The 288358-nt window shown below is 40.0% G+C and overlaps 17 protein-coding genes across 28 annotated transcripts; 5 read left to right on the forward strand and 12 right to left on the reverse strand.

Moving 5' to 3' along the window:
* Nucleotides 1–2805: 2805 nt before the first annotated feature.
* Nucleotides 2806–31148, reverse strand: LOC115795130 (forkhead box protein O3-like). Its single transcript, XM_030750933.1, is given in 7 exon segments — nt 2806–6444; nt 30269–30288; nt 30291–30378; nt 30381–30431; nt 30433–30513; nt 30515–30637; nt 30640–31148. Coding segments are annotated over 7 exon segments (2202 nt in total). The 5' UTR covers nt 30760–31148; the 3' UTR covers nt 2806–4725.
* A 6109-nt stretch (nt 31149–37257) lies between these two features.
* Nucleotides 37258–41268, reverse strand: med18 (mediator of RNA polymerase II transcription, subunit 18 homolog (yeast)). Its single transcript, XM_030750184.1, has 3 exons — nt 40917–41268; nt 40603–40705; nt 37258–38084 (listed from the first exon to the last, which is right to left on the reverse strand). Exons 2-3 carry the CDS (start codon nt 40673–40675, stop codon nt 37528–37530), a joined length of 630 nt encoding a protein of 209 aa, XP_030606044.1. The 5' UTR covers nt 40676–40705; nt 40917–41268; the 3' UTR covers nt 37258–37527.
* Nucleotides 41269–43769: 2501 nt separating this feature from the next.
* On the reverse strand, nt 43770–45465 carry LOC115794209 (uncharacterized). The gene is made up of 6 exons (XM_030749586.1): nt 45380–45465; nt 44821–45159; nt 44406–44681; nt 44145–44330; nt 43944–44054; nt 43770–43828 (listed from the first exon to the last, which is right to left on the reverse strand). Exons 1-6 carry the CDS (start codon nt 45444–45446, stop codon nt 43770–43772), a joined length of 1038 nt encoding a protein of 345 aa, XP_030605446.1. The 5' UTR covers nt 45447–45465.
* Nucleotides 45466–46790: 1325 nt separating this feature from the next.
* cyp4t8 (cytochrome P450, family 4, subfamily T, polypeptide 8) lies at nt 46791–53854 on the forward strand. The gene is made up of 12 exons (XM_030749730.1): nt 46791–47123; nt 47427–47571; nt 47681–47725; nt 47827–47954; nt 48083–48207; nt 48316–48470; nt 48593–48699; nt 50892–51082; nt 51223–51356; nt 52232–52296; nt 52637–52719; nt 52822–53854. Exons 1-12 carry the CDS (start codon nt 46932–46934, stop codon nt 52997–52999), a joined length of 1548 nt encoding a protein of 515 aa, XP_030605590.1. The 5' UTR covers nt 46791–46931; the 3' UTR covers nt 53000–53854.
* Nucleotides 53855–56517: 2663 nt separating this feature from the next.
* Nucleotides 56518–63630, reverse strand: ppp1r8b (protein phosphatase 1, regulatory subunit 8b). Of its 2 annotated transcripts, XM_030750675.1 has the most exons (8): nt 63535–63630; nt 62991–63051; nt 62534–62687; nt 60440–60657; nt 59195–59339; nt 58848–58912; nt 58193–58588; nt 56518–57513 (listed from the first exon to the last, which is right to left on the reverse strand). In XM_030750675.1, exons 1-7 carry the CDS (start codon nt 63585–63587, stop codon nt 58235–58237), a joined length of 1050 nt encoding a protein of 349 aa, XP_030606535.1. In that variant the 5' UTR covers nt 63588–63630; the 3' UTR covers nt 56518–57513; nt 58193–58234. The 2 variants fall into 2 exon arrangements, with proteins under 2 accessions (XP_030606535.1, XP_030606534.1); XM_030750674.1 differs by lacking the exon at nt 56518–57513 and having other exon boundaries at nt 57984–58588.
* A 295-nt stretch (nt 63631–63925) lies between these two features.
* Nucleotides 63926–72751, forward strand: themis2 (thymocyte selection associated family member 2). The gene is made up of 7 exons (XM_030750363.1): nt 63926–64018; nt 64921–65034; nt 65400–65540; nt 65630–66055; nt 66509–67725; nt 68006–68123; nt 71635–72751. Exons 1-7 carry the CDS (start codon nt 63991–63993, stop codon nt 71742–71744), a joined length of 2154 nt encoding a protein of 717 aa, XP_030606223.1. The 5' UTR covers nt 63926–63990; the 3' UTR covers nt 71745–72751.
* A 779-nt stretch (nt 72752–73530) lies between these two features.
* On the reverse strand, nt 73531–78976 carry rpa2 (replication protein A2). The gene is made up of 9 exons (XM_030749958.1): nt 78817–78976; nt 78519–78613; nt 78193–78294; nt 77800–77913; nt 77305–77379; nt 76178–76294; nt 75274–75411; nt 74763–74857; nt 73531–73668 (listed from the first exon to the last, which is right to left on the reverse strand). The coding sequence occupies exons 1-9, from the start codon at nt 78827–78829 to the stop codon at nt 73581–73583; spliced, it is 837 nt and encodes a 278-aa protein (XP_030605818.1). The 5' UTR covers nt 78830–78976; the 3' UTR covers nt 73531–73580.
* smpdl3b (sphingomyelin phosphodiesterase acid like 3B) lies at nt 78483–84429 on the forward strand. 3 transcript variants are annotated; one of them, XM_030749956.1, is made up of 9 exons: nt 78483–78639; nt 80097–80165; nt 80245–80458; nt 80608–80705; nt 81478–81621; nt 81731–81900; nt 82120–82300; nt 82472–82605; nt 82960–84429. In XM_030749956.1, the coding sequence occupies exons 2-9, from the start codon at nt 80105–80107 to the stop codon at nt 83320–83322; spliced, it is 1365 nt and encodes a 454-aa protein (XP_030605816.1). In that variant the 5' UTR covers nt 78483–78639; nt 80097–80104; the 3' UTR covers nt 83323–84429. The 3 variants fall into 3 exon arrangements, with proteins under 3 accessions (XP_030605816.1, XP_030605815.1, XP_030605814.1); XM_030749955.1 differs by lacking the exon at nt 78483–78639 and adding an exon at nt 79489–79570; XM_030749954.1 differs by lacking the exon at nt 78483–78639 and having other exon boundaries at nt 80078–80165.
* Nucleotides 84300–88889, reverse strand: mecr (mitochondrial trans-2-enoyl-CoA reductase). The gene is made up of 10 exons (XM_030749957.1): nt 88579–88889; nt 87207–87304; nt 86991–87122; nt 86546–86689; nt 86150–86252; nt 85919–86021; nt 85753–85826; nt 85576–85636; nt 84684–84756; nt 84300–84598 (listed from the first exon to the last, which is right to left on the reverse strand). The coding sequence occupies exons 1-10, from the start codon at nt 88761–88763 to the stop codon at nt 84435–84437; spliced, it is 1137 nt and encodes a 378-aa protein (XP_030605817.1). The 5' UTR covers nt 88764–88889; the 3' UTR covers nt 84300–84434.
* Nucleotides 88890–92743: 3854 nt separating this feature from the next.
* lin28aa (lin-28 homolog Aa) lies at nt 92744–102522 on the reverse strand. Of its 2 annotated transcripts, none has more exons than XM_030750600.1 (4): nt 102349–102522; nt 101271–101443; nt 97203–97387; nt 92744–93472 (listed from the first exon to the last, which is right to left on the reverse strand). In XM_030750600.1, the coding sequence occupies exons 1-4, from the start codon at nt 102356–102358 to the stop codon at nt 93253–93255; spliced, it is 588 nt and encodes a 195-aa protein (XP_030606460.1). In that variant the 5' UTR covers nt 102359–102522; the 3' UTR covers nt 92744–93252. The 2 variants fall into 2 exon arrangements, with proteins under 2 accessions (XP_030606460.1, XP_030606459.1); XM_030750599.1 differs by lacking the exon at nt 102349–102522 and adding an exon at nt 101940–102063.
* A 3197-nt stretch (nt 102523–105719) lies between these two features.
* Nucleotides 105720–117512, forward strand: LOC115795108 (glycoprotein endo-alpha-1,2-mannosidase-like protein). The gene is made up of 4 exons (XM_030750907.1): nt 105720–106230; nt 107565–107674; nt 114855–114931; nt 116637–117512. The coding sequence occupies exons 1-4, from the start codon at nt 105720–105722 to the stop codon at nt 117271–117273; spliced, it is 1335 nt and encodes a 444-aa protein (XP_030606767.1). The 3' UTR covers nt 117274–117512.
* Nucleotides 117513–118467: 955 nt separating this feature from the next.
* On the reverse strand, nt 118468–125116 carry yrdc (yrdC N(6)-threonylcarbamoyltransferase domain containing). Its single transcript, XM_030750908.1, has 6 exons — nt 124873–125116; nt 122281–122476; nt 121461–121575; nt 121258–121377; nt 120023–120153; nt 118468–119216 (listed from the first exon to the last, which is right to left on the reverse strand). Exons 1-6 carry the CDS (start codon nt 125036–125038, stop codon nt 119147–119149), a joined length of 798 nt encoding a protein of 265 aa, XP_030606768.1. The 5' UTR covers nt 125039–125116; the 3' UTR covers nt 118468–119146.
* Nucleotides 125117–127227: 2111 nt separating this feature from the next.
* Nucleotides 127228–145942, reverse strand: mtf1 (metal-regulatory transcription factor 1). The gene is made up of 11 exons (XM_030750144.1): nt 145850–145942; nt 144054–144581; nt 138738–138976; nt 135560–135691; nt 135237–135310; nt 133881–134002; nt 133278–133355; nt 132961–133063; nt 132231–132874; nt 131528–131597; nt 127228–130696 (listed from the first exon to the last, which is right to left on the reverse strand). Exons 2-11 carry the CDS (start codon nt 144516–144518, stop codon nt 130221–130223), a joined length of 2403 nt encoding a protein of 800 aa, XP_030606004.1. The 5' UTR covers nt 144519–144581; nt 145850–145942; the 3' UTR covers nt 127228–130220.
* Nucleotides 145943–146143: 201 nt separating this feature from the next.
* inpp5b (inositol polyphosphate-5-phosphatase B) lies at nt 146144–168524 on the reverse strand. Of its 2 annotated transcripts, XM_030750357.1 has the most exons (23): nt 168240–168524; nt 165015–165094; nt 164594–164691; nt 164435–164464; nt 164208–164318; nt 163051–163194; nt 159165–159255; nt 158496–158666; nt 155757–155858; nt 155359–155473; nt 154376–154492; nt 152995–153182; nt 152655–152766; nt 152468–152577; nt 150632–150767; nt 150407–150517; nt 150006–150171; nt 149499–149734; nt 149244–149351; nt 148846–148930; nt 147131–147258; nt 146931–147042; nt 146144–146566 (listed from the first exon to the last, which is right to left on the reverse strand). In XM_030750357.1, the coding sequence occupies exons 1-23, from the start codon at nt 168294–168296 to the stop codon at nt 146457–146459; spliced, it is 2718 nt and encodes a 905-aa protein (XP_030606217.1). In that variant the 5' UTR covers nt 168297–168524; the 3' UTR covers nt 146144–146456. The 2 variants fall into 2 exon arrangements, with proteins under 2 accessions (XP_030606217.1, XP_030606218.1); XM_030750358.1 differs by lacking the exons at nt 163051–163194; nt 164208–164318; nt 164435–164464; ... (1 more) ...; nt 165015–165094; nt 168240–168524 and adding an exon at nt 161716–161848.
* Nucleotides 168525–170787: 2263 nt separating this feature from the next.
* LOC115794211 (putative GPI-anchored protein pfl2) lies at nt 170788–177028 on the reverse strand. The gene is made up of 9 exons (XM_030749587.1): nt 176970–177028; nt 175530–175599; nt 173776–174173; nt 173584–173679; nt 173133–173292; nt 172873–172946; nt 172572–172670; nt 171475–171529; nt 170788–170792 (listed from the first exon to the last, which is right to left on the reverse strand). The coding sequence occupies exons 1-9, from the start codon at nt 176985–176987 to the stop codon at nt 170788–170790; spliced, it is 975 nt and encodes a 324-aa protein (XP_030605447.1). The 5' UTR covers nt 176988–177028.
* Nucleotides 177029–182242: 5214 nt separating this feature from the next.
* On the forward strand, nt 182243–186269 carry LOC115794474 (CAP-Gly domain-containing linker protein 2). 6 transcript variants are annotated; one of them, XR_004021177.1, is made up of 8 exons: nt 182243–182411; nt 182634–182803; nt 182894–182978; nt 183160–183342; nt 183412–183502; nt 183626–183764; nt 184364–184603; nt 186057–186269. XR_004021177.1 is itself a non-coding variant. In XM_030750004.1 (7 exons), exons 4-7 carry the CDS (start codon nt 183430–183432, stop codon nt 186112–186114), a joined length of 510 nt encoding a protein of 169 aa, XP_030605864.1. In that variant the 5' UTR covers nt 182244–182803; nt 182894–182978; nt 183160–183342; nt 183412–183429; the 3' UTR covers nt 186115–186269. The 6 variants fall into 6 exon arrangements, 2 of the variants coding, with proteins under 2 accessions (XP_030605864.1, XP_030605865.1); XR_004021175.1 differs by having other exon boundaries at nt 182244–182586; nt 182703–182803; XR_004021176.1 differs by having other exon boundaries at nt 182244–182411; nt 182703–182803.
* A 4427-nt stretch (nt 186270–190696) lies between these two features.
* Nucleotides 190697–200038, reverse strand: zc3h12aa (zinc finger CCCH-type containing 12Aa). Of its 2 annotated transcripts, none has more exons than XM_030750344.1 (6): nt 199907–200038; nt 198430–198877; nt 197774–197913; nt 192522–192756; nt 192241–192347; nt 190697–192131 (listed from the first exon to the last, which is right to left on the reverse strand). In XM_030750344.1, the coding sequence occupies exons 2-6, from the start codon at nt 198801–198803 to the stop codon at nt 191089–191091; spliced, it is 1899 nt and encodes a 632-aa protein (XP_030606204.1). In that variant the 5' UTR covers nt 198804–198877; nt 199907–200038; the 3' UTR covers nt 190697–191088. The 2 variants fall into 2 exon arrangements, with proteins under 2 accessions (XP_030606204.1, XP_030606205.1); XM_030750345.1 differs by having other exon boundaries at nt 199931–199975.
* Nucleotides 200039–288358: the final 88320 nt, after the last annotated feature.

A 288358-nucleotide genomic window follows, 5' to 3' on the forward strand; every position in this document is an offset into this window, starting at 1 on the left:
TCTTGATCCTGAGGCATCTTATAGCCTAGTTATTAGTGTCCAACAGCCCTTGTTGGTTCTGCTCTTGGTTCCTGCCTTTCTGTAGACCAATACAGACAAAAATGATGCATTTATTTAAATAAAGGACCGTGTCTCAATCCTTGATTCTTTGAATAGTGGCTGTCTGTAAAATGTCCTTACAGTGGTGCTTAAACTTAAGGGCAAGTAAAAGCTTTTAGAAGGATCTTAGAAATACAGAGCACAAAGACTGCTTTTAGACATAGTTTAGCAGCAGATTGAAGCAAAGTGCTTCCTTTTATTTCCTTTAAATCTCACTGTTCAGCTGAATGCAAGCTGGTATGCTTTTAGACAGTTTAACATTTTAATTGCACATCAATTAGTTATGTATCAGTGGAGCTTAGTTACATTTTGAAACATAATGAGTATAAATCAGGTAATTGACCTTTTTTTTTTCCCAAACAAATTTGAACTGTTTGGAAAAGTTAAATCCCAGCAAAAGCTGAAGATGGTTACGAAATATATGGGGTTGGGGCGGCTAATAATAGGTCTGATTCTGGAGGCATTGCATACAACTTTACACTACTGGAAAATTAATCATTTCAATGACCAACTGAATTTCAGAGATATTGCAGGGTTTTTTTTTTTTCTTTCACTTTGCAGCTCAGCCAGAAAGTGAGAAGTGCTGAATCCTCATAAGCACTCAAGGACATCTCTACCCTGGAGCTTTGCCTGGGTGGGTCTGTCTGTTAGCAGTTAGTAGCGTCCCCAGCCAGCCTTTAGCTCCAAGGGCGGTCTCTACAATGATATCACTACACCAAGTAAGGAAGGACCTGCTCCCAGATGCCTGAGTGGATGAATAATGACACTGTAACACAGTTTCTCTCTCCCCCTCTCTGATAATGAGGAACAGAAGAGCAGAACCTCCCCGAGGCTCCGCACCTGGACTGGACTGCCTTCCTGTCTGCCCCAGCCGCCATCTCTCTCAGGAGATATGCGGAGAATAGAGAGACACTGGCCTTCTGCCAGGTTCTCAGTCTTAGTTACACTCAATCACACTCAGTTTAGGCTAATTGTGAAAGTATTAAACATCTTATAAGGAGACCGAACTGTGTTTGAGCACGTTGGCCTACTGTTTTAATAACCAAATTGTTTAACTTCGGGAAGGGGGGGGGGGGGGGGGGGGGGCAGCTTGCACATTTTGCTTTTTATATAAGCTACTTGACTTCCTTCACCCCCACACCTATATTTTTCTCATTCTCTCTACTTCTCACATTTTTCCCTACAGAGAGGCTTTGGCAAGTGGAGTCAATTAAAACTGTACATCTAAGTGAGAATTGTCTAAGTGTGTATGTGCCTGTGTGTATGGTTTCATAACTGTGCTGTGCACGTCTTTGTATAAAAGTGTGAATCTGTGGTATTTTCAAATTTGTGTGTGAATGTGCATGTCTGTGTGTGTGTCTGTGTAAAAGAGTATGTGTAGAGGCAGGGGCTCCCCTGGGGCCTGGCAGTATGGCGCTGTAGCGCTGCACACTCCTCCTGTGAAAACGCCTCCAATGGGACCAGGACAGCTGTGGCCAACCTATACTGCTTTGTGGGCCATAACAAGCATTATGACACACAAACACACACACACACACACACACACACACACACACACACACCTATTACTCCAATCCTGGCAACTCTGTCTGGCTGCCTGGGTGCCTCCTTGTTTTGTCTGTCAGGAACTATCTGTCTCTCTCTCTCTCTCTCTCTCTCTCTCTCTCTCACACACACACACACACACACATTCATCCATCTCTTGCTTTCTCATAAATTTTCTAGCACAAGTGATGCTTCCCTGCAATTGTGAGTTTACATTTTTCCCCATTTTTGATTCATGGAACCCACTCCTTTTGCTTCCCACACACAGTGACTTGGTGTCCTGGTCAAATGCTGCCAACAGGGGTTGTCACCTCTTTGTGAAGAGAGTTTTGTGTTAATAACAAAAGAGACTACAGGAAGAAAAAATACATTCATAAGCAGCTCACATTATTTGACTTAGTGTAGTGTAGATTAGTGTACACTAACCTTCAGCTAGAATATAAAAAGCAACTGACAAACAGAAGTTGCTCCGGAAAATCCCCCTTCAGACTCACTATATTGCAAGGAAAAGTTCACTTTGTTGTGGTTTTGTGAAAAAAAAAAAAGGAAAAAAAAATCTGCATGGTTTTATTTAAACAAACGTGACAACAGAGACATAGTTTTCTTTTAATTTCATTTATTTAACAGTCACCAGATGATGAGATACATTCTTTAAAAAAAAAAAAAAAAAAAGAAAAGAAAAAGACAACAAAACTGATATTATTTTGAGATTTTAAAAACTATTATACATTTTTTTAATATATAGATTTTGTACAAAATAAAAGTCAGTAAAAGGGTCAAAGGGAGTGACATCTTAAAAAACAGACAAAAAAGAGGAAGGGACAGGCGTTGACTCAAACAGTTACCACATTTAGGAGTGACAAAGACCAATCTCTTTCATAAATAAATAGAGGAAAATTAGACATCATATATAGCTATCTTTCCAATAGCAGGGCATTGATAAACGTCTGTAGCATAGGATATACCATAACCGCTTTGTGAGGCCCAGTTGCTTATAAAATTTCACACATTTTCCGCACAGAGATTAAATGGAACCAGTGCGCTAAAAGCCCTGAAATAAAGGTATTTACCTCAATAATGGGTCTGATAGTCTGTGCCATGCTTGACCTTTGGCTGTAACAATAACCCCACCCCCACCCCTACACTCCTCCTTTTCCTTTGTGTGCCGTACTTTGTACAGACCCAGTGTGGAGAGTCTCCTTGAGGGAATTAAAGAATAGGGGTGTCCTCTTTTCTTCTCTCTCTCAAGGCCAGTGAGAAACAAGCTGTAGACTCCCCCACTCACAAATGCAGAAACAACTGAGCAGAGCACATATGGGAGGGCTGCACACTGTTGAAGCTTTGGAAGGTCATACTGCGCTACCAAAATAATTTCACCAGTGGATTCCATCCTTACACTATGGATATTTCAGCACTGTCCTCATCAGTCCTTACAATTTCAACAGTACAACAACATCTACAAGACAACAGAATAAACACACAAAAGTGGATGTGGATGGCTGTGGGGCATTACAACCCTATCTGACAAAGAATCATGCCACTGAGATTGGCTGATTGTTTTCTCCTTAAATATCTCCATTTGCACCTGTTTGAGTATTTGAAGCTCAGGGTATAAGCACTGAAAACATGGGAACAAGGGAACCAAATGCAGACAATGGAGACAATTTACAATAGGAGTTACATGACCTGTTTTGAGAGACACACATCCAAAAGGAATGGAAACTAAGGCTGATGATTGATCCCACTGCAACAACAGGCTTTTGTTCTATCCTTGTATCCATCTTTTCTTTTTGTTTACCCATTTTGAGCAGGCATGTGGCCAGTAACATTGGCCCTTCTCAGAGCAGGACAGCAGGCAGAGTGACTTGGCGTTAATCACTATTTTGTCTCACTTTCTTGGCGCATTAAGCTGGAGAGGAAAGAGGTGGCCCGGGCAGCCGAGGTGAGAGATAGGAGGACAAGACGTTAGCCTCTCAATAATGACACATCGCTGCTGCATCACTTTGGAGATTAAAAGCAAGATGCTGAATTTCAATCAACCTACATTAATGGCTTGGTGTGAGGAATGTTACTTTGTCTGCACTCGCAGACAGAGACAGAGAAGGAGAGAGAGAGAGGAACTAGTACAAGAGGCCCAGGTGAGACAAGGTGATATGGCAATTTAATTCACCACATTGCAAGCTAGCCACTAATGATAGAATCCATTTAATGACATGGTGACAATGTTCTCGAACCAATGGCAAAGAAGCAGAAAAACAAAATGTTGCATCTGAGAGAAAAGTCAAAGCACAAGACATAAATGCATAAAGCTGTAAACAACAGGGCTGCTGATGTAAGATAATTAACTGGAGCTTATTAATAAGTGAATGTCATCTTTCAAATGATGAACTGGCTTCATCAGACTGGCTAGATCAGAGCTCTATTGAAGTCTAGTGTACAGTTACATTGTAGCTAGTCTCAAGGGATATTGCATTAATTCAAATATTAAATTAAGGTAAGAAACTGATAAGAAATGTGTAAATTTTAAGTAACCACTACATTTGAAAAATCAAGGCTCCAATCACAAACAACTTTGGAATTTTTCTGCCAAAAATAATTCTCCTAACCTTTAAAAAAATGGCAGTATATAAGCAAATTCAGTGCCTAAATCTGACACTTTATTAGCAGGGCTTGTTATTCCTCATTTGTTCTTGTCAAGTACTGCAGCCACCTTACAAAACATGCCAAGCTCTGCCTGAGCTGCTCTGTGAAGGCATTACACCGTGAGATGTGACCCACTTGCAATAAAGTGCATTCAGAGTTCAGTTCTCATGGTAGATGAGAAGCGATCTTGGGCAAGCACAGCTGAGAGATTGTCATCACAGTATAGCTGATTTGAGGAACAACTTAATGTTACATGAACTAGAGAGTGATCTAAAAGAAAAAGGGGAGGAGGGGTAACAGTGGAATTGTCAAGACAACAGAGAGACATGGGAGTGTGGGTCTTATAGTCTTTGTGTCAAATCAGGAATGTCACAGTTGTGCACAGTGCTTCATGAAGAGGGACGTTCTTTCTGAGGGTTAAATGTGTTGTCCTTGACTTCAGCCAGGCACCCAGCTCTGGTTGCTATGGGCTTGCTGTGGACCAGCCAATCCACTCATTCCCATCCCCATACCCATGGTCACACCCATTCCCATACCCATGCCGATGCCCACCCCTTGAGCTAAGGAGCAGTCAAAATTAAAGTCCATCTCCTCCCCAGAGTCCATAATGTCATGGAGGAGGATGGACTCCACATCACAGTCTAAGCTGCCATGGAACATGTCAATGTCCAGGTCAGCTGGTAGTCTCTCATGGGGGTGAGGCTGATGATAGACATGATAGTTGCTACCAGTGCTACCACTACCCATCCCATGGCCATGGTGGTATGGTCCATTACTCATGCCTTGGTGTTGTGGGTCTGGGTAATGGTTGTGACGTGGGTGGGGGGCCGTGGCAACGTGACAGGAGTCCTGGGGCATGCCTAGCATACCTGCTGGATTTGGAGGGAGGGTGGTAGAAGCAGGAAGGTGGGCATGTGACGGGGGACTGTACAGGTAAGGAGCTTTATGGTTGTAGGTCTGCAACTGATTGTTGCTGCCACGTGGGGTCAGGGACACAGCCCGGGGCGGTGTGTGGTTATGGCTCTGGCTGAGGCTGTGACCGTTGTGAGTGAGGCTATGAGGTGAGTTGTGGTTGGTTACATTGTTGTGATTATGACTGGGAGTATGGCTATGAGTTCTGTTATGGCTATGAGCTGAGCTGTGACTTTGTGGTCCATTGTGGCTGTGGCCATTGTGGAGGCCAGGGTGGTGGCTGTGATGATTGGATCCCACTCCATTAGTAGCTTGACTCATCAGAGAATGGCTTTCCCTCTCCTGTCCCAGCATCATGTCCTTGGGACAGTATTGCTGTCCAGCTGGACCCCCTGTTAGCAGACTCTGCAGGGCATTAGTGCTTGAGTATGCCCGCATGGTTCCGGAAAAACTGGCTGGTTTGTTCTCCTGAATGGTCTGCATGGGTGAGTGGTGACGCAGCATCCCCATGCCTGTTGTCCCATAGACACTTGACCCATAGGAGCTCTGTCCCTTCACTCCAGAGTTGTAGTGATAGACAGCGGTTTGGTGCTTATGTCTGCCAATAGCCTGATGCTGCTGGTGTTGCTGCTGCTGCTGTGAATGATGACGATGATAACCATCCTCCATCATCTGCTCATCCAGGCTGATGGCACCTGTCAGATTAGCCAGCTGAGGCAGCTGCTCAAGAGGAGGACAGTGATTCCCAGCACCCATGGATGGAGAGCGTGCACTAGTTGGTGAGGGGTAGAGGTGAGGGGAGGTGGAACAGGAGAGGCCACCCTCCTCTGGTTCCTCTGGTTCTCCCTCTGCGAGGATGGGTGACAGACGCCCACTCAGGGTAGAAGCTGATGAACTAGCCCTGGAGTGGAGGTCTGTCCAAGCGTCAAACTCTCCATCTGTTCCAGATGCACCTCCGGCTCCCGGGAGGCCTTTCCGTGAAGGGCTGCCATGATCTGGGGAGCTCTGGAGCCCCACCACAGCAGACCCAGCTCCAATCCCAGGACGGCCGACTCTCTTGCCTCTGATGCGGCCTTTGCTTTTTAGGTATTTCGTGCTGTTGTCCATAGAGACTGCTCGTCTCCGCGGGGCCTTGCCCATCTTCCCTCCATCTGGATTGAGCATCCACCAGGAACTCTTCCCTGTACCCTCATTCTGCACCCGGATAAAACGTGTGTGGAGGGACAGGTTGTGACGGATTGAGTTCTGCAGAGAGATGAAAAAGACAGAAGGTGAGAGAGAGACATCAAACTAAACTGCATGTAACTTCAATTACTATTTGTATTAAAAAAGGTGAACCATTTCAATGAGAGAAATCTGCATAAGATTTGGATAAAAAGTCCCAAACAATTTTGTTTTGTTTTGTTTTGTTTTGTTTTTAAGACTAACGCATCTAAGAATTTTTCTTTTTTTTTTTTATTAAGTATCAAAGTCAACACTGAAGAAAATTCTAATCACAAGCACAGCTGTCAGTATTGCATATAAACCAACCAGTCTATACAAGGTGAGTCAAAGGAAATTGTCCCAAATTATCAGGTCCCTTCCATTTCCAATATTAGACACACAAAACACACAGGAGTAGATACTCAAACCTCTGTGCAATCAGTGTCAACTAAAATCAGAAAATTTTGACCCCACTGAAAAGCACAAACATGCTCAAATAACAGCTACAGCTGGCATAAAGCAACACCCTGTCAGTCTTATCCCACCTGAAATGACCTGAGACTCAGACTTTAGACATTCTCCCTGTGTACGTCAATCCTCCCACTTTCATTTCCATCAATCCATCTGTCCTCCTCTACTCCTGCTTTTAGCTGGGCTGATGTAAACCACTGAGGTTAGCTGTACTGTATGTTTGAAGTTGGTGCCAGTCTGGCTTAGCGCCAGCTCTGTCTCTTTCGTTCACGTAGGTTGAAGGGGGGGTGTATCGCAAGATTGAGCCGGGAGGAAGGAGGGCTAATGGATGTATCCCACCCTCTGACAGACCTTCAGTGCCCATCTCCCTTTCCCTCACTTGTTCTCTCTTTATCACAATCCTCTATTTCTTTTTTGTCACTAAGTGCTTCATATTTCAACTTGTCTTGATTTTCCTTTTTCCTATTTTACACACTTCTTTGAACATAAGTCATTTTCCACTTCTGCTTTCAATCTCTATGCCTTCAATTATACAGTGTGCCACCAATTACTTTCCCATTATCGTTTACACTGGCATGGGTTAGGGTTAGCCAATGACTCAGTCATTCAAAGGATATTGTTTCATTTTTTTTAAAAATCGTTTACATCTCAAGGATTGGTGAATGATGAAGATTCATGAGGTGCAAAGGAATCATTAGCTACAATACTTTGTGGTGCACAAGTCATTTTGATGCTCAAGCAGGACAATATCAAATCAAAAGCACCTCCTTCAGTTTGGAACTATACACATACAATGGATTGCTTCAGACTGAGGGGTACTCACACCACCATCTTCATTATGTTGCAGATTATTTGTATTCATAGTGAATTGCACGGCAGGGAAACAAATCAAATTGCAATGGCGAACGCATAAATGGGGGATGAGATGAATTCAGGTGATCTGTGAATACCTCCTTGGGTTATCTTGCTGTGACACCTCCAGCACTAGGTAACCATGGCAACCGGGTAAACGTGCAATGACAGAACTATATCATATTGTGGTAAGAGTCAAGAGAGTCAGGGAGAGAAATGGAGGGAGAGTGGGGGATGGGGGAAAGGATGCAAGAAGAGGCGGCTGTTTGATGCTGCTGCTCCAACACTAAACAGCCTTTCATCTTGGCAGTGCAAGTCCGCAGGGGATGCCCGCTCCCTGCTTCTGACGGCTTCTCTACGTGCCGCGCCAACTCCCTGTCTCACCCTGGCTGGCTCATCCACCTATCATACTGCTCCAAATCATCCCCCATCAAGTCCGGTGCATGCCTGAATTAAAACATATGCAAGCTTTCATGCCTTTCCACCACGGCCGTTGGTAAATGAGGCATCTTTCATAAAGCTGAACCACTTCATGCCACAACTCTGTGTGACCTGTCTGATTCAAATCTCAATTTATCCCCGTATGAGGGAAGAGCAGCCCCATTGAACTTGGAGGGATTTGTCATCATCCCAAACCCTCTTTATCTGATGAATCCACCTGCTAGAGAGATTTGAGAGATTTCGGATGGTGGCCAGCAATGGCATCATCATCATTACTGGCTGCTGGCTTTCGATAGTTTTCCACCACATGTTTTTTGCTGTCGTCATCTTTGTGTGCATGTGCGTGTGCGCTAGAATTTACGATTACAAAGGTTGCAGGTGGTTTCATGGTGGGTGTGGTTCTGTCTGCCTCCGGTGCTCTGAGTCAGGGGCAATTTGACCAGCCTCTGGCCCTCACGCCCCTGAAACAGGCAGTCACTGCTAATCCCCCTCCATCCCCGAGTAATCCCAGACAATCCTGGGCTAATCCCAAGTTGATTCAGGGGCACTCCCAGCTGGGTGTCTCACACAGAGCCATGCCAGGTTACCACATACACAGCAGGCAGCCTGGATATGCTATGATCCCATAGTAATACAGCGTAAGAGGAGTTTGTAATGTGGGAAATAGGGACACTACAAAACCCCTTAAAGGGTGTAGTGGTAAACTATTCCTGATGTTTCTGTGCATATTCTTTAGTAGTTGATTTCTCAGGCAAATACTGACTATATTTTAAATTCCTCCAACAAATCAACTACCTGCACTTTGTGCTCTGTCCTTGAGGGTTGGCTTTGCCACATTCTTCAGCCCTATGGGTTAAAGAATAGAATAAAACTGAAAACTTTATTATGTATTAAATATTCATAAAATGGAAATTCTCTTTCAGCCCCCTGGCTTGCTGAGACAGACTGATGAAGCCCACAGAAACATACAATGACAGAGGAACACACATCACATGCCTGGGTCCAGAATGCTACTTCCTATTCAAATCATACCCCTTTAATACAATGAGGCTAGTGGAGAAAGCTCTAAATAATGAATGAACCAATGGTTTGTGTGGAGACATCCAGTCCCCGGTTCCATAATGCTGGAACGAACAAGATGGAGTCACAAGAACTGATGTGACTTCTTCTTTGTTTTGTTACCAAGAACATTCTTTTATTTATTTATTTTAGAACTGAAGAGGCCTCTTGGATGAGAGGTGAAACATTCCCTCCAAGCCCCAGCAAAAAAAAAAAAAATCAAATACTAGCATGACCTGGATGACTGAGACCCTGCACAGACATATCAAGGGCATCCACCGTCATTAAATACTGCTAAATCAGGCTGGGAGGAGTTAATTTGGCCACTAAGTAAAAGAGGTTACGGGTAATAGTTTATGGACCGATCAAAGCCAATTAAGGTGAACAAGGCTTTTGTGGCTGCTAGGAAACAATCAGTTTGGGTTTAACTCTCATTGAGGCCTAAAACTCCTGATAGCTGATTTAGATATTTAGACAAACGATACCCAGCAAACGGGATAGGACACTTTGTCCTCAGATTAAAAGCTTATGCTCTTTACAAGCAAATCTCACACGTTGACACTTTTTTGGGGGTGGAAGTTCAACTGGTTTTAAAATGGATACAAAAATGCACAAATCAAGTCTAGCAGAAATGTCCTTACGTGTTTAATAACCTCTTCGAGAGCCATTCATTTGGCTCTTGGAAATCTTACAATGCCAATCAGTCCCTCTGCAGTTCTCCCTCCCTTCTTCCCCATGCAAACTCAGTTTGATTCAGAGACTAGAGAGGCCTATTTAGTGCTCAAAATCAATGAAATTTAATGTCCGTCAGTGCACACATCAAGATCTGACTGACTACACAATTCACCTGCATTATGAGGCCAATATGGGGGCTCAATATTCCATGTCCCCATTGGTCGTATAACAATGTTAAATTACCACAAGCTTGTGAGTTAGCTGTCCCTTTCCACTTGCACAAATTGGCTTAATGCCCAACAGATCCCTCTGTTGCCACTCCCAAGATGTCAGTCAGGCATTAACATCAGGAGTAGCTCTAATATGGGGGTAGGGGGTGTTGTGTTGGTTGCAGTGATTCTTCTGGAATAACCTGCTTGAATGGCATCGGTTTAGCTGTGCTGGGGGATACAGCAGGAGGTGAAGGGTTCTGGGTATAAGGGGCGGGGATATAGCAGTAGCACAAGGGGCCCCTCTAAGCCACACAAATGGGTGCCCTCAAAATGCCCCCCACTTGTTCCATCCCCCTACATTAGGGCCACATCAGAATCCACTCAGGGTTTTTTTCCCCCGCTCACTCACAGAAGGGCGAGGAAACAGGTCAAATGGTTTATAAGACCCATCTTGTGGTGAATGTGCACTCATTCAAACAGAACTTAGTGAGAAACTAAGGACTGTGAATGAGGTCTGGGAACCGGCAAAAAGAAACCACTCACCCGATTCAAACAACCTCAAGAGTGAAGCAGTGTGGTGCGTTTGCCCAGCTAAGAACACAGCAGCTGTTCTTGTAGTGGCACCGGGTAAAACCGTTTGCCACACTCGACTGGTATTACCAAACCATTTCATGCAGAATGGAGCCATTATGTATTGTCAAAGGGTATCCCTCTATGGTGCACATTCATTTGATAAGCCTAAATCAAGGGGGAGTAACAGAAGCACTAACTGTGTTTATTGTAATGCTGTTTTTGCCTGTGCAGAAGGCAGGAGGGATCAGGGGGAGGGGAGGTTTCAACACAAGCAGTTTTGTTCAGCGCAGGAATGAGTTTTGTCAGCTAATCCTGTCTCCAGGCTATTGGTGGAAATTAGCGCCAGCTAAATATTCGCTTTCCGTGATTGATGTCACGGCTCGCGTTGTCCCTTTGAAGGGAAATAAAGAATTTAGAGCCATGTGGATTAATAGGGACAGGGTTGGGGGAATTTTATGTGTCTGAGGGGGACTTGAAGAGCGACTGAAGGGCCTAATGGCGGCACAGATATGGCACAATGAAGCTGTGACGATATGGTGTGTCAGAGGAAGGGAAAAAGACAAGTGAGACTATGACAGTGAGTACAAGAAAGAAAATTGGAAATTGTTTGTGCGCGCGTGTGTGAGAGAGAGAGTGTGTGAGAGAAAGAGAGAGATGTAGCTATTTGCCTGAGAAGCCCAGAGTCAGATGATTAAAATCCCTTTAGGAGGCTTCTTTAAGAGAGACAGATGGGCAGACAGGCCTGTTTTGGAATGCAATCAAATTGAAAAGATTAAAAAGGAGTCTCTTTTATTAGGAGGTGAGAAACAGTTACTTCTCTGCCACATGCCATCATCGCCTCCACAGCAGTGGTCACGACTGCATTGGCATGCAAGGCACATTGCAGCCCTTGTTGAAAAAGAAATAAACCTGGGATTAAGAACTGCTTCTCCCTCAGTGTATCACTGTGGGATCTCTTAAGATTGACAGTAATTGTAATTTCTTTTTGAACTACTATGCACCATAAGAAAAAGTCAGAAAATTCAGGTTTCATTTCTTATATGATCATTACAGGAAAGGCTAAAGGCTAGCTCATCAGCTCACCAATGGCCTTCCTTTCACAAACAGAACTTTAACTTAATCCAAGCACCAAATCTGAACAGGTACAATTCAAATGTGCATTCCCTTGGCTGCCATTGTACTTGAATAGACTGAGTTTGCACAGTAGAGTGATTCAAGCACTGTGAAAGGTGCTCTGTACCCGACCCCATTATTCCACAACACTGCAGGAGTGCCATTTATAAAAAGGCTTAAAATGGAAAGCAAGTGTGTTGTAGTGTGTCTGGTAGCCTCAGATCAGGAAGTGGCTGTGAAGAGGAATGTAATGGAGTTGGTAGGGGATTCCTGCCTGACTGTGCACTAATTGCAGCCAATGGCTGGCGACCCATCAGCCGTGCCCACCCTGGAGGGAAGGGTTGGCATTGGGGTGGCAGGGTGTGGGATAGAGAAGGGCTGCTGCAGCTTTGATGAGTAAAAATAGATGCTAACAGATTAGTAGAGCATCTGAGACCCGGCTAGGAGATCGGAAAATCCGCTCGCCTGATGCCAGGGGCAGCTGAGTGTTTCCGGTGGGCACAAAGGGGACACAATCTGGGCATCACGTCTAACTCCCACGCACGAAACGGGGGAGCCGTGTGGGCACACAAATGGGCACGTGCCACAGTATAGCATGGGTGTGGTTTTTTCCACTGGGACCTGCAAGGTAGGCAAAGCTCACACCCTCCCACAGAGGATTCACACAACAGGTGTTAGGGCTGGGCCACCTGTGGGGCCGGCCGCCTGCTCGCACTTCACACCTCGTCTAGGGAGCAAACTAACATTTTCCACTGGGCTTGCCATGCTTTTGTTAAAGACCAACACGTTTCTGGAGAGGCTTTTACAGCTCTTTTTTACAAGATCTGCAAGATATGCATGTGTTCAAGTGTGTGCAAGTCAATCTGCATTTATGCGAGTGCCTGTGTGTCCATATTTGTGTATCAGTCCATTTAATAGCCAACAGGCACAGTGTGGATTTGATTATATTGAAACCTCCCTCTGCTATATACAAAGAAACTGTCAGCCAACAATGGAATCAATGTGGGCCTAGGCACCCCCCCCACACACACACACACACACACACTCAGCCTCCACATAATCTCATTCATAACAATGAGAATCTCATTTCCTACATTCTAAAGGTCAGTGCACACCTCTGATCGCACTTTAATAAAAATCATTCTCAGCATTTAATTTAATTTCAGCAGAGCAGGAAACTCATAGGCAGCCATGCACATGGCATGCAAAATTAATCGGATCGTCCCTTTAATTGCTTCAATTTCACAGTATAAAGAAGAATGACCACAATCACAGAGGAGAAAAATAATGCACAAATACAGACCGCAGCCACACATCTGTAGAAGACACATACCCAGGCAGAAAAAAAGACAAGTGGAGTCATGTCAAGTGAAGTGCCAGGTTTGGTCACATTTCAATAAAGAAAATTCAAAAAAATTTTGGACCCACAGCAAGGACTGCCTCCATATCTTTTTGTCATCACACATTTTAACTCTCACCTAAATTGGCAATGTGTACTCAGTAGCCACACATTCATTTTCAAACACACACACACACACACCTACCTGTGCACACACTCACTCATTCTCTCACACACGTACACTGCACACACATGCCAACATGACACAAAGCCTGGCACACCGGGCACACTCATTACCGCAATGCCAAGCTACCAGTTGCTAAGGAGACCTGTGGGAGAGGGAGGGTTCCTTGTTGTTGCCATAGCAGCCGGCTTGCTCCCTGCCAACTCTCTCCCTCGGGGAGAAACAAGGCAAGAGGTGGGGGGTGAAGTGGGTAGAGGTAGGGGGCAGCGGTTTAATAGGGCTATGAGGTGCAGAGGAACTTCATTAGCCATCACTGTGCAGCGCACCAACCACTGCTTCCCATGAATGCCTACCCACATGCTGCACTTCAGCCTGCAGACTTCCACTTACTCACGCACAGCCCATAGACCCCCACTTATTCATACACCTATATGGCGAAGAAGATGAGAATTGCATGCTTAGAATGAAAAGCACAGTTTATCTGCACAGGGGAGGGGTTGAGAGGCCAGAGGTGGGTGAGACACAAAAGAAGTGTCTTGAATATGGGGGCCTGCTTGGAGGAGAAGAGTGGTAGGGATCTAAATCACAGAGGCTTAGATAGTTAAAGGCTGTATGGAGACAATTTTCTCTATAACTGTGTCTTCCCTGAACCAGCCTTGACCTTCACTGACACCCTTTATCCTTCACACTACAGAATAGAACTGTACAGCCAAACAAATAGTATCTAACTGTCCTATATATATATATATATATATATACACACACTATTGTATACTCTTTATATATAGCATATAATATAGTGTAGCGTATGTAATATGTAAATGCTTTTGTTCACAATAGAACTGTACAATTGCACAAAAATTAAGGTTGTTCTACAGCATTCCTCTGGCTGCAATGAGATTATATTTTTTACCTTATGCCGTGTTCAAGAAAAAAATAAACTAAACAAACAATGCTGCGGGGAAATGTTCTGTTCAGGCACCTCTGACTTTTGGTGATACCTAATTTTGTGGGCTGTATAACTTGTTTATGAATGACTGAGTGATGGCTGTAAATGCCTTCTCTTACATTGTCAAAAACACTTGCATGACTGACAATGACTGATAAAGCCTGTGACACAAATGAACTTTAAAAAAAATAATACTAACAGATTAGTAGAGCATCTGAAATTGAAAATGTCTGTAAATATAACTCAGTGTAGAATAAAATGTTATCTATAATCTCAATGTGGTAGCTCAGAAGTACCATTGGTACAGTATATGACCATTCACCACAGTTTCAGACTTGTCCACCTGACAAAAACAGTTCATTTTAAAGTGCAGATAATCTCACGCCGATTGAGATAGAAGGACAAAGGAGAGAAAATTGTTTTTTAAATTGATCCATAGTAGAAAAGTGTGAAGTAGAGAGTTGTTTTAAAATTGTTTAATTGAGAACGGCACTCAAGAATAGACTCAAAACTGCTAAAATTAGAAAATGGCCATTTAGTTTTTTTGTTTTTTTTAAAATTAAACAATTAAGATTTTACTGAAGTGCAGACTTTAAGCTTTAATTCAAGTGGTTTAACAAAAGTATTGCATTAGCTGTTTAGGAATTGCAGACATTTTGGGGGGGGGGGGGGGGGGGGGTGTCATTAATCCTCAGACTGTTGAGTGTTTGCAGTTTACGAGTCAGAGTAGTAGTAAAGAAAAGAATATCAAATGGAAAAAACAAAATATAACTGCTTTTTATCAGTTTATCAAAGGTGAACTGCTGGTGTTTAAAATCATTGCTTCAGAGTGGATCTGAAACGAAATACAAAATGAATCTGAGCCCATGTGAACAAAGCAGTAAAAACATGTAAAATCAAGGAGAGGAGAGCTCTTATCTAGGGTCAGGTTGATTTCTGTATTCAGGAGTTGTGCTTCGAGTATTGACATCCCAGTAACCCATGATGCACCTGGCTGTCTCAAATTCTCAAATTTTAAGTCCATGTGTACAGTATGAATGAGGGAGGCTATTGATTTGTTCTGAATGAACTCGGTTTGTGTATACAGTGAGGAATACCACCCATCTCAGCCTTTCCACACGACCACAGAAGCTTGGCCAATTTCAGTGTAAACCTATAAGGACGTAAAATGAAGGATGATGAGAAAAAGACACTCTTGTCCAACTGAGAGGAATGAGGAGATGGGGGGGGGGGGGGGGTAGGTAAAGAAGGGATTTGCCCCTCCTCCATCAAATCTCCCCCTCTCCCTCTGCTCTTTGAAACAAAAGAGACCAATTAAGTCAGTTTGAGTTAGGTCCATATGTGTGTGCTTGTGTGTGTATGCAACGAGTGTGTATGGAATGCAGGGAAACAGGGGAGCCAAAATACTGTAAGTTTTACAGAGACTGTGTGAGAGTGGGGTAGGGGAGGAGGCGGTGGATTAAGTTTTTTATTTTTTTATTTTATTTAATTTTTTTTGGTGTGGGGTGGGGGTTATATGGTGGAAGCTCACTCTCTCTCTTTTTCTAGCCTAAGAGGGCCAAACTTGCTCTCAGCTCCTCGACGGGAGACGCTGAAATATTAATCGCCACGCTCCAGCCGCAGACTAGTGAACACAATCGCTTCAAACTCCCACCCTAATGAGTGTGTTCATGAATGGCTAATGTGCACAGATGGGGGGCTGATGACTGGATAGATCGCAATGGGGAGGAGACGGAGGGAAATGAGGGAGGGAGGGAAAGTGAAATTTTGGCGGGGTGGGCGAGTGCGGGGGTGCAGATGCATGCCATGACCTTTTAAGAGCCTCCTGAAAATATAATTAACACTAGCCCTATGTTAGTGTTTCTTTCTTTTATTCCCTCTCCCACACACACACACACACACACACACACACACACACACACACACACACACACACACACACACACACACACTCTTGCTCACACAGACTATAATTCCTTATTCTCATCCTCTCACCTCCAAGTGTTATCCTTTTGTTTACCCCCTTGCCCTTAGCACATACGCTCCGTTGAGCTGATGCACGATAGTTTTCTGGGATTAAACTTCAAAATGATTCACACACTTTTAGGGAACATCTCAGCTTCCTTGTCATGTTATCACAGATGTCCGGAAATAAGCAGAAACATGAGTTGACATTAAAACTGCAGAAGCGGGTATGTTTTTCCTGGCCCCCTACATGGCTACATCACAGAAAAGAGATGGAACAAATCCACAGGTGTGGAGGAGCAAGGTGAAGAGTTCTTTCACCTTTAATACCTTTTATTTCCACAGAGAATTTAGAGTTACATCACACATGGTTGGCTTGTCTCTTAAATGAAGCTTAACCTGCTTGTAACAGGGGATGCATCGACTGAAACACTCTCTCAGGCGGAGGTTGTTGCATTTGAATGTTAATGCATTACATGCAGATTTTATGGCTATATCTGACCCATTGGTATTAAGCTGGGTACACTTACCTCAGTATCCCTCTATCCTTATCACTCACTACTCTTCTAATGATGTCAGAAACATCTTGATAAGATGTGGAAAAACAACAGAAATGTAAAATAAAGGATCTTCCCCGGACTCTCCATTTGGCCTCCAGATTAAGAGCACCCGTGTCAACGCATATACAGACACACACCCATGCATTAACATGCATACACTCAGAGCATACTGTATAATTAGAGGGATGAGATGCTGTGACCTAATTCCAAAAGCTCTCCATGACAGAGAAATGTAAGGTGCCTCTCACTGAGACGTATGGGAATGGAAAGAATTGGGCAGTGGGTAGTGACGGATAGACGGGGGGATTCCACACATGCATTTTCATTTAAAAATGAACAATACTGTCGTAGCAGACAATGAGGCAACTATTATTTCAACAAATTATTATGTTTATTTGTGAAAAATACATGTGTGTTTTACAGGTCCTTTACGGATATATGCCTCACTAGGATGTGCCCCTGTATTTGGGCCACAGATAAATATTATAATTTTAAAACTATCAGCAACACACATTCATGCTAACATGCACTCTAAGTGGCTGATTTCAAAAAGATATTGACGTTTTCACTTTGCCGTTAATAGAACGTGTTTATTTCTTTCTCACCAATTCTTTCAGTTCTGTCAAATTTGCAAAATAATGTGTATTGCGCACGCAGCTGGACACTTTGTTTCTGCAGGTACAGCAGCAACCAAAAAAATTCCGTGGCCTTTCTGTGCAAACCATTCTGCATATGTGGTGAAGTCACGATCCATTGTATGGATCATATTGGCTTCTCAAATGTATTTGCCATCAAGTTCACAGGCTAAATGTCATGTTGGTAGCATCATTAACTAGCTAGCTACCCTGTAATCACCTTGATGGCCCATGTCTATCCATCACATAAAAACACCTGAGGACAGATGCAGCTTGATGAAGGCATATTTATAACAAGTGCATGTCTATGAGCAACACTGGAAAAAAGGGGGGGTCCTGTTTGCGTGCAGAGACAGCGATGGTCACATACTCATTCAAATATGTACAAATACACATCTGCCAGCATCTTCCAATGGGCTGATACACAAATGGGAAGCAGTTCTACACCTCTATATGTTTTGTGTGTCTATGTCACGACACTCCTGGAAGGGGCTGCAGCGTTTCCGCCTGAGCGCGACTGTCAGTGGGCATCACTCAACCCTGCAGTGTGGCAGACGCGAGGATCATTAGTGGAGACGGAGGGAGCAAGAGAGGGAGCAGAATGGAGGAGAGCAAAGGAGAAAGGGGAGAGAGGGGCAGTGACTGTGTGAGTCGGCCAGTGCGTCTCTATATCCGTCTTGAGAGCATTACACACACAGCAGTGCACTTTCCCTCTCTGTCACGCAATAACCCTACCGCAAAGACCCCAGAATGGCCCCTCCTCTGTCATCCCCCCCCCCCCCCCCTCTGTCACTCTCCTTTCTTCCACCCATCTTACCCTCTTTCACCCTGCATCTCTGATTGACCCTCTCCATCCCTGCCCATCTCTCTTGGGCCATGCCCTCACTTAAGCATGGTGCGCTACAGCTTTTCATTTCCCAAGCTCCAGATTTATCCATCCTACTTTCCTTCTTCACTTACATCTTTCCCTCTCAGCCCATTGCTCCCGTTTTCACCCACTCTGCATCGCACAGACGATCTTTTCCTAGCACTAAGCATCATTGCTACTTGACCTACTCTTAACCACAGCAAGGTGAAACAACTGTTCTACACATGTGAGACATGAGCCCATTTTTACTTCTTTTTCCCTTTTGCTTTACTGCATCTCAGCATTTCATCTCTTGCAGGTGTTGGTGGCAACCTTTTGCCATTTCACCCAGCAGCTTATTCATTTGTACATTTAGCCATCAATCCATCCATTCATCTGACACTTTGTGTCAGTATGCTTCATGTCACAGTCATTTGTGTAACCCTCCCCACAACAGACTCTTCTATCATTTCCTTCACTCACGCTCTTTAGCCAGAACGATCCTTCTGATCTTCTTCTATCTCTCCAGGTGTGTGACCTGTGCTACAATGCCCTGTGCTGAATACTAGAATCAACATGCCTGACATTTAAACAAGCAGAACAACTTTTATACAGATTGCTGTGTTGGCACAAGCACTAATTCTCCCGTTAGTTTGCTTATTCAGTAGGTTTCCAGGTTCAGGGATCCATCTGTGTGCTTTACTGTTGTAGCATTTATCACACACAGATTAGGCCTATTCTGTAATACATTTGTCCCCAGTGAAACATTAGTGAGCCTGGCACAGGCGGTGAGTGCAGTTTAGCATTACAGCCAGGCTAATGACAAGAGTACAGCAGTGTCATGCTGTATCATAAGGTTTCTGTTTCACCTTCTTTTTCAAAAAAGGATTATTAATTCTACACTGGAAAATATATATTTTTTCAGGCCACCATTTGTTCATATAAAAAAAGTTAGAGTTTACATTACAGCTTCTATTACGCAAAGATTTGCTATAATTTTCAGTCACCTCTCTCTTAAACAAAATAAGAAGATCAAGTAAGACATTTAAAGGTCACCCTTTAGTCTTTGGGTGCAATTAATGGGCTTTTTTTTTCCTGATGATGCTTTCATTTAATAAACTAAACACTTCTAGACAATACAAAATTCCATAGGTAAAGCAATAGTTAAAATACCCACTAATCACATTTTGTTTTTTTAAAAATACAGGAACTTTAAAACTTCTAGCTTTATCTCTTTCTTTATTAAAAAAAATAAATCATTTGCATCAATTTATTTTCATCTTTATTTATTTATTTTTCTTTCAAGAGATTCAGAATTTTGGAGATATAAGAAAACACTGCCTCAAACGTGCATTCACACACATGAAACCCTGACCACAACACCATCCCCTCAGCTGCCTCTCTTGCATTTGCACCTCTTTGCCACTCATCTAGATCTCTCCCCAGCCAGTCTTTGGGCAAGGATCACTTGTAAGGATTTGAGAAAAGACTTCACTAAGCTGATTGCTAAAGGGAAGGGGGCAAATTACCATTGCACAACGGCGTAAAAACCTTCTTGGGTCATGATTTGCCTTATGTAATAGATTGTGTGTACGTGTGTGTGTGTACATGTGTGTGTGTGTGTGTGTGTGTTTGTTCCCGCAACACCACTCCTCCCACCCACCACCTCTACCCCACGCCATTTACCCATTTTGCACTAATTGAGGGATCTTTTTTCGGAAGCTGTTATTGCACGCATTTAATTATTTATTTTGACGGGAAGCAATCTGGTGGCTAGCGAAGAGATCGTGAATACGGTCTGTGTGTGCGTGTGTATGTGTGTGTGTGTGTGAGAGAGAAAGTGGGGAAGGGCAAAGAAGAGAAAGACTAGGTCTGTATAGGTTTTTTTGTTAAATGTATCAGGCCAGAGCTACTGTAAGTTAACTGTGATGTAAGGCTTTGCATGTAAGAAGAGTATATAAGAAATGTGCTGTTTGTGAACGAATGTGTGCATATGTGTGTGTTGCATCGCAGAGTGCATGGCTTTCTGAGTGCAATGGGACTGCACTAATGGACGCACACTTGAGCTGAAGTGTGCAGAGTGTAGCTGAAGTGCAGCCAAGTCTAGCTTCCAGTCCTGCTTGGAAGCCCTATAATCTACTCTCTACTATTCTAGCTCTCTTTTCTCTCCCTCTCCATTTTCCTCTCTTCTCACTCCTCGTCTTTCTATCGCTGTCTCTCAAACAATTTAATATTTTCATCCCTTCTTCATTGACTGAGCCAGCTTCCCCTGTCTCCCCACTGTCTCCCTATTAAATCTCTTTATCCTGGTTCTGAAACTGGAGAGACGCAGATCAGCAGCATCACTGACTGGCTTTGGACTTTACTTTTCTTCTCCGTCCCCTCCTCCCTGCCGTGCAGTGAGGAGAATGAAATAAGGGAAGACGACACGTAACCACCAGTAGTCTTGACCTTTATCAAGCTCCTGTGCCTGAGGCAGGGTGAATGAGACATTAAGAAATGACTGAGCATTATTAACCCTACTTACTTACACACACACACATTTGGCACACTGTCTGGTCTGAAAATGTCTCTGATGTCTCTATCGTTGACTGATACTTTTCTGACAGTTAAGGATAAGCTAAAGCCAATTGATCAAGCTGTGAATAACACTTACATATTCTCTGTCACGTCACTTTAGAAAGAAAAAAAAAAATGGCAAGACCAGCCCAGCCTGCCAGCTTAGATTGTTTAACTGTGATTGATCCCAGCACTTCTGAATGCCAAGTCCTGTGGAGAATTGATGTTTCATTATAAACCAACTGCACAAGTTCTTCAAATAATGCATCAGCCTCGCAGAGAACGCTAGACCTGTGAGGGCTAGACGCTAACCTTGACAGATGCAGTCTCAGCCAATCTGTATTTCTAATGAGAGATCATTCTGTCCTGTCTCTCTTTTTTTTTTTCTCTCCGCCTGTGTGCACGAGCATGCGACTGGCACATGTGCATGTGTGGCCATCCTTCTACTCCAGTCAATCAATGAGCAGAGACAATTCCCCGAGTGACATTTACGGAGAAGAAAGAGAGCCATTTATCACTTTAGTTTTGGGATAATAAAAGAATGACTGAATGAGCCAGTGTGTGTGTGTATGTGTGTGCGTGCGAGGGAGAGAACAGGCGAGAGAGAGAGAGAGAGCGCGCTAAAGATGAAAAGGGGATTTCAAAAGCACATGAAAGGAGCAGGAGAAATGAGCGAGGGAAGAGGGAAATGAGTGATAAAAAGGCTACTTTGTGGGGAGGACTGAGAGTGTGAAATAGAACAAGGGAGGAGAGAAGAGAAGGCCGTGAGTGACTGACAGTGAAAAGAGAGCATGAAAAAGCAGGGTGGGGCGGGGGGAAGCCTGGAGTAAGAAAGAAAAAAATGCAGAGACATAGGAAAGGAGATAGAAAAGGGCTCTTGGACAGAATTGAAAAAAAAAATGAAGCGAGGGGGGGGGGGGGGGGGGGGGGGGGTGAAAAAAAGGCCCCAAGAGAAAGACAGGAAGGTAGAGTAGAGAGTCTGGAGACAGAGCGAGGCAGACGTGCTGGTTCATTCAGGGATATGAGCGACTCGGAGTTCAGACCTCACATGGTCAGCATACTAACACTGGACCTTGTGTCCTGACCCAAATTCATGCCACTGACATACAAATCCAAATTGCCCCCCCCCCCTCCCCCCTCCTTTTTGACAACTTCATCAACACAAAAAGGCACAAAACTCCCTCCCCCTCATTCCCAGCTGGTCTCGTAGTCACCTCATAACCCGACAACCTCACTCCAATCCTGTAACCCTCCCCACACATATGCTGGCTCCCACACACATTGCTCACACATGGGTTGCTTTACACATACAAATGTACAGGCCCAAGGAGTCACATCTGATCCCCCCCCCCCCACCAAAAAAAGGGTAGTTCAACTTTTCAGCAAAGTGAACTGACATTACAGCTCAGCAGGATGCTGACCAGTCATCCCCCAGAATGACCTCCACAGCTCCATCTATCAGCTCTGTGGTTCAGCCACAGCATACCTAACAGCATTAGCATTAAAAAAAAAAAAAAGCACCTTTTTTGCACATACTGATGCTACTCCTCCTCTCCACTGCTGTACTTTTTTTTTCTATCCACCCGCTCATATCAGTCAACATTAACTACATTTCCCTTTGTGAGGTGGCTCCCTCCATCACTCGCCAATACCGCCAAGCTCAGGTAACTGATCGACGGCCCTTACGTGCGCCACTTTCCCTTCCACAATCCTTTGGCTCATGACAGGATTTGATGGACAGGCACAGAGAAGCGAGAGACCTGGCACATGGCTGCCAGGAAGGGTCTGAAGATTGAGCATTGTGAAATACTCCGTTTAACTCGACGTACATCATCTCTTTCTCGGGACAGACACGGCAATCTTCATGCACGTAAACATGCACATTCACACACATACACATGCACACAGCCATCAATCCCTGCATACAGGAAGAGATATCAGACGAAGGAAAAAATTGAATTAGGAAATATGGGCACAGTAGTGATTTGTGAGGAGCCCGTTTTGAAGCCAGGAGAGAATACAGCTTGGAGCACACTTCATCTCATAGCACCAGCAAAGAGGAAGAAGCATCTGTGTTGTTTATCTAAACCCCCCCATCTACGTACAATGGCTTGATTTGAAATATTCATATACATGTATGACAAGATCAGGCCCATATGTTGCACTCTCTGCAGGGCTTCACTGAATGGGCTGAATGGAAACCCATCAGTCGTGTAAATTATGAAGACAAGATACATTACATAAGCCTATAGATGGGCATGAAGTGGAGTATTATTGTAGCGTCATATCAATCATGGCAACACACGTTCTATGTGTGATCAGTATGATAATACACTAGGGCTATTTCAAGGATAAACCCACCATTATATAATTCACAAAGCCAATAACAAAAAAGAAAACATATTAGGCTTTGTGTAGTGTGCATCATAAGGTATGCTTTAGATGGATCCGTAACTATACCCCCAGTCATAATGAATCACACCATATAACCTACATGGGCTGCACCAGTGATGTTATTTGCTTATAAATTGATGTACTGTTATGGTAAATCAAAGAGTCATAAACTGTAGCCTAATGCAACATCTTGAAGTAGCCTCTTTTGTCTGACCAACAGCCCAAGTTTTATCTAATTTAGGATTATGATATGAACAAGATGAACTAATTGAGAAGCTGGAAAAATATTTTGTCTATTTTTTATTTTATTTTTGGCCTATAAATAACATGACTGTTAGGACTATTTTTCTGCTGAACTATGTATTTAACAACTAATGTTCAGCTCCACAATCTGCTACATAATCCATCGGATTAAGTCTCCATAAGAATTCTCAAATAGCGCATGGTCCGTATCTAATCATACATATATAAAGGCACATTTTTAAGTGCATATAAAAAATAGCATGTTCGTAGCATGTTATGCTATTAAGGTGTTCAATAATATGAAGCAGGCTAGCCGAGGGCCATCTTGCTGTGACATGGGTAAGTACTGGAGACGGAGCAGAACAGAATGGAGCAGAGCAGGCCATGTAGTGGTGAAGAAAAAGACAGAGAGAGTCAACCCAGCGTGACTACCGCCTGCCTGAGTGGAGCAGCCTGCCTGCAATTAAGGTGGAATCAGGGAGAAATCTGCGCTGCCTTGATAATGAGCCTCGTCTGAATTATTAACGAGAGCTGTTCCCCCGGGACCCGGGCTCCCACTGAGCCCATCAACCCCCACCCCCTCCGCAACACACCCACATGCACACACCGACACAAACATACGCTCATACGGGGAGAAGAGAGAGACACACTCTGAAACATCCACATCCGCACACCACAACAATGACACACTGTGCACGCTGACACACACAGAGCAACAAGAATGCCGCTCCACGCAGACACCAAAATCTTTAGCAGCATGAGGGCTCAAACATTTTTATTCACAAGCTGAAGTGATATCCAAGCCATTTAATACATTTGTAATACAAACATTTCTCTAGGACATAATAACTTCATCCTCTAGCCATCAGATCAGACGTGACACACTTTTCTCTGTATTAGAATGACTTACTTTGACATTACGATTAAATAAAAAAAATTTCACATATTAGAAAAATTAATGTGTGAATCCTATCCATTCAGACTATACTACTAAATCATGTACAACAACTATTTTCTAAACAACATCGGGGAGCACCAAATTGAGACATTTCATTTCAATCCCTGTTATTATACGATGAGTCACTTATTGTGTATTAGTCATTTTGGAAAGTGTTTACGGCCTTAAATGAAAAAATGCTTCATTTTAAGAAGTTTATTCTTGGAGTAATAATACTATTAATTCCACTGACAATGGTATGTGAGTCCTTTATCCTTGTTCAACAAACCCTCTAAACTAGCAGACTGTAAGCAGCGAATATATTTTATGAACAGGACCACAAGTCACAGGGCTGCTTGTGTCAGTATAATGTGGTAGGAAGGTTAACTGAGCAGGAACATAGTGGCTTTTAATCACTTTTATTGAAATGTGGGTATTGTAGGTATATGCTCAGGACTCCCCATGTGCCCAGCAGCATGACATAGCCTCTCCCCGTTCCCATCCCCAGTTTCAGTGCTGGTTCATAGAAATAGAGAGAGATAGGTCCTACACAAAGCACTGATGTAACACTCAGTGCCCCCCTCGCTCCCCATCAAATCTCCATGGCATCAACCTTACATGGCCTCAGAGAGAAACACACAACACATTCTGTCCGTGCAGCTGTGAACGGTTTGGCCAAAATATCCGGGGAGAGCTTACCAAACAGTGCCACGCCTTCCTTATGAGCCAATCACCACGAGTCTGACAGCTTTCAAAACAAATCAGACAGCAAAAGTACTACAGAAAGTAGCTTCCGCTCTCGGGTCAACCCCCCTCCCCTCAAAAAAAAAAAAAAAAAAAAAAAAAAAAAAAAAAAAAAAAGTCCACCCCACCCAAGAACAGAGTGTTCCACCATGGGTGGTTTGAGGAGGCACAAGTGTGTTGTGTGTTTCGTGCAAATGTGTGTGCCTGAGGGAATGGTGGAAACCATCACCCTAAATAGTGCAATGGGAAAAGAATGACAATTTCTTTATGCTTCAGTATGCATATGGGAAGAAAGGGAGCTGAGCATTTAATATTCTGAGAAATGTCACCAAAGAGGAAATGTATTTTTTTTTTTTTTTAAAAGGCATGGGTAATAGCCTTGGTATTAAAAAATGCTTCAACTGTTGAAGTTCAACTGAGAACGGCATCCAAATTAATTCAACCCTGTCGAATTGGGAACTTGACGGCCTGATCCTCCAAAAGACTCAGAAGCTGAGAGCTGTGCTGGGTAAAATCCAGCATTGTTATCCTTATTATCTCTGAGATAATGTGAGATATGAGATTTCCCTTAGATAAGAGAAGGCATGCTGCTTAAGGCAGTCTAGATCACTGGTAGGAGACTGCTAAAGCTCAAAATCCTGACGCCATAGCTCCCTTGAGAAAGACTCTACACCTCAACTGGCACTTGTACCTAAAACCACTAATAAATAAAGAATGCATATAATGTTTAATGAATAGATGGATAGACGGACTAAAAGAGAAAGGCAGGGAGATAAAAGAGGTGATAACATGGGTGTCTGGTAGATAGAGTGATAAGAGAAAGCAAAGTAATATCAAAGGCAAAATTATATTTTTTTTCATATTACCATCTCCTGATTGCTGTCTCCCATATTTGAATGCGTGCCCATGCTTTGGTAATTTGCATGTACATTAATCATTTTCAGTGAGAAATGAACTGCCACGGCTGCCTGAAGGCTGCAGGGGAAAATGCAGTGAGAATGGGCTTTTTGGCATCAGATACCAGGTTCAAGCTGAATATACTGCCTGAATGCAACCTGGCTCTGGGTGAAGGAGCCACGGGGAGATGTAAGGTGTTCATAATCCTACACCATAAATCTGTCCAGCATGCATCATATGCTCTCATTTTGCGAGTGTGTGTGCCTGAATGTCTGTCGCACTCTCAAATTACTCTGCTCCCCTGAGCCAAGACAGAGGATAAAATATGAATCAGCTGAATTCTAGGATAGTTTCCAGTCTTCCCAGACTCTGCCCGGCCATCATCAAGCAACACAACAGGCATAACAGGCGTATGCATGCAACTCTACACACACTGAAAGTTTCAAGTCTCTCCATATTGTGCTTCAAGTCTGTCAAACACATTCTCCGTTATACATTTAACATTCATATCCCTCATATTGCCAAGTGTCGCTCAGCAGCTGCTGGAGCGTTTGTATTGTGACAGGATTACGAGAGTCTGTCTCTCTTTTCACCTATAAATCAATTAGATGAAGTGATATAGTCATACCCTGTTATAAATACTACTGTCTGTGGAGACAGGGGTCATGTGCCTTTACAGAAGATAAGACTATACATATACCTAGAGACATTTTTCCTCGCTTTCCTCTTCATCTCCCCATATGCCATTTGTCTTTCTTTTTCACTGCTGCAGTCACTTCCCTGTCACACCCCTTGCTTTTTTTTCTTGAGAACCATCTTTCAGGCAAGCCGTCTTTGATTTGCCTGATTTTTTTTTTTTTCTTTTTTTTTTTTTTTCTGGAGCTCATGAACTTTTGCCCTTGTGGCCCTGCACAGACCTTTACCTAAATACACTTTATAAATAACAGTCTAATTGCTTTGGATTAAAGTGTTTAAGTGACTGCCTTGCACCCTTGCCAACCTGCTGCACAATCCCATGGTATCTGACCACTCCAAGTATGAGAAAATTTCTTGGCAGAGTGCACACACTAAGGGAAAAACTATATGTTTAAAGTGGGCAGAAAAAGAAAAGCATTCCACACAGATATTGTGGATTTATAGTTGCAATTACATACACAGATAAGTTGTACTTAACGTGCTTAATACGCCAAAAGCATTGTTGTATTATGGATTTTTGAATCCCATAACCACCCATGCTGGCTTACACAATAAAACAACACCCCAGGATAACAATGGCATCTTCTAACACCCTTGATGTTAATGAACTTGTGGGCGCCTAGAGGGGAATGCCCACACCAAGTGGTACCCCACCATTAGAGGCATTATGAAGTCAAGAGAGAGACTATATACCATTCACTGCAGTGACATGCTGTCAGACCAATCAGTGGGCCCAAGCACACACTCCAATAGAAGTAGACAGCCCCTCCCCCTGCACTAGCCCCCATAACACTACCAACCCTGACGCTTTGTTCCAATTGACATGTGCTTCTCCCACGCACAAATGCAGAATGCATCCGCATGCACTCACGGATGCCTGCACTCAAATGTAAGTAGCCTTGAATACATAAAGGACACACACACACACACACACAGAATGTGCTCCGTGTATATGTGTGTGTATCAGTCACTAGCATCAGTTCAGAATCCTGTAAATTTCTGGTTTGGATCAGCTTATGTATAGAAAACTAGAAAATGAAAGCCAGTGAAGTTGCCACTAAGCTACAATGAACTTAGCATAATAGGGTTCACGAGAACACTCAACTAAAGGAGCTGATTAGGAAGCCGTGACCTCAGAATACTGCAGCCTTCCTAGAAGTCAGAAGCCATTAGGTATTTATAGGAGCTTAATGGTACTGTCTAGGTGTACTGGCTGTCTGCTACCCAGCATCACATCCTTTCCAATAGCAGTCACGGCAGCACAGCCTGCGCTACAATATTTTTCTAGAACCGCTATGTTCAATAAACCGCTTCGAGAGGTTTCCTGGCCTTTAAGTTGGTCATCTCCCAACCATCAGCACTCCTTTCATAACGACAACCTCCACCTTCAAACTTCCCATTGAAACTACAACCTTATACTTAATTTCATTTGTTTGCATCACCATATTATTTCTTTTGTTATTTTTTCTTTTCTCTGCCACAATAGAAAAAAAAAAAAAAAGACAATTTTACATGAAAAGCTTTGCTCATACAATATTGTTGATTGAGATCAGAATGTCATGGATGCTCCCAACTCACAACTGCTGCTGTCAAATATAATTGCCTGATATGATTGTAAAATTATATGTATCAGAGCGCACCTGTTATGTGCACAAGAGAGGAGGCAGCCAGATTTGGGGTCGACGTGGCTTGATACGGACTTATTCATTATGAACTTGGCATCCTCCGATTTCATGTGTGACCTGTAAATATCGAGCCACATTCACAACAAACTTGGAAACACTTGTTTCAAGAAAAGATACCTGCAACAAAAATGTAGGTTGTGTTGTCTGTACAGGTATGCTGCTGGGCGGCGGTATTCCACCAGCTGTTTGCTTGGTTCTTTTAGGCCAAGTAAGCTGCACATATGACTTCTTAAGTGTATGTTTACATTACTACTCTGTCTCTGACCAAAACCAGGTCAGGCCTGTTACTGACATTATGGCTGCCTGCTGTAAACGATCTTACCTAATCCCCCATCATTACTGGAATGGGCCCCATGTCTGCCTGTGGCCTGAAATAGCACAGGACCTCAGACTGCCACTGTCAACACCCTTAATTTGCAGTTTCATAAATAGCAGACTAGGGCTTGGCGTGAATGAAGATAAAGAGGCCCTGTGGTTGCTGGTGTAAATGGATAGCTAATGAACAAGTCTACCTGAGGCCACACCTTAGTAATCTGTTCAGTTTCATGGGACAGGCTTAAAATGACAGTCAGGTGCTAAGACTAAATCCAAAAAAAAAAAAAAAAAAAAAAAGGGGGGGGGGGGGGCTCAGTTCTGGTGACAGACTATGTTGTGCAACAGCAGCTCAACAGGTTTTTGATGAAACGTTGATTCCTCAGAAAGATAAAACAAACACAGTTGAAGCCATGCCCATTACTTTGATGTTTTGATGGCATGTGATGATAAAAATGACACGCCTTATGGATGAGCGTAATGTGAAGTATTTAATGAGAGAAATCCAGCAACAGGCATTGTGTTGGAAGAGAACTGTGGTTAGTTAACATGAAGTTATCCCTAAATCCTGTCTAGTTGTCTTTCTTTAGTAAAAATATGTAACCTAGAGTCCAAAGAATGAGAAATAGTCTAGTAACTAAACACTACACCTACAAAGAGCCATTACACTATTCAGCCTCTACCATCTTTTCCTTTGTATTGACATGTAAAATCAACTAACATCTAGTCTCAAAGCTCAGCTCAGCAAAGTTACACCATCAGGACAAGCACTGCTGCCCTGCTGAAACCCTCTGCCCCTTCTCGCTGTCCTCAGCTGCCTATAATGAATAGAAACAAGATGAGGCTGGGAGCAGGGGCTGATAACATGGGCAGATGTTCCAGGAGGTTACTCTAGGCTCTCAGCCAGACAGGCAGCGGTATAGTGGACTGTGGTCAGTTGTAGACACCCCACTAAATATTTACATGGTGGTCAGTTGACCTGTGATCTTCTACAAGTGTCAACTCTGTTGATTCTTAGATATGTTTTCAACACAAAGGACCGGGGACTGCCTATTTGCATGAAATACACAGAACACTTTCCTCTGTTGTTCTGAAACATTTATTAGCAGCATGTTACTGAGATTCATCATGAACCTCTGTGGTCTGCCCCAGTGATGGGATTTTATGCGCTATTATGAAGAGTGGTACCCATCATGACCAGGTTCTCTGGAAGCTGGGTTCAGAAACACCCCCCCCCCCCCCCCCCCTTTTTTTTTTTTTTTTTTAATAAGACGTAAACAAGTGATTCCACTCCACTCTGTTACAATTTGCCTCAGTGATATATTAGAATGACTGACAGCAGTAATGAACTAAGACAAGATAAGGCATGGCACAATTCATGCGTAACAGACACGGAATCCCACGGCAACGTGTAAGTCAGGCGGGGTGAAAGAATCATAATAGCTTAGTGAACAGGAATAATAATCAATATTATAACTGATTATCACAACCCTGTCACGCTGGCCCCGGGTGCTTCATTCTTACCTTCCAGCCAGCTGAGCTGTACTGTCGCCCTTATCCTTGAAATAGGGCACATAACGGACCATCCAGTCGTATATCTGTGACAGTGTGAGTCTCTTTTCTGGGTGTGCCTCTCAATAGCGCGGGTAATGAGATCCGCGTAGGACTGGTTACCCCACGCGTTTCGCCCGCGAGGATTTGGCTTTGCGCAGGGGTCCGGTGACATCCAGAGCCGCGCCAGCCAAGCATGGGTGCGTCGCGCCTGTGGGTGGCAGGGGCGCCGGCTGGATGCTTCAGCTCTCCCGGCGTTCCGCCCACGAGCCCCGCTCTACAAGCCGGGATGTCTTCTGGTTCTACCTTGATGTTAGCCAGTGGAAGACCTACGTTCACCTCGTGTCCACCGGGAAATCCTGTGGACAAGGCAGCGGCCAGGTGCATGAGCGAGGGCGGCTTTGAGGCTCAAAATCCGAATCAACCTGATGAGCGTCTAATTCGTCGTCCTCCATCATCAACATTTACCTTCACTTGGAAAAGGAATAAAATCAACGTAGAGCAAGGGTGGGAAATACCTCCACGATTCACGTATCCCGCTGTCTTCAGTACCACTTCACGTAGGAATTTTGCCTTGAATACGGCTATTAAGCGCAGTCTGAATCAATAACAGGCAATTCAGCGGAGTAGAAGAATCATGATGAATGAGAGCAAAATCATAGCCTCGCGTGTAGAGATAAGAGAAGTAACAAAGTAATAATAATTTCTTGTCCATTTTACCTGGAGTAAATTTTCTAATGGTGAATAAACTATTCTTATTTAGCAGTCTACATCACCTTAAAAACACTCAAACCCGTGTCAGTCATGGGGGCTTTTCAATCCAGTTGCAGCAACAGATGATATTTCAGATAAGGGGGGGGGGGGGGGGGGGGGGGAAGCAGCCGTCGATAAATCCTCCAGAAGACAACAGGAAGAATCGGGAAAGCGGGGGGAAATCACCAGGGCTGTGTAGAGAGCATCCACTGAGGCGATAATGCGTGATTACCGTGAATTATTAAATCTTCCAGTCTGCACGATTTAAGCTGGCAGCGGCACAATTCAAGTCCCATTCAGCCTGAACAGCACCCAACTGTCTGCAATTATAATGAAGAGGCGTGCGCTTGTGACGAATCGATAAATTCCCTGTCTGAAAAATATAAAAGGGGAAAAAAAAAAAAATAGTCCGGCAATCAAATCTCGTATCCACTCGCCAGGATGATAAAATTGGCTTCTTAATCACACCTCCTCTTGCTCCCTTCCATCACCCTTTGCCTTTTCTCACTCACTCAGATCCCACACATGTTCTCATTTGCTTACAACTCGTTCCGTCGATGTGAACCGAGGATGACGCGCCGGCGCTGTATAGTAGAGATGCTGCCAATTGGAGTGCGCTCACGAAATCAATACTCTCCAAACATGATTACAGCGAAATCCCGAACTCTCTCGCTCTCTCTTTTCTCTGCTGCTCTCCCTCCTCTCTCCTCCAACTCAGTTAGGCTACTAAAGAAGGGGGGCAAAAAAAAAAAAAATCTTAATCAAAACTCTGCATAATGATCTCTGTGGCGGAGCGGTCACATGGCGCTTTGTGTGCCAGCCTCCATGTCCAGCCCCAGTAAAACAAGGACAATGTGTCACACACAGAGGGAAAAAAAATTCCTGCACAATTGCGACACGGGTTTTTGTCTTAAAAATGACTTTGAGCGTAACAAATTGCCGCGTGCACGGAGTGCAGCGTCCAAATGCCCTTCAGGGAGAACTTACGGTGCGCAGCTCCGCTGATTATTTGCGGGCAATACCTCAGTGAGTGTAATTTTCTATGCCGATTAGACAGATTTAGTTCAGATTAACCGAGATTAGTTAACCCTAGATTTTAATCCGGGAGGAGTGGGGGCGGCGAAATGGTGCTTCAGATGCCAGAATTTAAAATCATCTCTGCTCCATACTTCAAAGAAGTGAGGGGGAAACAAAAGAGCTGCATATTATTATCTCAAAACGCATTTGCCTCAAAGCCACTCTGCTCGGCGCACCGAGCCCTGGTCAGAACCGTGTGCACAATTCTTCAACTGTGCTCACCGAGGGGTAGTGGTGGTGGGATTATCCTTCATCCCACCACCTCCTTCTAAGATCTGACGGTTGGGCGGGGACAGAGGACACAGGTGCCTGAACCCGATTGGCCATTTATTTCCCTTAAGAACGTTAGGCTACCTGATCCCTTTACTTTATCAGTGTAGGAGAGATTTGCCGAACTTACGTGTTACAGTAACAGACTGCTTGACATATTTGGGCACATTCACACATGCGGTGATGATGGTTGCTCCAGGGAGAGTATTACTTATTCATGGACTTTAAAACTCAGTCCTACTTCTGCAGATTCTTACTTCCAGCAAAAATAAATAAATAAGCAAAATCTGATATTATTTACAAGTAAGCAACCACTCCATAGAAGCATTTAGCAGCTGCAACCTATGGGGGGGGGGGGGGGGGGGGGGGGGGGGGGGGGCTTCTTTTTGCTGTGAATGCATTGCCGTCAAATATTGAACAAAGGAACAATGCATTTTTCCTGCATTGCACATCTTCTGCAGACCCTGGGACCCAAATTTAGACAATAGTTTCGTTAGTCTTTATACTTTAGTCCAATTAAACCACCCATTTTCAGTGATCTATCCATGATAAAAACAGCCCGTGTGGAAAGGTGGCTCAAACTGTCTGAGGACTCCACCTTTTTCCTGCATTCAACTGTGCATGGACAGAAGCTGTACTTAAAAGTTGCACAAGGCCACACTGTGCACTCAGACATGAGTGATGTTGAGAAATATGCCTTAAAAAAAAATAGCACGCTTTTAAATGTGGGAGGATGTGTCACATTGTGTGTCACGGAATGACTTAATGTTCAGCATCAGCGCAATCACATGGTTAAAACCCAATGTTGTTAATAGTTTGTGTGTAATAAGCCTACAAACTCTATTCTGACTATAAATATAATTAATGGGTGATAGTTTATTGTATTTTTGATTATTGCATGCCAAGAATTACAATCAAACCAGAGCTGGAGACAGTGAAGCCTGTTATAGCCACTAGTCTCTAAGAAAAGGTTCTACTTGAGAGGCTTCCCCAATAGCACTTATGAATGCCACAATTTTGGTGACGCTCGAGATTACACAATGTGTCTTGATTAAAAATAAAGTGAAAGAACAGTGAGTGTGAATATCAAGAAGGAAAACAACCAGATCCAGAGACCCACAGCAGGAGTAAGTCTCATGAGAAAAAAGAGGAAAGAACGTAAAGACAAAGGCTCCGGCAGCACGAGTTTAAAAACTACAACTTGGTCCCTTCTAGGCTGACGGCTAAGTTGTCCCCATACCAGACATACCAGAGGCAGCAAGGCTGGCTGAATGGCTGATCCTAGAACTGCGTGTTCTGCACAGCAATAATCACCTCAGTCAGCCACAAGCAAGGCAGAGCACCACATGAACAACAAGTCAGAGCTTTGTGCCTGTTATATCGCATGCTTAAAAACTGATCTGGAATTTCTTTCAAATAAGGAACACTTTTCTTTTTTTTTTATTTCTTTGGCCCTTCCATTTTAGCCATCACTCACAACCTCATGATGTTGTGCAATTTATCCCTGTACCCTTTTCTGCCAAGCACAGTTAGAAGAAGAGGAATCCAGAGAAGCCACAAGAACACCCTTGGGAGATCTATGTCTGTCTGGGAAACCACCTCCTTTGGTTCTCCCTCCCCTCTCAGCAAATAATCCACACTCACTAACAAGCATATGGGTTCCCAATGACACAGGAAGGAGAGGGCTCAAATCCAAGTATTGGGAACATTTCTGAGTAGGCGAAGCTGGATTTCACCCCTTTTTGGCTTTGGCCCAAAGTAGGCTGACTTGAAGACTTCCTGCCCCGAGCCAGTGCCAGCTTTCTGTGGTATCTTGGCATCTTCACTGCCAACTATGAACAGAGGCAGCGAAGACAATTGGTGCCAAGAGTTTTAATTAAGACTGTGTTGTAAAGAGGAAAGTAAAGGCATGTGCAGGTAATGGCTTCCATCCCTGTTTCAGAGGTCTTAGCAGAATATGATTAACTAACACAGTTTTAGCTTTACCCAATTAATTATATTTAACAGTTAAAAAAACGGAGAACGACCAAATGGTCCAGAGAGGGAAATCAGCGTGCACCGCTCTCGTGCCCAAAACTGAAGTCAGCGTAATTGTGTTATAATAAACTGATGTCAAAGATGTTCCAAGTCTATGCTTGCACTAAATTAATGCACTCAAAATACAGGTATGAGACAAAATATAGGAGTACAACTAAACAGAATGAGTGAATTACCTTTTTCAGTGGGTGTCTACAGTATTATCATTTTTCAGATCAATTACCAACTAGAAAGTAAATTACATACCTTCATGATTTGGTCTGTTGGTCAGACAAAGAATTAGGCAATATGGCAACACATATTGTTCTTTGGAGAACTGCGATGAGAACAAATGCGGGGGTGGGGGAGGTATATGTTGTTGGTATTCTTTTCTGACATTTTACAGACTGGTTGATCCATTAAAAGAAAAACTGATATTCTTTGCGCTGGGAGTAGGTGATGAAAAAGAATATACCCTTCTGTGTCGTCAAATTGAAAAATTAATCGATGAACGTATTTCAGGCTGCAGGCATTATGAAATAGTATTAACAACCCAACAATGAAAGCCAATCAGATTAATAATCACTCAAGTACTGCAACCTTAACCGCATTACATTTTGAAAGGGTGTCGCTCTGGTCTCAGTTTCTTGAAATAAACCACAGACCAGATCATATTGCCTCCAGTAACGAGTTAAATCTCTTACTTGTGCGAGTCAGTAGCTGGCTACATCCACAATAGCCAAGTAGGCTTGATGCCAAGACACTGATTAGCCTAGCTATGCTTCTGTTCTCCAGGCAATGCAATGCTGAGTGGAGGTGCAGTGGGAGTCTCGCTCATCACCAAAGAGCACTGTGCTAAACACAAGTTTAAGTGGAAGAAAGCTAGTAGACTGTAGTGTATCCATGCTGGACATATAAAGCCTTGGGCAAGGAGGCATCTGCCTCTTTAATACATAATTCACTCAGAGCTGAAACATCATGCTTTAGTCCTAAGGGCCAGCAGTCTGCTTCTGGTTGTTGGAACATAAAACTGTCTCCATCAGATAATCCAGTCTCACTGACAGGCAACTCTGTGTACTAAGTAGCCACCTATAAATATTAGGTTCAATTTGACTTCAACTTCAAACCAAGAAGAATCCCTTGGAGGCATGTTAAAAATTGTTCAAAAGGTTTTTTTTTTTTTTGAATTGCACCAAGTGTATGTGGACGCAATGCAATCTCACCTTTCCACCTCAGCGAGTTCGTCCTCATCAGCTATGATATGCAGGTAGGTCAACATGTAGAGACTGCCATCTGCCCTGGAGCTCTCCCCCTTAGACATGCATGCGGTCACTTTACATCTCAATCTCTGCAAATGCATCTTCCTGTAGGGGTATTATTAGAAGCACTCATGCCTTATTACCAACATTATTATCATAACTGACAGGATGTGCATTAGTTACTTCAGTCTCCACAGTTAGATTGGGCCATAATGTTGACACACCAGTGTATGGGCCTTTCTGGATTTCAATATTAACAGTGAAGAACCTGAAGCAGCTGTAGTGCTTTCATGTGTAATAGTCCCAGCTCATGTTCCCATGAAAGAGGCACTAATGGGTTAACAGTAGAAATGAGAGGGGAAAGAGAGGGAAAATCAATGCTTTTGTTGAGGGGAAGAAAGGAAGGCTTTCACAGGTCTATGTATCATTAAGCAATTGAGAAAGCTAATTAGAGTGGGGGGGAAAGATGTGCAGATCTCACAGCTAATTATTTCCATGGCAACCACAGCTCCTGTAGATGATGTGAGGTAGCATCCAATTTGCTTCAATCAGGACATTTACAAGAAGAGAAAGAGAGACCCCTAGTGGGATGTCCATGAAAGTCAAACGATCAGCAGCGAAAAAGAAACTGACTCTAAAACATTCTATTACATTGAAAAATACTCAATAGATACATTGTTGTTTCAAATTATGGTTTGAAATGTTGATATATAATGATTATTATTACAGTTTGTTATCATTTCTAGAAGTACATCAAAAACAAGTGATAATGTAGCTTTTTTACTGTTCTATTATTTCACTACTTTCTAGGCATGGTATTAATTTTTGGCACAGCTATGAGATCCTAAATTCTGGGACCAAGATTTAGCAGAAATTAGTCATATGCAGTGATGTTTAACAGGATTAGCTCAAATGTTCTCCATCTCATAACAAACTGACCAAAAAACTAAGTGTTAAAGCAAGGCTGCCATGCATTTCATTTTACCAAAAAATAACAAAAAAAACAAAAAAACAAAAAAAAAAAAAAAAATATATATATATATATATATATATATATATATATATATATATATATATATATATATATATATATATATATATATATATATATACATACATATACTGTTTAAAAACTAATCAACTAAAAACAGGAGGTTTAATTTGTTCATGGTATTCAGAGAGGGTTGAGCTGATTTTTTTCCACCGCCCAAGCACCTGAAATTTTAAGTCCCAAGAAATGTTTCAAAGAAACTCTAACCGCATTTTGATGCTTGGTTGACTGAGTTTCCACTGTGGAAAACCCACAAACATTAGGCACATTCATTTGCTGACATAGCAAACGGTTCATGAGCAAGCTATATCTTATTCGTCTCGGTCTCTTTGCTCTTAGTCTCTCTGAAGAGTGGAATACACAGAGCAGAGCAGCTACAGAGGACAGGATGAATCTTTGGTTCCATTCACACATAATCTGGCAACTCGACAACTTCCCACGTGGTTTTTCCTTCCTGAAGGTGTGAGCATGTTTAATTTTGCTTTAGAACATAAATGTTGTGAAAGAATAAAAAACTAATAATTAGAGAGAAAACACACACACAACCATTTTATACCTCTGATTCACCACTTTGTTTAGCCCCTCTTTATTCATAAACTATTCCACTTGAAAACCACCTCTCACTCTCACACCAGCTATAGCTGAGACAACTGGCTAAAACAGTGCAAGTAGGCTGCTTGACAAATCAGATGTTCAAAGTTCCTGACCTTTCAAAACATCGTAACCCCTGAAAAGGGACTTTTTTTTTTTTTTTGAAGGTGAAATAATTCCCTCCCCAGGGAGAGTTCCTGCTGTGGAAAAACTGGCTAATGTCTCTGTTTGCTTGGGTCAATCTTTTCCAAGTGAACCAGGGGTTTGAGCTGTTCAGCAAAGCTGCGCATGTCCTCTGACACAGTGTCTTGGCCTGCAGGAGCCAACACACTCAGCTCCACCAGGTATGAAAGTGATAGATGCTCGGTGTTTTCTGTGTTCCCCGGTACAAGTATGCGTGACAGCTTACTAACCACAATTTTCATCGCACCTTTACGAAATATGTGTCCATTGCTCACAAACTCATGATCCATGCGGAAGCCCATCTCATTGAGGAACTCTGGAAGGCTGTGAGAGGCGGCCACATCAACACAGTTGCGTACCAATGTGTGGCGGCTCTTGTCTCCTACTTCAGGTTGGCCGAGGTAGCGTAGGTGCCATGGAGCAGTTGGGTGGGAGAGGGAGCGGCGGGCACGCAAAATGAAAGGGTTTCCTTGCTGGCCTTTGAGAAGGTAAACCAACTCGTGATCTGTAAAGGTCTCAGGTTCCATGTTGTCGCACAGACCTCGAAGGCGATGCAAGAGGCTGTCCAGAGCCTGGTCTAACACACTGCCTGATTAAACAAAGTGAACAGAAACAGATGCATAAAAATGGCACGAGATCCACACACTAGATTTACAAATGTAGTTTCTAAAAGAAAAAAAACAATAAATAAGAACTTAAAATTTAAATACTGTAACAATAAAAATAAGCAGGTCATTCCATCTAAAATCATCAAATTTTTAGAACATTTTTGATTTGCCTAAAATTTTTATGGTCCACAGTTTGGACATATATTGTGATTGCTGTGAAATTTTAGTTGAGATATTTATTAAAAATAAGAATAAAAAAATCCCTCCACCCAGTTTCAGGCCACTTTCAGTATCTTTTTAACTTCACTTGACTTATAAGACTCCTCCAGGACAGTAGGTCTCAAAATAGTAGGTAGAGTAGGTCTTGAAAATGAAATATATGCGTATATTTAATAAAATTCTCTCAATTACAATTAGAGTATCATCTGAAAACTCCAGAAATCAAAATTTTGTTCTATTAGACTGAAATTTTTGTTTTTGTAGTAAAACTTGTCATATTTGCTCAATCCAGCATTAAAGTGGGATGAAAAATAGATTTTCTTCAATTTTGTGACCAAGAAGTTCATGTTAAAAAGTATTCTATGTATTATTTTGCATGATTGTGAAACAACTATAACATTCAAAAATGGTCACTAGTCAGGGCGGCTTTGTGGTGAAGCTGGCGACCACATACCACATACAGTGCGGGCGGCGCGGGTTCACATCCCAGCCTGTCGCCAATTTGCCCGCGTGTCTTCCCCTGTATCTTTCCCCTATTTCCTGTCTCTCTTCACTGTCTACAAAAGCCGCTGTGGCCAAAAGTGCCAAAAAAAAAAAAAAAAAAAAAGGTCACTTTTGCGAAGTGACCTTTTTTTAAATTAGTGTGTGCTTTACAGGACTGCTTGAATACCACACACCCCACCCTACAGTTTAATTAGCCAACAGTGAAGCTTTTTTTTTTTTTAAGTATCTGTCCCAAATTACAGACCCTGATTCAATTTTATGGTAAGAGAACCCAGTGAAAACTATAGGCTTTCATCTTTAATAAACTTCCTGCAAAGAAATAAGGAAATTTTTGTTTGCTCGATTATTTCTTTGTTGCTTCTTGGCAATAAATCCTATTCTTCAACAACCATTTGTTACAAGTCAGCCAATGTGGTTGTGTTGGTCACTCTGGTACCAACAGAACACCTGAGTTGATCCCACAAGTGATCAGTGGGTTTGAGCTCAGGACTACAGGGAGGCCATTCCCTTCTCTCCACTCCCAAATTCTGGAGGTGGTCTCTGATAAACCCCGTGATGGACTCATCACTGAACGTAAAGTTCCTCCACATGTTCAGGTTCCAGTGCACGCGAGCCTGACGGTGAATGGCAGTCATGAAATGCTTCCTGGCAGCCGTGACACCAGAGATTGGATGTGTGCAGCCTTTTCCGTAATGTGTGGGTAAAGAGCCACTCGCCACATTATCCTGCAAACCTTGACTGCAAATCTGTAAAAGACTGTCTACAATTACTAAGTGCCAACAAGGAAAGGAAATTGTCTACTTGTGGCATTGTCTTCTTGGGACGCCCACTTCATAGCCTGTTTCTGCATCCCCCATAATATGAAACTTGGACTTGAATTTGGAAATGGTACTAGGGGTCACTCCAAATAAATAACGCTGCAGTTTGATTTTGCAGAACACCAGCTTGAAGACAAGTTTTTTCACAGGTGCAACAACAAATGAATTTGTCTTACGAATGTGGCACCATTTAAGCAGAAATAAACAGATTTTCCAACGGTGTAATATTTATTGCCAAGAAGCATCGTTACAACAAAGAAATAATCAACCAAACAAATTCCCTTACTTTTTCTGCCAAGTTTAGCTTTTGAAATATTCACGTTCAAACATTACCTCAAATTTCAAAGAGCAAAAATCATGCTGGAAGTTGGTCGATGGACTTTTTTTTTTTTTTTTTTTTTTAAACATCTTAATATGCATTTGATATGTGAAGCTAAAATTTCACAGCAATCATTATACATGTCCAAAATTTAACCCATAAAAAATTTTAGGCAAATCTGAGATGGTCGAGCATAAGGCCCATGGTGATTTGAGATGGACTTGCCCAGCTAACTTAGATTTAAACATCGTAAATATGCTAGCTTGTTATTTAGGATCAATTGCATGGCAATGATGGTCAAAATATATGCACTGAACATTGTTCTGTTTATATGATTTATATCATTTTCACACTGGCTCATGCCACTTTACTTATCCTGCTGAACCGCTGCACAATATTTTTGTACTATTTCGTGATTGTTCTTGTTTAGCTTAATCTTTTGAACATCTGTAGAGCAGCAAAACCAAAAAAAAAAAAAAAAAAGAACCTCCATCCTGCACCACTGTAGTACTGCATGTAAAAATCGCATATGAACTGTAGCTCTGAATAACTCAGCACTACAGTGTAACACCCAAAGCTTGTTAGTCATTCGCCTGCTCACATGCGTCACCCTGGGTGGATGCATGAGACTGAACTTACCTTGTAAGAGATACTCCATCATGTTGATTGTGCCCCCAGTGACAGGCATCACAGTAACAGGAGGAGCCTCCATCTTTCCTCAGGTACTTTGCGGTGTTTGAGCCTAAAGAAAGAAAATAGTCATCTCCCCCTCCATTACCTACAGACATTTTATTAATACGGGAAAGCAATGACGCGTATGGAGCAACGCCATAATTAACAAAATTTGTTTCACCTGTCGCCAAAGGCAGTAAGAGTTTGTAACTTTTACCACGTTGAGCGAGCGACGCTTGCTAATGTAGTTTTACTCACTCGAAATAAGTTTGCATTATTACCTGCGAATCCACGAAGAGTAGCGGCCGAGGAAAACCAGGTAAACCAGGCCTGTGTGATAATCGTCGACAACCCAAAAATCAACTAGGCCTCAACGGGTCCGCTCACTGAGCGTAATGCTAGTAGCTACCAGGTTTGCTAATAGCTAACCACAACGTTACTTAAGCTGCCATGCTAAGCGTTTCAACGCTGTAACAGAAACATTACAAATATCTAAATGTGTAAAAGGAAAAAGAAAAAAAAAAGAGGCAACCAGAACAAGAAATAAACGTCTTTTTTAGTCATCGGAGAAAGAGTGAACACAGTCAGCAACGCCAATGAATGGAGAGCATCTTCGTTTGGTGTATCAAAGTGGTTGACAGCCAACGTCGAGGCTCAGTACAGCCACCCACTGGTACTGCTAGTACACCAACTACAAGTCATCCATGTACAAATGTACGAAGACCAAAAAAAGGTATTGTCATGCACAGTAAGGCTGTACTCTAGTTTTATGACACAGGCTATAGAAGCGGATTATCAGTAGTTACACTAAAAAAATATATAATCGCTGAGTATTAAGTTAAGAAGTGTAATTGTGGTTTACACTGAATTTTACCAGTATCCCTTCACATAAAACAATGATAAGAATTCTAATAAAATAGAAATAAAGATCCAAGACATTTACACAAAAAAATGCAAGTAATGAATATGCAAACAATGAAATGAGACAAAAACAAAAAGACTTGGGCTTGAAGACCTGAGTTGTACTTGTGCTTTGCGAAAGTTTGCAAACATCTCTTTACAAATTAGTGCAATAGCAGATAATAATAATTATAGTAACAGTCAACAGTAGTAATGGAGCCAGAGAGGGGAAGGAGTCTGATGGCCTGTGGGTAAAACCTATTTGAGAGTTTTTTAGTTGCTTTCAGACTCTTGTAGCATCTATCGGTGAGATCCTCACTGATGTGTGTCCTGAGGAATCTAAAAGTTTCCACCCTCTCTAACTCTGTCTCACTGTATACTGGAGTGTGCTACTGTATCCTGTTCCTCAGATCAATAATCACCTCATTGGTCTTACCTACATTTAGAGAAAGATTATTTTTCCGACACCAGGCCACTAGTCCTGCCACTTCTCTTCTACACGCTGTCTCCTCCCTGCCAATGATGAGCCCAATGACTGTAGTGTCACCAGCAAACTTTATATTGCTGGTATTGGTCTGGGAGGCCGCACAGTCATATGTGAAAAGGGAGTACAGCAGTGGACTAAGGACTTACCCTTGAGAAATACCGGTGATCACAGTTCTGATGCTTGATGTCAGGTTTCTCTGACTGACTGGGGTCTATCTGACAGGAAGTTCAGCACCAGGGCTTAAAGCATGGGCGCACTACTGTTTTCATTTAATGTTCAGGGTGGGTTTTTTTTTTTTTTCATTTGTGTTTAGTTTTTAATTGTTAAATGTTTAATTTGGATTTTATTCGTTTCTGTGGTGGTGTTTTTATGATGTGGGTGGTATTTGTGGGATGGTAAAATTTAAGTAAAACATTACAGTAGAACAGAAAAATTTGACTGACATTTTCACCAGAGCCTCTTCTTTATAGTTCCATCTTTGACTAAATACCAAGACTAACAACATTGTTGTTTCTGTCTTAAGACTAGTTTTTTGTTTTCACTGTACTTTTATATTTATATATATATATATATATATATATTAGTTAAAACACTTTCTTAACAACGGAAAGGATGCATAATATTTTTATCAGTGACTATCATCAACAAAATGTTCTCACTGTGTCAGAAGTAACCGTCACTATAACCTTTTATGTGAAGGATATTATTGCTTTACTATCACTGATGCTCATTACTGATTGATATGCCCGCCACCATTATTGCCGTAGCTGGTTTTAACAGCTTTCTTTTTAACCTTTTGCTTAGTTAATCTTTTACTGTGGCAATATTTTTTATGCTGATTATGGAAAACCTGGAACTGCAAAGCAATACAGTTGTAAAATAAATTTAGTGTAAAGTATTTTGTCATATAGAAATAATTAATGTCAATAGAAATAATTAGTAAATTTGATTTAGCTGCAGAGCTTGAAAGCAGCATCGAATTGCTGTAGCATTTTGAGGTACAGATTTATTTCTTTCCATGCAGTAGTTTTATCTTTGCTCAATCTGTAAGATAACTAAAAATTGTACTTGCATGCAATTCATGTATGGCTGTGCTCACCTCTGTACTGAATAACAGAAAATATGGTTATATAACATCTGTATCACACTCAGAGCTTCTCATTAAAATGATCTCAGTCCATATACTTTGAAACATGTGCCCTGCCCTTTTTTCTGACAACGTGCCTGAGATCATGTAGAAAGAAATTAAAATAGCTACAAGTGCAATTAATGATTTGATTAGCAATAATTTCTTTGTTGGAAAAAAGACTCATGGTTTTAGACTTGAGACTAGACATGAGAACCACGTGGGTGATGTTGTACATTTAAGTAATCTGAGGAATCAGTTACTAAATCAAAGGCCAGCAAGGATGGAAAATGCAAATACTGACGATGGCATTTAATGACCTCATTCCAACAGTCAACTAGAAACTACTTTGGACTGTTTTTAAATGTGTTGAATAAATAAAAATGACTTCACTTAACCTGGATTTTTTTTCACTATACTTTTACTTCACAATAAACACAATCACTGGAGGCCATGTGATTAATTGTTCTTTTGGCAGGTGTCCTGATGACAACTGATGAGTAAACCACTGAAGCCTCCTCTTCTACCTGCAGTAAAAAGTAACAAATTTTATTACCCAGACAAAACACTGATTCATTTCTGTGTGAGAGTTTTACCAACACCTGACACTTACCCTGCTAGTCAAGCCACAGCGACAGATTTGAACAGGAAATGCTTTGGTGAGACAAGAGCAGAAGCATCTTCAAGATCACAAGGGGAACAACTTCAACCAAACCATTAAAAACAAAAAAACAAACAAAAAAACAACAATAAAATACACAGGAAGTGTAAGTAAGACACAGCTGCATAGCCTACCTGAACATAATCTTGAGCTGAAGTAAAAAATTAAAAGTGCCATTAAAATGACACATGATATTGATATAGCACAAATAAGTGCCACCCAGTCTTCAGAGTCTTTTTGTATACCTGTGAATCCAGAAACTGAGTTTTAATATTTCTTTGATTCAGGTGACAAATTTGCAGAGGTTCACAAACAGCATGTGGCAAAACACCCACCTGATGTTTTGTTAAATGCATCTGATGATACATGACTGGTAGTAACTGTACCGTATCCGTCAAACACTGAAAGTTTACTGCAGTTTAGGGACTTGTATGAATCTACATGTGCAGAGTTACTGTTTGGATTACTGGATTTCGTGTGACAGATCCCAGCACAGGAAACAGAATCCTTATTGCCATATGCTGTAAGGAGGAAAAAAAGTTAAATTAGGTGCTTTTCTGCTGAGGAAAGATGAAGTTTGTGTATTATTTTCTCACCTGTAACTACACACAAATTAATAGTTAGCTTCACAATGTGTTCATCACAGCTTCTAATCCAGCAGGTATATCTCCCAGCATCTTCTCTTCTGACATTTCCAATATGTATAGACTTGTTGAAAGTCACAATGTCTCTTTTTGCTCTGTGTCCTGATTTCGTGAGAGCGGCTGTTGCTTCAAAAGTCCATTTTATTTTACCATGTTCACCTGAACACGCGTACTCAAAACTATTCCCAGCAGTAATGTAAAGCGTCTCATTGATTTCTTTCCATAATTCTGAAAAGAGAGGTAAAAGGTTGTGAGAATTGTCTTTGGCGAATGTAAAAATGATTTCATGATAGAATTAATACAGTATGTTGAAATCACAGGTCGATTCTATCTTAGATGGAAAAAAGTATATGACAACAGTACAAACCTTTCTTCACAGTGATGACCGCGGACTGCTGGCACAATCCTTGACAAGTTTCACACCAGTACATGCCTTCGTCATCCTCAGTAAAATGACTGAAGACCAAGGAATGATTGGACCCAATGTTCCATTTAGTATGAGAGCTATGACGGTATTGTATTCCATTCTTATCTTGGAAGAATAACTGGTTTTGGTTACTACGTTCATCCTTCTTGTAAAACCATTTGAAAGAGTCTGAATTGCGGCTGTAATGCTGACACGGTATCACAGCTCGACATCCCACCAAGAAATAAAGATGTTTTGTGGCTGATAATTTATCACTTTGTTGATTTATAGGAACAGTCACTTGAAAAAAAATATAAAACATGAAAACAGTCAGTTCATTAATTGTATTTTGAGCACATTGTAATTAATTAAGGAATTTAAATGGTAAATGGACTAGTTCTTATATAACACTTTTCTACTCTGAGCACTCAAAGCACTTATACAAAATGTTTTTGTAATTTATAATATAAATAATTTAAACAATGAATTTAATTAAGTAATGTTTTTGTCAGATACTTACTGTTTCCTGAGAAAGCAGATAAGTTCCAAACAAGCAAAAAAATTAAAATGAAGCCTTTCTGCTTCATTTTAGAGAAACTCCTCTCCCTGCAGAAATAAAGACTGAACAGAGAGACCCTGGCTGTACCATTACTTCTTATAAAAAGAAAAAAGAAAAAAAAAAGAAGAATGAACCACAAACTCTCCCTGTCATCAAAACGTTTTAGACTGAGCTGAACAGCTTAGATCAGCTTGACACATCGGAAGTGGTCCAACAGGCAGTACAGAGGAAATTTAGCACCCACACTGTTTTTTCTGATGTGGCGTGGCACACATTTTACTTCTTGCTTTACCTTGGTGTTAACACACAGAATGTGCATCACTAACAAGTTTCTTTTTTAATATGTAGATGTAGAATATGTACTCACATTGTACTTTATGATGAGATCATGTTTGTGGGGGTTGAACGAAAGCTGCAAGTGAGTTTAGAGTTTACTGTAAGGTTTAACTCACTGAAGTTTGGACTTAATATGCAGATAAAAGAGACACTTGTAACCAACACATTATCCCTAAATGGCAACGGCTTACACATTTACACTTTAAGAACGAGATTAAATACTAATTAATAACATAAGCACTTAGCAGCCACACAAAACAGTCATGTCTGATTGCTTTCTAATCCACTGTGCAGCTTGACAATGAGGGTTGGGTAATGAAGGATTACATGTACTCTGGATTATCTATTCATATTACAAAAACCACATTAACATAATCTGCCCAGCCCATAATGAACAATGTAAAGTTAAACACATTGCAAATGATTTCCTTATTGTTTTTATCATAACCTCAACTTCAAAGAAATTGTTTCTACAATTATCACCACAATACCCTGCATACCACAGTATGCGGTATGTTATAATAATGTAACAAGTACATTCTAATTGTTTCACTGTCAGTTAATTCAGAGGTAGTCCGTTCAAATTAAATTACCTTTTAAATGAAATTCAAAGGATTGGGTTGTGTTAATGAGTCTAAAAAGAAATCCATGTATTTAGTAACTAGCCCTACTCTGAAGATAAGCCTCAAAATGCAGCCAGTCGCGCTGATAAAGAGATATTGAGTAGTCCTGCTCCCACAGAGCCCCCAGTATCATCCGGTCACCCCGAGACTACATAAACAAATATTTGACGAAATTTTTGACAAAAAATATTTTTTTCTGTGATAATTACTTGGCGTAAGCACAAATTCTCTCAGTTAACAAACAAATTGCTTCTGATATAATTTAAATATTTTTTAAATCTATTTTTAATCGGGATTTCATACTTTAAATTCCCAGTTTTTGGTATCTTTGTCATCCTATTTATCATTTGCCGCTTTGGTGACGTTGTGCACTCCTGTGTTTGAAACCCCCACATTTCCGTGACGACCTGAAGTAATCGTTTTATTGACCGTCCCCGCCCACCAAAAGACCGCTGAAAACTTCGCCTCACCTTCTCAGAAAGGTGAGCTTAAAGCACATCTTGTCGCGTTTGGAGCGCGTCTTCTGCAGGAAGGGGAACACTTGCACCTTCGGTATGAAGCTAACTGAAGCCTTCGCGGAGTTTGAGCTGGGTTGGCCTCGGATGCATTACGCTTTTGCCGTGCTCTGTATTTTTGTCCTTGTCTATAAATTCACACTTTTACTTGCGAAAAGAAGGGAAACACTTCGACACTTTGAAGTTTTTTCTGGACCGCCGGGACACTGGCTGTTTGGACATGTTCTCGAGGTAACTCAAAACACTTGCAGCAGCTGTAACATTACGTAACCGTCCACAGTACCCACATGATTCTGCAGAATACCATTATGTGTAGAGAATACTTGTAATGCCCGAGTAGCTCACATTTTAAGTAAATTAAAAAAAAAAAAAAAAAAAGTTGGATAAAAGATTATATTGCCTGATGTTGCTAATCAATATTTTGTTTTCACTGCAAATAGAGAGTGTCGAGAAACATCCTAGTTCACACGGGATGTCAAAGCCTACATGCTATAATGTGTTTTCAGGCTTTCAGTTGTCATCTTTGTCTTTCAGTTTAAACAAGATGGGACAGAAATGGACAAGATAGTGAGATGGGGAGAGGAGTACTCATATGTTTTCCCGTTGTGGTTCGGGCCCTTTGTCAGTATCATCAATATTCAGCATCCAGATTATTCAAAGACTATCCTGACATCATCAGGTGTGAGAAATGTTTTGCATCTTTACTGTGCTGATGCACGTTTATAACAATGTAGTAAAACAAAGTCAAAAATCCCAAATACTGTTTTTATTTGATGGTTTCCTAACAGAGCCAAAAGACGATTTTGGCTACAGGTTTATTGAGTCCTGGATCGGTAAGACTCGTCTTTCTCCCTATTACAGCATTTTTGTTTTGTTTTGTTTTGTTTTTATTGAAGAGTTGTTTGTTTAATTTCTTTCCTCACTCACACTTCAGGAAATGGCTTGTTGGTGTCAGAAGGTCAGAAGTGGTTCCGTCACAGAAGGCTCTTGACCCCAGGTTTCCATTACGATGTTTTGAAACCATACGTAAAATTGATGTCAGAGTCTGCCCAAACTATGCTGGTATGTTAAAGATAAACAATTAAAGTCATGATGTACTGGTCTACACATTTCAGTAAACAGCAGAGAAGTAAAGCAGGAGTACTTTCCATATCCTGCAGACAGCTCACATTTGTTCTCATTGTTGACAGGACAAGTGGGAAAGTTATGCAAGCACAAATGAGCCCTTTGAATTGTTTAACCACGTGAGCCTTATGACACTGGACAGCATTATGAAGTGTGCCTTCAGCTGCTACAGCAACTGTCAGACAGAGGGGTGAGTCTGCATGTCTTTTAATTATTTACAGTGTCAGTTTTATGTTGCGCCTTTTTTTGGTTTCAGTTATAAATCTACATGTAATGTTTGCCTCCGTTGTCATTTCAGTGGAACAAATGCATACATCAAAGCAGTGTATGAGCTCAGTTTTTTAATTAACTTTCGGCTCAGAGTGTTTCCATACCACAGCGACCTCCTTTTCCACCTTAGCCCACATGGTTTCAGATACAGGAAAGCACGCCAGGTGGCTCACAGTCATACAGGTAAGCTCTGCTTTGATTAGTCTGAACCACTGCTAAATGCCAATGAGACTTGATTCAGGCTTTTTGCAGTATAGTGTCAATTGAAATCTGCAAATACTTACATTTTATCTTCTTTTCTGAAGAGGAAGTTATAAGGAAGAGGAAAGAAGCACTAAAGGAAGAGAAGGAGCTTGGGCAAATACAGGCAAAGCGACATTTGGACTTTCTGGACATCCTTCTCTTTGCAAGAGTATGTTATGTATCATCAGTTTCAGCCGCTTGCTTTATTACACATTGTTTGATTTGGTTACTGTATAAAGAAGACACAAACCGAGGTTGTCCTACATAAAGGTCATGCACAAAATATAAACAATGTAAAACATAAGTCATGAATCAACTTGAGATTATATCAGATCTCTGAAGTACTGGGATATTGCTGAAATATTACATGCATGCAGTAATTCACTGTTACTAAAATAAGCAGAGATGACAGCTGTTTCCAGGTTGCATAGTAATGTCCACTGACACAAAAACAACACTCAGGCTTTTCAGCCACTTGAGCAACAATCTGAATACAAATTCTCACATCCTTTGTGCAGAGACTGATTAATGCTAGATGGTGTTTTGCATCAGAGTTTATGCTTCCCGTAAACTTCTCTAAACTAGAACTTTTAGGAACTGGCTTAAAGCTTTCTCAGCTGGGCATATTCATATTCTGGACCGAGATCTCAGATGTCATTCCTGGAATCTGCTGGAGCCATTATCCCAGTTTGGGGGTCACTGCACTGAGTGTTCCGATTACCACGGGGACCACTGTTACCTTCAACTTTGACATCCTCTCTAGCTCTTCTCTAAGTCCTTGGTATTTATTGAGCTTCTCGTGTTCCTTCTTTTTGATGTTGCCATCACTTGGTATTGCCACATCTATCACTACAGCTTTCTTTCTCTGCTTGCCCATCACTACTATGTCTGGTTGGTTAGTCATCACAACTTTAACTACACTTCTCCAGTCCAAAGGACATTCCTAATGGTGTGGATCAGTTAATCGATGTCTCGTCCTGGCATACAGCTTGATGTCATTCATGTAGAGGAGGTGGCTGATGTTTGCTCCATTCCAGAGTTGGTATCTGCAGCAATCTTGTTGACAATCTGGCTGAGGGGGTTCAGGCCTATGCAGAACAGCAATGGGGTCTCCTTGTCCTTGAGAATCTCCTTGGTAAATCCCATATTTGATGGTAACTTGTGCACCTGGGTTGAAGTTGGCCTCTAGTGTTGTTCTCCACATCCCCACTGAGTTCTTAATGAAGGCTCTTAGGGTTGATCTTGTACAGTTCTAGGCATTCCAGGATCCATGTGTGCAGCATTGAGTCATAGGCTTTATTGTAGTCAATCCAGGCAGTGCAGGTTGGTCAGTCTTGAGTGACTGTTCTATCTACCAGCAGCTGCTGTTTTGCTCCTTTGGTATCTCTGCCAATTTCTTTTCGGGCCCTGCTCATATTTTGAACCATGTGCCTGCTCATCCTAGTTACTATGGTGTCTGACAGGAGTTTCCATGTTGTGCTGAGGCAGGTTATTGGCCGGTAGTTGGCTGGGACCGGTTCCTTCTGGGGGTCCTTGGGGATCAGGACAGCTGGCTGACTTCCCTCCATGCTGCCTTGATCTTTACCTCTAGTCTTCTTTTCCATGGAGGGCACTGCTTCTTGTTGCTGTTCATCTTGTAGCCAAGCATGTCAAGGATCACTGTTGCCGTGGTAAACCTGAACTGGTTGTAACCACTTTCACTGGGATTATATATGTAGTAGCATTCCAACAGTTCCCAGTTCTCATCTCGTGTCCACTTGTTCCATATCCTTGTTCCAGTAGCCCACTTATCGTCAGTATGCCCTTGTTCCTGACGTGGACTTTGTTCATCTGGGTGACGTCCGAGCCGGTATAGCTTCAGTTATATCTCTCTCGCTCATATTCCAAGGTAGGCTTGGGTAGCATGGGGACCCTTACAGGATGCATGCCCTGGCAGGAAAAATTGAAATTCTCCAAAATCAATGAATAACTCATGCGTGGTCTTTGCTAATAAAACAAACAAACAAAAAAACCCATTTAGCACTATGTATGACATAAGAAATACAGTTGACTTTAATATTTTGGCTGCTTTGCCACCTCCGAGCCTTTTCAAATCACTATCTTTCAAATTGAATTCCCAACTTTTTAAAGGTATCTACACCAGGATGTATGTTATCCAGCTGAAGCTGAGTTGAAGTTGGGTGATGCAATAGTACCAATGACCCTGAAAAAACAAGAAATAACGAAAAAAAACTTTTGTTGTAAAGCCCAGTTAAAATGTAGTACATTGCAGTATTTATGTTTTGCTGCACAAATAAAAGGCTGTACTTTAACAAATTATATGTTTGACTTCTATATTTTGATTCTTTATTTCACCATCAGGATGAGAACCAGCAGGGTCTGTCAGATGAAGATGTACGGGCAGAAGTGGACACCTTCATGTTTGAGGGCCATGACACCACAGCCAGTGGCCTCTCTTTCATTCTCTACTGTCTGGCCTGCAACCCAGAACATCAGAAGATTTGCAGGAAGGAGATCATTGAGGCCCTGGATGGCAAGGAAACCATGGAGTGGTAGGCTTAATGACAACATTGCAATAGGGGAACAAGCTGGTGCCATTCTAAGCCACCAAAACTTTATTAGGAGACATATAAACAAGATAAGTTTATTGTTTGTTGACTTCACTAACACTGCATGTCTGTCTTATTTGAAGGGACGATCTCAGTAAAATTCCATACACTACAATGTGCATAAAAGAAGCCCTTCGTCTTTATCCCCCTGTACCAGGAATTGCCAGAAGAACCACCAAACCTGTAACCTTTTTTGATGGAAAAACTGTACCTGCAGGTCAGTAATATTAGTCTGTAGTTATAATAAAATGAGTAAACGAGAAATGTCTTTATTTAATATTGTTTTTGAAAATGTTTCATTTCACAGGGTAAACATGAAATATTAACTGGCTTTATTTTTCTTTACAGTAATTTCTATAAAGGACCATGTAAAGTAATGAACTGATTTAGTACTTAATTTATTATTATTATTCTAAAAGGTTACATAGTTACAACCATTTGATTGCATTATTACGTACAGTATCTTTTCTATCAGCTAGTATAAATCTCTTAAACTAAAATATATACACTATGTGAACAAAACGTACTGCGCCACTTGCACATTACACCTACAGGAGCTGTTTGGCCATGCAAACCTATGCCATGAAGTTCCAGGCACAGAGTTTTTGTGCTGATGTTAATGCCAGAGGAGTTTTGGAACTCTGCAGTTATCAGTTCAGCAGAGCGTGGGTGAATTTTGTGCACTATGCACCTCAGTACCCCACAAACCCACTCTGTAGCTTTACATGGTCTGCTACTTCATGGCTGAGCTGCTGTGGTTCCTAAACACCATGACTTTGCAGTAATTATTGTAGGGTCTTTACCTTACAATATAAAGCGCCTTGAGGCAAACTGATTTGTTGCCTTGCTCAAATTCAATGAGCTCTATAGAATGACCTATTTTTTTTACAAATTTTTGTAAAGGTAGACTTTATAGCTAGGTGCTCAATTTTATACACCTGTGCCAACTGCACTTAAAACACCTAGATTTGGATTTAGGGGCGTGGTGCAATACATTTGTACATTTAGTGTAGGTTTGTTTTGTACTGTAGTGTATGACTGCACACACCTTTCATAATAATAAACCATATGCACATTTCTTTCAATTTGTAGGTTCTTTAGTTGGAATAAGTGTGTATGGAATTCACAGGAATGCTTCTGTCTGGGAAAACCCAAATGTAAGTTCAGATAATTTTATTACAGGCCCAACATACTACATTGTATACATCATCAATAGGATTAATGATTAAATAAAATTATGAAGTTTGTCAGCACTCTGCTCATAAGGCTACATACAGTATGCTGAATAACTGAAAATACAATCATTAAATGGCACACTAGTACTATGTTTGCTTAGGTGGGCAGATCCCTGTTATCACCATGGACCTTAGTACGGATAAAAGCTGGTTTAATCACTTACCATATTATGTATGTCAGAGTGCACTTTTCTCTGGACAAACGAAAAGATGATGTAATTCACAGAACACTGATGTCTTTCTTTGTCTTGTATTATGCTAGGTCTTTGACCCTCTGCGTTTTCTACCAGAGAACATTTCCAAGAGATCCCCTCATGCTTTTGTGCCTTTCTCAGCTGGGCCAAGGTTTGTCTGCACGTCCTATTTTCAGCATTATTTTTTCTTAAATCATTGTTCAGTTCTTTAGAATATCCTCTTGTGTCTTTCTTTTATGTTGTCCTCCCTCAGAAACTGCATTGGTCAGAACTTTGCTATGAATGAGATGAAAGTGGTGACAGCCTTGGCGCTGAAGCGATACCAGCTCATAGAGGAGCCCACTATGAAACCAAAGATAATTCCTCGACTGGTTCTCCGCTCACTCACTGGCATACACATCAAGATCAAACCTGTAGACTCAGACAGCTAAAGTGCAGTAACTATAAGACCTTCTTAAAGCTGCATTATTTAGATTGTAAATAATTTATGTTGATTTGAAATATAATTTCTAACATTTAGCTATGCTTTTACAGTGATATAGAGTCTTATATAATAATGAACTACATTGTGTATTTTATATGTTTGGGAAGAAATTACTTGTTGAAAAAAAAAGAGACTATATTGCCAAAAGTATTCAATCATCTGTCTTCAACTGCATGTGAACCTGAGTAACATCCCATTTTTAATCCATAGGGTTTAATTTGATTTCATCCCAACTCTTCTGGGAAGGCTTTCCACAAGGTTTAGGAGTGTGTTTATGGGAATTTTTGACTATTCCTCCAGAAGCACATTTGTGAGGTCAGACACTGATATTGGATGAGAAGGCCTGGCTCACAGTTTCTGCTCTAATTCATGTTCTGTCAGGTTCAGGTCAGGACTCTGTGAAAGGCCAGTCAAATTCTACCACACCATGCTCACTCATCCATGTCTTTATGGACCTAGCTCTGTGCACTGGTGCGCAGTCATTTTGAAACAGGAAGGAGCCATCCCCAAACTGTTCCCACAAAGTTGGGAGCATGAAATTGTCCAAATAGGCTGAAGCATTAAGAGTTCCTTTCACTGGAATTAAGGGGCTGAGCCCAACTCCTGAAAAACAACCCCACACCATAACCCCCCCTCCTCCAAACTTTACACTTTGCACAATGCATTCAGCCAAGCACCATTATCCTGGCAACTGCCAAAACCCAGACTCATCCATCAGATTGCCAGACTGAAAAGGTCACTCTTAGAGAACACGTCTCCAGTGCTCTAGAATCCAGTGGCAGTGTGCTTTATACCACTGCATGCAGCACTTTGCATTGTGCTTGGTGATGTGAGGCTTGGACACAGCTGCTCAGAAAGTTGGTGACCTCTGCACACCATGCACCCCAGCATCCACTGACCCCCTCTTCATGGTTGAGTTGCTGTCATTTGTATTGGTGAGTGAATACTTTTGGCAATATAATGTAAGTTGTAGATAGCTTTTTTCAGTGAAAAGCTGAATGAGAAATTGATGCACTTTCTTTGTCAGAAATTAATAGAACTTGTTTTGTTTTGGGTCGTAAATACATTTTTGATAAATAGACATTGCCCTTCGTCATTGGCAGAATAAGGATGAAGATAACATTCTAGTAATTATAACTTCTGCCTTAAATATTTTTACTTTAAACAACTTTGACTATTTCTGTATGTCATTTTGAAATAAAAGAGAACTGCTGCTATGTTGAGAATAAAATGGCATTTGTTTTTCACCAAAACAACAACAGTGTTTCACTGTATTTGAGTAGTTACCCCTCAGTGTTTTAGGCATATGTCTGAGTCAAGAGCAAATCAAACAAAAAGATTTACTTGAACTGATATTTCCACATCTGTTGTTTATAGAAGAAGTCCCTTTGACCCATAATGACAGAGATTTATCTGTGCCACATGAACTCCTATCAACTCAGCATGAAAGCAATTTTGATATGCAATCAAAGCTTAACTCTAGAATATAATCTTGTTTTTCGGAGGCAGGCGATAGAGTGTATGCTAAAAATGTGGAAAATTATTATCCTCTGTACTTTGTGAGTCACTTTATCACTTGTTGCATTGCTTGTATTTAACCCTATTTTTTGTATTTAATTGTGCGTCTTAAGCTGCTCGATGACCTAATTCCTATTGGGATCAATAAAATGTCTCTCCCTATTTTCTAAAGCTCAACAGAAATACTCACATTTATAGTCTTTCATCAAATAGCTTATTGTAAATCTGAAATATAGAATTTTTGATATCAGGGCAAGTGTTATTAATCACAGTCGCACAATGGAGTGTCACATAAATTAAAGTGCCAAAACCTTTACCCCTGATTGATATGATGTTTGGAAATCAATACAAAGTTGTTCTGAGTGGTCACATTAATCCAGTGATGGATTATTTCTATCCTCATGGGGGTGGTCTCTCACTCAGAGTACGAGGGACCACTGAATAGTTTGATAACTATGAAAATGATCTTTAGTAAATGGTATGGCCTTTGCTGTCAGCACATCTCTACAACATTTAACACCAGCAAGTACAGCATATGACGCCCTCTACTTTAGACCTTCATTTTTAGTGGTTGTGCAGAATTGTGTCGCTGCATTTTTGCATCTAAAGAACATATGAGAGAATATCAGTCAATAATAGGGCCATGTTCACAGCCCCATGAGACGTCAACAACAAGACATGACCTCAACATACAACCTGGAAAAAGGACACAACAAACACAACACTGAGTTGCCCAGGTCTGTAAACAAGCATAGAGAAGGGACACAAACAAGGACAACATGAATACAGAGGAGAGCGGGAGATAAGAGAAGTTGAATCTCCTGCAAGACAAAGCTCGAGATCAAAACATCTGTAACTGACAGGTGGGGGTGGGGGTCCCAGGATGGCTGATGATCCAGAACAGAGAGGCCTGAGATGAAGAGGAGGAGAGGGAGCATCAAAGCAGTCTAACAAACTCAAAGGTTATTCCAAATTTAACACCATGTTTTTTTTTAGCTGCCAAGCATTAGTAAAGTGGTCTCTCTACTGTATATGCTGTCAAAAACACACTGATATCCAGCAGGTAGGATAAGACATTAACAGCTTTAGTAAGTGCAGTTTCACTGGAGTGACAGGCCTTGGAAGCAGACTGAATAAAAGTTCGAAACTGCTGTTCCATGTGAGGGCTGAAAATTACTAAAATAACGATTACAACCACATTTGAAGTGACTGGTCAATCAGTACAAAGCTGTTCTGAGTGGTCACATTAATCTCAAGAATACAATGTAATCACATGGTCAATAATCAGTAACCATATAGGTCCCAAACTTAAAAAGCAGAGACTGAACATTTGCTTCCCGCGATCTTTACAAAGCTAATACGTTTTGAAGGAAACACCAGTAAGATCACGTTTGAAGAGAGTCTCAGAATTGGATAACAAAATTGTGATGCAACATAATGTTAAACTGATTCTGTAGAAGTAGCTGGAGACAAAACAAATTTTATATAATCTTTTATGCCAAAAAAAGTGAGAAAATAAGCAATGGCTTCCCTTACGTTGTGTCAAAAAAGATATGATGAAGCCAGATAATTATGCCGTTGTAGCAATGAACAGAGCACACTTGTAAAAAGCCTGTTACACAGCACGTGTACATGCCTTTGCAAGCTGGAGCGTAGACCTGGTTCACAGTCTCATTTTAGGTAGGCAGAGATGCAGCTGCATCTGGGGGACAAGACAGCTACACTTAAGTGACAGCTTCAGTTTCAGTGCCTATCTCTGCAGTCAGACCAGGTACTTGAGCAATTTCACAAGTGCACACGCTTTAACAACACTCATTAAAACGCGTGCAGAAGTGTCACAAAAAATACGACGTAATCACATTCTGCAATGCAGCAGATTCATGCACAACTGGGTTAAAGTGTCAAGAAGAGCTGGAAAGGCTCATGAGTCAAAAGTACTTTTTTATTTACAGTCATATTACAAAATCCACACACCCACAAGGACAAAAAAAAAAGTCACCAGCACAGTTTGTAAAAATGAAATGTCCTATTTTTTTTTTTTTTTTTATATCTCAGATGTCCAACCTTTCACTGCTTTATAGATCCTATTAACTGACCACTTGAACTTCTTGTGAAAACACCTCAAATGCGCTGCACCTTCGGTTGTTACCTCATGCTGAACAGAAAAAAAAAACTACCAGCCCACTGGTATTACTTTTTGGCCAATACCAGACCAAGAACCACATGAAAAGAAAACACAACGATGTGTTGTGGTAGTCTTGTGACCAAAATGCATACTGCATTGGCCACAGCATCGAAGATGAGACTCTAGCTGGGAACCTTTGCTACAGATCACTAACCATCTCTCCTCCCAATTACTGCTATGTCTGCTCTGTCCACATTTATAAGAGAAAAATTAAAACCACTACACTATATAAGAAATACTACAATTTAATGGTGCGCCTAAATTTGGCCAGTCTTTATAAACCAGCTATGTCACAGCTGATTACGTTCGACATGGAGACCATAAAGCTGTTACTGTGCAGAAAGACACACCTGCTATTCCTCAGATTTGTTCAAGAAAACAGTAGCACACTGCATAAACTGCACTCTTATTTCTTATGAGAGATGTTAACATGCTACATCACATTTAAAATGGTCTAAATCCAACTTCTGCTTTTACTAACCTTTTATTTTTCCATTTAAGTTGGTATGTTATTGTGCTAGTGTATATTCGGCTATATTCTGTCAGTTCTTGGTAAAAGCTCACTTAAATGCTGAGTATAACAGAGCTGTAAGAGTACACCTGTGCTGGGAAAGTGGGCAACAAACCATTTAAAAACTAAATATACTGGAAAAACCTAGAGACCAAATAGGATCGGAACACTGTATGAACAGGGCAAATGGCTTATTAGCTGCATTTTTAGAATTTTTAGAAGCCTGAAGCACCACTTTCACATGATGCCTTGTACATATTTTGGTTATAGTTAGCACAATATGCCATAAACAGCGGTCTGCAAGTTTTTAGCCAAATATCATTGAAAATGCATACCTCTGTGCACAAGCCACCACCTAGTGGCTTGCAGGAAAAACAATGCAAGACACTTCAGATCATATGATGCTGGTCTACTACATGGAGTGAAAAGCTTGCAGTGAGTAATACACCTGTTCACATTTATATCAATAGGTTTTCAAGATAAAAATCAGCCCTGTGTTTTGACAGAAATTCAGTTCACATCTGGAATCTCTGACCCTACTGACTTCTCACAGTAAAATCTTATAGAAAAGTACTTTTTGCTTTTCCTTAATAGTATTTTCAACATTGTAAAGGAGTGAAAAAAAATATTGAAATTGTAGAAAAAACACAACCTTACATCAGTTCTTCAAAAACATAACTCGATGACCCATCACATCCATGTAACCTGTCACTCAGATAAGCCTCAAATGGCAAATTTATTTTAATTTTGTTTGCAACCAACAAGATTCTACTTATCAACTACCAGTTTAACAGATGCAGATGATATATTGTGATGGACCAAAGGGAACTTATGTGATGACTTTTGTGATGACAATGAGTACATAAGAAACAAGAAAAAAAAAAATAAAAATTCGCTCCACCTCTTCCAGGTCACAGTCCCTGATGTTTCTTCTGGTAACCTGAGAGTCAGCAGCTTTGAGGAACTGGTTAGATGAGTAGTGAAGGGGTGGGTTTCTTGCCCGGCCAAGTTTCTTTGGCGTACTTCTTTTTCCGTGGCTCGTTGTGGGTCTCTGGTAGGTAAGGGGCTGTTACAGGTGTGGGGTTGAGGGTGACAGGCGGCTGCGGAGCCTCTGGGGCCAGGTCCACCTCTGGTGCTGGGTTAGGGAATGGCAGAGGAAGTCCTCCCTGCATGGCAGCACCTCCTGGAGCTCCTGTTGGCTGGTTCTCATGACTGGTGGGAGGCAAGTCCCCATAGAGACCACCTGCCAAGCTGTAGCCATGCATGCGTTTTGAAGTGAGGTCATCAAGGCCCAGAGTGTTTTGGCCCTCTAATCTTCGTTTCTACAGCAGGGATGGCACAGCATCAGCTTCACAGTTCACAAACCTTAATGTTACATGTTTACCATCTTTGCAAGTCATACAGCCAAACCACTGCAAATGATCAAGTGTTACACTGGGAATACTGGGCCATATTCACCCAGTGAGCTACACAGGACAATTAAACATTTTTGCTAAAATTGTTCATTTATCATCACATTTCTATTTCTTAACCTCGCCTACCAGCTGAGATGTATTAACTGTATCTGACATCAAAACATACCTTGATGGGGATGACAGCAGTCTGCACCATATTTCTGAAGCGCCCGACCGAGGGGTCTATATCCTCTGTAAATATTTAAAGAATAGTTGGTACTCTTTACTGTGGAGGGCATTTCTTCTCATTAAAATTCAAAATCAAAACATTTGATCAGCAACATATCAGCATGACACAAACCACCTCACTGTAAAACTCTTCTGACTTAAATAAGGGCATGAATTAATAAGTTTACACTAAACAGTAGCTAAAGTAAAAACTAAAATCATCTATGTTCATTTCCTTCTCATCTGTAAATAAAATAACAACCCCCCAGTCCTCTGGGTAACTTCAGTGCCATCTTCACTATGTACCTGGATTAATAATGGCATCCTCTTCACTGAAGGTAACTCTGGAATTTTTCCGTTTCCTCTTGGGTCTCTGGATTTCCAGGTTGCCTTCCTCTATGGTCAGGAGGGAGATGCGCTTGTTGTGAGCAGTGTTGAACTCTGTCAGGTTCTGTAAGGTTATAGACATCACACCTAAGTAAAATGGCTGGATAAATACCAAGATATCCCAACTTAACATAGTATACCAAAATAAGCTTGGTAATAACAGGTAGTATCATAAACTCAAGGAGAAAACAAGTTTTCTCCAAAAAGCATTCATACTGTTTGCACAGACCAGCCAAAACCTGAACATACTGTGGACCTGAGAGGTGTTCACATCAGACAGAGTATTTTCTTCCTTTTCCATGCAGTTCATGTTTAAAAGATTGAGAAAATATAATATATAATATTACCGTATTTTCCGGAGTATAAGTCGCACTTTTTTTCATAGTTTGGCTGGGGGTGCGACCTATACTCCGGAGCGACGTATATGTGACATTTATAACACATGAACCAAAATACTCCAGCCACTTGACATCTCCGTGAACTGCAGCTTTAAGGCAGTCTTGCGTAACCTGTGGGCGCAGTGGATGATGGATGGAGAGCACAGCTTAACGACAACTGGGAGAATGCGCCACCCAACTTTCCTGGAAGTCATTGGATGGATCAAGAAAACATGGGCTTCAGTGACAACCAAACCATCCTGTTGGGATTCAGAAAGGCTGGAATAATTGGAACTGCAGCTGACGACGAGTCTGACTAACGCGACACAGAAGAGGAAGCGGCGCTTCGTCTACGGAGTGTACGGAGTTGTTTAGAAGTGACACCGAGGATGAAGAATTCAATGGATTGATGGTTTGGTTAATTTGTTAGTATGTTCTTTATGCTATGGTTATCGGAATAACTTAATGTTACGTTAACATACCGAACACGTGTTCGTTGTGCGTAATGTAGCTGAATGTGTTACGTTAGCATAACGTAGGCGTAACCGTGTTCGTCCTGTTCTTTAATCCATTATTATTTTAAATTGCCGTTCAAGATGGAATTTCTGCTCTGGGTCTCGGATTCTATCAACCCCCCCCCCCCCAAAAAAAAGTGCAACTTATAGTCCAGTGCGACCTATATATGTTTTTTTCTTCTTTATTATGCATTTTTTGGCTGGTGCGACCTATACTCCGGAGCGACGTATAGTCCGAAAAATACGGTATACAGAATATAAACGTATTGTACCTCCAGCTCTGTCTCTTCTTCTGGAAGCCCGAGCAGTCCTTTAAGCTCCTCATCATCTCCTGTCTTACTGTCTCCTGTGCCAGCACTGCCTTGGGTTTGGGGTTTTTCTCTGATGGTGTAGGTCCGTGTCGAGGCCCCAAAAGATATTGTAGAGTCTATGGGAACCTGCTGAGGCTTGTGGGCCTCAAGCCGGATGTGTCCGAGGAAAGTACCATGTGCTAAATGGTGACATCAAGTACAATGTTAGGACTGACATTAAACCTGATGTAATAATGAAAGAGCAACACTTCACGATGGTCCTGTGAACCAGTCAAACAATAAATTAAGACTTTGTTTGAAACAAATGTACTATGGTAATGTTTGGTACACTTATTGACTTGTCTAACCCATGAATACTAAATACCAATATAACAAGAAGCACTCCAAGAGCACAAACCTCTGCCAAGGCAGCTCACTCTCTGGGCAGCATTTACTTTTAAGGTTGTATTTTGTATTTATTCATTTTGTTTTCCTTAAGAAGTTTGCAGTGTAGTAAAAAGTGCAAAGTGCAAGTTTTCTTTTATTGCCCTGTTGACTGTACTCTCTTCTCCACATCTCTATACCTCCAACAGGTATGTGTCATCCGGATCAATCTCCTCTCCACTCTTCAGTCTCTTCATAGCTGTTCTCACTTCCTACTTACTAATCCTCTGCACTTCCTGATTCCCCATCTTTCCTCCATCCATCTTACTCTCTTGCTATCATTTTCTACATTCATCAACTCCTCATAGTCCTTCCATCCATCCTTAATCACCCTAACTTGGTGCACATCCTTTTCATCTTGATCTCTCTGCCTAGCCAGTTGATACCTTTTCTCCTTCCTTAGTGTCCAGTCTCACATAAAACCCACTAGAAGTCTTTTCCTTTGTCGGTCTGTCCACTTTCTTCATCTCGCTGAATATCCCACCTTTTCTTTACCAGCTTTTCCTTCAAATATTTTCCCATATTTCCTCATTCCACCACCAAGTCTCCCTGTCCTCTTTCCTTTGTCCAGAGGATACATCCAATACGTTCTTGGCACTTCCCTCAACATTTCAGCTGTACTTTCCCAGTCATCTCGTAACTCTTCCTTACCATACATGCGCCAACATTCTTCTTTCTTCAGCTTTCATCATTTAATCCTGGCCTCTGCCTTAACTCTCTTCTTCTTGATTTCTAGCATCATCTTACAGACCACTGCCTCATGCTGCTTAGCTATATTCTCCCATGACACAACCTTGCAATCTCCTCTCTCTTTCAGATTGCATTTTCTGCAAAGGATACAGTCCACCTACACTGTTATACATCACTCCATGTTCTTCCTCTTCCTGGAATATATGTTCACCACAGCTATTTCCATCCTTTTTGCAAAATCCACCACCATCTGTCTTCCACATTCCTCTCCTTAATGCTATACCTTACGCAACACCTCCTCTCTCTTCTGAAATTCAACTTGTGAGGCATACACACTGACAACATTCAACATCACCCCTTCGATTTCTTCGAACTCATGAAAACACAAGAAAACTAATTTTGAAAATTAACTTTGCACACAGAAAGAAGCAGCAGGTGTGAAGCAACTAAAAGAAAGAAAGCCTGAAAAAATGTAATGTTTTTTGTTTTGTTTTTTTAAATAATTTTTCCTATGAAATCAGAAATTACTTTTTTTGATCGATAACCTGGTTGAATATCAACTCTGAATGTCTCTGTTTCTGCAGTCCTCAGGTCATATGGACCAATAAATACATGCAGGTGAGGATAGAATATATGAGAGGAATACAAGCTAGGAGTTACGCATTCATTACAGAAAAGACACCTTAAAAATATGAAATAAGCTTTCCATTTACAAATGCTTTAAAATCATCAACTGTTATCAAAATAATTACAATATTAAAAACATTTTTTTTTTGCCTATTCAACAAATTATTTGCTCCTTTATAAGCAATACTGGCTACACATAATTTTGGCCAATAAATGTTTTCTTTGCAGCTCAGTTGTATTCCTTTTTAGCCCTTAACAGCATGTATGCCAAAGCTTTTCAGACAGAGTATACAAATGTGACTGATGAGATCTTACTGCTGTTGAGGTCTATGAGGAAGACCCTTTTGAGGTGTTTGTGATAGACTAGGGCAGCATGAACACGAGAACATGATTGATGGTCGATGGTGAAGTCACACCAGTCAGGGTTCCTCCCAAACAGGTAGAACTTCTTTTCATCTATGATCAGTTTCTACAAGGAGAGACAGACTCAGTGACTTAGTCGTTTAAAGCAACCCAGTGAAGAAGCCTGTATAATATTTCTGTGCCTCTGAGCCATAACTCCACAGCGTTGCTTCCCACTGAAAAGCTTAAAACTCAGGGCTGATGCTGCTGTCGCACCGCTGGAAGCCATGCAGCCAAAGCAGACTGTCAGGCTCGTATCTGGTGCATTCAACTAACCTACTACCCACATTATTAGCCAGTGCATGCATTTCTCAAGTATACAATACAATAAATATTTATTCTACTGTAACATCTCCAAACTTCCAGTTACCTCTATCAGTTTGTCTCCCTTCATCACGTCCAGATGGAGCCCCGGGGGCGGTTTGCCTGCCCTAAAAGAAAATAGTTTTAAATGTTTAAACTGTCTAAATTAATGTAATATGTGGACAACTAGCTATTAGTGTAAATAAATGGGTATACTAGATTTGCTCCTTTTGTCGCAGTTACGGATTTGTTCATAAAAACGAGCAACTCGACCTCTGCACTCATAGAAACGCGCTCAAGAGGGATACTCTTACGAAGACTCATTGAAATAGATCCTGCGTATATGTGTGTTTTTTTCCTCTTTTCATAAACAGAACTAAAACTGCACATAAATGATGCGCCTTATAAGAAAGAAAAAAAAAACAGCCAACGCCATTTGTAGATACATGCCAGCGTTAGCTTGCTTAGTGCTAACATTAGCTACTGTGATAACAGCTATTCTCCACTGTAGAAAGTGTCATTTGTAATTAAGTGAATGCTAATCTGTTCATTTGCATCTGATATCACATTACAAACTAACGGCTATAACTTTAGCACGTGCATTTACTCACCACGATGGACAATCAAATGGAGGGGGACTGTCTTTGCTTATTTTAGTCGCCATCTTGCCTCAGCTTCTCAAAGAAGAGCTGCATGCTGGGTAAACGCCACCTCGGATCACTGGGAAATGTAGTCCTGCAATACTAATAAACATTTTATCATTATTAGACGATATTTTCTCATTTATTCTGGCTTTCACTTAATAAAAAAAGAGGTAGTAAAATTAATATGTGCATTCTGTAAGTGTGTTAAAACCAAATGACGGGCGGAAAACTAAACAAAATTCAGCTAACAAAACTTTGAATTACTACAAGAACCAGTAGGGGTCCCTATACTCTACTGTCTTTGGTAACAAAGTGACGCCAAGAAATAAAATAAAATAAAATAAAATAAAAACATCTTTTGTTGCTGTAAGGAGCTGATGATTTGAAATAACTTGTGGGTCTCGGGAAGTATGAATCTGACGCATGGGGACTAATACGTGGTCTGAGCGAGGTCTGTGTCAAACACTGCTCTTTTTGTGGTTCTTGGAAACTGTGAGTTGACTCAAATGCTAAAAACCGCTCCCTGCCTTGCCATGTCACAGAGGTGGGAGGATATCTACCCTCTCCTTGCTGCAGAAGAAAGCTAAGGAGGGAGGGTGATGTCGCCTTCTGTTTTGGTATTTTGAGCAGAGAGTAAGTTTCCCATATGTGTCAAAAATGTGTCATAGGCTTTGAAAAGTACCAGGAGCAGGATGCGTTGAGAGAGAAAGACCGCGCACAGCTAAAATAGATATCACGAAGAGTCTGAACACACACACACACACACGTACACGTACACACGTAAATAAATAAATGAAATATTAGTGTCCTACCAACCATAATTTATTTATTTAGGTCTTGGGCAATCTGCCCGCACACTTGTTATGCAATATAAAACACTGATTTTGGCCAGAACACACAACAACACAACAATAAAAAGAAAAGCTTGACTATCAAACACGAAATAAGAAGTATTCCATGTTCACACTGCAAAATTGCAATTGCAATTTGCAGTTCACTGTCTCTCATTCACTCTGTCTCTCTCTCTCTCTCATATACACATTCTCACCCACAGACACGCAACATTTAAGAAACATAAAAAACTCTTATTTGATTTTAAAAAGGTCTTATTTGATTTTGTTGATAGCCAGCTTTATGTTGTAAATAAAAAAAAAACAGATGATTTTCATACTTTATCTACCATCTCCACAGTAACGACACTTGTTTTTTCTCAGTGTGTGAATGCATAAGTTGTGCAAAGAGATCCTGTAACTTCCTCATTCACTTTTGTGGTTTTTAACTGAGAAGCCACCCCCGTTTTGTGCTGTGCTTGTCATTTGCTGTCTGCCTTCATTTTTGATTGCACACACACAGAGGCAGCAGTGATGGCAGGTAGCACTGCTGTGCCACTTCAGGAATTCATTGCCTCATTGGACAATACCTGCCTACCACGAATTCTGCAAGTTTGCTCTGGAGTATATTTCCAAGGTGAGTTTTTTCTTCTTCTTCTTCTTAATTCTTTTATTCAGTGAGACAAAAAGTGTGTGAGTGTGAATGGCGACAAAGCTGATGAGATTTTAGATTACTGCATTGGATCTGCTTTGCTTTGCTGTGCTGTGTCTGTCTTTATCTCTTGCAAAATTTATATTTACAATATACATTCCTTCCTTTTTAAAATCCTAAACGGGAAGTTATTATAGTCAAAGCAAGACAGTGAGCATTTGTTGTATTGCTCATGGCTCACAACTGGAAACACAGTAGCGCGTGTGTGTTCGTGTGCTCATTATGAAATCTTTGCTGAATGTTGGTCATTTTTGTTCCTTCATGGGTCAGTTTCTTACTTTCTGTTCCAGGTTCTATATATGAAATTTCTGGGAGTGAAGTATGCTTTTCCACGGGGGATCTAGTAAAGGTCACGAACATTGAGCTACTATCAGTTTCCTGTGAAGATGTCGCAAACAGTGAAACATTTGAGTTGCCCATCTCGCACACAGGTTGGTATGATGTAAATTCTAGCGAGCATGGTTAAATTTGTTTTGTAGCACTAACACAGTGACTTTTTGTTGTTGTTGTTGTTTCTCAGGCTTGTTCAAGGTTGTTCCAGAGGAGATGCCATACAGTACAGTAGAGGAGATGGTAAGCCTGAGACCAGTAGGCCTTGACTCCTGCCTTCCCTTCACCTTCACCAGCCACTCCAAGATGACCTTTGGCAATTTAACTCTGGGGGCAGGGAGAGCTTTGACTGTGCTCTCTGTTGAGCGGCACGAGGGTCAAGAGGATCAAGTGCGCTGCCTTGTTCGAGGACAACAAGAAGCCTCAGCTGAAGTGTGCATCCCTATTTCTTCCCGAGGGACCTTCTTTGAGTGTGAGAGTGAGGAGCGCTTCACCCTGCGGGAGATCATGTCCTCGCCCTCCCTGCGTAGCCGAAGGTTTCGCTTCGTCAATGCTGCCAAGTGTGATCGGCCTCTTATCCTCAGTCCAGTATACCATGTCCAGGCGCTCATGAACTGTAAGAATAACAAACTTTTTAAATATTGTTCAAAAATAATGTTAATCAGATGTTAACATATTTGTGCTTAAGCGACACTGTGTATTGTGTTAATGCAATTTTGAGGAACTTCAACTTCAGCTGAAAATTCATGAATTTTTGATTTCACCACTACATTAATCAGCGAGCAGATTAAAATATTACAATCACATGACATATGTCATCTCATAGTATGTAGATTAGTTAAAGTTAATGCTATTTTGAAATGCATCAGCATAGCAATAAAATAAATTAATCTATACGATGTGATGTGACTATAACTGTAATACAGTTAACTGTGATGTAACAAAATTTATACATTTTGCTAACTTTCTTGCCAGTATGCATCACAGTGATAGTAAGCCATACTCTGCATTCTAGTTTCACTTCATTTAACGTTAATGCTTTCTAAATGTTTCTTTCATTTTTCTACAGTGAGGAAGAATGTGGTGAAGTTCCCATCCAGCTTAGAAGTGGATGTGGTCGATGTCACTGAGCTGTGTAAAGATGTGAACTTTATCGTTCCTCTTTCTCTGAGTGAAGTTCACGCTGAGCCGCATGAATCATTCCCTGGAGTGGTGGAGATCATAGAAGACCCAGAGACACGCTCCCTGTTCAAGTGCGCTTGGCTGCCGGAGCTCCGCAAAAATGGGCGCCTCATTTTCCACAAAAAAGGGACCTCACCCATGATTTTATTATCCACTGTGAAAAGCAGGAAGACACCACAGTACTTCCTGGTGTCTCAGCAATATGGCGGACGATTTCGGAGACGGCCACGAGAGTTTAATTCAGCATATGAGTTGTATGTTGCTTCAATCCATTCACCAGGTCTGAAGGTCAGCGTGACTAGGAACTGTGAGGAAGTTGAAGAGGAGGGCCTGCCTGCCCTCAGCGTGGGGGAACAGCTAGAGGTTGTGCGCTGTGACAGGATGGTGTTGCCCTGTGAAGGCCAAGTGGGGCAGAAGCAGTCCGTCGAGGCTCTTTTGTGTCATCGCCTTCAAGAGTCAGACGATGAGGATGACGATGACGATGATGAAACAGATGAGGTCCAACAGAAGGATGAAAAGGAGGAGATTTTTCTGCCTCTTTATATGGAGGGTCACTTTGTGGAAGTACTCGGTGATAACAAGAAGTACAAACTCAGTGACTTGGGGAAGGAGTTTAGCTTGCCTCTGGATGTTAAAGTGGTGGGCCGTGATACAGAACTTGAGAAAGATCCACTTTTTGGGTTTTCATGTCTCCGAATAGAGGCGGCTATGTTGGAGCCCACCATTCAGGCAAGTCTTGTAGACAGGCCAGACTGCTGTTTCGAGATCCCAACTCAGTGGCTCTCAATGTCTGTCTATTTTACCAAAGACTCCCTCCCATGGCCCAAAGATCAACCCCCCAAGTGCCAAGTGGAAAGAGTTACTGAAGTGGCAGACACATTCTTTTATGAGTTTCGCAAACTGGGTAACTCAGATGCGGATCCTCCACCTCGACCACCAAAGCGAAACATGTCATCCTCAGCACCTCCCAAAAAATCAAAAGCATCAAAGAAATCAAAGAAGGCAGACAAGTCCAAACATCAATTGGACAAAAGCATCCCAACCAAACAGTTCAGCGATTTGACTCTGAATAACAAAAAGAGACCCCCCGCTCCACCACCTCCTGTAAGTGTGACTTTTCGTGCATGCATCACATTCTCAAAAGCTATTATTATCGACTTTATAGTTCAGCTGTTGTTAAAGTTTTCTTATCATCTCAGGTTTATCTTGAAACCCCCCCCCCCCCCCCCAGACACAGACTGTCTCAAAACTCGTTCTCATAATGTGACATTCAGGAAATGAACAAAGCAAAAATAACACACTGATGCTTCCACTTTTTTTTTTTTTGCTGTGGTGAAGAAGTCATGCATGTAATAAAACAGAATTTTTTTTTTCCTTTGTGCAGACTAATGAAGAAGATGAACCCCCACCACTTGTACCCCGAAAGCACTCAGCAGCTGAACTAACCGCAGGCAAGGCACTGCCAAACACTTACGTACAAATGAGAGAGTCTACCAAAAAAGGTGAGGCTCTCTTAATTTAAGACAAACAGCCACTGTTTTGTTTCTTCTCAAACGTACTCAGGAATTAGCATTTGGTGCTTCTGCTGGGGATTTATTGCAGTCATGGACTAATACACATTTTCTATATTTATGGTACCGTAACAGTATTTGCACGACTGTCTCTAAATTTAAGACATTTAAAATTCATTTCAATTCAGTTTTATTACAGAGAAAACCCAACGGTCAAAATGACCCCCTATGAGAAAGCATTTGGTGACAGTGGGAAGGAAAAACTCCCTTTTAACAGGAAGAAACCTCCGGCAGAACCAGGCTCAGGGAGGGGCAGTCATCTGCTGAGACCGGTTGGAACATGCTGTGGAAGAGAGACAGAGATTAATAATAAGTAATGATTAAATGCAGCGTGAAGTAAAAACAGAGCAAAAAGAGGTGAATAAAAAGAAACAGTGGATTATGGGAACCCCCCAGCCTGGGCCTATAGCAGTGTACCTAAGGGGTGGTTCAGGGTCACCTGATCCAGCCCTAACTATAAGCTTCATCAGACAAAAACTGTGCACCATGACACCATGGTGAAAGGGTCGATATAAAGTCTCCAAAAACACTGAGAACATTAGCACATGTGTATGTTGCAGCCTCTGGCTTTCCTCAGTATCTCTTAGACAAATGTTGGAGAGACCCGTTATTAAACCACCACCTGGACCCAGCCTATGGTGAACACAGGTGACAAAAATCATTGATTCATCAATTCCACTAGAAGCACATAACAGTAACAATTTGTTCTGTCCTAACAACTTAAGAGATTAAAGAAGTGTGTGTCAAAATCAACTCCACTTAAATACACTATATGGACAAACGCATTGGGCCCCACCTCTTAATCTTTGGATTTGGGTGTTTTCAGTCCCATTGCTACAGCTGTGTAAAATCTAGCATCTAGCTGCACAGTCTGCTTTTGCAGTCATTAACAATAATTTGTGAAATCATTTTTGGTTCATTCTAAGGCCAGCATGGTGGTGTAGTGGTTAGCACTGTTGCGTCACAGTAAGACGGTCCTGGATGGATTGTCCTAAATAACTCATTGAATTTGAGTGTGATACTGTTATAGAATGACACTGTTGCAGCAAGTGTGTGTGTAAAATTTCTTCCTTCTTAGATATTTCCCGATCAACTCTAGCATACAGCTGCCGCTGGTCAGTGCGTTACAAGAAGTGTTACAGTAATAGATAGATAGATAGATAGATAGATAGATAGATAGATAGATAGATAGATAGATAGATAAATATAAAGCTAAAAATAAATATATACAAGGATATATAATACAAGAGTGTGTGTGTGTGTCTGTGTGAACGGGTGAATGTGTGTAAGAACAAGATAAAAATACAATAGAAAAGCAAGGGAGGGTACCTGTTAAATAGATATCTATTAACAAATAATGTGAATTGTATTGCACATGGGTTGCATTGCACAAGGTTTTGAGGTATTGACGGAGGAGAATATTGCAATAATTACTGAGGGGAAAGGCATTTGCACACAGAACTACAGACACCAGTCTGTTGGTTCTGCATTTCTGGGACCTGAACCGTTTGCCTGATGGCAGACAGTTGAACAGTACATGGCCGGGGTGAATGGAAATTTTCTTGGCCCGGCAAAGCTCGCAGGAGCTAGCGATGTCTTCCAGGGTGGGCAGAGGGCTGACAATTACTTGTTCTGCCATCCTGGTTACTCTCTCCCGAGCTTTCCTGTCTGCTGCTGAGCAGGCAGCAGACCACACCATAATGCCGCGTGTCAATACTAACTCAATGGTGGCCCCGTAAAAAGACAAAAGCAGATTCTCCTCTAGCTGACACCTCCACAGCACCCACAGAAATTGGAGCCTTTGCTGAGCTTTTTTGATGAGCATAGATGTGTTGGCTGTAGAGGTCAGGTCATCTGACCCATCTTCACAACCTGTGGGGAGTTGGTCAGAAAGTCCTTGATCCAGGAGTGGATTTGGGGGGAGAAGTTTAGGGTGCCCAGCTTCTCAGTTAGGATGTTGGGGATGATGATAGTCAATGAGCCTGACAAAAGTGCCTGGGAGCTCCAGGTGGGTTAGGACAGTGTGGAGTGGGGTGCTGATGGCATCTTCAGTGGACCGGTTTGGTCTGTAGGCAAACTGGTTCTTGTCATAGAACTCTGGTAAGCAGGCTTGAGGATGAGTCTTTTGAAGCACTTCTTGATGACAGACGTCAGTGCCACAGGTCTGTATTTGTTGAGGCTTGAGATGACAGTTCTTCATGGCATGGGCTGAGCACTTCCTGTAGGTTTAACATGCATGTGGCCCAGTACTTTTGTCATATTGTGTACATACACACATAACCAAATACTGAACATTAAGTGGATAGTAATGAAAAATTATCTATATAAATTGTAAGAAAAATACAAAATATCTTATTCTGTAAGTAATGTGCAATACAATTATATATATATATATAGAGAGAGAGAGACATTTACGTTTATTTAGAAGAATATGTGTATTCATAAACTAATTGCCCCTTGGATCATAAAAAAAAACAACAAAATAATTCCTTATTTGTTCCTTGAGGATACACTGTGTGCAAATAATATATCCTACAGGCCTCCCTTTGAAGAAGTTTCCTCTCTTTACCACACAATCTCTTCAGTGGCCCAATCTGCTTTTAACACCCATGAACCACAGACAGTAAACACCATGTCCAGCAGACTGAAAATGACTTGTCATCATTATTTCTAATAATTCTAATTCAAATTTTTCCTCAGATAATAAAAATCCACAATGGCACTTTAATAAGGTCCTGCATGACATTCTGCCCCTCAGCCTTTTGTGTCTCAGAATAAGTTCTTACCATCCATCCATTTTCTCCTGCATATCTGGGGGCAGCAACCTATATCTGCATATCCAGGGGAACACTGAGGCATTCCCAGATATATAAAATATATAATTTTCCCAGCGTGTCCTGGTCTTCCCCAGAACTCGTCTTGGTAGGACATGCCAGAACACCTCACCCAAGAGGTGCCCAGGAAGCATCCTAGTCAGATGCCTTAACCACCTCAACTGGCTGCTTTTGGTGTGGAGGAGCAGCAGCTCTGCTCTGAGCCCCTCCTGGATGGCTGCACTCCTCACCCTATCTTTAAGGGAGAGGCCAGCCACCCTTTGGAGGAAGCTCATTTCTGCCGCTTGTATCCGAAGTCTTGTTCTTTCTGTCACTACCCAAAGCTCTCTGACCTATGATCACAAGCTGTGGTCAAGTTCTTACTATAGAAGTGAAATGTGTTTAGTCATTTCAAATGGCTGCATCAGAAAGTGAAGTGAAAACCTGGAATGGGTGGTGTATGTAGTGTGTGGATGTTTAAAAACAGGCATAAAATCACATATTTTCATAGTTTTCTGAAAGAGAAGACATCCACAGTGTGTTGGATTATAAATTACAGTATAGATGATATAAGAATATTGTGAAATACAGTATTAATAATAATAAAAAAAAAACTGTCTTTCCTCCAGTGATCATGCCTAACTTTGAAGATGTGGACAGTGACCACGACTATGAAACTGTGGATGACAGTTTGGCTGTTATGATGAAGACAGCACAAGAGAACGTCATGCACTACTAAAAAAACATCTTCTACTGCAACAATGAAATATTCTGCTTGAGCAGTGAGAAATGAACTTTGTAGTGGCTAAGGTATTGCAATCTTGTGATTTATTTTTTTTAGCAACTATAAGGTTAGATGCATCTTAATATATAGCTTAATGTAATTTTAAATTATTCAACATATTCCTGAGAGTATACAAGTCACGTTTCTCTGACGACACATGAGCTATTTTGCAGGATATAAAACTATGGTTTTGGTTTTTATTTTTGGTTTGTTTTTTTTTACCCTCGGTGAGGGCAGTTCAGGGTACTTGACTGTGTTTCCTCACCTATTTCTCATGTAAAATTTCTTATTACCTCGTAACTTCACAGTGCTGTTTCAAACTTTGAACACATACTAACCTTTTAGTTCAAACACTTTAAAAAAAAAAGACGTGAAGAAATTGCTAGTTTAACCTTATGGTAATTGGGGCATATTGCTTTTAGCTTTGTATACAGTTCCATATTTATATTGTGAAGTACTAACTGTAGTAGTTAGTGTATATAATGAATTCTTGTACAAAGCAACAGCCTCTAGGATAATATACAGTCTAACATGACACCATAAATATCAGCCTTTAAATTTACGTTACATCAATAACTTGTCAAAAATGCATATTTATAAGTGTTACTGAGGTACCAATGAATTGCATTCTATTGTACAACTATAGTGTATACATCAAACTCCTACTGCATAAATGCAAACTCTAAACAAATGTTCACCCGTCATTGATGGCAGGCAATAGTCTAAACCACAGCATTGTAACGCTGCAGCACCAGTAGCAGAAGCCGTCCTTGTAACCACATCAAACTATTTATCTGAAAACAGAAATGTGCTTGCCATTTTTTTTTATTTCACAAAAATAACTCCAAGGAGGATTAGAAACATTTTGACTGAAAATGAAAGTGTTTTGCAACTTTAACCAATGGATGATCTGTTTTGTACCTTCTCCATGTCTTTTAAAGATTATTTCCTCTGCATGTACATGTCTGTTTGAATTTTGTATTAGACATCATCATAAACTTTTTTTTTTTGCATGAAACTGGACCCATCTGGCTTATTCCAACTGTGATCAAATGTATACAACTTTGCCTGTTATAATTTCTACAAAAAAACAAAACAAAAACGTGCAGGTCTACAAATTGTGCTCGATGTGAAACTTAAGATCCGTGTTGAAGTCAGCTTGTGGTTTTACAGCTACACATGTGCAGGCGCTCAGATTAGGCATCTGTTAAATATCTAAAAAGAAAACTCACTGAGGGATGGAAGAGAAACATTTTAATGAAAAAAAAAACTGTACAAAATAAGACATTAACTCCAGTATATAGAAAATCTTAATATCTGTTACTTCTTTTGAATAATGTCCTCATAAGAATTTGATAAAATGTGAAACAAGAGAAGAAGAAAAATATTTTGTGTAGAATCTTTTAATTTTGGCAAAACTTAGTTACATAACCAAAAAAAAAAGTTGATAACTCCAAATCTTTAAAAAAAAAATACAAACTGTTTCAGACAGAAAGACAGTAACTGCCGACGACGTCTGTGACACAAACACTTTTGGGGCAAAATGGCTGAAGCAACATTAGGAATACAGGATGTGTAAACCTTGGGTCTCAAATGAAAACCACGTGTTCTTCAACAAACATCAACCACAGCGCTGTTACGGACTCACAGGATTTCACACATTTCTGCGGCATCGTAGATTCAGAAAGGTCGTAACTTAGGTGAGAGCTTCCAGTAAGAAATGCCAAACTAATTTTTTTTCAGCTCAACTTCGAATGTGTAATCCCACCGATGCCACCGAGTTGTATTAGTCTAATCGTCACTGTCGGTTGACTTGTAGTGATCTTCGTCAATGGTGGAAAAGATATGACCTTCGTTGCTCAGGAACTCCACTGCTTGCCTGCCAAAGCAAAAATAAACAGTATTTTTAAAAGTGCTTTCAGGCAAACAAATGTTAAACTCAAATATTTAAAAAAAAATCCCATATTTTCTGTTTAAAAAATAGAAAGTTTTTTAATAAATAACAATTTGTATATCATGAAAAAAAGAACTTCATAATAAAACTGAGTACAAGGTGGACAAGTCATTTCTTGTACACTAAAATGAATACTTTTTTCAAAAAAAAACAACAAAAAAAAAACTAATAATTGTTAACTGCCCTCAGTTTTCAGGAAAAAAACCTCACTTTCTATTACCTTTGTCTCCATGTCTGCTAAAAACTTGCATCAAAACTAAAAGCTTGTGTGTGGTGGGAAAAACTGAGCCTTGAAGGACAAAGAAAATGTGATCTTGACTCATAATAAGATGAGGAAGAAGAATGGGGAACCTCTGAGACCTTGACATCACTATGCTTATACACAGCAAGCAATTTTAGAATACAGCAATTTATATTATAAAGCTGAGCTAAAGCATTTTGAGTGCAACATGTTTTTCACACAATGACACCAGCTTGTTAAAACACATCGAAGTTAACTTTCTACCAGAAACGAGCTAAAACAAACCTTTGACCTGGTAAAAACGCTTTAGCAGAGTTAACGTCTTTTCTTAGAATTCCAGGCTTCTGTTTTAACACTGTGGCACCTCCACAGAGTGCTCTTCAGACTAAGATCACTGTGCTGTCCATCAGATCAGAGGGTTTGAGAGTTTCATTTGATTCTGAGAGCTAGTCATTCTGTAGTCGGACTTCGTTACAAAATCTTAAGTTATTAGGAAAACCCACTGTTGCAATTTTGTGCATGGATCTCTTTCATTTTAATGATTGCTTTTTATTGAGGTGTGCAAGCCCTGCATAAAGGGACGTTGTTCAAGCTGATATAGCTTTGTATGTCTCTTGATTTCATGCTCAGTGTTTCAGCATTGGCAAAAGATTTTCGACAGTTCCAACAGTCACTGATTAATGCCAAAATTCAGTCAAAAAAAAAAAAAACGTATAATTAAAAGTCAGTTTGTGTTGATTTATCCCTCTTAAAAAGCTTAAAGCAGAATTTCTCTTACTTTATCACCATCATACTCATGCTGCCAAGTCTCTTCTTTAGTTCGTGAATGCTAATACCCTGCTGGTCTGGACAGCTCCTTATCAAACACAGCACCTTGGGAGAGAAAAGCAGACATATTAACCACACACACACACACACACACACACACACACACACACACACACACACACACACACACACACACACACACACACACACACACACACACACACACACACACACACACACACACAGAAAAGAAAGTCTATTGACTTCTCTTTTTTTTTTTTTTTAAACACTAAACCTTTTATACAGTTCACACGAAAGAGTCAAAGATAGGACGTACAGGACAGTAATCACTGTTTGGGGTTACTTAAATAAAAATATGTCGTCACTGTCTTTTTTTTTTTACATTCATTTGTAATAAACAATAAAGCTCCCATGAATCAAGGCTGCAGCGTACGGCTCTTTAAAGCTCATTGCTGGTAGTTAAGAACGGGGAAATTTTTGTACCACTTATTTAGGCTCACCTGATTCTGGTTTGCACTTAACCCATTATTGGTCATGTCGCTGGCGCCTGCATAGCCTCCTACGTTCCCTTCCATGCTTCCCATGGTGGGCCGTGACATGGGTTCGATCTTACCGCTCATTCCTCCTCCGGCGCCTGACTGAAACAGAAAGAAACCGCACATTTTCAACATTATATATATCCCAAATATCATACAACACATACTCAAAGATACATATATATAAAAATATGGCAACAAGGTGAATGTTCAGCCTATTTAGTTAATCATGGGGCAGTAAGGGTCTGGGTTTGACCTCAGGTTCTGGTAGCTTACCGAGTTATACAGGGACTGATGTATGTTAAATCCATGTATAAACAGGCCTGCTATCAAGGCCGACTATGTTCTTTATGGAAAAATACATCTGCAGTATAACAAAGTGGCACATATTGAATCTGAGTGCTGCGGAAGTCATAATGTTCTAGAAAACGTAATTTTAAGAATACCGTTGTTTACATTTACTGGTGCTGTGTTTTTATATTGACTGCAACTGTTTCTAACAAAACAATCACTGTAGAAACTGTTGCAAAATTCACAACTGTCAAAATCATGGTTTTAATAAATAAATAAAATAGTGAAGCTTTAGAAGCCAGGCTTGCTGTCTAGGCTTGGCTGTTATTACTTGCTCCGTTATATTAAAGCTCTGTTGAACGCATTCACTGAAATCATGTGTTTGGATCAGCATCAGTTCACCCTGACACTGCAATTAGAGTGCTGTCATTCAGCTCAATAGAAAATGAAAGATTCTTAGTATTCACCTAAACAACGCAATCTTAAACAGAAGTGGTATTCATGGTACCCATCTCAACTTCTCCATGTCACGTCTGACTGCCATTTAAGGCTGTGGTGTATGTGCAAACTTTCTCACCATATGTTGAGGTCTGCTGAGCGCCATGTGTGCGTGCACAACCTCCAGCATATGTGAAGTGATCTCATTCATGTCCTCCAGGGGCCTGACGCTGAACGCTACAAGAGACCTGTGATTCTGAGAAAACAGAAATACACACGTTGCTTTAGATGCACATGAATTCACAGAAGAATTAAAGCGAATCAAATGTTGGGGAAGATAAGCACGTCCTTCTCTTGGCAAAAATACACTTCAAATTTTTCAAGAGACAAAACAAATCTTTGTTGGTCAGTGTCCAAAAGTCTTCTTTAATAGAGTCTAAGTGTGTGTGTGTGTGTGTGTGTTTATATATATATATATAAAAAATAGGGTCACGGAGATCCTGAAGTCCTGAGGACATTCATAGTTCCAGTAAGAAGATGGAAAACGCTGGCGCCCCCAGATACTCAATCAGAACACCAATCTCAACTTTTGAAAAAAATCCCCTAAATGGTTTTCGTGTAATTTCCAGACGGCACGGAGACCTCCAGTTCACAGGACTACAAGTATCAAAAAAGTGTTTAAATGTGAATAACACTAAATATCAAATAGTCAAAAATGAATATGCATGAAATGATACATCTGCTTAAAATTTTTACACTGTCATGTAGCCTTTCAACAAATCATGATGCAAAGTTCCTATTTGAGTCTGGGTACTGTGCAAAGGTTTGCAGTGTTTCCCATTAATTAACTCTTTCCTATTAATTCACTGTCTCTCTTTGTGGAGGAGATGGGTATGTGCATGCAAACGTATTTTTATCTTAAGTTAATTTTCCAATAAATCTGACAAATAATTAAGCAATATCAGCTGTCGGTGAGTTTCATCCAGTGATTGGAACTCCAATTTTTTGATCCTTGTTCTGCTCTTCTGTTTCTGTGAGCTCGGCGGAGCAGCACATGAGCCATTACTCCACCTGCTGCAGCTTCAGCTTAGGGTGTCCTTCCAGAACAGAATAAGGACTACAACCACCAGCTGCAGTCACAGGTGTAGGAGGACGAGTCTGACTGTGAAAAGCGGCCAACTGACTTTGAGGAATGCCACAACAGCAACCCGGCACAAGACAGAAGGCCCGGGCCCAATATTTATCAGTGGCAGATTGTAAACTCACCTGAAAGGAGCGCAGATTACCAGATACTTTGACGTATGTTCCTGGGGGCAGGACAGTGCTGTCCACACTGGGGTCCTGTATAAATAAAATAAAAAAAATAAATAAATAAATAACACACACACACACACACACATAATTGCTGCTCTAAGTGTCAGTTTAATGATTTTTAATGTGTTTTCCTGTTTTTCTAAGATTCCTCTACCATGTTGGACTTGGTGAAAAGTTGGAACATGGGCAAAGGAAGAGAGCATTAAATTTTTGGTGTATATCCAGCTCACTTTCCTGAAAGTTTTGGAACAGGGGATTGGCCTGGACAGATAGCTGCCCTTTTCTACTGGACTTCTAGTTAGAAGAGAAATTTATTGCTGACCAGAAATGATAGTTTAGTAATTTTCCCTCCATGTAAAGGATTTTATTTACAGAAAATCACCTCATCTCTCAGGACAGACTTGAGTTTGCATGATTTAAATCTCCCCAACCTCCACCACAACTTACCTCTGTGTCCACCCACTGCTTCACATCCATTGGAGCAGCTGTCATGTCATCGACCTTGTACTGGATGTTGGTCATAGATTTATCTGTGCTTCTGATGACCCCCACAATTGTGACCTATGACACAGACCACAACTGTTATCAAACATTAGAATATGGAAATGTTAATGACTACATGGTTATTACAGCCAAGCTGCAAAATGCTGTGACATAAAAAATGTTTTCTAATTTAGTACCTAGGTTAAAATAGTGGGCTCATAACCCAACACAGCCACAAATTATGGAGACATTCTGCATATAGTCTTTATTGCAGAGCAGTTTAACTAATCTACTTCAGACCTGAAATAAGTAGCTGGTTAGTAAAATAACTAAACAACAAACAATGGTTTGGCTTACCTGGGCAATTTCCACATCTCCTACTCTGAATGACTCATCTGCCTGAGAGGCAGACATCAGCTGAGACACTGTGCAGGGGATTATTTGGTTGGCACGGGTTCTCTGGAAAGACATACAGCAAAACACAAACAGGTTGACGGCTGTGCATCAAAGGCCAGTCAATTTGTGCTTCCATCACTATACAGACTATAGAATTAAACTGAACTAAAATAACTGCAAATGAAGGTATGTTGTTGCTGATTTTCAGCACTATTTTACAGCTTTCTGTCTGTGTCATGTCTTTAGTGCATATTAGCGACTTTTTAAGTGGAGATGTAAGTGCAGACCCCTTTTTTCTCTCCCCCCTGGGATAAGGCTGGTGACGCAAATCCTCCTGGAGACTGAGTGTAACCCCCAGCCATACTGGACTCACTATAGCCTCCTGGAAAAGCATAAAGACACAAAACGGTATGTAGAAAAGATGTCATTGGAATCGTTTATTTAATATGATCCTTATTTAATCCACATTTACTCACATACAGCACACAATAACAAAGAGGTTTACTGACTTGAGCCAAAACCACGCAGCGTCACCGAGCCCACCTGGCTGCTTTATAAATACAGCAGTTTGGAAATGCAACTTACCCTGATTCCACATGCTGCCAGTGTGTGTTTAAGTTAATAAAACCAGGTGTAAAATGTTACTGAAACTATGAAGTAACGTCTGCAGCCGCAGGTACTTCTGTGGTCTTCTTCCTTGTTTAATCCGGCGCGCTAAACTCAACGTACAGCGCAGGCGCAGAGCGAAACTCCCGCGAAATCTGCAATGACGCAGGTCAATAATTCAGCCCTAGTTTTTGCTTGTCAGGCTGTCGTTCTCAATCTATTGCCAAGATTGACTAATTCACATAAACTATGGTCCTAAACGACTCTTTAATGTATATAATATGGGCTATTCTGGCTTAACGACGCAGTACACAGCCCGGGATTTACAACTGCCTGAAAGAGAAAGCCCGGGGAAAATTTTGAACTGCGTAAGAAGGTTACCTTTACGCGCTGTCGGAAATACTCAGCATTACACGAAGTTTAAAGTTAATGCGTGTATGATAATAATAACCATAATTTTCAGTGAGTAAATACGATTATTATCTCCTTTTAGAAACACTTTGCTAAAATTTCGCTTTTTGTAAGATTAAATAAATGAATATAATAAATAAATAATGCATTAAGAAAACTATTTATTTGCATCAACAATTTGAGAGGCAGATTCCCTGCAGTTAAAACTCAGACTATCGATTTTGGGAAATACGAGTATCACGTGAAGGCATCATGAACGCCAGTGAAATCAGTGTGACTGAAAACATTCACACGTGGATTTTTTTTTTTAAATAATATGCAGGTATATATACTGTTTGTGCTATGAATGTACGTACGTTTATTACATTCTTATACAGTGCATGCCCAAAGAAGGTAACTGTAAAAGCAGGCCTGCTAAATTTATCTTTAGTCCACATAAAAATAGTGTAGGCGTAGCCTGCATGCAGGAATTTAACTAGCTACCCGGATCAGAGTGTCTTTCTCAACTGTCTGTCGCTTTATTCTGTGAAACTGATCTTCTCTCGTTCTTTTGCGCATCACAGGCAACAATACATGCTAATACTACAGTAGTTGTGCTGCAGACGTCTCCATAAACTTCTCCTTTTAATTCAGAAAAATGCAACCTGGCTTTTGAACTTCTTTACCAAAAGTGAAGTATCACGTTTCCACAGGGAATCAAACAGTCCCATCTGAATTATTATGGCCAACCTTCAAGCCTTAGACGCGTCATGAACAGCTGTATCTTATCTTGACTTGCCTTTTATAGACTTACAGCTTACCTTTCAAATCACGCCTTGACTTTTGTCTGATGTTTCCTTCTCTCAAAGACTTCGACATGTCGGCAGTAAGGTTGCTTCTGTCTTGCTTGCTTTTTAAAGAGACCCTTGCGCTATCAGGTAAGCAGCGAATATATCACATATATATATATATCTTCAGCGCTTGCGGTGCGCCCCATCACACATCCTTCTTATACAGGGAACTTCTGGCATATCACGGATCTCCACTGGGACCCAACGTACAAACTGAGCAATAATCCTGAATTGGTGTGCGCATCCAGCGGCAAACGACCTGCAGCCAGTGCTGGTAAATTTGGAGAATATGTTTGTGACTCGCCATGGCACCTTATCAACTCCTCTGTGTATGCAATGAAGAGTATTCTACCAGACCCGGACTTCATCGTATGGACTGGGTGTGCTACTTTTTTATGACTATAGCTGGACAGTGTTAAGTCTTAAGATCATGGCTGGGGAAACAAATGCTTGTCTTCAGTCATCATGCTTACCAGCATGCTGGTTAACTACAATTAATCCTGAAACAGTTTACTGTTCTATTTCTCAGTGATGACACACCACATGTTCCCAATGAGGATCTGGGAGAAGAGGCAGTGCTCGACATTATCAGCAACCTCACTCACATCATAGATAAAGTGTTTCCAAGTAAGTGCAAAATTAGAAAACATCCGAGGTCAACATTACAATCGTGTTAATGATTTATTACTTCTTATTTGGAGGCTAAGCAGCAAGGCTAGGGGTTGTTGGTTTTCTTCTTCTTATATCATCATCATCAACAACTTTTTTTTCCTTTCTAATGGGAGTCTAAAGCAGCCCCTAGGACCGTCTGGTCAAAAGTTGTGAAATCTGGCACACTTCCTCAGGTTCATCATCATTTTCCAAGTTATGGTGCCACTACCCTGAGCACACAAACGCCACCACTGGGGCAACCTTGTGACCTGTGAGGTCGATTGTGGAAATCGAGGTACCGTGGGAATCCAGCCGAGTTGACTGAATTGATTGAGCCGAATTGAATTGAATTGACTTTTTCACAGTTTGCAAATTTTGCCCGATTTTCACGAAACTTGGTATATGTCATCTTCAGAGCAAGCCTCACAAAAGTTACCACATTTCATTGTGGTTTGCAGAAGTATTTGCCCGCAACAATTAATTATATTTCTGCAATGCTTTGGCCTATCCAGACCAAATTTGTCAGTAGGCTTTTGGACCCCTCCTTGAGGGTGCACAAAGAATTTTACACTATTACACCTTTGGGGGGGCGCTGTAACTTGCTGGCAGATCTTAACGCCTCTTCCTTGCTATTCTCAGAAATTGTTTCCTAGCAACTGTCACGTCTCACTTCTTGGCCCCCTCATTGCTGCTTAAAGTTATATTTAATAATGTTTTTTGTTTTTATGTACATTATTCCCTTGTTTAGACACGAAAGTGTACTCAGCTCTGGGCAACCATGATTACCACCCAAAGAGTCAGCTTCCCGCAACCCCAAACTCTATGTATGACCGAATAGCAGAAATGTGGCAGAACTGGTTGGATCCAAAGTCAAAAGAAACATTTAAAAAAGGTGAACAGAGCATCCTCTAGTAGTTACAGATATATGCACCATTATGTTCCAAAGAATGCATACATCAGCTTATGATTCAAAACACATTTTCTGCATTTCTCTTGCACAGGTGGATACTACACAGAAAAGCTCGTGAATAGGACTGGTTTCCGGATACTGGTCCTTAACACTAATCTCTATTATGACCAGAACAAGTTGACACAGAACATGGAAGACCCAGCGGACCAATATAGATGGTCAGATGAGGTTCTTACAGAGGCGGCCAACAACAAAGAGAAGGCAAAGCATCTTTGTTTTTTTGTCTGTGTTGAGCTAAATTTAAAAGCTGCAACATTCTCTAATTTGGATGGTGGAGGCTAGAGTTCAATAAAAGATGTAATTCAGGATGAATCCCTGTATAAGTAAATGACATTAACTTGGCACTGCCTGGAGAATCTGACACTGGTTTTTAATTAAATTTGACGATTTTGGTTAACTCTGTATTGGTTTCTCCGCCAGGTTTACATCATTGGCCATGTTCCTCCAGGTTTCTTTGAGAAGAAAAGAAGCAAGCAATGGTTTACACCAAAATTCAACAGGCAATACTTGGATTTAGTGGAGAAGCATCACTCTGTCATAAAAGGGCAGTTCTTTGGCCATCATCATACAGATAGCTTCCGCATGTTTTACAACCCAGAGGGTAGGCCGCGCTGCTGTAATATTAATCATTCCAAATTGTTTTGTATTAGTTGTACTTGTTTATCACTTAGCTGTGATGTTCCTCTCATATCAAGTTTTAATATTAACTTGTGATATGTATAAAGGGTTAATACTGTTGCAGTCAAAGGTGATATCTTGTGTGTTTCTACAGGTTTTCCTATTAGTACCATGTTCCTCAGCCCCGGTGTCACACCTTGGAAAACAACCCTTCCTGGAGTTGTGGATGGAGCCAACAACCCTGGGATTCGTGTCTTTGAATATGATACAGAAACACTGCTTGTCAAAGTAAGTCATAGATATTTTTTTTTAAATTAGGTGTTTATTTTAGGTGCTTCCGGTGGTGTAGCGATTAACACATTTGCTTGACAAGCAAAAGGTCACTGATTCATTTCTGGCCAGAGCCGCAAATCTCCTTTGGGGTTGTGTCAAGAACGGCATCTTCTGTAAAACTCTGCCAAATCAAACATATGACGATACCCACTGTGGTGACCCCCTGTGGCAAGGGAGCAGCTGGAAGTAGCTTTATTAGGAGCTAATGTAACTTATATAATAAAGCATTTGTATTGAGAATGTGAACCCTTTGGAAATATCTTATTGTTCTGATTTCTATTTATAAACCACATCCTCTCTCTCAATCAGGATGTGGTGACCTACTACCTGAACCTTACTCGCGCTAATGCAGCCACAGGACGCTGGGAGAAAGAGTATCGCCTCACAGAGACGTTCAGAGTACAGGATGCCTCTCCAGCCTCTATGCACCAGCTTCTGGAGCTCATAGCTAATAATCACTGCTACCTGCAGAAGTACTATGATTTCAACTCAGTCAGCTATGATCTGAGGGATTGTGACAGCGACTGCCGTGTTGACCATGTGTGCGCGGCACGAGAAGTAGACTTTGACAGGTATGAACGCTGCCTGGTTAAAGAAGGGGCAGTTTTCATTTATGGTGGCCTGCTTCCACTCCTCTCTGTGGCTCTAAGTCTGGTGGTGGCCAGCGAGTAATGATATTCACTATCAGTGATAATGCAGAAAAAATCCTTTCTAGACATCTTTAAATATATAAAATATTTTTGTTTTAGAATTCAGTATGAGTTTTTTTTCCCTTAAAACAATATATATGCCTCCTCCCACAGAATCTATAAATATTAAAAAAAAGAATTTTTTAATTATTATCTAATTCAGTGATGTGCATCATCCATCACTGAAAGACCCATTGCCAACTTTCCCTTCCTACTTTGCAACTGGCTACAACAGTTATGTAATGTTACAAATTCCACCTTATCTTTCTGGTGTCAAAATACGATCAAATTTATTATTAAAAATTATAATCGAAGAGATAAATCAAGTAGCAGCAAGTATTTGTTTTAAATGTCCAGCCATCCATCCATCATCTATCTTTGCTCATTCAATATTTAACACTAATGCATTTTCATACTTTCAGCTATATTATATCTATAAATGAAACAAGTCATTACACCAATATAATTATAATTAAACTGTGGAAAATGCAACCTTTGGCTTCAGTAATCTTTGTTGTGCCTCTTGACCTTGATTTATGGGTAATGGCTGAAAACTTAATTTCAAAACTAAACAGTATTCTTGTGCCTCAAAAGGCTAACTACCATAAACTAACTTTAGACTTAAGTTAAATGTTTTTTTCTTTCTGTAAACTCTACTGTAGTTTTTCATAAATCCAGAAATCAAATGTATAAATTGCATGGTTATTAACTGAAAGAATAGCCAAAGCTATTTTCTATATTTTCTATAAATATCAACATTACTTTTATCTATGCAACTTTAAAGCAAATCAATCAGTTCTAAAAAAATATTAACAGATGAAGTTGTATTATCTGTGTACTGTACTGTGATAACTCCTGGTGTCTCATATCTCTATATAATGACTTAATGAGCCTTTGATCACCGCCAGTAAACACTCAACAGTGTCACTGCAGAACATGAGGGACACTGGACTTTGAGCCTTATGTGAAGACACTTTTATTGAGTATGTAGATTTGGTTGTCACATCAGCAAGAATGTGACAGTTATACAGTTTCACCAAAATATACATGCAGTGGTCTTAAGTGTCTAGTGGTTAGTTGATAAGATGAGCCAGGTCACATGACCAGGACCTGTTTATTTGAAGTAAAAGGCTGCATAGCAGTATCCAGAGCAGCACGATACTCCTGCAGGCCCACCTCAGTGCAGGCGGGAGCCGTCAGGATTCCCTGCTTGATGAGGGAGCACAGTTCATCCAGCATGGCTCTAAATGCCCGTCCATCTATGAAAAACAATATCCCAGTAAATATGGAGATGTTTGTCTTTTTAGATTAATTACCAAATCAGGCGACTACATGCCAACTCACCCTGAGAGTGATCTCTCTTCCACTGCGTAACCCAAAATCCTCGAACCTTCACATCTTTGAAAATAAGAGCACTCTACAGAGGGCGGCAACAATAATAAAAAAAAAACAAAAAAAAAAAAAACTTGTGAAATGTAACTTTAACTCTTCCGCCCTTGGACACCTACTAGGGGGTGACCCTTGTTTCTCTTTTCTGAACTGAGTGGTTTCTTTCATATTTCAGACCAGAATAAAATGACTAGCTGTGCATTAGAGGTTAGTGAGGGTGATCTCTGCCTATACAACTTAATATGACTACCCTTGGAAAAAAAACAGGACCTATTCTAATAGTCATCAAACCAAATTTTTATTGATATATACCAGCAGTTCTCAAGCTTTTCCGTAATGCCCCACTTCACCAGTCGAAATCTTTTCACGCCCCACGTGAAGTGACATCCGGTGGCGAGGCAGCAGCACGATGGCTCTATGTACACAGCAGATGCTGAAGCTGGGGAGTTTTGCTAGTTTCTGTGCTAACATACCTGCTAACATTTCCTTGTTCTGCAGTGAGAACTAATCTGATGTTCGAAATTTGTTCCGCATGGCTTTTCCCCCAGGTTGTTTGCGCCCCACGTGTCACGACGCTGCGCCCCACCAGTGGGTCATGCTCCACAATTTGAGAAAAACTGATAAATACTGAGGTGTCAAACCTTGTCATTAAGTGTAAAGCAGAGGCCGTCAAATATCGTCTTTATGGGGGAAAAAGTTTAAGCAACAATTCAAGCTGCTTTCTTACTAAGGGGTAGTTGAAAAGTGTTAATAACACCCTCACAACTAAACTACATCTACTTCTTCTCTCTAGTGTATGTGAAACTGTTTATTAAAAATTAAAAGGCAAATGCAGGTTTCTTCTTACCACAGGAACAGTAACTGGCTGTTTGGACATTCCCCCATATGTCACCATTGACCCACCAACTCTGAAATAAATAAAGGAAATATGTAAAATACATATAGTTGTGTTTTGGTTTTTTTTGCCCTCTCTGCAGTGCAACTACTTTGTATCATACTGACAGAGATTATTAAGCATCCTCACTGTAGATGACGGAGAAGTTCTGTTGCACTCTTGCCTCCAACTCCATTTAATGCCAGTTTGGGCTTTGGACAAGTCTTTAAAACATATTCATAAACTGAATCAGTTCATTCACCAACAGGAAAAACCGCAAGATCATATCTCTATCGCTGTTTTTAGTCCCACAGACCTTAAAGAGTTCTTTAATCTCAGGCTTCCTCAGGGCCTCTTCTTTGATCACATGACTGGCTCCAATAGCCTTCAGCCTATAACTGAGCTGCGTGAACTCTGGTCTGAAAGCAAAGACACAGTAAAGAAGTTAATCACAGTCAGAAGGCTGAAAAATCCCCTTAGGGTTCAAGAAAATTCCCCTAGTGTCCCCTCCCTAAAAAAAAAAATATCCCCTCACAACTGAGTTCACCTGTCTCTTATAACATTGATAGTGTTTATTCCTCTTGCAGCAGCAATCTGTATGACAGCCTGTCCAACTCCACTGTTGGCAGCGTTCTGGATCACAGAATCGCCTAAAAGGATAGCAGACAGAGAGAAACTGTCACATGCTGACCACAACTATGCACACACGAGTGATGCACCCTCAAGTCTTATTTCAAATTGTTATTTTTCTGCACCTGATCAACAAAAAAAAAAAAATCTTGGTTGTGACATTATTAAAAATTGGCTCATCTGCTTGGCTGCAAAAAAGAAAAAGGAATTCAACCAGTACCTGCTTTGGGAATGTAGTATGTCTACACCTCTATAAGTAATCCAAGGATGAGAAATAAGCCTATAACTGTGGCCCTGTGCGTGGTTTTGTTACCTGGCTTGAGGTCTTCAAAGTCTGAGAGCATCCTGAAGGCAGTGCAGGGATTCACCCCAAGTGTGGCAGCAGACAGCAGGGGAATGTCATTTGGTACAGAGATAAGATCGTCCTCAGGTAACACTGCCCGTGTCCTCCATGTTCCTGCTCACATGAGAGAAATGGTCTGCAACCTGAGTGGTTCTGCGAAACATTTTAAAATGTCTTTCATTCATCAATTCACACACCATGCAAGGTGCTGTCCAGCCACTTCGGGCTCAGTGTGTTTACTAGGGAGATTTTGGCATGCAGAGGGGGCCAGCGATTGCAATTAGTGGACAACCCTGAGGAGGAAGTCCACCTCCTGAGCGATAGGCAACCCACTCCCAACCACAATGGCACAAAACTCTTAGGATTTCATAATGAGAACTGTGGAGTCACTTGTGTTATTTAAAGTGTAACCTACCTAGACCGGCATCTTTTGGAATCACCCAGTCTCCTGCTTTGAGGGACTTCACCTGGCTGCCCACCTCTACAACCTGGGCCACACCTTCATTGCCACCAACAGCCGGGAGATCTGGCACGATAGCATAAGTGCCTAAAGAAAAGCCATCAGATTATGAACCGATCATCATGTCACACTGCTGAATGACTGCAACCTGCTGTCTTACAAATCAAGTACCTTGAATCATGTTTATGTCAGATGGGTTGATTGGGGCAGCCAGCATTTTAACCAGGATATCCTTTGCACCTAAAGGAGGAAGACCTACATCCTCCAACCTGCCAAAAAAAATTTTGTTCAATAAATCACTATTCATATAGGCTTGCATGACATATTGTCTCAGACACAGTCCGTCCCTACAAGTGTCTACAGTTCATCAACTGTATCCTGTGGGAAAACGATCCAGTAGCATTATAACGAGGTGCCTAATGCTACTCCCTGTTCTGTTTTATATCACTGTGAGTTGATTACCACTGGGTTTTAAACACACTTGTGTTGTTTACTGATGTTTGTTTTCAAGTATAGAATAAGTTTTAAGATGGCTTGAATGGCATTTCTCAGGTTGAGCTACGTAGCACTTTTCTGGCCTTACCGACCCGTCAAAGAACTTCGGAGTACAAGTCGCATTTACCCATTCATTCACACAGCGTTTCATTCTATGCACCTGACTACCTCTCATCCACAGCCAATTTAAAATCATCAATTAACTTAACATAGCAGACTCTATAGCCAAGTATCCAATGGAAGAGTTGAACCTATGGGAGAGTAGGGGACCAGAGGAAGGCCCTTTGCTCTCTTTAGATTATAAACAGAATAAAACAGAAAGTCTTTATTGTCTTTGCAATTAGGATACAGTGAGACTGGGAGCACAATCCCAGCTCAGTGCATCAAGGTTAAAACTACCTACTTGCATTAATGAATAAAGACAGGTCAGATAAACACCATGAAGAAAGAAGCATTAAGCACACCACAAAGACCCACATACACACAATATAAAAAAAGTAGCTGGACCATAAACTTTACATATAAAATAAATACCTAAGAAGCTTGCATTTTTCTGCTACGTCAAAAATGAAATATGAGTTTGTTGATTAAAAAAAATTAATGAATACATTAGGTTTCACAGATATTCCAGAAAAGAAATCAAGAATGCATTGGCACCGAGCCATGTTTTGTAACTCAGACTAGAGTAATAAGGGGCTTTCCTCCTGTTCAAATGTAATTGCTTGTTTTCCTTCTTCTTTTTTTCTGACTGCTGCTCTTTTGCACTTCACACCGGTTAGTGGCGGTAACGGACTGACTGTTTGCTTCCCCCGCCACATATCTCCAAAAAGAAGAAGAGGAGGCGGCAGCTCACAAAGGTGAGATTTTACCATAATAGGCCATATATTTGTTTTACAAGAGAAAACTTTGAGCTTTGCAGCGGAACTGTGGAAGCAAGTCCAGAACGAGGCTGTCCACGTAGTAACCGTGGCAGTTTCACACTCACGGAAACGTAGAAACACACACACACGTGTTTTTTTTTTTTTTTTGTTTAGCCAGGTATTCTTACTGAACGACTCGAGAAGGGTCTCCGTGGTTTCTGTACATCAGTGCCTCGCATGCTTGTGCGGAGCGTCCGGCCGAATGACTGAAGTGTGAAACGTTAGCGTCTCTGTGCCTGAAACACTTTGAGAGAACAGCGGCGACGCTTCTTCTGCAAACTCTCTGACACACTGCACGGAGCGGCGGCCACATCGCTACTCGCGAGTAAGCTGGAAAGTATAACAAAATAAACCCGACTATTTAATAATATTTGTAATTTATGGCCAGTGTTGAGCTTGCACTCTTCATACTACCGCCATATTGGACTGTAGTCATCAGGCTGTGTCATTGAAAATGTAAACAGAGAGCTGCCCCCTGCTGGATCCGGGAAGACCGCCGCATGTTTACAGGAAGACCGAATGAAGGAACTTTTAAATGAGACAAATATGAGGAACTGGTTGCTTTTCTCAGTGTTTCACTTCAGGAAAATGCCAAAAATAGATATATGGAAATGATTACTCTTTTTTCCCTTGTATTGAGTAATACATCATGATACATGAGGGAAAAAATAACAACAGCGGTGCAATGTAACGCTCAAGTTTTGCATTGAGTGTTAAACATTGCATCTTCTAGTATGTGTTTTCCTCAGTAATTGTGGGTATCTGTGGCTTAGGTGGAACTGTAGGTTGCTGACAGATCCATCCATGACTCCTCGACCACATGCTGAAGCGTCCTTGGGCGAGATACTAAACCCAGAGTTCACCCATTGGAGCAAGTGTTAGAAAGCACTGTATGAATGTGTGCATGGGAGAATGACGCAGCAGAAAACACTTTGAGTGCTCAACTGAGAGACACTATTTAAATAAATGCAAGTGTCTTAAATGTATTGGAAAACTTTTTACACTGTGCTTCTGCTACTTTTGCCAAGTTTTGGTAAGTTAATAATTATAGTATTTTAGTCATAAAGGTCTTTTGGTTGGATTGTAAACGGTCTCTGTAGTAAAAAGACATAAAAAAAAAACTGAATATTGACATATTTATTAGGAAATGGAGCAGATCTTTACATATAATATAGAAAACATAATCACAGTAATACTTTGAAAATCCTACATGCTGTTCATCATTGACAAACTTCCCATTGAATTTGCCTGAGATCAAGATAAGTGTAGTTCTGTGGCAACAAACACTGATACATTCATCACTTTCTAAAAATAGCTGTAGCCAGTACCTGATAAAATACAGCACCACAAATTAAATGGCTGATGGTCACAAGTAAGATGTACCTTTAAATGCACAAGTTAACATTACTGTATTACAGGATGCATTGATGAGCTTCAAGAGTTGCCTTGAGCACACAGTCTCTCAAGTCCTTGAACTTTAAAGGCTATCATAACCCAACGCCAGACAATAAAAATCACAACAGCACACCACTGAGGGGTTGAAGAGGTTTGTCTGAAATAATCTTCCTTGGTGTCACTTTCAGTTACCCTTCCTAGTGGGTGTTGAAATTCCTGTAAGCAGTTTTAGTGTGAGTAGTTACAGTGTGACACTTTGATGACATACTGGCACTGCAGTTCTCGTAAACGGAAAAGTGTGCAGAAAAATCAAACTTTTAGCACAGCACCTTTTTTCAACCTTTTATAAAATTTGGCTCAAAACAATTATGCAACCATCAAACTTTGAACACCAACAGCAGAGTATGAAGCAATTTTCGAGTGTTAAGTCATCTGTAACGCACATTCTTTTTGTCGTAAGCACTGATAGTCTGAAACACCAAATATCGATGTGTTGAGATGAGACAACACCGGATTATACACTACTAACCCCAGTCCCTTTACAATATTCTACTATATACCCATCTACAACGATTATAGAGGAAAAAAAATACAACAATAGTGGAACATTTTCTCCATATAGCATGGCAAATTATGTGAAAGAGGAAAAAAATATATATAAAGAACATCATCTCACTGGGTGCATGGAAAGATAACAGTCAAAAAGCATCAATCATTTCACATCATTGTTTTTTTTATGATGAAAATCATAGCATTATCCTTATAAGTAAAAACTGAAACTGTTGCACTAAGATGTTCACTTTGGCTTTCTTGTCATACACCTCACATCATGCGAATGAGCATTTAATCCCTGCTTTTTCTTGAACTAACACCCCTCGACTCCTTCCAATCAATCTGAAGCATTCCCTGAGTTTTCAGATTGGTAATTCCTGAGATGAGCCTAAGAGTGGAGTTTTTTTTTTTTTTTTTTTTCTAATTAGCAACCAACTGTATGTAGTTTATGAAAATTCAACATACATATTAAAATATGAAACATATATTCAAAAATGATTAACCTGAATAGAACAAAAATTAATGCATCCTATGATTAGTGCAGAGTAATATTGCATTGGCATTAATAACAATGGGCTTCTCCTCTGGAAGGCTAGTTGTGCACCAAAGTAAAAAAAAAAAAAAAAATCATACAAGGCAAAGGAAATAATAAAGAAAAATAACCTCACAGTTCACATTGGTTCTTCTACTATGTACCTGTACAGTATGCACTGTATATTGTTCATTTCTGGTTGCAATATATTACTGTTACATTGTATTCAAATTAAATGACAATGACTTATCAGGCACACATGTACAAAGTAATATGAGTACCTTGATGTTTTAAATGTACTACCCAGATTTATTCTCAAGTCATATGCAGCTTTGAATTTGCCAATTTCCTGCTGTCTACTAGAATATTCAGTGCTGAGAGGCTTCAATCAGAGCGGAAGGAGAAGCTGCAGCACTCTTGGATGAAAATAAATAAGTATGATAGTTTTAAAAAGGCTTTAGAATAATTTTACATATATATTAATTGGGTGTAAAAGTCTCAGTCAGCTTCTCCTGTAAAACGGGAGTAAAATGCTGATTAGCTAGCTAGACCTACATGCTCCTCCGTGCAGGCTTGGTGTTCCTGAACTACTACCCTACTAAGGGTTATAGGGAGGTAATGTCTTAAGTAACTACCTAGAAGTGGATATAAACAAAAACACCAGGCTTCCCACTGGCAACATCATGTCCGATTCTGCCTCAGTTTTACACAAGTAAGAGGAGAGCTAGCCAGAACCTTTAGTACCTTAATCCAGATCAAGCATCTTATCAGAAGTGATGTACATGTAATGGGGTTAGTATCGCATTGGTTTGAATTCTTTCAAATCCAAGTTGAGGTAACTATAAAACAATTGCACAACAGCCATTACAGTGAGAATATACTCTAGATGGAAAGTTGATAATGCTTTGAACTCCCATAAAAACAGTTAAAATGAAGAGAAACTTTACATTATAGGCAAAATAGGCAGTATTTTGCTGCCCCCTCTGGGTCAGTATTTTTGATTGCGCTATGTAGGTGCTATATTACACAATGTAAGGCAACACATGACAGCTGGTGTTTTATGTGTGGCCAGAGGTTCAAAAGCAGTCAGACTCAAGCAGATATGGGAAGCAGATGACAGAGAGATCTGTTAACTTCACTTCTCTCTTTCTCTCTAACACCATACCAAGATAGTTTTCAGTTTCATATGCTGTTTCCACACTATGTGAGACGCCACCCTCAGCTACAAATGCCTTCCATACGAGACTAGTTGAAAGGCTGAGAGTCCCGCTTGGGTGTGGTCTGATGTACGCTTACCGAAAGCTGACTTCGCAAAGCATTGAGGTAAATCTGTACATCGATGTGCAAGTTGAGAAGCCGCTCTGCTAGAGTTCTGTAAAATCAAGATTTTCAGGGGAGTGTTAAGTTACTCTTTAAGAAAATATGGCAAGCTTGTGTAAAGACTGTAGTGCAAAGAGGATCTGATTTAACCCCAGTTCAAATCACAATCTCTGAAGCTGTACTCTGAGAATATTTGGTTTGCCATTGGCTTTTAGGATGATGGTTTTACTAGCAGACCAAACATGGACCAGTGAGGTAGACCATGTACTTCAATAGCCAGCAAAATGCTGGATAGAAAAAAAAATCATATAACAATAAAGAAGGGGGAAAAAAAAAAAAAACTGACCAAAAGCTGGACATCACCTCTGGTCTGACATTCATTTGGCCCCAGGAAAACTGGATGGTCAATTGCAATACTGGCAGATGCCAATACATCGCTGATATACCCTTAAACCCACCCCGTGTTATTTCACAAACCCTCCCCCTGTCCCCGTACAATATGCAAACCTCTAACATTCATTACAGATGTAGTAACTGTTACATCTACGCCGTGCCGGATAGTGAGGTGTAACAGTCCAGAAGGGGACAAAATGGTAAGGCAGCAAAAGTGTAGCTATACTAAACACGCAGTACTACTCAAAGAAGAAGAGGTATAATGCCCACAGTGGAGGCACATTATTACATAACAGAAATCTACATAAACTCCTGAAGCTCATCCGTTACATAGCATTGCTCACTACAGTCTCAAATCCCCAATACCAGTGATTCATACATTAAACAAGCGTCCTGAGTGCAATAGTACAGCAGTGTTCCTGAGCGTTACACCTAATAAAAAAAAAAACAAATAAAAATAAAAAAGACTTTAGCAACATTCTTCATGGGTATTTTTAACCTGAGGTAGTTCCAAAAGCAGCTTCAACAGGTGGAAGGGGATCGAGTCTCCCTCCTTCCCATCAAAGCAGTTTGATTGGCCTCTGTGCTTCCCCAGTGTCAGCTCCTGTGTTTAATCAGAGGTGTCGGTAGGTGGTGCCGGCTGGCTGTGCTCCTCCACATCTCCTTTGGAGGAGGACAGTTTTCCCTGAGAACCCGGCGAGGACTGTTGTGCTTTGATTGGGCAGCTGGCAACCATGTGATCAATGCTTTGGCAGAAGTGGCACTTCTTTGGCTGGGGTGGTAACTTACACTCTTTGGCGTGGTGATCCAGGCCTCCACAGTTGTAGCATCTAAAAGAATAGAAAGTCTCTTTGATTAAACGTGAACAGGACTCAAGAAAACAAGCTGAAAACACACTTCTGTTTCCGAACTGTGTCCGAGTCCACCTGCGCAGCAGGAGGATCCAAACAGATCAGGATCAGGGATTCAAACTGGATAAGGCCCAGATCCAGTTCAGGCTCCAGTCATTTCCCAGCTCATCCATTCCGGATCTGTTCATAATGGATTCATTTTCCCGACACGATCTGCATTCTTTATTTAAAATGACTCATCCTTCCAAAACTGTCCTGAAATATTTAAAACCTATAAAGCTGAGACATTCATTCTAATCTTTTTTCCTTTATTGGTAAAACTTTACATTCATCGCAGACTTGCAAAGCTGCTCTGAATGTTTCCAGCTAAATTTGAAACTATGACTGAACTCTGACCTTTAACAGTAACTCAGTGAAACATCTCTGCTGTGGCTGCTATGGCTGAGAGCCGTCATCTATCAATGAAGCTGATCTTAGATCAGGTTAGAAACAGCTACACTGGGAAACATTAAAGCAGTTTGTCTGTAAATCTCATTACTCATTTTTCTCCAGTAATGGCAGAAATAATGAAATTCTTCATTAAAAAATGAACAAAGTGAGGTTGCTATTCCATCAATGGATCCTATTTTTACTGTATAATTATTTAAACAATTAAATTGTCATAAATTGCAACAACCTGAGGGCAGCTCCACCCCTGGGGTCTGCTGCTGTCTCAGTAACTAACACACAGGTCTGTCAGTAAACTCAGTCTGAGCTGTTTCTCCACACTTTTAGCTTCACTTTCTGTCTCCTGCATTTTGTCCGTCAGGCTGCAGCTGAATAATTAGATTTTATAAATCAAATTTAAATCTAGGATTCAGCTTCATCTGATGACACTTCAAGTTGTGTAAATGATGACAGCAGACATTATAAAAGAAATTATATATTTTATAACAAACTTTTATTCTGTCTATGATGATGGTCCTCATCATGGACAGAATAAAAGTTTGTCATCACTGATGACAGAGGGGGTCAGGCTGATTAAAGTGACTCATGCTCCACACTGACACGTGCGATCCTCGACCCACTGGATTAAAATGGAGGCTCTGCTCTTTATTTACCCATTGCCATGGTGAATCCTGGTGTTGGCGCTCCCTTTCTTTCCTTACTCATGCACACGCTAACTCAGGGTGAACTTACTCAGAGTTGATTGAACTAACTCTGATGAGCTGTTCTGTAATGGGAAGCTCAGAGTTGCTGATCTCAGAGTTGGTCAACTCGGAGTATGCGTTTGTTGAACATGCTTCCTGGAATATGCCGCAGGTCTTCATGTCAAACGCTATGCCACCCAGGGTGGCTCAGTGGATGAGAAGGCAACCATGTGTGCTACATGCCTGATGTACAGGTGACCCAGGTTCACGTCTGACCTGTAGCCCTTTCTTGTATGTCTTCTTCTACATTTCTCTCACCACTTTCCTGTCTCTCTTCACTGTGGGACTAATAAAAAAAAAAAAAAAAAATATATATATATATATATATATATATATATATATATATATATATATATATATCAAAACACTATACCAACCTATGCTAAAATAAGTAACAACTAAGGGACATGTTGCAACTTAAAGCCTTAAGTTACCACTAGATGGCAACATTTCACCTTAAATTAATTTGCATTTGGCCATATTGTAAGTCTTTAGGAAAACATTAGAAGTGAACATTTCAAAAGGTTGACCAAAAATAGCATGACATCTTAGTAGCAACCCTTTTCGATAGTCAGAGTTTTTAGAAGACATAATTATTTAAATGCCAAGTCTGCTATTTTCCTGTGGTCCTAGTTACCAGGGGTCATCAACAGCTTGTTGGCTTCCAGTTGGACTTTTTTGTATCAAAGATACATCAGTGTAATCGACATTGAACTTTACAAATCAGCACGATGAGGGGCCAGTGTGACCCATATGGGTTTCCATCGGCCACCGTTGTTTGTAATCTATAGAACAGCCACGCGTACAGGGGCAGAAGACAGATGGGCGGTGGACGTGGGGCGATCAGTATTGCCTCTGCAGTCCCTCTGCCACCTTTGTAACAGCAGATAAGGTTGGATAAGGGCGGCTGCCGAAGGGTCAGTTGGGCTTTGTAGTTATGGCCATTGGGGTGGTGTCAAGGTCTATACCATCACATCACAGAAGCTCCGTACATCAGCATCCATCAGAAAGCAAGTGGAAGGAAGGGGAAGTGGTCCCTTTGTCTGAAAAAGCTGCAGTAATGACCTCTGAACTCTGACCCTCAACCCCTCCCCAATCCCATCCCAGCCCCCAGCTCCCTTGCTTTTACTCATACACTGTTGCCATGACAACAGTGACCCTTCACCCCCTTGGCAGGGCTCTTACATCTGTTATCAATTAAATGGACAGGGGCTTTCCCCCCCATATATATATATATATATGTGTGTGTGTGTGTGTGTGTGTGTGTGTGTGTGTGTGTGTGTGTGTGTGTATCACCTGAACCCAAAACTGTAAAAAAAAAAAAAAAAAGAGGTCTCAGTACTGGTTTTAAATCTGATCAGTTCATCACACATACACATGTACATCCATGAAACCCAATCCAGCGCTCCATAATGAAATACACTAAAGGGGGAATGATATCTTTGGATCAGTGCAGTCTAGGGAGAGGTATTGAATACAGCAGCCCTCCCAGGACTCTTTGAGGCAGTAATGATCTGTTTTCACACTCACTACTCTCTGGCTGTAATCACAACTGACAGAGGGGGTAAAGTTGATACACCTCTAACCCTGTGTTAAATGAATATTCAAAGACTAACCCAAGTATCAAGGCCCCCTTAGTTCTTTTTTCTTCTGCTGAGAGGGGCATTGTTGCCTTTGCCTTTTGATCTTCATGAGAATTTTTCTCCCCTTCTGACCACGACTTATGAATCTATTTCTTATTTTTCCCTGGTTATAACATTATTAATGATGACATATTAAATTCACCACTTTTGATATTTTTAGAAATGCATTTTTATTGCAACAATAAAAACATGCATTCGGCTGTTTCTATAACATCAAACTGACTGAATATTTACCAATCCCACTTACTCCTCAAAAAAGGGAGTTTAAAGTTATCCTTAGTAAGTTATCGGTTTTATCAAATGATGTGGTAGAGGAGGTTTTTGGAGGAGATGAAGGGTGGGTTGGTTTGAATTCACCAGGGGCCAGCAGATTTAAACAGTTATTGATCCAGGTCACACGTCAAGCCTGCTGATGTGACCCTTGCTAGAGCTAGAGGTGTGGGGGTTGGGGTCGAGGGAGAGGGAGAGGAAGCAAAATGGGGAGAAACTACATCATTGTGTATCTGCTCCAAATCGGGCACAACAATGACTGTGTGTAAAAAGTTGCATGAATCTTTTGGTGCTGTTAAATACATTTTTATTGTTGTTTTCATTTTATTATGTGAAATGTATCGGTGTATTAGTTTTACTGCTAATTTTAATTAGCCTTAAATGATTTCATATTGGGTAAGGGTTGTGTTTTTTTCTGCTAAATATCCTCTATTATTCATGCTGAGTTTGCGTGTAGTGTAGCAATGAAGGATTTAAAATATGTATTTCACTAATTTTACCTTTTGTCTGTTTCTGAGATGTTTCAAATGCTTGAAGTAGGAATTTAACGACATCTAAGCAAATATTGACATTTCTCTTGTTCTTTCCCGGTTCATCTCTGCATACCTGTCCCCCTTTGAACGCCGCTTTTGGATCTTCTTGCCTTTGGGCCTCCGCTCGCTGCCCACGCAGTGGATGCCGCCCGGTCCGGTCACTCGCTGCGACTCCAGACCTTTGGATGACTTTTTGAAGGTAAACTCAACTGCCTCACCCTCCTTCAGGCTGCGGAAGCCTTCCATGTGCAACTTACTCTGAAAGGGAACATAGGGAGATTTTTTTCACCACGAGTATTTCAGAAAGTCTCTGGTGATTCATGTGTGTGAAGCATTTACAACATTGGGAGAGTGCTGCTTGATGAATGATTCAGTTTCCTTCCCATCACATGTGGATATCTTGTATGATATATAGAGTGATAATTGGATGTTTTACAACTTCCCATATTATACCAAATCACCTCCACATTGAGCCTGTGGAGAGTTTGACCCTTGAGATCAACCCCCCCGCGCCCCCCCACTTATTCCTTGCTGTGTGATATCATCAGAGGCCAACAGCGCCTATCGGGTATTTAGAATTTTAAGGTGATTACTAGCCCTCACCTGATGATGAGCAAACAAGCACTATAAAGCTTGGTGTTTCCACTCTACTCAGCAGTTTGCGCACACTGATTTGCATCACCAAAGCATTGTTGTCTTAATGCTGCATTGTCTTTTGGGTGTTGTTTGAGTGGTAAACCTGGTGGGGATAACCTTCAACCCATCCCCCTTTTAAAAGAAATTCCACACTGCTGCCCCCACCCTGATCCCTCTTCCCACCCACATCACAAAGCTCTACTAACACACTGACCACCACCACACTAAACCCTAAACTGCAGGATGCAGAGGTTGGTGTTCAGCGTTGGGGGTGGGGAGAAGTTCCTCTGTGAGGTTGGGGGTCAGGGTGACATTCCATGAATAGTTGTTTGGCAGAAAGACGTGAAAGATGAAAGTTGAGGGAATGCATAAATGATTGATGGCTCTCTTTGATATCAGTGTTGGAAATATTTGATTTTTTTTTTTTAATTATTTTTGTGAAAGAATTTTGATTTTGATCTTATGAGTTCTTGGCTTCATCAATCAATAAAGGCAAACAATGGAACTAGCATCACACTTGACTATATTTTCACTGATACTGCAGTCACCTGAAGTGACCTTTAAAGAGGCGCCTGATACTAGTGTCTTAGTAACAGGGAAGAGGAATCAAAGGGAAGGTGGTGCAGTTTTGAGGATAAACCCCATAGACTGGCTAACACAACATGGGAAACCCCTCTCTAAAATTCCGGTGGTGCGACTGTATGATTAAATTGTCACGCATACTGCAGACTGCTGCCACAGGAAGAATGATCCATTAATTTAGCAAGTTTGTTTTGATAGGCATAATCCCATTTTCTTTGATTCATTTTTTTGAGTGAGGTTTCATCCATCTATTACAAGCAACCAACGGCCTTCATTCTTTGTTTGCCCAAACCACGGGGAATCATATTTCAGGACAGGTTATAATTTAAAAGGAGACAACTAGTTAATCTCCAGAACACAGCTTTATATTAAACAACAATTAGGTCACAGCAGTGCTTAAAACTGAGGTTTCATTACAAACACAGACAGGGGTCCTTGTGAGCAAGCTAGCAGCCCACCCCCCCATTAGTGAGAAGCAAAACAAACAAAAGTGATGTGTTCTAATCCTGCAACCCTGAGTCACAGCTGAGCATCTGCTGCAACGTTCTGAGCAGTGAGGAAGCATGATTGGTGAGCCATGACAATTGAGTGGCACCGCATGGATGTCCACAGAGCCCCAGTCCCATCAGGCCTCTCTGTCCTGCTAACCGTTAACCCATTTCTTTTTCCACGTGTGACCTTCCTTACCTCCATAACTGACCCTCACCGGCAACATGGCAGCACCAGGTTAGTCTCACACACAGGTACAGAATCAGGATGGGGCTGTTTAAAATTGAAGGACCTGATGTTGAAGGTGTTAAGTATGGGCTACTGTAAACTACATCCTGAATGTGGCTGGAAGCCAACTGAGTCAGAAGAAAGACATCAGAGCAGCGAGGGACAATAAAGGGACTACCGCTGAGACAAAGAGGGGCTCGGTCACGGCCACAGGGTGCTTCATTCGAATGCAAGGCTCTATTGTTCACCTGCACAAAAGGCCAGAGGACCCTAGGAGTTAATTTTCCTTGACACACGGCCACTAATTTTAGGACTGAGGCTTTTCTGTTGCAATAACCCCAAACATTAATCACTGATGTGTCCAAGTTTTCCAAAAGACAGTAAGGGAAATAAGTGGGTGAAATGAGGCCAGTGATATTACTGTAATGCTCAAACTGAGAGGTGCAATAATGGCAATTTTGGATGGATGGATGGATGGCAATTTAAATTTTTTTAAGCAGCATGTGATGGTTTACATGAACTTAAACTGACACCTGCCCTTTTTCTAATTTCATTTGAGTCCCTGTGACTGCTGGAGCACTAAACTGTACATTTCTGTCTTCAACTGAACTGATGTTTTGGTTTGCAATATGAGTAATCAAATACCAGCTTCCTGTGCATAGTCAAAAAACATACCAGTTAGAACTGTTCTGCAGAACAATTAAGTGTTTCTATATGCATCATCATAAGCAGGCAACAGGAAGACGGAGCTATGCAAGAGTTGCTTGAGAGGGTGTGTAAACCCACTAGAATAAAATGTGGATGGGAAATCTGTTTTATACATGTGTATTAAGTAGGTTCAAGGATTTATTAAGTACTATTAATTTGTATTACAAGTCTAAATGTTGAAAAGAAGAATATTAGGTGTTAAACTGAAGAAAAATATCTCTCTGTTGTTGCTTTGGGAACAAAGAAATTTACCTAAAGTCTCCTTTAAATTAGTGTGTTACAGTCACTTTAAAGAGCTTGTGTACTTCTGGCACACACACACACACACACACACACACACACACACACACAGAGGGGGTTGAGGAGACAGCAAAGAGACTTTAATCACTTTATGGTGAGAACTTTTGAGGTGAATGGGCAGCTAGTGGGAATGCCTCTCATTCACATGCGAAACCTTTATCTTATCAGGCAGAAATGGAGACGCTCACTGAGATGAGAAAGGAGAAGGGAACACCCCCACCCACCCCCCACCCCACACACACCCTGGATAGTGGAAGGAAAACTGGAACCGAAGGGTTAATGCTTCCAATGTTTGATTCATCTAAGAAAGAAATGTTAAAGCCAAAGATAAAAGTCAGAACAGCAGCACCAAGTGTAAAAATAAGTGTGAATGAGGCTGAGGCCTGGACATGGTTTGGCTGAGTTTTAACTGTGTTTCAATGATGATCAGCAACCCCATCTTAGAGCCAAATATTGTGTTATTAAAACACAATATGTGTATATATATATATATATATATATGTAAATGGATATAAATGGTTAAAAAAACCACACACACACAAAAACAATCAAACTCGCTGATTGTTCACATCTCAAGATGGAGATCAATTAAATGTTTCCTCCTCTTTAAAAGACCAGTTTTCATGCAGCTCAGGGGGAGCATGGATGTAAGCCTGTTAAAAGTGCTTAAGCTTCACTGAACAACAAAAACCGCACATTCATCTCTCCATCACATTGTGTCAGTGTCTTGAAAACCACGAGGGAGGCCCGCTGCTCCCCTCTGGCTGCAACACGTGTTCCCCTGAAGCAGAAACACCCACCGCGCAGCAAAAGCATCAATTTAACAGTTAGACGTTTCCGGTAATATAACAACTTTAATCTTTAAACATCTACCAATGCCCCCCCACCCCCTTGCATTTTAAAGGACTGAAGCTTTCGCATTCACTTTATTTTCTTTTTTCCCCCCCTGTGGATCTTTTAACTTATGCCCACAATCCTTTTCTGCTTTGACTAAGAAGGAAAAAAAAAAAAAACACCATAAATTGAAACTACAATGGAAAAAGACTGATCTCTTTTCTCCTGGTATGGATTAATTTTCATCATCACATTTTGGGATACATTTGCTTTGCTGCAAAGGTTATAGGAGCTAATTAATACACCGCCACCACCAGTGCTGGGTTTGAAATGGATATCACGTCGGAGCAAAAGCAGATCATACCTGATGGACGAACACATCAACCGGCTCTTCCAGCGGCACTCCCTCCCGGCTGGTCATGGACAGGAACCCGAAACCCATGCGGACGTTGAACCATTTACACACACCGACCCCATGAAAAGACTGTGAATTTTCCTCGGTACTCGGTCCTTCATCCTCCTCGGTTTTACACACTCCTACAATGAAACATTTAGCAGTTACTATATAAAAGCAGCGTAAACTTTAAACTTCTAAGACGCAGATGCTTAAAACGCGAAAGATTGTGAAATTGAAGTAAGGTTAAAAAACCGGAAAGACTACTTTTCCTTTAGGCTAGGCTACTCAATCAATAATCAATACGAATCAATGAAACGAACAAGATTAGGCAGTATTTTTTTTTTTTTTAGCATAATTTGAAATAAATTAAAACCAACTTTTTCAGAGAAAGAAAACAGGCAACTTTTTTTTCTCAACGAATACACCACGAGTTGATGCAAAACAAGCGCAAAAAGAAAAACATTCTTTCTTTCATTTCTAAAGACAATGTGAAGCATTGATAGACACACGGGTTGCGCATCAAGCGTGAGAACAATGCGTTAAAATGTTCCACTGCAATCGAACAGACAGTCCGAGGCAAAACGACTCAATTAACTTGCAAAACTTTTTCTCAAAGTGCAGCTCAAGTTACCAAACCTGGAAATTGCTGCTTAGAAACGGAACCCATGTCTTCAGTTCTGCCTTGAGTCAAAATCAGCACCCAAGCTACAGTATCCTACAGCCCGCAAACTGGGTAATCCTCACAGATTGCCACTTTCATGCAAAATGCTGTGAAACGCAGCGAGAGGGAAAGCGTGAGAGGGGAGGTAAACAAAAGGGGGCTGGCAACCTATCCCCCCTAAACAATGAGGGGTAGGAGTGGGGGGGTGGGGGGGTCAACGGGAGAATTTTTTTTTTCTGTGAAGACCCCCCCCCCCCCCCACCTCCAAAAAAAAAAAAGAGAGAGAGAGAAAGAAAACACCTTAAACAATGCATCGAAACCCTGCCCCTTAAAAAAGCGCTCCAACCGTTCCCAGAGATAACTCCCCAAAACCTGCCAGCATACCTTCTGCCATGTTTGCGAGCTATGGTTTAATCTCAGTGCTCACTGCTGCCGTTTCCTCTCTTTCTTTTAACGCCTTTTAGTGCTCCTGCAGTGGTCAGCTCTGTTGGTCAATACAAATGACCATTTCCCATCCAACAATCCCCCCACACTGTCGGTCACGTCCACGTGATTCACAATTACAGTCCCCAAGGATACACTGCATATTATGTGATGGACGAGCCCAAACATGGGAAGTGGCCAATCACAATAATACGTATAATAATCGTATGCTACCTTCGTTGTAGTGATTGGCCAACTACTACTATAACGAAGGAAATATTCTTATATTCAAACCCAAACATCTGTTGTGGTAGTGAGTTTACAGTTACTGTAAATTAAAAATTTATAGGCAGCAGTACATGTATATATCTGCATAAAATTCAGCTTTTATTTAAGTGATTTTCAAATACTGATGCAAATACTAATAATTTCATGTATCTCTAGATGAAGAATTCAAACATTTGAACTCAATGTATACAGTGAGGTGAAGCTGCCGGTAATAAAGAAAGGATTAAAAATAAAGGGTTTAAATCACTGGAAGCAGTTAGTTTGGGTGGTTTTTTTTTTTGTTTGTTTGTTTGTTTTTTGTTTCAAAATTAGGATTCAAATATATCAATTTTATATGCACGTTATATTATCTCACACGTGTGCTCGTTTCCTTGTAATCAGAGATTTGGGTATCTGCTCTCCTGGAAGGGTCTAATGGTAATGCAGATGAAATTGTGAGTGGGGAACGGGTTTTTTTTCCCCACATGCAGTGGAAGAGGAAGAGCTCAAAGGAGTTAAGCAAGCGAGGTGAAGGGGTTAAGTTTTTTAAAAAGAAAGAGAGAAAAACAACAACAAGTTTGATTTAATAAAAGCATGCAAAGCAGTGTGGCCGTATGAAAACAAAAAGAATTCGTGGATCAATAGTGATTGATCACATCACGTTAAGATGTTGACTGGCGTCCTTGTGAAATGACTGATGCTTTAAAGACAGAAGAAAGGGATGAGCTATTTTAAGCCAGCCTAAAGTAAAAATACTCAAAGAAATAAATAAAGGACCATTAACGTATTACAACGCTGTTATTGGAGATAATGGGGCCTTTCGTGGGAAGGGGCGACACTACACGAAGTCTGTTCTTTTTTTCCTTTTTAATTTTTTCCTATATATTATTTGTGTTGGGTATAAAACACAGATGCACATGAATGTATTTGAAATTGTAATTCGTTTGGTTTATGCTATACCAACGAATATAAAAAGATAAGGTTGTGTATTTGTTTTATTTGTATCGTTGCTAAGTAAAAACGATTTATCAGTGTCATTAGGTAGGCCTAAATTTTTAATACCGAGTAATATTGAATATAATCGTATTCTGATGTATTTTTATTTATTTATTTATTGAAATTGAAATATAAGATGGCTGATCGAGAGGAGACAGTGGCTCTCAGTTCATCACAATTACCACAACGACCTCTTGTGGACCCGCAAAACACGCGTATTTGTGGCCCCAGATATTGCATAATTTAATTTAATATGGAAGATACCCTTCATAGTACAAGCAAGTTGGTGGTTCCAGGGCTGCAAGATGGGGTTTTGAAAAAGGAAGTTTAGCATTCATTTTTTTGATATAATCCCTTATATTTACCCACCCATTCCATTCTTTGATTTTATATATACGCGCTATTTAGTATACTTTTTTCCTTTTAATTTTGAATTTCGTTTGAAAATTTCGATTTTGAGAGGTATAGGTGGAAGACAAGCGTTTTATGTTTTCCCATAATTTACTAACTTATATCTTTTTATATTATATAAAAGCATATATAAAAGCACAAGCATTTTTATTGTGTCTCCGTTCAGACTGAAGTGCTTAGACAGGAAAAACAATCTGTGTAAGGAAGCCAGATAGCTTCCTAAAAAAAGGGGTCAGAGAGTCGTAATTGCTTCCTAATATCGTAACCGAAAGCCAATAATGCTTTTGGACAGCGTCTCTGTCAGAAGGCGAATAGAGTGCAAAGATGTCTTGTTCTGATAATAACAGTCGCTTTATTATGTTTGTTTATACAACAGATTGTAGGTACACTGGCGACAATGTTTCTTTACAATAAAACTCCGCAAAATCTACACTACTAATCTTTTTTTTAGTTATCCGTTATTCTATCCTTTATTTATTTGTCTAAAAAGTGTCACTGGCATTAAAAATGTCTTTTCTAAGAGAGATCTGGCCAAGAGGGTAGCGGAAATTGTAACAAATATAACATCACAGTTCTATAAAGATATTTCAAATGGAGAAAAAGGACTGGATTAATTAATGTAGGTACAATAAAACATGTAATTTCTTTCTTTTATATATAACCCCTTCGTAAATCATGTTGACTACAGTCTATTTACCAATATAAGCAAAGTTATTACACATATAAAACGCACAGAAACATCGAAAATCACTTTTTTGGCAGTCGATCACTTTTTGGCACAGCACTCGCCAGTGAAGGAAGTCAGCATAGTGACATGGTATGTGTTCTATAAAATGGCCACTAGATGTCAGTATAAGTCTCAGTTCAAAGTGCAGAATAAAATGAGGCACTCAAAACATTTCAAGTTTAACGTTGAAAACATTATGACCAAATATTTGATATCAGTTTTCCGCGCTCATACATGGCCTTGTGGCCTCAGACCTCCTGGCAAGAATAGCATATAACTGAGAGCCTGTGCATTTTTTCAGTCTTTTCTTATGGAATATAAACTTTAGAGTCTACTTCTTTAGGTGCCAGGGCCGCCCAGGCTGCACACAGTGATGAGACAGGTCCCGCCTCTTTGGCATCCACAAGGAGACGCCAGCCAACCAAACACGGAGGCTTTAAACATCACTCCTGCATTTAGACTCCGGTCATTTGTCGGATGTGAGGTGGATGGAGCAGCTCATGGGCGGAGGCGGCCGACTGGTAACAGTCTAGAAAACAAATGCGAGTGAGGAGTCCTAAGTTAGGAATATCTGGCCTGTAGCAGCATTCACAACAAAAATTTTAGCTCTAGCTCACAGCTATAGATCCCACCCTGCGCAACAGAACAAGGAAAACGTTGCAGTGTTCAAATCCGCAGCTCAGCAAAATGCGCAACAGAAGAAAGTTAAAAATTCCTTAACCAACTACGTCGAGTAGTCTGCTGCGGTCCGAGTGCAATCATGTAGACTCGTCCCTTAGCTTCTTTTTTTTCAGATAGGACACGGGACACTTTGGAGAGTTGCTCTTAGGTTGTGGGGTGAACTCCATTTGGCTGCAAAAACAGGACGCATTTCTTTTTGAGCTCTTGGTTCCGTCCACGCCGTTTGCAGCTCCTGTCACTCTAGCCAGCTATGGCACGGCTAAGGAGGAAGGCGTGCATAGCTCTGTTTCTTTTTACGCTATTCGTCTTTGGGACCATGATGGGACTGAGGACCCTGAAGCCCAGTGACGGCTTCTCGGATCTGGCTCCGGGCTTGGAGCTTCTGCCGATGATAGGGGAGAAGATGGACCGGCGCTCAGTATCTCGGGATGGGACCGCATCCCCGGGTCAAGCCCGTCCGCCTGGCAGCGACGCCAAAGCAGCGTTGTCTAATACCGGCCCGGAGGGGACCATATTTTATGATGTTCATATTTTTTACTATATCTGGTACGGCAGCCCACATATGGACGGCAAATACATTCACTGGGACCACATCCTAGTCCCACACTGGGACCCCAAGATCGCATCCAGCTACCCGAGAGGGAAACACATGCCGCCCGAGGACATCGGCTCCAGTTTCTACCCTGAACTCAATCCGTACAGCTCGCGGGATCCGGATGTGTTGGAGTCCCACATGGAGCAGATCGGAGCATCCGCAGCAGGTACAGTTCAGAAATGCAACCGGCGCCCCGAAATTCTTGGAGAGACGCACAAAAAAAGAGCTGAGTGTTATTTGTGTTCAGCAGCTTTACAGGAATCTGGCTTCTGTAAGAAAAAGCTGACTCCTTTTTGCTGGAGGGCTACTACACAGTTTTCAGCACCACACACTCACTGGACAGCTCCCTACACACTCAGTCCCCAAATATGTGCTGCTGCGCTCTCATCCTCCAGGAATTTAAACGCTCTAGTTATCAGAGGAGCACCCATTAAGTGTACATCATAAGCAAACTATTGTTTTAAAGACGAGTAACTATCTATGTTGAAATTGAACAATATATTTAAGTATCAAGGCATCATCAAACCCTAAAGTCTCCCTCCAAGTACCTGTATCTCTTTTAAATGTCATGAACTAATAATGGTTATGTTGTAGTCTCATCAAAGACCTGTATGGCTTCATTAAATTGCAGCTCAAGTTTGCTGCCTGGGGTCAAGTAACAGCACAGTGTGTCAGCTGTCAGCAGCCAACACATGATAGGCCCTGATGTTTCTTGTCCTGCGGCTCAGTAGGTTACTGTACACCAGCTTGAGTGATGAGAAGACATCTAACGTGGAAACATCATCACCTTAACAGGAGGATCATGGGAGGACGAGTTCAAAATGATTAGTTAAAACAATCCATTTAATTAGAGACCCCAGACAAACAAACTAAATAGATCTGCTTGAGTTGGTGACTGATTTCCTGACACTTGCTGTCCATAAATAACATGAATAGCAGTAGCCATATTCTTAATACCAAAAGACATGTTTCCCTATTGTAATCTAATAGTTTTCACAGCAAGCAGACATGAGTTAAATAAATCAGTTGTGAGTGCATATGCAGTGTGCCAATTCCTATCTCTTGCCAGGCACCGCTGTGGCTGATCGCCATTTTTCAGCCAGCATGAGTTAATGAATTTAGGAGCTGTCACACTCTCAAACTGTTGCCACTAAAACAAGGCATAATAAATAGTCTTAAGATGACAAATACATATTCATTAAAACAATGAACTCTCCTCCACACATCAGTGGATGTACTGGATATTTCTGAACCTCAAAGAGACACTGAAGACACTATGGATGATCACAAAGAAAAGAAAATTTCTACAGGACCAACAATAACTTCACAAAATGACCTCAAAAAGGAAAATTCAGTTAGCTTGAAATCCACGCATCATTTCAGCAATGCATATGATAATATTTTTAGAGGTTCATAAACATTTTGTATATAGATTCCCATCAGCAGATACCCCCAGAGGTGTTAATTAGTATCTTTGATCACGTGCTTATCTTGCTGTAGGTGTTCTGGTCTTGTCCTGGTATCCTCCTGGCATATCTGATGACAACGGGGAACCTGCTGAGGATTTGGTACCAGCTGTACTGGATGCAGCATATAGACACAACCTCAAGGTAAGCAGTGTCAGCACATTCTCTGTGTGTGTGTGTGTGTGTGTGTGTGTGTGTGTGTGTGTGTGTGTGTGTGTGTGTGTGTGTGTGTGTGTGTGTGTGTGTGTGTGTGTGTGACAGAGAGAGAGAAGAAGAGGAAAGAATGATCTAAAGTACAACAGGGAAGGAGTCCAGGGCATATATTGTGTGTGTGTGTGTGTGTGTGTGTGTGCTTTTTTTTTGATGAATCATCCATTTAAAAACTTTCTCCTCTTTCCTCTTCATTAACCTTTATTCAAACTCTAAAAGACAGAACAATAAAAATAAATCAGACAACATTTTATATAACAATACTGCTAAAGAATTACTAAAGTAAGCTCAGATCATATGAAAATACAATAGAGTTTGCAGTGGTTTTGAACTCTGATGGAGAAATCATATCTATTAAAAAATTTTATCTTTAGGACTGTAAGTTCCTGGAAAACAAAGCAGTGACTTTATCATTTATGTCACTTAGTAGGTATTCGGCTTGTGCTTTAATCTGAAATAGGAAATACAGGAGATAAAGCTTCATCTTCTTTCTCTTAGCCAAATCACTCACAAAGGAGATTTTTTAATCTCAATAAGATTTTCACTCTGTTAAATAAATAATATACAGTAACAATAAAAACATGGCTGTATTTGGCCCAATTTGCTATGAATGGCAAAATATATTCAGTTACCAGTAGACTACATCCCAGATGCAAAGCACATTGATGGTTTTGTGCCATTACACTACAGTAGCCACAGGCCAACATACTGTGACCCTGTGCTTATGGATTATTGTACAACAAATCACCACAATAAAGAACCCAGGCCAGATGGCAGCAGTAGGCTTCTCCTAATTCCTCCATAAGATTGAAGAACAGCTGTAACAATAACCACAGTATCTTTAGGTTTTCTCATATTGTTATCATTTGCATTTAGAAGAAGGAGTTTGATTTGATTGAGATAATGTTTGCAAAGTGTATATGGCCAAAAGGATCCATAGTTACACAGCACTTTATCATCTGCATATTAGTAACAGATTCAAACACACTAAACTTAAATTATCTGCTAAAGATAAAATACAAGAGGACCAAACTCAGTTCCCTGATGTACCACTTTGAGAACAGTGAGCCATATTGAATTGTGCCTGTTGACTTTTGTTCTACAGTGTAGACTAAAGGACACAAGTTCTCTAAATCACACAAAGTGCTAGGTAGGCAGTAGTTAATATGTGTAGGTCTCTTTACAGTCTTTCAAAGTGACATGTTTCTGCCCGCTATCCTTCCATCCATTCATCTTGCTAAGACCTCAATGACATGGGGCATAAAGAAGGATTATTGCTGCTTCACAGAGGTCTGTGGAGAGCTTAACACTGCTTAGGATAGTCATCTGTAACCAGTGGAATATGTGGAATGTGCAGTGGCCTTTCATACGACTAAGGCCTTCTCAACTTGTTGTGCTGCATCCTATAAAGCTGCTCTCTGCTACTCGGGGATTTGACTCTGAATGCTTGCATGTGCAGTGACTTTGTCTCTAGCATTAGAGCATAAAACAGGTCAAAGAGCTGCTGCTACTTCTGCTGGATCAGCTGTTGAATGAACTCTTGAACACATTTGTGGGGTGGGAGGGGATGCAGAATGGGGGCAAAACCACATGACCAATTGCCAATTAGGTCAGAAAATGACAGCGGAAATAGCTGAGTGCATGTTGGTCCCCCTGTCACACTGTACTGAAGGCTTATTAAAGTTTTACAGGCAATGTTTGCTTGTAATCAGATATGATTCGTGTCAGATGCTTTCCGAATACAGATAGAGGGGGAGGGTAAGGAAAGGAAGTGAAGGGGAAAGCGACTGTAGTGCTAGCAGTATGGGCTTTTAATCAGCACTGTGCAGAGTGATCGGAGTAAGGAACTAGAAAGAAGAGCAAGAAGGTTTTCAGGTCTGCATGCTCTTATGTGAAGAACTACTTATAACTGAATTTGCAATGACATGTAAACTTGAAGGAATTTGCCTATGTTTAAGCAGATGCCATTAATAAAGCCCCACTGTGTTTGTACATGTTTAACTAAGGAATAAATAGCCAGATGACACGCTAGAAGGTGAGCACAGAGGGTGAGTAGGAACCATATTAAAGGATTAGCATAACAATAAAGTTTTGGGGGGGAGATTTTTTTGAGATTTTACAATTAGTCATTTGATTACAAACTGTTTCCAATCTGTTTAAAATATTCATTTATTAATTTTTAAGAATTTTCTAAGCAAAAATACCAAACATTTTCTAATTTCAGGCTCTAAATATGATGTTTTGCTGCTCTTTTTTATTACATATAATTTATAATTGAATATCTCTGGCTAAATCATAAGAGAACCTCAACCATTTACAAAAATATGTTAATAAAATGTTACACAGGTACATATGTAATAATATTTCCACATGCCTCTTCAAGTATATTTCTCTTTGAATGCATAAGACCAAAAATCATTAGTCACAAGTTGTATTTACAACCTGCAAAAGTTATCACCAAGGTTAATTACAAAGCATTATTGTAACACAAGTCATTATCATGCTGGTGTTTGTATTCTGTTGTGTAGATAAAGTTAATTTGATTTCAGCAAAGATGTGCCACATACTGGCCTCGCTCTCGCTATAAACATCTCTGATGAGAGGCAGAAGAGTTGTCAGGCTAGCCTGTCAGATTTAATATCATATTTGTTGTTTTTTCTTTTCCTGCTCTTTGGTTGAAGGCAAAGAAATAATGCATCTCTGCAAGGGCAAGACAAGAATGCAGGGATTAGACATGCATCGCTGAGCTGATGAGGTTTAACACATAATACTGTCAGTAGAGAATCTAATAGACAGAATTTAATGCCATGCTTTATTGTCATCAGTGACCCAGCAAGCACGGCATTTTCATAAAAGCGTGTGGAAAAACGGATTGCGACACGCTTTCTTCAAACTGCACATATGGCGGTATCTTATTGAAATAAGAATGAGCTGCATATCCTTGTGTTTAATGAAAGCACCCAGAAGGTCACAATCAGAGCAGTCTCCAGAAAGTGCTGGAATTAAATTATTCTGAGTACAGCTGCAAGTTGAGTGGAGTCTTTCCAAGCATCCTCTTCCAATTCTCCTTGTTTTTCATAAACTCCTCCTACTCTGTCTGCACAGAACTACATTTATCTTTGGATTGCTTCCTTTTGCATAATTCCAGCAAAATGCTGACAAGGTAAAGAACTTTGGCTCTGATAATTTAGAACTCTGATGAAAAACAATCTGAAATCATTTCTGTACTCTTTTCCACTGAAAGCTGGGCCAGAAGGTGGGAGGGAAGCCCAAGTGAGGAGGATAGATGGTCCTACAGGAGGCAGAGGCAACAGCCAAAAATGTATCAGATCAGGATTCAAGACAATCAGCAATCTGCTTGAAGTGGCTGTTTACTTATCTGAGAAATTCATGAGAGAATAAATGAGCAGTTTTGTTTTGAGTCCTCGGACCCTTGGAGAGTCTACTGCATAATATCACAAAAAATACTTGTTAATAACCCCAAAATATTGAGTATCAAAGAAAAATAAAATCTGGGAAACGGGAACAATTTCTGCCTAAAAAATAAATTGCCACAGCTCCAATAAAATTTTTATTAAAGACACAGTACTTAAGGGAGGGATTCAAAGTTTTCAGGTTTGATTAAATGACTCAGTATTGGGGTTGGTAAAGAAAAATATATTGTAAAATTAAGAAATTGTTAATTGCTTTAGGAAAGAAGTCTTTGTGTACTGCCATCCAAACACACACCTCCTACTACAATATTGCTTTGCTAACTACTTCAAACCACTGCCCATTGACATGTAAGACAAGATAAATGATCAGTTGACACAGAAAAAAGACTTGGAAACTGCTGATCCCTCTTGTGAGTCTCCATGACAGTAGCACCCAATGCCTAGTGGATAACACATTTATATGCACAGAGAATTGCATACGTTTGGCCTAACTGCATATTTACAAGTTAGACTGGAGGTGAATGGAAACAGGAGAAGTGTAAGCTCACTAAAAACAAATCCAGCTTCCATCCTGGTAGTGATCCCATGCCACATTGCTAAAAACACACTGACCCCTCTTTAGGTAATGCTGCAAAAGAAAGCAATGTACTTTTTATTATATAAGTTGAAAAGCATTTCAACAGCACCCACACACAGCTCATGTTGGAGAGCACATCACATGGAGCCTCCACAGCAGTGGTGCTGCTTGACCTCAGCTTGAAATGGACCTGAAATAGTCCTTCTGCCCAGGGGAGGATGGGGGCGGCTTGGTGGGGACAGGGTAGGGGGTTATTGGAAGCTGGATGTAGGAGAAAAAGAGCAGAGGGGATGTGTGCATCATGGATCCCATGACTCAGTTTGAGCCTCTGAACAATCTGCACCCTGAGGGGGTGCAAAAGTTCTATCTCCTAAGTAGGCCATGAAGCTACACAGGGGAATATGGCCCATGGGTGTCCTATGATGGCATCAGCCACACTTTCTTGTTTCCAGATGCACTCAATAGCTATATATTTTCATATATGAAACCTGTGCAACCTCGGTGTATATCCACCAACTTTCACCACAGAGTGAAAGTGACACTTTTCCATAAATTGATGTGCCAAACTTTGCTCAGATTGATCTAATTGTCATAAAGGTCTGAACCTTCATCTTTGTGTTGGCTCTCATCCCTCCCTTAGCACTTTCTGCATGACATAGCACTAAATTCCACTCCGCTCAGCGTAAATCACACCGAGGCTGTTCCAGACTGTGCTGTCAATGTTTATGAGGTATTAAAATGCGTCAACTCTGTCTCATTTACTTCTAAATTACCACAATGTAATGGGCCAGTGTGTTGTGGAAAATGAGTTTTCTAGTGGCCTACACTCTGAGGCGGTATGTACAGGAGCAGAACAGCTTTGCTTGCCCTTTGTAAGTTATAATCATGCAGCTTTGCAATCTCTAATATCTCATAGATTTTTTTATGTGGACTTCTTCTACTGTATTATCTTATCTTACTGTTATTTTCTAAGTAATCCAGAGAGTTAGCTGAATAAATATTGATTTTAGGATATGATTTACTCATACGGCTAAGACCTTTCTTCCTCTATCTTATTTCAAATGTGTCTTTTGCAAACAAAGTGCATCTCACACCATTAAAATTGACATTTTTTTTGCACATAAAAGCACTTAGTATCTCTGTTAGTGGCACAAGTGATTCAGTTTCTCCGCATCCATCCTGACAGTATATCAAGACTCATCTCCAATTTAAAACAAATGACTATGATTAAGCCTATTCCTAACATTACTTCAGTCCATTAGTATACACTTAATGCTATAATGACAATGCCACCAATAGCCCATCCTCCAAAGAAAGACTCCAGCATGCATCATATGCCTGTCATACAAGTATTTTATAGAAATATTACAAAATACATCTGTATCAAGACTATCCTGATTTAGCCATGCTACTGGCGTGGCTCCAAAAACACCAGCTGACCACTTTGGTCCAAGCTGAAACAACAAGAAGGTGGATTGCCATGACATTTCACTGCAGAGTTACTAGCATAGATTTTTTATTTATTTATTTATTTTTTAACAGGGATAAGACTGGAATCATGTAACGTGGGCTGAGGCATCTTTGTTTAGCTTACTCAGTGACAGCCTACATCCCTTTAGATACTTCCATTATCCCAAAAAGGCCATTTTCCATCACATTGTTCCTCTTGGGTGTCCACTGCTGGAAAAGTGATGTTCCTCTTTGATCATGCATTATTCAAAGTCACTGAATTCTACAGATGCACCTTAAAATATTCAGTTTAAGCACTTTTTGTGTACATGTCACTTCAGGTCCCTTGTTCCTCTGCTACGTTTGTTAGTGAACTGTAAGCAGCCATTTCTAAGAGAGGCATTAACTGAGAGTGTTAGAATAGCTTCCAGAGGGAGACCACTCAGGCTGAAAAACAGCTATCGTGTAGCAGATTTTGTCGTGAACACAAAGCAGAGAGAAAACATGGTTCTTTGGTGTCCGTGTAAGTGGGCAACATTTGTGCTGGTGATCGTTCTTAGTGTTATACCCCTATTAACGGGTTTTTAGAAAACTGCAGTGAGTCTGTATGGTAAAAGGGTAAAGGAACCAGACTCCTGATTTCATGCTTTGCTTTGGGGCTTCACAAGGTCAAAATGGTGCATGACTAACATGTTTTGCAGAATTACAACAGTGAGACTCTTTCTCCTGAAAAGGGGCTCAGAGGTCTGATTAGCTCTTTTGTCGCATTTCATAAACTAGAAAAGTTGGGACTTATGTGTTTGCTATAATACAGCCATTAACTGAAAAAATCTCAAATCAGTTGCTGTCTACATCAGATCGGTAGTGCTGTACCGGAGCCAGCGGTCTGTTGCAGAAACCACACATCAGGTGTGATTCTCTCAGCTGCAGACTATGACAGCTAGTTCATGTCAGTAATGACAAGCATTCTACCAAGAGCGGCACAAATTTGTGGCTCAAAAATGAGAGGCGAGTAATGCACTAAAACATTACTACGGTGTAAGCACAGGCTTTATGCATGTTTTTCTCCCTGAAAACAGTGTGGCAGTTCAGATAAATGAGAGAAGGCTGAATAAGAATCAATATGTTTATGATATAATGTGAACTGTTCTGTTAGAAACTGCGGGGGATTCTGTGTGGTCCTGAGAACTGAGACTCGGGTGGAGTGATTTATCCAGAGGTTGCCTCCCATCTGGCACCTGTGCAGTGCCTTGCAACCAAAGCTGGTCACCCAGAGGTTGAGGGTGCTGCACACTCAGTGGTTGGTCGCCACAATTACTTCAACAAATTCAATCCAATCACTCGCCACCCACCAGTTTTTCCTGGTTGCGCAGAGGTTGCTGCCCTATTTTTATTGTAGTGTGACTGAGGCCTTATTGAACTATTTTTTTGTCTTAGCAACTTCTCAAACTTTGATTGATTACAAGGCAGAAGACATTACTGTCACTCTTGTCAACCCTCTATGAGGAGTCTGCCCTGGGGAATGGCTGATTTTTAGTCAATACTTGTTGAGGTCATCAGTAAATGCTGACCTTGAATAATGCATAAATTAATGATGTATTCATAAGATGAATGAAAACTAACAGGCCATCCATATTCCGTCATCATTTTCCAGGTTGCATTCCACATCCAACCATACAGAGGACGAAACGATCAGAGTGTGCACGACAACATCAAGTACATCATTGACAGGTGGGTGCATGTCTGGCTGCGCTTCACTACTGAGTCAACTCAAATAGAAAACCATTAAGATTGCATGCATAGCTAGAAAAACAGCAGTTACAACACAGAAATACTTTTAGGGTGCATTTCAGATTATATAAAGCCAGTTTCATGACTTATAGATGAGTTTTTGAAGCAAAAGCCATTTTTTTCTAACTTTTACAAGTGAGGCTGGTCTGAAAAGGAGCACCTTTCAGAGATTTACTAACTCCTAGGTCCCAAAACCCCCAAAACATATTCGGTTTCAGCAAATATAAGCAAGAAATGGTATGAAATATATTTATATTTTATCTCAGTTGTAAGGGTTGTACAGTAATGATTAGTGTGTTTGTGTGTGTGTGTGTGTGCTGCAAAAACATTTGTCAACAGCAAGATAACCTATCACCTTCTTCCATTAAATAACCATTAAATATGCGGTAGATATTTATGGTACTCAAAGCTCCCCCTGTAAACCTAATGTACAGTTTCTCATTTTCCCCTTTATTTAGTGGTTACAGTGTTTGCAGTAATTTGCTGACTACAGCATATGTTGCGGCTCATTTACATATTTTTAGCGTATTTGTCCTCATTAGAAACTTTTGGATTTCCAGCAGATCTTAAAGTTTGTGGGTTTGAGCAATTACCTTGATAAGGGGTTCAAGCACAATCAAGCCCCAATATCCCAGTGACTGTGTATATAATGGATGTACGTATCCAAGTACGCACAGTAAGACCCTTCGGTTATTGAAATCCCGTTGTGAAGCATTGAGCTGAGCTTTTCTTGGTGTTCTGAAACTTTATGTTTATGATGTGATTATCGGTGGATATGACTGAGAAACCAAGGGACACTGCATGCTTATAGGGTACTGACCAAATCATAAGGTTGGCCTCCAATAAAGCATACCCTGCTTCATCTTCCTTTTCGACTAGGGGGACCATCTTTTACAAAATGAATTTGAAACTAGCGACTGGGCCCATGAACTATTTTGAAATACTGCATACTAGGAACCCAGATCAAGGGAGCCAAGGACTGTTTTCCCTTAGACTTCTATACAGTCAGACTTATTTTTGCAACCAGAGCCCCTGCTAGCCATTAGAAAGAATGCAGGGTTAGGACACGTGTAGATCGGCATCACCTTTCAGAACCAGGAGCTTCCTTTCACTTCTTTATATTTTGTTTCCAAGCAGCCAAACTTTCTTGTCATTTTTTTAAAGGTGGTCTTGAGCAACAGCTCTTCAGGCTCTCTGAAGGTCTTTCAAAGCATTTCTTTGAACATTGGCTGGTTTTTTTTCAGTCCTCTGACCTGTTTTCAAAAGGAATGTTGTAACTCTGTTTTTGCCTTATATACTGTATTTCCATTTATGTTTTCACCTATTTTCCTAGCAAAATATAAAGAAATGAGGGATGGCTTGAGACTTTTGCACAGTACTGTGTTATTTTCATGCTCCGCAGTTAATTTGATATACCTAATAATCTAGTTGCCAGATAGCAATGCAGCTTAAACAGATTATTGCATGTCAGGGGATGAACCATGTTGAACTGGTGCTGTTGAACCCCATGAACCCTTTTCCTTAGCTCGAGACTTACAGAAAGTTCACATTTTTAGCCCAAGCTTTAGCATCTTAATTGAATCCACAACTAGTTAGTGTATTAAAATTTATGTTGTTAATTTACTGTATTATATTCTCTTTAAAGGTACGGTGACCATGGAGCCTTCTACAAGTTTACTACCAGCACAGGGAAGAGTCTTCCAATGTTTTATATCTACGACTCCTACCTAACTCCACCCGAGTCCTGGTCTGAATTTTTGACCCCCACTGGCTCCCACAGTGTGCGTGGCTCAGCTTACGACTCCATCTTTATAGCCTTGATTGTGGAGGAACGTCACAAGCACGACATCCTTGCAGGCGGCTTCGATGGCATGTACACTTACTTTGCCTCCAACGGCTTCTCCTTTGGCTCTTCTCACCAGAACTGGAAGGCCATCAAAGCTTTCTGTGATGGAAACAACCTCCTTTTTATCCCCAGTGTGGGGCCTGGTTATATTGACACCAGCATCCGCCCATGGAACAACCACAACACACGCAACAGGGTGAATGGGCGTTACTACGAGACAGCCCTGCAGGCGGCACTCAATGCACGCCCAGAGATTGTCACCATAACGTCTTTTAACGAATGGCACGAGGGGACGCAGATCGAAAAGGCTGTGCCTAAAAAAACAGTGACCCGTGTTTACTTGGACTATCAGCCACATGGACCTGACCACTACCTGGACCTGACCCGCCGCTGGGCCGAGCAGTTCAATAAAGAAAAGGAGCAGTGGCTCATGTGAGCTTTCATCAAACGGACTTGAAACAGCATGCTGCAGTGGAAGTGTGTGCATACATGAAAGAGAAAGAGCAATTGATTGATGTAACTATGAGTGGAGAAGGACATGCATTTACCTTTTTAACATGGCTGGATGTGAGATGTTCTATAGGCGAGTGTGCAAAATGCAAGAACAGGGCAGGAACTGTATCGACATCCCAGACTTCTAAAATGTTCTGTGGGTTTGTCTCTGATGTATTTCCTCCCCCTATACTTGGTAAGAGAGAAACTCCTGCCTGACACTACAAGTATTTATATACACAGTGAGCCACCATTAAGGACCTCGTGTCCCTCTAAATAGTGAAATAATAGAACTGAAGTCACTGAGGGGCCATACATCCTTGCTTTTCAACCTTGTCATTAATCTTCTTCCACCTTATTCTTACTATTGTTCTACAACACATTTCAATAAGTCTTCACACTATTTCAGATTCTTAAAAACATCTGCCAAAAAGGCTGCGCCAGTAAGAACCCATTTCTGATCATCTTGTTTCAGCTGCTCCCTTTAGGGGTCCCCACAGTGGATCATCTTCCTCCATCTCACCGTATCCCTAGCATCTTCCTGTTACACCAACCCTTCCTGGCAGCTTCCACATCCTTTGTCCGATATCCACTATCTCTGTTTCAAGCTGGAGATCTTTTACATGTAACGTATTAACTACTACACCATGGAGCTACTGTCTACTCAAATGCAATTAGTAATTCCTTTATGGTAAGCATATGGCACCTTTTTTTTTTTCCCCCACTGAGGCCTGAAGTCAAAGACTATGGCTACGGCTCAATGCACTGGAGTGGCTTTATGAATATAAACCTGCCCACTGACAGGGGCACCCCGGGGCACTCTCTGTATGAACTTGATTAAGATTCTGATACCTTTTAAAATGAAAGGCTTCTCAGAGACGGGCATTTTTGAGAATAAAAGTGACTTCTCCGAATGATCTTAGGTTGATTTTCCTGTCCAGGGTACCAGTAAGTGGTTTCTGCTGCTTTTTAAACACTCAACATTGCTCTATTGATTTCACCTTCCATTAAGAAGCAGGTCTGAGTAAAATCCAGTGCATAAAGGCAGAAATAAATCTCAGAGAGCTTGTTGTGCACTGATAAAACTGTGAGCCTAGGAAAAAAATAAAACTTTTATTGTGGATTTCCAAATCTTGTACCACCCATTAATCAAGCTCTAATTAGGCACAGAAGATTTAATTATGCATTCCAGTTATTAACATTCAAATGATGAATCTTACTAATTATATCCATGTGCCAACCAAAACTGCTGAAATGTTCCAGTATTTACAGTCGAGTCTACAATGTGACACAGGATTTATTGCACGTGCAGATGCTAACAATTGCAGAGCAATCTTCACACTGACATGAAATAATAAATGTATGGATTTAATAATAAAAAATTAAAAAGTTTACAACTCAGATAAAAAGTTGATTTATGTTATGGCACAGATTCAATCAGACCATAAAAAAAAGCACTTACTACAAGAGATTTGATCAAACCATTCTTTTTAATCATTACTTAAAAGGTTACTATATACTATATGGTTAGCTGACCTATTTCTGAATAAATGACAAGGCAGCTTAAGCTCCCAAGTAATCATATGGCAGAAACACAGGAAAACACAAAATATGGTCATCAAGGAAAAAAAAAGGTACCCAAGACTTTAAAGCAGCCACTGGTACAAAATCATCCATCAGCAGTTTAAATCTTCCTGAGTTCCTGTCTTCCCAATCAAAGGCAGATTCACTGGATTCGTCTTCTCCCAAACAGCTTCGGGTCAAAGCTGGCTGTGCGTTTTGTTTTGGGTTTTTTTGGAGTGTGGAGAGTTCAAAGGTCATTTCTCCCCTGAGTGCTCTGACAGTCCATATTTGTGCTCCAGCACATCAACCGTAGGAGAAAGGGCGCTGAAACCAAAATTACAGTCATTTCTTGTTTAATGTACCAAGTCTACTTCGGAGCAAACATGGGTGGTTTGGGGGCAGAGGGGGTGTGAGGCTCAGCGTGAGAAAGAAGAGTGTTAACACGATGTGACAAACTGACTCCAAATATGGTATTTTAATCACTCGTTTGTGGTGAGGCAGTGTAGTAAACTAAGACTAGGTTTAGTGGGCTAATTTTTGAAAAACGCCTCCTTACTTTTTGTAGTGGATATTCAGATATTTCATGCACATAAGCTTACACATATTCACAATGATACAAGATGCTGTAAATGGCTCATATTGAATAAGTAACAGGCATGCAGTCACTTTGGATGCATCTATTCCCCTTCTTCCCGAGTCATGGATTAAACTGATGGAACTGTCACATTACACTTAAGTCGTATAACTAATTTGCCACATCCAATTCAGGTCACTGCTCAATTTGCATCATTTTGTTTTAATACATTAGACTCGTGAATCAGAGTTCACCTTTGTTCAACTTTGCCTCGCAAATGTTTTTGTCCAGCCAATAAATTAAGTAAATTAAGTACTTATTCTTCTAGTGGAGACCCATAACCTGAAGTGTCACATCACATGCGTTAGGGAAATTTTACTTAAATGTACCACTTTATTTTTTAACTGTGGAAAAAATGTGGCTGTTTGAACAATCAAGAAAGTACCTGAGTGCTCTGAAATAGTTTGAATTATGTGTGGAAACATTCTGGGCACCATCACGTGGTTTTATTTCACTTGGAGAGAAACTATTAAAACAAGCATCTGGATGAACTTACCAGCCAGGTCTGATGATGCTGTATTTGCCAGGGATTGACAGGTCGACTACTGTTGATCCGAGGCGGCTCTGGCCTCCTATCGGTCCACCATCCACAACCACAGCTAGTTTGGGCCAGAGCTCCTGAAACTCCTTCAGAAGAAAAACCCAGCAGCATTAAAGACTATATACACTTTCTGGCTGCTGCATAGGGTGGGATTCAACTGCTCATTAACCCAAATAACTGTGTTACTAAGGAATTTAGGCATGTAGACATAATAAAGATGACCTGCTGAAGTTCAAACCGAGCATCAAAATGAGGAAGAAAGGTGATTTAAGTGAGTTCAAACGTGGTGTGGTTGTTGCTGCCAAACAGTCTGACTAGTTCAAAAACTGCTGAGCTACTGGGATTTGCCCACACAACCATCTTCAGGGTTTACAGATAACGGTCAGAGAGAGAGAGAAACTATCCAGTGAGCAGCATTTCTGAATGCACAACATGTCAAACCTTAAAACAGATGGGCTACAGCCACAGAAGGGTGCCACTCCTGTCAGCTAAGAACAGGAAACGGAGGCTACAGTTAGAACAGGGGCACCAAAACTGGACATTAGAAGATTTGGAAAACCGTTGCTTGATCTGACAACTCTCAGTCTCTCAGTCTCCTGCTGCGACATTCAGACAATGGTCTCAGAATTTGGCATAAACAACATGAAAGCATGGATCCATCTTGCCTTGTATCAATGGTTCAAACAGCTGCTGGTAGTGTAACGGCGTAGGAGATATTTTTTGGCACACTTTGAGCCCATTAGTACAAACTGAGTATTGTTTAAACACCACTCCACAGCCTACCTGAGTATTGATGCTGACTATATCCATCCCTTTATGCCCACAATGTACCCATCTTCTGATGGCTGCTTCTAGCAGGATAACGCACCTTATCAGAAAGCTGATTACTACTATGCCCAACTGACCTTCACGGTCACCAGATCGCAACCCAATAAAGCACTTTTGGGGTGTGGTGGAACAGGAAATTCACATCTGACAACAAATCTGCAGCAACAGTGTGACGCCATCATATCAACATGGGCCAAAATCTCAGAGGACTGTTTCCAGCATCTTGTTGAATCTATACCACAAAGCTGCTCTGAAGGCAAAAGGGGGTCCAACCCAGTACCAGCAAGGTGTCCCTAATAAACTGTCTGGTAGGTGTACTTGCATTTGAAAGAAACAGAAAAGCCATTTACTTTTGTACTTACATGGACTTCCACCGTGCTGGTCTGTGAGCTGATGTTGGCGCTGGTGAGTGCAAGTGGCTCCCCACACATCTGACAAAGTTGCCTCATAAAGGGATGATCTGGGATACGTACACCTACAAGCTGAGAGAGGTGTGGATGTGTAGCCAACACTTCACACTTATAGTTTAATCATTTCTTTTCAGTAGTTAAAGAAGCAAACTCACCGAGGTAAAGGGGTTCAGATCCGTGTTCAGTTCTTCAGACCTTTCAAACACCAGAGTGACGGGACCGGGCAGCAGGTCACATAATAACTCTCTCTTCACCTTCACCTTACAGTACCTGTACATGACATCACATTAACACATTAGTGTTTAATCATGCACACACACATAAAAAAAAAACCAACAAATATTAATGATTGCATCCCTGCAAAATAATTATTTTTGATTTGATTCATATTTCTGGCAAAAATAATTCTCTGTTCTGATCATTTTCTTTGTGTTTTGTGATGAAGTTTTGGATTCATAATGTCACGACATCAATTTGTGCTGTGGAAAATTGCTTTAGGCCATTTCAACATTTTCAGAATTTTAATGAAGCAAAACGAATGATAGCCAAAATAACTATTTGATAATAAAAGAATCCTTTTTCAGTCCAGAATAGTGCAATTACGGTTTTTTTGCTCCTTTTCTTTTTTTTTGTGGGTCTACCCACTATTGTACTGTTGTTTGTTTCACTTTTATTCCCACAAATCTTTAACAAACCTCAGAGAAATGAGACAAGGCTGCACAGGGATCTGAAATACAGTCACATAGCAAATAATTAAATAATACAGAGGTGTCCTTTAACAGTAGATGTTCCTGTCAGTCAAAATGTAAAATGTGTTATGTGAGTGGTGATGGTATCTCTGCCTCTTGCATGTGTGACTCCTCTGCATATGAGTAATATGTTTGTGCAAAACAGTTGGCCTAGAAAGACAGGACTACACTTCCAGCGAAGCAAATACACAACATGCGTCCTGATCAAAGTCAAAAGCAAACTTACTTATAGATATCCTGAATTTCCCCTACACAGATGGCCAGCGGCTTCTGTCCATTTCGCCCTTTTGTGTCATACGTTTTTCTGATGGCTTCGGAGTTTTGGGCTAGACATGCCAGGCCGTAAATGGTGTCCGTGGGCACCGCAACAATGTGACTCTCTTTCAGAGCCTTTACTGTGCATCTCAGGATTTCAGCACCATCTGCAGTTCAAAAACAAGGGGTGTTAATGAGCTGTCATCCACAGGAGACCAGCAACAAGACAATTAAAGCTTTTACTATAACCATTTTCTCCCAACTTCATCACTTTCATTTTCCTTTATGTTTAGGTACAAGATTGAGCTCAGCGATGCACCTCAGATACACTCTCTAAGTGCATATGAGAGAGCGAAAAACTGGAAGAAATAAACCATTTGAGGTGTTTGTCAAGCACGGTCCTTGCTTAAACTCTACATCACAGCAGCATGCTCTTATTTTGTGCCTCTAATCCACAGAATTCTAACCTGCCACTTTAGTTTGCCAAACAACCAAGAAAAGGTGAGCACCTATAACATCTATATTAACACACACTCTTTTAGTCAACTATGTGACACAGAATTTAGGTTTACAAGACAAATGATTTTAAGTTGAGAACAGTTCTAATCACAGTTTTCTTTCTGACACAGGTAAGATGGCCCGTCCCCCTCTGTTTCTGTTCCTTCTATACACTATCACTTGAATAATACTCCCAAAATATCAACTTCGATATAGATAACGATTGAAAGGGAACAGTAACTTGAATATCAACCCATTAAAAGAAAGGCATAGAGAAGAGCATGTTTCCATGTGCAAACCTTGAAGCAGAAGATCACATGAAGTGCTAATCCTATCAGCTAAGAACAGGCAACAGCAGTACGCACACACGCAGCAAAACTGGATAATGGAAGACAGATGTTCCTCGGTCTAGTGAGTCTCGATTTCTGCTGCAACATTAAGATGGTAGGGTCACAATTTGGCCCGCACTGTATTGACAATTCAGACCAAGTAATGTGAAAATGATGTGGATGTTTTGTTGGTACACTTTTCACCCATTTGTACCAACTGAACATCATTAAATTAAGGTCCAATAAATACACTGGCCTGTCAAAGACACATTAGTATCTGCATATATGTCAACCAATATGAAAACAGAACAAAATGCACGAAAAGGTGCTCGGGGTGATTTTGAAAAGGCATCACGTTAAATCCAGAAGAACAGCTCAGACGACCACTGTTTACAATACAAAACATTAGCATCAGGTGATTTCTTGTTGACTGCAACAAATGACCGCATTCACTGATTGCAGTGGGTCACGTTTTTCTATTAATAAGAGAATGTCTTCCTTTTCATGGTACAAAAGGGGTGAGCACTGTTCTGACTAATATCTTTTTAAACCTCAGAGCAGCACCAGCACATGTCAGCTGATCACAGCCTGTACACAACAAAGAAAACCTACTAGAGCTCTCAATAGGAAGTTGCAATTCTTTTCCTCATGTGGAATCACTACAACTGATCTTAGGGTTCCCACCTGCCGAATCCCACTTTAACCCCTGTTTATGCAAATTTTTGTGTTTAGGTGTGGAGGTAGAGTCTGACCCTACAAATGTAGGCAACAGAAGACAGAGCTATTTCTTTTTTTAATTCTTTTTCACTGCTTGTGTCCTACATTACAGATTCAAGCTAAGAAAAGTGATTAGTATCAGAATTTAGATTGGAATAACGTTTGTATTCCCACGTAATATTATTTTATTATTATATTAATAAAGCAAAAGGTTCAGTTAGCTTTGCACAAAAATAGAAAGAAATCTCCTCCAAAGATCTACTTTTATTTTCTTACTTTGAGTACATTTCAGAGCCTGTATTTTTTTTTTACGTTTACTTGAGTAAAGAAGTTGATTCAGTATTTATTTTTAAACACACGTATCTATACTTCTACTTAACTACGAATGTCTGTATTTTTTGCCACCTCTGCTTGATTTAGTTGGGAGATCAGCATCACAAGGTGCCATCTACAGTTCTGCAGCAGCTGAATGATGTGATCATGTCACTACAGGACATCACATCTGCCCAGCACCCTGCTGGGTCTAAACAAGGCATTTCTAAAGGCTGGAAAGGGACCAACCCGACACTAGTGAAGTGTACCCAATACAGTGCACAGTGAGTATAATAAAGGGAAGTTAGGCAGCAGTGCAAACTATAATCTGCAAATATTTAATTATGTTTGTATTGATGAATTTGACATATATCTAACACTTATTTCTTTGGTACGGCCACACAACTGACACATAACACATCAAACGTGTGTTGAAGCCCTAATGTCCAGTTTGGTCAAACAGCTGTATGTTTACAAAGTAAGCACATTATTTTATAGATGTATTCTATAATTGTTAAAACGACATCGCTTCAGCTGCGAGTTGCACATGACAGTAAAACCAGGAATCTGACGCAACACACTGAGGCGCTTGCGTTGCTTAACAGTTAAAGTCTAAAACCACCTGTCAGAGCCATTCATCTGTTTCCAGACACACCAGTGTTCACCGAGCGGGACCTACGTACACTTTGAATGTCGGACACATGTACCTGTCTCGTCCAGAAGCGTCGGTCCGTTGGAAGTCGGCGGTAACAAACGCAGCACTTTAGTCTTGAGCTCTTTGCACATCTCTGTTCCGAGCCAACGAGCAAAGGCTGAACTGTGAAATCCTCTGGATTTGACTAATGCGGCAGCGACGTTACAAACCAGCTTCATAAAAACCAAGCGTACACACCCGAGAGAGTAGCACGTCCTACAGAAGCAGCATGTTGTCTTGGGATCAGAGAATTCTTCCGGGTCACGCCCCCAAACGACGACGACAACAATTTTCTTAAAGGGCCAGCGGTACGAAAACCGACAGGCTGATACTACTGTTATCAATCAAGTTTCTTTCATAATCTTCAACAGAATTTCCCACCTCAGATGTATTTAAATCATTTCTGAAGATATCCATCCATCCATGGAATCCCACTGAAAGGGGAAAAACAGCATTCAATAAATAAATGCTTTTTGTGAGCTTGGTTTTATACACACACACACACACACACACACACAGCTCAAAAAAAATAAAGGGAACACTCAAATAACACATTCTAGATCTGAATGAATGAAATATTGTCATTGAATACTTTGTTCTGTACAAAGTTGAATGTGCTGACAACAAAAATCACACAAAAATCATCAATGGAAATCAAATTTATTAACCAGTGGAGGCCTGGATTTAGAGTCACATACAAAATTAAAGTGGAAAAACACACTACAGGCTGATCCAACTTTGATGCAATGTCCTTAAAACAAGTCAAAATGAGGTTCAGTATTGTGTGTGGCCTCCACGTGCCTTCATCTTGCAGGAACTGCTGACACACTCCAGCCACATGAGGTCTAGCATTGTCCTGCATTAGGAGGAACCCAGGGCCAACCGCACAAGCATATGGTCTCACACGGGGTCTGAGGATCTCATCTCGGTACCTAATGGCAGTCATGCTACCTCTGGCGAGCACATGGAGGGCTGTGCAGTCCTCCAAAGAAATGCCACCCCACACCATTACTGACCCACTGCCAAACCGGTCATGCTGAAGGATGTGGCAGGCAGCAGATTGCTCTCCACAGCGTCTCCAGACTCTGTCACATGTGCTCACTGTGAACCTGCTTTCATCTGTGAAGAGCACAGGGTGCCAGTGGCGAATTTGCCAATCCTGGTGTTCTCTGGCAAATGCCAAGCGTTGGGCTGTGAGCACAACCCCCATCTGTGGACATTGGGCCCTCCCATCCTCATGGAGTCGGTTTCTAACCATTTGTGCACATTTGTGGCCTGCTGTAGGTCATTTTGCAGGGCTCTGGCAGTGCTCCTCCTGTTCCTCCTTGCACAAAGGCGGAGGTAGCGGTCCTGCTGCTGAGTTGTTGCCCTCCTCCACGTCTCCTGGTGTGCTGGCCTGTCTCCTGGTAGCACCTCCAGCCTCTGGACACTACGCTGACAGACACAGCAAACCTTCTTGCCACAGCTCGCATTGATGTGCCATCCTGGATGAGTTGCACTACCTGAGCCACTTGTGTGGGTTGTAGAGTCCGTCTCATGCTACCACGAGTGTGAAAGCACCACCAACATTCAAAAGTGACCAATCAGCCAGAAAGCATAGGTACTGAGAAGTGGTCTGTGGTCCCAACCTGCAGAACAAGTCCTTTATTGAGTGTGTCTTGCTAATTCCCAATAATTTCCACCTGTTGTCTATTCCACCTATTTCTGTACCGCTGACCTCTGAACTTTTCCTTGTTACTCACTAATTAGTAAAATGTAAATCACCTGTGCACACCTCCTTAAAAACACTGCAGGCCCCTCCTCTATGAAACACTGAGCTTCCAAGACAAGTGTGTCTGTGATCATGGCCTCGGAAACAGGTAACGGTGCGTGCTGCTCTCCAGCGTTCACATTATCAGTATTTCTTTGAGGTATGTTATTAAACAGTTGCAGGTTGCACAGAGGATTTAGCATCTGGGCGTTCTAATGAAGCAGGCTCTGAGGTTGGACAGGTGAGTCACAACATGACAATTTAGCCTGCTTGTGTCAAGCAGACTTTCTTGACAGATATTATAACCAGTATGTCCTCCACAGGCCCTACAGAACATCGAGGACAGACTGGTGCACCTGTCTGAGAAAATAGTTCTGTGCAAAATGGTTGCGGATGACCTGAAGGACCTGCGTAGTGTGCTAGAGGTGAGCTTCCTGTCTCTGAATCCTTTTGCAGCTTGTTAGAGCTTTTGGAAACCGATCTTGTGTGTTGCAGAGGAAATCCCTCCAGGATGTGTCCTTACCACTGGAGAAATGAACACAAGACTCCTTGGAACACCTGATTTCTAGCTGATTTAAATAAATTCCATCATGGCAACACAAAAAAATGCTTCAAACATTTCAGTGACAAGGATAAGTTTTTATTTGTATTATATTGCTCTCAATTCAGAAAGTTATATTTATATGAAATGAGCATAAGCAATCAGTTTCACATTATACATTCTTTTAAAAATAAAAGTTCTTAACAATTCCTCACTCTTTGGGTGTCAAGACATTCCTTTGGAAGCATGTAGTTTTTCTTTCTCCCAGCCCCACCTGTACCTGGAAAAATGTAGCCTTTTTTTGGGGGGGGGGGCAAATGTTGGTGATAACAGAAATTCTGAATCTGTTTCCAAAGACTCTACATTTGTGAACAATCTGCTTCCAAACAAATGTCGCCGTTATTGATTTGCTGACATGAGATTAATATAAATATCAGCCACACAAACCTGGGCAATAAAGTCTAAAATTTATCTGCTTAATAACCAAATATTGGCAGCTGAGGATGAAAGCTGAAGCATATGAAGGGGTGAGATGGAGTGAAACCCAAACATGTTTAAGTCTAAAACAAAACGGTGTACATCTAATTTAAAACAAAAAAAAAACTCACTGACCAAATACGTCCATCATGCAAATCCAGCTGATATTAAATTACAGGTAACAAAGTGGCTGTGATGCAACATTCATGGGAACAGTACTTTATGGACACACTACAGTCCAGATTCACACCACCCACTGCAAAATATACAGGACTCCAAGAGATCTGCTAATATGGATGCACTGGGGCGCTATAAACTGCTTTGCAGCAAATATAATTTTATGAGAGGCATAAATAACCTTTTGATCTTGGAGTCAGTAACTAAACTAGTGAATGCCACACTTAAAATTGCATAGTTGTACATACTGATGTATGTGAGTGGGTATGCCCCCTGTGGTATTTTTATTTATTTAATGGGGATAAATTAGTACAACTTTAATATCCACTGGAGTCAATGTCAGATTTAAAGGCTGCAGATGTCTAATACTGTATTAAGGGAATAGTTGAGGACAAACTGGGCAACTGGTGCATCATTAGATTATTTCTGCACATTGGAAACAAAAATGAAGAATCCCATGATCTGCATCTGCAATGCTGCATATCCATTAGACTTTCCCCCAACATCACAACTGGAAAACTCAAAGCAACCACAAGCCTGTCTGTCTCCACACTTGCCTCGGTGTGATCTGCTGCTGGAATGGCTGCCTGAGAGTCAGTGAAGATGAGTGTGCCAGCGTGCCAGTTTCTAAAACAGGGGCTGTCAAGGCAAGGAGGCTTACAGAACAGTTAATGTTGTAAGGCCAAGAAGCTCTACACTAATTTACAGGGCATAATGCCTTTGTCATCATTGCATTGCGTCCCATGCGAAACAATACTGTTAAATTATACTCTGAGCCGGAGGCTATGTGTTACATATATTTTCTCACAATGTGGACTATACAGAAGCCCGGAGGCTTGTATACCTATTCAACTAAAACACAGCGAAGACTCTTCCGCATAAAGGTGACAGGGAGAAGAATGAACAGAGGGGACACATTAGCTTCAAACTCTGAGAATTAGCAATTCAAAAGTCTATACAAAAATACAAATTCTAGAATAATCTACAGGTTTCTCAAACATGTTTACACTAAAATGTACCATATTTACACTGTCACCAGGACACCGGCTTTTTAAATGCTACTTTACAGCAGGTGTGTACAAAACTCTGTAGTGGTGCTGCACGTCAGCTAAGCTGTCAGATTACTCACTTTACAAGTTAGTGTGCAATAAACAGGGAAGAGTGCAGCAAAACGTAGGGCTACTGCAAGTGTGAGCTGTCCGGCAAGGAAAATGCATGTCTGAGAAACAAACTGAGGGAACCAGGAACAGTTATGACTTGATGCATCCCTGAGAGGGTCACAACCCTAAAGAACATGGGATGTTGACAGTAGTTCCTTATATAGTTTAATTGTGGACAAGTTTTTGCAAACAAGCAGATCCTAGAGGATAATTTGCTTCACTGTGCAGTCTACTGTACGCGCCTCTTTTCACAATACCCATTACGTTCTTATAAAGGAAAACAATTCAGTAACAAAAAAAAAGCAGCTCAACTTAAAAATACAAGTGATTGGAATAAATTAATAGATTATTTCTGCTATCTCAAAGATGATATTATCATAATGAAAGAATCAAACATTTAAATAAATTAACACAGTTTTAAGTTAGTTTAAGTTATAGGCAACTTATCGATATATTGATGTGATGTCACTTAAAAAGACAGGCAGATCTGATCACAGGTTTTTTTTTTTCCCCTTAATTAGTAAATAACTGTCAAAAAAGTAGAAAATCATCACATTATCTGGACTACACTAGTCTTCCTAGGGGAAAAAAAACAAAAAAAAAAAAAAAACAATACTGAGGAAATCACTTCATATGACATGACAGCCACATGGGTCACTGTGTGACCAACCCCTTGAAATTCTTGCTGGGAACAATGCTCGATTAAAACTGTAGCAAATTCTTCTCATATACAGTGCATTATGGTTATTTGCATACCAGCCTAAAGCATTTGTTAGGACCTGTAGTACAGTACAAGGATACAGTACAAGGACAGATGAGTTTTGTTTTCCTGCTCAGGTTGTGTGACCTTCAAGCCAGGACAGTGAAACTCTAAATTATCAGTGCTTGGACAAAAATTGCTCATTTCAATCGATTCAAAGTGGATATTCTTGGATATTATTATAAAGAGTTTCTTTTCAACAAAGGATCTACTGCCTGTTCCCTGCATTAATTAGCGTTTAAGTTGCTAAAACTCAACTACTGCAATGAGACTCAACAGAAAAGTTACACATACTCTGTATATATACTATATGTTTCCCTGTGCCACACAGAGCAGAATGCACTGCAGGTACAAGGGGTTTCAATGCACACACTATATAGGGTGAAAGAAGAGGCGTCACTTCGGAGAGTGACTCGAGGTGTGGGTGGAATCGATGCTTGTGGATGAGTGGGTGCAACAGACACACACATGGTGCCAGACTCCAAAGGCAGCTCTTTTAAGGATTGCCATCAGTAGCCATGTTGAAGTCATCTGCGACCAGCAGCAGAGCCTCAAAGTTGGCAGCTGTCTCAGGGCTCTGCAGGGAGAGGAAGTCTGAGACGTCCATACTGGTTAACCCATCAGATGAGGGTGGGTTGGTGGCAGTGCTGCTCACAACTGTGGAGAGAGTCTGAGCTGTGGAGGAGGAGGAAGAAGAAGAGGGGGGCTCCACTCTCACCTCACCCACCTTGGAGGAAGACTTGGGGGGGCAGCATGAGGAAGATGAAGTGGCTGAATGGTGCGGAGGCTCGGGAAGTGGTGGGGGAGGAGGCTCTGATGGTTGCTGCTGTGCAGGGGCTGAAATTACAGAAGAGGCACTCTTTGCACTCTTGTCTTTAGCAGAGTCCCTGCAGGCACACTGACACTGGCAGGATTCCTCCTGTTTGATGATGATGACTGGCAGGCTGAGGCCGATCTGCTGGACTGAGTTACCTACAACCAAAACATAATGTTAGGAAAGGACAACACAAAGGGGGAGAGAGAAGAAGTCAACTTCCATACTGCTGTCTGCAAAGGTAGACCTCTTGGTTGTAACCAATTAATATTTACAGAATAAAATATTAATGGAGCTGTATATCAGGTGAACACATGTTCCTATCAACAACATCAACTGTAAAGCATCTCCTCCTCTTCTTCCTCATCATCAGGTAAACCTATCGGTGGTTCTTTTAAGGAACACAAGTATAAAATTAGAAAGGAAAATTCACCAGCAATCATTGACAAAGACAAATTAAACATTCTTTGACTTCAACTTGTCAAATGAGAGATTTTGTTCCATTTTTCCTGTTTTATATTATAAATATTTTGGGGATTCCTCACAAAGATACACTTGCAGGGTTGGAAAAACCACATATTTCCCTCTTTTCATTTCCTAAATTTTACATTTAATTGGGGAAAAAAAGACCATCAAAAATGAAAGCCAATCACTATCAAGCCTCAGATGAGAATGCCATTTTCAGCTGAGCGGCTCAAAATCTGCATGTTTATTGTCAAATACTATACTTGGTAGCTCTTGAATAGTTTGAATGTTTTATCTCTTGTACTGCTGCTTGTCAATGACTTCAAATAATGTAATGGGATTACTGTTAGTGTGAAGTAATTAAGCATTAAATTTAATTTTGAGGAGAATCACTTTATCAATCTACTATTTAAGTAATGCTCCTTAACTCAAATACTCCACTGGCAAAACTAATTTATGATTTTCATTTTTGGCCAATGTTAAGAGCATGAAGAATTATGATGATTTGCTACACGGTGGCTTACCAGCATTTCCTCCCACGGGTATGGCTGTAGTGAAGAAAACCTTTTCCACTTTTGGAGCTCCTTGATGTGGCTGTGAACAGACAACAAACACCAAAGTTCAAGTAGGTTAAATATAAAGCTATTGTCAGGTTTCCAACTTTCCTTTTTTGGTAAAGTTTATAGTTAGGGCTGGTTCAGGTGACCCCGAACCCTCCCTTGGTTATGCTGCCATCGACCTAGGCTGCTGGGGGAGGGTTCCCATGATGCACTGAGTATTTCTTTTTCACTCACCTCTTTTTACTCTGTTTATACACCACTCTGCAATTAATCATTAGTTGTTATTAATCTCTGGCTCTCTTCCACTGGTCACAGCAGATGGCTGCCCCTCCCCGAGCCTGGTTATGCTGGAGGTTTCTTCCTGTTAAAAGGGAGTTTTTCCTTCCCAATGTCACCAAGTGCTTCTCATAGGGGGTCATTTTGATTGTTGTGTTTTCACTTTAATTACTGTATGGTCTTTACATTACAATATAAAGCACCTTGAGGCAACTGTTTGCTGTGATTTGGCACTCAGTAAAATTTAATTGCATGCTATTGAAAAAAATCATACTTTCTCCTGTTTTACTTATTTACTTTGGTACATTTATAGTTTGTCCTTGCTAATACTCTCATATAAACATACTTATGAAGAGAAGAACAGATTCTACTGTGTGGGATCATTACTCACTGCTTGCTCGGGGTTCTGCTGGCTGTTAGTGGCACTGCTGAGAATCCACTGGAGGTTCTGGTCAGACATGACCAAACTAGGCTGCAGCAGGTTCTGTGTGGGTGCTATGGTGATAGTGGCAGGGGTGTTCGCCAAACTAGGGCCAGAACTGGGGACAGGGTTGTTGGCCAAAGGCACAGGTTGAGCAACAGCTGCTAAAGCATCTGCTGTGGTACCTGCAACAACAGCAGCAGGACTTGGTGCTGCGGCAGTCAGTGCAGGAGCAGAAGCAGAGATAGGTGGCGATAAAGGAGTGGTCTGAGTAGTACTGTCTTGCTGTAGGAATGTGGGTGGCAGTGCCACATAGTGCTGGGCGTTGACATTGTTTGGTGGCTGCACAGAAGCCTGCGGCACATCCGAGATCTGCTGAGACCCATTTAGTTGCATGAAAGCAGAAGGCTGTGTTGTGCTAACAGTTGCAGTGATGGAAGCAGGGATGGAGGTCTGGGAGGAGCAGCTCTGATTGACCTGGGAAGAGGCCTCCATGACTGCGGCGGTGTGTGAACAAGAAGATGAGGAGGTAGGACTGACGGAGAAAGAGATGAGAGACGAGGCAGCAGTCACTCCTGGTTGGGTCTCTATGCTGAAGGGTTCAACAAGGCTCTCTGATGACAGGGGGGAAAAAAATCCTTTCAGAACAAAAACATTAAGAAAAATCCAAGCAGGTAGATTTTAAATGAAATATGCTTACCGCTGGGATTGGCATCATCTTGGCTGACACTATTTTCAGGACTCTGGAACATAAGCTCAAAGATTTTCACAGGGGTCGCATTGTTGAAGTCCAAATTTTGAGCCTGCAATAAAATTAAAATGAACAAAATACAAAAAAAAGGTGGACTCAGTGAATATATTATTTTAACCTTGACATTTTAATACAGTGGATATGAAATAAACTGAAGAGTGAAAATACCTGCCTTTTAGCTGACATCCAACTGATCATCTTAACATCTCCTCTACAGTGTCAACCCAATGTCTGTTTGACAAAAATGAAATAAAGTCCCAACTCACATTATGGATGCTCTCTCGTAGCTCTGAGTCTGTAGAGATGAGGCTCAAGTCACTGAGGCACAGCGAGTGATTTGCATCCTGTAATTAAGAGATGAAAACGTCCTAATTAAAGTAAGTAAAATAAAGTAACCGTTGCATTGTCCAAGTCATGGAAATGACACCTACTGTATGGTAATGTAAAAATCTAGGCTTTACTGTATTAGGTGTCCCATTAGATGATGACATAATTAATAACCATTCAATTGAAGAAGGAATAATGTCATCTATGTGGTCTACAAGCACTTCTTCTTCACATTGACTTAAATGAATTACCATGGTTAACACACAGTAGTGTGCGCCACTAACTCCGGCCACTGCATAGGTGGAACTGTTAACACCATGCCAGTTTGTAGCTTTTGTTTTGGGGAAAGCTTATCATCTAGCAATAAAACCTGACATATTAGATGCGATAACAAACCTGCAAATAAATTTTCTTAAGAATCCACCCAGCAACAGCATGCAGTGCATAACACGAGGACCACAGTGTCATGTAGCCCTGAGGCTTTACACGGAGAACAAGCCGACTGTGCCTACACTCCGAGAAGATGCTGTGCTGTGACTCACTTCAGAGAGAGAGACGCTGAAGGGCTGTCCTTTGTCGTGGCCCCGGATGTGACTCTTCAAGCTGTACTGGCTGCTAAAAGTCTTCTCACAACCGTCACTAGGACAGTTGAATGGCTTTTCCCCTAAAGAAAGAGTAGAAACATAGGTAGAAAGTACAGAATGATTTATTAATTTATTTATTATTCATTACTTTTTCTATTTTTCCTAACAGGCAGGAAAAAGGTCAGCCAAGTTGAAAGCTGCAACTTAATTTTTAACTAGGAGGATAATATTGAGTTTTTAAAGACAATAAAATGTGTGTTTGTCCTTATTTCAGAGAATGAGATTAAAAAGTCACCTTTATTAATGTCACAATAACACAGAAATCTCAAAGGACCAGCATAGTTGTGGGTAGTTCTTATACAGATCATCTTACTCATGCTGTAGCTGTGTACTATCACCAGGGGGCAGTGTTAAAAATATGTGGAACAATTCTTAACATGAGCCACTCTTGTTTGTGTTTGTTTGAAATTGTTGGTTTTTAATCTTAGTTGCTGCCACAGACACTGCAGAAGTCAAAAATATACAAAGCCTGCTTGTAGTAAAGCAAAAACAAATATTAAAATAATGAAAACTGTCTGTTCAAGCCCACAAAAACACAGTACCGAGAAATCAGCTGTAGCTATATTTTAATATCCCGATAGTGATCGGTATATCTTGCACCTATATTTGTTTAATATGCATGCAGCTGGAAAACAGTTCAACTGATTCTGTTTTCATCAAACAGGAGATCCCATTTAAACAACACAAAGTATAAACCAAGTCATTCAAGTCATTTCTCTTTCAGATGAACAAGATGAGTTTAAAAGATTAATAGGCTTGTCTTATAAATATATAGATATATACTAGATCATAAGACCTGTTGTTCAGGTGGTTTCTTATGTGTTTTGAGAAACCACCCTAACAGGAGGGAGTATCTGCCTGTGTGTTCAACAGCTGGCACTTTGGGAAGACTATTGTCCTGCCCCGAACATGAATACAGTCATTAGAGCAATAAAGGCTTTGGCCTCAGCTGTCTATTCTGGGGTGGTCTTAATTTGGAAGGCTATTTGCTCAGTCAATAGAAGTGCACGCAGAAAGAGCCTTTTCAATTATTCTTTTCTTTTCTTTAACTGCACTTCTAATTCTGAATGGAGGACAAAGCAATTATAATATGTTTTAGTTGAAGGAAAGATGTTTCAGATTATGCCAGTTAAACAGAATACATGTGGGAAGCACTAGGCAACAATGTAAATGCAAATCAGGCAGAAATGAAAAATAAACATGCCTTTGTCAAAGCTTCCCTAGATAATTGAGGTTAAATAAAACAATGTGTACCTGTGTGAGTCCGTACATGCGTTTTTAGGTGATGACTGGCAGCAAAGGCTTTTCCACAGCCATCGTGATCACACCTGGGAAAAAAAAAATGCTTGTAATCAAATGTAAACATAACATGAATAACACTAAAGGCTGGATTTCATCACCTATCTAGATTAAAGCCATGCCCCATTACCCCCGGTGTCTTTATATACAAAAAAGGACTCTGTTAGCATTGACAAGAAAACAGTTCAATACACTAAGAGTTTCCTCTCTTTGTATCACAGTTCCTTCATCTTCATCTAGGAGTAAATTAAACCCGCTGTGACAAAGGAAATGCTCACCGGAATGGTTTCTCCCCAGTGTGTGTGCGAATGTGCTTCCTCAGGTCACTGAGGGTGGTAAAGTACTTTGTGCATCCCTCTGATTCACAGTTGAACGTCTTGCCTGTGTGAAGTCTCTGGTGTGCTTTTAGCCTGCAGAATAGTAAAGATATAATACAGATTGAAGCAAAAAATATGTTTTCAATATTAACAATACTCATTGAATCAAAATAAATGTAAAAATACTGTAAGAGATTGAGAGAGATTCTCTAACATTTCTAAAAATAATAATTTTGGTAACCACATCCTGACACACAAAAAAATCCCATGGTGAACAAATCACAGAAAGTACATACTGCACTCTTGTACAAGTGTGTATACCACATATCTTTCTATTCCTTTAATCTATAACAATAAGACAGACATAATGCATACTTACAAGTTATTCACATATACTCATGTGTGTACAGAAATAGTACTACATAATGCACCCATACTACATAATCTGCTGATATCAATGCATTATGGATAGCATTACTATAATCAAAAGGCAACCATGTACAAAACATAATGCAACCATGCTGTTTACATTTGAGCAATACTGCTGAGCAGTAAGCATGGCTTTAATACTGCTCAATGATGAGTCACAGTCTGACTAACATGTTAGACAATGCTCAGCCAATCAGATGTTGGCAACAAATGCTAATCAATAAGGCTGCAGCCTAGAGCTGATGTTACTATAAATAGACCAGCTCTTTAACTAGAAATTGGACATTCCCCAGTTTCTCACTATCTAGCTACTGCCAGCTGTTTAGTGACCAAGGTCAATTAGTAGACATGGTCAGCACAATATGAGCACATGATTAGACTATGCCAATCAGGCATGAGAAAGAAGCTGCATATCATTAGCATATATTATTAAAGCATTAGCAGCCTGAAATTAGGAAATGTTAAAAAAAAATGTACTAAGCATCCAGGAGTATCATGTTGTACATCTCTGAAGAGTAAAGAACCGTTATTTAAAATTTCATTGCTCGACTCAAACTTCACAGATGGACGGACAGTATGACCAAAATATCTTCCTGCTTTATTTTGCACAGGAGGATTAAAAAAAAAAAAAAAAAAAGTCTAAAATTCATAAGAACCCCAGGCATGCAGACTGCTTCTACAAACATTTGTGAAAGAATGGGTCACTCTCAGGAGCTCAGTGAATTCCAGCATGGTACCACGATAGGATGCCACCTACGCAACAAGTCCACTAATGGAATTTCTTCACTGCTAAATATTCAATAGTCCAAGCCTATTCAATTACTTTTTCTTCTGGGCCAGATTTGAAAATTTTGAGATGCCACTGGGCCGAAGACCCCTATTTACATTATTTCTTGAGACTTAACTCTAAATATGCTACCAATTGAACTAAATCATAAAAATAAATAAAAGAATTCACAATAAAGGCTTTATACTGCATCATTTATTGATGAGCAAAATAATTCAAGTGCATTGCAAATTTTAACATTTGGCCCAAACCTTGACTAGAATATTTTTAACAAGGCAAATTTCACCACACATATGTTTAATTAAAAAAACAAAACAATGTAATAATAACAACCTTTTGCAACAGTAAAGTCTTCTATAACATTTTATAGGTATTTGCAAAAGTGCATTTGTTGAACTAGAATGGCCAACTGAGGCAGTGCATTAAATATTTCAACAAAAGAAACTGCACCAAGTGAACACTTAATAACTGTAAAATTAAAGCTTCTTTTGCATATTCAAAGTAATGCTGACTTAATGCGTTCAGTCTTTGGGGTAAAATAAACACATTTATCAGTCCAAGCAGGGTTAAAATGGCGATTTTCATTGTCAATTTTACATTTTTGACCTGTCAGTGACATATTTTCGCGGTTGTCGTACTTGGAGAGAGTATTCTGGGCTGGCGTTGCTACGATACCGGAAGCGGTGCGTTCAAGTACAAGAGGAAGGGCGGGAATTTTTAAAACTCTCACAGCAAATATGATTTAATTGGGTTTTTGCAGCTTACGTTGGGTCAGTCGGGGGGTGGGCCAGTTAAAGGGGGTCCACGGGCCGGATGTGGCCCCCGGGCCGCTAATTGAATAGCCCTGCAATAGTCAATAAAGTGCAAGTGATTGGGAATGACAGCAACTCAGCCACGATGTGGTAGGCCACATAAAATCACAGAGTGGGGTCAGTGGATGCTGTAACACATAGTGCACAGCGGTCACCAACTTTCTGCAGAGTCAATCACTACAGACCTCCAAGATTTATGTGGCCTTCAGATTGGCTCAAGAACAGTGTGTAGAGAATGCCATGGAATGGGTTTCCATGGCCGAGCAGCTGCATCCAAGGCTTACATCACCAAGCGCAATGCAAGGTGCCAGAAGTTTAAAGCATGCTGCCACTGGACTCTAGGGCACTGGAGACGTGCTCTCTGAAGTGGATCATGCTTCTCCGAATCTGGGTTTTAGTGGTTGTCAGGAGAACGGTACTTGTCTGACTGCACTGTGCCAAGCGTAAAGTTTGGTGAAGGGGGGAATATGGTGTGGGGTTGTTTTGCAGGAGTTGGTCTTGGCCCCCTACCAAGACATTTTGGACAATTTCATGCCCCCAACTTTGTGGGAACAGCTTGGGGATGGCCCCTTCCTGTCCCAACATGACCAGTGCACGAAGAACTTGACAGGCCTGCACAGAGTCCTGACCTCAACCTGACAGAACGCCTTTGGAACAAATTAGAGCGGAGGTTGTGAGTCAGTCGTTCTCATCCGACATCAGTGTGTGACCTGACAAATGTGTTTCTGGAAGAATGGCCAAAAATTCCCATAAACACACTCCAAAATCTTGTGGAACTCCTTCCCAGAAGAGTTGAAGCTGTTATTGCTGCAAAGGGTGGGCTGACATCATTTTAAACCCTATGGATTAAGAATGGGATGTCACAAGTTCATATGTGTGTAAAGGCAGACGAGCAGATGCTTTTGGAAATATACATAAAATGAAACAGAAAGGGATCCTACAGCTGTTTAGTACTTTGCTTTAAGTGACGCGATCCAATTATCTTTACTTATACTATTTTTGGTAATGTCTGACAAACAACCGAAACAGAACCTACTATACCTTTGAGATCCCACAGCTGTGTAAAAAGAGCAACATGATGAGAAATGAAAGAAGACAAAAAAAGGTTCACCTATACAGTGTGTTGAAGGCCTTTTCACAGCCTTGCACATCACACTCAAATGGCTTCTCCTTGGTGTGAACACGAACATGGATCTTAAGGCTGTATGAGGTGAGAAAGGCCTTTCCACAGCCTTGCTGATTACACACGAATGTGTACTCGCCCCGGTGTGTTTTCTGGTGTGTCCGCAGGTTTCCTGCTGTGCTGTACGTCCTTGTGCAGCCTTCGAAGGTGCACTGGTACCGTTTTACCTGATAGAGCAGGGGGGAAAAAAAAAAAAAAAAAGTAAACTGAATTTAAATCTACTGGAATCATGCAGGTGCTAAAGAAAAAGACCACATCAACTCTCTTGAAAAAAAAATCTGTTAAACTGGCTGTAACCTTTATTTAACATTTTAACAAAAACACAGAGAGAAAATAATTTGTAAATTCAGCTCAGAAATCACCAGCCCTGCCATTCAATGAGGTGACAGGCTGAGTCAGGGCGACCTTTTGGATGGGATTTGAACTTAATGACTCAGCTTCTCATCAGTACACGAAGCGGGTGAGCATCAAGGACAGGAACGATGACTAAACCCCCCATACAATATATCCCTTCCAATTTAGTTTCACAGGACCAATGTCCACTGCAGTGTGGCTGTCTCCTTTTCTGCTCTCTCACAAATATCCTGGGGCACTGTAAATAAAAGCAGTCCATTCTCTACTTAGAAAAATTCTATCGTATAATGAACACAAAGCCAAGAGGAGAAAGCTTGTGGCTGGCCTCCTCAGATACTCTCTTCTCATTACCTCAACAATTTACTCAACTAAATCCTCTTAGTATTCCTGTAAAAAATTAACTGCAGCACAGTTTGAATCAAAGTAAGGCAAATGAGATTATCAGAGTATCTGATGCATCAGAGCAGATTCATCGAGTAACTCAAATAAATACACCATAAAAAATCCTCAGTGCAAATCTTTTGGCTTCAACGCTTAGTTAAATCCACACCTCTGCAGCGCTCAGTTGTCACCATGTAAGTAGTTTAATGTGGAGCTGGAGTCTCTCTGGTGAAGAGCAAAGAGCTGTTACACCAAGACGGTGATCTCAAGTGGAGTGAAAGAAAACTTTTTTTTCTGTTTCTCTAAAACAGCAGCACTTATTACTCTAATTGTCATAAAAACCTTTAATTGGAAAAAAGCTGTTAGGAGTCCTTAATCAAACCACCTGTTCAACAAGCTCCAACATGAAAATAGCCAACTTTGTAGCTGCTCCCATACACTCCCATTTGCTTTACAGAGCAAAAAAAACTACAGTAAAGCTACAGAAGTTAAAATAAAATATGCAGATGAACTGTTAACTTAGTCTGATATAATGTTTAAATCAGGCACCTTGCTGAAAGCTGTCAGCATCCATCCTACTTTATATGCCAGCGACACCTGCAACAAGCGGGCATGAATCTAAAGCTGGTCATGGTGTGTACTAGACCATATTTATTCCAAGGCTTTAGCAACATTATCTTGCAGATTGAGATTAACATAATATATAAATAAATTATTATACTAATTAAACTCTATTAATATTTGAAAAATATTCCACAGGCTAGTAAAAATTATACATGGACAAGTAAAACATTGAATTACTATTACCATTAATTATTAACATCAACACCCTCAGAACATCTGTTTTCTGCAGCGAGAAACGTTGCATCAAAGCAAAGGGCAAACCTCAGTTCTGACAATGTTGGGATGCTCGCTTTTCTTCATTGAGGCTACCACGTAGTCCTTTACCACATAGTTTACAGACACACATACTCACTCACTCATTCACAAGCACACTTAGGCACATACACGTGTGTACGCACAAAAAAAAAAAAAAAACATACATATGAACAAACACCAAATATACTTCATCCAGGAGACAGAATACAGTCAGAGCTCTTTTTTTGCCACATACTAGTTTAAGAAAGCCTTCCAAGAAGACAAAGTAAAGACTATTTTATTTTATGCCTCAGTTAGTTTAGGTTGCATGCAGAAAATCGATAAAATCGATTATTTTATGTGGCATTATTGTACTTGTGATTATTTATTTTTGCATTTTAGAAAATGTTTCCTTTAAAAATATTTTAGAAATACAATGAACGGGTTTAGCTTTTTTGACAGCTGTTACATGCAGTTAAACAATGCAACTTCTAAAATGAAAACTAATGAGCAGGTCATTTTGAAAGACCTGTTTGTTTTTTTTTTCCTCTTTGCAATATTATTGCTCATTAATAAGAAAAGTATTTCTTATCTGATTACTTGATTGATCAATGGAATAATCAATAGAATACTTGCTTAATACCATAATCTATATCTGCTGACCTACATCAGAGAAAACTCAGCAATGTTTATGCAACCTTGCAGTCCTTACAGAACTCCAAGACACCCAGTACCAGAACACTTTAGCTGTTATACAGTGAAAGCTACACAGCTGACTTAGCTTTCTGTCCTTCTGCCAACTACTAATCTGAGAGATGCTGGTCTAAATCCTTTTATTTTGATTTGATTGATTATTAGTGTGTGGCAGGGATCATTTGTTAACTAAATACCCATGCAAAGCCACAGCAGAAGCCTGCTAAAGCTGGCAGCTCAGAACTGCATTATATCTCCCACACCGTTGGGACTCTACCACACCATGAATGTGATCATTGTGAGAGAGCACTGTATGCTTTGGCTTCCCACACACATAGTGGAAGAGACCACTCCATTACAAATTAAATGGTTATGTGAGAGCATTAACAGCAAGATCATTAAGTGCTTGATATCGATCATCATTTTATGTTTTTCTTGCACTTGTTGAAAGAGGCTGGAATTTTTATTTACATATATTTTTTTTGCTGTTCACATGAAACAGTATTCTTGGATGCTCTATACTCAACCACTCAGGGTGGCTATTTAAATCAAAATAATATTCAACAAGGCACGGGAATGTAGCTTAATTTTCTTAGTTTCTGTCATTTTCTAGCATTTGAGCTTCCATGGAGGAATGGTGACGCTATATGTTCTTGTATATTTTATAAATTTCACAAGATCAAATGTGCAAACGTGGACACTGAAAAAGGCAATCTAATATTACATCCCGATTAATGCAAGAGCAGCGCTTAGTGTGGCTGCAGTGCCAACAAATATTGGGCAAACTCGCCACACCCTGGTGCATGCTTTTCACACGGTTTCATATTTCATATGTTTTTTTAAAACAGCACAAAGACCTGCATGCACATGACTTCACAAACAGAATACCCCATCTTCTCACACTCATGTCTACTTTTCAATTTAATAATAAAAAAAAAAAAAAAGGATGTGAAACATAACGAAGATCTTGTTCTTATGATTCAGAGCCTGCAGAACAGTGTTGCGCCACTTTATATTGACACTATTGTGCAATACAAATATTAATTCATTTCTCAGAAAAGACATGAAGCCAAAAAAAGGCAACAAACCCTCCACAATTCACAATAAAAGATCCCGGTTTGTTTCTATACTGCTGCAAGAAATTTATATTTGTCTACAACTTCAGAAAGTTTCTCAAATTCTTAGATATTTGTTATTACACTTGGTAATGACAGCAGGGTCCACAAATAAAATACCACTCTATTACTGTTAACAAAATTCCAATACAATTCTCCCAGGGTTTAAAAATTGAGCTGACACTGCCTAACAAATACATCAGTCTATCCACAATATCTTGATTCACCTACACTGTTCAAACCAAAACTGCCCACAAAAGCAGCAAAATTCCTGCTGATAATATTTGGGAGTAAAGTGGCATTCACTCCAGGAGTGTACCCTTCTAAATACACCACAACTTATAGATAACCCAAATTCCAAAAAGGTTTGGATGCTGTGTAAAATGTAAAAAACAAAAAACAAAAAACAAAAAAACAAAACAATGGAATGCAATGCAAATCACAATAAAACATAGAAAACATTAAACTGTTTAAACTGAGACATTTGACTATTTCATGAAAAATATTAGGATGGGGCAACAAAATGCTGGAAAATTAAGAGGTAATAAAAAGAAAGAGCTGGAGGAACATTTTACAGCTGATCAGGTCAAAAGAGGTCAGTGATATGATTGTTTATAAAAAGAGTTTATAAAAAGTAATGTAAAAGTAAAGAGAGGCAGCTCAGTTTCTGGGGAACCCTGCCTCCCTTTACGTTTACATTACTTTCTCAGAAGTAAAGCAAAAACAGAGATGGAAAGGGGGTTCATCAGTCTGTAAAAACTGCATCCACAAATTGTGGAACAAATTCAGAATAATGTTCCTCAAAAGATTCAGAGAATCTGGAGAAGCTTTTATTTGCAAGGGACAAGGCCAAATATCAATATTGGATGCCCGTGATCTTTGCGCCCTCAGGCAGCAGCGCATTAAAAAACAGGCAGGATTCTGTCATGGAATTCACTGCATTGGCTCAGGAACACTTCCGGTTCACTGGGCAGGTCATGCTGTCCCCTCCAAACTAAAGAGGAGAGAGACCATCCTGCTTGTTATCAGCACTCAGTTCAAAAGCCTGCATCGCTGATAGTATGGGGATGCAATAGTGCCTATAAAATCGACAGCTTGCACATCTGAAAAGACACCATCAATGCTGAAAGGTACATACAGATTTTAGAACAAATATGTTCCCATCTAGATGACCCCTTTTTCAACCTCGTATGTTTCAGCAAGACAATGCTAAACTGCACGCTGCATCTATTGTGTGGCTTTGTAGTAGACGAGTCTGGGTGCTGAACTGACCTGCTTGCAGTCTAGACCTTTCACAACTGAAAATATATAGCTGTTGAGGAGCTAGAATCCTATATCAGAAAAGAATGGGACAACATTCCTCTTCCAAAAGTCCAGCAACTGGTCTCCTCAGTGCCCAGATGTAAACAGAAAGAATGTTTAAAAGAGGGGATGCTGCACATGGGTAATCATGGCCCTGTTGCAAATTTTCTGAGATGTGTTGCTGCCATCAAATTAAAAATTACTTAATTTTTTTCTTAAAATTGTACATTTTTTTCTGTTTAAACATTTGACATGTTTTCTATGTTCTATTGTGAACATAGAAAACACACTGCGTGATTAAAAAAAAAAAAAAACACTATATTATTACAGGATAAAATGTTTAAACCATTGGCTGTTCAGTAGAGCAATTTGCTGTAATAACTGAAAGAGCTTTGACAAGCAATCACTGCAATCAATCAAAGATGTGCACTACTTTAGAACCAATAAGTGGAGCCTCTAGTAACCCAACAAGCACATGCACATGTCCTGTAACAGCTATGTATCTCTTACACATGGAGAAGATGCACTTATTTAGGCTTACCTCTCTCTGCTTGGTCTCTGGGCACTCAGAGTGCAGGGTGAGCGTAGCCCCTTCGATGTTCCGTGGCATGGGGGTGGAGCCTGGATTTATTGTGAACTGGATCTGGTCAGGTGAAATCGTGTGGTGCACATAACCCTGTGACATCCCATCTGGGTCTCCCATGAAGGCCAGAGGCCCTTCCTCCTCATCTCCATCACCCTCTCCCTCAGTTAGAAAGGTGACTCCATCTTCATCCCCTCCACAGTGACCCTCCTCTTCCCCCTCTTCGTCCAGCCGTATCGGGTCCCGCTCAATGAGGACCGTGGTCCGGTCATACACCCGACCAGAGGACGACGAAGGTTCAGCAATTAGGTCATCATCTTTGTCGAAGTGGATCTTGTCATCTTCTTCATCATCCCGCTCCAGGTGATCCACCTCCACCTCAAAGTACATGGGCGCCTCCGTATGAGGGCCATTCTCACTCATGGTCTCTGATGCCGCTCCTTCCTTGGCAAGGAGGACCACACTCTCACACGTAAATGTTACACCCTGAAAAATAAAACAGCCACTTTATGTCAGTGGGTTAGTTAAAGGCAAGTTTGAATTAGTAACAAATTAATTAAATTAAAAAAAAAAAAAAAAAAAAAAAATCAACCCACTGTTGTGTAAGATCTCTAGTCTAGTAGATGAGCACTTTATAAAGACTGAATACGTTTATCAGCGTTTAGTAATTCAGGACCAGATCTGACAGGGTTTTCGACTCACAACAAAGACAAGCTGCCCAGTTAAAATATATCAGCTGTCACTATGTAGGCCCACTCTGACAGACAGGGGCATTTGCAAACAAATGACTAGACAGACCCTCAGCTACGTGTGCTACGCGTAGATTACACTAAATGCCCATGTAAACACGTCCTCCTCCTCCTCATGCAGCGGACTTGCGTGTGTCAATCAAAAGCAGCTTTTCTTTTCAAAAACGAAAACTAAAATCTCCGCAAGTCGTCGCTTACTAGGAAACATTAGCCCTGTTAACAGTAACTAAAGCTACACACCGAGATCTGGAACTTTCTGACGCCAATGACAGAAGTCACGAGATAACCGGGGCTTAAACCAGTTAGATGACCGTCTTACTCGGTGATTTCTAATCAATTAAAACTCATCAGTCTCCCTCTAAAACAAAGAAGCAAAACATTACATGCAACGTATGAAAGCTGTCACATTCACGCAATGTCAGTTAACTTTTACATGGCAGCGCACACAATGCTGCACCGTTTCCAAACATAAAGTGACCTTATTAAGCACCCAGAGGCTGCAACGTTAACCTCTGGCTGACTAAACAATATCGTTCTCTTAACTTAATGGCACAGTACTGAGGTTGTTAGCTTTACACTGCTAGCATTCTAGTGCATATCTGATCTCACATCTTGATTAGTGTCTAGCCTAATACATCGCTGGTTAGCTGCTCTAAATTCATTTAAAATCGTGGGGTGATTATTTTGCATCTGTCGTTACGCACCTTTTAACGTCATCTGCCTTGACTAAAACTATTTTTCTCTTCAGCTAGTGAGGCAAAGAAAGCTAAATGAGAGCTAGTTAGCCACAGGCTAATTCTATTGCCACTTATTTCTTTACACATGCATAGCTTGGTAGCAACACTTTAGCTCAGTGCTAAGCTAAGGGGCTAGCGATAAACGTTTACTGTCGATATTACTCATCTTTCCTGCAAAAAGGATAAGTCTCACTTTGCCCCGTGATAAAGTGACAAACTGAGACTTAAGTGGCTCGACTAGAAGAAAATGACATTAACATATACTTACCTCTGAATTTTAATCCTTATTCCGATGCTTTGGATGTTGACCACTTTCTTCCTATCCCCTCCCTAGGATACCATACGTCACAGGCTCGCTACGATCACAGGCATTCGTGATGAATTGTGGGAAATAATGTATAACTAATGCCAAAATAAAATATTAAGACGCTTAAATTTTTTTTTTTAAAAATCCATGATTATAGAACAGGGTTTTCTTATTTCTATTTACTATTAAATTATTTGACTCTTAACATTTTGGCTTTAAAAAAAAAAAAAAAAAAAAACACAAATGACACAGGACTTGTTTCCAGGAATTTTATATATAAAAACAATATGTTGTTGAGATCAGACACATGAAAATACAAATTGTTCTTTTTAAATAAAATATACATACATTAAAAATTGTTAGGCTTCTACATATGCTCAATGATATACAATAAACTCTGCATCATTTGATCACGAACTTGGTTTTGAAGTAATATGAAATAAGAACCATCACTGACAGCAATTACTCTATATAGTTATACAAAGAGCAATCTGGGAACAGTTATTTCAAATACTGAATGTTTACAGTTTTTAGTGTTCAGCTTCAGCAAGAAAGACAAGTCCTCCATCTAGAAAGAGCTTTGGGTCAGGAAGTGCTGAAAGAACTCCTGAGTCTTCCTCTTCTCTGCAAGATCCTGGTTCGCGGGTGACTTCAGAAGCAAGGAGGCAAAAATGGTGGCTATACATAAAGAAAATATATTATTCACATTACACAGTATAGTGAAATTATTCATAATACATAGTGTCAAATTATTTTTTGACATTTCAAGGAATAAGACAGAAAATGAAAAGAAATGTAATAAACCAGTGGTTTCAAATAGTTATATTTCTTTTTAACACAGGACATTTTGTTGCTATAATTTAGTTCACATTCAACCTTTATTTGTGCAGAATAGATTAGGATAAAGAACATCATTACAGAAATCCCCAGCTTTACAAAGCTTTACAATAAAAAAGTCAAAGTGTTGACTAAAACACAAAGTAAGGTAATAATAACCCATTTATGTATGAACAGAAGGAGCAACTTCCTTCAATTTTCTTACCCAAGATGGTGACATCTAATCGATTGCTAGAAGAATTCTTCAAAAGCTCACGGAGAAAGGCAGCTAAATAGTTGAACACATTTTTATGGCACTGAGGTAGCGTGGAAATAACCTAAAGACAAAATACAAGATTTTTAACTTTTAGAACTTAAAACGTGGGATCAGTAGAAATGAGTAATTAACTGTTCCATTTTTCTTACTTGCTCGCACTGGCTGGCACTGGAGCAGCATTCGAGGCACCGCTGGTAAAAGGAGTAGGGAACCACAGGCTCTGGGAGGGCATCTAGGAACAGAAGCAAGGCCTCTGCCACTGAGTGATTACTGCCCGCTGCAGGTCAAAATTCACGGGGTCAAGGATGCAAACTTTAAGCTGAATCTACATGTTATGTAAGTACATAAATGATAATAAAATATGGCAATAACATCCCAAGAGTCATTCAAAGGACAAGTTTGAAATAAGATGGATTAAAAAGCAATACAGAATATCTGGAAAATTTTCCTTGCGTTTCCCTCATTAGTAGTGCAGTGCATCCTTTCTAAAATAAGCTATGTGCATCTAATGTACCAATTTTCACCTTTTAATTAACAGGATTTACATCCCAATTATTGAGTTTTAAAGGGCTGATAAGGGTTGATAAAACCCATAGTGTCGATCCTACATAGATATAATGAAATCTTTAAAACTTGTGTATTTATATATATATATATATATATATATATATATATATATATATATATATATATATATATATATATATATATATATATACATACACACACACACACACACACACACAAAAATTAGGGATGTGCGTGATTACTCCACTAGCCGACTAGTCGTCGCTATTGTTACTAGTCGGTTAGCCTAATTCAGGGATCCTCAAGTCCAGGCCTCGAGGGCCGGTGTCCTGCAACTTTTAGATGCGTCTCTGCTTCAACACACCTGAGTCAAATATAGAAGTCATTAGCAGGACTCTGGAGAACTTGACTGCATACTGAGGAGGTAATTCAGCCATTTGATTCAGGTGTGTCGGATCAGGGACACATCTAAAACCTGCAGGACACCGGCCCTCGAGGCCTGGATTTGAGGATCCCTGGCCTAATTATTAAGGTTTCAGTAAACCCAGTGCTGGTAAATGTTTGTCCTAAATGTTATGAAGAAATGTGCCACCAGATGGAGCTACAGCCCTTACATCGTTATAGAAAAAAGCTATAACATAAGCGCACCTCCAAAGAAACACCCTTCTTTCCACGCATTTCCGTTTTGTACAAAGAAGCGAAAAAACTAGTAGGACAAATGTGTTTGCGCTTTAAAAACAATGAGTGTAGGACCCAGGAGGGGGGAAAAAAAAAAAGTGCCAGCATTTTATGTTTCTGTCGGCTTACATCACATGTAAAACACCGGGACACGAACGAAAGGTAATTAACACACGCAATGCACCTGCACAGGTATATACGCAGCAACATCGGCCACTTATCGTAGCAGCTGAAGTCTGAATCAGAGGTAAGCTGGAGGAGGAGGAGTCTGGGCGACAGGGAGGTCTGAGCTCCACTGGTGCCGCCCCGGATAGGAGGAAGAAAATGAATGGATGTGTGTATGGTATTGTTCTGATGTGTGTCATGAATTGTAGACCAACGAGCATCGTCGATAATGCGCGGCACAATGCGCCACACTTAAGTCACAATTTATTCGTTTTTCGGATGTTATTTCTATTTTCAATGATGCGTGAACATCGTTTTCATATTCTTCGTTGTTTGGAGTATAACGTGCAGTGTTCATAATGCGCGATGCCGCATAATATTTATATGTATGTATAGATAGATAGAGAGACTGCTGTGTGACTTATTCTAATATAATGATAAACAGTATTTTTCCACAAATTTTATCTTTATCGTGACAGCTTTGGAAAGATACGGAAGGAATCTGGCATCCCTGTGTCAAGGCAATCCCTTATTTCAGCAAATTCACTCCGGAGCCCAGGTTGCTGAAATATGTCTTCCTGCAAATAGAGGACAAAACATTCAGAGTCTACAAGCACTGGTTCCCTTTAGCTGAAGAAATGGTCTGAAGCACAAAGGACACTGCAATGAACTAAATTAGGTACTTTACACAAAGGATTATGCTTTTAAAACTTTTATTTCACCTAATTCCTGAGGTCTGCAAGAATTCTCAGTCTGTGTCCATAATAGCTAAATACTGCCATGAGGCCATGTGTAGTGCATTCTACACGAAGGGGCCAATATAAAATTAAGTAGGTGCATGTTGTTATTTTATTATTACAACACTACTATATAACCATCCATTTTTCTGACCTGTTTGACTGCATTGCGGAATAAGTGGTCCACCAGCATCCAAAGTTCTTTAGGAATGTCAAGAGGCTTTTCAGTGTTTGCTGCATTCTCATTTATAGGCAACTCGGCCTGATATTGAGAGGAAAAAAACAAAAATAAACAGAATGAATGTTTCGTTAAAGTACATTCAATTAGTCTCAAATTCTCAAAAATGCTACAAAGGAAGCCTGTGAGGCATCAATGACTGGAATAGAGGTATTTCAGGTGAACACTAACTAGTTGAAGGAGGGTCTCTTGTGACATGTCTTGGATGGGCTCCTTCAGCTGACATAACGCATGGATAGAAGTGCCATAGCAGCTTGGCAGGTAGTTCCCTGTCACAGAGATGAAATAGTCCTTGCCCCGCTCTAGATGGAGCACCAGGATGTCTTCAATCTCCTGCTTGCCAGAGTTAAGTTCAGGTGCTGTTGTGCGGTTTACAAAAACCTCAAGCTCAATGTCCACAGAACCACCTAGATATTAAAAGGGATGCACAAATTAAACAGGTGGTTGCTCCAGTCAGCTGTTATACTGTGGTCAGAAGGAATTATGACATAGTACTGTTTGAGGATTTCTAAAACATCATGATGAGTATAATGTGTGATGACAATTCATCTTCTGAGACCAAATAAGTCTGCCACTGTAAATCAAAATCAGTGGTATCTCTACATAATCCAGCTAATTGATTGATGTTTTATTAAATTTAAATCTGTTGGCTCTAGACAAAAATGACATGCTTCTCACCCTGAGCAATGAAGCCTTTGGGGGGGTTGGCTGTGAGCCAGGGCTTACAGTATGTGGGCTCATACGGCTTTGGGATAAACTCAAATTGACATGGGACCTGTCCATCATTCAACAGGCTCAACTTTTCTGCCCGGTGCTGCATGAACTTCACGTCCTTGAAGTGGAACTGGGGAAGAGAAGAAAAAGCAGATTTATGAGGTAAGATTTTAATAATAAAAAGTTACTTCAAATGAAATTATTGTACCCTTTAAATGGCTGCATTAAGCTCAGCACCAAGAAGAATACCTTAGCGGTGGCTTACACACCAAGTACAGTAAGGAAATTTAATGTCAGGGTGAATCGGAATAGTATTACAGCTCACATTGCACTATAATGTGATGGAAAGTGATGGGAAACTTTACCTCTCGCTTGGACAAGGTTACAGAGGGAATACATTCATTCTCCATTTTGTCTATATTGCGTACAATTTCTTCAAAGGTCTTCTTATAGTCCTCACTATTTATCCTCTTGATCTGTAAGAAAAGACAGTATAAAGAGGCAAAGAAATAATGCATGCTTAAAATATGTGTTATACAGCCTTTAAAAAAAAAAAAAAAAAAAAGCTGCTCATCATCTGAATTATTTACCCCAATGGTGAGCAGGGAGCTGACAGGTTTGTGGTCACTGGTCTTCAGAGTCATATGACTCTGGTAATGCTGTTGTTTTATGTTCTTTCCTCTCCACAGGATGCGATCACACCACGCAGGGACACGACATTTTTCACTAAATGCAAAATAAATAAACATCAGTTCTCAAGCGTCCGTTTCATTACAAGGCAATAAAATATATAAAGCAGTAATTACCCCTGTCTTATAGAAATTAATGACAATCTCTGCAGCGAGACTCTGCTGCAAGAGCACAGAATACTACACAACAAAGCTAGTAAGGCGTGCTTACTGATAATATTACAATCGGATGAGTAAACCAGTTTATTAAGGCCACTGATTCAAATGAGATTGTATTTTTTTTTTCCCTTAGTAAATACTTGGGTTGCAGCGTAGCTCCTGTATGTATACTCATTGGCCACTTTGAGTACACCTATTCCACTGCATGTTAATGCAAATGTCTCATCAGCCTCATCAACTCAATGCATTTATGCATGTAGAAGTTTAAAGTAAGCATCAGAATGGGGAAGAAAGGTGATTTAAGTGACTTTGAGCACAGCATGGTCGTTGGTGCCAGATAGGCTGGTATGAGTATTTCAGAAAATGCCGATCTACTGTACTAGGACCTTCCCCAGCCATCTCTAGGGTTTACAGAGAATGGTCTGGAAAAGACAACATATCCAGTGAGCAGCAGTTCTCTGGGATAAAATGTCTTATTGATGCCAGAGGTCAGAGGAGAAATGGCTTTGAGCTGTTTTTAAAGCAAAAGTAACTCAAATAATATCTCTAAAAGCACAACATGTCATAAAGATGGGCTACAGCAGCAGATCATGCAAGCATGGATTCATCTTGCCTTGTATGATTGCTTGTATAATGGTGTGGGGGATATTTTCTTGACACACTTTGGGCTTAGTGCCAATTGTGCAGTCTTGAAATGTCATAGCCTTAAGTATTGTTCCTAACCATGTCCATCCCTTTGTAACCACAGCACACCCATCTTCTGATGGCTGCATCCAGTAGGTTAATGTTCCATGTCACAAAGCTCAAATCATCTCAAAGTGGTTTCTTAAACATGACAATGAAAATGGCCTCCACAGTCACCAGATCTCAATTCAATAGAACACCTTTGGGATGTGGTGGAATGGTGAGATTAGCATGGCGGATGTGCAGACAACTGTGTGAAGCGATCATATCAATATGGACCAAAATCTGTGAGAAATATTTCCAGCAGCTTCTTGAATCTATGCCACAAAGCATTAAAGCACTTCAAAAGACAAAATGGGGTTCAACATAGTACTACTGAGGTGTACCTAATAAAGTGGCTGTGAGTGTAGTCGTCAGTGGAAAAGGCAAGCTTTTTCTTTTTGCTCTTTACTTTGTACACAGCAAAGCCTTAGCAGCTGATCAAAAATTCCTCTGCATTGTCTGCAGTACTGCAGCCATCAACCCTAACCCTGACAGTTCTATTATAATGCTACTGTGGTATTCTCTTGTGGCTATCTTTTAATAAATACTATGGTCAAAAAAAAAAAAACAGAGTTAAGCAGCTCTGAATGGAGAGACGTTTGTTTGCAGGCCAGGAAGCTCCAAACATTTAACAATTCATGAGACAGAATAAAATGTCTCAATGTAGGGGAAAAATAAAATGTGGGTTGACTTGAATTGCTGGTGTGTGATAGCACAAGCAGCTATAGTGTTAGAGCTACAACAATAGTATGACTACTACTTCTGACTATGAACACTAATACTAAATATCTTACAAGCAAGGTTTAATTCTCCTATTTGTAAAAAGAATGAAATGCCTCCATATGAGATTACCTTGTGTCCCACTTGTCAGAGCCGGTGTCGTATTTGTAGGTGGGCTGGAAATCAATCTCTCCCTCCTCAAATCCCACAAACACAGCCTCCTCATCGATTTGCCTCTTGAGCTGATGACCACATGCAACTGGTAAATATCACCGCTCACAAATAAATTTGAACAGCATAAGGAAACCATAATTATTACCTGATCATAACTGTGCAGAGTTTCAAAGTCCTTCTTGCTGATAAGATCCTTCACGTTGTCCACGTCGAGGTCACTGATTCTGTAGTTGAGGTCCCCGATCCATAAAACAACACTGATTCAGAAACAGAAGATACACAGAAATCAGGCATTCATGAACACGAGAAATACAACTGGATTTCTAACAAACAGTGACAGCAAATATGTTTTAGGTTTAAAGGATTGCATGACAAATCTTTAAGTTACGAGAAGTTATCAAGTTGTGTATTTAGATTAGTGGCACAATACCTATGTAAACATTCAAAGAGAATCACACTGCAACCCTATATTAATGGCTACTTACTCATGCTTCATAATAGTGAGTGCAGGCTGAGTGGGGTCAAGTTGGCGAAACTGAAGACGACTGCAAATATCTTTATAGTCCTGATTACGTCTCTCGTATTCTTCGACGTGGGCAGCAAGGTGAGAATTGACCACGCAGATATCAGAGTTGTGGAAGCGAAAACGGATTGCCACAGCACCCTTGTTTCCCTGTCAATCAGGAGTTGATTGTGATGGAAAGAAAACACTTAAACATTTCTGCAAACACTCTAAAAATTACTGGATGTTTTATTTACTATGATTTTGTTCATCTGCTAGACAGTAAGTCAATATTATGCAAAAATTTCATACTTGGAATGTTTTAGATAGTTCTTGCTGCAATTCATAAAATCGCCTCCTATTACTGCAGGAAAGGATGGAGCAATCTTAACCCCCCCACGCCCCCACTGGTCCCTAGCCAGCCATCTGCTCTACTCTGCAGGGACTGCTAAGTAAGCACGATCGCATATGTGCCAAAAATAACCTTTCCTGCACCAGTGCATGAGGAATAAAGCTGAAGCTACTGTACGAAGCACTTCAGGGATGAATTAGCACTGAAGTGAATAGTTCAAAGGAGGAAGCAGAGATGATTTTGAATTTTCATTATCACAGCAGATTGCTTGTGCTTAAAATTGCCTTATTTATTGCCATTTGCCTGTGAACAGATACCATCACGATAGAAGCCCAAATGTTGGCAGGAAACACTGGATTCCTTTTCATCATTAATATGAAGAGAGGGAATTCAAAATGGAACTAAAAATAATGCCAGTGATGTTCTCTAAAGCAGAGGGCATGGGGACAAGGACCCATAGCCAAGGGGATTGCAGAAAAAGTGGCAACTTGTACAATAAAACAAGCATGCTGTGCCCAGAACTGCTTCCTACATTATCTTTGGCTGATTTTTTATTTATTTTTTTTATAGAGTGGGAGGGTGCGTGTGTGTTTGGAGGGGGGGGTCTGTCTGTCTTTTGAATATCAGGATCAATGAATTTTCAATGAATTTTCCCTGATGCTTGCTTAGCTTGGCTTATAAGCCCACATGGTCAAGTGAAACTAAGCCCAAACCAACTAAATCTGTTTCAGGATGATTTGGGATCCCTGAAGAATGAAGTGAAGTGTACACTTTCTGAAAATAAAGTGTTGTGAATTTATCTTTGAAAGAAGCAGAAAGAGATGGACAGGAGCAAAGGCCTTATCTTTTTCCCCCTCATCCTGTTGTCACACAGTACAAACAACAATTGATGTCTCGTGAGCTTATACTCCCACACCATGAAGTATGTTAACACAATAAATTTGCACAATAATGGAAACCTATATGATGACCTATTCATAAATAAAAAAAACCTCTGAAATGCAGTCCTCACCATCCTTCCCATGATGCCGGTGCCCACAGTCTCAGCTTCCATATCTGAGATGAATTCTGCATGCTCCTCCTTCACAAAGAAGATCAGCATAATGCCCACCAGGCGCACCAACTTCACCTGCAGCAAGAGACGAATAGTTTAAGCAAACAATTTCAGGCAGTTAAATGAAGACATTTTCTTTGATGATCAAGAGATGGTGTAGCCACAACACAGGCTCAAACATGCTTTACTGCAGTTTCTGTTGCTTAAATCAGCACTTTGTCAACCTCAACTACTAGGAACAGTAAAACAGAAGCACAGAAACACATCCCAGAGTAAGAGACAGTTGTACACAGGGGAAGCAAAATAGTTTGAAATAGCTTTAACTTCTGCAAGTGTCAATACTCAAAAAAAAAATGTGTCAACGTTTTTTTTTTTTTTTTTTTTTTGCTTCTTGCTAAACTATTCAGTGTCAAAAACACAGCATCCAAGTGTACTTTAGTCAGAGAACTCAAAGTGGGTGGAAAAAAACAAAATGACAGGTTGGTGACTTAGCACATATCACGTAAATGCTAAGAAGACACAAATAAACCAGTCACATCTTTAAAAGAGGAAGCTAATATGGTGATCAGCACTGACAATGAGAAAGAACATAAAAGTAAATAAAGAAACGAAAAAGCGGCAGCTTAAAAATCAAGCTCATCTAAACTCAAAGTGACAGGGACATAGCACCCATTATTAGAAATAACCTGTGTAATAATCCATGTAATGTGATGGTATGATAATTATTACAAGCACAGAAAGGTGGTGACTGAAGTTCTTGAAACTATAAAGCATGTACTGCACCAGTTTCATGAATCTATTTTAAAGCGACTGTCTCCCACGTAGGAGTGAATTAAACAGGGTCTCTAAAATGAAGAATAGTGAGGTGAATTGTGAAATATATACTAACAGGGTTAAATGATGAGATTTGAGGGGGTAAGAAAAAAAAAAAAAGTGCTTACTAAGGCATACTTGGCATCTGGATGCAATGCCTCAGACACAGCCTTTGTCCACTCCAGCTCCTTGGGGGTATCATTGAAGAAGAAAGCCTCTTTGCTGAGGTCAAGCTCCTGAAAACTGTCAGAAAGGACAAATGGTAAAACTTTTTGAGGGTTTGATTTCCACTTCATCTAGAAGTGCTGTGGTATTGATAAAACTTTTTGGCTCCCTAATGCCAAGGCAGTAAACTAAAACACAGGTCGGATTAGTGAATAAATGTGCGGTTAGGCATCTTCTGCATTTAAAACTGGCTAAACGGCTGCACGCATCTGTCAGAGGTTTGAGGAGTAAATGACCGTCTTTGTAATAGGATTAAGTGGAGTAGTGCACAGCTATGCTTCGACGGGAGAATGTGACTTACCCCACGCAGTACATGTCAGGGGGCTTGAGTGTGCAGCTCAGCCAAGGACGGAGGCTTTCCTTTGGTGCCTGTCCATTCACATTGTATGTGCCAAGAAAAAAGCTGGAAAAAAAAGGATGAAAAATGAGCAGAAACAAAAGAATTAAAATTATAGTCTTGAAGCCCCCCCCCCCCCAGTGTTTTCCACTTTAGGAGGCTGAAATAGTGAAAACAATAATGCCAGTCTATATCAAGCTGATGCCCTGCCGCTTTATTATAGCACACAGTGACTCATTTCTGAATACTTTTTTTTTAAATATTCTATGTTTAAGGGCACAACTGCACTTTTTCAGAAAGATTTATTATTAATTTAGACCCATGTGCGGGATTAAATCTCAAAAGATTCAAACAAAAACATTAAACTGAAAGGAAGAAAAAAAATTATCTAAGAATCAAAGAAATTAGCAAAACAGGCAAAACCTACAAATACTGTGGAAGACTGCTACATGTCACTGATGAGGACTTCTCTTGAAGTCTTAAGTTTCCTAGTTTGCGTTTGACTTTCAGTTTCAGTTAGGACACAGTATCCTGGGTGGGCAGGTGTTACAGAGTTGGTTAGCCACTGGTCAGCAGCTCTGAGTGATAGCAAACAGGCAGGAAGAAGTGTCACCATCTAGTTTCCGTTTGTTTCAGACATTAATCTGCTGTGTGACTGAGATAATCTGTCATGCAACCTATTACATATATTAAAATGACATTTTGCAACACTACACATACAGAGCGGTGAGTGGGACTGTGGAGCTGTGAAACCTTCTGTGAAGCCATATTAGCAAGCTTCTACAGTTATGTACCCGATTGCAGCTGAGTAATAGCGAGCTTTTGTCTGATCACTTCACTGATGCACGAAGGCTGCAATTATGGGGACTAGAAATAACATGGGAGCATTTTTAAAAAGCTCCTTTCTTTGTGTTCACCACAACAGGTATCACTATGACCAATTAGAGTCACATTTTTGCAGGTACAGGCTGGTAACAGCAGACTTATCAGTGACAGTCAGCCTTTGTCAAAGGTGTTAGCAGTTTGATAGTAACACTATTTAAAAAGGAACACCCACCAACAAATGAATTAGTTTTCAAGTGGCTTAATACAAGGCTACTGTAAATATTTAATGAAGAATACACACATTAGGGGTAAGCAATATTATTAAGATGAATAGAACAGCACCACTTCCTGGCTATTGGCTGCCACTTGCTAAGCTACTGGCCAATGGGGGAGACAACAAGCAAAAATCAAAATGGAAACAAAGAAACTGCACTGAGACTGAAAAACTGTGGTGAAACTAACCAAAAAAAAAGAAAGAGAAACTGTATTTAACTAATACAAATTATATAGGGTTACAGAGAACTGCATAAAGGGTACAAACATAAACATCTCCTGACCAATGAGCAGCTTTATTGCAACTTAAACACACATTAGCCGTGAGATATTATGAGATGGTCAAACCCTTTCCATTTACATCCCCCACTGAGATTTATTCTGTAGGTCCACTTTGAAAAGCAGCTTCCTTCCATTCAATGTCCCACGCCTCTGACCTTCAGGCGGCTGCTGTTTTGCAAATGCTCTTTCGCAGGAACAGTATGGAGCTTTTTTATTTTGTGCTGACTGCCACTGAACTATAAAACATGTTCTGCCTTAACAGCTCGATCCTCAGCTAACCAGAAACATGCAGAAGCTATATTTATGCAGAGGGGCTTGGACTGCTGCTTCTATAAGCTTTTATTCCTCATATGCACAGCAGCATGGATTTTTTTTCACTGCACTCCCACTATACACTGTAAAAATGAGACAAAAGCAGACAAAAACACACACAAGCACAATGCAGCTTTGTCAAAATGTCTGCCATTTTTGATAAAGGGCAATAATTAAGCTTGTGTCATGTTAACATTTTTTGTATAAATGTTCAAAATAAAAATTCTATATTTATATATAGATTTGGCATACTATTGAGTGCATAGATATTAAACTGTCAGTGTCATGCAGGAAAAGCAGTAATCACAATCTGATTCAAATAAATGAAAAAAATATCTATATTCAGAAACTGCTTTATTTTTCCATTAAATTAATTAAAAAAAACACTATTCTTTTCAGGAACATTAATTTTTACAATATCTATGAAATAAGAAGAGCTGCAACCTTAGCTGCGGTGTGTTCGTGCATTTCTAGACAGTGTCTGAGACGGCGGTACACAGCAATACAAACCCACAGATGTTGACTCATACTTTTTACATAACACTGCTTTTATCAGTTACACTGTGAGCACACATTGTTCATGTATAAACCATCTTTTCCACAAAGCATTTTCGATTTTTAACTGAACACCACACAGCACCGCTAAATACAACTCTTGCTTAAAAATATCTGCACTCGCCTTCTAAGTTTGACACTTGTGAATGTTTTTCCCTTTACAGCTTTCAATATAGAGTTTGAAAAATTATTATAATGCAGTGCAGGGTGTCAGGCTTAAAAAGGATTGTTTTCACTGGTTAAAGGTAAGGAAAACAAACAGGAAAAGATCGCTTTACCAAGCCCACCCAAAATACCAAGGCTTTATTATCAGCATCAAGGAAGAAAAAATGTTAACTTTTTTTTTTTAAATGATGCTGCTGCTCATGAAATACTCAACAGTATCAAGAACACCAGTGTCTTTGTGCCTCTACCAATGTGCCAAATTGGCACAACAAGCAATAAACAGCAACGTACCTGAAATTTTCCAGGTAAGTGTAAAGTTCCTCCTTTTTCAGCAGCTCACACTTTATAAGGTTGTCACGCAGGCCAAACTGCGGCATGGCCAGTATGTGAGCTTTGTTTGACGGGGTGTGGCTGGAAGAGCGCACCAGGTCATCCCGGTCCTCTCGACTGGAGATGCCCAGGCTGCATGCCAGAGAAGAAATAACGAACAGGTGTGAGTTGAGACAGAAAAATGCAGGCACACAGGGTTGTTTTTTAGAGGGGGGGGAATCCATTAGTGGGAAAATGTAATAAATAATGATAATCTACAGCTGTCTATTAACAGTCAAGCTAGTCCACAGCCTAACTGCACCAAGCCATTCTTAGTGGAGTGCTGTAGTCTAACAGCCTAACATACAAAAGATCACCCCAACAAAAACAAGAATCTCTGTTTCCATGCTGTCAATATGGAATGAATCTAAGCTGGGAAGAGGAAATGTAATATGTCTGGATAGTGCAGTCTTCCAGGAATATCCTGTAACTAAACTCCACCTTAGAGTATAGATATTAACTCAAAGCAGAGACAGATACTGTCTTTGCATTCAAATATAAGTGTAGTTAAGTGGATGTAATGTAACCACAGTAATGTAAAAAACGGAAAAAAAAAAAAAAGTGTGAAAACGTTTTGGTTCAAGGGCTCACCTCTCTTGGCTGGTTGACACTTTGGGCTTCGGTGTGCCGCTGTTGGAACCTTTCTCCTTTTCTGAAGTTACCTTTCTGTCCGATGATTTCTCTGTTTGAGAAGAACAAGAGAAAACACTCAGAATGGTTAACTCCATGATTGCAACACAGTTATGCAGTTATATCGATCAGAATTACTACACAGTGAATCATAATTTAAAGTAAAATATAAAGTAAAATTTGGCTAATTGTGCCTAAGGATGAAAAAACAAAAAACAAGTCAATCACAAAAATGCCAAGTCAGAGCTCAGGTTTTGTGGGCAATCGACTGAGGCCTTCTCCTGCAGTCAGATACAGTTACTGCATTCTAAGTAGCTAGATTTAATGGCTGAGTGTGAAGTATTAGACAGCATGGCCCCTGTCTCCTGAAGCTTGGCAGGGAAGACAGCTGGCTCCACTGAAAGCAAAAACCTGGTTCCCTGAGCAGGAAATTAAATTCTACAAACTTATGGCAAGCTGCATTACACAGCACAACACAATTACCCAAAAGAAGAGATACAATCTACAAAAAAAATAACTAAATTTTTTTTCCAAATATGGTGTCAAAATGGCAAACTAGAAGCCAACTGGTTTCTTAATATGTTCACAATCTGCGTGCCGCATTCGACACATAAAATAAAAAATAAATAAATAAATTTTAAAAAACCTACTGAAACCATTCTTTCCAAAACACAGGGTCAAAGTAGGAAAATAAAGCAGACAGGGTATAAAGTAGTGAAACAAAAACAAATCGCACATGAAGAAAAGGATAATTTTACTAAATTAAAGGAAAAATAGGTGTGAAACAAAATGGCCCAAAAGATTTTTATATTTGGTATGATTTCTTGTGGAACAATCTCAGCGTCAAACTGCAGCTGCTGCATCTTTGTTTTACTACGAAGACAGGTCACGAGACATGACAGAAACGCTTACACGGCTTGTTTTATTTTGTCTTAAAAAGAGTGATGAGAGCCCGAGCCATTTCAAGCCAGCCCTATTTAAAAATCCCCAGAATAATGCAGTTTTAATTAAAAACCAACAACTCAGTGATGTCAGTCAACAGGAAAAGCCCTTTATTTGACTGACAGAACTTCCAGCAAACTGTGAAATTGCTCTTGAAGTGTGTGCTTTAAGAAACATGACAGAAGAGAAGCTCCTCTTTATGCAGACTCAAACCCACATGAAGCTGTCAAACGGTAGTAAGAGATAACATTTCTAAATAAATAAGTAAACGTCACTGGACTGTATGGAAATTCTGATTCATGAAGCAAAAACAATTTTATTTGACTAAAATTGTTCATTCACTCATCCATGTTCATTCTAACCTGTTTTGAATACTTGTTGCAGTATAGATGTTTGAAACATATTAAAGCAACTATGTGGCATTAAATGCACAAATTAAAGTCCTTTAAAGAACTTGTGTATGTTAACATGTTCAGATATCAGATACTGCATGCATCCTGCAAAGACACAATTTAAGAGTCCCCTCCCCACTCCATTTCTCCAAGTAAAGCTACTTATCTGTTGTTAGGTATGTGGCTGAAAACAATCAATGCTGCTGCTAAAAACAGCAATATGAGGCCTAGGCACCACATAACTTTGGGGTTTTTATATTTTATAGTACATCTTGCACATGTTTTAGTATCTTTAACCCGGAGAGCGAGCTGCATATACTCAGGCTCACTGCACACATTGCCTCTCTGTACGTGTTTCTCTTAAATCAGCATGAATACGAATTGTCCTATCAGGTCTCAAAGTCTTCCGTATTAACGAAGCGGTATCTTTACTAACCACATCCGGCCAAAGTTCGACTTCATAAATAGAAATGCTTCAGATTGCTTAAATGAATTTCTTAATTTTTCTTAATGCTTAACTGCAGAGTTACAGTTCCTTAATAAACGCGGTTGTTTTGTTTTTTGTTTTTTTTGGGGGGGGGGGGGTGAGCTCAATGGGTTTTTCTTCTGAAGGCAAAGCAGCCAGTAAACAAACACCTTTATCACAGTGACAGGCGGTCGGAGCAAAGTTTACACGCAGCTGATTGAAGATAACACACTAAGTCCCCTAAGAGGATAAGCCGCAAGTGAATGAGTGAACCCGGGAACAGCCTGAGAATAAACGCAAACGGCTCAAGAATCGAGGCAAAAACAGCGTTCAAGTCAACGGCACAATAATGTGTCACTAAAACATGTTGTAACATCAATCCCAACAGGTGTACCACTTTCTGCCACAGACACTGACCAGTAATATCGCGCAATGCTAGCGCTAGCTGTTACTCTTTTAACCGTGTGCCCGTGATTCGCGGTGAAGTAAACAATGTATCAAATAAATTCTGCAACAGGGATGTGAAATTACCCAGTTTCTCCGATGAGCCCTCTAGCTAATGTGGCTAAAGTTAGCGTCCCTGATATAAGAACTACAACTGCTCGATAGCATTAGCTAGGAAGCTAGCTAATCTTAGCCAGCTGAGAGTTGACCCGGCGTTTCTTTCACCTCCTTAAATTCAACGAGTAAAACAAGGAATATCTTTTCATACCAGAGTCCCTCATCACACTAGACATCTCCATGTACCGCTCCCACGCATTCTGTGCAGAAGATCAATGTCCACTCAGTCTCAGACCTGCCCATGCAAACGTTATAGTAGGAGGAGGAGGAGGAGTTTACGCTCTCCCCCCGCTGATGCAAACTGGACGCCGAAACAAACCAAATGTATCACGCAGACTGAAACCGGAAACGTCTACCACATTACATTACGTTAGGAAAGCAAGCCCATGCACTTCAAGAGGATAAATAATTTAACTAGCATAAGCATATATGACACTTGTCTGAAAATATATGGCCAGCAATGTTGCACGCAAGGTTTTTTACGCGACTCCTTAGTGATCGTACTGATGCTGTGAGATTTGTATGTGGTCATTATATGTTTTGCATACTTGTCACCAGCAGCATGGCTGGAATACAGCATGCACAAACATAATGATAGATTAAGATCTGCTTAAAATTACCAAAACAATTTCAACATCGTGCACAAGTATGGAAGCTTTTCGGTTTGCATGAAATGCACAAAGATTTTCAGATATTTAATTTGGCTTCTCGGTTGAATCACTTAATGTGATCACGCCCCCCATTATTTAAATAGTGGCTCCACAGTATAGTGGTTTATACATTTGCCTAACAAGCAAAAAATCCTTGGTTTTATTCTGGCAGCAAGTCCCTTTGGGGTTGTGTCAGGAAGGGCATCCAGTGTAAAAATCTGTCAAATCAAACATGCAGAGCTACCTGCTGCGGCGACCCCTCGTGAATAAGAGAACAGCTAAAAGTAGCGTCCATCTTATTTAAATGCTGTTAAAGGTTTCAGGGTTTCCAGGCTCAAGCCAAAAAAAGAGTTCAAGGTTTTGGTGTACACCAGTGTAAAATTAACAACCCTAAAAAAAAAAAAAAAAACCTGCTCCGCTCTTAAAAATATCACAGCAGGGTCAATAGCCATTAATAATACACTGCACTTAGTTCTGCCAGGTCTGTTAGCTCTGCAGGCTCACTCTCATAGCTTACTGCAATGCTTTAAAAGGTAACAGGACAAATTAACATTACTGGTTATTCCTGTGTTTTTTGTATGCTTTGTCATGTCAAAATGTCTGCCCCTTTCAACTCATGCTCAGGTGGAGCAGTTGAATTCAGAGGAAGTGGTATTTGCACGTAATTTATGATGCAACTTTGATGTGGAAAAACTGCAGGCGTCATAGACAAAAAGAAGAGAACGTCCTGTCATTCGCTGCACAGATCCCAGTGGACCAATTCCACTGCAGTTCATTTTATAGCATGTGGAGATGCTGGCTGGCAGCATGTACAAATTAAAAATAAGAAGGCAAACCTGTTTTTTGGTGCTGGTTGAGTTCAGTAACTGTTGTGCCGATGGGTGCGAGGGCTTGTTTGACAACTCCCCGTACTCTGGCATCTGCCTGGTACTTGTTGATCCACTCAAACTTGGGTATCTGTGTGGGTGACCTGCAAACATCTGGATAAAAAAAAAAAAAAGGCAGGGAGGGCAAGAGAGAACTGATAATGAATCTTGCCTTAATGAGAAATATGACACACGTCTGGTGTGAGCTTTACCGCAACACGGCATACACAAAAGTGCTTATTCATCAACTCGTGTTAAAGAATTAGAAAAGCTACATCGTGCAATTTTTTATTTTTTGTTAACCTGCGGCCTTGAATATCTTGTCTTGTTTTTATAGTAAACTGTTCTCTCTTTGCAAGCCCACATCTGCACTTAAATTCACTTTTATGTGCTTGCGGTGAGAATTTTTCTGACTCTTCTTTTTAACAATAGGGGGCATGCCATTTGCTCTTCCCATTAGTGGTCTCCCTCAGGAAACTAAAACCTTTGGGGCTACACTTGAAAAAATACATCAGTCTTTGCCTGTGTCCACACAGGACCTCCACACTGAAAAGTGGCACATCCCTAACAAAACACACCATCTTTGATCTTTAATGGCCTTTTACTTTCAGATGAATAGAAAGCAGACTGCAAACGTTTGGTCCAAATTAGGTACTGAAAAGGAAGCACCTCATTCTGTTAACTCCTTTTATTGTGTCCTATTGCAAAAGCTACCTACAAAAAAAAAAATTAAGCAGCAACAGAGTATCACATCCAGACTCCACCCTCCTCTCTCTGTCTGCCAGCATTTCTCACACAGGGAAGTGGCAACACCAGTTTGTAGTTCTAAACACTAATTGGGAGTCTTTTTCCCTATAAAAATTATTTCAAAATAAAGATATTTTTATGGTTTTACAGCACAATATAACTGCAAGACTATTAACTCAATAGGTATTCCCTCACACAGGTGACTCCAGTAGAATATTTGTGCTTTTTCACACTCTTCCTCTCTAAAGATATGTGTTACCCATCTTCTACAAATAAGGTGTGAATTAATACTTGATTCCAATGAAACCACAGTTTTAAAAGGTTCTTCTTGTTTATCTCGCCTGATGTCATGTAAACATATTATATAAAGGCTAACCTACCACTCCATGCCCTGTTCACTTCGCTGAGAAACAGGCGCGAGCTGGAGCCAAACGGAAGTCTGAGATCTAATTCTTCGTCCTTGTAGCTTATTCTCACTTTGGTATCAGCACCTACAATCAGAAGAAGAATGTTGGGGGTGGTGGTGCTCGGATGCTCGTTATCCTGTAGTGCACCAGTTATGTAGCTTATTTCTAATCGGGCTGTAATGGAAACTAGTGCAACTTACCCACAACCACAAGTTCCTCTGGTGAGGAAACTAAGAAGATTGTAGTATGAGAAATACGTTTCAGAGAATTTACCGTCACATCATTTTTGATCAGTTATATTGTTAGAATTGCATACAAGAATATCTGAGGTAAGGTAAAAATATGTTAATACAGTTCACCTGTGACAACTGCAAAGTCGAGGGAGATGGGTATAATGTCCTCCAGTGATACATCATCAGCAGTAATTGCCATTCTTCGATGGGTATAAATAAAGATTCTGTAAAACATTACATGGTAATTTTAAGATTTTTCTTTAATGAAGTCTGAATTCATTCTAATTGGCTGTTTATCTAAGGAGATACATACAGTAATATATGCACACTAAAAACAGCCCTGCAGGAAATGCTACCTGGTGCCGTCATCAGACAGGTTGATGCAACTCTGTGGTCATTTTTGAGTACAGTATACGGTGTTATGCTCGACTGCATGATGCTGCCGGCCACACTTCTTAGAAAACTATATTTTTAGCCTTTGAATACAAACATACTGCTCAGAAAGCATGTCAGAGATACCAATCACCCCCAAGCTGTTAAAACTTACGCATATTCTGTTGCAGACTCCACCAGCCCCAGCAGTCTGCTCTCTGTAGCATCGTCAAAGAGGACATCACATTGGACAGCATGTTTACAGTTTAGTTAAGGACAGGGGAAATGTGTTTTTTTTTGTTTGTTTTTTTGCATTGCATATTTAATATCATATTTATGTGCCAGAGAAAAAGAGAAAAAAGAAAAAAAAAATGACTAAAGTGGGAAAAATAAGAAAACTACAGTTTTGTAGAGTTTTGATTCATTTTTATTTCTATTCCTTACAATATTGAACCTTTTACTGTATTCCTTAATCTCACACAGTTTACATAATTATTAAAAATATTTATAGATTACATTTCCTAGCCCACTGAGAATAACTCCCCAACCATATGCAACAATTCATGTTCTTCTTCTCCTTTTTTTTGGCTCCTTTTCTTTCGGGGTCACCACAGCAGAACATCTGCCTCCATGTCACCCTATTCCTAGCATCCCCTTCTGTCACACCAACCCTCTGTGTGCATGAGTTTTTTTTCCTGTGGTCTTCTTCTGGAGGGAGCCTGGAAGCTCCATCTTCAAAATCCTTTGTCCAGTATACCCACTATATCTCCTCTGCACACACCCAAACCATCTCAGCCTCGCCTCTCTCAATTTGTCTCCGAACCACTCAACCTGAGCTGTCCCTCACATGTAGTGATTTCTAATCCAAAAATCTTACCATCTTCAACTCTGCCACTTCCTTTGTCAGTGCCACTGTCTCATTACCGTCTTGTAAACCATCCCCTTCACTCCTGTTGCAAATCACTCCTGACACTTGTCTCCACCCACTCCACCCTGCCTGCACTCTTTTCTTCACTTCTCTTGTGCACTATCCTTTGTGATCTACTCTCACTGTAGATCACAATGTTATCTGCGAACATCATAGTTCACAAAGACTCCTGCCTGACCTCCTCTGTTAACCTGTCATCACCACTCCAAACAAGAAGGAACTCAGAGCCGACCCATGATGTAATCTTACCCCCACCTTGAACCCATCTGTCACTCTAACTACACACCTCAAAACTGTCTCGCTGTCCTCATACATTGCACCACCCTCACTTACAGTACTTCTCTTCCACTTCTGACTTCTTCAAACAGCACCAAAGTCCTCTCTTGGCACCCTATCACATACTTTCTCTAGATCCACAAAGACACAGAGCAACTCCTTCTGACCTTCTCTATATTTCTCCATCAGCACTCACACAGCAAAAAACACATCTGTAGTGCTCTTTCTTGGAATGAAACCATACTGCTGATCACTAATCACCTCTGTTCTTAACTTAATGTCAACACAATCTGCTTCCCATCTCCGTATGGTATGATGCAGCACTTTATGTTATTATTTATAATGAATTATTATATTCTTGCTGTTAGGCAACAGTACTAACCACCGTGCCCCCTAGTTTGAAGCCACCATCTGGCCCAGGCCTTTCTGTGTGGAGTTTGCATGTTCTCCACCATCTGCATGTTTGCATGTTCTCCACCATCTGCATGTTTGCATGTTCTCCACCATCTGCATGTTTGCATGTTCTCCACCATCTGCATGGGTTCTCTCCGGGTATCCTGGCTTCCTCCCACAGTCCAAAGGCATGCAATTAATCAGTTAGTGGGGTTAAGTTAATTGGTGATTCTAAATTGCCCATAGGCCCATAGGTGGTCTCTGTGTTAGCCCTGCGACAGCCTGGCAACCAGTCCAGGGTGTACCCCACGTCTGGCTCCACGCAGCCGGGATAGGTTCCCCCCCCCCCCCCCCGACCCTGAATTGGATAAGTGGAAGAAAATGAATGGATGGATGAACATTATTATATTATTTAAACAGAAATAATAGTAACAACAACATAAGCAGTTCTGTTGTTGCTCTTTGCAGTTGAACTTTTCTTTCATCAATACATTATACCCATCTCACTTTGTCGAAACAGGGCCTTTACCAGGGTTATTACAGTTAACGAAAACGAACGAAATAACGAAAACTTTCGTTAACTGAAATAAATAAAAACTACAATTAAAAGGGGAAAAAAAAACCAATAACTAACTAAAACTGTATTGTGAGTTTAAAAAAAACTAACTAAAACTAACTGAAATTATAGATAAAATTACCTTTCTTTTCTTGTTTGTCATTTTATTTAAGAGCCTTGTGGATTGATCATTTTTCTGCTCTCCGAGTTTAAGCTGGGAGCGCCCTCGGTCAGCTGTGTGCGTGCGTGTGCACGAGAAAGCGGCAGAGTCGGTCTGAACCGATGTAACGTTCACCTCTGGAGAAATGTGACTACTACTAATAATCAGGACTAATAATCAAAGCATCAATATAAGGACGCACAAATGTCAGCAAACTCCTGGAGGGAGACTGCTGAAACTATCGGAATGGACATGAGGGAATGAAGAAAATGAAAAAACAGAAACAAATATGTTTGCAGCCAAAAAACTGAGCACAAAGAGCGAGGACCAAAAAAAAAAAAAAGTCCCAGCCGGCACCGCATATACCGCAAGGTAATTAACACACACAGTCCAGCTACACAAGCATAAATGCGGACGTAGTGCTGCTGTCTTGTTAACAGTTGGTTGTTGAATATATTTCTTTAAACTGTATCTTTTGTTGAGTTTTTATTACACAGTAGTGACTCTTGTGCCTTGAATCTTGCACCTGACAAAGTATGAAAACTAAAATTAATACTGAAACTAACGAACGAAACTAAAACTAAGCATTAAACCCAAATTAAAAACTAATAAAAACGAGCGAAAACACTCTGAAAACTAAGGAAAAAAAGTAAAAACTAACTAAAACTAAACGATAATGTAAAATCCAAAACTATTATAACCCTGGCCTTGACTCACAATGAAGTGTAAGCGATTTTGTCAGGTATGAGGAAGCATCACCGCCAATAACGACCAAGCACACAGCTGCCATCTTGTGGACAAAACGACTCATTACAGTACTAAGTATGGGTTACGCATTTGAAGCAACTACTGACCAAACCTGCTCCCCCCTCCGTGCGCGCTGCAACTGCATTGCCTGGATTGAAGCCTAAGTAAAGCTACTCGTTAGTCAGAAAGCTGACAACCGAGTGGCACAACCCAGCAGGCCTGTTGTTCCCAGCTCAGCAGAAAAGGTGGCGCGCCAGTTAAAGTTACCAGCGTGCCAGCTGAATGTAATCCTTAGTTGTATTAACCACAAAGCAATGCGTGTGTAAATCGGCAAGGATACCATGATGCAGTTTTCTTCTCTTTCTAAAGTTTCTTGAATTGCGACGGACTGATCCATAGTGAAGACACTCAAGCTTGCTGGGCGACAACTTTGGCACCAGGCTCTCCAGACGAAAATATACTCAGAGGAAACTCGAGCAGCGCAGTTATCTGTCTCTGAAGGGGAAGCGCAGCGGAATAAAAGACATTATTCCTGTTCGACTCAGACGTTTTCTCTTCCCTTCGCTGCTGGCCCAGCCCGACCCAGTCTGCCACGCACTGATTCAGGCTCGCGCAGTACACCCAGTGTGACGTCACTCTTTTTGGTTCGCATAAGGCCTCAAGATGGTAACTTAAAGGGGATTGTGTCCTGCAAACAGGCCGCACTCCGAAGACGTTACACCACAGGTTTTGAGGAAGTTTTGATCAATCAACCTGAAGTGGTCTTTTGAAATCCATCGGTGTGTAATATTCCGTTTATCGTTATTTTTTTTTTTATTTTTTTTAAATGCATTGCGTTTATGGGTTATTTTTCGTCACTTTGTTAAAATAATGGCCATCAAGTCTTTTTTTCAGGTTTTTCAGAGAAGACGAAAACTGAACTGATCGAAAACTAGATGATTTAGGCAAAAATAAAACTTTCGTTAAAACGGCCATTGTTTTTAACAAGGTGACGTTTTGATGTTCAGAGGAGAGCTTCTTTTTTTTTTTTTTGCACTATTGTCCTGTGTAGCTTGACTGATGGCCAGTGGATTTCTTTAGATTTTGGAAGATTCAAATTTATAAACTGTGCAGGGTGTATGTTAATCTTGGCACAGAACACTTACATTTAAAAGTTATCATAGTACATGATACTGTACTGTGATAAAAGTACTGTATCTACGTTTGCACAGTGCATTGGCACAGTGCATACAGTACTGTGTAAAGTACACAACACTGATGTGTAAAAGTCCTAAATCACCCCTCATTTATTTATACTTTGCTAGGAAACTGGGAAAGGGGTTTGCAATGATTTCTGCACATATGACCAGGATCATTATGTGCAGAAGGATCAAATGATGTCTAGTCCTGTGTTAGGGCTTTGCTGGTTTTTTTCCTACTTTGTTAAGGACATGACTTTCAGACAATGCTCATTGCTGTAGACAGTTTTTTTTTTTTTTAAAGATCTGTCACTTCTTCTTTTGTCCTGTTCTTGTCCAGTTTCCTCTTTTTTTAAGCACACAGTGCACATTGTACTAACAGCTCTTGGGGAGTCATCTGTGGGTGCAAAAATACTTTTTGTGCCTGGTCAATCTGGATATATATATACATATATAGATTATATATAGAGTAGAGACTAGATAGATATAGATATATAAATAGGATATAGAGAGAGAGAGAGAGAGAGAGTAGAGAGTGAGATAGAGAGAGAGAGGTAGAGAGAGAACAGATGTATATATATATATATAATAATATATATATGATAGTATATAATATGTGTGTAATATATCGGATATATATATATATGTATAGTAGTATATAATATATATATACTATAATATATATATATATTATTTATATTATCTATTATTTAGTTATTTTTTTCAATATTAACAAAACTCATTCAATCAAAACATTTTAACCATGCTGTAAGAGATTGATATTCTGTGATTATCTTTAACATTTCTATAAATATTTTTGGTAACCACACCCTAGAACAAATACCCAAAATTATGGCAAACAAATTTGAGGAAAGTATATACTGCACGTCTTTTTTTGTTTGTTTTTTTAAAAAATCTGGTTAAAAACCTTCTGGGATAGGAAATTTAAAATGCTGGTGCCCTGCCCTTTGACCTTGAAAATGAACTTAATGTTCTTGCGTCCCTAAGGATTTTTTTCACAAAGGGTCATCAAGTTTGGCTCAACAGTGTTTGAGTTATATTGCTAAGAGACAAACAAACAACAGGATTGAAAACATATCCTCTCTCCATCTTTTGGTGACCGAGGTAATGAGCTAATATTTTCATGAAATAGTAAAATGTCTCACTTTACACATTTAATATTTTCTGTGTTCTATTGTGAATAAATATGGTTTTATAAATTTGCAGATCATTGCATTCTGTTTCTAATTATTATTTTACATGGTGTACCAACTTTTTTGGAATTGTATTTTTATTTTTTCATGGAAAGGGTGTTTTGATAAGTAACTGCAGCTATGGATAGTAAAATACAGGCCTCAGAAATTGGGAAGAAATAAAACAAGGGAATATGGAAATACTACCTTTCCACCAATTCCACTACATCAAATGAAGTCGCACCAGAGGGATACATAAGATTTATTTTATTCTAAGGCATGCTGATATTGTACAGTGCACAAAACTTGATGCAACACCATTGTACCACAAAATATACTTTGCAAACCATACAGTAAAGACATCAAACTCACAAATGACAAAATGTAGCTCAAAGTACTGAACTGCACATCATTAATGTTACATCTATAGGAATTTTTCAACAAACCTTCAAGACAACTCCCTGTAACAGCTCAACATTTGTGCTTCATAAAGTGCATATAGTTACATATAGCCACATTACCCTGACAACAGGTTGAAGAGGTCATCATAAATCAGTGATAGTTAATGGACAAGATTATTTCAGAACATACAACAAGCAGTTTGAAATACTTTAATTGAGTTAATTTTAATCAATTTGAACTTGAATTTTTCAATCTGTTTTTTATAAAGGTGACTTGTGCCCAAAATGTGAACTGATATGAGGAACGAGCTGCTTATGGCTTGTATTTCTGGATTCCTGAAAATGATATTTCATCGAGAAACACTGTTCAAAGCCATTTCATTGGTCTTGAACTAGAGATAAACGGGACTGGAAATTTTAAACAAGAAACACCATCAACATTGTAATTAATGCTTTTCATATTCCCATACCTATACAATCATATATGAATATCAACATATTCATATGAGTATCTCTACTACAGCTTTTTCTTTAAATTTTGGAGGAACTAGGAGTTACACAAAGCTCTGCTTACCTAATAACCCACACAGCAGCTGAGCAAAGACATTCTCAAAGCAGAAAAGTGATAGCAACAACACAGAGTAAGCAAGCTATCAGTTCTGTGTGAAGATAAGGACCTCTTGTGGCAAAAGAGGGAACATTTAGTGTGCCATTCAACCATAGGCAAGAATTCATAGTGGCATTGCAGCACTCCAGATGACATGGAGTTTTTGCAGAAGCAGTGCACGCAGTGTAGCCAGTACAGTTGGTGCAACCAGCGGTCCATTTTATGGTGGAATCTGTTGACTCATTTTTCAGCTGCAAAGACAATGAGTGAGTGCAGGACTTACAAGTGGTAAAAATGGTAAAAAAATAAGACTAAGATATTTAAATCTTGCTTAAAAGATAATGAAATCTCTTTATTCATGCTCCCAAAAAGTATCATTGATATACTTCTTATGTTTGATATTGGAACATTTCCTATGTCCCCTGGTTCCTTTTTCTCATATATTCTCTAAATTTGGATAAATCAAGAAATTAAAAACATAAACTCATAGCTACGTTTGTGCTGAAGCAAAGATGCCATGTATATTGTGTACGGTCAGCTTTAAAAGTGCTACCCCCCCCCCCCCCCCCCCCAAAAAAAAAAACAAAAAACAAACCCCAACTCAAAAGTAACTGAAATGAGCCTGAAACAATAATCATTTAATGACTGTTATACAGTGTATCACAAAAGTGAGTACACCCCTCACATGTCTGCATATATTTAAGTATATCTTTTCATGGGACAACATTGACAAAATGACACTGTGACACAATGAAAAGTAGTCTGTGTGCAGCTTATATAACAGTCTTCATGTAGAGCAACAATTCTTCTTTAAGATCTCAGAGAGTTCTTGCCCTGAGGTGCCATGTTGGAACTTTCAGTGACCAGTGTGAGAGAGTGCGAGAGCTGTGCTACAAAACTGAACACACCTGCTCCCTATGCACACCTGAGACCTAGTAACACTAATGAGTCACATGACATTTTGGAGGGCAAATGACAAGCAGTGCTCAATTTGGACATTTAGGGGTGTAGTCTCTTAGGGGTGTACTCACTTTTGTTGCTGCTGGTTTAGACATTAATGGCTGTATATTGAGTTATTTTGAGGGAAGAATAAATTTACACTGTATATAAGCTGCACACAGACTACTTTTCATTGTGTCAAAGTGTCATTTTGTCAGTGTTGTCCCATGAAGAGATATACTTAAATATCAGCAGAAATGTGAGGGGTGTACTCACTTTTGTGATACACTGTATTTGTGATATTAAATGTTACTAGGACTGTTCTGTTGTTATCGGTGTGGTGACGGTTCTTACCTGACAATGTGGTTGTGAAGAGGAACAAAACTGGAAAACTGAATTGAAATTTGTGTAGCAGCTTGTGCCTGTGCACGTACCATTGTGGCACCTGTTTCCCTGAAAAAAACAAAAACAACACAGTAGGAAACATGATACTTATTTCCCACAAGGTCTTATTTCCATTGCTATCTCTAAGTGCTACCTCATTTCATACTCAAGACAAGGTGACTATGGTGTAAAAGGTTGAATTACTTTTATTTAGTGATACACAATCTTCTTCCCACACATACATTTGCATGCCAGCACTCATTATCCTTACTTTGTTTGCTGTAGTTGTTTGAGTGGTAGTGGTTGTTGTTGGGGCTGGTGTGGCTGTTGTTGTGGTTCTAAAAACTGGATAAGGAACAGAACAAATATTTCAGAAACTGCAAGTTTAAGAATGTGACACCTCTGAACATGCAGTGATGGTTTTTAAGATGTCATAAAATGTAATCATTTATAAGGACAATATAGACATGGTAAAAACTAACTAAATAAAACATTTGTGAGGGCTCAAATAAGGTGATTTAAAAGATTTACCTGTTGTTGTTATCATCATCATGGATGCAAAGGTGTAATTGAGGCAGCCAGTAGAATTACAGCAGTTCACAGTACAGTTGGTCTGAGAGACGTTCATGCACCTGTCACCACAATACTTGCTGCAGCTGGCAGAGTACCACATGTCTGTTCGCCTTAACAACTGAGATGTAACAGAATTTTATTAGAAGACATGTTTAATTGCCTTTAATTTCTATACTGTAAACATTTATTTAGAAAATAATATTTAAACTTATTTCCCCTTTAATAGTTACTTATAAATACCATATACTCTTATGACTGCTCAATTGCTTATATGGATTACTGGTACTGTGTAGCATTCTTTAATTTTCTTTCTAGGCCTACATCAGTGAGACATGGGTTGTAATGCATTGATTGGTGATCACTATGCATCAGATGTTTTCTTAGTGTTTAGTGCCATTTGCTGCCCTACCTGACAAAAATCATTAGCAGCACATGGAGTGGTGTTCTGACTCGTGTACATCGAGTAGCAGTCGGAGTAGTTACAGTTGAATGAGGGGCAGTATATCTGTGTTTGAGAGAATTAAAAGGCACAACATAAACAAGACTGACAAAATGAAAACTAATGAGGGAACACATAATAGATCCAATAAGGTTTACTTGCCATATTCTTTGAAGTATCATTTGACATAGTGGTTCCATTCAAAGTCATGCCACCTGTGACAGAGAGATGTGAGGAAGAATGGGTGGTGGTGGTCGGGCTCATGATGGCTGAGGTTGCTGTGCTGCTGGTTGTCATCCCTGTAGACAGAGTGGTAGCTGAGGTTGCTGTGCTGATGGTTGTCATCCCTGTAGACAGAGTGGTAGCTGAGGTTGCTGTGCTGATGGTTGTCATCCCTGTAGACAGAGTGGTAGCTGAGGTTGCTGAGACCTCAGAGTTGGTAGATGTTGTGATTTGGGAAGAGGTGTCGGTGGCTGCTGTGGTGGGGGCTTCAGTGGCATGGGATCCTGACACTAACAGTGATAGCAGAAGGAGTCCTAAAGGGAGGACCTGAAGGATACCTGTAAAGTCAAGCATTTTGGGGGAAACATGACAGGAGGATTGGGTGGCTTTTTTTGTGTCATGTATGGACTTCAAGACATGTGAAATAAATTGAAGGAAGTAAGTTAGTACTTTTCTTAAAATGATCTAATATCATTAAGGTTTAATGAAATATCTTAAGTTCTATTCAAAGGACTATCACAAATACCAGGTTATTGCTTTAAAATAATGAGTTGCACATTTTTATGAAGGTGCAAACCCACACAGACACTAAAGATTTACAGATCCATAACATGAGTGAACTGTTTTGTTCGTTGTTGGACCACTTTATATTTGATTATATTTACAATCAAATATAAACATCTCAGGTGTTACAATGAAGAATGGGTGGCTGTAGCTCAGGTGGTAGAGTGGATCATCCAGTCCATGTGAACCCAGAGGTGCCCCCGATGCATCCATCAGTGTGTGTGTGTGTGTGTGTGTGTGTGAATGTTAGATAAAAGTGTTGTATGAACGTGTGTGATTGGGCGAATGAGACTCATAGTAGAAAGTGTTTTGAGGGCTCAAATTGATTGGAAATGTGCTATATAAGTACCTTTACATTTATGCCACTTTATGATAAAGTGACACTAAACATTGTCCTTAACATCAGCATGCTATTCTCAGTATTTAGGTAGTTCCCAATCATTGCAGGGCATGGGAACTACCTGCTTGCAACTTCCCCTTGTGAATAAGGGAGAATGACTATCTGCCTCAGGTTGTAACATGTCTCTAGCAACCACAGACTGACTATAATCATAGTTGCTTGTGTTTGTCTGCAGCCATGCAGGCCTCTCTCGTGCACAGTAACCATGCCTACATGCATGTCATCTTTTTTATTCATGAGAGAGAAGCATGACATCTTTGCTTTTCGGATAATGGCAGTTAGGTCCCAGAGTGTCAGTGGCTAGACCTGCAGATAGTTCTTCAAAAACGCCATCAGTTTTTTTTTTTTTTTGGGGGGAAGGGGGGGGGGCTTTGAGCAAGAGCTCAGCTGTAGTACATGCAAGTTGGCAATAAAAACAACTAAATCCAGACCATGAAAATATCTGCTTGCTTTGACAGGTGTGATATTGTCTGATTTTCCCTGTTCTGTACATATAACACACACCGCATGCCTCCTTTTTCCATTTCTTTGTTTTTGCTCCTTATTCAAATTTCAAGTCAATGGTAGGACAGAGGTTGTCATACACTTTACACATTATAACTGTGCAAAGTGTGTAATAAATGACAGATGGAAAAACAAAAGACAAAACAAAAGCTTATTGACTGAGTCTCCATTTCACCTGTGTAACTGAATCATCAATAAAAGTGCTTTCAAACAAATAAACTCATACCTGTGCCTTTTATAAAAGTGTTGGAGGTCATTATCCCACTGGCAGAAAGGGAGAGAGCTCTTTGTCCAGCCTGTAATCATCAAATTCCCAGTAAACTCATTATCAGCATGAATGAACAGCTGGCAGATGCTGTGTTTTTTTAATACCTACTAAGTTTACTGAGACATAATGACAAATCTCAGCTATATAAATAAACTAAGCAGGAAAAACTCAATTTCTGTGTTGACAAAAGCTCTTTATCAGTGGGCACAATTCACACTGTTTACCACGGTAGCAGTCCTCTGAATTACAGCCATGCTCATTCATTGTGACCCACCTGGGCGCTTTGATCTGTGAGAGCTAAATCGCTACGATCTCCTCTTTTCACAAACCTCCATTTGTTCTGGAGAAACTGATCTCGTCATTGTCTGGTTGAGTCACAATCTAAGAAATGTATTTTAAAAACTGAGATTTAAAGCTGTTGTGTTTTTTTTTTTTATGCACAGTTTTCCATTATTTTAAAAAAGGTTATAAATATGATAAGATTTTCTTTCTTTTATGTTGTCAGCAATGCATGGCCATGAGGTCAACTTCAGTTTTGTGTAGTGACACATAATTGTTTTTTAAGTGTCTTGCTGTATAGCGAACACAATTAAAACGTGTTTGTTCCATGATCAGTACCCGGGGGAGAGCCACTAAGTGCCATGGCTTGTTTTTTCCTCTTCTCCCTTGGATCCCAGCGTGGCCACCTATGGGCTCTACACCCTGGAAACTGCCCGAAAACAGTGGCCATTTTGGCCTCTGTGTCACAATGCAGGGTTTAATTGGAAAAATTGGCGTGAATTTCTTGGTTTGGTACACAGTCTACCAACAGGTGAGCCCAGGTGTATAACCCTGTCTCAGGGTTCTCCTTACACAAACTTCCTGTTTACATCATCTTGCAATCACTGTTGCAAGACTTAGCTGGTGGACTAGTTAATATATAACAGAATGAACCATGAATGGCATCATCTTTTAGGGATATTTGGAGTTTTTAGGGAAGGAATTAGTTTTATTAGAGCCTATGTGGATAAAAAATTGTGTATTAGGAACCACAATGCTACACACAGAACACCTCAGTGTAGTTTGTGAATGATTTTGTAGTTAAAATCCTCAAGATGGATCATTTTAAGGATATGATAACACTAGCTGTTTTTGAGATTTAAAAACTGAATTTAACAATTTATACAGTCGAGTCAAAAACTTAAAAAGAAATATTTGAATGGTATTTCTCAATAATGCATAGGTAAAATAATGTTTGTAACTGCAAAACTTAGAACAAAACAGCAACAAAACATCCCCCTGCTGTATACCCAGCTTCAGTGGTACCACCTGCATGCTAATCATAAACATAGCTCTATTTAGCAGAATTTAAATAAAGCTACCAAAGCCCATTGTTTAAAATCCGTGAAAACCACTCACCTGTGGTGCGCTGGGCATGCTTTTTTGTTGGCTGTGGTTGAAGTGACTGAGCTTTCCTCTCTCTCTCTCTCTCTCTCTCTCTCCGGAGTCCTCTTTCTCTGTTGCTCTCTGTCACTTCCCCTGTCGCTTCCTGCTGATAGCACTACAGTGGCAACCTAATAAGTAGAAATTCTCAGCTGCACTGTTATACAAGTGAGAGAGGAGGAGACTAAAGGCCTGCACTCAATGTCGTAATGGTTTCAGGTAAAACTGTTTGGGGGGGGGGGTATTTTGTCAACAACCGTTTTAATGACGCAAATTTGGTAAACCTCAAAGTTTATATTATTAGTTCAAAGAAATTGCAACAGACTGCCCCCCCCCCCCCCCCCCAAAAAACAAAACAAAACAAAAAAAACCCCAAACAAACACGGCACTATATAACAGTTAAATACTTTACCTTTTCTATATTCTGTGATTAAAAATACATTCTGTGATGAAAATGCCTTTTAATGCCATTTTCCTGTCTCAGTTTACCATGATAGAAGACTCTCTTTAAATTCAAATAAAACTCTACACCCTGGCTCTAACAATTGACTGAAATAACTGAGGGGATTAGGGCTGTGCTCGTCTATAAGAGCACAGGTGAGATTTCAGTGCCCTGTGTGTGATTGTATAGGGAGCCTCTTGGTTTCAGTTCAACACAATGTGAAATCAGAGCCCTCTCTCTGCCAGTCACACAGCTCCCTACAGACTACAATTCGCTCTTTGTGGTCCAAAGAACGTAAAATTCTTAGGCATGACATGAAAGAGACCTGCACAGTTCAGATGACAGAAGTCCTTACTTTTTTTTTTTCTCATTGCGATCCATGATGTCCTGCTATGTATGATAACTATGAAAATACTCTCAAAAAAAGGAGTTTAAATGTTGCTTCAGAAGTTCTAAATTAGGTGCTGACTTTGAATTGTATTGTAATGTCATGTAATGTTCGTGGATTTGTCACAAGATGGTGTATGAGCTGTTTGGCTGCACATTATATATAGAGATAATAATGACTAAAGTCATAAAATGTGTAGGATATCTTATTAATAAAACAGGAGAGAGAAAAAGAAAGTTGTCTTTTTTTTAAAATCACACATCTTTGTATTCATTTATTGGCCAAACCTATCAGGAATTACTCACAGTGCACCCTAAAGGTTGGTGTGTGATTTTAATGTGTCATGATGGTTACAGCTAATGTAGCCTTAAGCTAGTAGTCCCGCAAGAGATGCCCCACTGACACCGCCTCATCTAACCTGATGATCTTTCTTCTTTTATCACATTGGCAGTACTCACACTGGTGCTTGAAAGTTCGTAAACTTTTCAATATATCTGCATAAATATGAACTAAACTATCATTGGTGTTTAACACAAATCCTTAAAGTAGTTAATGAGAACCTGTTATAATTAATTTAATGGGTTATTTAATGGAATGACATTTAGGTGTGTGATACCTGGATTTTTTTTTTTTTTTTAAACGAACAAGGATCTGAACTTCACAACACATGTTTGTGGGAGTGTATGATGGCATGAAAAAGGAGATATCTGAAGGTTTATTGGTGCTGGAAAAAGCTACAAAACCATCTCTTGAGTTTGGACACATTTGATTCAAAGTCAAATAGAATGCCTACAAGTAGAACCCGCCTGAGGAGTGGTCAGCCAACAAAGAATAATCTGTGTCATTGTCTGGCCTAAAGGCCTCTTCATATGGCTACTATTAATGTTCCTGACTCCACCATCTGAAGAAAAGAGTCATTGTTCTCCAAGAAGAACACTCCTATCTGTCCCGCAGTTTGCTAAAGATCCTGTGGATGAGCCAGATTGGCTGCCAAAGCAATGTCTTATGAGTTATATTTGGTATGAGACCAAAATATAACTTTTGGTTAAAGGAGATGTGCTGTTGGACAAAAGAAAACACTATATTCCAACATAAGACCTCATGCCATCTGTGAAACATGGGGGTGATAGCATCCGCATCTGGGTCTGTTTTTTTGGCATTTGGTAAGAATAGCTTGTGATTAGGGAGCAATGCATTTTAAATGATACTAGCAAAAAAGCACTTCTATCTCTGGAATGACTCTCAAGAGAGAGTGGATCATACAGCAAAAATGTAAAAATATCTATAGACTTAAGAATTTATCTACATTGCCTACACCAGTGTAGAAACAGCCAGTTTAGAATCACCCTCGGAGCTAACATATTTATTCATCCACCACTTTGTTTTTTTTTTTCAGGTTTATTAGGATTACTTTGTTAGTTCTGGGTAAACCCCTTCTGCTTTTAGAATGCCCTTATTTTTTGTGGCATAGATTCAATGAAGTACAGGAAAAATTCCTCTGAGATTTTGGTTCATGTTGACACGAGAGCATCACACAGTTGCTACAGATTTCTTGGCTGCATGTCCATGACGGTTATCTCCCATTCCACCACATCCTAAAGTTCCTCTGTTGGAACGAGATCTGGTGTCCTGTGGAGGCCATTTCAAGAAAGCATCTGAGAATGCTTGAGCTTTGAGAGATGGTGTGTTATCCTACTGAAACCAGCCATCGGAAGATGGGTTCTCTGTGGTCATGATGCAATGGGTACAATGCTCATTTGGTACTGAGGGGCTCAAAGTGTGCCAAGATAATTAGGATGGAACCATGATTTCATATTGATAATGCCAAAATCCTCACCTACCATCCAAATGTTGCAGCAGAAATCAGATTCATCAGATCAGGCAACGGTTTCTAATCTTCTGTTGGCCAGTTTGCAAATTGTAACTTCAGTCTCTTGTTTTTAGCTGACATGAATGGCTCATGAATTTTCTGCTGCTACTGCCCATGTGCATCAACATTAAATATGTTGTGGATTCAGAGTTACTCTTGTGCATTTCTTGCTTGTAGCGAGTGGCTTTTGAGTGACTGCCTTCATATCAGCTTGAAAGCAGTCTGGTTACTCTCCTCTGACACCAAACAAGCCCTTGTCACCCAGAGAACTTCAAATTACTGGATATTTTCTCTTTTTCACGTCATTTTTTGTAAATCCTAGAGATGGTTGTGTATAGATTGATCATCCGGTTTTGAACACTCAGACGAACCCATCTGACACCACAACCACGCAATGTTAAAATCACTTAAATCACATTTCCCCATTCTGATGCTCAGTTTGAACTTCTTTACCATGTCTACATACCTAAACATGTAGACAGGTTACTGCCATGTGATTGGCAAGCGAACAGGTGTACTTAAAAAAATGTGATATATTTGGCATGAAGGAGGAGATATAACACGACAAGCTCATAAAAAAGCCTGGAGACCAGGGGACTTGTACCCAAAAACTTCTTACTGTGAGGGAACAGTTATAAAATCTGTGCCACCAGGCCACTTAAAAAGACCAAGATACAACAATTTTCTAATAAAAAAAATGTTTAAAGTAGAATAATGTAATGTTTGGATGTCAAATTCCAACAGAAATATGTGAAAACATCCAAAACAAGCAGTATTTACTGACTAACATTTATGTTTATTGTTACCTACTTTTTCCCCTGACAGATACGTAGTAAGGGACCAATTTTATTCAATAATTAACTAACAAAGTCCTCATTTGTTTAATTGGATCCTCTTAATTCTGGAACTACTGTGCTAATCCGATGATGTTTAATCTAAGCAGTTCAGACACCAGTGTACGTGACTTATTCTGTTAACAAGCCATGACACAATTTTGAGTTTTTGTTGGAAAATTATGATGGTTTAAAATGTCTTACATGACCAGAAAATGCAGGGATGATTAAAAACTGTGCAAATTTCATATAGCTTGCATTGGAAAATATTATTGAAAATGGATGCTGACTACATGTGACTGGGAGTTTGGCAAACACAGTCAAATGAGAGCTTAGATGAATATATGTATCATTGGTACTTTGCAAAAAAGGTTAGAAGTCATTACTGGTGCATCACAGAGATATGACCCAAGATGTGAGATCAGTGTTTTACTCTCTGAATGCAGCACTAAATTCTGAAAGGAGAACTTTACATGTTTATTACATGCACAATTGAGAAATTATGTAGACATAATGTAAGAGACTCATATTTCACTTGAATAATAAGCTTTAATTTGAAACCAAAGACACTTGTAACATATAAACTGTAACATATAAACATATATTCTTCAAATATCAGAGATTACAAACACACTCAAACAATATAATTCAGAACACAGAACTACTCTTTCTGGGACATTCCTCATAAGTGCCTCTTGCAAAATGCCACTTCACGTTTCAATGCTAACATATTAACAGCCATAAACAGGCTTACTAATTACTCTGAGACACAGTTGATGAGTCACTGTAGATGTTGCTAGGAGGATACCTAAGTATTTATGTTTCCACTCCCCAGTAGTTTTCATGTCTCTGTTAACTCTCTGTGTACAATATGATTATTTGTAATTGATGTGATAATTCAATTCAGTTTTATTTATATAGCTCCAAATCACAACAAGAAGTCATCTCAAGGCATATAAGTAATATGTTTTATATATCATGCCATGTTCCTTCAGCACCACAGGTACAAACATGTAATGGAGATCCCAAAAGCTTCCTTATTTATATCTTGTACTTTATTTTAAAAAGATATTTAAGTTATTTAAATTTATAAATGGAGGGAAAAAAAAAGAATTAACCAGCCTGTTTCCTAAAATAATAATGATAAATGTAATTGTTTATGTTTATTCCTTACTTGGTGTCAATGACTGTGTGTTATTTGCTCATTAATGAAAAGAAGTGTTGCTTTGAGCTTACTTTGTATTATTTCCATGTTCATTAGTGTTAAGCTAAAAAAGGAAAAAGCAAGTTTTAAAGTCTAAAGGCATTTGGAATAATAGACTAATCAATTTAAGCATTTGAGCAAGAAAATGAAAATTACAGGGGTTGAATGCACTAGAAAACTGCAGTATGTAGTCACTATAATGGGAAACCATGTGAAAAAACTGGAACTTTACATTAAAATATTTCAGAATGCAAGCATTTTTGACATTATAATAATTATATACACAAATAAATAAAAAGTAACCAATTTTTGGTCCCATGATTTATGGAATTACTTCTCCAATTTGCCAGTTGACAGACAATACAGATGGATGATGAGGTAACAGTTGCGCTACATGTAGTGTTGATCAAGCTCAGTAGACCATATGAAGCAGCTTGGATACAACTAGACAGTGTAACTGCATGACTAAGAAGATTAGACTAGATTTACCTACCCAACAGTCGTCAGCAGTGCTGCTCACACAGAGCTGGTGCATAGCAACAGGTCAGTGTGCCTTGTGTGGCATATTAGCATTCACCACAGACTGGGACAGAGGCCCTTTTAGCAGAGATGGGAGCTGCCATTTCCCTATGACTTCACATGGGAGTTTTCTTCTTGCCTAAAGTTAAGCTTCTGGAAAAGGTCAGTGCCCCACTAAATCTCTGCATTTTCCAGCGATAAGCCATGATTTTTATTTTTATTTTGTGTGATTATCTGTGGATGAGGGCATAGCCTGGCAGCGTTGACCTACAGATGGTATAACCTACTTTTTTTCTTAGAAGCCTACAACTGATTATTTAGACTCATTAGACCACAGGTTTGTGAAACCAAATCCACTCTATTGTAAAGATCATATCATTTCAGCTGTACTACTTCAGGCCTTCATGAGCTGCAGGAGAAAAATAAATGAACATTTCTTCATTGTCTGATCAGAATAGCACAATGTGAGAGCACGGTGCTTTAACATGACAGTCCTATGGACTGTGTTTACATGGACATTTAAAGGGATACTCTGCACCTGCAGGTTCCTTTGGGTGAGTGTAACCTGTTAACGTCACATACTGATAAAGTTTTGTGTGTATTGTGATTATAAGGATTTTAAGTGATGTTCATTTGCATTGCAGATATGTCCATACAATGCTATCAAATTCTTACCAATGGAGAAAAGCATTACAGAGGTCAAAAGTCAACAGCTGAAACAAGCTGTGGGTAAGAAGCTCCTAAAATCAAAGACTTACAAACAAGATGTTTACTTAAAATTAATTTAACAGTTTTTTCCCCTTAAAGCCTGTCCTCATCCTTCTTTAAGCCTGCTTCAGCTCTTTTTTTCACCTATGAACAAATAAATATATAACAGGCCACAATTATCTCATTTGATGTTATTTGTCAGGTTCTGAATGTAACAGGATTGCAGCCATACCAGGCAGCCCTGACCGAACAGTTGCCCTCCAGAAAAGACTCACCAAAACTGAGAAGAGCTGCTGTCACTGAAGACCAGGTTGCTTGTGAGAGAGCATCATGGGAAAGGAGGTTTACAGAGCTGCAGAGAAAACAGGAAGAGCTACGTAATCAGGTGTGTGTGGGTGAAATTGTGTGTGGGTGGCTGAGGTTTGTTAATTATACCTTGTCTCCTTTTCCTTAGCTGGAGTCTCAAGTGTTGATGAAGGTGGGCAGTTACAATGACCAGGGAGAGTCGGGAGTGGACAATGGAGAAGAATTTCATGAGTGCTCAAGTAAATGACAGTAATAAAATTCTGGAAATGACACAACAGTGACAATGAGTTAATCCAGAAATTTTCATATTTGCATGCTTTTGAATTTAACCGTGATATCAGTTGCTACTGTTTCATGAGCAGGTGGCCTCCACCAACACAGAAGGTCTGGAATGTCATCAAGAAGTGACAGTTATCGATGCAGTTTGTCAGGCAGCCAGTTATCGTTGTCCTCAGCACGGAGCTCAAGACCTGCCTCCTCGTCCTCATCTTCAGCCTCCAGGTACTGCTGTTAAAGGAGCAGTTCAGCAGAGAGTTCAATAAAAAAATATAACAATATTCTCATGCTAGCACGCAAAAGCAAAATCTAGTTGTTTGGTTCAACTACAAAAACTGGAAATGTGAACATGGTGCTGCACAAGAATTTAAACATAACCTTGAATTGGATAATTGTTTTGCAGACTGGGAAAAAAAGTATTTAGACTTCTTACTTAAAAGTTATAATCCTACTTAAGAAACTTAGCAGTGCACATATGTTCAAAATATATTTCAAGTACCTAAAGTAAAAGTACTCATTATGTGGAATGACACTTCAGAATCATATACATGATATTATTGAATCATAATTATTGATTTGTTAATGTGTATACCTTCAATCATTTCAAGCATTTCCTATATCAAACAATTACTTTACAAATCTTACAAATTTAATTTAATTTCTTTTAAAAAAATCACATAGGATATAATACAATATAAAATATAAAAAAATAAAATAAATGTTTCTAAAGCTATCAATTTAAGCCCTGTAGAATTAAATAAGTAAATTAAAAAAAACCAACTCTGTTTCTTTTGGACTACTAAAATAATCTTCTCTTTCTCCAGTGTGAGATCATGGAGAACATCTCAAGGGCCACATCGAGTTTTTGTTCCCCATTCCCCCATGGACTTACAGCTGGGTCATCGGGTCAGGATCATGCTGCCATCTGGGAGGATCAGCACAGGAACGGTTCGTTTCCTGGGCCGCCTGCAGGGGGAGGTAGATCTCCACCTTGGAGTGGAGCTGCAAACTCCTGATTCAGGTCTGTGCGATGGGACTCATATGGGACACAGCTACTTTGAATGGTAACTGATCTCATTCTCCTACCATCAATACACAACCAACATGTAGATGGTTTATGTGTGTGTGTGTGTGTGTGTGTGTGTGTGTGTGTGTGTGTGTGTGTGTGTGTGTGTGTGTTTAGGTTTTGCAGCCTGAAATTTAGTGATGTATTGTGATTTGGACTATGGCACTAAGTAATAAGTAGTGAAATAATTTCACTAGTGTCTCTAAAGCTTTTTAATGTCTTTTGAAGCTTATTTGCCCTAAGTCACTTTTTTTTTTTTAATACATATTAATATATTAACTTTGATGGATTCAATATACTATACAATTATCACAACACAAGTGTCATGTGCCAACACAGGCGTAAATGACACATCTCACGATGTACACTCACTTGCCTCTTTATTAGGCACACCTGTTTAACTGCTATTAACGCAAATATCTAATTGGCCAATCACATGGCAGCTTCTCCATGCATTTAGGCACAAACTGAGCATCAGATTGGGGAAGAAAGGTATTTTAAGTGACTTTGAACGTGGCAGATGGCCTCATCTGAGTATTTCAGAAACTGCTGAGCAACTGGGATTTTCTCACATAACAATCTTTAGGGTATACAGACAATGGTCTGAATGCAGAGGAGCATCTCTGAATACACAGCACGTTGAACCTTTAAGCAGATTTGCTACAGCATCTCAAGACTAATGAGCATCATTAAAGTGCCACACCCGACCCTAAAATGAGTAGTGTTGCCTCCCATGTCACTGAGCACAGGGTACCCATCTTCAGCTGTCTGTTTCCAGCAAGATAATGCATCATGTCACAAAGCTCAAATGATCTCAGACTGGTTTCTTGAACATGACAATAAGTTCACTGTACTCAAATGGCCTCCACAGTCACCAGATCTCAATCCAATAGAGCACCTTTGGGATGTGGTGGGACAGGAGATTGGCATCATGGATGCTGACAAATCTGCAGCTATTGTTTAACATTTTCATGTCAATATGCTAACATTCCTCTGAGACCAAAATCTCAGAGGAAACTATGCCATGGAAAATTAAGGCATTTCTGACACAAAAGGGGGTCCAACCCAGTACTACTGAGGTGTACCTACTGAAGTGGCCAGTGGGTGTAATTTGAGCCTTACTTCAGCAGTCATCTCTAGTCCTCTGCAAACTGTATCTGTGCTGCATGTGCAGATCTCAGGTCAACTTAACTGGCTTAAATTACATCATTAAAGGAGTGAGGTCTGACCTTGAAATGTGAACTCACTTTCCCACACTGACAAACTTGACTTACCACAGTTGGAAATGGATCTTAAATTTAGTATTTTCTTGTAAGGCTGTAAAAACAATAAACATATGAACTTCCCTAGATTAAAAATATTAAATTAGTAAATTTTTGTGTGTTTTCTTCTGTGATTTTCCTCACATGTCTAGTCTGTTTGAATTTTAACTTAATTTCTGCCTTTTGCAGCAAACCTGGATATGGGGCCTTTGTGCCATTCCACAAACTACTAATGGCATGGGAATAACAGAAATGCATACATCAGGCAGAGCTGGCCATCAACTCGAGGACCAGCTGAAGGCAGAACAGTAGTTCTTGTCATGGATCTGATACTTCAGTATAATGGTAAATTGCCTGTGAATATATACAAATTTCTTATTCATAATAAAAATAATCAGTCAAAAAACAAAGTGCAGAGTGCTGTGTGAAGCTTGGTGGATTAAAAAGTAACTGATGTTTGTTTGATGAACTAGTTTTAGTCTGCTGACAAAACAGGCAAAGATGCTTCTTTAACAGAGAAATGCTGATTATCAAGTGCAAATTCAAGTTTGGCTAACAGCCTTCAAGTATGATAAGTGGTGGTTCTGAAAACCAGTTAAGCACTGAGAACATAACACATCTCTGGTCTTACATTCAAATACTGCCCTCGAGGGATTTTCACTCAAAGCTGGTATCAGCATGACTGTCAAGATGCCGTCATATTACACATGACATTAAATTATAGTTAGATTATATCTTCCTCGCCTTAACTGACAAACTGACTCCTTGTTGTTTAGCAATTCCACCCCAATTACCCTGCAAAATCAAAACAAAAAAAATTTTTTGACAAGCTTACAGCTAACTTATCTTTAAACAGGGTTCTCTTGAATATGTGCTCTGTTTGCAGTAGCTTTCCTCTTGTCATTTACAATCAGGTAAAACATGGGTAAGATTGCACAACTTATTGTAAATATTTGCATTCATTCAACTATAACACTGCACTCTAGCTGGTAATGATTCCTTCATTAGACAAACATTATTGTTGTTTCCTCTGGATAGCTGGCATATTTCAGATTTTTGAATAATGAAACAGAAGGAGATCTTTGGCTCTTAAAATAAAGTTACATAACAAAAATGTAACATATTGGGTAATATCTGCAACTCGGCATACTTTAAAAGTAACGAGGACACATCTCGCAGATATAGTCATGGAGTGTCAGAAATGTTGGTGTAATCCAACAAGCTGGGTTACAGCTGGATGTTTTGGAACTTGTAGCAGCTCTGTGAGGCTAAATTTGAGCTAAATATTCACATCAGCATCCAAATGTGCACACAGTGATGGTGATAATTGTAGCAACTGCCATGATGGCAATGTCAGTTTCCATGGTGTGTTAGCATGATGATAGTTCACTGCAAAAAGACACTCTTTATTTGAAAATAACAAATTTAGTGCTCACATTGTCTTAAAGTAGGTGCACTTTGTTTGATTAATGAGTTCACAATTACTTTATGAGTATATAGAACTAGCTCAGCTAAGCTGAGAGCTATATTTCAGAAACCAATAAACCTGATAGACTTTCGAGTTAAATTGACTGTATGGTGACATGATCAACATACAGTCAGACTTTAAAGAGTTAGTTCTTCTCCCAACATTAGAAACAGCTCTTATTTTGTACCAGCAACAGCGCGCCATACAGCATACAAACCCTCTCTCAGTGAGATGAATTAGTCTGCAGGGCCTTGTGACTCATACTAGATCACATCATAGTTATCTACTGTGATTTAATTTTACATTTTGTAAAAAGCTAGTTTCCATTATCTCTGCTTCCTCTAATCTGCAAAAAAAGAGGCGACTCTAACAATGCATCCCTGGAATATTGCTAATACAGCTTTTCACATAAACTTATTTTAATGAGTTGACTTTAAACATTCTCAGGGTTTTAGTTTTTACTGTTCTCAAAATAGACTTTTTAGATTGATATAACTATAAATTCATTAAAAGAATGCAGCTTAAATTTAGTAAAATAGAAATGAGTTGTTGGTGATGAGTTGGTTTAACCTTTTCCTTTACAGATATTCAGATATTGGATACAAATTTCATTTTGACCTGACTGTAGTGTTAGAGCAAATATCAGGGTATCAAAGAGCTTACAATACTTAGTCTGAGGCCATGGGTGTCTGTAACAAATTTAACAGTAATCCAAATAATAGTTGTCAAGATTTTACTGGACCAAAGCAGTTGAGTGTCCAACAGACCAACACTTTCCTTAAAAAACACATTTTAAATTCCTCACTGGTCAGATTCAGCATCTTTTTTTGGGAAGATTTAGCTGTCACGTAACAGTCTGTCACTCGAGCATGCCAAACACACACACACACACACACACACACACACACACACACACACACACACACACACACACACACACACACACACACACACACACACACACACACAGCTGACCTTTCCATTAGTCACTGGAAAAAATCTGGTTCAGGCTTGCGACACAAACTGCAAAGATTCTTGTGAAACTGAGTGGGGGAGTTTAGCAGCAATTCTGGGCAATGTATGAGGCAAAGCTCCAGGACCAGGTTTTTGGTCTCTGATGAACTTCTGAGACTTAGTTACAAGTGAATTAATAAATCTGCAAAACTAATATGGGATTAACCTTACAAGTACCTTGAAATCCATCCATTTTCTTCTATTGTAGCCTATAACAGCTGTCATTGGGCGAGAAGCGGGATTCACCCTGGACAGGTCGCCCATCTGTTGCAGGGCTAACACAGAGAGGCAGACAACCATTCACACTCACATTCAAACCAACAGCCAATTTAGAATCACCAATTAACCTAACATGCATGTCTTTGGACTGTGGAAAGAAGCCAGAGAGAACCCACACAGGCACGGGGAGAACATGAAAACGCCACACAGAGCAGCCCAGCTGGCCAGTGGATTTCAATCACTGGCTGCCTGGCCAGACAATAGTGCTAACACCTGCCCCACCATGCTGTAATAAATGGCACCCATATCATTACGATAGTCTTTAATAGCTACTGACACAGTATTTCCTAAACATGCTTAGAATGAACATTTACAGTAAGTGCTGTAGTACAAGAATAGAGCAGACAAATCTGCAGATCTGCGAGAACAAAATTCCATAGTTATCATTTCCAATCATGCATTATAGTCTCTCCTACACACATCAGTCATCACAAGAACAGTTTTCCAGAGAATAATTCATGAAACTGGTTCTCATTTACAGAACAAATGATGGACCACCTCAGTTTCAATTTCCTAGCAAGATCAGCATTTACAGAGTAGGACACAAACACACAATGTTTTACTTATCTTTGTGGACTGCATGACTTTTGTGTTTGCTTATGAGGCTCACAGAGCAAGGGCACCAAAGGTAGTTCAGAAATGGGGAGCTAAAAGCAACAAAGTCTCTCTTTGGAGAGGTTGGTACCATAAATCAAACTATTGACTTTACATTGCAGAGAAACATGCCCTCTGCAGTGTAACCTACCACTGGTTTTCCATGTCAGTGTTGATGATTTAAGGTGATCTCATCAGGACAGGAACAAAATGGTGATAAATGGGAAAGCTTAAAAAGTACTGACATGGCACAGGAGATGTCCTTGAAAGGTGTGTACTATAATATTGAGCTTATGGTTTGAGTTGGTAAATGAAAGCGAATCAAAATTACTGGCCAATAAGACAAAGATGTAAAAATGCAGCAGAGCATCATCAGTTGCCTTTTTTAATGGGAAAAAATGGTCAGAAAAAGATTCAGATAACAGATTTAACAATGAATTTCAGACAGAGATATAAAGTAGAGGATCCAATGCCTCCTTTTCTCCTAGTTCTAGCACCCTTCATATCGAGGTGATATCACAGACTGCCTTCTTTCTAATAGCGAGCAGTGGGTTACTCCTCATGTTGTAAAAAGAAGTCTTATTGTGTATTAAGTCTATAAGAAAAGAACCTTATACCTCACTTGATTTGTGACCTTAATAATTACTTAGGTCTCCTTTCAGTGACCAGTTTCAGGTAATTTAGGACCAAATTTAGGACATAATTTTCTGAATGTTGTTCCTATTTTAGTTATTTTGATGTTAGACTGACTGAGGTATTTTCTATGTGGGCGTACACATGGGAATGTGGAGGTGTCACACATGTACCTGACATCAGATGGACAGTATGCAGGAGTTTTATCTATATCATATCTGGATTTATGAGGTCACTTTAAGAGTAAAATAGAGGAGCAGGACGCACATCTGCCCTTCCATGGTATAGTGGTTAACACATTCATTTTATGTGTGAAAGCTCCTCGGCTTGAGACTGGGAGGAGACACAAAGCCAAACTCAGTGGGTAACAAGCTAATGCACTGCTAGCACTGGTTGCATCAGGAAGGACAAACATTCAAATCCAGCTACTCTTTGATAAGGGAGCAGCTGAATGTACCTTTTAGACAAACAAGCGGGATATGTTTTATGTGTAACAAGTTACCAGTGAATGAACATGTGGTGTCCTCTGTTTCTCTGTTGCATCCACCCTTCACTTGTCATGTTTGGTTTAAAAAAAAAATCAACAGCCAAAAATGAGACTTTCCAAGCCAGTGGGTTATGTCATGGCAGCTGTGTGCACAGTTTATATATTTTTTTCAGATCTCACCTACACAATTAGCCTTTCCTTTTTTTTTTTTTTTTTGTTGTATTTTGAATACTTTGTTTTAAATATTCTTTGGAAACCTGGGTACTTTGACTACAAGCAAAGAAAGTGGTCACAGTAATTTTTATTTAATATACTGCAGCAAATATACTGCACGATAATACGCAAGAGTAGGCTGTTCTGGAGAACTGACATTAAAAGTAACAAGTAGTACAGCAATACGTTATTTCATGAGAACTTAAAACAGATCACATTGGATGCAATATGCATGAACAGTCAAAACTCTAGGAACTCAATTGTAACCATTTTCCATCTAGAGGCACTTTTTATCCAAAACATGGATGACAAAGACATATTACCCCAGTGCTATAAAAACACATACAACTTACAACAGATTAACTAGATCATTCATAAATAAAAAAAATTACAGGATAATGGCAAATTGCACAGAATTAGTAATAATTTTCAAACCATTCACCTATAGGCACTATGCAAGCTTCTGAAGAGATTCTCTCTACTGTTAAAGGATGATATTTAGATAAATGCAAGTATTTATGAGAGAAGAATAATCAGAAAAATTCTCTTTGAGCCTTCAGGTTCAGTATCTCTACAGCTAGTTTCTCAGCATTCATCAGATGTGGAAACATTTCCATGACAGTATCCACCAGGTGAGGGTTGAAGATGGCTTGCAGCTTCTTGCGGAGTTCTAACCTTTGTGGGTCAAATGCAGCGGAAGATGGTTGTTGACCCCATGAGTGGTACTGATGACCATTGCTAGAGCCGCACGAACCGTGGCAGTGTGAAGGATGAATTGAAGAAGGAAGACTATTTGATGTCCTGGCTTGTGGCAGCCCCTGAAAGGGATCTGACCAGTAATTTTGCTGAAGATGGGTGCCTCTACTATATTGGAAATGGCTGGGGAGGCTGCATTGGTGGGATGCAGTGGGTTGAAGGACATGTGGGTGATAGGTGTTGAATTTGGGTTGTGCCTGAGAGTCCATATTCCCATGAAGTTGCTGGTGAGCTGTTGAGGACACTGAATGGGAACAGCACTTGCAGGGCTGGTTGGCATTATTTTTCTCTAAGGGCACTGGTGAATTTTGGGGTCCAGGAAGAGCACTCTGATGCTGCGGCCTGAGCCTGTTTGAGTTGCTGACAGAATGCGCAATGTCAGAGTACTGGCTGTCAAAAGAGCCAAGGCCAGAATCTAGGTAGTCATGAGACATGTTGGCATAGTAATGACTTGGCATTAAGTGGAGCCCAGGCCACTCTTTCTGATGCTGGGTTCCTGTTACAGAACATGCTGTGTGATTTGGACTGTTTCTAGGATCCTCCCAGTACAGCAGCTTATTTTCACTAACCTGATGAGGGGGTGAAGAACTCTGCTGGTCTCTTTTGAGCTCTGTGTCAGAGTCTCGAGGATGAGAATAGGCATTTTGAGCAGGTGCAGGATCAGACTGAAGCTGTCTGGGTGATAATCTGGCATTTCTGTCTTCTTTTGCAGTAGAAATCTGGGCTTTCTCTCGCAATTCATCAGCCAAGGATAGATAGGACTGATTTATTCGCTCAGGGTGGTAGAACTTACACTTTATGCCATAAGTGCACTTTTTGTCTGATGGAAAAAAAATAGAAACACAAGTAAAAACATTTTTGTTGAATGCAATCTAATTGGGACAACACCTTCTCTGCTGCAGCAGAGAGTTACGCTAATCATATCCTACCATATGGACAGAGTTGTCTCTTTTGCTCCGTAGGACGAGGCTTTTTCCGAAGGAAATTGTCAAGGCTGGGGCCATGGCGACCCAAAGGGTCGTCTGGGGGCATGAACCTGTACAAAAACACAAACACTGTAGAGTTCTTCATTGACTTGTGACAACTCTGCTGTGCACTGCATAATTATGTTTTCCTCTAGCTGGAATATTCTCCCTGGAACCACATGAAACAGCATTATTGGAAGGAAAATAAAGCACCTCACAGGCTCATGCTGGAAAAACAGGCTTACTTGTCATTCACAAAGGAGTACATGAGGAGCCTCTCTTCAATGCATTTCTTCCACTCAGGTCTTTCTCCTTGGAGGTCACGATAGGTGTCATTGGATACGATTACTCCATCTGACTCATATGCCAACTTGACAATAAAGCGGTCATCATAGCAAACCACTCGCTTGCCCCCGACGCGGCGTGATGGAGTAAAGACAACTATTTTCCTTTTCTCAAGGTCCAACAGAATGTGTTGATCTGAAAGTGCAACCAAAACTCAGTCAGATAAATACAGAATTTACATTTTACACTGTATTAAATGCTTTGACGATGTATTCAACTGTGTTATTTCCTATTAATAAGATACAGTACTGTGCAAAACCCTTCAGTCACCCCTTATATTTTGCTAAGAAAATGGGAAATAGGTGCAGGGATTTATTGAAAGATGTAAAACATAAATGGAAATACAGCATATAAGGCAAAACAAAGTTTGTACAATTCTAACCAGCTTGAAAGTTAATATTTGGTATGACCACCTTTATTCTTCAACACAGCCTGAACAATCTTGGGCAAGCTTTCATGTCATAGTAGTAGTAGTAGTAGTAGTAGTAGTAGTAGTAGCAGTAGTAGCAGAAGTAGTCTTCAGAAATAGTTCTCCAGGCTTCTTAAAAGAAGCTCTTGTTCCAAAGCTCTTCTTTGGATGCTTGCTGCCTTTTGTTCCATTCTCTGTCAAGATGATCCCACACTTCTTCTGGGCCCAGGGAAGTCGTTGTATTTATCTATTTATTATTCAGGTATGCTTTTACTGCACTGGCAGTGTGTTTGGGATCATTATCATGCTGAAAAATGAAGCTGTTGCCAATCAGGCACTTTCCAGATGGTACTGCATGGCGGATCAAACTCTGATGGTACTTTTCTGCCTACATAATTCCAGCAATTTTGGCAAGATCCTCAACACTAGTGCCAGAAATGCCATTGTGTTTTACAGATTGCTGTAGACACTCAGTGTTGTACCTCTCTCCTGACCTCCCCTGTACCTACTGACAATTAGGACCAAAAATTCAAATTTGGATTCATCACTCCATAAGACCTGTTGCCATTGATTTTCAGTCCAGTTCTTGTGTAATTTGGCACACTTTGGCCTTTTCTCCCTGTTTTCCCTCCTTAACAATGGCTTCTTGACAGCCACCCTTCCACTGAGAACGTTTTTGATCAGGCTTCAGTGAACAGGAAAATGGATCAACTAAAAGGCCAGATGGATCTGTCAGGTCCTGTCTCAGGTCTTTGCTGGATTTTTTCCTATTTCTTAAAGACATGACTTTCAGATACTGTTTATGTGCTATAGATTGTTTTTTTTTAGCCCTGCTACTCCTCCTTTGGTCCAGGTTCCTCAAATTTAAGATATACCAGGTTTTTGGCTAGTATCACTTTCTGAGTCACCTTGTTGATGCAAAAATACTATTTTATACCTCTCAAACCTTTTTTGTCATACATTCAACAACAAAAAAAGGGGACAAATGATGTGTTTTTGCACCAGGCTGCTAGTAAAAGTGCCTAAAGATACATTTTAAAATTGGTTCATTGCTAAGTTGCTTATTATGTGTAGACACAACACTAGTTATACCTTGAGTTAGGTCCCTTTTTTATGCTCGACTGATTTGTGTCAGTGTTACGTAGCTTAACAAACAAAAACAAATTCCTCTGAAAATGTCAGGTACAAGGACTGGACTGAAAATGAGTGAGAAAGCAGTCAAAATCTAAAGAAAAAACTTTGAAAGACCTTCAGAAAGCCTGGATGTATGTTACATGTGCGTATGCATGAGTGTGTGACTGGTGCATGCGAATGTGCGTGCGTGTGTATGTGCGTGTGTGTACATGAGGGAACGACTGGTACGTGTGTGTGTGTATGTGCGTGTGAGTGTGAGTGTGTATGCGTGAGTGTGTGACTGGTGCATGCGAATGTGCGTGCGTGTGTATGTGCGTGTGTGTACATGAGGGAATGACTGGTACGTGTGTGTGTGTGTGTACGTGCGTGCTTGTGAGAGTGTGTGTGTGTGGACAGCTGGGCCTGGGTTGGTGGCTTGCCAAGCCTTGGCACCTGTGGGACACGGAGGGTGGGAGTTACCCCTCCCTACCGCTCCACGCTGCTCCCCACTGGTTGTCACTGCCGCCCCTGGGGTGTGGGTGCCCGTGGGTCCCGGGATGTGTGGCCGGATGTCTCGGCATGGTTTTTGGCCTGCTCCCTTGGCGGCCGTGACCTGGGGGTGGCTTGGGCCTCTTTGGCGCGTGGGGGGGCTCTGCCGGGTGTCGGGCTGCTCTCGGGCGCTTGGGGCCTCGGGGGCCGCATGCCTGGCTCGTGCTGGGGGTGCCGGCCTGCCGGGGGGGGGGTGGGCTGCCCGTCGTCTCTGGCTCTCTGGACTCTAGCCCCTGGATTGTGGGGTTTCCGTCTGTAGCCTCCCTCCTTCCTCTTCTGGGGAGTGTACGCGGTTGCCATCGGGATGTGTGGCCCCAAGTCTTCTGAGCTCCTGTGCTGTGGATGGCCTGGGTCCCCTGGGTCCTTCCCTATCTGCCTCTGGATCGCGGGGGGCATGGTTGCAGTTTCTCGCCCTCATTATCGAATACATTGCATGACAAAGGCGCATACACACACATTACTACAAACAATAAACTTGTGTGTGTGTGTGTGTGTGTGTGTGTGTGTATATGTAGGTGCATATGGGTGTGTGTATGGATGTGTGTGTGTGTGTGTGTGTGTGTGAGTATATCAACCCCTTTTATTTTTTTATTTTTTTATTTTTTTTCTATCTCCTTTCTTCCCCCCCCCCCCCCCCCCCCCCCCCCTTTTCTCCCCCCCACCTCTTGTTCTTGCCCCTTCCTTGTTGCCTGTCAGACTTGGCATGAATAACTAAATAAAAAGATAAATAAATAAAAATAAAATTGCAAACATTAACAAGAAGAGCCTATAGGAAACATATAGAGCTGTTCTTGTCAAAGCAAATATGTTTGGTACATCAGTGCATTCGGATCATCATTCCGATTGTGAAAGATGCCAGACATGACAGGCTAAAAAAAAAAAAAAAAAAAAAAAAAAAAGAAAGCCTGGAGAGTTATTTAAGAATTATAAGAAAGTCTGGCTCCTTGGAAGCAAAATATAAAGAAATGAGGGGTGGCTCAAGATTTTTGCCCAGTGCTGTATCTCATGCCACTTGCAAGCTCAGTGGATAAATACATCTCTCTCTCTCTCTCTCTCTCTCTCTCTCTCTCTCTCACACACACACACACACACACACACACACACACACACACACACACACACACACACACACACACACACACACACACACACACAGAGTTAGTGCTGATAAGGCAAGTTGAAGGAAAATGAAACAAAAAAAAGCATTTTTCTAACTACATACTTCTGTCTTGACGTGCTACCAGCAGATATCTGCAACTTAAAGGACACAGTAGGTGTGGGAAAAAAAAAAAACAAACAACAAAAAACCCCCCCCATCTGTACTTCCTGATGGGACTTTCCCACAAGTGCCTGCATGCTGATTTTTACTTCCTTGTTCACAGATTGAAAATAGAACCTTTGGATTGCTCCACCCAGGCGGCACGGTTATTAAATCATGAGAGCAACAAGGGGGTTTATGCTCCAGGATGTACTACCCTTTGTTATTTACTTGTTATGTTGCAGGTGGGCTCTCTACACAAAAAAATACTCTGTCATTACATTAATCTGGACTATATAAATAAATGCAAGGAGTTGTGATAAATGTAGAGCTATATTATACACGACTGTCTGTGATTAAAATATTGTGTCATATCATATCATATGATGGCCAACTAAGTAAGCCTCTGTTTCACAGTTTTAACTTGCGTCATGCATTTTGGATTAAGTGTAGTAGTTTTGCCACTGAAACATTACCTCATGAATCCTGTGGGAATTATTCATGAATACAGGATTATGCAGTGCATTTTCTAGGTTTTCAGTTCCTGGTAAAAATCACCTCTAAAACTCACTGTATAATTCAGTATGCATTTCTGTGCAAACAAAGAAAAAAAGGGGTGAGCATGGGAACTACTCAAAAAAACAAAAAACAACCCCCCCCCAACAAAATACATCTTAGCATGAGGTTGTATGGGAAAAACCCATCCTAGAATTAATGTTAAGCTCACTGCTACAATAGTAGTCTGGGTTAGTTCAGGGCAGTTAAAACATTTCAGTAATTTCATTTCAGTTCCTCATCAGAAAGCATTTGCCCCCCCTTCTTAAGCAAAATAATTAGGCTGCACCTTTATTTATTTATGCCCATTTTAGCTAAATGTCTACATGGTTGTCTCATAAATTAGTCTGTAGCTCAAAAACAAATCCACGGGCAAAAGTTGTAACTATATTTATTGTGCTTAGAGAGGAATGTCAGTATTTTCTCAGTATAAAGAAAATGAAACTATTAGAAGTTACCAAAATTGGCACTTTGACAGAAGAGATCAACTTGCCTTGTAACTGTTAAGAAAAACCGAAGTCTGTGGAAATAAAGGTAATGCCCAACATCCCGTCCAGACAGGGATACTAGCCTTTGGTAAATCAAAACACTTCAACCTAACAGACCCAAGCTAGACATATTGTCATATAAGCCAAGAAAACTGGCCTCTTAGACATAGCCAGTCTTCTGTGGCACATTGCATGTGCCACATACAGAGTCCGCAGGGGAATTCTTCCTTTCTTTTGTTTTATTTGACAGCTCAGAAGGTGTGGTTCTCATTCACCTGGCCTCACTGGTCTTGCTTGCCACCAGAAAGCTAAAATGTAGAATTTCCTTCATTGATAGCCTACACTACACATGCTATTACACAGGCAAAACCAGTTTTTTATTGGCTGGGAGTCAATGAGAACAAAAGTATACAAGCACATCTGAATATTATACATTTGATATACACAGGAGCTCAATCGTTGCTCCGCATTGCTGGTGTTTGTGCTTGTTGGGTGTTACATAAGCGCAGAGACGTTTGCTTGTTCTCCAACCGTTAGACAGTCTCAAGGATCTAACTCAATTTTTATGGGCAAGCTAATGTCAAGCATTAAGATAATATCAATATCATTTTTGTCTGAACCAGACCTTATTTGTCAATCACACCTTCTGTGAAAATTGCTTTCTCTGTCACCAGCATTAACCTCGTTTAACCTCGCCTCACAGGGACGTTTGGCTGAAATCTCTCCTGTCTGCTTGATGGAAAACACCTGTCTGCTTTGCTTTATATCTGCCATCCTCACCTGTCAAAGGAGCATCAGCTTTGGGCTGCTCTTTGCGCCAGCTGGGAACAAACACAGTAATGCTAGTATGACCTCTGTCTAGGAAGAAGTTTACAGCCAGCTGTATGCCTCGGCATGAGAACACTTCCTTGTTGCCATGACTGTAAAAAAAAAAAAGAAAAAAAGAAAAAAGAAGAAGCGGTGAGAGAACATGGAGAGAGCATGGGTTCAATTAATTTGACTAAAAATAATTTAAAAAGGAGATTCTTTATACGAAGTCAAAAGAAGGCGTGAAAAATTGTGCTGATCCGTGTCAACATCACACGCCTTAAATGCTCCTCTGAAGGGACCTTCCCTCTGGCTATTACTTAGTCTAAACATCACGTATTCCACCTAATTTCTCGTAAAGGGTGGAGATTCTGAGTAGAGGATCTGGAATTTGCATATTGTATCAGTGGCCCTGCACAGGCATGCACAGGCGTGAACGCCCTTTAAAAAAGTCAAGTAGCACGGCATTGGAGGAAAATACACGTTTGAGGGCCAGGATTGAATAAGATTTGAAACAAGGCTGTCCTTATACAGACAATGTTTGAAGTAGTGCAACATAGCAGCTATGGCAATGATAAACTATATTATAATTTGATAAACTATGGGTCAAGAAGTATCATCTGGATTACCTCATGGCAACATTGCTGCCGTCAATAACGATAGGCCTCAGTTCTTCATCTGGATTTCTTTGGTCGCACAGTTGTGGTGTGATTCTGCAGGGCCCAAGAGCCCAACTGGGAGGCATCAGAGGGTCTTTTTGGCTCGTGTTCCTGTCATCACTGTCAGAGCTGGAAATGCAAGGTGCAGTGCTGGTTCTGCTCCTAACCAGCTCTCCTAGTACTGCATTGGTGTCCGTGCTTAAGCCCAGCTTCCTCAAAGCAGCTTTCACCTCTGCTACATTGTAACCCAGTTTCCTGAAGAAGTCCGCTCTGAGCTGGAGCTCCTCACTGTCTGCTTCCAGAGAGTCTGAAACCGAGCTCAGGCTGGGATGAGCCTCTTCCATCCTGAAGCATCTGAGCCTCTTTTTATTCCAGCAGCACAGGTGAATTACATCAACCTCAGGGTGATATTCATCAACTGGGTGAATAAATGATATTCCATTAGGCATCCGTTCACATTAAACCCTTAACATTCTGTTTTGTCTTTTTGATTCTACTCAAGTAGCATTAAGTTTGTTAAAATAGTCAAATTCCCAGTTTTGTAAAGGAGTTATAGCCTGTCTAATCTGAAATAAATTGTTCAACTCTCCACTGAAGCTGCTTAAATTTTACCATGAGTAAAATAAAGCATGTTTTAATGGCTGCAATATCTCATTAGGTAGATAACCTCAATATTCTGTGATTGGAGTTTATGGAAACTCTGGTATCCCAACAAGATTTTTAGCCCTGAACTGAAAATCCTGATACTGTAAAACCAATTCCAACAACTTCTTGTTCTGAGAAAAAATAATTTTTTGAAGAGTACACAGAGCTATGATGATTAATGGATTTAATAAAAATAGACAAGTTAAATTAAATTAATCTCGTCAGTTCATAATGGATAATGCCAACATTTTGACACTTCCTGGGGCTTTAATTGAAAATGTGTTTTCCTCCTCTCTTCTCACAGTCTTTTGAACTATGGGATGAAAAATAAAAGAAAACAAACAAACAAAAAACATTTCTAATGCCAGCTGTTTTAACAACCAGTGATTAAATGACAAAGACAGCCTCCAGATTAAGCATTTTGATAAGTAACATTACGCCTTCTTGATAGAACTGACGCGTTAATGTAGCTGTTACAGGCTGTGAGAGGCCTGTTGTTGTAACAGACTGCAAAGTTAGATCGCCTACTCATTTTTTTTTTTTTTTTGCGCAAGTCAGCAAAAGAAAAGAAAAGAAAAGAAAAGAAAAGAAAAGAAAAGAAAAATGCTGCCCTGCACAGTGTAGGCCTACCACAGCATATCTTATCTACAAATAAACAAGCAGGCCTATAAAGTGTACTTCCACCTGTACTGTACACGCTAACTCTACCTGACACAGGTAAGACCTCAGTTAGCCGCGCTACTAACGGGACATTTCCTCTGCTAACCGGCAGATAGATCGCATTACAATCCACAAATCTCACCTCAGAGGCGAGCTGTCATCTTACCGGCTCTCTCTCCTTCTGTTCCATTCAATAGCAAAGGCCACTTAGAGCTCGAGTTAATGTTTGGAAGTACTGTAAGTTTTGACGCTGTTCCTACTGCATACAGTAGCACCGCCCTCTTGGAAATAATTTCCTCCCTTCTTCCTCCAGGCGGAACTGGGAGGCATGTACAGCCATGAAAAATTTGCATATAAGAAAGATAAGCTAAGGTGAGCCTTTGTCTGCTGGCTGTCCGTCACTCACTGTAGTTTTCCAGATTTCTTTTCCTCAATTACCCCCAGCAAGAACAGAAATAGTATGCAATACCACAAAGAGTATCGAATAGCCCCCCTTTCATGTTGCTGCTTTCCCTTTAGGCAACGCGCAAGAATTACAATAGCAACAAACTGTTACTGTATAGCGTCTAAAATTAGGGCTTCTTAAAAGCGCAAATATCACCAAACTAAATTCAGTATGATTATATGTTCTGAAACTGTCTGAGCTAGAATAGCGCAGCACTGGTCGTGATCAAGTGTAAATTATTTTTTCCTATGTTTTGGAAATACTACACATTTCAGTTTGTTTTCTGAGTTTTTGCTGATTTATTGTCTTGATTTAATGTATTTATATGTGTTTGGTATGGTTTGGTATGGTGCAGAGGCAGCACTGTGTGTCTCCTTTGTTTAGTTTGAAACATAAATATATACTGATAGTCCAAAGAGAAGTTTTTTTTTTTTAATGGTTGGGGATTGAATGAGAATTGTTGATAGGACAAATAGGATAAAAGGACAAGGCGCCCCCTAGTGGTCGTGAAGCAGAGTCAAACTACACAATCGATGTCATTTTATACTATTGTCGTTATGCAACCACGAAATTACAGTGAGATTTCCTCACATGGTGCATAAAATTTCAATAACAGATAAACACACACACACACAGAGTACTATGAAAAGGCACAGTATTTTTCATAGTACTCTATGTGTGTGTGTGTATCATAGTTTCTAAATGATAATTTAATTTATTAAAAAAGCTATCCAACCCTACTTGGCCCTGTGGGAAAGAAATCCCCACTCTTGGCTACAAGAACTGCAATCAAGTGTTTACAGTAACTGGCAATGAGTCTTTCATGTCGCTGTGGAGGAATTTCGGCCTGCTCTTCTTTGCAGAATTATTTAAATTCAGCCACATTGGTGGGTTTTTGAGCATGAACAGCTTGTTTAAGGTCACGCCAAAGAATGTCAGTGGCACTTAAGTCCGGACTTTGACCAGGTCACTCCTAAACCTTTGTTTTGTTTTCTTGAGCCATTCAGAGGTGGACCTGCTGGTGCATTTCAGATCATTGTCCTGCTGCATAATCCAAGACTGCTTGAGCTTCAGGGCACAAACTGATGGCCGGACATCAATCCATCAATTACGGCAAGTTGTCCAGGTCCTGACGCAGTAAAGCAGCCCCAGACCATCACACTACCACCACCATGTTTGACTGTTGGTGTGATGTTCTTTTTATGAAATGCTGTGCTAGTTTTATGCCAGATGTAATGGGACTCAAACCTTCAAAAAAGTTAAACTTTTATCTTCTCAGTCCACAGAGTATTTTCCCAAAAGTCTTGGGGATCATCAAGATGTTTTTTTCAGCAAATGTGAGACAAGCCTTTCTGTTCCTTTTGGTCAGCAGTGCTTTTTGCCTTGGAACTCTGCCATGTATGCAATTTTTGCTCAGTCTCTTTCTTATTTTGGAATAAGAACTGAACTTAACTGAGGCAAATGAAGTCTGCAGGTCTTTAGATATTGTTCTGGGGTCTTTTGTGACCTCCTGGATGAATCGTTGATTAGTCTTGGGATAATTTTGGTAGGTTGGACACTCCTGAGATGTTTCACCACCGCTCCAAGTTTTCTTTTTTTTTTATATGTGGAAGATGCTTCTCACTGTGGTTTGCAGGAGTCCCAAAGACTTAGAAATGGTTTTATAATTTTTTTTTTTTTTTTTTTTTTTTTTTTACTTTTACACACAGGGCCAGGTAGGTTTGGATAGCTTTTTCCCTAAATAAATGAAACCATAATTTAAAAAAATGCATTTTGTATTTACTTAGGTTATCTTTGGCTTTACAATCTTTAATATTAAAATTTGTTTGAGGATTTAAAACATGTAAGTGTGACAAATATGCAAAAAAACCCAAAAACAAACAAACAAAAAAAAGAAATCATAATCATTCTATTAGATTTTTGGGCAGCACAGCAAAATACAACTACTACTGGAGTTAATTTAATAAATAATCAATAATTAAATCATTTAATTAATAGAATTTAAATAGTTAGATCAAGTGCAGTGAATAACAAATAAATGCATGATGTAACCCCTTTTCACTTATAAAGATGGTTTTAGCACATAATCTGTTATCTCCATCTGTATGTGTATTAATCTGCACCATTTAAAATAGCTTGAATTTGTCCACTAGATGTCACCATTGCCTCACATTTCCCACTGTGCATGCTCTGCTCTCAAAGGGGAGGTTATGGAAAACGTTGGTTTGCAGGTGGAAGAGGTTTTAGTGGATTGGTGGTTAAGTTGTGCAGTTTTTTTTGCAACGTGTGTGTGTGTGTGTGAATGTGTATTTGTAAACAGGCCTTTGTGTAGAGGGTTAATGGCATGGCTGAGCTCGGATCACACTGCGTGGAGCTTGTTAATAGCATATACAGAGTTGAGTTCCGGAGAGTGGAGAAAGTAATCAGGGCCAGTTGCCAGACGGCTGCCTCTTCTGAGGGCCCACACCACTGGTCCCAGGTGTCTGTAAGGCCTGATATTACTGCAGGGCAATGAGCTGCAGCCAGCAACCATAAGTTTGGGAATACACACAGACACAAACACACACACACACACACACACACACATAGACAGACAGACAATTACGTAGACTTAAATAATTTTTCCCAAAGACACACCATAACCAGAATCAGAGCTACATCTACTTTAACTTAACATTGGGTGACTGCTTTTTGTCACCAAAAGTCCCACAATGTGATTGAGTAAACACATTAATCCCCTGACACACACACACACACACACACACACACACACACACACACACACACACACACACACACACACACACACACAGACACAAATTTACACTTTTCTACAAGAGGATTATCTCTGATTTCATATGTGGGAGAGTTTCCAAGGGCATTATCAAGAAACATCTGTTGTATGACACTTGGCAAGAAGTAAAGTTATACAGTGTTTTACTGAATCCAACGTGTAAAAGTGGCATTTAGTGTACAGCAATTTCTAGTTGAGTGTATTGTTTTGTAACTTATGACTAGATTGCAATGGAAGACATTGTTGGCTTTCAGAAAACTATTGTTCAGGAAATGCAAATCTTGAACCTTGCTGAGAATCCAAGTGCTCAAGAATGGATGAGCTTAGTGCAGATTGGTTGTTGTGAACATCAAACGCTTATTTCCTTAACATCTTGGGGGAGGCATTGCCCTGCTCAAAGGCATATCTTGTTCCTCCAGGCAGGTGTAGTTTGGCAAGGCTTGTTAAACCTGAGACAGTTGATCAAATATTCAGCCAGGCTCATTGTGCTGCTGAGAGCTTTTGGATGTGGTCGGGATAGTGCCGTGCTGATAAAACCAGCTTTGTAGTGCCTCAGTGCCGGCCTCCCTTTGCTATTCCTTTCAGTGACTGCCCGGGTCAGCCGTCTGTCAGAAAAATTAATTTTTGTATGATTTCTTTAAAAAGATCCAAAGTAAAGAAAAGGCAGCCTTTAACTGAACTAATCCATCTTATGCCAATGGTGTCAGAGTGATTCACGATTTCCAATTTAGCCATGGTTTGAATCTAAAGTAAATCAGGCAGGAAGGCGCTACCCTTTGTGCAGCCGGACGACAAACCCTCAGTGACAAGAGCTTTCAAATGAACATATCCCCCACATTCATCTTGTTCATTTATTACCTCAGACACTCTACTACTTGTCCTACATAGAACATCAAGCAAAGACCTCCTGGCATTGTGTCTGAGCGTAGAGGAGGCAAGGCATTACCACTGGCTCAGTGGCAACACTATTGATAAAAAATTGGACAAAGGAGCAACAGAATGGAGAGGGCCCATGTTTTAAGTCTGTTTAATTAGATTTACTTTGATAAGTGACAAGTGAATTCCCTGAGAACGATGTGAGCAGAAAACTACTATGTATCAGCTACCCGAGCGTGGTGTTTATGCACACATATCCATGTAGACATGCACTGGAAGCATTTATCTAAATATCATACACTCTAATTTGTTTTGGTTTCTCTTAATTGGGGTCATTTGTCAACCTTTGTACTGGCCAGCAGTTAATTAAAGTGTATTTAGTGCCGCTGTGAACTTTTAAAATTTATTTAACCTTCCTGTGTTTTCTATGTTATCAAATAGGGGAACTTTGAAAGACAGCTCAGTGAGATATGTTTGAATTATTATTTTTTTGTTTTAACAATAGAATTAATATCTGCAATATGTGTCACAGAACTCTACAGTTCACTTTAGCTCTATTAAGAGTATTTTTGATTTACTACCTGCAACTTGTTTCGTTTCACTGCTACTATCTTTTTGTTTCCTCTGAAAACCAACTCTATACTATTTGCCCAGCCCCAACTGGTTTTACTAGCCTGAAATACGGCTTTGTCAAAATTTGTTGGAGACCAAAACAAAGTTCACTACAAAGATCTTGCATTCCAGAAATTCTTTTAAACATGTGATTAGGGCTACAACAAAAACTCCAGAGGAATATGGATTCATTGCAACCTCTAAAACATTCACATCCTCAGACCTTTAGATCTTTTACTAAAAGAGAGCTAGAGGGAAAATATTGGATTTACTGGTGTAAGTAAGCTGTTCTTTATCGTTTTTCTCATATTAACTTAAGATTAAATGAGTTGAAATTTGAAATTCTTTTAGGAAAACATGGACTGTGCATCCTTCACGCTAAAGAGGAACCATCAGACTGAGTTCAAAAGCCTGCATCTCTAATGTATGGGGGTGCATTGGTGCCTATGGAATTGGCTGCTTGAACATCGCGAAAGGCACCATCAATGCTGGAGGTATATACAGGCTTTAGAGCAACATATGCTCCCATCCAGACAACATCTTACTCAGGGAAGACTATTTAGCAAGACAATGCTAAACCGCATGCTGCACCTGTCACAGCAGCATGGTTTCATAGTAGAAGAGTCTGATTGCTGAACTGGCCTGCCTACGGTCCAGACCTTTCACCAATTCAAAATGTTTGGCACATCATGAAAAGAAGACCCAGGACTGCTGAGCAGCTAGAATCAGATATCAGGCAAATCCTAAAATTTACTTTTGGGAGATGTGTTGCTGTCATCTAATTCAAAATGACCATTTTTTTTCTTAAATTGGTACATTTTCATGATTTAAACATTTGATTTGTTTTCTATGTTCAGTTGTGAGTAAAATATAGGTTTATGAGACTTGCAAATCATTGCATTCTGGTTTATTTACTTTTTGGAATTGGGGTTGTATTCACACAAATACAACAAGGAGGTTTTAGTGTGTTTAGTATGTTACAAACATGTATAATAATGCATAACTTAGTCATTAACTGTCCAAGAACCATGCAAATACTTTCTTTTCTGCACTTGAAGTAAATGTTATCCAGCCAGCCATAGATCATTTAAAGATCACTGTGTGTAGGTGTGCTGGATCCCGGTGCAGCTCAAACCCTTGCAGGTGTAACCTCGGCATGAAGCCTCATCCAAGAGCTCCAACAATGTTCTGATTAATTGTTCCTGTCAGCCGAGGTCATTTAGCCCTAGTGGTTATTCTGCATATTACTCATATCCACACTAAAAAAAGGCACACACCGGCAGGAATACATGTGGATGCACAGGTAAACAGAGGTGGATATAGTACATATGGTTACACACAGACCTACAGACATGGACACCAACACACAGAAAGACACACAAACAAAAACCCCTTCCAATTCCCGGCCTCATGTGTTATAGCAATTCAGGCTCAGGCAGTCAGGCAACGCTCCAAGGTATTCATTACTATTGATGTCAGAATTCACAACAAGAAGTGATGGCTGAACCTCCTGCAGTCTGTACTGTTTAAAGCCGAGCTCCTCTCCCCCAGCTGTTGCTCTCTGTCTTCAGTTAGGAGGGAAGGCTGTGGTGATTAATGCACTCACTGCCAGGATCTCGGGAAAAGAACCTAGAGTTTCTGCTGAAGTGATTCGGTCATACAAAATCTTCACCGTTAAAAAAAAAAAAACTGCATCAAAATTGAAAATGGTAACGGTCCTGCATTCTGCCGTGTCTGAGCTGCTGTGCTGCTCAAGATGAATTAGGCTGATGCCAGTTTGCTCTGAGGATTGTCTAGCATGTACTGCTGTTTTTCAGTCTCAGCTTTCATTTAAAAAAAACAAAAAACAACAAAAAAAATTGAACCAGTGTTTATCAATCAAGCAGGTTATGGCCAGAAGGAGCCAAGCATAAAACAGTCACAGTGCATGATTGTGTTTCAGTATGATGGTAGTAGAAGAAAAAATAAATAGCCTAATAGTGTTTGTTGGGATTTTATTAGGGAGTTATTCCTTTGTGCTGCATAAAAGAGGTAACATAGTTTCATGGTGTGACAGCTACTCTCAGTTCTTGCATTCACTGGTTGATTACTTTGATGTCTGTTCACCTCGGGGCTCCTGTTCTTGCTGACGATGCTCAGAACTGTGGTATAAGCTATATACTGATAACACAAACTTGATTTGGCTTGGTGGAGGGGCTGAATGCTGGAGATAGTGCTCATCTCAGTGCACGCAGCTCTTCAGTGATTTCATCACTATATTCAATGCTTGACTCATAACAACCTGCGGAATTTGTTGATAGAGGCTTTTGTAGCTTTGCGACAAAAGAAAATTAATAAATAATAATTAAAGGGCTCCAGCTGCGAAGATGACAAAAGACTCATTAAAAAAAAAAAAAAAAGATTAGAATCAAAGAAGCAGAGGATGGGGTTTCTTAACTTTTTTTTGAATGGGTCATGTTTTAGAAGCACTGCTGCTTGAGCCAGAACCAGAGCAGAGCCACACAGGGAAAAAAAAAAAAAAAAAAAAACCCAAACAAAACATACTGCTGTTTTCACAGGCTGCATACTCTTCAGCCTGAGATGACTGCCATTTATATGTAAATTCAGAGACACTCCTCTTTAAACATGTGAGTGGAAGCTACATAATCCAAAATGTTATATGATTAATTCTGTAATTAGCAATTACAGGTCTCCTCTATTTGTACTTAGAATAAGCAACTAGGAGATGCATGACTGTTTGTCTGGAGAACTTAATATTTTTGTTCATTTGTAGCTTTAACAGCTTTAAGAGAGATTCAAGTTTTCAATAATGAGATTTGAACTATGATGTACTCCACACACTGGATTTACTTGGCAATAACATAAATGCCGTCACCAATTGTTTAACCAATTCAGTGTGTTTTGGAGATGTTTGACATTATTTTAAGGTAGAAAATGTTTTGCAGGGAGTTGTTGAGTCGGTTGAGTTGTTCATTGCTAAAATACAACTTATACATATACAACATATACTTGTTGGGTCTTTACAGGTTAATTAAAAGTGCGTTTGATGACTTTTAGTGTACTGACTCCTAATTTTAGGGTTTCTTCTTGTTCATCTGATATGTATATGCTTTAATCTATATCGCAAAACCAACATGACTTTAAACATTCCAAATTAATGCTGGAATTTGCAATGAATATACCGCTTTTCCAGCCCGTTCAACATTCTCCCAGTCTAAATGTGACTCAGCATTTTATTATTGCCAGTATTATTGCACTCCAGAGGAAAATCTGCTCTTAATAGCAAATGGATAAAGTCTGCTTAAGAGGTGTGAGAAAAAGAAATAACAGTCATCAGTTTAAACCGATTTTTTCTTCTCTTTATTTTCTTCTTTTTGGCCATTATATACTCACAGGATCATGACAGGGGTGTTGACAGCTCTTGTGCTCCATTCTGTATGTGTGGGTATTAGTTTGCTGTCAGTAGTGGTACCATGGGGTGACTGTTGTTATTAGCTGTTAGATTTCTGATTCGCACCCAGTGGGAGTGGGCTCTCAGGAGCCAAGCTGCCAATTTTCTGGGATAATGTACAGTAGGCCCGGTGCCCCTGTTTTGTCCTCTCTAATTGAACTGAATCTGAATTTCTGCTTTTTGCACCTAAATCTTATTTTTCCTTTCAACTGAAATTTTTTCCATAACATCTTCAAACCAAGAGAACACAAACACAAACCTCTTTGCTGGATCCAGCTAACCAAAAACAATAAACTAATGATCAAAATAGCTCGCAATTAATTCTTATCATTTTCAAAAGAAGATTCTGGATTCAAATCTGCTGGCTGGCTGGGGTCTTTCTGTGTGAGGTCTGCATGTTCTCAGTCTGCCTCCATGATTTCTCCAGCTTCCTACCATTGTCCAAAGAGATGCCTATGTTAACTGGTGAATCTAAATAGGTTTCGGTGTGGATATAAGAGTGTATGATTTTCTTTGTCAGTCGCTGTGAAACGGTGACAACCTGTTCAGGTGCTTGCCCATCCTTTCACCATATGACAGCTGGGATAAGCTCCAGCAGCCAGTAATAAAACGAATGGATGGAATCAGTTAATTATCCTAGCTGTTTCAGCTGTAAAAGGAATAAACAAGCCAAAAATGTATTTTGCATCACATGTAGATAAATGAATGCAGTAATTGGTAGTATTACTAATGACGACCCTCAACACCAAACCTTCCTTTCTGCCCGTTTGAGTTGCAGCTAATTTCTGCAGGAAGTCACGATTCTGGATTTTGGTTGCTGTTCGGTTTGTTTTCCTCGCACTATACAACACTCGGGTCACCATCTCTTCACTCATGCACTCCCTCACTCCACTGAGAGCACTGACTATACATGCCACTGTTAGTTTCATTTCTAATGTTTCTCTAATTTAAATAAACTGTCTCTTAACTGCCATTTGCGTGGGCATCTCCCATGTTATCATGGCCGTGTGGCCTGGCTTGTGACAGTAGTAATTACAAATAAATTAAACACAACAGAAACTAGAGAAGGACCCGTTGACAACACACAACATGGACTTTTATCATTTTTTCATTTAGTTAAAAAAAAAAAAGCTAAAACTTCATATAACGTACTTTTTCATCCTCTTTTGTGAACCACTATGGTTTGCAGTGGTCCTGCAGAAATAAAGGTAGTATTCTTGTTATTTGCATGCAAATTCACAGCCTGATTCCCAGATGCATACCTTTTATGACTGTGTGAAGCAATTTTAGTGCTAAGCATGTGAAGACAGACCTAGATGGATGGATGGATGGAAACCATAATAGACCTTTAAGTGTTGGATTGATCATACAGAATATGGAGAATCTGGAAGTTGTGCTGTTAAATGAGGAAGCATTATCCCACTTGTAATGATTAATGAAGTCCTTTGGATATGACAACTGACTTTGTAATGGCTCCATTAGGAATGCCCCCCAAAGCCTAAGACAGTACCTTATCCACTCTGTGGACAACTATCATGCTTTTTTTGCTATGTGTGCTTTGGGAGCCATACTGTGTGCTTTTGATGAGCTCTAAATCACCTACATCTTCCACTGAGGAAAAGGCTTAAACCGCTAAGAGAGAATCATGCTTCATTGTTTTTTTACTTGGTTATTCTCCAGCAGTTTATAGAGCTTTTAACCTCACACCAGGCTTTGTTTTCCTCTCCTCAGTGATGTGTAAAAATGTAATTCTTCCTTATCATGACCCAAACATGCAGTCATTCATCCAGCGGTTGCCAGTTTTTATTTACTCGGCTTCAGTCTGCTTGTCAGCCTCATGCAATGAATACCTAAAATGGAATTTTGAGTGGTTAAACACAGGTAGTAATTCACTGTTTTTTTTTTTTTTTGTCCCCGAATGAAAATGATTACCACACAATAGCATGCACATTATGATGTTTTTAGCTCTGGGGTTTAATAGGGTGATCATTTCTTGTCATTTCATTGCCAAGAACTTTAATGGAATTTCTGGATAATTGCAAAAATGCTAATGGAAATCAAAGCCTTTGGAATGTAAAATTGCAGAAAACAAATACTATGAAGGCGGATGAATCACCAGTAGTGATAGCACTGCTAATATCAATAATGAGAATACAAAGGGAACTGTATGATAATGCATTTCGGCACAAAAAGAATTTATTACCCAGAAGATAAATGGTAAATTACATAAACATCAAGATTTTAATAGGAAAATCTAAGAAAAAAAAATGATATGATGCTCAGTAAAGCAGCATCAACAATAAACAACCATGCAAGGGGTCCAGCTTCACCAGACATTTTCAGTCTCCTGTATAGTGGACTATGAGGGGGAAATAGGGACTGTTTCAATTACAGTATACATGGAAAGGGCATTCCTGCAGCAGGGTTGATATGTCATTCTAACAATGTCCAATTAAAAAGAAAGAATACTTCCATTATTCTTCTATTAGAACACCCATGCCTGAAACTGCACTGAAAGACATGCACCTCTTGGTTAAAGGTGAGAGTCCATCAGGCGTGAAATGAGTACAGCACACATAAAATAATTCATATTTCCCCATGGCTGCCATAATTTAGTTTTGCAATTATGTGTGTGTATGTGTGTGTGTGTGTGTTTGTGTTTTAATGCCAGTAAAACATGCAAAAATAATTTGTTTATGCTGGATCCTATTTTTTATGTGATTTATGATATGCAATGTTGGTAATAAGATCTGCAGGAGCAATAAATACAGTAGTCACAAGGAAGGGAGTAGCCTCTTCCCAGTATTCAGCATTTTATAGATCTGCAGCAGGCAATTAATCAATTAATCAACAAAACATGAATTGATAATCAGTATTTTGTAAAAATACAAACAAATAAACAAACAAACAAAAAACCCACACCAGCTTCATCTTCTTCCAGCTTCCTAAGGATACTTAAGGATGTCTTTTTCTGTTTTATACATTTATTAGGTGGATATACTCGGGCTGTTTCATCTGAACAAGACATTTGTTCAGTTACCTGAAGATGGCCTTTTTTTTTAATAGATAGCTGCATCTCCAATATGTATAAAAAAAATCTAAATATTAAATAAAAAACATAAAAGAAACACACACACACACACACACACACACACACACACACACACACACACACACACACACACACACACACACACACACACACACACACACACACAGCAGCAAAAAAAAAAAAAAAGAGCTACTTACTGCATGAAGGTTGGCACTTTCAGAACTGTAGGTCTGTAAATGCATACAGTAACTTCCCAAGTAGATATTAGCGGTTAAGTGTGACGTCCTTGTTGATTAATGGTCAAATACACACTTTTCCTTGAAATGGAAAGAAAAGGGCATCTAGTTTACATGAAAATGAACTTTGCTTAAGCATTTGCTGTGTAACTGGCCTGACATGAAAAGAATACTTATGCAAAGAGAAATGGCCTGCAAGGTCTTTACCGTGACCCAGTTCAAACTTTGCGGGAGGCAAGAAAACTCATAGCCTCTCTTCTTCTCACACACAGTGAAAATGATGGAATACATTAACGCCAGTGGAGGACTATGACCTGACACATAAATCAGTGGCAATGAATATGTGCCTGACAAATCTAAAAGAGATGGTTAAAGCATTCTGTTGGTTCCCCAGTGACAAGACTGGGGAACAGCTCAAGTGCTTAAGAGTACAGTAAAATATACAGCCTGATTGAATCCCTGAACTCCCACTCCACCGGCTACCTCTTCCAGTTACTACAACATTGAACCTAATTATCCCATGTAAGCAGCAGCCTGAGGATAAGCTGCATCTAAATGCTCAAAACTGTCTGTTAAACCTCACAATTTAAACCCGCGCAGCAGTGGTTATCAGCATTTTTTTTTTCTGCTTCAAGCTTCCTTTCCCTTTTCTGGAGAGCATAATTGTTTTGATATGCTTGTCACGTACAGAATGAAATGTTGATTCCACCTTAATTATGTTCCCCAGGGGTCATCGCTGCGACTTCTGCAAAGTAAATAAGGCAGCACTGCATTCACACAGACAAGGCTTGCAGTGTTAGTTATCCGCCAAGCTATTTTAAGTCAAGTCCAAATGAATGCCTCGTTCGCCATAATTAAACAAGCCACCTTGACACATTTCAACAATTAACTTTTAATCGCTCGGATCTCTCTAAATCAAAATATCATGGCTGACGTTTATGAGTTTGTCTGTGTGGCTGGGGCAAAGGGTCAGTCTCATCAAATGAAATTTGAAGTAAATCATGTGAGGTAATTGAAAGTATGAATGGGGGTCCAGCCACATCCAGAGACCAAGCACGTTGTATTAGTGGGATGTGATTGGCTGCTGGAAAGTCAGGTACAACAGGCCAGCTGAAAACGAATACATGTCTGTTGTATAATTTTCCTTTCAAGAGACCCACCATTTGAATTTGAACTGAATCTCCTCTTGTAACTTTTGTCAGTAATTCTTTCCCTAATTGGTCTTTTGAGGACGATTTCATCAAAACATGAGATGACTCCAACAAAGAATCTCATCAGCTGTTTTAAACATACATTCATTTCACTTCTCCAACTCAGTATCCTTAAATAAATCCACATTGTCATGATGCCTTTAGTCAATGATAAAAGCAAAGAGAGGGTGTAGTTCATATTTGCATATTATCTTATTCATTCTTTCCACTCCTAAACAAATTAAACTTGAAGTCAAACTCAGGACATTTTTCTGTGCTGAAACCCAATTACACTCCACTTACTGTAGACAGCCCGGCACACCGCACTCCACATTCAGAGGAAGTCTCTGCTGTCTGTGTCATAACTTAAGAGCTTTCACTTAAGATGATTTACTTCTCTCTGTTTTGACTTCCAAGAGCAATAACACAGATAAATACAATAATAGTAATATTCTCAAATGGAAATGTGACTAAAATCAGAGTAATTGGTTTAATTTTGTTTGGGGGAAAGACAATGTTCTGGATGCAGGTCATGCAGTTACAGCAGGAAAAATGAATGTAGATGAACATGAGCTGATTTAATTTTCAGTGCCTAAACTGAAATTATAGCCAATAGTTTTTTTAAGATTGGGGTGATTAATAACTGCTGTTTATCTGTGCTTTTTCAACTTAGATGTAAGACAAAAAAAAAAAGAAAAAAAAAAAGGTTTAACCATGCACTGGCATGCACACTTCCTATAATTACTGAAGTACTGAAACATTGCTGTGAACACTATTTGACTTGTTGTACACTGGATTAGTTACACATCAAGCAACTGCAGAGCAACACTAGCATTTATTTCAAACAATAATATCTTGTTATTAGTTTCGCTGCAAGTCTTGTGACAATCCTGCTTCTTTTGGCTGCTGAGCTGGGCAGGTTGTATTTGTCTTTGTGTCATGTGTCGCAGGTGAGCAGTAGGTGTGGTTGGGTCATCAGTGATTGGGAACATCTGGGCCCAGCCGTTCCCCAGACCTATTTTGATTTACCCAGACAACGTCTCACTTACTGCAGCACCCAAATATGCGAATACACGAGCATTACTGATTGAGAGACTGACATGTCTCATGGCATTTACTCTAGTACCCTTTATTTAGTTTCATTAAATTAAAATAAAACCCTTTGTTCTTTTACTAGACTCAGGTCTCAACACAAATCTTAATCAAGCTTCTAGAATATAGGCAATGAATACACACACTTGATGGCACTAATTCTCTTTTCAAGTGCTATAAAACTATGAGGACAAGGCTCAATATAAATCTCAAACAAAAGACCAAAGCGTGCATTTGTTTTTGTGTCATGTATAAATTTAAGGAACATCATAGTCTTGTGACTGCAATGAATATTTAAACCATTTTTATGCACATATGCAAATGATACATTTCACCTCACTCAGTCACTGAAAACATTTGTTGGGATATTTTGACTTTTTCGGTTATATTTCATTATATTTATGCTCTAATTCAATCGAACAGATGAGAAAACACTCGAGAGAGCAGTGAACCCTCCTCTTTTGTTTGTTAACATGAAAACAACCCCTCAAACACAATTATGAGGAGCTTTCGTCTTGCCGTTTATTAAAATGTTCATTTTAGACACCTTGTTATGTAAGCAGCTGATAATGCTCCTACATGCTGAGGAATAATAATAGTAACAATAATAATACAATATTTTGCTATGTATGTCAGGCTCTTCATGCAAACACCCATCCTTTTGCTTTTAAAAATATATTATCCAAAGAGGAATTATTTGTACAGTTGCTGTTGTTATTTATTTATTTATTTTTGTTATTTTTAAGACAGGAGGAGAAACTGATTACCATCTATAAGATTTTGGGCGATTTAATAAATTCGGGTTAGGGCCAGCTGCAGAATGGCTTTTAAAGAAAGAGGAAACACTGCAGAGACATATGAAGCAAAGAAACTAAACCCACCTGCTGACTGGTGCTACTTCCCAAGTGGAGAGAGAGAGCAGGGGGCAAATATGGCCCCAAGACAGAGGGTCTGTCACAGTGTAGCCAATGCCAGCCTGATTTCACGGTCGATGTCCCCCAGAGAAGAGAAAGATGTGCCATTACTGCCTGTAAACATATTTTCCACCAATAGGGGTCACTCTGTGTTTAGCAAAAACGGCCAAGAGCTGATGGGAAAATAGTAACAAGAGGGAGAAAAGGGTAATCAGGATGCTGCATGAATGAAGGTGAGTGTGGAGGGAAAATTACATTGGTGAGAGTGGGTGGTCAAGGGGGAAATGACACAGGAGATGAGTGTGGACATTTGGGGGGAGACCAGATTGATCCAGGCAAATTAACCAAACAACAGTCAGATGGACAGGTACACAGAAAGACAAAAAGACAGATGGACAGACAGACACCCGGGGCAAGCGAAAGCATGATGGAAATGAACAAAAAATGAGATTGAAAAAAGGAAGTGATACAGGGACTCCGTTGGGATGGATACCATTTGGCAAAAACCCATCCCCTAGTTCTGCTTCTCGAAATCTGGTCAGTGAACAGACTGAAAAGTTCTCAAAATCAGACCCTCAGTGACAGCTATGGTGATATGATCCTCAGGGAGTGAAAAGGATGGATTAGTCCATTTTTATTGCTTGGCAAATGCACCCAACAGCCCTGCCTGCTCATCAATCATTCACAGTATACTCCTATCCCCCAGTAAGCTGCCCCCTCGTCCTCCTTTTTCTCCTTCCAAATTCTCTCTTTCCCCATTCTTCTTTCGTTATGTCTGTTCTCCACTGTCAGTCCTCAGAGCCTTGGAGCACAAGTTGAGATACATTAAAGATGAATGGGCAGGGATCTTCCCATAGGATCCCATCTTAAGTTTTTTTTGTATTGAAGTCTGTTCTATTTGCCTTTTACTTCCCTGTATTGGTAAGCCTTAATGTGAAGTGAGAGTTGAGGAGTGTTTTCAAGGTAACCCTCCTCCCTGACAATTAGCAAGAGCTTAACAGGCATCCAGCCAACGATTCTACTCACGATTTAACAGTCAGGAAAATTCCTCATTAGAGAGTTGGATTTTCAAGAAACTCTTAACAACTACATGCCAGCTATCCTTGAACACAATAAAATAGAGCCTAAACTTCAGGGGATAGAAACCTTCAACCTCCTAGAGACTGACCAAAGCTTTTTACTGCGGTTAGGTTCGTGCAAGGTTGGCAACATAGGTGGTGAACTGTGGACCAACGCCCACCGTCTCAAGGTGCTGCAACAAGTTCTCATCCCAGGGTGTAAAATAAATCCTTTTGATGCACGCTACCTGGATCTATACATTAGAGGCAATTTTGGCCACAGAGGGACAAGAGCTCTCTTTCAGAGACTTACAAAGTCCCCTTTAAGAAGCTTGAGTAGTGGCAGTTTAGTAAGTTGAAGGTTCGTCAGCAAGCAGCCTGCTGTTCATATCCCATTTGATTGCTTTCTTCTGCTTTTGGAGTTAGGAAAACAAATATTTCCCTTCGCAACAGTAACCCTGCATGCGGATAAATGATGATTTGGGAGAAACAGGTAGTCTTATTAATGCCATATCCCATGGACACAGACCCCCAAAGGACAGCTTCTCAAACCATGCCAGCACTTTGACAAAATAACAGTAACCCCCCCCCCCCAGATTAGAACAAGCTTGTGAAAGTGGCGATGGTAGCATAAGTCAAATGACTTCTAGTCTAGAGACTACAGTTCAACTCCCACAAGGCACTGCTATTATTACTTTCTTTCAGATTATTTTTACTCTCGTGTTTCCTTTTCTCTTGCCGTTACTTTCATTTTAACTGTCATATTGTTTTGGTAGCTTTGGGCAACATAACTACGTAGTCAGGTTTAGGAAAAGCTCCTAGTCTGAGTTAAACACCGTATTTACCAGATGTTTTAAAGCTCTGAATGTCTCGAAATACAGATTCTAAGACTAGCATAAAAAAAATTTGAAGATTCACCATGCGTCAAATGCAGATTTCACAAACTGTAATGACACTGGGCTATGTCAATACCTTCGTGCCTCCTTAAAAAGATTATTCATATTTCTTTTTTCATTCAGAGATCAAAGTAATTTCCCTCCTTGTTTATTTGAGGAGAAAATGAATTTTCCATGCAAGCTATCATGCTGTGTCTTCTCTAATGTTTTGAGTGTCTGCATGGCATCCTGGGTGATTAACACTCAATTGTGTTGGACCAAATTTGAATGTTCCAGATTCCCGTCAGCACTGTGGTGAGATCTAAGTGCATGTGTATAACAGTAAAGTGGTGTCTTATGTATTTTTAAATCTGACAATCACATGAAATAACATAGAATGAAATGCTGTGCTATGAAAACTATAAGCCATTGCCACGAGCAGTGTCCCAGTCCTTTTTTTTTAATATGGTGAGGCTCAATGAGGCTCTTTAAAACTGTTACTGTACCTCCTCCACACACAGTATTTCTCTAATGTCTCCGAATTTCTTGAAATTATGCATCCTGAAAATTATTTTAAGAAAGTCTGCTCTCTGCTTTGGGAACTCCTCAAAATCAAACACCTCTCACTCACAGACGTGATATGTACTTTTTGTCTGTGACGTAAGGCATCTTCAAAAGAAGTGTCTTTATGTGTGTTCAAGTGTTAGACTGGATTGGCTAAAGCTCTCTTGTGCACAGTTAAGCTACAAGAGCTCCCCGTGTCAATATTAGTGTTTACATTCACACTGAAGTGTGACTCAGTTTGGTTCTCCTGAGGATGGAAGTCTAATCTTGCCTTATGTTACTCTTATAACATCCTTAGCATCTAGTCAGATTTATTTTTATTGATTTACTTTTTTTATTTATTACAAAAATTAAGTTGAACTCAAGCTGTCAATAACACACCTTTAACCAAAGCACTTGATCATCTAACCTTTCCACTGGAGGTATTAAAAACACCCTAGGCAGCACCAAGTACTGTGTACCCCCCCCCCCCCCCCCCCCCCCCCCCCCAGTCCTGTTGTTTGTCTACCAGTTAGTCAAGGGTTAAAAAAGATGTTGAGGATCATTGTTTGCCCTTCATATCCAGCAAAGACAAATGATGTGTGTGTCTTGCTAATCTGAGATTTGATAGGCGCCCCTTTGGAGATAAAACAAGATAGAGCACATACCACATCAAAGCATCAAAGCAGACTGAGATGCAGATGGACTTTGTGTCCCTTCATTACACATGCACTAACCCTTTTGGCTGTGATTTCACTTGCCACTGGTGAAGGGATTCGTGGCTACTTAACCAGCTGTAGCCCGAGCCGGTTGTGAGAAATGATCAAACACGTTTATTTCTCTCAGTCGCTATTACTGTCTGTACCTTCATCACTAAACGGTCCTTACAGAACCTCATTTCCTGTGTCACATAATTCATTGCCCTTTTGTTCCCCATATGTCTGTCTTTCTGTCTTCATTTCTCCTTCAACTTGTCTCTTACTTGCGCCTATTCACACACACACACACACACACACACACACACACACACACACACACACACACACACACACACACACACACACACACACACACACACACACACACACACACACACAGGGTTGGGATCTGGGTGCCATGACAACAGGGCACGTCAAAATCCAATTAAATGGGACTTCCTCCCACTTCACCAGACCGACAAATAACTTCCTCCTACCCTCTTTTTCCCTTTGCATGGAAATAACTTTAGAATGTTTAAGTTATTCACATCTGCACTCTTGTAAAGTCGATAAGATTATTACGTCAAATCAGACTGGTGGAGGAAATCGGGGGAGGGGGGGCTAAATTTCTTCAGCATGAATAAGTGTTAACCCGCAGCACAAAAAATACTTCTCTAGAGATGGTTCCAAGCTAGACGACACAAGGGTCCAATAACCGCATAGTAAGAAAATTCATGCATGTAATCAGCCCATTGAATCATTGGTTACCCTACTCCTGACATGTGCCATATTGAATGATACATGTTCACCGGGGTGATCCAAATGCAGAAAAATGGAAACATGACATACAACAAATGTAAAACAGCACACTGACATGATGTGGCAAAGCTAACTTCCTTAAGACCTCGGTTTGTGTTGCTTTTCAGTGAAGCACACATCTGTAGATGCCCATCTGCTGCTAGGTTTTCACAGTGTGTTAAACGGAGTGGGCATCATCAATCACTGCCACCCCCACATAGGCGCTGCCAAGCCCCCAGAGAGAGATGCAAGAGCCGGGCAAGACAGAGAACCAGGCTCCCTGCCTCCAGAGAGAAACAGCTTAGATATTACGCCTCAGAGAGGCTGGCCTGGTAATGTCCCTCAAGGGCTGCCTTCATGCTGCGCTCAGTGGCTGCCGGGGGACAGGCTGCTGCTGCAAGACAAAACGCATGAGCCTGAACATCACATTAACGCTGTGGCAAGCCTTAGGAGGCCTGCCACTGCAGATTGAAAGGCCAGCTCCTCCACCACAATTAAAAAGAAAATGATTAACAATTAGCCTGCTAGACAGAAATAAACAAGCGGTTTGCTGAGACAACTTTTCCACTGCTGTAGACCCATTTGCGTAATGGGGGAGCATGTATATTTTGTGCAAGACAGTGAAGTGCACTCCATGTGCTGATGAGTGTTCATAGCCCACGGGGCTTAGCAGGGTTTGTGCCTCCTACACCATGCTGCCCAAACCCACGCACTCCACTCGTCTGAGCAGAGAGAGGAAAGAGAGCGAGGTCGCCTGTTTAGGATGTAGCATACTGTTGGCCTCAGCGCCACTCACGCTCCTCTGTTGTCGACAATTTTTATTTTTTTCTAAATAATGCAATTTTGTAAAATGCCAGGTCTTCTCGTTGTTTATGGGTCATTATTCAAATCTGTATTTGCTCCTTTATGTTTCCCTGCCTTGTTTAAGCTTAGCTGAATTGGCTACGATGACACTTGTCGAATGCTGACTCAGAGTGACTTTTATAAATTGTAAAATAAATCAAAAGACACAAGAGAAAACACACTTGATAAAACCCTCTGACAATTGAATGATAAATTTGCTGGCCTATACCCGAATGTGCTCTGGATTGCCTGGAGGTTATTGCTGTGTACTTTATCCACCATTGGTCATTCATCACCTGGGTGCAGCCTCAGCCACAGTCTCTCACTGACATATGCAGAGACAGCAAAAGCAAATACAGGCAGGTATTTTTGTGATGGGAGGATAAGTTAATCTAACAATTCATATATAATTGGTGCAGTTTTGGTGGAAAAATCACAACCCTTATGATACTTATATTGACTAAGTGTCTGTCATATAGGTTGCTGAGTGAACAAGGGAGAGATTTCAGTTAACTACTTTCACAGGCGCTATTTCTGTGACAAAAAGTAGTTCCAATGAAAAGTGTTCACAGCGAAGTTCGGGGATTATCCTTAGTTTCTGTCACATTTAGGAAATAAACGCTGCTTTTTTAAAATGTGATGGGAGCATTACAAAGAAATAACCCTTTATCACAATTGGGTGGAGACAGAAATGCCAGATATGCATATCTCCAGACCTTTTGGCACATAAACTGAATTTGCGAGTGGGAAAAATATATATGAAGTAGCTCATATTTTGGTTAAATATTAATCATATGAAACGTCTGGGACTGCAAATATAATAATATAGGTCAACACATCACACACAGAATGACTGAGGGCTATAAAACTGAAGAAAACATGTGAAGACAGCAGCACAGTCCAGAGTTGCTATATTTACCAAAATGATGCTCTCATTCCACATCGAAGATTATCTTTCTTCACTTTGTTTTTTCACATAGTCTGTCTCATAGAAAAAAACAAAAAGGCAGAGCAAAGCCAAAGCCGATGCTTTCTGCAGCCAATGCTACAATATGAGGGCAAAAACCTGAACACGACATGCGAGCAATCAAACAAAATTACAGATCTGTACCCAGCTTCATAACCGTTGTATAGTTGCGGGTTTTCACCTCATTGTGTGGCCACCTGCTAAAACTGACCAGTAAAGGCTGTATTACAGACAATGTGTTCCTTGTTTGCTTTCGAATACATTAAGAATGTGTCTCCATCAGTTACCCTGGTGCAGCAACAGTGTGATGCTTGACACCCTTTTTTGCCTGGAAAAATTCCCAAACAGTGTGAAAGTCTCCCACATTTAAATTATGCATATTCATAAGCCATACTCATGGCTGAGGCTCCGTAAAACTTCATTACATATGCGTACACGGGGACTTTTCTTATATATACAAGTTAAACTTCTTGTTAACTCTAAAAGTGCAGCAGCATATTGAATTAGCAAGCATTACAGGAAGCAAATATGCAGAAACAATGATGTCTGTTTTGGTTAGGGGTCAATGCGTTCTTTAAACCACCATATTTAAAGATTCATGGCTAATTACAATTAAAACACTCGAAGGAAATTCACCTAAATGTATTTGTGACACAAGGATGCTCATAACATGTAAAGGCTACAGTAGCTCTCCTTGCACCTTATTACTATGAGCTTAGCAAATGTTGTTGTCATTGGCATGGCTGATAGCCTTGAAATGAAGCGTGAAACAAATGCTGGCCAGTCTAATGTAGACAGTCTGAGTTATCAAAAAAAAAAAAGAACAGCAAAATAGAGACCAAAGCTACAATCAACACATGGCTAATACATAGTAGAGAACAAATAAAGCGACAGACCCGCAGCTGTCATTTAGAAACAGTGGACATCTTGCCAAACGTCTTACTTCAACTCACAGGGAATGTGTTTTCCTTTGAACTGCCGCCGTTTATTTCTCATCCTTCTGTCAGGAGAAAGCTGCAGCATGTCGGCGGTGCACTCACCGCCTTTGTCTTGTAAATTCAACTTCTGACATCCGCAACACTGTGGAGGGTTGTCGTTCGACAGAAATAGACTTTTGTTTTTGTTTTTTGGTCTTTTTTTTTTTTTCCCCGTTTCCTCACAACAAAGCACCTCTGTATCAAAACCGCAATGGGTGTACCTTGAAGTAGGAGCCATATATAGAAATCATGTAAATCAGGCATGAATTAACACTGAGGTGGCAGAACATTTCAAACACCTTCAGAAAAATGATGATGCTGGCAATGACAGAGGAAAGGATTTTTTTTTTTTTTTTTTTAATAAAGGAGTCACACAAGCCAAAAATGCCCTTTGTACTAATGGAGCACAGAAACATTTGGTAGTACCTCAGATAAATTAATGAAAACAAAAAAATTTTTTTTTATTAAGAGTGGAGCAATTAATCCCCCGGCGAGTCTGATATTCTTTTTGAGCTGAAAATGACTCTTCTTCAGACTAAACTGGTATGTATTTTGAAGCAAAAATGAAAAGTTTTTTGAGATCAATACATAATAGCCTGAGATTTAAAAATACTGTGCCGGTACACTGCACAGTCTGATGTGGGATCAATACAGAAATGCATCTGGTTCACAGCAGGAGAGATGGAGAGTGGATCAATAATAAGCAAATTTCCAGGAATTGCAAGAGCTATTGACTATTTAATTAGCCATTTCTCTCAAAAGGTGCATCAAAGACTCATGATAAAGAAATGCTAATGGGCCTTTGTGAGAAGACTACAATGTGGAGATGAATTGCAGGACAAAGACAGAAGCCATGTGTGGATTACCACAGTCAACTGTCATCTACAGCCTTATTCAAGCCTCGAGATAAGGAATGAGCCTATTTCAAGTTAATGTTGTAAATGTGTTAATCCTGCATTCTCAAGTACAGTACGATAAAGAACTGATTCTTCTTCTTTGTTTTTGTAGCACAGACGGAAATGATGGGCCTAGTCAGATCCCGTGCAACATATTTAATTTTTTCCAGACACTGTAGAAATACAGAGAAAGGTTTACTTTCGGAGCGCACTCGGTGTAAAGTCTGCCATTACAACTGACTAGCCTTCTTCTTCTGCTGTCAGCTCCTTATGCATAACATGTTACAGTAATACTGTTAAACACAAACCATATTACAGATTCCTTGAAAAGAAAGAAACTAACAATGAAGTGATCCCACTAATAACTGTCTGGGTTTACAAAACCTGATACAAAACCTTTATGTTCTTACTACAAGGTAAGGAAGTTGGAAATTTAATTCAAGTATTATTTGCCAATATTACCAAACTTATTCTTCAGACATGCAAAGTGCATTTATTAACATCCATGCACGCATTTTTTTTTTTTAACCACTTACCCAATTCAGGGATGGAGCCTATCCCAGCTGACAATGGGAGAGGTGGTGTACACCCTGGACAGCCTATGACAGACTCACACAGAAGGACAGAGAGTCATTCACACTCACATGTACCATCGATTTAGGCTCACCCATTAACCTAACACACACCTCTTTGGACTGTGGGAGGAATCCAGACTACCTGAAGAAGAGAGCATGCAAACTCCACACCACAAAGCTCCAGCTGACCCGCAGATTTGAACCCACAACCTTTTTGCTGTAAGGTGTTACAGTGCTAACCACTACACCACTGTGCTGCTGTGTATTAACGTAAATATTAATTTTACTCTGTAACCTTTCGAAGATGTAATTCTGTCCTTCAGGGCAGCTTTTCCTACTGATAAGCTCATATTTAAAGCCCAGATTTGACTGAGTATAACTGCCTAATGATAGCAAATGAGCACTGATTGCACACACCGGCACTTAGGAACTTAAAAATATTGAAATGATCTGAAATCCTATAGTACAAAACACACTTCACACACTTGTCTTTTCTTAAGCAAGGGGAATAATCTCTCACAGGGGTTTTAACACAGAATAAACTCAAATGCACACTAAACGAGTGCAGAAACAGCTGGCCTGTGCATTCATCTTTACTGGCTTGCCTGTAACAAACATGAGATGAATCATGAAAAATACAGAGCGAGAAGTTCGAGAAGAAAAATCTGATAGATGCACTGGTGAGGCAGGAAAAAAAAAAAAAAAAAAAATGCTTACACACTGAGGCTGAGTGACGCTTATGGGCATTCGGGTTTTTTTTGTGATGACTCCTCTCATGATTTATGTAGGTATAGACGTCTCCTCTGACCTTGAGAGCTGATTCACTTTGTGCTGATGTCGGGTTAACAGGGGATTGTGGGAATTGGAGGTCCCTTGGAGGCTTTTTTTCATGACCTCACACAGATTTTTGCTGTGTGCTGGTATCGTGATCAATATCCACCTGAGTTCATGTGGGTTTTTCAGAGATATAAGGTACTGATGATGGATTGAGGTTTTGATATTGCTTTGAACCCACCATCCCTAGAAAATTTATTTTTGATATTTTGCCAGCGTGCAGAACATTGAGTTTATAAAATCAACTTTGCTTATAAAATATAAATGTGAAACGAACAATTTCTAGAAACGGCTGTGATTTGGGGATGATTCCATTAAAGGTTTACCTTCTTCTTGTCCATCAGCAAATGGGGAAGAGTGAGAATTCAGAAATAATATTTTATTTTGCTAAATTTGCCTTTCTACACATATCAATTAACAATTAATAAAAAATAGGTGGACATATTTTATTTTGTCTCCCCTCCAACATCTCTTTTCTGTCATTTGAAAGATTAATGATGATCAGCTGAGGCTGAATTTCATAAATTCACATTGGCACCCTGAGGCGGATGTTCAAATCTACTACACCGGTGTATTCCTTCAAAGATTTTAAATATTCAGATGAGTACCTGAGGCTTTGACACAATAAAAGTGTATTTATAGGAGCATGGCAAACACACCTTGCATATTAATGCACTGACAGAGGAATAAGATGAATAGCATGGTTACATCTGTATCATGTTCACGGTGTATCAATCTGTCACTGTGCTGCAGTTGGTTTTTCAATATTGTCCTTGGCCTCAAACTTCACCAAGTTCCAAATCAAAGGCTCAAAATACTGTGGATGCATTTGATTTTAGTGATTTGGAAATGATCTCTTCACTGATGGAAATTACATCCAGACAGCTTTTTTTTTTTTTTTTTTATGATTTCCTCTAAGAAGTCATACATGAGAAATTCCATAGTTGTGGGCTTGATATATAAAATAACAGAAATCATATCACCACATCGAAAGCTGGAAATACTGTGACTATTATCAGCTCTGTACGCAGTTTAAACCACACACACACACACACACACACACACACACACACACACACACACACACACACACACACACACACACACACACACACACACACACACACAAAACGAACCAAAAGTCCCCCCAAAAAACATGCTAAACTGATTTACAGCCCCCATATAAATATGGACTGTGTTACTAAGTCAGTTGCAAGTTGCGTTTTCACTTGGCTAGAGGCCCCTTCAACTTTTAAAGCACATCTTAAAACCTTTGTTTCCCGAAGCTTTCGACCCAGCGAGACCTAGCAATTATTTGTATGCATGTTTTTTTGTATGTTCCAATGTCCAGCACTGCGTCAGCTGCTTTTATAAATGAAGATGGTAACGGTAAAGATGGGATGTTACAAGGAAGTACACGATGACATATAAAAAGGAAAGAGCTGACAATCAGCTATGATAGTGGGGCATTTGAACAATGTCAATTATACAAGCAACAAAAGCTTTTATTAAGCTTATATTACTTGTATAAGGAACATTGCTTAACAGCATAAGCATGCTCCCACTCACATGCTAGCATATCTGCAGAATCAGAGATTATAAACTAAGATGTACAGCAGAGAATCTGTTAATGCCAGGGACATTTCAGTAACACTGAGTTTTTGAGATTCCATGGAAACATCCTTTGATTTGGCATTCTCCTTGATGAAAGCGATGAACCCCTGAACCCTATCCCCTCCTTACACCGAGGAGCTGCTCTGAGTTTTCATTGTGCCGGAGGAGGAGACCGTCCACTTCTTCTTTCATTTCACTTGAGTTCACCTGTGTGAAAGTACAGCACTGGACAACGTGAGTTCTTCGTTTAATTCAGGAACACTTTGGAACTGAACCTGGCTGATGCTAACTTATCTGACTAAAAATGGCCAACTGACTATAAACCAGAGGAAAGCTGAACTTGATGAATGAACTGAAAAAAAAATCCAAACTTTTAAAAATTCCACAGATGTTAATAATAATAATGCCTTAGACTTATATAGCGGTTTTCAAGGTACTCAAAGATGCTTTACAGCTTCATTCACTATTCATTCACACCTCAATCATACTTGGTGGTGGTAAGCTACTAATGTAGCCACAGCTGCCCTGGGGCAGTCTGACAGAAGTGTGGCTGCCAATTCATGCCTGTGGCTCCTCCGACCACCACCAACCACAGTCACACTTAGGCAATGTGGGTTAAGTGTTCTGCCCAGGGACACATTGACAGCATGTGCTCAGATGGGGACACGAACCAGCAACCCTCCGGTTGCGGGGTGAGTGCCTACCCACTGCGCCACTGCCACCCAAACAGGCGTTTCCTGCATTGTTTGTTTAATATGATGGACAGTATGGTTTATGGTGTTTACAACAGTTTGTGAAGCTCTGTTAAATATTCATAATTGTTTTGTCATAACCTTATACATGTTATTTTAACTGAAAGATGTATTTCAATATAATATCAATATATTTAAGTTGAAAGTGCCCTGTGGCTTCAGGTGTTCAGTGTTTCACTTTCTGTGTTCAGTGTTTTCCCCTCCTGTGCCCTCATATATATATATATATATATATATATATATATATATATATTATATATATATATATAATATATATCTATATATAGTATCTATATATATATTATATCTATATATATATGTATATATCTATATATATCTATATATATTAGATCTATATCTATATATATATATATCTATCTATATATCTAACTATGCTTTGTATCTCTTGTACTTTCTGTTTCCTTTTTTTTCTGTTGTGAATATAGCTGAGAATTCTTTGAGTCTCAAGGTACTGCTCATCTTTTTGCTGGCCTTCATTTATAAAAGCTTTGTAGGGCATAGCTAGTACTCACTTTAGATGAGGTCACACAAAATACTTAACAGCAGCCTGAATTAACCATGAATTCCAGTAAGTATTTATAAAACCCCTATTAGAACATGCTCATAGATAATTTGTGCATGTCTTAACCATTATATGTATAAATGTGCCTGTAAATACTTCCTAAATGATACTATAAACAGTCAGCAGCTCCTAAATAACTGGTCTGTACGTGATGTAATACTTTATTAAGCAATGAGCAAGGGGGGGGTGGCTAGCGGGTGTTATAGCTCCCCCTGGAAAAGTCGTAGCACCCCAAGAAAATAGCTTGTGTCTGTGTGTGTTGAGAACTGACAGATCCTTCATAGCACCCTTAGTAAAATGCTTAGCCCCCCTCAGCACCTGCAGAAAAATATTTCTGGAGCCGCCACTGATCCATTATTTATAAAATATAAAAGTACTGCCATTAAACATGCTATAATCAAGACTAAGCATTATTATTATTAATTTTTAAGCAAGAATAAACATTTATATTGGTTTATAAATTACATAGTAATGTGTACTAATGAAAGAGTAATGCTTTATAAATTAAATATTTACTAATACTGTACTCATGCCTAATTGTGTAGATACTATAAAGCGTTACCAACATTTTTATAAAACTAATCTAAACATATACACTTATCCACCTTCACAGGCTGCACAACAAATTATTGCAACATCAAGAACTGGTAATGCGTATTTACTGCCATGAACATGCAGCTTCCTCAACATGTAGAAAAAAAAAACCAAAAACATGAAGAGGAATTTTCTCCAAGTGCACAGGTGGATTTATGACTCAAACACTGGGACAGTTAGTCACCAGCTGTGAGTGGAGAATCTCGGCACAATATCTGAAGTTGAGCTGACGAATAACCTCCTTCTCGTTTCTAAGAGAAGTGATGGGTATTTCTCAAGTCTGACATAAGCCCATCTGTTCCTGAATCATGTGGGTAAATGCACAGACACCATCAGTGTCCTCAGTAATAATGTTATCGCCATCATTCACGCCATTGCGTCAAAATGAAGTGCAGTAGTAACAGAGCAAATATTGCCTTAATCATTAGCTTGAGCTTGGTTGTTACTCCAATTTATTGCCATTTTGGGTGCTATTCCAATGCACTTTTTTCATGACAGTCTTAACTGAATTTAATTGTGCGTTAGGTTTCTTTATAGAAAAACATCAGTATAGCGTCGCCCACTTTTACCTACCTTACCATATAGTTGATTGGCTCATCACACAACGCATGTGGTACAGTAGCTGTTTTTAATTAGGCAGTGATTGTTATTTAAAAGGCTTTCTAAATGCAAATTGTCACAGTTTTGTTTTATTTTGCATAGCACGGTGGACTATTTCATTACATGCTGTATAACCTAATGGTATATTGTAAAAATATTTCAGTCTTTTTTGCTTAGAGAAAAAAAATTCAGCTTCCGGGGCACAGTGACAGTTTTGGAAGGACCTGAACCTCCAAAGCCAGCCCATAATCCTGACACTGAGTCACATGATCAGACACGCTATGAGCAAACCCCAAAGTCATTATCACACCTGTCAGAGGTTGCAAACTGGCTTCCTAATATGATTAGCTGTCAATATCAGAGAAAAAAGTTACTCTGATGTCATTAATGTCATAACGCAATTAACAACTAATATTAATTCTTTACATTCGGCAATAGTACATTTAGCACATTTTTAAAAGTTTTTAAGAAGTAGCACTCCAAGAGTGCAAATCTCCACTGAGGCAGCTCATTCTGGGCAGCATGTACTTTTAAGGGAATAGTATTGCTACCTATGCTAAGGAGGTTAATATTTTGGTAGCGTGTGCATGAGTGTGGGTCATTCTGTTTAGGGCTGCAACAATTCCTTGAATAACTCGAATAATTCAATTATAAAAAATCCTCGACACAAAATTGTTGCTTCGATGCTTCCTTTAAACTCTGCAGCTCAGGTATCTCCGTGTAAGCCGAGTGTTTCACCCACATTAGCAGCATCAAAGTTCTCGCTGCAATGGATTTCCTTCCTTTGGAAAAACAAGTGGGGTCGTGCTAGCAATCCATTTAAAATTAGGCTTAAATCCACTTAATGATTTATTGCTCGAAAATTAACAGGTTTAATATGAGTCTTAGAAGTGTGGCGTGTACAACATAAAGTACTGTACCATATATTGTCAACATATAGAAAATACATAAAGATATATAAAGATATATATAAAGATTTAAAAAATCACATTTGACCTGACCTCTCCTTCAAGGTTTGTAGATCGATCAGAATGTCAAAGTGATAATAAATCCATATGGAGCTATCTAAAACCATCTTATAGGGAATGATATATGTGGATTCTAAATATCTTGGGACCTCTGACTTCTTCAAGGTCAAATAAGGTCAAACTTTCATTAAACATCTTATTTTTAAATCTATGCTTAAAATTCTACTGCCTTTTGTTTTTATTGGCAACATTTAGGAAATGATCCTGGCATATGGGGATCCTAAATATCACTTTATAGTTTGCATCCAAAAATCATGTCACATTTGACCTCTGATCTCATTTTTACATTTCACGTCTGCCTTTCTTTTAAGTTGAACCCAAAATGCATTATATCTTTAAAGAAAGTTTTGTCAAGAAAAAGTGAATGAATCCACATAAATAAAAAATAATCATGTCAAGGACGTTAAAATAGGTTTCAAACAGGGCAAAAAAAACCCCAAAGCCTGCACTACAACCTTAAAGTACATTTAAAAAGAAGAAAAACAGGCTGAATATGTACAAAATGCAACAGTATTCCCTTAAAAGTAAATTCTGCTCAGAGTGTGAAGTACAGTAGTTTCTATATGTTGACTATACCCACCATGGGTTCTAAGTTATGAGGCTTTTTTTTTTTGTCAATTTTCAACCAACAATCATTAGTTGACCTTGAAGACCTTGGTGGATATAAGCCAACATGACCCCACTCTGTATTTCTACAAAGTATGATCAGAATTCATTCAAAACTTTTTGAGCTATTGTGTTTATGGACACAATGGCATGCACACATGAAAAATTACGAAAAATGTAACCTTCTTGGCAGAAGTAAAAATCTTGGAGACGGCACATTTAAGGGAGAAAGATTTTGTATCCTTGTAAAATGTAAATGAAATTAAATACAATATGCTTTCTGAAACGGCCAGACACAGCATGGCCTTGGTAGACTTCAAGTGGATTTCTTAGCATTTTATTAAAGGGTTTAAGGCATACCAATACACATACTGAGCCAATACACACAACTGCTATAAGCTTATTCTAAAAAATGTATCTAGAACTTGCAGCTACAGAAGTGTGACTGCTCAGCTTAGGCTTGAAATTTGCTCCTTTTCAAAACAACCACTTTTTTCTTGGCTGAAATAAACTGCTGACCATGATTGATACTCTCTGTCACCCTGACAGAGAGTATCAGGAACATAAATATGCAAATAGACTCAAAGATAAGGTGTAAGACAAGGTGGACCCTACCACTATTATTTGTGACTACAAACATAATTAATAATAGGAAAGTAATTATAGCACAATAGGGTCTGATTGTGTCCAATACACTCATCTAGTGCTGCAAATATCATGTCATTGAAATCCAACACAAAGTTAACAATCAAAACCAGTGCCTGGATCTCTATGGCTATACACTTAAATTGGGGGGCAGGGGGGGGGTAAGAAAACAGATTTCAGCTGACTGCAATCTACTGACATCTAGCTGTGACATTTTCCACACTACACCTTTTAAGACATCAAAAAGGCTTCACTTTTCAGACGTGGAGGCTGCATTGCCTGCAGTCTACGTCATCAAACATCTTTTCACTTGCAGATTATGAAATATTAGGTCACTTAGCAAACTGCAGCCACTGTTGTATATTTTTCAGTGAACTAAACTGAAAACAACTAAGTTTACAGTGTGGCCACACACACACACACACACACACACACACAACACACACACCACACACACACACACACACACACACACACACACACACACACACAGACATGTGCTATGAGCATCAGTCAGCAGATCCTGTCAGATGACATCAAGTGGTGAAAGCTCCCTTCTTAATGAGGTCTCAGACGGTTCATAAACTCCAGACTGCTCATGTCCACTTCTATCTTTAACACAAGTAGTCTTGCTACACTCAGTTTGTTTCTATGTATACTACTGATGACTGGAGGCACCAGAGATCATGGATTGGGTCATGTTGTGGGTCAAAGGTGGCTGCAAGATGAATAGGCATCTTGGAAAAGCTTATTACTCAGTCATTTCTTTTTTTAAAATGCCATTTGAGCACCTGTACCTACTGTCTTTTTCTAAACTGCTGACTGAGTCTTGATTGCACTGCTCATCATCCCATTTACTCCTTTTTCTTTGCTTCTTCCTAAAGTGGGTGTGCAGTGACACTCCTCACTTCACAGACTGCCATTCACAAGTATTGATATTTACATCACATTGAGCAAATCCCTCTCTGTTTTAATTCAGCAAATCTGACACAAGCTTTAGCTGATGTGATCACGCTGGAATCATTTCAGCAATATCGCCCATGGGTTCTGTCATTTCCCAGCCAGAGGTAAACACAAAGTGTGGTAATATACTGTGGATATAATTACAGCATGTGCATTATAAAATTGGTAACCCCAATTCCCAGATTAGTTATTGAAATAAAATGAAAAGCCCTCTAATTGACTGGGCTCCTGGTGATTAAAGGAGACAAATTACTGCCCAACCCTGCGCAGCAACAGAAAATAAATGGGGATCTTCAGTGCTCTGTGCATTCCCCTTGGTACGGCCAAGGCCATTCCATGTTAACTTCAAATGTGTGGTAGTCATTTCTGTATTTGTCAAGCAAAGGCGCATTTTAAATTTACTGAGGCGTAATGTGACATAATCAAGTTATAATTTATCAATTAGAATAATTAGGAGGCAGATCCAATTTAATTAAAGTGTTAAAGGCTCAGAGGAAGCCAGCCACACAAAAATGAAGCTGCGTGTGAGTATTTTTTTCCTGGTTGTGGCCTCTGATGCTCGAGTGCATTTACTGTCATTCTCTTTCTTTCTCCACCTAATTAATTTAGGTTTTAAGGATGAAGGAAGGGAGAGAATAGTTTTTAATCGCTTCTTCCAGAAAAAAAAAAAAATCTTGGGGGAAAAAAAAAAAAGTAAAATGTAACGCCTTGTGGCATTAGAGTTTGGCTGTGCGTCAGTGGACACTAATGAATTGGCACTGTCAGCAGTGTGAACTCTAGACCCAACGGTGGGGATGTGCTTAGTGTTTGTGCTGAAGCATGTCAGCAGGGAAGGCAGAGCGAGGTTGTAAGACAGAAATGAGAGAATAAGATAGAGGAGGGGACGCACTGAAAGACAGCAAAAAGTCTCGTCAGCCATGTCTGAAAAGATCAACTGGCTTTACTTTTGGTTTAAAGTTACAGGATTTCAATCCAGTTATTTTAGTTTTAGATTAGGCATAAAAATATTCCCTCTAGCAGTCATTTGCGAGGAAGGATTTATTTTATAGGCAAGTTTTTGCTTTAACTTATCATGATAAAATAAATGCTGATTTGGTTATATAGGTCAGACAGGTTTAGTTAGGTTCCCAAAAAGCCTCACTTTTTGTACTCCACTGGGTATGAAATCTTCCAGGAAAGGGAGGGATTGATTCTGCCACCAGAATCAGGTAGGTATAGCTTTTACCTCATACCTTATGTGGTTGAAAGTGGAACATCTGGAGTAACTGTGGTAATTTTATCTACAAAAAAAAAATCCTGTCACTGAGAACTGAAGGGAAGGCCAAGACAGAGTGATAGAAAAGGAGGTTACAACAACAACAACAACAACTAAAGGTTATCTCAAACAAGCATTCACTTGAACGCTCCAGGACTTGAGGTGGTTCAAAAGGAAAATTCGCTTGCCATAATTTCTACTAGAGCAGTAAATAACAAAGCCTATATTCATATTTCCCCAATACAAATGGATGTTTTCAAACTCAAAGTGATCTGGTCTTTTGAGACAGCAGTGTGGCTGTAAATCAACCGGTCCCTCACCTCCTTCCTTCCTTCCTTTCTCCCTTCATCTCCTCCTCGCTTTTCAACCCACCGCTCCCCCTTCCTCACCACTTTCCTCCCCATGTTCTTTTTGCCTCATACTTGAGGACAAACAGCTCTCCAAAGTAACTTGACGCCTCCCTCAATGACAAACGGTCATTTAAAAAGGCCAGCCTGTCAGGCACAGCAGAAGGCATTGCAGAGACGGATGAAGGAAAAATGTACTCAAGGTAAAGGGGACAAACGATAAGGGTGAGCTGAGTGGGAAGGAACGAAGATGAAGGGGGAGGAGATGAAGACTTTTTGGAGGAAACAGATTGATAGCTCTTGACTCCCTGTCGTAGTGTGAAGTCTTTCTATATTTCCCATCAGTTCCTTCTATACGTGCAACTGACTTCCTATCAGTGAGCCTGCATAGCCAATATATATATATATATATATATATATATATATATATATATATATATATATATATATATATATATATATATATATATATATATATATAAAACTTTTGCTTTGTGATGCTGGATATAATAATTACAGGGCAAGCAAATCATGGTCATAAAGGGTTTTATGGGGTCAGCAACAATATTCAAACCATGATTGACTGGGATTGGGGAGCACAAACAGTGCCAAGAAAACGGTCACAGCACAATTACACCACTGTTAGCTTGGATTGTTCACACAAGCATATAGTTTCAAAATGCTCAAACTAACACGTCTGGCACCAGCAGAGTCCCACGCCAAGTAGAAACATTAACTGAAGGTCCTGATGTGCAGGTCTGCATTACTGTATGCACTGCATTGCTGCCATGTGACTGGGTGATTGGACAGCTGCAAAAATAAACACAGGCGTTTTCAGTGCAGTAGTTACACATTTGTCATGTCCAGTTGCAGTGTTCTGGACTCCTGGTTACATTTTTTTATTATTCTGATATTGACTTTACTTTGTTAGGATTATTGAGTCTTTCCGCTTCCGGCGCCGCGCGAGCAGGCAGCCAGTTTCAGCAGCTCCGCACTCATTTCGTGTTTTTTCTCATTTTTGTTTAGTATTAGATGTGTTTTTGTGTTTCTGTATCTTCTGCTCTTTTTCCCCATGATGGAGCAGACTTTTTTCTGGAAAACTTTGTTTTTGATTTTTACCCTTTTTATGGTGTTTATGTTTGGAGACTGCGAGAGTGGCCACACTCCTATTGTTTACTCTCGGGACCAGCTGTTCTCCATCGGGAGCTCCGCTGTGCCTACTCCTGCTGAACGACTCGATATTCCCCGCGAACTGAGAAGGAAGAGACGCGGGAGACGTGCGGGCATAGGTCGTCGTTGCCAGAGGAGAAGATACAGGCCCGTCATCCCGTCCATCATCATGGGAAACGTGAGATCTCTTCCCAACAAAGTGGACGAGCTGGCGGCGCTAACGCGACATCAAAGGAGCTACCGGGAGAGCAGCCTCATGTGCCTGACGGAGACGTGGCTAACCGAGCTAACCCCGGACTCACACATAAACATGGACGGCTTTCATTTGATCCGTGCCGACAGAACCAAGGAGAGTGGTAAGAAGAGGGGCGGGGGTCTGGCTGTGTTTGTGAACGATAGATGGTGCAACTCCAGACATTTAACCATCAAAGAGACGCTCTGCAGTAAGGACATTGAACTGCTCGCTGTTAGCTTGAGGCCGTACTATCTTCCTCGGGAGTTTTCACATGTTATTGTGATAACTGTGTATGTGCCGCCCTCTGCTAACGCTGCTGCAGCCTGCGATGTCCTCCATGCTACTACCAGCAGACTCCAAACACAGCACCCACAGGCCCTCTTTCTGATCTCAGGGGACTTTAACCACGTCTCCCTGTCCTCCACTCTCCCCACCTTCACCCAGTATGTCACCTGCCACACCAGGAATACCAACACACTGGATCTACTGTATGCCAACATCAAGGAGGCATACAGCTCATCACCTCTGCCTCCCCTGGGGGGCTCAGATCACAACCTGGTTCATCTCCAGCCTGTGTACAAACCCTTGGTACACAGAGAACCAGTTGTGACACACACAGTGAAGAAATGGTCTGAGGAGACTGAAGAAGCTCTGAGAGACTGCTTTAGCTCCACTGTGTGGGAAGAGCTTTGTGCCCCTCATGGGGAGGACATCGACAGCATCACGGACTGCATCACTGAGTACATAAATTTCTGCGTGGAAAACACTGTGCCCACCAGGAGGGTACGGTGTTTTTCAAACAACAAACCCTGGATCAACTCCGAAATAAAGGCTCTCCTGAAGGAGAAGAAGAGAGCCTTTAGATCAGGAAATAAGGAGGAGCTGAGAGCCGTGCAGAAGGATCTGAGAAGGAAAATCAGGGATGGAAAAAACATCTACAGGAAGAAGATGGAGGACCAGCTACAGCAGAGCAACATCAGTGGGGTTTGGAGGAGTTTGAACTCAATTTCAGGCCACAAACCAAGCCCTAGGATTGTGGGAGACTTAGAGTGGGTTAACAACCTGAACCAGTTCTTTAACAGGTTTGACCAGCCACCCACCCCTCCCCCAGCCCAGTCCCCCCTGCTGTCAGCCCCACCATCTTTAATGACTGCCAACCTTTCTTCTTCTTGGGACCTCACACCTCTCAGCTCTCAGCCATCACCCACCCCCTTCACTTCTGAGGACTCCATCTCACAACCCCCACCCCCCACCTCCATCTTGTCCCTCTCAACTCATCATGTGAGGAAGGAGCTACGTAAGATCAAGGTGCGAAAGGCTGCTGGTCCAGACGGCATCAGCTCCAGGCTCCTGAGGTGCTGCGCAGATCAGCTGTGTGGCATCATGGGATACATGTTCAACCTGAGCTTGAAGCTGGGGAAAGTACCACAACTGTGGAAGACCTCCTGTGTGGTACCGGTACCAAAGACCAAACATCCAAAGGATCTTAGCAGCTACAGGCCGGTAGCCCTGACATCGCATCTAATGAAGACCCTCGAGAGGCTGGTCCTCAACCATCTACGCCTCATGGTGTCGTCTTCGTTGGACCCGCTGCAGTTCGCCTACCGGCCTGGCATCGGGGTGGATGACGCCATCATCTACCTCCTGCACCGAGCTCTGACCCACCTGGAGAAGCCTGGAAGCACTGTGAGGATCATGTTCTTTGATTTCTCCAGTGCTTTTAACACCATCCAGCCAGGACTTCTGAGAGACAAGCTGGAACTGTCAGGAGTGGACCACCACATCTCCGAGTGGATACTGGACTACCTCACTGACCGCCCACAGTATGTGAGGACACAGGGCTGTGTCTCTGACAGGCTGGTCTGCAGTACGGGGGCCCCACAGGGAACTGTGCTGGCACCGTTCCTCTTCACCCTCTACACTGCAGACTTCTCCATCAACTCCCCACGCTGCCATCTGCAGAAGTTCTCTGACGACTCTGCCATAGTTGGCCTCATCACAGGTGAGGATGACTCAGAGTACAGACAGTGGACTCAGGACTTTGTGGACTGGTGCCAGCGGAACCACCTCCTGATCAACGCCGCTAAAACCAAGGAGCTGGTGGTGGATTTCCGCAGGCGCAGACCCACCACACGGACACCGGTGAACATCCAGGGAGTGGACATTGAGATAGTGGACTCTTATAAGTACCTGGGTGTTCACCTAAACAATAAACTGGACTGGACTCATAACACTGATGCGCTCTACAGGAAGGGTCAGAGCAGACTCTACCTGCTGAGAAGGCTGAGGTCTTTTGGAGTGCAGGGGACACTCCTGAAGACCTTCTATGACTCTGTGGTGGCATCAGCCATCTTCTATGCAGCAGTATGTTGGAGCAGCAGCTTATCTACAGCTGAGAGGAAGAAGATAGACAAGCTCATCAGGAAAGCCAGCTCTGTCCTAGGATGTCCTCTCGACTCAGTGCAGGTGGTGGGAGACAGAAGGACTCTGACCAAAATAACATCACTGATGGACAAGGTCTCCCATCCCATGCATGAAACTGTTGCTGAGCTGGAGAGCTCCTTCAGTGACAGACTGCTGCATCCTAAATGCACAAAGGAGCGTTACCGTAGATCCTTCCTCCCAGCAGCTGTAAGACTTTATAATCATCACTGCTCCCAACAAAAACCACAATAACCTACACAATGTAGGATAATATATAATATACTGTAAATAGTCCGGCCTGTTAAGGTTCAACACACAGGCACATCATGTACATTGTATATAGTGTTATTATTAGTAGTATTAAGGTTAATATTGTTTGTTGATTTTATATATATTTATATTCTTTTCTTAGTGTGAATTATTATATTTTTACTTATATTTATAATAACTGCGGCTTCTGTTACACCCAAATTTCCCCTCTGTGGGACAATAAAGGCTGTTTCTTCTTCTTCTTCTTCTTCTTGCTTTGTATTTTTACTTCATGGTTTTCCTGCCATGTTTTGTTCATGCTTTCATTGTTATTCCTGGATTCGAACTTTAATTTTATTCTATTACTTGAGTTCTGAGTCCTCTGTAGTTTGTGAGGAGTTTTGGATGACGGTTTAGATGGTTTACTGTTCTAGTACTAGTTTGGAACTTTATTTAACTTCAGTGTCGATTTTGAGTTTTATTTCTTGTGTGTTTAGTTCCCTCAGTGTTTCCTCTCTTGTCTTTCTGTGTTTATGCCGTGTCCCCTATTGTTCTCTTGTATCTGTCTTCACGGCTGATTTTCTGTGGTGTCGCATTTTTGTTTCACTTCCTGGTTTGCGATTGTTCTGATCTGTTTGCCCCACTGGTCTCCAGTTTCCTTGGTGTGTGTATGTGTAGTGTCCTCAGATGTATCGTCTGCTTAGTGTATGTTCTTGTGGTATTTCCTAGTGTACCACCACTTTGTGATCTTTGTGGCTTTTGGTTTTCTTTGGCCCTTCTTAGTTTTTGGACTTGGATTCCTGAAATTAAATCTTACCTTTTGGTGTCCCCTGCAGTTTCAGTCCTCTGCACCTCTCCACACAGTGGCACAGTAACATGCTCTGCATTTTATTGATTTGTCCCAGTGACTCAGCACTCATCAGTGATGATACAAGAAGATGATATGTGTACAATACATTGCTCTCTATTGAATTATCCAATTAGTGGGAACAGGAAGTAGTGAATGACAAGAAAATCTGGATACAGCAATTTCATTCGCCTGACATTTTGCATGATCTGTGACCAAGGAAATGTTAAAAGGCATTTTTAATCTCATGAGCAGCCTTCTAGATTTGATTTGCTGACTTTATTAAGGATTATTAAATTATTAGTTTGAATCCTAACAAAACAAGGCATTATGCTAACTGGATATGAACTCACTCCCTTGTTTACTCATTTGGCACTCTGTCCTGTCTTACCACCATCATCGTTTGGTATTGTCAAGCTGTAGGTTTCACATATAAAATGCAACACATAATACTGGGGGATTGCTAACAAAAAAATGTGTGTATTTGCCATGACACTACTTTTGCCCTTACAACATTTTTGAATCTATTACACAACCACAACTGATTTATACATGTCTGACTTGTCAGCCCAATCTCATAACAAAAAGTGAATTAGTCATGAAAAACAGTCTATCTTTTGTTTCCAAGGATGTGAACTGTCCCCGTTTTTTTTTTGTGTTGATGAACATGCACTTTAGGTGACATAGGAAATATAATAATTATAAAACTGCTGTGTTTTAACCCAAACCATGCTTGTTTCCTAACTCAGTATTTTTTATTACCTAACTTCAACCAAGTTGTTGTTACCCAACCAAGTAACATATTTTTAATCAATAACACAATGATAAAAATGATGCATAAAAATCTTTGCACTCCACCAGCCCCTCCAACCTCAAAATCATTTTTTTTTTTTTAAATATTCCTTTTTAAAGTGGAATGTATTACATTTGTGTACATACAGTACATACTGTAGGACAGCGGTCTGATGAAAAGTCATGTTCAGGGACAAGAAAATAATGGGAAATTTTTGTTGAGGAACACAAAAAAATTGAAATTAATGTCCAGAAACAATATTTAATAGATTAAAGGTTGTGACTATTGCAGGAACTGCTATGAGACTGCCTTGGAAATGTGTCTAAATATTAACTATCACGTGAAGTGTCACTTAGGCTATATAGAGAGACGTAAGTGAATGAGTGTAATTCCACATGCATCCTGTCCACTTTCCTTTTTACTGTACTAATGAATTGAACTGACATGTTTTTTCTGAGTAGACATGGTCAGCAGTGACAGCAGGGAAACACATTAGGCCAACCTTAAGTACACAACAGTACTACTGCACACTACTACACACTATATTCTATGTAATAATTTTCCTATTCCAAGAGTGTTTCTTCTATTAATTATTATTTTTACCCAGTTTACATGAAAATCATGTAGTTCATTATTTTCTCCTAAAATAAATGAAAGAACACACACAGAGACAGGCATCAATAAATCTGTTATTTTAAAAGGAGACTGCCAATTAAAGTGCACAAAGACAAAGAAAATTGTGTTTCCTCAGATGTAATATTTTAGTTTTGGCTTTCAGAGATGTTCCTGGAGCTGTTGTACTGTGTTCAACAAATTGTTTTATTTACTTATTTATTTTTTTAAACTGCGAGCAGCTCCTCTTTTTCCTTTGTGCACCGCGTTATGGGAAAATAGTATCCATCAATAGCACACTTGGAAGTCAAGCTCATTTTGAACTGACATCTGTGAATGCACTTAATTTTGTCATTTCCGACTGTGAACACTGTGCACACTAAAAAAGTCTTTAAGAATTAGTATGAGGTATAGATCTGGGACACAACTAAAGTGTGAAGATTGTTCTATTTGGAGAATTGCAGCCAGTTATGTCTTCTGAGCAGTTTTCCCTTTACAGATACTTGAAGATCTTGGAACCGTGTTGTTTGGAATAACATAAGACGAGATATGCATCTATGCGATCGCTTATTTCATGTTGTTGATGTTCTACATTTTTCCAAAGAGCTGCTGAGATTTTGTTTCTACCAGCAGCTCAATTGCCCCCCCCCCCCCCCCCCCCCCCCCCCAGCAAACAAACAAACTTTAATCCTTAAATACTTAAAAAAAAAACAAAACTCCAAACTTACATTATTTCTCTCCTTGAAAACTTTCAAGATTTTTTTTTTTATAACTGCAAATTTCTATCACAACTTTGGTTCTGATGTTACAGTCAGCTGTAGTAGAGGGAGGAGACCTTCACACTGCACTCAAGTCACACAGTGCATGTGGGGCTTCGCCATATGAATTCAATTCTCATTACCCCCCTGTAATAAATGCGGTGTGAATCCAGGGAGGCCATGGCAGCAAAAAATAAATCTGATACATGAATAAACGATGTCCCTAGGGAAGGCAGGCTCCTCCTTTGTGAGGAAGATTGACTCCTCCAAGATGGGACACATCAGCCACAAGGAACGGAAACCGAAATAGAAACTGCCGACAGAAAAGCACTTTCTCGCAGACTTTCTGTTCAGCCCCACAACCAATCTCAAAGCTGTATATAATAATAATACATATTCTATGCAGTGTGACTGCAAGCCATCAAATTCTCCCACAGGTCAGCAGTTTTATAATTTCCACAGTATGAGAATGTAATTAAACTTTGACACAGAAACTTAGTCACTGCTCTACAATTGTCAGTTCATTCTTCTCCTCAGTCAAGACAAATCATTTTAGCGATGCACTTGCAAGATGATGCTGGTGTTTACATGTTTGACTCTGACAGGTTTCTAGAAAGTGGATGGTATGCTGCTAATTTATAGTTTCATTCCACTTCCATTGCATCACTTTTGTGACAACACCTTGCTGTTGAGGTGTGTACTCCAGCAAGCTTAGAAAACATAAAATCCTCCTTTTTGGCTTGTACATGTTTTTTTTTTTTTCCTATTGACAAGACAGCAATATGTTTGTTTACTCTGACAGCTGGGCTGGTGTTCTACCACAGTCACAGGTGGAGGTATGACTTATATTTATATGCTGCCAAAGTTATAAAGACATTATTTTTTTTTCTCTTAGATCAAGTGGACAGCAAAGTGTGCCTACCAACTATGTCTGCTGCTTTAAAAATGCTGTTTTGGCACATCCACAAAGACAGGTGTATTACACCTTTCAATAACAGGATATCAAATGTCTACTTGCAACATTTAAGACTGCTGCTGAAATACCAAAACTCTTATTACTGTAAATTAAATGAGAAACCAAGCGACGAAGACCGTGAGAATTACTGGGAATCACACACAACATATGCTCATTCTGTGTCTATAGTGGAACCTTAATAGCAATCCCAGAGCATTTGAATACTATCTCATTAATTCCCAAATCTCTGAGGGACCAAACGCTCAATTTACAAATCGGTCTATGCTACTGTGGTGAATCTCACTGAGCGCTATTAGCTCGACCATTGAATTCAACCTTCTGCAACCCCCAATCTGGCGTCACAGCAGATGGGTGGAGGTCTGTGATCTGTTGAGGCAATTTTGTGCATGGCTGCCATGGCCTGTCCTGGTGTGACATCTCCTGCTGCTAGTCGGGCTGTACCCTGACCTTCACACTGGGCTGGCATACAGCTGTCTGGCTGGGAAATACAAACACACACTCACATCCCTGACACACACACACACACACACACATACACACAACACACATGCAATCCCTGGGGAAGAGCAAAAAAAAAAAAAAAAAAAATTAGATTTAGGTCAGGGAGAGGTTTTGGTGTTTTGTACTGGCCAGCAACACCAGACAACTAGCTGGCAAGCAAAAGGGCAGTGTCCTCTGTCGAACAAAATGTCAAATGTGGCTCCAAAAACGATGCTTAGTTGGTCACAGATTATGTTTAGACAGATGACTGAGATTGGGAAAGGATTACACCTGTGTGAAGTGATTATGACAAGACAAAATGTTAAAGTAAAGAGGTAAAGTATAGAGGAGGACACACCGTGGCTACACATACTCATGTGCTGTACACACATATGGTCAAACAGAAAATGCTCAACCCGTGCATTTCCTATTTGCCGAGTTAGGAGAACACGTAACATAAACCCAAAGAGACACTTCCTCCAAGGGGAGAGATCTCCTCTCATTATGAGCAGGATTGACACTGGCCCTGGCCTGTCCAGAGGGAGGCCTAAGCCAATAAGAAAGTAATTGAAAGAGGCGCTTGACTTCCCGTCTGTAACAGCTTACAGACCTGGCCTGATGTGCCTCTAGGAGCATGGTGTTTAGACAACAGATGGGCAAAGACAAACAACATGAAGGTTGGCTCAGAATTGCAGGGTAGGAAAATAAATCTTCAAAGAGTGAAGGCCTTTTCACCTCCTTTTAGATGATCACATTTATCTTCAGGTATCAGCCCGTGTGATGCCTTATCTCTCAAACCAAAGCTGATTTCCCAAGTAGATTAACATCTTGTCAAATTTGCCTCATGTAATGTACTTAGACAAAGTGAGTGAGCCGCACAAAGCTCAAAGAACTACTGAAAAGAAATGCCAACAAAACTGTGTTTCATTCCTTTGCATTATCTCCTGAGCAGCTGTGGTCCTAAGTGTCAACTGCAGAGCCAGAATGTGGAGAGTTAGAGGCTGTGCCATAGCATCTTGTCTCACTGAGGTGTGTGTTGAGTCCCGGCGGCTAGACTTGTTACGGAGATGACAGCATGTTTTGTTTCACTACACAGCCCTCGCACTGACAGTCTGAAAGCCTGGAGCCAAACAAACAGGTATCTCAAGATCTCTCCCTCTCTCTCACACACACACACACACACACACACACACACACACACACACACACACACACACACACACACACACACACACACACACACACACACACACACACACACACACAACTACAATTACACATGTGTATTTAGTACATACAAGCAGTACAGCAAATACACACGTCTCACAAGCACTAAAGCAGCACTTGAGCAAACGCGTACACATAAACATATACTAAGCAAACACATTTTGATGTGGTACAAAACATCTGCATTACTGCAGTACTTTTGCTGTGGAAGTGGAGAGATAATGCAATCCCTCCCTCTTTTGCACCATGAGTAAATGATAATCTTGCTAAATATTACGAGAGTGGCCATGTATTACATTCAGTAATCATTTAGAGTGAATAAAATCTCGTAGTGGTGAATATCACTTTCTAAATACAGACCTTGGTTGGAATAGATGAGGGTTATGCATCATTTACTGTACTACATGCACCTGTAGGCATCAATAATTTAAGCACACACTTGAACCCCAGGTGTAACAACAAGGCAGGCCTTGAAACATTCCTGAAGAAACTGCAACGCAACACTCGACATGATCAAGAGACTGTGCTGGCAGAGTGAACATGCTTTACTGAAAAACAACAGAATGCTATTCTAAGACTTAGAGAGTTTTATCCAGAAGCAGCTTTGAGTGCAGTCCTTGGGCACTGCAATGATGAAGTTTTTTACCAAGCCTTAGTGCTCCCAAGAAGGTAGGTAGCAAGCTAAAGGTAAGACGAGGTGGATTTGTGAGGGAAAGCCGTCAGTTCAAATCCCTGGACTGATGGTGGAAACAAAGTTTGTAACACACTCCGATTCCGAGATAAACTCCCAAACGCTAACACATCCAGTTAGGAATAATACAGTAAAAATGAAAAGCAAGACCCTGTTGAAAAATACAGCTTATAATGAAGTAATATCACCTATAATTAGAGTTGTTCTATCAATTGATGTGTGAACTGTTCACGGGTTTAAATTTGACCATTTTGGGAAACAAAGGGTTTGAAAGCAGAATGTCTCATATGGAAGCTCCACTTATCATGCAGAACTCTCAAACATGATCTAATGAGAATACTTATTAATTTAGGTCTGTGAGTCATTTTGCGATACCCCATCCAAGAGCCAAGTTTGCTTCATCACATTCATCAGTTGATGCGTGATGAAACAGCTTCCTCTCCCTTTTCCTCAATCTCAGTCCTTTGACGAAGTCTTTCCTCCTCTGTGACTGTCATCTACAATGCAACCAAAAGCAGAGAATAAGGATGAAATATTGATAGTGTGGCAGTAATGAAGTCTTAACAAGAGGAATCTAGTCCGAACAATGAAAGGGGGGGGGGTCACACAGGGAGGAGGAAGGTGTGGCGCCCATTGTGGCACATCAGAGACATCCGTCTTGTTATTTTATAAGGTCAACTCAATTATATGGCTACCACAGGTAATTTATTCAATTGGCAAACTTAATAAATACTGGAAGGCATGCACCTGCCAACTCTGAGTCTAGACTCTGAGTGTGTCACTTACCATTTAAATTATGGATGTGACTTAGAGGTGCACATTACTGAAAATCAACAAAAGGTAATGATCTATTACTTAATAGAGGTTGCCAAAGTGAAAGAGGAGGACAGACAAAGTTTTTAGGGGAACTGGGAAATGGGAGGAGCCTTATTTGGCAACTTCTATTTCCACATTCACGCAAAAAACAAAGGGCAGAACAAAAGAAAAGTACCTCTTGAATTACTGGGGGAGCTGGCACACTTGTTTTCTGCGCTCTGTGTTGGAATAAAAGATTTGTCTGCGAATAATTTATTCCAGTACTCCCTTTGCCATTTCTCGCTCCTTCCCCCAGTGATACACAGAGGCTTTTGTGGTAGAATTCCAAATGATAAATACTGCACATTTATAAAAAGTTGAGAGGGGGTATTTAGAACACAGGAAGATACTGCATGAGGCCTTATGCGTTATTCAAGTCCCAGTGGGAGCCACGGTATCTGGGGATACGTTATGTAAAACTGGTCAAAGCCATGCTAATGTGATTCTGAATGCATGACTTCATCATCTGTGTACTGCAGGTACTGCATTGTAGCACATGTTGCTTACACTCATATGTCACCCAGAGCCAAAGGCCCCTGCCTGAAGTCAATAAATAATTCTTAAATAAATAATTCTAAAATTACAGCCTACACTGCGGCACAACATTAATCACTTTATATAAAAACGTGTCTTCATTTTAAAGACTCAAGCAGGCTGTGTGGGACCAAGATACGAAGAAGAAAAAAAATGGTTTTGTAAATGTGATCAAATAGATATGATGGCAGGCAATTAAAATTTCTTCTCTTGCATTTTTACATTAGTCTACCCTTCCCCTAAAAGCCTCGCTATTATGGAGTGAATTATGGAGTGAAATATTATGTTAGATAATGCTTGTGGGAACGGACTTGTCACCAAAAAGGGATGCTGTTGAAATGATGCATGTGGGTGTGCATTTGGTGTATTGCTGTCTTTGCCTGAAGCGAGAGATGAGAATATCAGAATAAAGAGTCAACCCTTTATTGAAGTCAACTATTTTGGTTGAACGCTGATGCATGCAGCACCAGAAAAAGAAATAACAAAACATCCACACGAGAAACCTACCTCACACGCAATATATACGATGGCGCTCTTGACAGCAGTAATCATAGCTTCTCAACATGATTCTATCATTTTCATTTTTCTCGCTGATTGCTCCTTTTTCATGTCATTCTTGGACAAACTGTTGGATTGAATCAGCTAAAGTCCTTGAAAAGCTCCGATCTGGTAAAGAGCCCGGATAGTCAACCTCAATGACTCATTGGAGTTTTATGAAGCGTCCTGCACCCATACAAATGGCAAACCAAGTATCCTGCCTAGCTGAGAAGTCACTCAATAAGATAAAGGAGGGCCTGGGCACTGGAAGTCTCAAATGTTAAAAACATAATAGTCTGTAAAGCAGGAGTGAAAATAAATGGATTGAGGACGGTATTAGATTAGATGTCAGACACCGGGAAGAGATTTGTGTAACGTTTTGTGTGACTCCATTGTCCTCTGGTGAAATATGCAATGGAGAAACAAGGATCTATTTGTGAATTGGGGGTGACAAAATGAAAATACAGTTTTCCATAGCACATCATGTTAGAACACTAAATGGAGTGGTTGTAGAAGTCATCAATTTTTTGGCACAGTGGCTGCCTAGTGGCTATAGAACTAAAGCATTTGACAAGGTCATTGGTAGAATTTTGGCTGTAAAAAACCTGGTCTGGGACGAATAATAAGAAGAAATGCTCTCACTTTCCTTCTCAGCTGCCTCTTAAGTGTCCTTGATAAAGGAAACTGCTTCAGTTAAGTTGCTCAGCAATAAAAGATTGTAGCAGGGGAGGCAGTCCTAAGGTGAAAGTGTGACTCCTTTGACCTAAATCAGCTCCTTGTCTGTCTGTTCTGTAAATCTTGCTAATAAATGAAGGAATCTTTGTATTCATCTGTTTGCGTCTGTCCTTTTACAGCTTTTGAAAGCCATTCAGCTAATGCTGCAGTTACACTAGGGAAAACAGTGGTCGGAGACCATGGCACAACCAAAAATATTGTGACTGTGTGCAGTGAAGTTGAGATCATTTTTGCTGGCTTTGAAATGGTTGCTTCAAAGACAGGGACCAGGTCTCCAAGCGCTAGCAGGCAGTTGCTGTCTGATAAAACAGCAATAAGATGAAGTCAGTCTTTTATCAGTTTGCAACCAAATGGGGTCAAGTTGGCAATTACGTGCAATCTGTTTGTTATAATATTGCAATTAACTGCGATAAATTGGAAGTTGCTGTCCCATTTTAAGTCTAGCGTGAAAAAGCCATAGTGTGCTTGTTTGGGACACAAGCAAGTTCAGCGCTGAGTTTATTTTTTAAAAGTTGTCTTCTGTCATGCTTCTGCAACAGTCAGAACAGGCAATCTACAATAAATATAGGAAACCTCTCTAAAGCTCTAACTATCGTGGATTCAGTGAGCTGGGGGCCTGATCCTGTCTATATTTTTGTGTGTGTGTTTTTCCAGCAGTTCATTCTAAAATCAAACTGAGGAGTTAAAGAGGTGACAGATGGCAGCGCCCCCAGTCATAGAACTAAGGTCTTCACCTTTCAGTTTGATTTGTACATTGTTTACTGTATTATTTTGAAGCACACATCAGGAGCACTGCGGTATCTTAACATCCTAGATGCACTATTTTTATTTTAAATGGATTGTACTGTATAAGATTATTTGAGAGAGAACAGTCTCTTCAACATAATATAAACTTTGCTCATCTAACTTTGATTTTACCTTCCATGCCTTTAGATTTTAATATTCATGACTTTGATCCTTTGTCACATTTCTTACTCGGTTCGAGTCCCTTGGTATTCATGAATGACTGCATGGTGTTTGTCGCTGAACTTTCTGCTCCTAGTGTGATAATTTTCCTGTCTTTCATGCTGGGACTAAAGTAGAGCTTAATTAAGACAAGCTTCTACTGGTGAATAGCACCTTGCTTAATATATAGGAGTACCAATGACATGCTGGCATGCAGACATGTAGTAACCAGTGGCGGATCTAGGATTTTTCTGAATAAGGGGCCATCAAGGGGCCACAGTATTCATAGAGGGGCCAAGTATTTGTGGTAAATGTGGTGATATACGGACCAATAAAAATTAAAGCCATTACATTAAAGTTATGGTAAATCTTATCACCATGAGTAATAAGAATTCAGTGAACTTATGTGCCATTTCACTAAATAACAATATCAGACATTTCATACATTACAGCATTAACTGTTGTTGCTCTCCCTAAATGATTTCTGACCTGATGAAACAGGACTGGAGGTGCCCTGCTCCTGACCAGCCTCTGGTCTATTGTGTTCTGCTGCTCTCTCCCTCCTCTCACCCTGCTCATTTTCAGCTGGCAGACTCACTCTTTTGCTCAAAAACTGCTGAATTCCCTCCTGAGACTGACCCTTTCTTTTCATATTCTTCTCTGTCACTGCCAAACATTATAGTTAATGTTAACACACAAATGCAAATTACAAAGAAGTACATAAATTAGTATTACATGAATGAGTGAAATGCTAACATTTATGTCCAAACACAAGTAGGGCCTCAGTTAACATTACGCTTAAATAACTTTGCTTCTTAATTTAATCTTTGTCAGACTTACACTGTGTGACAGCTGTGAGTAAAAAGGAATTTATGACTTATCATTACCAACAAATTCCTCAAAATATACACTGGCATTGGTTGTCGGTTAAAAAACTTTCTCCACGAGATTCAAATCTTTGTCTTCTGTAAGCTTTATTCATGCTGGACATTCCTATTTAGGCTCATTAGCGCTACTGGTGTTTCGGCATGGAATTGCATCCACCTATAATTTGATCCTCGCTCTCGGACAAAGGACAGATGAGTGACAGGACAGGGGCACTTCAGGGGGCCAATCAGATTTCAGATGGGGCCAATGCCCCTGTGGCCCCGCCCCTAAAACCGCCCCTGGTAGTAACACATCATTTTAGCAAATAGGAGGTTACACTTTTTTGAGTACTTGAGTGTATTTCCTAATGTTTATCTATTGATGATAAATGGTATCAAGTATATTGCTTAATCTTTAAGAGAATATTAGGATATTATGTGTGTTAGACTTTGAGTAATGACCACTCCATTTATTCAAACTAGGGATGCGCCGATCTGATATTCAGTATCGGTATCGGTCCGATACTGGCCTAAATTACTGGATCAGATATCGGAAAGAAATAAAAAAATGTAATCCGATACATTAAATAACGTTTCGCTCACATTAGCTGCATTACAGGGCTCAGTCGTCTTCTTCTTCTTGTGGGTTTGCGGTTGACCAAACCAGCTAAGAGCTGCATTACCGCCACCTACTGGAATGGAGTGGGGGATCAGGAGTTAGAAAACAACCCCCTCAGATCCTCCGTCGCTGCGACCGATTCCCTTTGACACTGAGCGATCATCGCTGACATGTTTTTCCGCCTCCACCGCTCTCTGCCTTGTTTGTGTGTTGTGCTCGCTGTGCTAAGAATCAGCTGTTATTTTTTTCTCTACTTCAGCTCCCGGACATACTGCTAGCGAGCGCAGCTATTAGCACTAGTGACCATCCGGTACCGGAAGAACCCCTTCCCCGTCAAAATATTTTTGATACTTTAATCCCTGATTTGTGACTAAATATAGAGCTGCAGTAGAAACGTATTTAGGAGAATGCTTGTGAATATAAAGCATTACAAGATTGCGCTCACACAGCCCCTAGTTTTTCACGTGAACACTGATGACGCAACAGCAGCAGTCAGCTGATTTACGTGTAGTCTGTCTGCACAAGCGGAAAGACGCGGAGCCAGCGCGCTCAGATGGAGCAGAAGGAAATGTTTTTCTAGTGTCGAAAAGAAGCCTTTTCGTCCCTGTAACCTCCATTAAACCTTTACTGGGAAACAGCTGGAGGTTCTTCATCAACCACCTGATCAGTAAGTGAAGAAAAGAGAACTTTGTAGCTGCTCCATCCACCCTGTTTGTTTCACACAGGGAAAAACTGCAGTACAGAAGTTAAAATATGCAGATGAACTGTTAATATGAAAAAAAGTATTTCTTATCCAGTTACTTGGGTAATCAATATAAATAGAATACACAATTGCTAAAATAATTGATAATTGCAGCCCTAATGAAATTTGCAACATGCCATAAGCATCACCTTCTCACACAGAAGCAACAGGATTCAGGTGATAGTTATTGTTGTAAGTAAAGTTTATTTATATAGCATTTTTCACAGACAGAAAAGCGCTGTACAATAATTAAAACACAATATCACCCCCCCACCCCCAGAAAACACTATGTTAAAAACATAATAACATTACCATATTAAAAGAAAAAGAATAAAAATAAAGTCAGAAACCAGAAAGCCTGGTTAAACAGAAAAGTTTTCAACTATTTTTTAAATGACGCCACAGAGTCAGCTAAATTGAGCTGGAGTGGTAAACAGTTCCAGAGCTTTGGTGCCACTGCCTAAAAAGCTCTGCCCGCCCTGGACTTCTTTGTTTTTTTTCTTTTTTTTAATGTTTTTAAATGCCTGGATCAATTTTAAATATCGGATTTATATCGGTATCGGCCGATATCTAAATGTAAAATATCGGTATCGGTATCGGACATAAAAAAGTAGTATTGTGCCATCCCTAATTCAAACCTGTATTTTTTTCCCCCTTACTATGGGCATCCTTCCTAAGAGGTATCAACACTGGCAATCATGTCTCTCCAGTGACATGACTGTCCAAACTGAGTAAAATAATTCATTAGGCTGTATGTTCAGCTCAAGAGCTTGTTTTTCCTGTGTTTTTCTGTCTTCTTTTTTAAGTGGTAGCTTGTACAATAGAATCAATTTCATTTGGTATCATATTGCCTTAAAAAGTCCTGAATTCTTAAAGAAATTTGGCATTATTTACCTAAAGTTGTTTACAGTTCTCCAAATTTATATTTCTCTAAATACCAGATTCCACTTTATCCTCCAGATAGCCTGTTTGAGTAGCTACATAGATAACACATGCATTATTTATGACCAACACCTCTGATTGACTAGGAATATAACCCTCAGTACTCATAAATAATACAAATTTCCTTATGCTGTATCTTTAACACAAATAAAGGCCGCATCTAAGACACTATATAGTGGTCTATGAAACAGTACTGTACTTTTTTTTTTTTTTTTTTTTTTAAAGCCTGTCATGTCTGGTAGATCTTGCAAGCAGAACTGTGATCTGAATGCGTTGTTGTGCCAAACATATTTGCTATTTCAAGATGAGCTCTATAGGTTCTCAATAGGCTCTTCTTGTTGATGTTTTAACCCTTTATTTTATTTATCTGAGTTATTTTTAACATACAACGTAACAGCCAGAGCTGACAGGCTGAAGAAAAGGAAAATAAAGAAAAGAAAAAGGGAGAGAGAAAGAGAGCAAAAAAAGGAGAATAGAAAGAAAAAAAAAAGGGGAAAGAGCACAAGTAAATTAATCAAAGAGTTCATCACTTTAACATTAAAAAATACTATCAATACTTGCAAAAATAAATTTGTGTGTGAAAAACAAAACTAACAAAGCATGTTACGTACACCAACAATTTTGTTGAGTTGTGATTGAGTGGGTGTTTGTGTCTGTGTCATGTTTGTGTCTGTGTCATGGAACGTACTTACCAATGAGGGCAAAACGCTGCAGCTCCACCCATCAGAAGCTAGAGGCAGGTAGAGAAAGCCTCAGGAAACCCAGGCTACCAGCAGCCCATCAAGAGCCAGGAAGACCCGTGGCTACTCAATCCAAAGACAACCGCACACCCACCCCAGCAGACGGGAGAGGGTGGTCTCAGACGGAGCCCCCCCAGTCGAGGAGCAAGGGCTCCAGGGAACCCAAGGCGATGAGAAGCCAGTCCCCCCCCAGCGGCCAGCCCCCTGCACTGGCTGGCGGCAGGGCCCCCGGGCCCATGGCACCCAAGGACCGCCCGACCCTCCACAGAGCCCCCCCCCACGCCGAAGAAGCCAACGCAGCCCCGCACCGCACCCCCAAGGGGAGCAGGCCAGCACCCACGCCAGAACATCCAGCCCCACCCAGGAGCCCTGAGGCACCCCCACCCCAGGGGGACAGGGGGGAGGAGGTAACCAGCAAGGAGCGGCCAGGAGGCAAGGCACAAGGCCCAGACCCAGGTCCAGCCATACATACAAACACACCCACACACCCGTGTACACATTTATGCACAGATACTCATACATACCCATACATACTTACCCACATACAGATACGCCATACATACACATTCACTCACCCACCCATACTCACGGAGACGGTGACAAATACACAAAGACACACATTCATCCATAGCTACCCACCCTCTGAAGACGGGACAAGTGGAAACCACCCCAGGGCCAACAGCGATCCCAGGACGCCACCAGCCCGGTCCCCAAGGAACCACCCGACCCCTACCCTGGGCGAGTACAGTACTGTACTTTGAATGGGAGGCTTAAAAGTTGGATGTTGACACCAAAACAGGATATTTCAGAACAACAAGCATTAAAGTATTTTTTTCCCATCAAATACTGTAGTTGATAGCTCAACTTTGTAGATGATGGAGGGGAAACTGTCTCAAAAAGTGAATTTTAAAGATTCCTGATGTACATTTCTTTACAACTGCTGAACAAGCAGAAAAAAACAAATGTCCAGTTACCTACTTTGCTCATTATCTTGATTGGACGACATGTAAGTCAGTTTGTGAATGAATAGTTGTCTCAGAGTCTATTGTACTTTCACAATATAGAATTTAGCAGTTTTACAGCATGGGAAGAGCATCAGTATCACCCCAATTTACCCCATTTATTTTGTTTTCCACAGTTCCACCACTTTAAATTGTTTAAAGTGCCATAAGGTGGCTGGAGGGTGGATGACAAATAGAACATTTCTCATAAAAGAGGAGCTGTTGTCTGAGTTTATAGCCTATGCAATGCAGTTTTAATGATAATATTGTCATGTCTTTTATCTCGTTGTTCTTAGCTTCATAACTTATGCTTGAAAATTTCAGAAAAAAAAACAAATGTCAACACAATTCTTTTTCACATGAATGTCTCTTCTCACCAATTTGCTAAAAAAAAAAAAAAAAAAAAATCATAGTTAATGTTTATGTTAGTTAATGGTGATTATTATCACGAGGAGTTGCTAGATGCATAATCTACTTATCTAATTTTCCTTACTCTGCTGAAGAAGCCCAGTCCATCTTAAGGTATATGGAGCCACAGACTCATCATTTGCCAACACTGTTTACAGGAATTGTAGGTTACTCCAGGGATTTTACATCCCACCTCTAATTGAGCACTTGCGTATGTCAGAATTTAATCATCCTCTCTATTCTTCTCTCACTCATTCTGTTTAAGGACTTTCAACCAGATAATTGCAGCCTCATCCATCACACTTTGCTTTTGGGTGTTCCTATTGTCATCCCATCAGTTAATTGCTGCAACCAATTTTTATAAAGGTTAGCATGTCATTTGGGCGCTGTGCAAACAATACCCACCCTTCATTGGGGAGAGTGAATATGACATTTTGTTCTCATTTTATGATGTGTGTTTACCTTGTAATAATTTTGACTATGAGCAATTATTGGCTCTGGTTGTTGTTTTGGGAATGCTCGACTGTTGACTCTGTAGCTAAGGACAGCTTGTTGTACCTCATTTCCATGAATCAGTACTGTGAAACAACAGAATGATAAAATGCAGAATCTTGGTTTCAGTAAGCCCTCCTTTCTTTGCCACATTTTTTTGCACAGTCTGATGCAACACAGAATCACTTATGTGCTCTGTGGTTCCTGAATCCAACAGCTTTTTTTTTTTTTTTTCTTTTTTTTTTAACTGAGGGCTTCCATTTCACAGGTGGGCTCCCCTACAGCGGAGGCTATGTTTGTTTTATATGAACTCACCGCTGACCCTCCTGACCACAAATCATGCTGAAAGAGGAGTGAGAGAGTAGAATAAACCACCATCGTGGGAGAGGAAAGTACCTTTTAAGATCCGTCAAAGCCTTTGCTAATAGGGGTGATCCATTCAGGGCTTTCAAAATGTCACATTCTAGCTTCATTCATTTGCATAACCTCTAAAGCATCCAAGACAGCGTGCAGTGCATTGATTCAGCCAGTGACTTGCTTTGCTTGTTGACACAAACGTTTAAGCGAGTGTGACTGTAGCACTCCTTAATCCACTAAACTGTGTGGCAAGAAAGTACTCTGTAGCAGTTTTACAACCCCATCATGTTTCATTCGTACACACTCAGGCTCTCTAATATGTTGACTACGCTTAGGTAAATATCATTATTTGATCTTTGACAAATCATGAATATTTCTAGTTGTAGCCCACTAAACTGTGAACAGCTCCACGCGATGCAGAGATCCTGTAACTCAGCATCTTTAAAGTCCATTAATAAATGGTTTCCAAATGCAGCAGAGAAGCTATAAGTGCATTATACATTACAAAACATTATAAAAAATATTACTAAAAGAGAGTACATAAGATGAGGTATTCCAGAATTTTTCAATTTGCATTGATGTGCAAGTATTGAGCGAGGAATCCTCATACTCTCTCATAGAAACATGCACTCAGTAGCTTTTCTAGAGCTCTTGATCCATTCCTCAATAACTGCCAAAGTCCAAAACAAAATTTGAAGATGATAAAAAGGAAAAGCTTAAAAAAAAAGTGTAATTTTTGCATTTTTTTGCAAGCTGCATTTGCTGATATGTATAATGTAATATGCAGGAAATCTTCTGAGAGATTAGTTTAGCATTTCATATGTAGTCTGTCATTTTCACAGGCTCAACAACTCCAGGATGTAATCATTATAGCATGCCTGGTCAACTAGCTTACTTTTTACAGTCATGAGCATTTCTTCTAAAAACAAACAGTGCTTCAATAAAAACCAACAATAATTTGTTGAGTAACATGTTTTTTTTTATTACTTTGACTGAATTATTGATCCTTTTCACAGAAATGGAGAATTGACGATAGAATGTGGTTGCATTAAGGTTAAATGTCAGAAAAAAAAAAGTGTCTGGGGGCTAGATACATTTTAGGCTCATGCAAAGGAACATTTCCCATATCACAGAGCCTGGAATTTACATATGACTCCAGCCACTATCTGAGTCAGTCCTACACTCACCAAAGCCATCAGGGGAAAAAAAATAGTTTGTAAACCAAGCACCCAAACAGTGTTATATCATACAAAGTTAGTGTGTGAACTTAAACAATAAAACACTGGTGTTGGAGTGAACAGTGTTTGTTACTTCCTTCACGATTAGATTGGTATCTTGGTGACCAATGCATGCATGGTGCCATAAATGAGTGCACACAGTCTGCCTCCCTGTTCAGAGCATAAAACTGCTGAAGCACTTTTGGTGTTTTCTTGTTCTATAGTCAACTCATACAGCGAAAGTTATCTTATTTATTAATTAGCTACACTTAACTGCCCAAAGGGAGTATTAACAGAGCTAATCTACAAGGATACTGTGCATTTGATATTAAAGGCATTGTTCCAAAACTGGCTGCATTACATGTGGGCCGTACTTGAGAGATAGTCTTTATGTCCCATTTAAAACAAAACAAAACAACGCTAATGTTAATCAATTAATTTTTTTTTTTTTAACAGGAATTTTACAGGAACGTGTTTGTTTTCCTCTCTTTTGTTCTTTTGCACAAAAGATGCTAGCATTATGCTAATGTATTCTGATTGGTCAGTTAGGCTTTATGACTGGACATGCACTGAATGATGGCACCTGTGTCCAAATGACAACTATAGCAGACTTTAGGAGTGATTGGTGATACTATTGTTTTAAAACAGAAACTTATATGTGTATAAAAAAATAGCTTGTTGTGGTTACTGAAGGTGTCAGCTATAAGGTGGCTACTGCTCAAAAACTCGGTGCTGCTGATTGTGTGACGTGTAAAATAAAAATGGCAAGTGCTGTAAAGTGGCTTGTGGTGCTGTGATGTCCCTGATACTTACAGTAAGGAATTTTACAACAGTTGAAACCCTGTAAAAATCTTTAATAATCAGATTGAAAATTACCAGAAAAAAATTAGAAATTCTCGTGAACATCTCACAAGCACCCCTTGTGAAACCCAAAGTTGTGAGTTCTCCTGTTATTTTATTGTTTTAATATAAAGTAGGTTCTAAAATCTGTCAGCAACATTTGTCATTTCACTGGGGAAAAAACTACCTAGATTTCACTCTGTAGTAGATAGACACAGCCTGCTGTAGATAATGCAGCTCTCGTCACTTTAATCTTTCACAGTGGGTAAGTTTATATCACTTTTAAGCCAGACAACCAGAAAGAAAATAGTCTGAAGAGACAGCAGTAACCCCACATGAAATGGATGTGTGCAAATAGAGAAACACAACAGGTAGCCCTCGCTGCCCAAAGGAGCAAGACCTAAAAGAATTTCATTAGGATTATTTTCATTGTTCCAGGTCAATGCCATCAAGACATCATTTGTGGGAGAGACACAGATCAGAATATGGATTGCCGACACATTTTTCTACAACTCTGAAAGGCACTGAAAGGCAAACCACTAAATTTGTTCCAAATCATCACTTCATATTATCATATTAAAACTCTTCACTCTTGACTGCCTCAGAGCATCAATAGCAATCATTTTTGGTATATTCTCAGCTGTCGGCAAACCCCAGCACCGAAGTTACTCTGGTTCTTGTCTTTTGTTAGCGAGTCAGTTGCCAACATTATTAGAGTTTCAGGATACTGTTTTTTTTATTTTAAAATGTGCATTTTTCACAATGAACATCAAACACAATGGAGGGTATGGTAAGATAATGGAGGAGCTGCGTGCAGTGTAGAGAGAAATGATGTCAAGTGAACTGGAGTTAATTTGTACAGTCTCAGACAGAGGACCATCTAGGCATCATTTATCACCACCTCCATCTCCCAAGTTATTAATCCCTTAAGGCATTGTTTCCACAGATAGAGATCACAGTGACACAAAAGTCTGGTCAAAGGAAATTAGAAAAGACACAGCAGTGGAAAGTTCACTAAGTAGATCCGACCCTGTTACCAGATCCCTTCTGCACGTACAGCACTGAATTAAAAGTAAAACATTTTTGTGTATGTCACAAGTTTATTAAAAACCCATCTACCTCTTTGTTGTAGAAAAGGAAGGCATTTCGCAGTTCATACTGTTGCACAGAGCTTTGACTGAATAATGAAATAATTAATTCTAAATTAATAGTTGTGAAGGGGACTGAATAATAGATTAACATTTGCCAGGTGACCAGAAACATAAAATGCAGTCCAGATAAAAGCCTTCAATGTGACAGACCTTACAAAATGGACAGAAATACAACTTTGCTGTCACTTTAAGTTATCTCCATATAGCAAATGGCATTTAATAATTTTGACAACAACCCAACCACACAATGCATTCAGTACTTGTTCAGACTGCAAAACAATAAACCATTAGCATGCATGATTGTGATGTATTATACTGAAAATAAAATGGCACAGTACTTCATATGCTTGGGGCATAGAATCGATTGGGAGTTGCAACATCAGCTCAAGACTCTGTGTGTGCGCGCACGTGTGTGTATGTGTGTGTGTGTGTGTGTGTGTGTGTGTGAGGGGGGGGGGGGGGGGGGGGTGATTCATTGGGAGAAGGGCTAAGGGGAGGTTTAGGACTGATGATGAAAATCGATAAAGTATAATAAATGAGAAACAACTGGGGCAGATTATAGAGGTTATTAGGATGTGGAAAAAGACTAGCTTCATCCTTTAAGCTCACACAGGACTATGGGGGAAGAAAAAAACATGGAAAACACCTTAATGTGATAATGCTGGATTGCGCTGTGCTGTAGAATGTTCTGAATTTTATTGTACAGTCAAGGGTGGCTGTAGCCTCAAGGTTAGCGAAGCAAGATTGTAAGCAGAAGGTCACAGAATTGACCTTCTCTGGGAGCAGGAAGGGAGCGAATAATCTCCTGCCCCAACTACTAATTAGGTGCCCTTGAGCAAGGTCTTCAACCCCCAGCTGCTCTAGTGTATCTGCTCAGGGGTGCACCATACAGAGCATCTCCCAGGTGTAAGTCTGTGATGTGTGAAAAGCAGGGCTCAGTCTTTCCTGGGTAAATACAGTTTAAGAAAACAACAGCAGCAGCAGCAGCAGCAGCAGCAGCATCACAATACTGGCTGAAAAACAATGATTTCTTGTGTGAGCTGGCAGAATCGAGAGTTTGCTGAATACATACAGTTCTGGTTAGGAGAAATGCAATCATAGGCACAAACAATGCTAGGAAATTAAAAAGCACACCTCCCCTGCCTTTGCCTTTCGTTATCTTTAAGGACACATACAGAGGCTGTCTGCAGATTAATTAAAACCTATATAGCGTATTGATGAGAATATGCCTCTGACAAATAAATAGACAGCTGGTCCCTTTCAAGAATAATTTTCACGCCTTGACAAAAACAAACTCAGAGTTGTTTAACAGACAGGTGAGAACAGAGATAGCTAAAAAAGAGAAAGTTAATCTTCGTGCAACAGCCTTAAGAGAATGTATGGATGTGGATGCAGCAGTGAATTCAAATCTTTTTCTATTGACAGCTCTGTCTGCTAAACAATAACTATACTATTGTTTTATATAATTCTGATATTAAAAGTTCTGTCAGCTCAATTACTCATATTACTCACTACCAAAAATCATACTGGCTGAGAATGCCTGATTGAATCCGGTCTTTGTGCGCCAGGGCCAGTGGTTACTGTCGTTATTCAGTTTCATTGCACTAATTCAGTTATCCTTTTATCATTATGAATTTACATAGAAAGGACTTACTAGCCTAAGGTGGGCAACTCACATTCAAAAGGTGTGTTAAAAATTCAACTCACCCCACTATGATTATATCAAAGTGGCAATAGATGTTTTCACATAATCAGATCACTAATAAGTAGGCAGATTTTGTAACTTATTGAAGTGGGAGAAATTGTATCAACTGAATATCTTTCGAACGGTCTCAAGTTCCAGACCTCATTGCTTTAAGTGAATACCCATCTAAGGTTCTCCCTTTACTTTTAACCACAGCATTAGCCAAGATACTCAAAGAAACTAAAGCATGAGTGTATAAATCATCAAAGAGCAGCAATTTGACCAATTTTTAATATAAAAGTATTGATTACTGCAAAGTTGGGTTTCAGTCTTCAAAGATTTCATAAAGCCCAAGTATGGTAGACTAAATAATCTTGTGTGCAAAATTAAACAAGCCTGAATCAATACTGAGGACTGGAAATGATGCTAACCCATTCAAGGGCCAGGAAAAACTCATATAATTTAACAACACTCATTTAATTTGTATCACTAGGGACTGTGTGGCTGGCCAGGCACCAATATTCCATATTACTAAGTTCATCTACTTTGTTTTTTATTGCTGTGGATTGTACAACCTGGACCTGACGCCTTGCATTTCAAGAAGCCCAGGGCATCATGGCTCGTGGCTTTACCATAAAAAAGATGATCAGTTGCCTTGCTTTGATGAAATTGCACAGCTGGTTGTGGTGTATGGAGTGGTCAGAGTAGTGAGTACGTGTGTGTGTGTGTGTGGGGTGGGGGTGGTAGTGAGCTTGCAAGGCTGAAGAAGGGAACTCCGGGCTGAGAGCACACCTCAGAGAGCTCCATCTGTTCTCTTCGTCAAGTCCTGATGGGCAGGGATCCCAGTGCCAGGGCCCTGCTGTCTGCCTCTCCTACTGAAAATGCACACACACATGTGTTCACATTGCAAGTATGGGAGTGCACTCATGCGGTGCACACATGCCATACACAAAACCAACAAACATGAACGCTGATGCACAGTATACACACACACACACACACACACACACACACACACACACACACACACACACACACACACACACACACACACACACACACACACACACAAACTCTCTACAGCTGTAATTGAAAATTGCACTCGGGACATGGCTTGTCAGAGAATGTAAGAACTCATTTTTCTCTTGCGCCATCCTCCTATTGTCCTTGACCCCGTGACCTCAACGGGAGCAGTACTGCAGTGACTCCATACTGGCAGAAATCTTCAGCTTTTCAACAGACAAGGGAACAACCATCTATTTTTGATACAGCTCTACCAAGATATTCAGTACTAATTCTCCAACACAAGCAGGGTTATTACTGAAAAATGACATTTGGAACTCTGTTTGCCATTCCTTGTGGCGGGAGCCGAGTTTCAGTCACATCTTTAGTGGCTAAGAGGATTTGTCTGAGTGAGGTGCCTGTGCTGTGAGTTTTAAATCATTGTTGACAACAAAGCTTCTCTGTGGATTAGATCTCTAGTTTCATTATGATAGCCCTGATAGCATCTGCTGCAGAACAGATAGAAGGTGTTATTATTTTACTCTAAAATGTTTCCCTCCTCAACAGAATAAAATTAATTCAAAGTTTAAAGAGGCTTGTGTTGTCTCAATGTAGGACAGAGCCACATTTGAAGATAAGTGATAAAACAGTCCCTTTGAACTTGCCTGTCAGTCAGTAAAACTTCTCTCTAGATATGATCTCTTGCATTTCAAAAGCACATTCTGTGTGGATGGATACCTTTGTGTTTATAGCTACATGTACACAATATAAGGATACCCTGTACTGATGGCTAGACAGTCTCATTTTGTCATGTTACAATTAATCCAAGAGCACTTTCACACATGTAAGCCCAAAACAAGGCTTGCATTTTTGTTACATTGAAAACATCCGATTAGTTCTGGGTTCATGTTGCTAGTATGGACGTAACATGGAATGCCTACTTTGTGTTTTTATCACTAGAGTTCATGGGCTATCTCTCTATAGCTATCTATAGTTACTTTTTGACATTTTGCTTAACCCTCCTAATTGGAAGGGAAGGCGAAATGTCAAAAAAGCAACTTAAAGGGCCAAATTGCATGTTATTTTTGACATCAATTCGCGGACCGGAAGTGGGCGGGGCCGGAAGAGGCCCGCGGGCCGCAAGTTTGGACACCCCTGCTCTATAGCTATACTGCTACTGATAGTGTACTGTTTATATACTACTACTTCAGGCATTGCTTTCCCAGCTTTCTCTCTCTCTCCTCTGAGAAACAGATGAAAAGTGACACAAAGTATTTTTCCTATTGACCTCATTAATGATTTATTAACTTTATGAACCTCATCAGCTACTGCAGCTCATTTCTCTTTTTTTAGCTAGGATAATTTTCACACTAGAAATATTTCAAACTATGATAAAGCTGTATCTAGACTGAAATTACCACTTTTCATTGGACCAAGGTCTGCCTGCTTAGTCTGGTCTCTAGAAGGTTTTACACCTTTGACTTTGATAGGTAGTAATTTTGTATAAGTCTGAAAGCAACCTATGAGCTCTGAGGATGGTGAAGTATTAGCTAACCCATTTTGTGTTGACTGGGGAATTTGCAATACAAGAAAATGTTCTACATTTTCATACAGAGCTGTCAAGTTGTGTTAATTATGTCCAATTGCTCAATTAATCAGCAACCAAAATCCACAACTAATACTAATACTATAAGCAATGAGAAAAAACAGACTCAGCACATGAATGGCACCACAGTGTAGTGATTACACAAACACCTAACAAGTGAAAGCTCACTGGCTTGATACTGTGAGGAAACACATATCCCTTCAGGCATGCATCAGGAAGGGCATCTAGTGTAAAAATCTGCCAAATCAAATATGCAGAGCTACCCTTTGTTGTGACCACTTGTGAATAAGGGAGCAGCTGAAAGTAGCTTTTAAATGCAGCATGTGGGTGCTGTGCTTTACACTGCTGCCTCACAGCAACAAGGTTCTGGGTCTGAAGCCACTGTCTGGCTGGGAGTTGACATGTTCTCCTTGACCTTGCATGGGTTTTCTCCAGTTGCTCCAACTTCCCTCTGTAGGTGGTTCTAATAGGTGTAAATGGTTGTCTGTCTCACCACATTAGTCCTGCTATAGACTAGTGACCTGTTCAGGGTGTACCCTGACTTTTGCCCCGAGACAGTCTCCAGCCTCTGCAACCCTAAATTGGATGAGTGGAAGAAGATGGATGGATGACAGAGACAGGTGAACACAAATGCAGATGAAGACAATCACACTACAAATAACTAAAAATTAATGTAAACTATGGTTAACATAACAATTAATAGCCAAAATTTTTAAGAATTATTTCTTATATATAAAAATGCCAAGCACTGACTAATTCCTGTTAGGTAGTTGTGAATATTTAGTAAACTGTATCTCTGATGGCACCACTTGGGAAAATCACATTCATACCGGTTAACCATTTGAAGTGACCAGTAACCTGCATGTCTTTGGACTGTGGGAGGAAACTAGAGCTTCTGGGAAAACAAAAAAAAAAACAAAAAACAGAGAAACCTGAAAAAGGCTCCAGGAGACAAGAACAAACTCAGAAACTTCAAACTTCAGCCAGTTATGTCTCATTCAAGAAAAAAATGAAAATAATTGTTGTAACTGTAGAGGTGAGATTGATTATTAGAAAAACTGTCAGACTTTTCAAGTGGTGAAAAAAATACATTTTTAGCTTAAAAGAAGAGCGCACGCACACACACAGCAGTGTTCTGCTATGCTACATATATATATATATATATATATATATATATATATGTACACACACACACACTAAGTCTAATTCATACAAAAAAACAAGCTAGTGTTAACATATCTTAGAATAATAGTATTTGATCCTTTTGCACAGGTGTTGTGTAAAATATGGTTAAAAGTGTATTTGCTTTTAATGATAGGGAAAAAGACAATGGGAGACAGTAGAACTGAGAAAGAGACAGAGAAAGAAATCCACCTACAGTGCAGAAGTGTATCCTCTCAGTTTAATAGGCACATGCTGTATATAACTGGCTACTGGCTGAGAGGTGTGTGCAACTGTCTGAGGAAATCAGCGGCTGTAAAGAATTAATAAAGGCAATGATCCACCCTTTTAACTATTTTGTAATTCACAGATTCAAATCTCATTTGTGGGCTGTAATAGCAGGGATATCCTTTCATAACACGAGTGTGACAGGGAACTGCCTGCCTCAGTTGGACCAACTCATGCTTGATAGTGCATTATCATTAGTGGGGAGCTGCAGATTAATATTTCATTAGGACTGTGGCTTTGCAGGGGCTTCCAGGCATACCAAGTGATATGTTATTCCCTGCTTCACACCGATTACTCTCTCACAGCCACGGCCGGGATACAAGAGCTCTTATTATGATGGACAGAGCAGCGGAGCAAGGTGTTCAGAAAAAAAGAGATATCCCTATTTAACGGTGAGTAAGCATGGCTGGCCAAAGCGGTGTATCATCACTTTTCAGGGCATGGCCATAACAAACCATTATCGGGCTGCTGCGGGTGGTGGGGAGGAGCGCCAATTTTAACAGGGCCACTTGTCATGGACAGTGGGGATAAATTCCCTTTGGATTCTAATCTCTCAAAACAACTTAGAAAAAAGTACAAGACTGAATATCATTATAAAATCACAAAAGTAGAAGAATCAGAAGTTGCATAAATTGTAAACAGATGTTTCACTGAAAAATTTATAAAGAATGCAACTAGCTATATTTTTATGAATAACAGTTTATGGGCAAAAATACACCTACATTATCGCAGTTCTGGTGAACAATGTTTAAGTTGGTGGAGACAGATCCTAAAATCCTGCTGCTGATTTTTTTATTTTTTTTTACTCTGCAAATTTGTTTTGTATATGTTTAAATGGGGCCTCATTAGGTATACCTGTTCAATTATTCATTAACATAACTAATCTAATCTGTCAATCACATGGCAACAATTCAATGCATGTAGACAAGGTGACCTGCTGAAGTTCAAACTGAGCGTCAGAAAGGGGAAGAAAGGTGATTTAAGTGACTTTGAAAAATGGCATGGTTTTTGGTGCCAGATGGGCTGGTCTGAGTATTTCAGAAACTGCTGATGTACTGGGATTTTCAGAGCATGATCCAAAATGAGAACGTATCCAGTGAACAGCTGTTCTCTGAGTCAAAATGCCTTGTTTATTCCAGAGGTCAAAAGACTCACTATAACTATAACCAAGGTATGCAGAAGAGCATCTCTGAAAGCACAACATGCCAAACCTTGATGTAGCAGCAGATGACCACAACAGGTGCTGTTACTGTCAGTGGAGGCTGCAGTTCACATAGGCTCACCAGAATTAGGCAATAGAAGATTGGAAAAAATGTTGTCTGGTCCGATGAGTCTCAATTTCTGCTCCGATATTTGGATGGTAGGGTCAGAATTTGTTGTAAACAACATGAAGCATGGATCCATCCTGTGTTGTATCAAAATGTCAGGCGGGTACTGTGGTGGTGTAATGGTGTGAGGGACATTTTCTTAGCACACTTTTGGCCTTTGACCCTCCTTTTATGACCTCAGTGTACCCATCTTCTGATGGCTGCTTCCAGCAGCACAAGCAAGGGCAAACCCAACAGCATGGATGTGCAGCCAACAAATTTGCAGCAACTGCATAGTGCCAAAATCTCTGAGGAACGTTTTTAGCACCTTGTTGAAGTCATGCCACGAAGAATTAAGGCAGTTCTAAAGGAATAAATGGGGTTCAATCCAGCACTAGCAAGGTGTACCGAATGAAGTGGCTGGTGAGTGTTTTCTTGTAAAGCATTTGTGCAGAGAAAAGTAGCCTAATGAATATTTTAAACACTAGGTTAACATTGATACATTACAATTAATTCTGCACCAGTGCCACCAAATGGCAATCAGTCTGATGTTACTGGCAACATGAAGCCAGTGGAAACAATGTGTGCTGTGTCACTGCATAAGTTTTTAGTACGATTTATTATGATGTAGAAATAGATACAAGAAATACAAGATATATATTATTTTATAAACTAACAATATTAAAATTAGGAAAGTCTCTTGTAGCATGATTATATATCAGTGTGGTTTTTCTGCAGTATTTTGACAGACGCATTCATAGGCTAGACAATTTTTTTTCTAGAACTATGCTTGCCTGTACTATATGTTGGGCAGCATCATATTTCATCAAAAAGGGGAAAAAAAAAAAAAACAGTTTGATAAAACTTATGCAAATCCTCCCCTCTGCAAAGTGCCTGTATTATTTTTGACATTCTCTTGAAACTGGGAGGCTTCAAAGACGGCATGTTTAAACCTCAAACTGTTTGAAATATCAAAGCGCTAGTATGGCAACTTTCTAAATGTCACCGTGGGGGATCTTCCACTCTTTTGATGCTCATTTCATGAGGAACAGTAATGACAGGTCTGAAGGTGTTTCAGCAACCCTATCAATGCTGAGGCACTGCTCTTATGTCATTCCTCCCTCTGCTTGAATACCCACTTTGAGGATATGAACATGAATCACTATTTCATTCCTTAGACCTGCACATTTTTCATCTTTTGAATGATGTAAATTCTTAGCTTACAGAGTAATTGCAGTTGTCATTTTCCTGGATTTCCAAGGCTCCTATCAGAGGTGTCTATTACAGTGTGAAGCATTATTCATAAAAGCTAGAAGACTTGAATCATTCCTAAAGGAAATACTGGCTTATAACTTAATTTATTAGTTAGATATTAGTGTAAAGAAAGTGACACAAGAGGTCAGGCCCTCTCAGCATCTGAATAGCCACCAGTATTGGTGCATGTTCCAGACCTCTGAGTCATGAATAAGTTGATGGGTTTAATGTCCTTATGTAAAAATATGAGCTCTATTAATGGCTAGATTGACCCAACAGGGTGTATACAGACATAATTAAATCCATCCCTGAGTAAGTCTTCCACTTTCTAATTTTGAACTTAGACAACATGATTTTTTCTCTGTTTGATGGTTATCCCCTCCCTGAACACTTTTGGCCTGTTTGTATGCTGGCCCTGTGTCATTTATCAGCATCTCTTCCATTCATTTCTATTCCATAGAGTGCTGATCCAATCCACTTCACACAATATCGGGTATTAATTAAGTTGATCAAGCCACCCTCTTCTTTCCTGGCATTAGTTTGGAATTACGAGGCCTGTAGATAAAAATATGGAGATGACTGTTAGGCACATAGTGTGCATAATGATTTAATGACTAGTTAATCAGCCCATCAGTGGTGCTAATGAACAGTTGTTATGTTAACTCATATCATCCCTTGCTTCCTATGCAGAAAGAAGTGAAACTTCACCTTCTGAAACTTAAAATGAAGCTGAAGCCATGGCAACCCCCCCCCCCCCCCTACGGAGACCCCGCAATATCAGTTGTGCACAATACAACATCACTTTGCTAATCCGCATTTATTGGTTATACAATTGTGCAGGGAATTGTTGCACTTAAGTAGAGACATTCATTTAGGCATTTTAGCAAACGTCTTTAAAAAAAGAACAAAATTGTGTATGTGTCTGAGGTTGTATATGTGCACATGTTTTCTTATGCATTTTTCATTCACTGATTTTCTTCAAACTTGGCAGATGTATTGCAGGAATTCACAAATAAATGGGTGAGTAAGAGACTCAGAAGACCTCACACTTGTTGACTGACCACTGTAGATGTTGGAGATTGAACAAAATACTTCAATCAACAGGCCAGAGTTCCTAGCTGAGTGCAGAGCTGTGCTGTTGCCTTGGCTTCTCTACTGAGTCTTCCCCTCAGTTTGACATTCAGCATGGTTTCCCCCATGCTCCCAACCCTTTGACCCCTTCACATCCTTCTCCCAGACTGCTGGTGTTCAGACCTTGTGGGCTCAGCAGACCTGCAGAAGAAGAACAGGAAAGCGTCCTTGGGCAAAAACATCAATATTTTAGCTTCCAGGTAGGCACATTCAGAGAATATGTGTGGGTCCTTCCTGAGTTCATTTTATTCATTTATACATTTCTTTTGATAGGAAGAACAACACAACACCAAGTCTTGGAGTTGTTTTGTGAGCCAGTTCAGATTTGTTTGGTTAACGCTATTCTCTTACTTTTCTTATAATATTTATTTTCCATAGTTAGATGAGCTCTGTAAGGAAAATGTTCAAAATGTACCACACAGTTGAACAGCACATTGCACCTTTAACTTGATTCAACATTTTTTTAACCCAAGTCTCCCACCTACCTAAGTTAAACCCAAGATTAATTATCTTTTACACATAGTGGTCTTATAGAAAAGGCAGGAGAGGTGACATGTGGGTTTCTCAATCGACTTTTTCCTAAGTTAACACAAGCTCTTTCTACTTATTATCCTGAAAAAAAGTCCAATTCCCAGGGCACTTTTGTAACGCTTTCTGTGTTACTCTCTGCATGGTTGATGTTATGGCTTCAAGAGGGTTCTCTGAAGTCCCAAGCTCCTCAGAGCTGATGCAGTGTAGAGTTGGAACCATCAGGAAACAAAGGACTGAGGGAGCATAAGCTCTCATTTTCCAGAGCAAGTTAAAAGCAGCGCAGCTCCTTCTAATGCTCAGAGGCCTATTTTAGATATAGGGAGCTTTTAATGTCTAATGCACACTGCTGGGCTCACTGACAATGTCGATGGTAAAAGAAGGACTTCAAAAAAGCAACAAACACGGAATGTTCCACACTTTTAGAAAGAGGGATGTGCTGCCCGAGTGAAACAACTGCAAATAATTTAATTTGAGAGAAAGTACTAAAAAAAAAGAAAAAAATCCACATATTTTAATTTGCTGTTCTGAATTTAAATAATGTTGAAATTAACAGTGTGTGTTTCCATTTTGCAAGTTCGGTTGCTGTGCACTGAAAATACCCATCCATTTTCTAAACCCGTATATCCTGTCAAGAATTGCAGGAGGGCTGCAGCCTATCTCAGCAGGAATTGGGTATTAGAGTGTGTGTGCATGGAGGAGAAGCATTGTAAAATGCTTTGTTCTGTTCTGAGGCTTAAAGAGCTATATAAGAGATATGGAAAACATGTACTGAGATTTTAAAGCCATATGGAGGGGTTTTTTTTCTGTTTTTGGGGATATAGACACTAAGATAATGAAAAGAATGCAGGACATGAAGTAGACTGATGCAACAAATGCTACAATGTCTTGTCAGTTCAGCCAACTCAGCATGACATGGACATTTTTAAGTGTGAAATTATAAAGATAACAAAGAAGAGCATAAATAGAAGTTAGTTTTTTTTAACCCCTGGTTAGAGGAGTTCTAATCAAGAATATTACATTCACGACCACTGATTTGTAGTTGTCAGTTTTCAATAATGATTATGGAAATTTTTATAGTAATATTTGCCTTTGTTTTTTTTTTCTTCTTTGTCATCAGACTGTATTGTTCAGTGAATGGGTTCTAAAAATCATGAAGGAAAGGAAAATCTTTTTATTTGTAAGAGACCTACATTAGCAGAGACATCAAGATGTGTCCTTTTTAGTACAGTTTATCTTTAAAATACCCTCTAGTGGGACTGAATAAATGTCCGTGGGGGGGGGAATTTCTAGGAAACAACCTACAATGGATAACATTTCTAAGTGCTTTTCATTTCCCTGGAAAAGTTCAAATTGTACAAAATCCAGAGAGCAACATTCAAATGAGTTTCATCTTCATCCTTTTATCCCTCATGTCCACATTCTTCCTCACTATACTATTACTTTAACGGTGAAAAATCGAATGTAAACAGATTATTTACCTGATAAGCTATACACCATGTTGCAGCTAGGGTGAAAGAATAGAGAAACTATGTGTTCATTTACTTTTTAAGTACATCAGGTCTGCTCTCTGTTCTTTTTTCGAATCAATTATTTTCTAGGGTGATTAGACAGAACACTGGGTTCTAACTGCACAGGCAAACTTTACCCCAGCACTGTAATTTCACATATTATTTTCAATTTGCAAACATTTCTTTTCTTTTTGTAATTTGCATTCTCCATCAGGGTAATTTTGTGAAACTTCAAATATGCTGGTAAACGTCACAGTGAGAGATCCTGGATAATACACTGTCAGCCCACTCAATTGCTATTGCTTTTACACTACAGCTTCATATTGCTGAGAGAGCAATGTGATAACAATCAGCTGTACTGATCTGTAATGACAGGGCAGGGGTGTGGAGTATGGCAGAGTAGATACGTTGAATGAGTGGAAAGAGAAGCAGAACGACATATGGGGAATCCATCTGGCCAGGAGAGGGCTCTGGATGTCAGGAAACTAACAGGGAGCCCTAAATGTCATCCATTAGAATTATTCAGATTAGTTAGACCTGCCAAGATCATCATCATTTCTCCACTTTCTTACTCTTTTCTTTCTGTTCATCTTTTTCCCTCTGCCTTCCCCTTCTTCCACCCTCATCCATCTCTCTATCCTGCACACCAAGACATCAAGCATTAACACCCTGGTCTAGTCTCTGACTGGTGTTGAATATTTCAATATAGCTCTGCTTATCTGGCAGCCCCTATGACCTGCCTGGATGAACGAGGGAGAAGCAGAGGTTCGCATGGCGAGCGGTGGAATGGATACTATACACAGTCATATATAAGTGAAGAACTTGCCTCGAGGTGTGCAAGCACATGAATACCAGATATCCCTCCACTCTTATTTGTGTGGACTTATCCTGGATGCCATAACAGGTACGAAATTCAAGCCTTCATTTAAGATTTTATTTTTCTCTGGACTTTGTTCAAATGACCACATTTTTGTTAATGTAAGTCAATAGCCCTATGATTACATTTTGTCTGGTTTTCTGGTTTTTGTGAATTCAATTATAGCACTCACAAACAAATAAATAAATAAATACAAGTTTTGACTAAAATATCACAAAATCTATGACCGCCACAATCCACCACAATCTCAGTACATGAAGTGGGTTTGGGATCATTTGGTTGAGGGAATGAATAACACTAAGCAAATACCTGTTGAGTATTCTATACACATATTCAGCTTTCTGTATCAGAAAAAAACAAACAAAAAATAAATAAAACAAACAAAAAATAAATAAAACAAACAAAAAACCCCCCACACCTGAATATTTGCATTTGTGAAGGCAGAACAAGCACATTTTCTGTATTTTTAAATTCCTGGTTTGTTTAGTTAATTCCTGTAAACTAAAATGCTCTAGGGCACTTACATTTCAGAATATGCTCTGAGAGTCATCTTTGAGAGTCTCCACCAACTGTTACTACAAATCTCATTAAACAAGTTTGCCTGGTTCTTAATTTATTGTAAATAGATGGGGTATTTCATGCATTTTGCATCTATCATGGGTTAATTCATATTCTTCTTCTTCTTCTTCCATGGATGCATGTCTTTGCAACATGCAGCCATGGTTCTAACAGTAGAGGCACAGCTGTCAGCTAATGTGAGCCAAAGAGGTTCTTCCGTGTGCTGAAATGTCCTTGAGCAAGACACTGCACCTGAAGTTGCTCCCAGTGGCCGGCACCTTGCACGGCAGCTCAGTCACCATTGGTATTTGAGTGTCTTTGTGAATGGGTGAATGAGAATGAGAAACACTGTAAAGTGCTTTGTTGAACCACTGAGGTTGAAAGATGCTATATAAGCGCAGAACATTAACCATCTTAGCACATAGCTTTGTCTGTCCTTGAGTGGTGACTGACATGCTTCCAGAATGCACAGTGAGATTGGGGGATGCACTGACCATGTAATCATAAAGATAGCCCCCAATTCCTCATGGATAGAGCATTTGACTGGTTGGTTAATCATTCTGATTGTGAGTGTGTTTGTTTCTATCAAAAGCAAACAGTGCAATCTGTCAGTCTAGGTGGTTGGGTCTGACCTCTGGGGGACTACAAGACTACATGAAATAGGAAGCAGCGTCTGGACCTCAGATCAAGATTGGCAGGTGAACATTAGGAGGGCACTGCTTGGGGAAAGATTTGACTTGAACCAATGGTGGGGAGTTAAAGAATCATGGGATAGCAGCATGGAATGGACAGGGAGGGTAGAGGACACCGTGCTGCCTCTAATTGGTTTCTCTTTCTGGAACATTCATTGCTCCCCTTCTCTTGAAGAGCTGCTGTGCTCAGAGAGCCACAACTGAGAGCCCAGCAAAGCCTATTGGATTTAAAGGGAATCTGTATCTTAAAGGGATGCTGGGCTGTGGTGGTGGGGGGGACCCACAATCAATAATTCATAAGGCCTTTCCTTATTAGGGCTTCTCCTGACTGAGCTAGTGGTTCTTATGCCCAGCTCTGTGTCGGATGAGAAGCCTTTTGGAAGGCAAAGCTGCACAGGAACTGGCAGCTCTATGTTGCTGCTATAGCTGCCTACTCTGTCATTCCCACCGTGCACTCTCAGCCCATTCACTCAGTCTTGATCCCTTTGTTACTCATGATTTCTCAAACCCTTCAAATATGAATCCAGGCCTCTTAGCATAACAATGAGGATACTATAGTGCACTTGAAATGTAAAGAGGTGTTTGCATAGCCAGATCAGACGGTTTTAAAAGATGTCTTTATAATGTAAACACAAATGTGGAAGAGGATTTTTTATTTCATGTCTGACCAAAGCACTTGACTGCAGCCATAATAAATGTACATAAAACTGGATGGAAACCTTTACTATTGCATCTTTCATGAGTTTATTCATCATCATCATAATAATAATAATAATAATAATAATAATAATAATAATAATAATAAGCATTACAAATTGCTTCATACTGTATGTGCTTGACATATTTTTCAAATGAAGAACCCTCTAATTTAAATTCTAAGTCATGGAAACATTTTTTGCTACATGACTGAAAACAACAACTGTTCTCTTTTTAAATGTGGCTTCAAACTTCAATCATCAATTGTTGTTGCTGAAATTTTATATGACATTTACCCTGTATTAGGAATGACACAGTATTGTTAAAAGGGACTGTTGGAATCATGTGACCACAGTGAACATGAACCTTTCATGTACTTAGAGGCACCATTAGCATCGGTGCATTTGTACAAAGAAATTACCAAATCATTTTACAATGCAGTGCAAGCCATATCCTTACAAAAACATTTCGACACGAAAAACTAGCTTGTCCACTAGTAAAAGATATAAGAGCACAGAGACAAACCCCCCTGTGTTGCTCTATGTTCTGGCCCCACCACATATTTAAAGTGACTGATAACAGCAGAGTCAATGGGAGCAAGTGGCCAGGCCTCCTGTCTTGGACTATCTCATTAGGCTGCAGCTGCAGCACTTTAAGTAGATGAATTACTCATCTGCCATGTGGTGAGATCTAATCACAAACACGCAGCTCTACTGGATGCCTTTCCATCATTAACTCCCCAGGTTTTTCCTCATACCTTGTTTTGCTCATCAGCCCAACCCCATAAACTTGCCTAAATTTATTACCCTTAGTGGCACTTAGAGAAGTAACTTGCCGTTACTGAACCCCTAACCTGGTAGGGTTTAAATTCTTTTTGTTTATGTCTTGCCATTTCTGCATTTGAAATATTGTATCACCTTGCTATGATGAATGTGATTCTGCATATATTATGGTTTAATCCCACAAGGGATATGGTAGAGGTGATATTCTCTGGCACCGTGAATTTCACATGTTCACTTAATGCCACTAAAAGTGACTGCTGTGCAGGTAGGAGCCATGATGCGAAACAGATAAACAGTGATTACGCTCACCATGATAAATGAAAGGGCATCTCGCCAATGTGAGGAGTTTTACTCACCATAGATCACAATTTGTAAGTGCTGCTTGCTCAGGATGCCAGAGTGGAGTGGAAGGCAGCTCTTTTTAATTCAGTCAATAAGACTTTATGCAGTCAAATGCTACATTACAAAATTGGCAATAAACAATCAGTTTCTGAATACATACCATGACTTTTGTGAAATTTCTGTTCTACCTTAAAGAAAGCAAAGGTAGGAGATGCTTAGGAACCAACAACATTTTGCAGCTAATGCATGTGTGATTTTATAGTCCAGAATTTTCACCTTATGTTCTGTCAGAAAGTAAAAACAAATGATTTACCTGACTAGTTTTCTTTTTTCATAGCATTTTCTGTTCCACTGCAAATAACTCTGGTAGTGGATGTAAGAGTTACCCAGGTACAGTTCTTTCAGATTGATTTAAATGCAGATTCACTTACACTAAATTTGCATTCTTTCAAATTATTTTTTTATTATAATTTCCATTTTATTCTAATAATTTTCACTAGAAGAAAACATTTAGTGCTATAGATAAGTTAATAAAATATACACTGCTCAAAAAATGAAAAGAACACTTTGAAAATACATCAGATCTCAACTGGGAAAAAAAATCATGCTGGATATCTAAACTGATATGGACTGGGTAATGTGTTGGGAATTAAAGGATGCCACACCATTTGATGAAAATATAAATTATCAACCTACAGAGGGCTGAATTCAAAGACACCCTGAAAATCAAAGTGAAAAAAAAAAAAAGATGCGTCAGGCTAGTCTATTTTGATTAAATTTTGTTGTAGCAACTCAGAATGGTACTTGGTAGTTTGTAGGGCTCCCAAGTTCTTGTACACATCCTTGACAATGCTGAAGCATGTGCCTAATGACTGTTTGTTCAGCAAAACTAGTGAAAAAACAGTCAGAAAAGATGAAGAAGGAAAAAATGTCAGTGGCCTCCACCTGTAAAACCAGTCCTGTTTTGGGGGCTTTCTCATTGTTGCCCCTCTAGTGCACCTGTTGTTAATTTCATTAACACCAAAGCAGCTAAAACTGATTAACAACCCCCTCTGCTACTTAACTGATCAGATCAATATCCCAGAAATTTGACTTGATGCTATACTAGTTTAGTTTTAGTTAGTTTTTACTTTTTTCCCTCTAATTCAGTTAGTTTTAATTAGTTTTCAGAGTGTTTTTTCTCATTTTTATTTTTGGTTTCATGCTTAGTTTTAGTTAGTTTCAGTTAGTTTCAGTATTAGTTTTATTATTTTCCTACCTAATCAGGTGTAAGATTCAAGGCGCAAAAGTGACTATTGTGTAATGAAAACATGACAAAAGATACTGTTTAAAGAAATATATTCAACAACCAACTGTTCACAAGACATGCTAAATGTGTGTAATATTAAGGACACACATGAACATCAACAGGGAGAAACAAAGAAAAACATGAATTCCCAAACTCAATAAATTCTACAATAAACTCCACAATAAACTTCAGCATCAGTGCAGTAGATTAACAACACCTACATGTGGTGTTTGACAAAAACAAACTCTTTGAAGGAGTCAAAGCTCAAATCCAGCTGCATCCTGATGTTCTCACCACCTGATGCTGCTTCTGTTTTGGAGCTAGCTCGGTTAGATGCTCGCTAATTAAACTTGCAGGGTCTTTGCGACCTCTGTACATAACCTACGGAAGTTGCCGACCTCATGTCCACATTTATGCTTGTGTAGCTGGATTGTGTGTGTTAATTACCTTGTGGTCGCGCGCAGGTGTTTTATATGAGCGCAGGCTGGGACTTCTTTTTTGGTCCTCGCTCTTTGTGCTCAGTTTTTTGGCTGCAAACATATTTGTCCCTGTTTTTTTGTTTTTTTTTTCACTTTCTTCATTCCTTCATGTCCATCCTGATAGTTTCAGCAGTCTCCTACCAGGAATTTGCTGACAGTTGTGAGTCCTTATATTGATGCTTTGATTATTATTCCTGATTGTTATTCTCTCACTGATAAAGTAGCCGGAAACGCACAAGGACGCAACAGTTTAGTCACAACGTTCTGGGCTGCGTGGACCCGACAAGTAGTCCCTTTTCTCCAGAGGAGCAGGCCAGGTTACCTCGTAGGATCAGAGCGGTTTCTGTAGCCGTTGTGCGCTTCTCAGGTGGACTTTGATGTTGCTGGTTTTTCCTGACTGAGAAGTGTTCCACACATTTTTCATCATCCACAACAAGACTTTCGATTCTATCTGTGCTCTTGTATTTAAAGAACCTCCATACGCAGCCATTACTTTGCGGACCAGCGTGGTGAGCACGCACATGCGCACACACTCACACAGTTGTCCTATGGTGCTCCCAGCTTAAACTCGGAGAGCGGAAAAAATGATTTCATATCAATCCACAAGGCTTAAAAAAAAAAAAAAAAAAAAGTAAATGAAAGTCAGTTTATCGATAATTTCAGTTAGTTTTAGTTAGTTTTGTAAACTCACAATTCAGTTTAAATTAGTTATCGTTTTTTCCTCATAAATTCTAAAAAATGCATAAAGCTTTAGGTTAAAAAAAAATCATCAACTGATATATATCAAATACTTTATTTAAAGTGTTTTTCAAGCGGGGGTAAAAGAAACAACTTAAGTGCCCCACTTTCATCAAAGACTACTCAAATGCACATTCTGGAAACTCTCATTGTGTCTGAGCTTAATGTGTCAGGCTTTTTCAGTTGAGTGAAACTAACCTAAAAAATGTAAAACTGGATATTGCCATCAAAGCGAAAACAGCAGATCAAAAAACCATGTGCAATCTCTCTCTAAATTCATGTTTTTAATGTTCACAAATACAGGATACAGCACTGATTGGCTATTCATTCACAAAGTATAAATGGTCACATAACACTGTGGGTTTTATCCAAACAAAGGATCTGAATTCATCACTCACACAGCTGTTTGCTGAGACCTATTCACTGTTAACCCACACTGCACCAAAATGAGTGTCTTTCCATAATAAATTTGTTATATCCCATTATATGATGACACACACTACCAAAATAAAGACACAGAAGCACATAAACTTCTAAACTTAGAACAAAAAGTAAGGAAGTATTTGTTTGGTGAATAATTGCTTTGTTGTAACAATGCTTCTTGGCAATGAATCTTATAACGTTTGAAAGTCTGTTTATTTCAATGGTGCCACATTTGTAAGGAAACTGTATATTGGTTTGAGCAGCAGAGTTGAGTATGTGGGCTGCACCCATGAAAAACTTGCTAAATCTTCTGTCAATCTTCTCTGTCAAACAGCTTATTTTGCTATTGACTCTTGCTTTGAGCTTCTACTGTAGTACCCAAGGTGCTGCCAATCAGGCTTGTCATCATTGGAGGAAATCTCACTGCAGAGAGAGATCAAGATGAGATTCTGCAACCAGTGGCAATCTCAGATCTCCACAGTATAAGACCAAACTCGCCCCCACACAGCGGTGTTCGTCAGAGACTACCTCCAGAATTTGGGAGTGGAGAGAATGGAATGGCCTGCCTGCAGCCCTGACCTCAACTCCATTGAACACTTGTGGAATCAGCTTGCACGTGCTGTTTGTGCCAGAGTGAGCAACTCAACCACATTGGCTGACTTGCGACAAATGCTGGTTGAAGAATGGGATGCACAGCAGTGTGTGACCAAGCTAGTGAGCAGCATGAGGAAGAGGTGCCAGGCTGTTGTGGCTGTGTATGGTTCTTCCACATGCTACTTACGACCCTGTTTGTTAAATTAATAAAGTGTTCAAATGCCAATATGTCTTGTATCTTCAGACAGCCAATTCAATAAACAACACCAAACAAGAGTCAATAGCAGAATAAGCTGTTTGGCATTGGCAGTGAAGATTTGGCAAGTTTTTCATGGCAAAACCCACATACTCAACTCTGTTGCTCAACCCACAAATGCATTTTCCTTACAAGTGTGGTACGATTTAAAGGGAAACAAACAGGCTTTCCAGTGGTACAAGATTTATTGCAAAGAAGCATTGTTACAACAGAAATAATCAACCAAACACAAATTTCCTTAAATTTTGTAAGGAATAAACATGCCCTATGAATAAACAAATTAGAAAAGATATCTTGCAATGCTTGCTGCTGTGGCATTGAATAATTTGCACTAAAGTTGGGTAACATATTGCACGTTTCTGTTGAGCTGAAGTCTATCCAGTGGCAAAGACTTGAATTATTGCACTCTAGCTGGTGACATAGATGCGTAGATTATTAAGGTAACAATGTTTTCACGTCTGTCGGCTATGTGTGCTCATGACAAAAGAACAGAAGTGTGTCTATTTGGTTCATTTTGCTGTCAGTGAGATTTTAAAGTCCCTAAGATTAAATTCCTGTCTCATTAACTGATCAACAACACAGTGACCACCTGCCTAATATTGTGTTGGTCCCCCTTTTCCATGCAAGTGTGTACATAGTCTGCAACAATGCTTAGGTAGGTGGTACATGTCTCCCTTGGATGGGAGAACCCAAGGTTTTCCTGCAGAACAGTTCCCAAAGCATCACACTTCTCCCAGGCTCTCCTACTGCTCCTATAAAAATTCAAAAAGAAAAAACAATATAGCATCCTCAACTGCACCAAAGAGTAAAACAGTTAAATGTGGATTGTTCATTCAATTCAATTCAGTTTTATTTGTATAGCGCCAAATCACAACAAACAGTCACCTCAAGGCTCTTTGTATTGTAGGTAAAGACTCTACAATAATACAGAGAAAACTCAACAGTCAAAATGATCCCCTATGAGCAAGCATTTGGTGACAGTGGGAACAAAAAACTCCCTTTTAACAGGAAGAAACCTCCAGCAGAACCAGGCTCACAAGGTCTTGAATAATCAGGCCCCCTCTTATCTTAAAGACCTCATAGTACCGTATCACCCCAACAGAGCACTTCACTCTCAGACTGCTGGCTTACTTGTGGTTCCTAGGATACTTAAGAGTAGAATGGGAGGCAGAGCCTTCAGCTTTCAGGCTCCTCTTCTGTGGAGCCAGCTCCCAATTTGCATTCTGGAGACAGACACCCTCTCTTTAAGATTAATCTTAAAACTTGCCTTTTTGATCAAGCTTATAGTTAGGGCTGGATTAGGTTCACATAATGCACAAGTATGGATGAGTATTTCTTTTTCATTCACCTCTTTTTAATCTGCTTATACACCACTCTTAATCATTAATCATTAGTTATTATTAATCTCTGTCTCTCTTCCACAGCATGTCTTTTGTCCTGTCTCCCTCCCCTCAGCCCCGCAGCAGATGACTGCCCCTCCTTGAGCCTGGTTCTGCTGGAGGTTTCTTCCTGTTTAAAAGCGAGTTTTTCCTTCCCACTGTCACTAAGTCCTTGCTCTTAGGGGGTCATTTTGACTGTTGGAGTTTCTCTGTAACTACTGTAGGGTCTTTACTTTACAATATAATGCATCTTGAGGTGACTGTTGTGATTTGGCACTACATAAATAAAATTGAATTGAATTGCATAAGTCCCAACACTTAGCAAGAAATACCCCAAGTACTGTCAAGCACCAGTAACAACTATCAGTGCCACATTTTATGAATTTAGTGGGACAATTTCGATGTCACTGAGTGTGAATCTGCCTATCTACTGGTCACCAGTGAAATGACAATCCGGATGAGAATCCAGCTGGAATTAGAATTTAATTTATTCTCTTTTTTCAAGCACCTTAAAGGCCGGTGATGATCAGAGAGAAATCCCTCATCATTACAGTACTGTTTATTTTGCTCGGCCATAAACAGTCTTTCCCTCAAGAAAAGGAAACAGGCTGTAGATCCTCTTTGATGTAGCTGACAACTCTGAGTTGGTAATGAGGCAGATTTTGCCCTTGTGGGAACACCACCTGTTTGAATTCACCCATGGTGGAGGGTTATTGTACCTCTAAATGGCACTGTCTGAATTCAAAATATTTACTTGGGTAATTATTAATTTTTCGTAGCAGAGAGTGAATCTGACTAAATATGCTTCCTTTTTTTTAATTTCTGTGACAATCTGAAGTTTTAATTTCTGTGCTTTAAGCTGACATCTTAGTAAAGTGATAGAACGAGAACAAACATGTACTTCAAATGGAGTCTTTGTACTTTATCTTTTGCTTCTGGGATTTTTTTGTTTGTTTCTGACAACTACAGTATCATTAATTGTTTTATTTTAATAACTGTTGGATTGGGGGAAATGCTGCATGAAAGGCTTCTTTGTACACTGTGAAGATATTCCAAAATAATCTCAAACAACACAGGAACCATTAGACATTGTTTGCCATGGAAATTAATCAGCTTTTGTTTATCGAAAGAACATCTTAATGTTGTATTCTCTTTGAAATAATGAACTGAAGCAAGATGAAAACAAGTTAATTTCTTCATCCATTCCCCATTTTGCATTGCCCTATTACCCTTGAGTATTAGCAAGTTATTTTTTTGTTCTTGTATTTCCAGAAAACAACAAAACTGTTTTTATTGTCTATAATTATTTGTGCTTTTTTGTTGGTTTTATATACTCTTGTCTGTGGAATTGTTTACCTATTATAGAATATGAGTATTCAGCCAAGCTAAACGTGTAACTCGCAACTGGGATGGGCAACATGTTTTTGGCATCACTGGAAAAAATGTAATAATGTAATTCAAGTGCTTTGAAAGAGATGGACTCCTGCACACACACACACACGGTCTTCAGGCTTGAGTTCAGCTTGTGATGGAGGACTTTAGTCAATCATAAGTCCTTTATTTACCAGATTAAGTGAGTAGTCTAAAGTTCAGACAAAAATAAGATCTGGTAAATGTAAGACTTTCACCTGGGAGGAGCACAGTTTGAATTTTGTGTGAAGCCAAAGTTCACCACTGATTTATTTCTAGGCATGAACGCTTCGTGTGACTGTGCTACTATTGTCACATTTTAGAAGGGGCTAATAAATGGTCAGCTGAAACCTGCAGTTTTCTAACAAGTGTCTAGACCCATAAAATAATGTATTTCAACCCAAACAATGATCTTCTCCACACTCTAACCAAGTAATTTTGTGCCTCACCTTATTCAAAATTCAGTTGAAAACAAAAGTTGAGTGAAAACAAAGCATAAAAAGTGATCCAAAATGAGAATCAAATTGCCACTTCCTCCTAATGCAGATGTTGTGTAAGTGGAAACATCTTTTGTTGTCCTTTGGTTGTGTAATAATCTTTTGTAAGTGACTCTGATATCTGTTTAGTGACCAGTATCCTATAAAATCTGATAGTTAATGTTGATATTTATATTTTTGTTTTCTGATCTTAACCACAGGACAGCCACAATATTAATTCATCCTTTTGTTCCTGGAGCAGAACAGTAAGCCTCGCATATAAGCTGTCTTTTTTTTTATTTCTCAAAAAATAAATCTCATAAAAAATGATCAATAAACATGTTGCATCAATCAAGTTTAGGATAAGTTTGAGCTTTTAAGAGAGTTTAAACATATCATAGAAGAATTTTTATGCATCTGAGCCAATATAAATGGTAAATGGACAGGTACTTTCCTACTCTAACTTGGTACTCAAAGCACTTTTTGCTTTAAGCCTCATTCACCCGATCATAGACACATTCCTACAAGTACTTTTTTCTGTACCTAAGCACTTTGTCAAACATTTGCACTCACATGCATGCATTGGGGGGCAACTTGAGGTTCAGTATCTTGCCCAAGGATACTTCGACATGCAGACTGGGAAGCAATCCACCGACCTTCCAATTTGTAGATGACCCATTTGACCCCCTAATCCACAGCTGCCCTGAAAAATATTGACAAGACATAAAATGTATATTTTTAAATAAATTTTTACACACTTGTGATATTCCTGTGGTATCTAAGGTTAAAAGTGTGGTCCACATGCAAACGGAGTTCCATCTGCATTTCGATTTGGGGTCTTGCCAAATGAAGTGCCATTACATGACAGATGTGAAAAATTGCCATTGACAGCTATCCACCAAAATGGAACAATGCTCCTTCATAAAAGGCTGCTTGGCAACATCAGTTAAATTGTACGTGTAGTTATATGCCTGTCCATTCACCTTTCATTAACCTTCGATCATTGCTTTATGACAGTAGCTTGTAGCGGGCAGGCTTCACATAAAAAACCTGAAGTGACATCTCGGCAGCATAAAGGTGTTCTGGTTAAATGAAGGTTGACTGCTCATATACACTTAGTGTGTTGTCAGAAAGAGGTTTGTTTTGTTTCTTTTTTTTCATGTCAGTGCCTTTGGTTTCCTGCATGCTTCATCTCTGCACTGTCACCTGGTTGTTCGGGAGGGGGGGTTAGCTGATATAAATAGCTGCACTTTCTGTAGCTGTGTGTATTGTTAGTCAGTGTTGCTGTCAGAGCCTGTTTACACCACAAACAGCCTCCTCCTAAGGTCTGCGGTCCTCATACTGTCACATGTGATTGGCCGTCTACTGCTCGATGGCCCATTCTGCCAACATACTGCAGAAGGAGGGAGGAGTTGTGAAGCCCCAGAAGGACCGACAGTAACTGTCATCTGTGGGCCTTACTGTAGGCTTAGTGAATAAGCGAAGGTAAAGATTGATAGATGACATGAACAGAATGTTGTATGGGAGATGGGGGCTGCTGACAGAATATGCTTCAGATTGGAAAGGTCCTGAGAGGGCTAGCTTGACTTCAACCACACATGACTAAGTGCCCTGAAGGCAGGTAGAGAAAAAGGCCCTGTCATAATCTATTACTGTATCTCAGCTCTTGAGGCAACATTACAGCTACACAGCAAATGCATCTGTGCCTTCTCTATCATGCTAAGAAGAGAGAGTTGGAAGTATCTGTGTTAGATTAACTAAAATATGAGTTGTACATCTTGTTAAATCTGATGCAAGACACATTTGCTCCTATCCCCCGAGTAATGTATGTCGCTCTGCGCTGCCTAAGACATGTTCATCATGAAAATCAATATGAAATCACTTGGAATGAGAGGTGTCAGAGTAGCACTCTGAAACATTTAATAAACCCATGATGCCCATCTGCTAACAGTGGCGGAAAAAGGCTTAGTGAGTGAATTTTAAGTCATTAACCAAGACGCTTTTATGATGCACATCTGTTATAGAAAAGCATTTTGCCAGTGTTATCCAGTTTGCTTATTAAAATGCACCCAAAAATACCGAGAGCTGCATCGGCTGCACTCAACTGAGCTTTAGCACAACACAACACCGCTCACAGCAGTTAAGCGTTCACATAGCAAGGTGCATGTGTAATCCTTGTTCAGTGACAGCGTTAGTCACATTTTAAGCTTTCTTATATGAATGAGGAACAAAGTGTGTGTTTTTCCTAATCTCCCTACTATGATTACATTTATTTAAAAAAAAAAAAAAAGTTGCTTTGGCAGTAAATGGTTTTGGTGCAATGTGGTTGCACACTGTTATAATCTGAGTCACTCTGTCTGTGTGACAGCCAACAAATGAGGGTTTTATTTGCTGGGGAATGGAAGATTTAGGAATCATTGTATTCTTATTCATTTTTGTAAAAGCTTCACTACCTGTTAACACATTTAGGCCCTACTAAAGCCTAAGTGTGTTAACAGGTAAATGAAGATAAAATTAATTAATGTGGCTCATTATTACTAAAAGATGAATTCATTTATCAGTCAGCTCTTGCCTATAAAAACTGAGACAATTTTGATAATGATGCTCTGATTGACTGGTCACCTATTAGATCAGGTTGATTTTATGTAAACAACGGGACAGAGGGTATTTTTAAACTTTAATCTTTTTTAAAAATACATGTCAAGTCACGTCAAGCAAAATAAAACGCTAGCATCAGCTAGAAGTAGCATTTGTGCTGCACAGATTGTCATGAAAAAAATATACGCAGTTAAATTAAAAAATAAAATCTTATGTATATATTCAAAGATTCAGTCCTATAAATATTGAGAACGTCATTCTGATCTAATAAATACTGACAGTCACTGAAGTCCAAAAGTTGTGAATACATACATATAAGGAGAGGCTCTCTTAGATGTTTTATGACAAAGTCTAATCTGGCCTTCCCATTGAGTTTAACAAGTGATCTGTAACTTGTTGCAAACCCTCTGAATTTACACTCATGGTGGTGTGTCTTCATTGTAGACCTTGACAATGATATGCCTACCTCCTTGAGGGTGTTCTTAAATTGTTTAGATGTTGTGAAGTTGTTTTTCTGAACTATGTTGAAATAGCTCTGCGAACATCCAATTTAGTTGTATTCTGATCTTTCAGGTATCTCTTAGTGAGGCTGAGCTGGCCAGCGCAGTCATTCTTGTTGATAATGTACCAGAAGTATTGGGGAATTAATGGTGAAAAGTTAAAAACAGCTGTGCAAAGAAGTAAATCCATTGCTTGAAAACATAGACCTTGAATATTATGGAAAACTTTAAGGGATTTGTACAGACATCACAACATCACCAAAGCCATGAAAAAGGAGCAAAAAAAAAGAAAAAGAAAACCCAAACAAACAAAAAAAGCAACAAATCCTTTCCCTTGCAAAAATCAAATATGCTTTGTTTGACTTTACTCAGTAAATATATTAGACAGGCACCTGTCTCGTTCAGCCTCGAGTCTGCAATACACACACGGATCAGTATGCTTATCTGAAACGGCCGACAGACACATTTTTAGGAAACCAAATTATAGCCGAGGTGCGTTAAAGCAAAACTAAAACTTTTTAGCAGTGTTTAAAGTGATCAACATTTCTGTGATCATGATTATTACACCTTTCTCTATTTCTTTATCCAGATGGGTGAGTTTCACTGATCCACAGAGTGGTCATTCAAGTGTCACTCCATGAATAGGAGGCTGATCAAGCAGAGGCTGTTGCCATAGCAACTGCCAAGGGAACACAGGTAAGGGCACAGATGATTGCCTGAACTAAAGAGTGCTTGATGAGAGGTAGCGGCCACTGTACAATCATGGCTCAGTGAGTCAGGTTCCATGTGACAGAAAAAAAAAGGGAAGGGTGGGGGGGGGGAGTGCAGCAGCAATTCCCAAATGTCTAGAAATCGGTGTCTGATTGATCAACCACATCTGCCCATCTTCACACCTTTTGACAGTTCAATCTGAAATTTCACAAGATTTTGACACTGAAGGTTTAATGTGCAGTTCAGGGTGGTTAGGTGCTACTTACTTCTGGTTTAACCCCCCCCCCCAAAAAAAAAAAAAAAAAAACCAAACAAAAACAAACAAACAAACAAACAAAAAAAAAACAAAATAGCCAAGCCAGTGGTGATCAGTTTAAGGCCATTATATTTTCTCCATTCCAATATCTATATTACAGTATTTGTTTTTCCACTCTTGACATTACCCTTGTACAAGGTGTTCTTCGAGACTTTGTGTGAATCATGAGGATGCTGCCTTGTGTAAGATTATGGCTCTAATAGTCCTACAGATGCCCCATTATTGATTCTCACATAGAGCAAATAGTGAGCTTAATGTACCAAGCCAGTGGAGCAAAACTGACATCATCCAGCCGTGGCCCCCTTCCCCAGCATGGCACATGGAGATAAATGTTCCTCTAAACAAAGCAGCTTATTGTTGAGCCTTATTCCTAGCTGATGAATTAATTATTGGAAATAAAAAAAAAAGTATATTCTTTTAAATTGATTTTTCAGCGCATATAAAGAAACTCTACGTGTGAACACCAGAATCTGTGAATGTCCACATGCCAAAATGCCATGGTATGGTGCTTCTATCTTTTTGTTTAGGGCCCTGTGTGAAGTGTTGCGACCATGCTGTGGTGTCAGGTGTTGTCTGGGTGAAAACTGCACAATAGGCACTCAAAGTCAAAAGCAGCCTTGTGAGAAAGAAAAGATGTCAGTTGATGAAATAAAGTGTGACATCTGTGTTTGTCACAAAGTGTGTGAAAGATTTGGAGCGTAGATGAAAATTAGGGATTAACTCTTTAAATGTCATCTACTCTGTGAAAACACAGCGGAGGTTTCCATGTTAGTCCTGTCCTTATAAATCTTTATCCATAAATATTTTTTTTGCCCATTAACTGTGTCTATGCATTTCTGGCTGTGTTTATTTTTATAAATTGGTTGTGCAAAAAGAGATTTCTAGAGACTATATTCTCAATGAGTAGTTCAATAAGCCATACAGTAAATTCTCAGTAAATTCAGCAGTGGATCGTATTTATATTTATTCTGTTCACCTTGAGAAATCTATGTTGCCCTTTTGTCTTCCTCTTTCTGCTAACCAAGTAAATCAGATAATCTAATTATAGTTTTACATACTGGGAAGTTTTTCCATTAAACTACTGGCATTACTATCATCCAATTAGTACTTGCATTTAATTATCGATTTTTGCATTGCAAATACCCTAAACTTTCATTTATATGTAAACAAATAGGGCACACTGAATATATATCATCATCAATCAGATCACGTATTACAAATATTAACATTCTATTTTAAGGACGAACAACTACATGCCAAGTGCACGCAACAAAGTACAAACATCCCAAATTGGTCATGCATATTCATGTCATCCCACTGGGCATTCATTACTAGTCCTGCTAGAATGTACTGTATGTATTTATGCACAGAATATGTACATGCGAATTTGTATTTATATGTGTGTGTAAATGTGTGTGTGTGTGTGTGTGTACACAGTACAAATGATGATTTCCAGAGAATCAGTTACATCTAGCTTTTAAACACTGAGAAAATTGTTTTTTCACGACATTTTCTAATCGTTAGTAAATTTCTTTTCACTCTCTAACCTCTGACTGGTTCATTCTTTTGGGTTTAGGTGGGTCTTTTTTTTTTATTCCCCATTCAATAATCATCCTATACTTTCCCCTTATAATTTACAATCCTCCATCCCATTTCTCACATCACACTAAGTACTCAACAAACAACAAAACTGATTGTTTTGGGGAGCGTCAAAGTGCATGTTTCAGCAATCTCCCTGTTGCTGATGTCAGCAGAGAAGTCTAATTGGACGTTTTAGGCATGGGCTAGTCCAGTGAAATCCTATAGGATGCCTTTTGTTGACACTTGTCTTTTCAAATTATTGTAACAAAAGGGATTACATTTGATCCTGCACACCTCACCTTCATTTATTTTAATCTGGTCAAGAAAAAAAACAGATTCCTGATTTTGTGCTGACGGTCTTTTATTATTTTATGTATGCTGACAGCCTCCTGCATCCTGCTGCACTTTGCCTGAATATTTCCACCTTTTTGCACTCCTTGCTGGCTAAAGATGTGTAATTATTGATCACCAAAATGACTGGTTGTGTAGGAATTTAATTTTTTCCCTTACTAAAATTAGCAATACCAAAATATGAAAATATTTATTAGAGATGCAGAAAATGTGTTTTATGGATTATATATTACTGCTAAAGATATTTGACTATGAGCTCATTTTAAATATTTTATATACTGTATCATGTTCTATACAATTATATGTTTATAGTGTGGAGACCAGACCTAGACCAGATGGATATCAAAAAAGTAAACTGTGTTAATATAATAATAAAAAAAATCAAAGCCAAATTAAAAGGCTTGACAACTGTGCAATGCAGTTAACTTCTGGAGGATTAAAAATATGGAAAAATGAAGGTGGAGGAAAACAAGTGGTTAAATTTAGCACATCTGTAGGAGTAGGAGTGATTGGAGATGATGGTCCCTTCCCTGTCATCTGTCTTGTGTGAAGGATTCCATTGCTAAAACGCTTAACCCTCTATACCTCAATACTATTCTGTTAGAATGTTCCAGATTCCTGAGACTAATGAAAGGAAGGGGAAATCCGATAAACATTCTAAAATAGCTAAAAAAAATAAACTGCTCTAAAGTGTCAATTATAAGTTAGTTTTAATTTAAAGATCACAAGTAGCTCTTTTAAACTATATATGGACAATTAAGATTCTTCACCTTTCGTATTACCGCTTTACTACTGTTTATTATTGCACTGCATTGGCTGCACATCTGTCTCTGCGCTTTTGTATATTATACTGCACCACTGGACTCATTCATATCCTTGTATTCTTTGTTTTGTTTTCAGAGTACTAAGCCCCTGTACAGTTTAGTATAGTTTGTATAGTTAGTTAGGCTGTATTGATAGTTTATATAATTTATACCTCCATTGTTTGTAATCTATTTATTGTGCGTATTAAACTGCTGGATGCCCTAATTTCCTTTGGGATCAATAAAGTATCTATCTATCTATCTATCTATCTATCTATCTATCTATCTATCTATCTATCTATCTATCTATCTATCTATCTATCTATCTATCTATCTATCTATCTATCTATCTATCTATCGCCACGCCCATCCCCAGCTCATCCTCTTCCATCCCCCTCAAGCCTCATCTCGTGAACGTGCCTCATCTCGTGAACGTACATAAAGATGCTTATTTATTCCCGATAATGTTGTATTTACTGATTTTCAGCAGATCAGACATACGACCCTTGCACCTATGGAGCCGGCTACACAAGAACAACAGCAGCTGGGTATAACCTTATGCCAGCTAAAATTAGGCTCGAGTGTCCTAAAAATCACACTTTCGTCGACAACATTAGATCCACCTCGCAGAAGGTTTGAGTAATGCTAGCTAACAGTCGCTTACAGCAGCAAAAGTTCTAGAAATCCTCAACAACTCACTTCAGTATCACTGTCATCAGACAGAAGGGAGCTTCTCCGACTCATCAACCTGTGTTGGACAGCTTTCACAAAGTTTTACAGCATCCTCCAGAATTAATAGTTGTGGACACTCCACACCTGGCATTATGATATAAACAGTGATCTGACAGCCTGCACTCACTAGATAAACACCACCCAGAGCATTTAAGGAGACTCCGGGGTAAAAACATAAAACACTACAAAATATTTAATAGCCACATATCCATTGTTTATATGTTTTATTCCTGATTTATTGCTAAGTGTTGATATTATTAAAATATGTTGAACTATAGAATGTACAAAAATGTTTTTATACAAACAGTAGTAGAAACACGCCGGCCAGCTGGCTGGCCACAGCCATTATTGGGAAAAGCAAGGCGGCTGGCCAGGGCCACTATGGGGTATAGAGGGTTAACAAGTTATTAACTATATTACAGTATTTCTCCTATACATCACACTTGTTGGCCAAGGTGATTAGCAAGAGAAAACTTACCTGTTAAGATAACAAATCACTGTGGAATTTGCTCAATTACTTGCTAATGCTCTCTCTAGTTTTACATGCATCTGCACATGTGCACAACAATGTGGAAATTATAACTGTCTGAACTGAAAGGTGAGAGATTGCTTTCATTTTGATATGTTTCAGTTGATGTGTATTTTAGATTTCACTGGACAAGTGCTGTTTGCCTTGCTTGCCACGACAGAAACTTGTGGCTACTGAACAATTTGTTTCCTACAGTAGGGTTAAATTCTAGTTTCTTCAATTTTTATTTATTTTTTTACAGTTTTTTTACAGTCACAACGCATGGTCAAATTGAGATTTTTTTGTCATTCAGTGTACACGTATAAAATTCAAATAACTACTGTCTTGTCAGTATGGTTGTTCAACACTGAATCTCTCTCCGTCCTGGGTTGTTACACTAGCCGCTTTATCCTGTAAAACTGTGGATGCTGTCATCCCTTTGTAAACCTAAGCAACAACAGGGATGGCCTAAACACACCTGAGACAAAATAATAATTGGACATTGTAATCTCAATATAAGCACAGGTAGTGCCCTCCAACCAGTCATTTTACTCTGCTGCTCCTCATTGTAGCATACTAGGTTGTGAATGTTGGATAGAAATGTGGTGTAAGAAGATAGAGTAGCTATCCATTATAGTGATTAGCTGAAGTCCTTGAAACTTTGAAACTTTACTGTACTCATGTATAGTAGAAAGCACTCAAGCCTGCACAGCCTGTCAGGGAACATGCTCATCCAAGTTTTGTTTTTGTTCATATACTCCTTTTCAATGCCAATAGAAAAAGCTTTGTTTGAAGGCTTTTATACATTCTGGGCATTGTTTAAGTATTGAAGCAGTAAGAAATTAAGGCCAGGCTTGCTGCTTTTACAATAAAGATCAATTTGCATGATGTTTGTTCACACACACACACATATAAAATGTAAAGAATTTTCATATTAATTCAGTACTCTCATGCATACATTGATTTGCAGCACATTATTCACCCTTTTCCTTTTACATTGTGTCGATCAGTTTTAATATGTGTGAGGGAAAAAACAGGGGAACAAAACTTTATGTTTACGTAAGTGAGATTGGAGTATTAGATAAGTATTAGAGCTCAGGGTATTTGAGTATTTGTCATTATCTGTAAGTCCAGTTTAATGAAAGTGCTAGTAATCATGTAGCTATGCCAGAAGCTAATGCTTCCCGATTGACCTTCTTCTCTCCAGGCAGACCCGGAGGTATCAGACTTCATCCGCTCCCGTCCTGCCGGAGGGGATATCACCCAGTTTGATAAATGATGAATTCCTGAAGGATCGCCTCCAGTCAGTCAGTAGACAGAAAATAGCTCAGCTCACATGACGGATGTTACCCTACCAACACACTCTATTTGACCCTACGAAAGATGGACAGCCTGCCTTGTTGTTATTTTTTCTCTATCTTTTTTTAACAACAGGCTTTACTGTCAGTTGTAACAATTACCATGTCCACCCACCAAATGGGTACATTTTCAGAGGACAGATTTAATTCCTTTAACATATGCGTGAATTGATTGTTAGCTTCAGAATCATTAATTAAAGCACGGGACATTTCCTGGCAAGCTGCACATTGATGGAAAGCAGATCATTAGTGGCCCTTTGGGTCCTTTTAATATACTCTTCCGACAGTGGGCAATTCACCAGTGACTTGAGTAGGAGGACTGAACTCGCAAATCAACCTGGTTGACCTGTAATTTGTTGTTGGCTGGATAGCAGCAGCACTAAAAATAAATATTTGATGGTGTTTACCAACTATTGCTTCTACATGATCTATTTGTACTTGCAGGAAGAGAAGCATAAAGGTTTGTATGTTTTGCAGAATTACAATTGTTTTGGTTTTTTATTTGTTTGGATTTTTTT

The sequence above is a fragment of the Archocentrus centrarchus genome, chromosome 16, assembly GCF_007364275.1.
Source record: "Archocentrus centrarchus isolate MPI-CPG fArcCen1 chromosome 16, fArcCen1, whole genome shotgun sequence".
NCBI classification, from domain to species: domain Eukaryota; kingdom Metazoa; phylum Chordata; class Actinopteri; order Cichliformes; family Cichlidae; genus Archocentrus; species Archocentrus centrarchus.

Bases quoted from the DNA above. Each gene is read 5' to 3' on its own strand.
- med18 (XM_030750184.1), bottom strand. From the start codon at position 40,675: ATGGAGGCTCCTCCTGTTACTGTGATGCCTGTCACTGGGGGCACAATC. The intron at 38,085-40,602 runs GTAAGTTCAGTC...TTGTTTAATCAG, and splicing joins GATGGAGTATCTCTTACAAG to GCAGTGTGTTAGACCAGGCT.
- cyp4t8 (XM_030749730.1), top strand. From the start codon at position 46,932: ATGAAGCTAACTGAAGCCTTCGCGGAGTTTGAGCTGGGTTGGCCTCGG. The intron at 47,726-47,826 runs GTAAGACTCGTC...CTCACACTTCAG, and splicing joins GTTTATTGAGTCCTGGATCG to GAAATGGCTTGTTGGTGTCA. The intron at 48,700-50,891 runs GTATGTTATGTA...TTTCACCATCAG, and splicing joins ACATCCTTCTCTTTGCAAGA to GATGAGAACCAGCAGGGTCT.
- mtf1 (XM_030750144.1), bottom strand. From the start codon at position 144,518: ATGAGTGAGAATGGCCCTCATACGGAGGCGCCCATGTACTTTGAGGTG. The intron at 132,875-132,960 runs GTAAGCATATTT...CCCTGTCATCAG, and splicing joins AGATGATGCCAATCCCAGCG to AGAGCCTTGTTGAACCCTTC. The intron at 130,697-131,527 runs GTAAGCCACCGT...TTTTGGTTGTAG, and splicing joins ACCCGTGGGAGGAAATGCTG to GTAACTCAGTCCAGCAGATC.
- lin28aa (XM_030750599.1), bottom strand. From the start codon at position 101,970: ATGGGTTCCGTTTCTAAGCAGCAATTTCCAG. The intron at 101,444-101,939 runs GTTTGGTAACTT...GTTTCATTGTAG, and splicing joins TTCTAAGCAGCAATTTCCAG to GAGTGTGTAAAACCGAGGAG. The intron at 97,388-101,270 runs GTATGATCTGCT...GTTCCCTTTCAG, and splicing joins TTGATGTGTTCGTCCATCAG to AGTAAGTTGCACATGGAAGG.
- mecr (XM_030749957.1), bottom strand. From the start codon at position 88,763: ATGTGGCCGCCGCTCCGTGCAGTGTGTCAGAGAGTTTGCAGAAGAAGC. The intron at 87,123-87,206 runs GTACTTGATTTG...GCTTTTCTTTAG, and splicing joins TGACATAAACATGATTCAAG to GCACTTATGCTATCGTGCCA. The intron at 84,757-85,575 runs GTAAGAAGAAAC...CGCCCTCTGTAG, and splicing joins AGCCAGTTACTGTTCCTGTG to AGTGCTCTTATTTTCAAAGA.
- LOC115794474 (XM_030750004.1), top strand. From the start codon at position 183,430: ATGAAGGTGGGCAGTTACAATGACCAGGGAGAGTCGGGAGTGGACAAT. The intron at 183,503-183,625 runs GTAAATGACAGT...TTTCATGAGCAG, and splicing joins AGAATTTCATGAGTGCTCAA to GTGGCCTCCACCAACACAGA. The intron at 183,765-184,363 runs GTACTGCTGTTA...CTCTTTCTCCAG, and splicing joins TCCTCATCTTCAGCCTCCAG to TGTGAGATCATGGAGAACAT.
- yrdc (XM_030750908.1), bottom strand. From the start codon at position 125,038: ATGAAGCTGGTTTGTAACGTCGCTGCCGCATTAGTCAAATCCAGAGGA. The intron at 122,477-124,872 runs GTACATGTGTCC...TTTGAACTGCAG, and splicing joins GACGCTTCTGGACGAGACAG to ATGGTGCTGAAATCCTGAGA. The intron at 120,154-121,257 runs GTAAGTACAAAA...TTTCTTCTGAAG, and splicing joins CCAGCACGGTGGAAGTCCAT to GAGTTTCAGGAGCTCTGGCC.
- LOC115795108 (XM_030750907.1), top strand. From the start codon at position 105,720: ATGGCACGGCTAAGGAGGAAGGCGTGCATAGCTCTGTTTCTTTTTACG. The intron at 107,675-114,854 runs GTAAGCAGTGTC...ATCATTTTCCAG, and splicing joins CATATAGACACAACCTCAAG to GTTGCATTCCACATCCAACC. The intron at 114,932-116,636 runs GTGGGTGCATGT...TTCTCTTTAAAG, and splicing joins ATCAAGTACATCATTGACAG to GTACGGTGACCATGGAGCCT.
- ppp1r8b (XM_030750675.1), bottom strand. From the start codon at position 63,587: ATGGCGACTAAAATAAGCAAAGACAGTCCCCCTCCATTTGATTGTCCA. The intron at 62,688-62,990 runs GTAACTGGAAGT...CTCTCCTTGTAG, and splicing joins AGGGAGACAAACTGATAGAG to AAACTGATCATAGATGAAAA. The intron at 58,913-59,194 runs GTACATAGTGAA...AAATATTTACAG, and splicing joins GGATGCCATTATTAATCCAG to AGGATATAGACCCCTCGGTC.
- LOC115794211 (XM_030749587.1), bottom strand. The intron at 173,293-173,583 runs GTAGGGCAGCAA...GTTACATCTCAG, and splicing joins CTGCTAATGATTTTTGTCAG to TTGTTAAGGCGAACAGACAT. The intron at 171,530-172,571 runs GTAAGAACCGTC...TTGTCTTTGCAG, and splicing joins CTTCACAACCACATTGTCAG to CTGAAAAATGAGTCAACAGA.
- zc3h12aa (XM_030750344.1), bottom strand. From the start codon at position 198,803: ATGGAAGAGGCTCATCCCAGCCTGAGCTCGGTTTCAGACTCTCTGGAA. The intron at 192,757-197,773 runs GTGAGGATGGCA...TTGCACTTTCAG, and splicing joins AGCTGATGCTCCTTTGACAG to ATCAACACATTCTGTTGGAC. The intron at 192,348-192,521 runs GTAAGCCTGTTT...GTTTTTGTACAG, and splicing joins TACTCCTTTGTGAATGACAA to GTTCATGCCCCCAGACGACC.
- themis2 (XM_030750363.1), top strand. From the start codon at position 63,991: ATGGGGACTAATACGTGGTCTGAGCGAG. The intron at 64,019-64,920 runs GTCTGTGTCAAA...GCACACACACAG, and splicing joins TAATACGTGGTCTGAGCGAG to AGGCAGCAGTGATGGCAGGT. The intron at 68,124-71,634 runs GTGAGGCTCTCT...TCTTTCCTCCAG, and splicing joins GAGAGAGTCTACCAAAAAAG to TGATCATGCCTAACTTTGAA.
- LOC115794209 (XM_030749586.1), bottom strand. From the start codon at position 45,446: ATGAAGCAGAAAGGCTTCATTTTAATTTTTTTGCTTGTTTGGAACTTA. The intron at 44,682-44,820 runs GTTTGTACTGTT...CTCTCTTTTCAG, and splicing joins GGTCATCACTGTGAAGAAAG to AATTATGGAAAGAAATCAAT. The intron at 44,055-44,144 runs GTGGGTGTTTTG...CTGGATTCACAG, and splicing joins TGCATTTAACAAAACATCAG to GTATACAAAAAGACTCTGAA.
- inpp5b (XM_030750357.1), bottom strand. From the start codon at position 168,296: ATGGATCAGTCCGTCGCAATTCAAGAAACTTTAGAAAGAGAAGAAAAC. The intron at 164,465-164,593 runs GTGAACTGTATT...CAATCTTCTTAG, and splicing joins CGACTTTGCAGTTGTCACAG to TTTCCTCACCAGAGGAACTT. The intron at 150,768-152,467 runs GTAATCTCATAT...TTTTGCATTTAG, and splicing joins TCTGACAAGTGGGACACAAG to TGAAAAATGTCGTGTCCCTG.
- rpa2 (XM_030749958.1), bottom strand. The intron at 76,295-77,304 runs GTGAGTTTACAA...CTGTTTTCTCAG, and splicing joins GTAATCTGCGCTCCTTTCAG to AATCACAGGTCTCTTGTAGC. The intron at 73,669-74,762 runs GTAAGAGAAATT...TTGCTTTGGCAG, and splicing joins ATGAGTATGATGGTGATAAA to GCAAGCAGTGGAGTTCCTGA.
- smpdl3b (XM_030749954.1), top strand. From the start codon at position 80,078: ATGTTTCCTTCTCTCAAAGACTTCGACATGTCGGCAGTAAGGTTGCTT. The intron at 80,166-80,244 runs GTAAGCAGCGAA...CTTCTTATACAG, and splicing joins AGAGACCCTTGCGCTATCAG to GGAACTTCTGGCATATCACG. The intron at 80,706-81,477 runs GTAAGTGCAAAA...TCCCTTGTTTAG, and splicing joins CATAGATAAAGTGTTTCCAA to ACACGAAAGTGTACTCAGCT.